At 30.6% G+C, this 288,358-nt stretch overlaps 5 protein-coding genes across 5 annotated transcripts; 2 read left to right on the top strand and 3 right to left on the bottom strand.

The window, feature by feature from the left end:
- Positions 1 to 14,129: 14,129 nt before the first annotated feature.
- Positions 14,130 to 78,784, top strand: LOC129946887 (uncharacterized). The gene is made up of 11 exons (XM_056057255.1): positions 14,130 to 15,033; positions 39,357 to 39,539; positions 69,740 to 69,952; positions 72,828 to 73,646; positions 73,708 to 73,887; positions 73,944 to 74,270; positions 74,331 to 74,823; positions 77,281 to 77,382; positions 77,446 to 77,613; positions 77,681 to 77,745; positions 77,810 to 78,784. Exons 1-11 carry the CDS (start codon positions 14,916 to 14,918, stop codon positions 77,923 to 77,925), a joined length of 2,784 nt encoding a protein of 927 aa, XP_055913230.1. The 5' UTR covers positions 14,130 to 14,915; the 3' UTR covers positions 77,926 to 78,784.
- Positions 78,785 to 97,628: 18,844 nt separating this feature from the next.
- On the bottom strand, positions 97,629 to 241,261 carry LOC129946720 (uncharacterized). The gene is made up of 4 exons (XM_056057004.1): positions 240,908 to 241,261; positions 133,392 to 133,424; positions 116,280 to 116,727; positions 97,629 to 98,900 (listed from the first exon to the last, which is right to left on the bottom strand). Exons 2-4 carry the CDS (start codon positions 133,393 to 133,395, stop codon positions 97,868 to 97,870), a joined length of 1,485 nt encoding a protein of 494 aa, XP_055912979.1. The 5' UTR covers positions 133,396 to 133,424; positions 240,908 to 241,261; the 3' UTR covers positions 97,629 to 97,867.
- A 6,094-nt stretch (positions 241,262 to 247,355) lies between these two features.
- On the bottom strand, positions 247,356 to 277,410 carry LOC129948144 (uncharacterized). Its single transcript, XM_056059004.1, has 4 exons — positions 276,688 to 277,410; positions 252,179 to 252,688; positions 251,737 to 252,113; positions 247,356 to 248,566 (listed from the first exon to the last, which is right to left on the bottom strand). The coding sequence occupies exons 2-3, from the start codon at positions 252,631 to 252,633 to the stop codon at positions 251,939 to 251,941; spliced, it is 630 nt and encodes a 209-aa protein (XP_055914979.1). The 5' UTR covers positions 252,634 to 252,688; positions 276,688 to 277,410; the 3' UTR covers positions 247,356 to 248,566; positions 251,737 to 251,938.
- LOC129944877 (uncharacterized) lies at positions 259,700 to 260,659 on the top strand. Its single transcript, XM_056054539.1, has 2 exons — positions 259,700 to 260,216; positions 260,289 to 260,659. The coding sequence occupies exons 1-2, from the start codon at positions 259,700 to 259,702 to the stop codon at positions 260,657 to 260,659; spliced, it is 888 nt and encodes a 295-aa protein (XP_055910514.1).
- Positions 277,411 to 283,513: 6,103 nt separating the features above from the next.
- LOC129947778 (60S ribosomal protein L30-like) lies at positions 283,514 to 283,846 on the bottom strand. Its single transcript, XM_056058474.1, has one exon. The coding sequence runs from the start codon at positions 283,844 to 283,846 to the stop codon at positions 283,514 to 283,516; it is 333 nt and encodes a 110-aa protein (XP_055914449.1).
- Positions 283,847 to 288,358: the final 4,512 nt, after the last annotated feature.

Here is a 288,358-nt window from a genome sequence, read left to right as displayed (position 1 = left end):
AGCTATGGATGGCGAAAAAACGTACGAACGTACGTACACACGCACGCACAGATATCTTTCTTAAAATCTTCTAAATTCTAGAGACCTTAAAACGTGGAGAAATGTCAAAATTTTCAATTCGACAAATCGGACCCATTACAGTAACTTCCTATGGGAAGTTAAAAAAACACTACATAAATACTTTTAAAAAGCTCTCTTTTCGATATTAAAGATCTCATCAAAGGCTTAGTCATTTTTCATACTTTTCATAGCTTAACTTCACTCGTTATTGTTATTCCTAAGCATGAATGTTTTTCAATGTGTATTTGAAACACAAAAATTCATGGTTAAAACTTCTTTAAAACAAAAATGAATTATCTTAGCAAAACCTTAACATAAATTATATAGAAGCGATGAATTTTAATGTAAGGTTAGGTACGTGCAAAATAATACCAATTTATATTATTAAAGTGATCATTAGTGAGTAATATTTTGTCAGTTTTAAAGGTTTTCAACATTAAGGTGACTGAATATTCACTTTAACTCACTTTGTGTATAATTTAAATGCCATTAGTGATTTCTAAAATGGGAGAATAGATTTATGAAAAGGAATGTTTGGCGCTGTAAAGGAACGAAATTAAACGACACTTGACTTCAAAAATTATATAAAACCATATAAGATCCAACAGACAGACCAGCTTTGTTATTTGTTCCGATTCGGTCTCATTTTCTTGAGATCTAAAGATTATATGTTTTCAAAGTGATGAATGGAACATAAGTGACTTAATGACATCAGTCAAATGACAAAATGAATTTCAATATTGAACAAAATTTAAAATAGGCTTTTAAAAGTAGAAGAACTGAATTTTGTACAACTTAACGCCTCTTTAAAAAGACTTGAGTTCTTACAATTATTAAAAAAAAATTAATTTGGGACATACAACTTAAAGATGTTAAAGTAAGATTGAAGATGATGTATTTCATAATTGCAAATGAACTATAACATAATTTGTAAGTAAATTTAATTATCCCTTGTATATGCATAGCTCATTTTGGGTAGCTTTAATGTTTTTTTTTTTGATGTATGAATTCGTATGAACACAAAAGAATTCATGGCTAATTTACATCACAACTTATGCCTAATAAATGTGTGAATATATCAAACATTTAATAACCAACATTTTCTCATGCTAGATATATAAAACTCATTATTATTGACCATAAAATTGTAATTATTGCCATTAAAATAAACATTAATTTAACATAATCCGCATCGGGTCAACACATTAGTAAAACAGTATGTCTGTGTACCATCTCTCCATCATCAAAAGAAACCTAATGCCAGGAATTTGTTCATCAATCATTTACCATCTCCTCCTACTTCGCCACTTTTGTTCTGTTCGGTGAAATTCATTCAACTAAAATTCCATTATGAAAGTGAAAACACCATGCCACCTGCTAAAACACCACACACACTACGTCGAAGAACTATACCATCCCGTTATCGTAGAGTCGCGTCCGTCGCTCCCACTACACCTTACCGCCATTGCTACCGCATAATCAACGCTACGCCTTGAAGCTCTCATAAATCCCAAACTACCTGGGTAATCGGAATCTTCCTGCTAATTAATCTTATGGATACTATGCGATTGTCAAATACAAAAAAAAATCCACAAAAATTTTATAGATACTTTTTCAGCGTCACGGGTGCGGTACAATGCGTATACTCGTATGCGAATATGTCAGTAATTCGCATTAATAAAAAAGACGAGAAAAACATCGAATGCTTAACTTTGTTTTGTTTAATTCTATTTTTTTTGTCAATTAGAAACCAAGACATCACTTTATTTTAGTTATTATCAAATGTGGCATCACACAAATTCGTAAGATAATAAAAACAAATAAAATACAAAACAATAACATGCAATTTATTTTCCTGATCTGAAAATTCCCCACATTTCTCTTTTTCTTCTTTGGTTTTTATTTTATTGTATTTGTCGAGTGCTTTTTAAGTGAAAGTTATATGTTGCTGATCTGAAGCTTGTTCGTTTGTTTGGTTTTTAGGGGAAAACGGGTAAGATTGAACTGCTCCTAAAATTTGGTCGCTTAAATGTTTTTGTTTTTCTGCCCTTTATTAAATTTATCAAAAATGATGCAATGATGACACTATTGTACTCTCGTTTTCCAAGATCCAACGAAACCCTGCAATTTTTTCTATAGACGTAGTGACTGAGTATATAGATATTCCTTTAATAAACGGAAAGTTTTCAAAGCCACGAATTTTAATCGATTTATAAGACTCGATTTATAAGAATTGCAACTCGTTATTTTTCACCCAAAGTCATTGTCCAATTCAAACTGATGTAAGGCCGATTTTTCGAAACTATACAAATCCTTTTTGAGCTAGTGGTCTAGAATCAAACATAAAACCAAAATTCAAATAGCTTATAGAACGTAACAATATTCTTTGCTGTACCACAGGGATGTCTTTTAGGTCCTATATTATTGATGTTTTTGAAATTAACTAAGACAATCAGTTTAAAGTTCTTTTTATTTATTGTTGCGGGTACTACTACTGAATTTACTCCACCATATTAAGCTTCGTCCTTGGTAATCTACTGCAATAGTCCTTAAGGGGCTAGTTGTGCTATTATTGATTTTAATTATTTAAACCAATCATTGGACATTTTTTTTGATAGGTTGATTATTGTTTTATTGGAAAAATCGGTTGTTGAACACATATTTCTTGATTGGATTTATAAGTACTTTACTTTTTACTTGTTTGTAATCTCAAAAACCATAGAACACCTTTTTATAGAAATTATTATTTTGATGCTTTCAATTATTATTATTCTTCTTGAGCTGAACAGACGTTCTTGCTTTTCATTATTATTTAAATAAAGAAACCTTTACAGAATCATATAATTCCTGAATGGAATCAAGAATTTAAGGGTAGAGTTACACGAGAGTAAAGTAAAACGACAGATGAGAATAGAACGAAATTAAAACGCTTTCAGTTTAACGAATATATTCCAATTGTTCCCATCTTCAATCAGCTGCTCATTGAATTCTATTTCATAACAAACACAAATGTTCAATGTTCAATGACGAAAACCAATGAAAGCTATGTATAAATTCTAAAACTTCAATTTCCGTCAAGAAGAGTTAACTGCTCTCAAATATCAAAACAGTCTGAGAATAATAATAATTGTTAAAAAAGAAAAACTTTTCAATGGCAATCTCGAAAAACACTTACAAGTTTAGCAAGTTCGGAAATTTAGAGAGCATCAGCATCTGGAAAAGGTTTTCCACAATAGGGACTTTCGGACTTTAGCAACAGTTCACAGCACCATATATTGTTAAAGCTATTTTTAACGAATTGGGTGTCATTTTTTCACTTTTTTATGAAAACTCTCATGAACGGATAAAGCCCCCAAGAACACGTGCACATTTTGAAACAATTTTTTCAAAAGGTTCTTTTGTTCAGTTTTCAGAAATCGGAAGAGATGAATTTAGTTTTTTCCAAACTATGTAAAGGATAAAACGACAGAAATTAAATTTCTGGATTTTTTTAAAAAACATTTTGACCTTTTTTCTATTTTTAGTAAAATTTTAGTAAGAACAATATGTGATGTTTAGTGAGAAGGACTATTATTCCAGAGGGCTTCGGTTCAATATCTGTATGTGCCATTTAAAGTTTTATTCACGGGTATCACCTTTTGCCTCTTCGATTAACTATTCTTTTCAAAATAAGTGCTTTCTCAAAAGCAGTTCGGATTTGACACAAAAGCTGTAGGTCCCCACCATCTCTTAAATGACTCGCTTACAGGAATAGTTGAGGGTTGTAAGTCACTAGGATCTGGTTCTCAACAGACTGTTGCGCCAACTAATTAATTTATTTAGGCAGAACAAACATAAAAACAATGACTTCATTTCAGACTTTTTTTTCCGTTTGATTTCTTCTAAAAAGAGTTAGAAAATTGAACTTTGTTTCAGTTTCAACTTCGTTTCTCGCTTTCTTTCCTGTCTGATAAAATTTTTAATGTTTCTGACTTATTTTACAAATTTAATCCTGGACGAAAGATTCGAGAGACAACTTACATTTACAGTCGAGTTGATATATATCCGGTCTATACAAAAAAGCCATAAAACACAACAATCCTGTTTCAAATTACATTTATGTTTAAACCTGGCCTAAATTTCAATAAAACTGACTTCCACTTTTAAGCATACGAAAATTTAAAATTATTTTAAGTTTGTCACTCCAAACATTTCTCAAACCATTTTATCCCAGCCTCCCCTAAACAAATTTTAAAAAGTGGCAATATAAGGTCACAAAAGGAATGGTAAGCACACAAAATACTGAAATGAATGTATACATATAGTAGTTTGCACCATCGTATCGTCTTCGTCACCATCATCGTACTAAGATATGAGCGACAACGTTATTTCAAAGAGTATTTTGAGCTTAAGATGGGAGATAAATAATTGTGCCCATCTTCAAAATGCTTCTTAAAAGAAGTACAGGTCATCTGGGAGCTTAACGTAGTCGAATAATACCTTGCTCTCATGCTCCCATGAAGTCAACTTGTCGTTGTTTTGATTTCGGGTTATGTAAATGTAAAGCCAATGATGGGTTAAGGTATATTACTCAGGTTATAGCTTAAAAAGCGGAAACCAGTCTTCACAACTTGACACTTTTCTTCTTCTTAATTTTTTTTTTTTGAATATTATTTGTGTGTATTTTTGCTTTTATTACTTTGAACATTCAGTGGAAAAAAGTGAAAAGAGTTCACAAGAATGTTGCGTAAGGTAGGTAAGGTACCTTACCTACGCCAAAGTCAACAGACATAAAGTTTCTTTGTTGAATTCTCTTAGAGAAACTTCCCACCGTCGTCGTCGTCGGTCGAGTCGTCGCATCAAGTCATTCATCGCCATATCGGTGGCACAAAAGTGATGGAAAAGAAAGAATTCATAGAAAAAACCAACAAGTGTTGAAACAAAAAATGTCACTGATGATGGAATCCTCATGTGTAAATTGTCGTACCTTTGATGGTTTATGGGTAAAGGTAATTTACGAATAAAAAAGTAATTGTATTAAAATTTAAAAAAGTCAGTTGCGAAAAATTTTGTGAAAAAAATGTTCGTGCATGCAAAAATCACAACAATCATTTTTATGTTAATATTTACATATGCATATATATTTTTTGATTTGGAATTGATGAGTGAATGTGAATGAACTATGGAATTCCAAAGTTGTGACAGCTACAAAATGGGCCATGGGGTGTTTAAGAGCTTATTTTAATTTTAAATAAATAAGTCGTTTAGCTGAATACTAATAGATAGTTATTATATATAATTTCATAACGCATTGCATGCAATAACAAAGCGGTACAATACAACATCAGGAACATAATTTCAAAATAACCTTGTGTCCCTGTTGAATTTTTAAAAATTAATGTTCATATAAATTGATTCTTAATATCTTTCATTAAAATGTAAAGAGTGTACGAAGACTACCAAAATGTTGCAAAAAGAAATGAGAAAATGCTTGAAAATTCATATTGCAATATTTTTTACAATGTGTTGGTTAATTTATTGGTTCTAGTTAATTGCAGATTGTAATTGGTGTTATACCAATTTGATATTATTTTTGCTGGGACTTAAATATGTGTACAAATATTGAATTCAAAGGAAAAAAAATTACTTAATTGCAAGGACGTTTGTATTCGTAGTAAAATATGTTTTTGTTGGCAACACTATTTTAACCAGATTCTATTTTGTCAGCTGTCAAGTCATCTATGCTCAAATAGACTGACGCCTGAAAATTGAGCAAATTTATTTCGAAAATTGTTTTTCGTTTTGATATTACATATTATTAACGATGAAACTCACTTTTGGCTGGATGGATATGTCAATAAACAAAACTGCATTTTTGCATCAACAAAAATTTAATGTTTAGTGTGTTTCACGGGTTGGAGGAATAAATGGTCTCTACTTCCTTAAAAACGATGCTATCCAGAACGTTATAGAACATAGATCACTGACTTTTTCATTCATCAATTGAACAAGCATAATGTGCAGGAGCTGTGGTTTCAACAATACGATGCGGTACATGTCACACAACTCGTGCTACAATTCATTTGTTGAAGGAATCGTTTTTAAACTGCAATGGGCAGTGGCCTCCAAAATCCTATGATTTAACACCACTTGACTATTTTTGGTGGATATACATATATTTTTTGAATAAAGTTATACAAAATTTTACCTTAAGATAAGATTACGTCCGAACCAGCAGTGGTGAATGAAATAATAACACCACAAGATTTGTGTTGTTCAAATAAAGGAAATTTCATGTCAAAGTAAAAAAAATAACATTTTTTTAAATTTAATTTCAAAGTTCTATTTCTCTAAGTAACACCTTAACAAAACAAGATTATTCTGAAATCAATATCGTTTGTATTTTTGTAAAATAAATCAAGGGGCTGGGATGCGACCCACACTGATAAATTCCCATCCCATATATCGAAATAATCATAACAAGATTTTGCGTGATATAAATAATTTGAAGTCAATATCTTTCTTTATTCACTTGAGTCGAAAACCATTTTTTATCAGTTTTTGTTGTTTTTATAGGTTTTCGTGTTTTTTTTTTTCAAGTAGCCAGTTGAACATTTCTAAAAAAATAGCTTAAAATTAGGAGACATTTTTTAAAATCTGTTTTTATTTAAACGAGAATCAAACACCAATTTTGTGTATTATTTTATCTTAAATTTTAATTTGAATGACTGTTGGATTTTTATAAAAAATTTACTGAATGTCAGAAATAATATTTTCCATAAAATGAAATTAATTTGAAGCCAAAATTTTAGTCGAAAAACAATATTTTGCATGAATAATAGATTTACCTACTGATTGCTGTAGTACTTTTAGTTTAGTTTAGTTTATTCATCAAACAAAGTTACAATAGGTACTTTAGTGATTACTAGATAATATAAAACAAACAATTTAAAATTTTAAACATTACCACCAGTAAAGTTATTTAGAATTAACAATAAATTTGATTTAAATAAATATCTACCAACATTGAAATCAATCATGTTGCAAACAGTATTTGTTTCTCTTAAACACCTGGACATTGGTTCATTGGAAGCATATATCACATAGAATGTCTCAACAAGTGAATAAGTCTGAATTGAAAGTTGTATTTGTTTAGATATAAAGTAAAATTTCTGAATATTGACAAATTTGAAAACAAAATTAAAGAATTTTTGTAATACCCGTGGCGTCTTGGTCTTGGGTTTAATCCCTGTCAGTGGCATCTAAAGTTTTTTTCAGCGATATTGTTTCTTTGCGAGGAATGGACAAATCCTTCAAGAGTAGTTCTTGTCCTGAAAAGTACTTTCTGAAATAAGCCGTTCGGATTAGGCTTTAAAGTTTAGGTCCCCTCCATTTCTGCCAACAATAATGGGATGGTTGTTAGCTTATAGTCACTAGGTTTTAGTTCTCAACGGACTGTTGCGCTACTTATTTTTTTTTATTGTACTTAAAGAATGGCATTTAGGCTTTCAAAAAAGCTGTAGTAAATTATTTTAGATGTTGTTGTTGTATATTATTTTATTTTTGCTTAAATTAATTCATTTTTCAAATAATGAAACCTGTTCAGTATTTCGCAAAATTTACATTTATTGGAGCGACATTGTATGCACGGAAATTGCGTGTCTGACAGTTCGAAATGAAAATTGATATGATAAAAAAAATTCTGTTTGATAATTTTATACTTTCAAAAGAAATGCAACTGCAATCATCTATACCTAATTTTAGAAATACCTTTTGAAAAACACCTTTTGTGTTTATCTATTAAGTTATTAAATATTTCGATACAATTGGGTACCCATTGTAAAAGGTCTCTAAGTGAACTTTTTAAATTTCATTCACTTTTAGTGGAACCAATGATTTCGTGTTATGAAGTGTCATATAATTTTGTTTCTATTTCACTTTTAGTGCTTATATACCGTAAAAATGAATCACTTAAAGTATCATTTAGGGTTCCTTTAATATGATTCACTTGATTATAAAAGTATAAAGTACTAAACGGTGTAATTTAATGTAATATTTATGTAAACAAAAATGATTGTTTACATAAACAAAAATACATAAATGAAAAAAATTTTGTCATTCAACACTTTTTACAAAAATGGTAAAATTTTTATTTTTTGAGCGTATACAAAAATAATTGTATTTAGGTAATTTACTTTCAAAACATTGATTACTTTTATTAAAGCTTAATACTAAATCTAAATGAAAATATTGCATTCATTACATTTAATATTTTTTATCTTGTCATTGTCATTGTCATTTTGTTAATATAGTTTTATAGAATACAATTCTTAAACATAAAGTATAGTTTCTTTCGGATCATTTTCTTAGGCTTGACGTGAAGTACCAAAGGTTTGGTGGTGAAGATGAAGAAATTAAACTTCGGTTACAGAGCGCTAAAATCCCTTATTGTTGATTTTACTTTTATATGAACTATGTGTCGAATTTAAAAAAAAAAATTGAACTGGAAATTTTATTAAACAATTTTATACAAAATTTTATTACGATGGTGAGGAAGAAGTTGAAAGAAGTGGGTCTCCGCTTCCGTATTTGTATTAAACGTTCTTTTTTTTTCTCCTAGCTTGATTAACTTCATTTGATTTAGTTTTTAAAAAAATATTAAATTTCTTTTTTAAATTCGATAACTCGAAAACCGGTCTACATTTTTGTACGATAATCAAATATAAAATGCATAGTATTATTTTATCGGTTTTTAATTTTTTGTAAAAAAACTGTCAATTCGATTTTATTCAAAATTTTACTGAATGTTGACAACAATATTTTTTGAAAGATAAAAGGGATTTTAAGCCAATATATCAAAGTTTTGAAAAGATATTTGAGTCGAAAATCAATTTTTACCAACTTTTATTATTTTTTTTTTAGGTTTTTATTTTTTGTAAAAAAACTGTCAATTAGATTTTTTTCAAAATTTTACCGAATGTTGAAAACAATATTTGTTATAAGATAAAATAAGTTTTAGGCCTAAATTTCAAGTTTTTGAAAAGATATTTGAATCGATATTCAATTTTTACCAACTTTGAGTAATGTTTTTTTTAGATTTTTATTTTTTATAAAAAAATTGTCAATTCGATTTTTCTCAAAATTTTATCAGATTTTAAAAACATTGTTATCCGTTGCTCAAAATTGTTTTGGAGATGAAATTATATTTTAGTCGTTAAATTTTGGAGGTGACAAATTTTTTTTTTTCAGTTTTTTTGATTTATAAAAAAACCGTTAGATAGATTTTTTTCAAAAAATATATTTCTTTGAGATCACGTTACAATTTATTATATAAAATTTAATTCAAGTCTCTAACGTTTTTGGTTCGTAAGATATTTAGGGTTAACCAAAATGTTCACCTTTTTTTTAAACTGCTATGGTAAAAAAACCACCCACGCAATTTTCTTGGGAGCCCTTTCTGCATTTTTCTGCCTTTTTATCTGCATAACAAAATTTATTTGAAATCGATATCTCTTCTGGTTCTTGAGCTATGGAGAATGAAAAAAACGTCGTGTGAACGTACGTACACACGCACGCACAGACATCTTTCTAAAAATCTTTTATTTCGACTCTATTGACCTTGAAACGTCGAGAAATGTCAAAATTTTCCTATGGGAAGTTAAAAATTGTCGAATTGAAATTTTTATATATTTCGACGTTTCAAAGTTCTTAGTATCGGAACAAAAGATTTAAAGAGAGATGTTTGTGCGTGCGTGTGAACGTTCGGGAAGTTTTTTTCGTCGCCCATAGCTCAAGAACCAGTAGAGATATCTACTTCAAATAAATTTTGTTATACAGATAAAATTGTAGAAAGGACTCTCAAAAAATTTAGTGGGTGGTTTTTTTACCTTAGCATATTCAAAAAAAAAATTAAAATTTTGGGTAACCCTAAATTAAATTTTATAATTTATATATTTTTAAACAAAATTCCAATTAACTTTAAATCAAAAAATCTAAAAAAAAATTGAAACCTTAATAATTTTACGAATAAAAAATGATTTTATCTCCAAAACAATTTTGGGTAACGAAGAAAAATGTTTAACGTTTTTTTATAAATCAAAAACACTAAAAAATATTGTCACCTTGAAAATTTTACGAATAAAAAATGATTTTAGCTCCAAAACAATTTTGGGTAACGAAAAACTACCTTTTTAACATTTGGTAAAATTTTGAGAAAAGTCAAAATGACAGCTTTTTTATTAAAAATAAAAACCTAAAAAAACATTACTCAAAGTTTTTAAAAATTGATTTTCGACTCAAATATCTTTTCAAAAATTTTAACTTATAAGAAATAATGTTTCCAACTTTCGGAAAAATTTTGAGAAAAATCGAATTGACAGTTTTTTTACAAAAAATAAAAACTTAAACAAAAATTAAGAAAAGTTGGTAAAAATAGTTTTTTGACGTAAATATGTTCTCTAAACTTTGAAATATTGGCTTCAAACTAATTTTATTTTATAAGAAATATTATTTTCAACATTAATTTCGATTTTGAGAAAAATCAGTTAACAAAAATCAAAAAACAGTTAAAAAAAAAAATAAAACCTAAAAAAAACTTTGTAACAATTTAGTTTCGACTCAAACAGCTTTTCAAAAATTAAAAATATTTTCTTCAAACTTGTTTTATTTCAGAGAAAATATTGTTTTCAATAATCAGTAATTTATTTATAAGAATCCAACATTCAGTTTTTTCATAAAAAAATAAAATCCACAAAAAATAGTATCCAAATTTGGTAAAAATTGATGTTCGATTCTCGATGTTTCGTAAATTAATTTCATTCATCCAATTTGTAAACATTTAAGAAATGCTAATAAAATTGGTACAAAATTGTTTTCGACTAAAAATCTCTTTAACAAAACCAGATTTTGAAATGAAATTATTTCATTACATACAAAAAATTGTTGTTAATTTTGAAATTTTTAAGAATAATTCAACTGTCAACTTTTTTAATACAACAGGAGAACCTACAAATTTTAAAGCAAGTTACCAGTGTGGGTCGCATTCCAGTCTATTTTTTTTTATAAATCATATGGCATTCAAGTTTTTCAAGACAAGCTATAAATCTTAAATTATAACTCTTCGGATACACGAGCAAGTTCATGTAGTCCAGTTGTGCATTTTATTTGTAAATTTGATTGGTTTTAAAAAATCGCCACAACCTTAAGGTTGTTCTTTTTAATTTTCTTACTGTTTTTTAAAATTTAAGGTGTTAAAATTTTAAAGTTGATTCGTTTGACAGAGGTTTATTCCTTCAGTATTTTACAATTATTTTCAATTAGAAACAAAATCAGTATGTATCATTTTGTTAAAAAAGAAACGAAAACAAGAAAATTCTTTACTATGGCACTTGTTCATATTATTTTGCATTTTGTTTGTATCTTCTTGTTTTCTCATTTCTATTTGTGAATGTTTAACTTATCAATTGAATAACAAGGTTTACATCCATAACATTTTTGTTCCAAATTTAAAATAACTGAACAATGTTTGTAAATGGTTTACTAGTATATCTTGTATCTTATACCAAAACCAAATTCTTTAATATATTTTAGTAGTAAGAAAACAATTTTATAGTTCAATCCATTAAATTTTTTCCACTTCTATGAATGATAATAAAATTAAAATCCAAGGCAATACAAACCATAACATAGCCTTAAACATTGAGGAAGAAATGACACATTTTCCTGTGATGTAATTAACTTAAGATAATTATTTATAATAATCTATTGCACCTACATATGAATATGCAAAAAACCTCAACAGCAACTTTCTTTCCTGTCATCAAAAAGTCATTTGACATTATTTCGCTTTTTATTATATGTTTTATGTACTCTTATCACCTTAACCGTAATACAAAAAAAAATAAAATTAAAAAGAGTTTTGTTTTATTATTATTATGTTTGCATACATAAGTACATATGTACATATGTATATTCATGTTTGTCTGTAAATATTTCATAACGAAAATTAGGTGGGTATCATTAAAGTTAAAGCTTCTTAAAAATTGCATAATGTATTTTTTTCATTTTGTTTAATTTTAATAAAATGACGTTCAAAATCTACGATCATGAAGATCATGAAAATACTAGATTTAATTTAATAAATTTGGTTTTAAGCTTTAAGAGATACTACCTATGCCTATGTTCCATAATTGAGAAGTCTTAAAGTTGGAATTCCATGAAGTTATAAAGGACAAACAATTATAAATGTAGAAATTGATCAAGAAAAATTTGATAAGTATTATATGGTGCTGCAACTGCAGCAGCCATTTGGCTTATAAAGTTTTCCATTGCTCCATCGATTGGTTTCTTTACAAAATCAAAATGAAACCTCTTATTGAAAAAGCCATTAGTGCTGAGTTAACTCCGAATTATACCCAGAGCAAGCTAATCATGAATTCAGAGTGAACTCACAAACAAGTTTTTCAGTGGTATTTTAATGCTAACCAAATCAAATGTATTATAATTTTGTATCACGAAAAAGTCATCCATTCAGTTGTTAAAAAACTACCGAATTTGATAGATTTTGACGTTTTGGTTGACAGCTAACAGACGTTGTTTTTTTACCATTATTTGTTGTTTTATTTTTTTATTATTCATAACGAACAAACGAAATTCATTTTTTTTCTTCAAAAAAACTAAATTTTTCTTCTCAAAAGTGTTAAACTTAAAATTTTGTATAAATCTCCATCGTTCAGGTCGGAGTCTGAATATAACAAAAAACTATTCATTCCTGAAAAAGAAATACAAATATCTTCTATATTTCAACTTTAGTATCTGTCAAAAACATTTGTATATTTAAACCAGAGTTAACTCACCAAATTTTAAGAGTTAACTCAGAGTTAAGTACAAGCTTATGAGAGACTGAACATTTTTTTTCATGAGTCAACTCTGAAACTAGGATAATCTCACATTGAAAAATTGGGCCTAAGAAACTTCTTTGATCTAAGGAAAAAAGTGTGACTAATTTTAATAAATAAATTTTACGCTTACAGTTCTTTGAAGTATTATTTTCAAAAATTATCTTGAAAATTAAAAGTTAAGACGTTTTTTTAACGTTTCAGTTAGATAACCTCAAGCTCTTGGGGTGCAAATAATATTATTTGTTTTTTTGTGTTACCAACTTCTAACTCGAAAAATGACGGAAGAGTGATACCCTTTTATATATTTTAAAACTCTTTTACGAATTTTGTTTGAATTTCTTTACAAATAATTATGTTATAAGTTCAAACGTCCAATCCAAAACACACAATACACAATAAATAATAATTAATTTCTTGTCAAATAAAACAAAAACCATTGTAGAAAATTTAGTACCTTCAGTCAAAAAAAAACTTTCATTTACCAACTTTTTCCTAGCTCTTCTGAGAAAATTGTTTTCAAAATACAAAAGATCAATCTTAATTATATTTTCTAAAAATTTAAAATGACATTCTTCTTTTTGTTTGTATGATTGTTTTGAAGAAGTTGACAAACTAAGCACTCAATCATGAACGCATTAAAATTTAATTTATTCCCTACATCACTTTGGTTTTGTATAGAGCTGAGTTAGTTAAATCGCTAATTGCACTCAACAAGATAGCCAAAATTCCTCATTAACCATCGTAGTGCTGCTTCTTCAATGCTTGCGATCAAATTTCTTCAATTGAGCCGAAAATGTGCCTCTAGATATGGTGTCATGAAGACAAGAAGAAGCAACAACCAATGAACTCGGCACTGTGCCAGCTCTACGGAAATTCATTGACAAGCCAAGAAGAAATCAACACACAACAAGACCAAAAATTACAACAGGTACGAAAGACTGTGTAAGACCTAAAAGACTGAAACACTGAAAAACTGAAAGACCGAAAGGCTTTTCCCTCCACTTTTGATTTGGCCAAACTACTAAAAATTGCTTTACGTCTTGCCGCTCATTCGTTATATTGTTGTTATTACTCGTACCTTCTTCTATATCCAAAGCCAAGCTCTGAGTCTGAGACTGAGTCTGCAGCGGCTGTGCGGTGGACGTTCATTTTCCAACTTTCGAGTTTCAAGACTTAGTCACAGTATAGTCATGCCTGGTTGCATGAAAGCCTAAGACTTCCTTAGCGATCAAAACTTTAGCCGTACGATACCATCGAGTTAGTTGCTCGTAGAAATCAATCCGGTGCGGATGTTAAATGTGTATCTTTGCTGACAACAACGCTGTTGTGTAGATACTTTTCCATCTAGTAAGAGAGAAACCGACGACGAGAGATATTGTGTCTTTTCCAACTGATCGCGCGCGTCTCATAACACAACACACCTTTTGATTTTGAAGTCCTTTCTGGGATCGAGGTCGACTGCAAGGACATCCCTGTGGAAGTCACATCAATATTTAGTCATCATTTCAATAATTCTGTTCTGCCTTGAGCATAAGATCGAGAGAAAAAATCGAAAGCAAAATAATTGCTTAGAAAGTTTAACTCACGAACCAAACAAAAATTTTTAATTTAAATAATATTACTTGTGGGACCTCTTTATAGGAGAGGCTTGAGCACATTTTTATTTTTATACATATTTCTGTGGTGTTGCTGGTTGCCGCTGCTAGACCTGGCTTACATTTTTTTTGTAAAGAAAGTTTGTTGTTTAACGACGACGACGAAGACGATTGCTACAACAACGTCGACGGTGACGGTGACGGTTTTGTCAAAAAATGCTCGTAATTTCATGTGACAGATGAAAAGTGTTCGAATATAGTGTGTGTTCGAGTGTGTTTAGTTTTTGCAGCTGGTGACCTAAAATTCATATTCATTCATTTAGCTTCTTTGTGGTGTAGAAAAGTGTGGATTTTTGTTGGATATCTACTAAGTAGAAAACGCATGCTGCTGAAGACAGTAGTACATTTAAGCTGCAACATGGCTAGTAAAGTGTATTCGAATGCACTTATAGCAATTTTTATATTGGGATACTATACAATTGTTGGTGTAAACAGTAGTGGTAAGTGCGAGTGCGAAAAAACTTTATATTATAACCTTTAAGCAATTAACCCAGAATCGGAGAAGATGTGTTAAGAAAACAAGAAGATAAATAAGAAGTTATGATGGGAGCATTATGTTTATGTACTTTAACAGTCTTGTTTATTATTTTTTTTTATAGACTGACAGAGTCTGATGTATAAAGTATTGTGTAAGGGCTTGAATTGTAAAGTTGTATAGAGGGTCAATGAACAAGAACCAGGAAAATATAATTTTATATTGCATGCACCTGTGGAGTGCTGGTGAAATGTAGACTTTAAACTTATTTCAGTCAGTACAAAATTCAATATACAAAATACTTTTTTGTATTCATAGAAACATTTGTTCAATGATGATTGCATGATGTAGTAACATCATTCTACCGAACTGAAACAATATTGCATCATTTCAGTTCTTGTTTTTCTTTGAAACAGTTCTTCAAATAGAAAACTCAAAAATATTTCTTTCAACAATGTTGAAGATGATGGGACGTCGTTTGATTGTTTTTCTTTTTATGATAAGTTAAGTGAAATATGGTAAAGTAGAAACTATCTATGTGTAAACATATGTTTGTTTTGAATGTTTCATGGAAAGGGAAAATATAAATATAAAAAATGAATAAACTGACAAAGAAAAACATTATGTTGACGTTTTACTGATGCATAAAAGGTACTAAATTCAAAGTTTTAATATTATCGAATATATTTTTGAAAAAATTTTAAACGTATTTATGTGATCAAAGAGAAAACAAATTATATCAATATGTAAACTAAAATTACGGTTCTTTGAACATTATTATGGGCTGTGCAATATATAGTGCTCTCTCATAAGAGGTTTTGTTATGTTTTTTGTATAGCAATTGGGATATTAATGAAATTGGAACCACTTGTATGACAACAGCACCATATCGCTCTTATGACATTTTCCATTGCCAATTTGTACATTTGTCTATTTTAAGTTTAAACTAAGTTCTTAATTATCAATTTCAAAGTATGAAACCTTTAAAAGTAACAACTAGTTAAATAACCAACCATGCCAAGTGTAACCTTTTATTGGAAAGGTCTTTTTATGTACTAAGTACTTAAGACAATTAAACTGTCAATTGAGCTATCAACTTTTTGATACTTGAAAAAAAAAAATAAGGAACGTATTTTTAATAGGTGTACTCCTGAACGAGTTGTTAATATATTTTTTTTTAAATATATAAAAAAAGTTTTAACGCGATAAACTTTTTAAAAAGATTTGGAAAAGTTTGTTTTCAGAATTTTGGTTTTTAAAATTTGTAAACACTAATACTTTTAATAGTTCTCACAATTATAAAATATCTCCCGGTGTTCTGCTTTTCCATGATCTGGTTCAGGTAGTTCTCTCTAAACTTAAGATTTTTGAGTTTAAATTTCAATAATATGTTCTTTCAGAATTTACAGAATTAATTGTTTAATTTAACACTCGAAGTAGTGAAAGATTTTTCCTAAAGCTCTTGAGCTAAATTATGGATATATGGAATTTGACATATTATGTCAAATTGGATTAATTGAGTAGCTACTTCGATTTTTGCCAAAAGTAATCAATAAACATGATTTCAGAGGCTCTCTCTTATTTGCAACAAGAAATAGATGTGTCTAACGCTAATAACTGCCCGATAGTGCCCTTATGCAGACAATATTTCTGAAAACAAAATGGTTATTAACAGACTTTCAATAGTATTCTTCATTGAATGTTGAGCTGTTGTCGGATTGATTCAAATTTGACCAAACGTTAACAACAAAATTTTGCTTGAAAAAAAGGAGTTTGAAGTCATTTGTTTTCAAGATATTTGAGTCTTAAATACATTTTTATCAATTCGTATTAGTTTTTCCTTATTTCTGAAGAAAACTGTCACTTTTATTTTTAGGAAAACTTGACCACCTTTTTACGTCAGGATTTGTCATTTTACACATTGGTTTTTAAGATATTTTACTTATTCATAAAAAATAGAGCTTACAAATATTCTTTCTCAGAACTTTTGGTTTATACATAAAAATAAATTGTTGAATTTTGTTTCAATAATACCAATTTTTTATTTTGTCATAATATGTAAAATAAAAATAAAATAATACAACAATTATTAATTAAATTTTTTAATAACTTTAAAGCGACAAAGAACGCCATATTTTCGATCCGACAAAGCAGACCGATTACAATATTTTAATAAGCCCAGTTCATAATACCGATTTACAAAATAATGCTCTCTCTTGAGACTTTTATGTACATTATTTTAAAAATTTTAAATGATAAATGCATTCGAATTTATTAAGTTTAACACCAGACTTAAAAAAAAGAATATTTTTTTTTTTAAATTGAGTTTACAATTTTTAAGAATATTTTCTTTCTTCAATTCGTTTATTGAAATATAATTTAAGTCGATTTTTCTATTAAAGTTTTGATTTAAAACTTAGCAACTTTATTTAAAAATTTTAAATGATAAATGCATTCGAATTTATTAAGTTTAACACCAGACTTAAAAAAAGAATATTTTTTTTTTTAAATTGAGTTTACAATTTTTAAGAATATTTTCTTTCTTCAATTCGTTTATTGAAATATAATTTAAGTCGATTTTTCTATTAAAGTTTTGATTTAAAACTTAGCAACTTTGTTCGATATGGCTATAATCGATCTATTCCCTAACTACTTAATATACCCACATCGATTTAAAGTAAGATTTCCAAACTTAGATTATGTATTTCTTCTAATGCAAAAATACTTTTGTGAATTCCATAAAACCTTGTTTATCAATTTGAAAAAATCGCATCCTATAAAACGTGCCTATCTTTTGGAATGTAACAAACAGTTAAAAGTGAAGACTATTGTTGTTTTGCATATATTGTTGTTCATCCATAAGCTGTTTTTTTTTTATGTTATTTGTGTTTTCCTTGAATTGCGCAAATACTCTCATGTCACGAAAGACATACGAATGTATCATGTGTATAAATCTACGATTATGCCTTCTACCGATCTGAAGAAAAACATTAACTAGGTAGATATTCCTTATAGTCAATTTTAATTCAATTCAAGTTTGCACTGTTAAAAAATATGTACCTACGTGATTTAAATTGAATATCACATTCAAAAAAAAATATTTGTTGCACGCATTGCAGCACTCATGCAATTTATTCGTCCCACTGGCTCAACAAGCTGCTGCGCAATGTGCAATGTTTAAACCAAAAAGTTGCACAAAATTTTATTACAAATTTTATTTATTGGGTTCATCAAACTACATCATTTATATGTACCTTAATGTGGAGCAGATTGGTGATGAAAATAAATTAAAAAAAAAAAAACAAGAAGAAACAAAATTGAAGGTCAGACATATTATTGAGAATTTTTTATTAACAAAGCTAAGTTTCACGCGAAACCCATAAAATAATCTCTTCGCTGCAAGGATAGGTCATGATTACTCAACATTTTAACAGTTGCTTACTTTTGTTTATTTTTCAACTTTCTAACACGGAAATACCAACACAAATCAAAGATCAAATGAATCGTTGGGTATCTATCACTTATTTATTATATTTGTGTTTGAATTTTTGCAAAAATAAAATAAAATCATTAATAATTTTGTCCCATATTTGACCAATTTCATAAATCAAATCAATTTTACCAGTTTTCTATGGAAAAGTCTTGCATGCAAAACAGCTTGAAGTTTCTTGTTGGCGTAGAATTGGCCTAGATAAAATTTCCTTTTTTCTTACCATCTTGCAGATGTCACTATCAAATATTATATAAAAACTCCTTAGCCCCAACATCTTCACAACACGGTAACTGAATATTCTTTCAATCGATAATTTTCCAGAGAGTCTTGAGAAAATTTCTTAAAAATATTTGAGTCTATGCCATAACCTGTAGTGTATATCATCAAACATTAGGCATTAACATTGAATATATATGCACTAATGTACTAGCCAATACATATAGACTATCCTAAGTGCACATAAATACATCATCTGTATCTTTTTTATAACAGTATCATATTTCAATCAGAGCAGCAACAAATACAAAACGTAATTTGAGGTGCAGCAATATTTTTATATAAATATATGGTACCTTGTATATTTTATTTATCTCCCTCTATATCTCTCTCTGTCTCTCATTTGTTGTTCTTTTTTATTTTATTTTATCTTTCTCTTTTCTCATCTGCAATATATACTTTACTTACATTGAACTCTAAATGTGCGCACTAATTGGTAACACTATACTTCTTGCATGAATGCCTTGCCTACCGTTCTTACATCAGATTGTGTTTGTGCTTCACTTATGTTTCTTTAGATTAGAATTGAAAAAAAAAAAATAATAATATAAAGAAGAAGAGAATAAAAAAGAAAAGAGGAAGAAAATAACGATAAATGCAGATGATAAGCAATAGAATAAGCTTTACTGTGCGATAAAATAATAAAATAAAACACCTTATGATGGGGTATATGTAATTCATTTGCATAAATTTCTCGTATGTCACCAAAGATTTAGTAATTTGTTGAGAGAAAAATAGCGTATAGAGTAAAAGTATTTATCTAACCCAATAACGGTAATAATTTCTTTCTCATTATTTATAAACAGTCGAAGAATTTTTATCAAACAAAAGAGCTGATCTCCGAACTTGATTTGCATACTTGGCTTGTTTTTCATTCGATTAGGGTTGAAAAGTGAAGTTTTTTCTATTCAAGTCGATGAACTTAAATTTATATGTTAATTTATAAATACATATTTTCTTTTTATATATGCGTAGGTATGTGTTATTGTATAAATCATTCCTTAAGTTGAACAATTTTCTGTTATAGATATGATTTATTATAACGAATTGATATTGCTTAACGCTGCTTAACTTTGAAAATTATGAATTCAAAATGTTTTGATGATTAACGGAATGTGTGACGATTTTATAGACATTTGTTCTTCTAATTGTTTTGAGGAATTTGCATAAATTGCTTGTCATTTGAGGTCATACATTAAACAGTTTTTGTCTAAAGTTCCACTTTGATTATAAATCATCTGATTATTGTGATGTGCAATAATAATTTATGTCAACAGCATGTTTTTATTTTCTAATAACATCTTTTAATTGAGGATAAACTAAGTAGAATCATGTTTTTAGGTTTCTTTTGGTTAAAGAATTTTAATTTTATTCAGTTTCTATATATTTTCAACAAAAGCTTTTAGCCAAAAATGGATCAATCCTCTGGCCGTTGATCTTAATTCAATTTATGTATTTATAAGGTCTTAATTAAGAATTTTATATTTTACCAATTACGGTTTTATTGATTAGAGAGAAAAATGCTTTAAGTTTTCTTTTTACCGCGTGTACAAGCTATTTAATATTGATTATTGCAACAGCATGTAACATTTTATTTTGGTCATCTTAAATTGCAAAATGTTTATCATCAAATATTAATTTCAAAGTAGCACCATATAAAAGCATAAAATAATTTAATGTTGTAATTAATAATTGGAACAGATAATTTTTTTTTTTAATTTATTTATTCTTAAGAATTTTTCAATTATCTTGCAAAATCGTAAAATAATGCTCAATTGAAAATATGTAATATCGAAGTTAACTATTTTCTTTTTAAGTTTTCAAAAAAAAAAGATATTATTAATTTTAATTTTGACAACTATCACTCTTAAAACTGTAATGTTTTGACATTTTATAAGCAAAAACTATGTTATTGCTAAAAATGGAATGAAACGCGTTTCAACAACACATTGAAGTTTTCAAAGAACTTTGGAATCGCCGTGAAGCATTTCCGACCTTTGTATAATCGGTGCAATGATTTGAGCTGTTAAGCTAAGAATATTGCTGATATAGCGCATAGTCTTGATGAAACCCCAGATTTGTCCATTTCTCATCATACTCATCATAATTATGATCTATAAAATTTTATATTTATGAACACTTTTTGGATCTAGTTTTTAGATCGCTTTCCTAAAGGATTTGATAATTTATTAAAATGTCTATAGCCTCAGGACTCGATTTGAATTTTCTTATCGTTTTAATTTTTAAACCCACTGTTCTTGTACTTAAGTCATTATTCAGATAGTTAGATGTGTAGAATTTTTGTCTCATAAACGAAAACGAAAATCCCCTCTGCTCATAGAACACAAATCAATTACTAGACAATTAGTTGCATAATCGCATTCAAAACTCGTTTAGCAACATAAAAGGTTTAATAAGATTTTCTCGTATTCTACGTCGTATTAACAGTTATTATGTTTGTATAAATCCGAGTCAAGTATTCCATCTTCCATCATTACTTTCATCCTTCCAATTTTGAGATATTTGAACTGCAAGAGAAAGTTCACCTGACCTATTGATTCACAGCATAAGTGAAAGAATTGATACAAATTGAACTTTCTCATATGTACAAACATATTATACACATAATCTATACGAATTATTTTAATTTAAGAAGCTGTGATCAATAAAGCTAATCTTTTAGATCAACCATTACCATGTTGCAATTATTGCCTAAAAAGTTAATTGTGTACTCCACTCAATAAAACATGATTAACTTGCTCACATAATAATTTTGCAATCACTTTACAAATTATTGACAGTCTGTTAATACCACGCCTCAATTACAAAGGGTCAAACACAACTCAAATGAAAAGTCCGTAATATCTTACATAAAATATACTATCTATCTATATAGAAATATAAGCTTAGTAAGCAGCAAAACCAAACTAAATATAGATTGGTATAGCCACATGTTCCGTTACGATACGCATCCGTGGGTGAGAATTATAGTAATTTAGACGAATTACCACCGCAAATGTGCTTATACATCGGAACTTTAACTAAATTACCTACACTCTGCGATATGTTAATGATACTCCCTATTGTTTCTTAGATTTTTTAACATCAACAAAATACAAACAAAAATATCAATGAACTATCTTTATTTAAGCATTATTTTCTTACATTTTTATATCCGAGTACTTTACAGTTTAAAGAAAAAGTATCTAATATGTTATAAGAAAGACAATCGTCCGTCGTCATCGTTGATGTTGATATAATGTAATTTTGAAAGAAACTTCAAACGCAACTCAAATAACTTTAATACTCTCTATTAGAGAAGGTATGTGTATATGTATAAACCTTTAGAAGATAGATATTATATCTTAACCTATACCAAGATTAAATGCACACTGCATTGCATTCACTAGCTCTGTTAGCGCGCTCAAATCTATCAGGGTATGACGAACAATATTCAACTAACGTATCTTTTTTATTTTTGTTTTGCTTTCTTTAGATTACTTCAATGTGACTAGAAACAACTAAACACAAGTGTATCTTTACTTGCTTGCGCACCTGCAACATTAAGGTACCCTACCAGCAATGCAAAACAACGTCGCTCTTCGCGTCGTCGTCATCGAGCTGTTGTCGTTAGTTGCATAGGTATCGCATATACCTATATAGTGGGATAGAAAAACTTTTAGTGTGGAAAAAATCGTTTGGTAAAGCTTACAAGATGGATTCGTAAAAAGTCGGACTCAAGATTTTGTTTCAAATTGACATTAGAACTATGATACAGAAAACGCAAGACTCGAATAAAAATGAACTGGCTTTTTATATAAGGGGCCCACTTATTTATGTAGATTTTGATATCGTTCACATGCGAACGGAGCAGTTGAAGTGGTCATTTCTCCGCATTTATGTTGTACGGTTGAAGAACTAATCTCTAGGCAGTAGCACATAGTGTCACTTAACTTTTCTAAAACTAGTTGATGGTTTTAGGCCTTAATCTTTTTTTTCCCGAATTTTGTCCGGATTAGTGGCTTACAATCGGTCTTTCATGGTCTTCACAAAAAAGCCCATTGGTTTCAAATAGCAGATGAAAATTTTGTATACAAAAGGTCTATAAAGACAGGATCCCAAAATTCATGTAAAAAATGGTGCATTTACATGGCTCTGTAACGCCCAACGATGACCCAAACGTTGTCTCAAACCAATAAGGCTTTCCCAAGATCCAAATGAGGATCTGGCAATTTTATTTGTTAAGAAAGCACACTAAAAATCAGAGTTTGATTTGGAGAATTCCCTCTAGGCTGATTCTAGAAATGTTGAGCTGTAGATATTGATGGCGAGTTTATGTCTCTCAAATAGCTACGGGAGCCACATTTTTGTCCGTACATACCAGTTTCATAAACTTTTTGCACAACCTTGCTTTATTTCAGCCTAAACTTCTTTTCAAAGAAACGAAATGTTTGAATTCTTTGGTAAGAAACTGATATTGAATTGATACAATATTTCCAAGCGTTGTTTAAAATTGTATCCTCAAAGTATACCTTCGCATTTGACATAAACACTATAGTTCCCTTTAATCGAAAACATTATTCGAACACAGTTGAGAGTTGTAAGTCATTGGGCCATAGAACTCTATAAACTGTTTAAGTTGAATTCCAGATTGTTTATCCCTTTGTTATGAAATTTCACTGTTATATTAACATTTCAAAGCTAAGTTGAAGATGAAAAATATGTTGCCTCATTCAATTTAATAAACTTTAGCTTATAATCGTTCCCACTGTTTTGACTCGTAAACAAAACGAGTCAAGCAAAAGGGAAAACGTTCATTCAAAAGATTTTGCAGTCTTGCATTTGGAAATTTCACTTACACGACTCGACTACAAAAGGCATTGTAAGATAAGAAACTATGCCCTGTGGATTGCCATCTTTCGTCAAGGTTGCCGATTTCTTTTTTTTTCCTTAAAAAAACAACAACAATATAAAATGAAAAGAAAGACAAGAGAAGTATAACATAAAGCTTATGAGTCTGTCAGAGCCAAAAGCTAATAGATTCCAACTGCGTAAACTTACATTCTGCTCAATCACTTTTAGAAAATAGAAAATTTACATTCAGCAACTTTTTACAATTAGATATTCCGTTTTTCTGTGTAATAATTTTTAAATAGTACCTACATTAAAAAAACGATTACCTCTCGTCTTCTGAGTACATCTGTGGGGGTATATGTAGGTAAAAGCCTTAAGCTATACCCAATAACCATCTTATGAAAAATAAAAAATAAAGACAACTCATAGAATTTAAAGAATCTTTCTTATTTGCATAAAGATATAACTTCACCTAGCTGTGCGTTGAATTCTGACCTACTTTTGGTCAGGTTTGTTGTTTTTCTTTCTTTTTTGTTGTTGTTGTGTTTGTATTAAATAATCTCCCAGTAAGACGTTTTCAATAATTTTACTGTCGTGTCGTTGTTAGCGCTGATGCTATAGCAGGTATTAAACTTATCTTGGAGTTTTCATTCGTTTTGGCCATAAGTTAATAGAGAGAAACGGAGTCTATATAAATCTAACTAGTTTTTAGCTTTATAGATAGTTTAAGATCGAAGCGTGTTGGTTGTTTAGTATGTTGGTCTCTTTTGGTATGAATTTTATAGAGAGCTTGGATTGGAGAGTATATGTCCGTTCTTTTACCCCACCTGAGGCCTGTGGCTATATGTAGTTTATTTACCAATTGTTGTTGTTTTTGTATGAATATTTCTTTGGAGAATATAACGTTCTTGGTATATCCGCACATGTTGTTGTTATTGTCGTTTCGCTTACATACTATAATCAACCGGTCTTGAATGTTTGGTCATAAGATAGTCGCATTCCGATTTTAATCGACCAACCAACTAACTAACCGTCCGACAGACCAACGACGACAGACAGAACTTGATGTTTATAGTATGGTTACAAGTAAATTGCCATAAATTCCTTAGATCTTTTATTTTGAAGTTAATAGCCCGACAAGTAGCGTTTGTTCTGTTAATGTTATCGATTTAAACGTCACCAATTTGTACGCAGATCGATAATTTTTAGTGTCAATCAGAATATGACAGAGATCATCTGAGAGTTCAACTGTAAACTATGGGATTTAATAGACTTAGCAATAAATTCATGTTCTTTGAAATTTAAACGACGTGATGGGTTTTTACTTCAAGATAATAGCACATGTATGAACTTATAACAGTTATTTTTGAAGATTGGTTACTCATAGCTGATATTGACATCTTAAGTACATTTATATTTATTTTTGAATAGCAAATGTTTACAGACACTTACCAATAATTGACAAATTCTACAAAAGATATTCTTTTCAAGCAAAATGCTTAGTCTTCCGGATTTGGCATGAGAACTATAGGTATCTTTCAAAACTTGTACATAGGAATGTTTGAAGTTTATATGGAACTAGGTCCTGGTTAAAATTTTGACAGATTTCCGAAAAAGATTCACCTAATTTTTGTTCGAAAGTTTACAATAAATATATAGAATAAATAAATATCAAAAACTAGTTGTTCCGAAGATGACAAAAGATGACATGTGTTTCAACATTTCTGACAAAAAATTTTTGTTTATTGCGATATTTTTCCCAACTAGGTACTCACAATATTTTCTAAATACAAAATTTTGGTAGTTATGACATTTCTAAATATGGGAGTTACCACATTAAAAGCTGGTTTGGGTGATATGATATTTTATTTGGGCTTTGTGACATATTCTTAGTGATGTTTTTTACGAAGTTCCTCTTTTTGGGGTTTTTGTCGTTTTATCATAAGGGTTATGTGTCGTTGGGTAAGGAGACATTAGAAACAAAAAAATCAAGAGCGTAGTTGTGCCAAAAATAAATGACACAAAGCCCAAACAATGTTCCGAAAAATCAAAATTTAAAAATTATAAATTTTTAATTTTTTTTGGACAAGACGACATTAGTAACTAGGACGTTCTTTTTGTTTAAAATTTATTTACATATGTATACTCGTATATAGATGTAGATTCCCTAAGTAATTATTATAAATCCCAAATTCAAAAAGTCAATGTGTATTTGTATCGTCAATGTGTATTTGTGAGGTTTTGGGGCAAGGTGCCATATTTTGAGCGCTGTATATTTTGCGTTGGTTTGGACTTGGATGCTTTTAAATTAAAAAGTAATAGTATCCTTAATAGATGGCATAAAGCTGCTAATATAGATTGTTCGGCTCAAATTTCACTTAAACAAATGGTTGAGAAAATTGTCTGGGTAATTTGACGTTTGTTTCTATGATTATGAGATTTTGGGCAGTAACGCTTTATGTAAAAATAACAATGATATTATAAGTTTGAACTGATCTAGCAAAGGTTTATAGTTATGGATGTTTGGACTATTAATCTCAAAAAGTATTAAAAGATTAAAAAATACTTAATGTCCTGTGGGGAATTATTGACATACATCGGTGTAATTGGTCAAATTCAAATTTTTAACAGTCCAATGTCTTTAAATCTAAATCCATAGTTTTTAAGTCAGGTTGTTTGCACTTTCGTAAATCTGTTTCCTTATGTTTGGAATCTTCTCTTCTTCGTTTTCGGCTGCTAGTAGCAACACTTTAACTCCTCCTGGAGCATAGGGCGGCAACCAGTTCCTTCCATCTCTCTCTATTCCTAGCACGAAACCTCAGCTAGGACCACGACTCCAAGTATTGGGACCGAGCGTGACAGATGATCTACATGCTTCTCTTGGCCTTCCAGGCCACCTTCTACCTTGAGGATTCCATTGTAAGTACTGCTTTGCTATATGTTGTCGTCTGGCTTCCTCAATTTATGGCCAATCCAGCGCCACTTTCTCTGCGCGATGTCAACAGCTTTTGTTTGCCAAGCCCTGAGCCACAGTTCATCGTTAGATATGGTTTGTGGCCCCTGGATGTTCAGGATGTAACCTAGACAGCAGTTGACAGAAGTTTGCAACCTTCTAGCAATACCGGTTTTACGTTGGACTCAAATAAATTTAACTTGGTACGGAGCGCTATTTTCCTGGAAATATGTCTCTCAGATAAAAAGATCAAAATATGCGGAAAGAGATTTCGAAAAATTAAGAATTTTTTTGACAACAATTTCAAGCAAGTAAATAAAGAATTTACATATGTAGATGTTGAATTTGATAACATTTTCCAATTGGTATGAATTTAAGAATAATTCAAGTTACATATTTGCTATAAGTCAAAACAAAAAATTTATATTTAACAAACTAAAAATTTTGTTTACATTCATTACAAGTTTATTCTACGAAAATTGTCGATTACAACCTTAGACACAAGCATTAAAAAAATTATAAACAAATTAAAGTTTTATTAAAAATTTAATGATTTCTCGAATTTCCCGATTGGACGAATAATGTTTGTATTCTTTAGGCCAGCAATGCGAACTTTCAAAAGTCTTGGAAATAAACTATAAATTTTTGGCACAATTTTAAAAATTTAGTTCCTATAATAATATCTTATAGAAAACAAAATCCTCACATTTTTAGGACTTAATCGGATTTTTTTCAGTTGAACTAAAACTCAAACAGTTCAACTGAAAAGAACATTTTCAACATTGGACAGAATTTAAAAAAGGTACTATTATTTAGGATATCCGAGAATGAATTTGCTACATATCTCATCATTACTATTTTTTAATGCACCCAATGTTTTATAATTATTTAAGTGACAATTTAAATAAGTCTAAAATATGCTTAATAATTGTCTGTCCATAATAACATTGTTATCAAATTAAGTTGAGAAATAATTTGTCTCTAATTTAAAACCCTATTTGCCATTTCCCTTGAACGAGTCGTTGAAAAACTTGTTGCATATGTTCGAAATTAAAGCTTTAGTTTAGACTTTAGATTATATAAAGTTCTTACATAAAATATGATTCACGCCGATTACAAAATCAGACTGGGATTTGTATAATAGTCAACAAAAATGTTGCAAAGTTTGTAATTGACATGATCTTCCATCTGCAAATCCAACTTCGCATCTTGGACTATTTGTAAAGAAGTTAATGCAACAAGTGCTTCAATATTAAATTTATTTTGTGAGACTTTTGGTTGCGTGTTAGTTTGTATATAGTACTTTAGTACCAGTGCCAGTTTCCACAGCCACAAGAACAAGAGACAAGATCCAGAGCCTGTCTTTAGCCAAACGAAGAGGCCTTGGCACCACATTTTATGCTGTGTTCTTAGGATTAAAACACAAGCGATACTATATACTACATTTTGTTCCTTAGCGTAGCAAGTTAGATAATAGGAAACAGGAATTTAAGTGGAACACACCGAATAACTGTTGTTTTGGTAGCTATTTATGTTTTTACGTTCTATACGCTGAGATGGAATGGAAAAGCCTGAACTTCTTTTCTGTATCTGACTTGGACTGGGCTCTAGCTTCTATCGACGTGGACGAGAGTATCTTGGGTGTTTTCGTCGGTACTGATGATGATGATGATGCGGAGAATCCAGTTACTTAACTTGTATCAATGAAATTTGGTTGTTTGGTTGGAAGTTTTGTAGTTTTACTATAAATCAAATTTGTAGATTATATTGTATATACTCATAAGCCAACTCAATAGAATAGAACAGGTGTGACCTAAAAAGATATTGTGGGCTTAAAGCCTTAGGCAATTACTTATTATTAGAAACAACTTTAAAGAGTATTAAGGAAAGGTGATGTTTGAAAATTATTATTAAATAAATACAATAGGTGCCAATTTGAAAGATGACTATGGAATTGGAGTTTCGCATTTACGTCATATAAATTTGTTCTATCTACGAAGAAGAAAAAAAAATGTTGAATTGGAAGCCTAAATAGGGTCTCGTTAGTTTAAAGAAAGAATTTTGTTTTAATTTCATTAAAATAGCACCTACAAAGTGGGTTTTGACTGTGGAATTGTATTTCTGTGAAGTTCATAGCTTTTGTACGAATTTTTTTTAAATAACTTCAAGTAAAATGTGAATAATTTATTAATATTATTTTCTTTACTTTTTCGTGTTTGGAGTGGCCTACATAAAATCAGGATTTTGGCCCAAAAAATAGTTTTAAAAAACATATTTTGTAGAAGCTCTACAATAATTTAACTTTTTATTCTCAAGATTTTAAAATAAATACCTAAGTTGTTGTTTTTTTAGTTACATCTCACAAAGGATCCAAAAGTAGATCCTTTGGGTTTTTAATTCATTTCATTTTGAATAGCCCGCTGTTGTTTCCTTGAAATGCATTGATATGATCCGAATTTTTATTGGAAAATCAGTGATAAGGCCTTTTCGTGTGGTTTTAGAGCAAACGATATTGATATCGGTTTGGGTGTTGGATCATAAGTTCTTGATTTAATATATAATGTTTATTTGATTGGGCTTTAATGATCAATATTCTTGATGTAATTAATAAAAAAACTAATTCATCTTCTGTTACCCGACTTTTCTCCGGCTATTTTCCAGCTTAGCTTAGATATTGATATCATTTGACTTTTCTCACTCGAAAATGAGGCTATTGCCGGAGCCCCTGTTAAGTTGAAGATTTTCATTAGAAGATAATGATGAATACAAAACGATGACGCATGCCACACAATCAACGGAACAATCGCAATTTCGCAACAAAAGTTTCCTGGCCATGTTGTTTCTCAATGAGATGAAAGAAGCAATGTCAAAAATATGTGAATTGGTGACAGAAAATTGTCTAATAAGTCTAATTTTAAAAAGAGGCGGGGGTGCGATTCAAACTGATAACTTTCTATCCCGTCCATCCATTTATCTTGCTTAAAGGTTTGTAGGTTTTCGCGTTGTGTTAAAAAATTGTCAGTTGAATATATATAAAGAAATAGTTTAATTTGAAAATCTAGTTTTGTTAAATAGATTTTTAGTCGAAAACAAATGTTCACCAATTTTAGTAGCATTTTTTAAAATTTTAAAAATTGGAAGATTGAAATCGATTTGAGAGATATCATATTTTTAATTTTTAAAAGCTATTTGATTCGAAAGTAATTTTTTACCAAGTTTTTGTATTGTTTTTTTGTTAGATTTTTATTTTTTTGTAAAAAAAACTGTCAAGTAGATTTTTCCTTTATGTTATTAATTTTAGTGAATATTGAAAGCAATGTTTTTTAAAAGACAAAAATAGTTAAAAGTCAATATCAGAAAGTTTTGCAAAGTTATTTGTGTCGAAAATTAGTTTTTACCAACTATTATTAATTATTAATTTTTTGTTTAGATTTTTAGTTTTTGTAAAAAACTATCAATTCGATTTTTCTCAAGATTTTTTGAATGTTAAAAGCAATATTTTTTATAGGATTAAATTGATTGGAAGCAAATATCTCAAAGTTTTGCACAGTTATTTGAGTTTATAATCAATTTTTACTAACATATATTAATTTTCTTGTAGCCTTTTTTTTGTAAGAAAAACGTCTCAAAATTTTACTGAATGCTGAAAACAATATTTTTTAAAAGAAAAAATAAGTTGGACGCCATAATCCCAAATTTTTGAATGGATATTTGATCCAATTTTTACCAACTTTGAGCAATGTTTTTTTTAGGTTTTTAAAAAAAATAAATCAATTTTTCTCTAAATTTTACCAGATGTTAAAAACGTTATTTTTCGTTACACAAAATTGTTTTGGAGATAAAATCATTTTATATATGTAAAATGTTCAAAATGACAAATTTGTTGTTCAGTTTTTGTTAAAAAAAAAACGTTAATTGGATTTTTTTCAAAAAATATATTTGTTTTATCACATTACAATATATTATATAAAATTTAATTCAAGTCTCTAGTGTTTTGGGTTCGTGAGATATTTAGGGCTAACTAAAACGGTCACTAAACTGATATAGTAAAAAACCACCAACGCAATTTTCTTTAGAGCCCTTTCTGCATCTTTCTGCATTATTATCTGTATACAAAATTTAATGAAGTCGATATTTCTTCTGGTTCTTGAGCTATGGACAACGTCAACAAACGTCGCGAACGTACGGACGTACGGGCATACAGACTTACGAACTACTCTAGAGACCTTGAAACGTCGAGAAATTTTAGAAGTTTCAATTTAAAAAATCGGACCCATTACAATAACTTCCTATGAGAAGGTAAAAAACTCGCATTACGAAAACTCTTATATAAAAACCTGGCAAATACAAAATCAAGATTAAAATCTCACAGACTTAAATTTCGAAACTTATCAATAAATTTTAAAAGCTAGATTTTGTTTGGCAATATTATAATAATGCAACATTTTTAAATAAAATTAATTTGATGCTAGTGCTCTTAAAAAAATTGTTAACAATAGATTTTAATTTATTTTTATTTAATTTAAAAATGCGAGATTCTTGGTATGAGATTTAAAAAAAAGCGAGATTTGGTTACAAGAGATCTTAGTTTGTGCTCCATCGTACCGCTCCCTAAAAATTTTCATAAACAGAATATGATGCTTTGGCCCTCACTCAGCCGTTTATTGTTATTGACAAACCTTTTTCTTTACAGCGATATACGTATACATTATTTTGTTTAGAAAGAGTCATCGTTTTCAAACAATACATTTTTTAAAAAAAATATTTACATGAACCTTTTCTTTGAAAATGTCAAAATATGAGTTACGTCCCAAAAGGAGTCAAATTTTCATTTGAAAAAGCTGTCTTATACAGAGGAATTCTACACAAATGAAAAAAAGACAAGAACAGGACGAGGATGTCAAGAGTCCCATTGTGTCTTTTTTGTATGGCCTGCATAAATTTCGACATCGATTTGCTTTTTTTTTTTAAATGTTATGTCTAAAAAATGTTTCGACTTTTAAAATTCTTAAGGTTTCAAATTAGTTTAAAGCGATTTTCTTAGAAAAAAGCATTTTCTTAATATGTTAGAAACCCCACCCTGAAACATTTATAACCGAGACATGTTTGAAAACAAAGTACTTTAACTGTACGTTGATTAAATTTGTACTTACCTAGAAGTACATATTTCTAGATATTTTGTATCACGTATTTGTTATCATCAAATCGTTAGGACGTTCGTTTAAAGTTGAAAAGAGTAGGTTCCTATTTCTTCATCGTCTTCGAAGACTTGTGTATGTATATACTGATAATGTTGTGGTATACTTACAAATAGAGATTTTTATTTTGAATACTCTACGTCCTCACAAAAACTCTAAAATTGTGTCTATTTAAAAGCAAGTTCATCTCAAAATCTTTATTTTCAATTCAATTTTAAAAACGCTCCAGAACTCCAAACACAATCGACGAATACTTGGAATTATCATTTAAAAAATTTGTTCGTCCTGTCTGTCAAAATGTGTGTCCCGTCCATATTCACCCACTTCCATAGTCATTTATAGGACGACTTCTGGTATAATGGATATTTGACCGATATTGGCTTGAATTTTTTGTATCATAGGTGCATCTGTTTTTATTGAAAATTTCACGAAAACCGCTCAAATATGTAGACATTTTTGGAATATGTTGTATTTTTGGAATCATACTGTATATTTTTCTTATGGATCACTCTGTTTTATGTTCAATTAAATGCAACCCCCTTCCCCCCTCTACATACACGTTTCAACATTTTCCATAATTCATATATTGTGCATCGTAACTATGTATTTGAGTTTAGACTAATTTTCTTAAAGTTCATTGAAATCACGGATGGTTTTTCTAAAGAATGTTAAGTAGAGTTTGTTAACTGAACCACCCTCACTTGATGAAATTTACAAGGCTCCGCTGTAAAGAAATAGTTAAAAATCGCTTAAACACGAAGGAGGAGTTGTTTAATTTTGCATTTCGTTTGAGTTCAAAATTTTAAATTGTTTATTACTTAATATTTAATTGTGCTATTTATGTTGGTTGCTTCTGCAAGCAAACCAATCTGTTTTTGTTTTGAGTCTTTTTTTAATACTGGTTATGCAGCTAAGCAAAGTAGATTTAACTATAATTTCCAGTGTGTATAGAAAGAAACACCTCTTTTCGGATGATGCTATAACTCGAAGCCAGGAGGCAACCAACCCATCCCCACCCGGTCTAGCAAGTTTGAAAGCTGTCATACCAGGAAACAGTGTGGTCTCCTTTAATGGGATATCAAACCTAAAACAAAAACAACCTCACCATCAAAACTACAACAAAAACAACAAAAGCAACAAAGTGGCTATAATTTCTATTTTCATTTGACCGTTATGAAATTGTCGGTTGTATAACAATAACTATCTTTTTTGTATGTATGTATGTAGTATCGGCACAAACGACCACTTGGCATGCGGTTCAAGCAAGTTTATCCAAACGGTCTATCGCCTTGTCTGACAGAGAGGATCACCAGCACTATATACAACCATCAGTATTTATTAACCAAGCCTCAAAAGCTAACTGCAGCTTCATAGCCTAGCTTACTTACCGACGATGGATACGTCCAGTCCATACCTAGGTACCTATCTATCTATGTATACCTTACCTTCTGTGTGATCTGTTTTTATGTCCAACAATTCACTCACCAGAAAACACCAAACCACACACTAGCCACCAGCTATATGAGCAACTACCAATCTATGTGTGCTCAACGGATTGGTGCCCAGGCACCGCAAGTGCTTCTAGCGATTTCAAATCTTGCATTGTAAATCAGTGTCCATTATATAAAAAAAACATACATACCTGCATATATATCTATCTGCCTGCACGTAAGAATGCACTTCCATCTTTCATAGCAAGTGATTCTTTCGAACCTGAAGTGCAGGCTTTTGACAAAGCAAAGCGAAAGAGGGGTGGACTTTGGGGAGGCTTTTATTGCATAAAGAATTGAAAGCCCATGAGATGCCTTGTTATTTGACTAATCATTGACTTAATAATGCTATCGAAGGTGCTCTTCTGGTAAAGTTAAGGTAAGCCAAGGCAAGACAATGTAAGGCAATCCTCTTGAAAATACATACCTTCTTGTCAATTTGATGATGCGACCTCGTCATATATGATCGTACGCTTTTGAATGTCTTATCGTAATTAGATCTGAAAGAATATAATAACTTGAAGATACGATTTATTGCTGTGTTTTTATTTTGTCTCTTTGATGTAAGATAAGTATACTATACGGGTTTGTCCTGAATTATTTATGAAGGTAAGGGTTGATGCATGTGATGAAAAAAAAATATAGTTACAATGTTGCCAATAATAATTACTCCAAATGATATAGCTACAAGTAGGTTTTTGATGTTTGATGTATGTTCATGATATTCCGCATTTTTGTTTGTATCATGAGTGTATTCAAGGGGTTTTCAGCAGAGTTTGAGCATTAGACAAAAAAGAGAGGGTTTGAAAGGAGGGATTTTTTCAAATTAGTTTCGAATAGTAAATACTGAAATGACAAGGAAAGACGGATTGTGGCAAATTATTCCACATTCGCGTAGTCCAGCTGAAGAACAAATCTCTTTACTTAAAAGTATGACCAACGTATGTTTTAAAGGTGTTTCTTAGAGGTGATATTATCAGAGTTAAATTATTTAAGGTAGCACCCGTGTTTTGATGGAAAGTGCGTTGGACTATCATGCCAGAGGTATTTGAATTAAACCATGCCTGAGCCAACTAAACTTTTTTTTATCACCTGTACTGCTTTTCGCGAAGAATTGTGATTTCTTAAATTAGGCTTAAAACTGCAGATCCTTTCCATCTCTGACAACATTGCTGAAACACAAAAATGGTTGAGAGTTGTAAGTAGACCTTCGTTCTCAAAGAACGGTTGCGCCACCATATTTATTTATTTATTTTTAAAATATTTAAGGGAGGAATGCAAAATTAAATTTTTACAAATTGTTTAAAATGCTTATGTCAATGTTTGCTCATACATATTTTTGTCAAGTTGGTATTGAAATAAAATTTTACATATCATATAAATAGTTTTCATTATGAAAAACCAAGTATTTATGCAGTTGTCACTTTTAAAGCTGTCATCTTTTTACATTTGCAAAGTAAAATTTACACCATTACTAAAAGTATAACAATATATTCTTCAGCAACGCATTGAAATTATAAAATTGGTGAACATTATTAAAATTCGCAGTTTTTAAAGCAAAGTTTTTTGAGTTTTATTTGACAAATTGACAAATGTGTCGGGTAGCAATTTATCAATTGATATTTATGAAACTGTTAAAAAATAAAGGACAGTTGCCAATTTTTCGCATAAATAGAAATTTATATGTTCTGACACCTACGTATTTTGTTTCGCTCCTATTTTATGTCAAAATAAATTAATATTTATAAATGACGGTGCTTAAGTTAAGCGATTTTGAGGTGAACCATATACAAAATTTCATTGTTTTGTCTCGCTTGCACTTCCTTTGTTTTAAATTGACAAATTTCTCACTTTCCTTTCTCTCTTTAAATATAAAGTGGAAAGAAGAGAGTTTTAAGATGACATTTTGTCAAATGTCAAACGCCCCAAAAGAATCTAACGGAAACACCAACCATTATTAAAATAAGCCTTCTCAAAGCCTTCAATATTTACAATGACAAAATTCAACAACATTGACAAAATTCAACAATTTCCATGGAATAATTGTTACATTTTCAATAAAAGGACCGAAGAAATATGTTCTTATATTTTTGTTTGACAAATTTGACATAAGTCAAGCTTTTCAATATCTCCATATCTCAAATTCTTTCAAAAAGTCAAATCTATGATAATATTTGAATACAAACATCTTTACAGATTTTCGAAACAAAAAAATTGAAATCAATTCTTAGGTCGGTGCCCTTATTTCGAATTTCTGTAATTTTCTAAACTGTTTTTTTTTTCCGAGTTAGGTGCGTTTGAAAAAAAAATAAAAGAATAGAAATTACAAGAACTCAAACAGAACGAATAACTTTTTTGAAATAGATGAATGAAATTAATTTGAGAGACATCAAGAACCGAACATGAATTTTTACTAAATTTGCGTACTATTTTTTTGTAGATTTTATTTTTTTCATGAAAGAACGGAACGTTCGTTGAAATTAAAAAGAGTTTGAAGACAATATTTTTAATTTTTAAAAGCTTTTTAAGTCGTAAGTAAATTTTACCAATGTTTAGTTTTGTTTTTTTGTTTTTTTGTTAGGTTTTTATTTTTGAATAGATTTTCTTTAAAGAAGTTGAAAGCCAATATCTCAAAGTTTTGAAAAGATATTAGAGTCGATTTTACCAACTTTTGTTAAATTTTCTTTTAGGTTTTTATTTTTGTAAAAAAACTCTCAATTCGATTTTTCTCAAAATTTGACTGAATGTTGACAACAATATTTTTCAAACGATAAAAGTTTTCTTAAGCCAATATCTCAAGGTTTTGAAAAGGTATTTCAGTCAAAATTCAATTCTGATCAACTTTGAGTAATGTTTTTTTTAGGTTTTTATTTTTTATAAAAAAAACTGTCAATTCGATTTTTCTCAAAATCATACCAGATGTTAAAAACGTTATTTTTCGTTGCACAAAATTTATTTGAGATAAAATCATTTTGTATTCGTAAAATTTTTGAGTTGATAAATTCTTTTTTTCGGTTCTTTTTTATTTATAAAAAAACTATTAATTGGATTTTTGTCAAAAAATATACTTGCTTGGTATCACGTTGCACCATTTTATATTTGATTTAATTCAAGTCTCTAGCGTTTTTGGTTCATGAGATATTTAGGGTTAACCAAAATGTTCCTCTTTTTTACTTGCGACATATAGGAACTATATGGCAAGTTTTGCATTCGTGCAAAATTTCGAACTCGAGATTTTAATCAAACATGATATTACGATGGTAGACAAGTCGAAAAAAGTGGGTCCCGCGATTCCGTCCGGTCGGTTTTGTCTGTCTGTCCACGCTCCTACAGCCTAAACCATTGGGTCGATTGAGTTCAAACTTGGAAGTTAAGGTTTTGAGCAGATTCGCGTTAGGCGTTTTTTTCATTTTTTTTTTAAGATCAAAACTAACAGTGGCCACCATACAATATTTTTGGGCAAAAAACGAAAATTCGAATTTTCTCAAAAACAAACCGATAGATTTTCTTTAAATTTTCTCTAAAATTTTATTTTTTAACTTGGCTTCTTTTAATAAGAAAAACAAATTTTTGTATTGCTCAGGAAAGGTACCGCTCATAGAACCGTTATTTTGTTTTTTAATTTTCTCAGTAGTTTATAAACCGATTTCAATAATTTTTTTTTCTGAATAAGCTCTTATATTACTTTAACAATATTTGATTATCAAAAGTGCAATTTTTTATTGTTTTGATTTTTAAAAAAATATTGAATTTTATTTTTTCAAAATTCAATATCTCAAAAACGTTTCAACAGTTTTTTACGAAATTCAAACGTATAGCGTATATTAACAATCTCTAAACAACTGAGTACCAAAAATATTTTTAGAACAAAATTCAAAAATTTTATATATAAAAAATTAATTTAAAAAAAAACCGCTCTAACGATTTTCATAAAAAAAATTGAAAAATAAAATGTTTTTTTATTTATAAAATGGCATTTAAATTTTTGAAGACAAACTTATTTTTCGGGCAAAGTTTTGAATATTAAAATAATTTTTTTTTAATATTTTAACTGTGCATGAGCCCGAAAGAGCGCATTATTTTGACAAAATTGTAATTACATTCCTAGCTTTTATCTAAATTAGTGCATTTGGTACATATATATTTATATATTTTTATAACTAAAATTATTGTAAATACCAACAATGGCCGCCCATGTAGCGCAACTGTATCGGACTAACGAATATGATATATTTAATCAACAGTCTATTTTAAAGTGCCTATCAAGAAGTATTATCTTGGTAACTTTGTATATGTGATTTTAAAATATTATTCTTTACGAATAAGGTTGTTTCACACATGATTTACTTTCCTTCGCCTATCTAAACTTAGTACAAGTTAAAAAAACGGGCCAGAAAGAGTATGTATATGTATTTACTATTAGAATCACTTTTTCAACGTATACACATTATACCTATTTATAAAAGTATTACGTACGACTTCTACAACTACTGCTTACGTGTCACTTCATAACTAAAATCCCAAACGCACAAAAGCCTGACTGTAAACAAAACATCAATAGCAATTTCTTGTACCTGTTCGTATGCTTGTTATTTTCTTAAACTTTAACAAAATAAATAAACTGAACGTAAAAACTTCATGCTAGCGCTGAAAACTTATAGTAAAGAAGGAATGTATGTACCTTTTAGCTACCAATAACATTCCTTTATTATCATCATAAACATGTCCTTATCTATCTATCTGCATAAAGCTAAGCACGCCAATGCTTATTCGTTTTAGACATCTACCTGCTACCTAACTACACAACCAATAGGCGATCGTTTTACAATTTAAACATTCATGGTCTGCCTCTTTCTTATCTTATTTATTTTCCATCCTGATTCTTCTAATATGAAATTACAATAAAGCTCTATCTAAAGGAAAAAAGCTTTGAATCGCATCGTAGCCTTATACATAATACAAACCATTTTTCATATACAAAGATCGTACCGAAGTAAAAGCAGACTTATGAATGTAAATAAAAACAAATATCGGTAAAAGATCCTAAACAGCTGACTTAAGCATGCAAAAGTTTGTTTCATCCCGTTATTAGATACAATATTAAGCTATTTTGTTTTTTTATATAAAGTGCATTGATATAAATAAAACAAAAACAAATTCATCAACCTTCATATGGAAGCTCTTTATGTGAAAATATATACAAGGATAGACTCAAGTAGAATGAAGGAAATTGTGTAGACTTTTTGGGTCGAAAATTAATTATCTCCCTTATTCTGCTGGCTGCTTATGGGAATGGAAATAATATTTTTCTCTCGCTCCCGCTGAATTTCTCCACTTTCGATACTAAAGCCACGCCAACGACTATGCATCTGGTCGCTCTAAAAGTTTCTGCTCATGAGAGTCCTATGGTTTTCATTATGTACAATTGTACATAATGGCATTTATATCTTTGAAGACAAACTTAATTTACAGGTATATTTTTAAATCTTATATAAGTACTTTTTTAAACAGACTCTTAGCATACAGGAGCAAGTTCGTGCGACCCAGTCGTGCATTTTATTTTAAACTGCATTATTGTCTGTATAACAAAATTTATTTGAAGGTCTATATCTCTTCTGGTTCTTGAGCTATGGACGACGAAAAAAAGTCGCTAATGTTTTTCTAAAAATATGTTTCATATTTCGACTCTAGGGGCCTTGAAACGTAGAGAAATGTCAAAATTTTTAATTTGACAAATCGGACAAATTAAATTAACTTCCTATGGGAACTTCAAAATGTTTGTTTTTTTAAATTGAACATCACTAGATTCTGCTTCCTTACGTTTAATCGTGCTACAAATTTACTTTCTCACTTTTTTGAAAAGATTTTTTTATAAAAACAAAGCTATAAACAAATATTTAATTTATTTTCATAAGTTAACTAGAAGAATAATATATTATATATACATTCTTACTATTTTTTTAGAAAAAAATAATAAATCATTCAATTTGCAATTTTAAACCATTTTCCTTTTTTTTGTTCTAGATGTTTCAACAATATGCAGTTTTCCAGGCTCACCAGCTCACAGTTCAATTGTGTTTTCAAATTCAAGCTTGAATCATGGTACTGTTGCATCATATTCGTGTGAAAGAGGTTTTGAACTTCTTGGACCAGCACGTAGAGTATGCGATAAAGGAACATGGATGCCCGAAGGAATACCATTTTGTGGTAAGTTGTTTACTTTTTCCATGCAAAATAAAGGGTGATTTTTTAGCCATTATCTTTTTGGCAACACTGGTTTAAACAGCTGATGCACGTTTCTTGTTTTGTTTCACTGTGAAACATCTTCTGTTTGGTTTATAATTTAACCATGAATCGTCTTCCAATGAACAATGAATTACAATTCTGTTAAGAAAGTAAATAAGCGGAATTGACGATTTTGGAGTGAATATCAGTCAGAAGCATTGCAAGAGCTACCAATGCATCCAGAAAAATTCACAGTTTGGCCCGGTTTATGGGCGGGTGGCATCATTGGACCGAACTTCTTCAAAGATTGTGCGAATCGTAACGTAACTTTGAATGGTGAGTGCTACCGTGAGATGATTTCCAACTTTTTTTTTTGCCCAAAGTGCAAGAACGGTGCCAAATGCCACACAGCATGCGCAAAAATGGACTCATTGGGAGGTGAGTTCGGTGAACATTTTATTTCACTTTCGAGAATGGTCAATTGGCCGTTCATGTCTATACAAACAAGCCCGCTTCAATTGATGCATTGGAAAACAACATTTATTCATGAGATACCGGCCGAAATGCTGGAAAGAGCATGCCGAAATTGGAAAAAGTGCATGGACCATTTGAGACGCAGTCAAGGTCAAATTCAATGAAATAATCTTCAAACATTGAATTATATGGGCCGTACTATCGATTCAAATCGATTCATGCATTTTTTAAATTGTATGTGTTTTTTGTTTAAATGTTCTTATAGCTTTTAAAAATCACTTTTTATAACACAATTATAAAAACAGATCAATTTACAATGACACAAAAAAGTGCTTAACAGCTTATTTAGACAAAGTTGTTCAATTCAGATTTGTTAGATAATTATTGCAAATTTAACACTAAAATAATTTTTGCAGTAATTATACCCAAAATTCAAGGATACAATTTCATGTACTCAATGTTACCTCACCCGGGATTAACTTTTAATTCTCATTATAAATCAAGATAAACTAGGCCTCAGCATTAAAATTAATCTACCTAGTGATATTTTCTTACATTATACCTTTATAATGACCATAACCGAGTAAAAAATGTTAAAATAATAATAATATTTCCTAAGCTATTTTAAACTCTAGCATTTATCCTAAATTATGTTGTATAAAGAGTGAAAAATACTTTACACTAAATTTTAACTAATTTCAAACTACTTATTATGTTTTCACACATATCCGCTTAGCCTTTGCAAAGTAGTTGAATAGCTGCCTAACTCTAACTATAATTATATTCAAAAGAGAAGATTATAATCGTCATGGTACCTTAACTATGCTAATCAAGTATGAAATCATTACATTACTTAAGCTAAGCAAATTATACGTACACATATTATTTAGTACCTATGTAAAGTAAGCTTGAAGGTAAATTTCTGTAATTCTCGAATTTCTATATGCTTATAGACAAATAGCTATCATTACTTAGTGTCCGTCATCATCGTCGTGGTTCTTATTTAGATTTTTTATTCACATCAGTTAAAGAGAACGCAAGCTGAAGTATAACTAACTTTGATGCTGTACAAAAATATTAAAAGCCTCGTCGGTTGTATGCAGTTGCTTATGAGCTTTACCAAGAAATTATTCTATTTAAACACATTCGTTAAAAGATAAAAGCTTATACCATTTTCAATTGTGAGTCCAAAACTTGGAGAATTCAGATTTCTTATTCTGAATTATTTTGCGTATTGTTTTCGAATAAGAGGTTTTATTTTGTAGAGACCATTATAAGGGCAGTTGTCACTTTTGGAGCTATCATCTTTTGAAATTTAGTCTTTTTGTGAAAGACAAATTTCCAGAGTGCGTTATTTTTCAAATAGGTGATCACCAAGATCTTGTGATTTAACAACTTTGGACAACCCAATGTCAATCCCTTAAGGGTAGGATTCGTGATATTATCAAGACATGTAGATTTCCTCTCTAAAATGAAATAAAAATTATTTGATTTTCCTTAAAGAAAGCTTGTTTTCATTTAAAAACTCTACATTTAAATAATTTTAAGATGAGAGGGACTCCAATCAAAAATTCTACCATACTGAAAAACATTGTTCAAAGTTTTTCTAATTTTTTTTTTTTAAATGAAGTAATTACTTCTTTTTTCTATGAAACCAATATTGAACTCTAACGTTTATTTTAATCCAACCAAAGCAAAGGACCAAACCGACAACATTTCTGACATTAATGCAAATTGATGAACAAACGGATTAACCTCGTTAGGAGAAATTAGCTGTGAACGCATCTCTTGTTTTATTTTTCATTTCATTACATTTCGTTTCTCTGATTTTCCTGTTGGTTTTCAAATATGTACAATATATAGTAGATTATTCTGGAGGATGCGAGCGTATCTTTATACGTCATTTTTTGTATAGTGTATTATAGTGTATTGAAGTAACCTTGACCTGATTGGAGCATTTCAATTTAGAAAAACAAAAACAAGGATGAAAGAAATAATTCTTTTTATAGGTATCCGTCTGCATTTGTACTCTCTTCGTTTTGATCTCTGTACAAGAAACGAAGACGAAAACGATTGTGGAGGAACTTTTGGATGTGACTGGAACCTTATTTACAATTTCACATATATTACATACAAACAAATGTGTTCAAAAACAACGATGAAATTTCCGGAATAGTGTGACTGAAGTGTCTTTATTTTTTTTTCTTGGATTATTAAAACACTTTTATTTTGACAAAATAAAAAAAACGGAGTATAAACATATTTTTTGAGAAATTGGTGAAAACAAAAACAAAATATTAAAATTTTACAAGCCCTAATTTAAAAAAAAACTTACTAAATATTTTTTCTTTCCAAAAATAATTTACAAGAAATAAGCTGCAGCCATGTGAATAATTGAAATTAAGAGGTTAAGACTTTTTGAAGGGTTTCCAAGATATGTTTATGTTTTTTTTTTTCAAAAAGTGGACGAATTAAAGTCAAATTAAAACCGAAGAGATTGCCAAGAAACTTACCATAGTGTTAAAATTGATCCAAATGAACACAAATATTTTGGGATAGGGTCTTCTGTAAGCAAGACTAACAACTTTTTAGAAAATTCAGTTGTAATGAAAAACCAAAGCTTGAAAAACGATGGTAACACTTTAATTGTTTTAAATACGACTCTTGTCAAGGCAAAAAAATTTGGAGTAATCGTTTTATCTAAATTAAATATGTTTCAAAAACAATAATTCTCAAACTTGGAATTAAAAAACAAAGGAAACAATCGATAATTTAAAAACAATTATTATCAATTTTGTATTCTTATTCAATTCTATAATAAATATTTGTTAAGTTTGTAATCATTATTTTTTCAGTTTCAAAAGTAAAACTAATAAAACACACACAAGGATACATTCTTGATGAACATTTTATTTCATTATAAAGTTTTGTCAAAAAACAGTATGATTCAAATAGCAGCCATTTTTGAACCACTTTTGTGTCCATTTCGGATTATTTCTCGGCCATAACTTGAATATAGTCGACGTTCTATTTTTGGATGGTTGGAAACCATCTACCCTTGTCTAACCATATCAAATAATACATTTAACATTGCAAGAAATGGATCAAAGACTCTTAAGTCAAGTAAAGTAAAAAGGGTTTAACCTAATGGATTGTAAGGTGGAAATTTGCTCATACCTTCCTTTTAGTGCACTAAACATTGTGTAAAAAGTCTCATAAAATCTCATGCTTTATACCGCCAAAATACTCGCAACCCGCTTTTTCTTCATTCTGACTGTTTCTACTCGTATGAGTAATAAAACTAGCAACTAGGTTGCTTAAGTGCCGTGAAATGAAGCCAAATTTCAAGAATTGTTCTTATTTCACTTTAAGTAAGTGTAATAAAACCAAGTTCACATTCAACGTAATGGTTTCTCATTAATGCAGATCAATTTTGCATTTACTTAACCTCACACCTACCCCAAATCTTATAATGTGCCAAGAAGGGTGGTTTCAAGTCGGTCTTATTTGTAAAAATCATTTGGAAGTATTTCACTTTGTCAAAATGTAATATTTGCCAACTGCTGAAAGTGCAATAAGACCAAGTGTGGAAAGTTGGTTTTATTACACTTGTTCTTATTTTACAGCAGCCATTGTTATATTTTGTTACAAAATTATTAGGAGTAATCCTTTTTTTTATTTTATACAAATTAACACAGAAGATTCAGCAGATCACAGTACTATTTGAATTATCACACGTTTTCTGCCTTGTCACGCAGCCCGAAAGCTAAAGAACCATTTTCATTTGAATACAAATTATATACAAATTATTTGTACGCTCTTTTTTTGTTCACTTGTCACAAGCACTGATTTCATCTGAAGAACACAATTTGATGTTTTGAGACAAAGTGAGATAAACAAAGATAAACAGAGATTTTCCTCAGTGAAAATTCTTAATCTCGCCATCTTGGTCTTATGAGAGTGAGCAAATGGAAACAAAACCTAAATTAAACGATACCGACACAAGATTGATATTTTTCGATATTTATATGACCTAACTTAAGTTGTGTTGAATTTCTATTACATGCTTTTAAATAAAATAATTTGATATGTGCACCAACAACCTGTCACATTTCATTAATTTCAAAAAAAAACTATGCACTGGTCACCCTATTGAAGTAAAAAATAAATAAAATTCGGTTGCAAAATAAGGAGAGCTCGCTCTTCCTTTACCAGAGAACGAAAACACGAAAAGGACACTTGTTCCTTTTTCCACCCATTTTATGAGCCATAAATATACACCAAAATGCAATCTTCTTACAAAATGAAATGCTTTTTCTCTTAATCGAGAATCTTGTAACTGTTACTGTTACATATCTATACATATGTATGTACTAGTATATTCTTGTGTTTTCAAATAACCTTAAGTGATAATAATTTTCGATCTTAACAAAGTACCTACCAAACCTTCTTCTAGTTGTTGGCGTTGTTGTTAAAAAGTAATAAAAATAAGTGCGCTTGTTTCATTTGCATTTGACCTTAGGATTTAAAATTCAAGACATTTTTAGGTTTTACTTTGTTTTGTTTTAAAAAAAAATTAAAATTTAGGTCATCTGAACGAAAGCTTACACTTTCAATGGTCTTATACCTGATACCATTTCACTTTAGATTTCGTTCAATGAACTGAATTTTATGACAACCACTTTTATTATGAAAATCACGTAAAGATGTTAAGTGTATGCCAAGTCAAGCTCCAAACTAAAAAAGAAAAAACTTAAAGTCTGATGAAAAGTGACAACACGAATGGAATCAAATTTTATTGGTGATGTTGCATTTTAAAGTCGTATGGTTCGGTTAAAAATGAAATTTCAAAAAGCACTTAGATAGCAATTTACCTACCTACCTTAAAAACTAAACAATCAGACCATTTGCAATTGCTTTAATTTCTAAAATTTAAGGGACCTCTTTAAGTTAAGTACCCGCAAGGCATTTTTTTAAATGAAATGAAAGAAAAAAATAATTTAAAAAAAACTCAACAAAATGTACAACGAAATAATAAATCATTGTCAAAAAAAGGGACTTCAGTTGGCTTTCACTATAAATTGAAACACATTAAAACTAATTTAATGAGTTTATTTTAAAAAAGAATAGCCGGAAATAAAACATACGCTATATATGTACATGAGTATGTACATGGACGAGAATGTTTTCATTAATTTATTTTTCATCTGGTACTTACTTTATATTAGTCTTTTTTATTTTTTGTTTTTGTTGTATTCTTTGTCTGTGCACAGGAAATGAGCTGTGAGAAACGGAAATTGAGAACAGGATGCTGCGGTTAGACCGAATATAATAAATGGACAGTATGTGGTTGTGGGCGCTGGGCGTATAGTGTTGCGAAAATCGATTTATGTTTTGAGTTGGTTAACCATTCCAGAGTTGGTTAATCCACATAAAATGTTTGAAATAGTGAATTATGGTTTACGTATAGTGAACTCTTTTACATAAAGAACAGACAGATCCTGGCAATTTAAAATTTTACTTAATATCTACGTACATATAAAGATAGAATGAATTATGCAAGGACAATAGAAAAATTGTTTTTGAAATAATTAGAACAGACAAATGGTAAATGCAGAAAAGTTGGAATGGGCCTGATGACGTTTTCCACTGGTTTGTGTAGCTAAAGGCCAAATTAGGAACATTATAAAGCTAAACTTGGATTAAATAATTCTACATCTTAAGAATTATAGGAATTCCCAATTACATTTAATAATATGCCAAATTGTCATGAAAGGAAATTTAATTCAAAATTAAAGGTTAAAGTGTGTTTTGCTTTAATTTGCAATAAATTCTGATGGATACTATATTTTTTTAAATTTAAAAACAATAAAATCAATATAAAATGAAATCATTTCGAAAAATTCGTTCGTACTTTAGATATTTGAGTGTAAGATAATAATTTTTTAAAAATTAGCGACTGACCAAAATGTCAGTTCCTTGAGTCACAAATCCATTGACAGGAAATATTTGTTAAAATCTTTTCCCAGGAACATACAAAAATACTTTTTTCTTTAATTATCTTTGACTGCTTTGTAACTTGTTTTTAATATTCATCAAATAGCTTAAAGTTTTCTATCTTCTTTTTGATGTTTTTCAGGGAAATTATTTCGGCCTTTTGTTTTTATTTCTTATGTTTTTGGACGAATCGTCACTTTAGACCAGACTAGAATAGGGTTTTTAACAATAGACAAAAAGTGTTATAATTATTACATAGCTAAGGATTATAATTTTAGAATAGCTAGTAGTACCCGTGGCATGATGGTTATAGCATAGGACTGTCATTCCAGAGGTCTTGCCATGGATTGACAAATCTTTTAATAGTATTTTTTGTCGTGAAAAGTGCTTTTTTGACATATAAAATATATGTCTCATTATCACTGAGTCTTGTAAGTCTTATATCGCGTACAAAATAAATAAAACAAAAACGGTTTTATATATCAATGAAATTCTTCATTCCTGTGAAAGTACGTTCGATGCCATTGTGAATGAAAATCGATTTCTTCGCATGGCCACGATTGCAAAAGTCCAGACGCTGAAAACAATCTTCGACGACAATCTTCAAGAATAATCGGCCGATTCAGCTGCAATAACACGTTCGATATTCGTTCGAAGTTCACCAATCGTCGCTTGTTGGCATAGACCATAGACTTGACGTAGCCTCACAGGAAATAGTCTAACGGCGTCAAATCGTACGACCGAGGCAGCTAAGCGACTTTACATTTTGTGAGATAACACGATCTTAAAACTTGGTTTTCAATAAATTGATTGTGACGTTCTCTGTGTGGTTTGTGGTGCGTCTTGTTGGAACCACATGTCTTCCAAGTCCATATCATCCAATTGGGCCAAAATAATATTCGGTTATCATTGAACTGTAGCGATCATTCACAGAAACGTGCCGGTCTTGATCATCACGAAACCACTCCAAACCGTAATTTTTTCGGGATGCAATGATGACTCATGCAGTGCTATTGGATTGCTGCTGGGCAAATATCACACATTTTGCGGTAAATCATCTCCATCCCTGAAGATGATTTTTCGTTGAAAATCGTCAAGTTGTCAAGTTGTTGCTCAGCCTAATTCACGAACATACGGCGCTTCTGCTGGTCAAGCGGCTTCAGTTCTTAAGTCAATTTAATCTTGTAAGGATGTTAGGCCAAGATCTTTCCGTAAAATTCGCTACAACGACGTCACAGAGATGCCAAACGATTGAGAACGATGTGTGAGAGACACATTTGGGCTTTCTGCAACTGAAGCCTCAGCGGTATAAATATTCTTGACACTACGGGCACTTCTTTGTCTCACTGGCGCGGTCAAATTATGCACTGTGCCTGTGAATTAAAATTTTTCCAATAGACGCTTAATTGAGCTTCTGCAAGAACGATTATGACGATTATAAATTGGACGTAGCACTGAGGTCACTGACTCCTAATTTCGGCCGTAAATTTCAATAATTTCGACTCGTCGTTGGCTCGTACATATTTTTAAATCATGAAAAGCCAAACTTAACTGAAGAGAATTGTCAAAAGAGCGGCAAGAAATATAGCGTCATATCTGTCCCTGTCGCTGCAATCCCCAACAGGGAGTTTCTGCTGCTGGTTTGAACGGCTTGGCTCGTGCTTGCTTCGAGCCCATCCGTTTAGAGTCTGGGTAAAAAAGGGTGGTAAAATTGGGGAAGGTGTGCACATTTGGTTGTGGTTTCCTCCTCGGCCTTAAGACGGAGTGTGCATGCCTGAGTCTGCTAGGCCTCGAGTCTTAAGGGACTCATCCAGAAGTGACCTGAACGGTTGCGAAAGCTCCACCGGAAGCTATATTCTGGTACCACGGGAGACAAGAGCCCCTGGACCTGGCCGTTTCTGGTGTCTCATTGTCATTGGTCGGCCATGTCCAGCCTGTCTGAGAGGTAGGCCCCCTTGTGGGAGTATCGTGTTGGCTGTGATTACCCAAAATCGCGGGAATGAATGGTATCCAGGGTTCCTGCCAACATCTAGGAATCTTGGGTACAAGAGGCGTTAGATAGGTTACGCTCCCCAGCAAGGGGTGTGAACATGCCTTAACATGTTCACAGAATTGTGCTGGGCGGGCGCGAGCTCCCCTGGGTCGCTGGTCGACGCTTTCCTTCGACCCCGTCAGAGTGGGTAGGTCCACCGTGGAATTAAGCCATAACAGACAGGCGTCCACGTTAAGCCTTAACTTATCTGTCCCTGTCGCTCTACTTTCCCTGTTAAAAACCCTTTAAAAAGACTTATAATATATAAAGACGTATACGTATAAAATTCAACTTTATTTAACAGTAATAAAATACATTTTTTCGGATCAAAATTGTTGTAAAAATCTCTTAATTTCTTAATGATTTGCTAGAATTGTCATTTTAATCATATGGGGGTGTCTTCTGACAAAACTGAGTTCTGCATAGATTATTGATCAATATCTACAAACAAGCCTCCTCACAACGCAAACAATCTTTGCAAGCTCTTACTTATTAGTAAACCGGTAAGCCCTTAAAATGTATTATATTTTTTGTTGCCTATTTTTTACTTAAAAAATTACGAAAACATACAATGAGCTTGGTGTAGTTTAAAAAATAAACATAAGTAAAATATAAACTTTAGTCTTCCAGACGTCCCAACTTTATTTTCTGTCTTATAAGTGACAAACGAGAAAATCTAGAAGTAATGTATCTCTCATACGTTTCAAGTTTATGGTCAGCTTGAGTTGTATTTAATTGAAATATAAAACCACTTCCTGATATTATGATCTCGTTGATAAAATTTCACTTGTCACATGATAGCCACAAAAGTTATTGAAACAAACTTCTAAGTGAGACATGGATTTCGTTCTTGCATATTGTTTTATGTACCGGATTGGTGTGTGTGTAATATGAGAGGTGTTGCATGAAAGAAGATTGAACTTAACTTTATTTAAAGCATTTACATTTTTGACTGTTTAAGATTTAAAAAAAACAACAATTCAAAGGGTTCTCCTACATTTTTGTATTTATGGAACTACAAAATAATTAATTTGATTAATGCAGCCGGAGTTAAGTTGTTTTGATTTATGATATTTTTATGAATTATTGTTAATTTTAAATCTGCAAGTGTTTGCTTTTAATAGTGTTATTTAGTTTTGTTAGTGTTGAATAGATTTTTTTATATTAATTGAAATTTGAACTGCAATTATATTAATTGGCAATAAGTAAAGGCTAAAAGAAAATTCCATTACTATTTAATAAGTTAAATGTTATTGCATTGAAATAAAAAAAAATTGAACAAATAGTTTTATTAATTGCTATCAACATAAAAAGAAATCATGTTTTCATTTTATTTTTAAAATAAAAGAATGTTAATTAATCTTAATAATACAGCAATGGGGACGATTTTTAAATGCATTTTGTTATTCTGTCGGTTGTCTGCCTACTTAACTTGTCTTACAGTCAAACTGCTTTTGCGTGTGAATCGAATCTTGTATTTGTATTTTATTTATTTCAAATATCGCTTACAAGGTAGGACATGAGTCTTTTAAAGTGTTGCAAGCCTTTACATTAATTTCAGAATTCGAATAAACATTATTAGCTATTTACATATATTTATACATATTTCAAGAAAATGAAATTTAATTTCAATTATGTGCCAAATAGTTGATAAGTAAAAAATTTATATCTACTTATGCTTCTTATTCTTCTCATAGCGATGGGCAGAGAGTTCTAAAGGCGTACAAATATGATTACAAAATTGACGCTCAGTATTTAGAAAATAGTATTGGGTTAATATTAAAAGAAAGGACCCTGTTGTATGATTGAAATTCAGCTTTCCATATAGATAATCAGGTTGTTGTGTTTGGATGGTTTCATGCAGGTAACTCAGAGAGCGAAAGTTTATTAAGCTGTCTAAGCTACAACCAGAAATACGAACCGCAAAAATGGACATAAATTTAGCGGGCAATATTGTTATAAGCAACATTCTATTTGCGGCTAGTCACACAGTCTAGTTTATAAAACATTTCACACCCAAAGAGCACAATTGGTATCATAAGGGCCTAAGCAAATAGAAGTTTAGTTTTGATCGGGATGAAATTTCGAGTGACTTGAAGAAGACGGAGACTTCCATAGACTTTACCAATGGCACTATTAAGGTGGTCATCCCAAGTGATAGTACGATTGAATCCTACTCCTAGCTTTCTAGCAGTGCTAACATATTCAATATTTTCGTCGTCAAGTTTAAACCCGATAGATCAAAGTTTTTGCGATAGATGGGGAGGGATGTTGATTTGACAGGGTTAAGACGGAGATCGTTCTTTTTTGACCACTGTGAAATGCGGAGCAGATCCTGGTTCATTAAAGCTACGGCATCATTTTTAGCCCCAAAAGGTCGAATTATTAGGAGCTGCACATCATCAGCATAAAGATGAATTAAACAATGTTCAGCAACGCGTGGTAACTCATTTATGTAAAGTGAGAAGATGATTGGCCCAGGGATAGATCTCTGTGGCACTCCACTCAAAACATTGAGAAATGTGGACGAATATCCATTGGCCACCACGCATTGTTGCCTTCCATTGAGATACGAGGGAACAAGCTTACAGGATTCTAAAGAAACCCCAAAGCTAATTCGCAGCTTTCTACAAAGGAATTGAGTGGTAAACAGTATCAAAAGCCTTTGAATAATCTAACAGTGTTATCAATGTAACATGATCACTGTCCATAGCCTTTCTTATTTCATCAGTTACAAAAAGATAGGCGGATTCGTACTTAACAGGTTGTTGATTGTGAGATATTTTTGGATCTGCTCCAGAATAATTTTTTTGAACACCTTCGAAAGAAACGGAAGATTGGCAATCGGCCGAAATTCTGTAGCAGCATGGGAATAATCTTAGCCTTCTTCAATTCTAAATTAAACTCGGAAGTAGTCAATATGCTGTTTAATATGTAGGTTATATAGCGTAGTATATATGGAAGCAGAAGTCTCAAGAACTTTGTGTCCATTTGGTCCAGGCCAGTTGCATTAGATTTATTCGATATTATTGCCTCTACAATGTCTTCCACTTGTATTCTTATAAAAGTCAGAGAGCTGATGATAGCAGTTGGTTCCTCCTCAGTAAGGAAATGAACAGGTGAAGCAACGTTTAAAGGCATGGACGTAGACTTTTTGTTGAGAGCATCACAATTGACGTCACCGACAGGCTTTTTAGATTGTTTGCCAATACCGATTTCACGCAGGTTTTTCCATAATTTTTTGCAAGAGGTTAAAGAACCAAATTTATTTGCATAGTAAAGTCTTTTTGCCGTTCTGACCTTCACGACAACTTAATTACGCAGTATGCAATACAATTTGTGGAAGTGCTCCAGTTTGTAACGTCTCCATTGACTATAGGCGGCATCTCATCGTGACATCATAGTAGAGATGTCGCTATTCAGATAAGCTGGAGTCGTATGCCTAACGAGAAGGGATTGACTTTATGCCATAAAAACCTGACTTGATCATTTACATTTTGCATATGGTACAGTGAGTTCCATTCTACGCAGTCAAAATCAAGCACTAAATCAGATGTGTTTAAGTTTTTGAAGTCTCGGTTTTGAAAAAATTGTTGATCAACCTGAAAAACTAAATCCAAACATACAAAAAGTAAAGTAAAAATTCCAAGGTCCAAAAACTTCATAGTTTTTTTAAAGATAGTTTGTACTCACAATTGTTTGTTTGACTCTGTTTGGAAATAGAACTCATATTTTACAATTCAATATTCATGTTTGGTTAAATCTCGAGTTCGAAATATGTGTTCCTAGATGTCACAAGTAAAAAGACCTCGGATACAGCCATGTTTAGCTTTATCAAATTGAGTCATTCCGAAAACAACACAAGTAAAATGGTGCAATAATGTCAAACACTATGTGGATGCACTTGGTTTTCACCCAAAATCTTTGTCCAATTGAAGCTGAACCAAGCTGAGAAGCGATAACCAATTAAAAGGTCGTGTGCCTTCAATTGGTTTTGTTAAGCAAATAATCCGAATTCTTTGTGGACAATGCTGCTCTACTCTCAACTTGAATGGAACGTCTTTTAACAATAGCGAAACCAATTACTGCACACTATGTAATCAACATGCTAGAGAAGACACGTTTCATTTCATGGGTATTTGTCCAATATTGAGAAACTGGAGGATGCAGTATTTCCAAAAACCATCTTTAACCCTAGAGGAACTCAAGGAACTACTTAATGGACCAAATTGGGAAGCAATATATAAATACTGCAATGAAGCTCTAAATTATAGAAGACTAATTATTACGGAATTTATTTAGAGTATTTAAGTTACATATATGAACCTAGTAGTTATATAGGTCCCCCCGACAGACGGAAAATTTCGCCATTGTCATTTCATTCATTTAAAAATTGTTACAAAACAAAATGTCAAAACTGTGTTAAATAAATGAATCTTAATCTTAAAAAAAAAAAAATCTTAATCAATGCTGCTCTAGTTTATTATTGAAATTTTGAGATGTCATATGGTTAAAGAGTTGATGTCCGCTTAAGTGACACAGCTCACAGCTAAAACTGTCACTTTCTTTTATTAGAATAAAAGTTTAATGAATTTTGTACGTAACCTTGTGTACAACAGACGCAGTGGGAGCTGCATTTTGGTTCAAACTTTTTTTTTAAAAAATGCACTATATGTTTGGCGTACTACACAAAAATCACTTTGGAAATAAGTTTTAAGGAATGGCCAATAATGTTGAAGAATTAAGTTACTCATTCCGTTCAACGGAGGAATGATACTGAATTTTTGTAAATACATTAAGCGGAAACCAGTTGTCGGTGTTGAAAAAGTCTATGACTCAAAAATAAACCACTAGATGACTCCTCCTGCACTTTGATCACTGACTACAAGACTCTATTTGCCTTGGTATCAAACTAAAAAAAAGTTATTTCTTTTAAATTGTAAACGTTTGTTCAAGACCTTAAAATCTTCACAAAAGTTATTTTATATATTTAATTGATTTAATTTTTAAATCATATTTTACTTATTGTATTTACCTTAAATTTATTTCAAAAATATTTATATTTATTTAATCTACGTCATAGAAAAATGACACGTTTTTCCAAATCACCTTGCTCAATAGGAACCTTCATAGACATATACCTTACTTATTCATATATTTTAAATATTTATTCTTATATAACAACATTTGAAGTCATTATAGAACTCGTATTAAAACATTCTATTATGATATATGTATAAGAGCCAACATAAATATTTGTTAAAAAAAACCCCATCCTGTAGACAGAAGTCATTTTGGTAACCCCTTTACATAGACGACTACGACGACGAAAGAAAAAGAAAACCTTACAACAACAATGTAATTTTCCAAGGTTTATATTTATTTTTCCAACTTCTAACATAATGTAGTACATAATACCCAGGGCAATAAATTATAGAATTTGTTTCCTTTTTTAGGTATTTTGAAAGTGTTCTTATTTTCTCTCTCTCATCCTTTCATCCTTATGCTCATTGTCAATTCCTTCTAGGACTTCATCATTTCGTAACGCGTTTCCTCTCAAAAATTATATTCTACAGCAATACCAAGCTACATCATTCTAAATTTGAAAAGGATATTGTTGGAGTTGTGTTGATTCTAGCGAGGGTAGTATAGAGCAACCTATGTAGCAATAGATATATTTCTTATTCGGTATATTGAAAGCCAGAAGGAAGTTGGGTTTGTGTTAAAAAAAAACTTTTGATTGATGTTGACAATAAATAATACTCAAAAGTGGGCAGTAATGTGTGACGTGTTGAATTGATTTCTTTTGACATTAAAGAGCAACGAAAGATTGACTTTATTGTTATGACATACAATCTGGCAAACACTCTCTCTCTCGAGGTATGTTAGAAGTTGTGTTTTGTTCCCGCCTCGTTAAGACGTAGATGAAGGAGATGATATACCAATTTCATGCCTGGTAATTTTTTTGATTTTCGTTATTTTTTGTTGTTGTATTTTCGAACTCTAACCTACAAACATATGAACATATATTTTATTTTATTTATTATGAAAATTCATCTGAGATATCATAATAATTTATTACCTTTTACTCTTGTGAATAAGTTTTATGTACTTTTATATTAACAAAAATTCCGCTTTATGTTCAAAACTAATAGGTTTGTCATTTCCAGATATAATTTATTATGTTTGCGAATAATAATTAATAAAAGAAGTGAAAAAAACATCAATGTGATTTATGGGCGTTTTTGGGATTTATGTTTGCGGCTTTACTCAGACCAACTCGTTCCATTCTTAACAACACATAACAGAACATAACATACCTTGCCTGCCAATCTTACGGTTGTTAGCTTACACCTGTGCGCGCTTCTTGTATTCATAATATATGTAGATTTTCAATCTCAGACTCAGGTCTTTCTATAAGCTAGATACAGAGATGGAGAAAATGTTTATAGATGGATTATACCGTTCACCAGAATCTGAATTGCAATGAGTGAGCGGCTCGGCACAACTATGTAGCTCTATACTGTGTGATTGTGCGTTATTGTGTTTGGATTGAAACAGGTCCGTAGTTGTTAAAAAAAAACTAATATTTCTTAAAAAAAGGCTAAGCACTAAACTAATTACAAATCCCTATTCAACCATCTGTTATCTGGGCAGCTTATCAAAAAGACGTTAACTTAGTAAAATATTTTATTTTAAATAGATAAACGTCCGGTTCCTTGCTAGGAACAAAAAAGGACAAGTGTACGCAAGGTGTCCCATTATTGGTTTTTAGTTCAAATAACTCGTAAGCTAGACGTTTTTATTTTTGAAAAAAAAGTTGCGATCATTTCGTTTTCGTGTAATTTATATATTTATAAAAAAAAAATTCAAAACATAACAAATACAAAATTGTAATAAAAATTTGTTTTTGGGTGAGGAAGTTTTTATTTTAGGATGTACACAAATTGTGGAATCGATTGTGCTTGTTGAAAGTATTGTACATTGTATAATAAGATGCTTCGCTTGAATGAGGCTATTGCGAATATAACAAGTGAGATCTTTTAAAAACTGTTGTATAGAAAAGTGGTTAAAACAACTGCGGGTCTGGAAAGGCTTTGACAACTACAGAATAGTCCAGTTAATAAAGGTTTTCACCTCAAACAAAAATACAACAGTTTTGATATTTGACACACTTACTTAGAGATGTCTGGTGGTGACCCAAAGAAATATCCCCAAGAATCCGACGTGAGCTCTAGAGGCACTTAAGAGAAACATGGAGTTTGTTTCAGTTTTTCACGTTTATCTCGAAAGCTATTTGTCGTGTCAAAAAATGTTGTTTTACGAAATTAAAGCTCATTAAATTTTATAAAAAACCTTTTATGATTTTGTTCGTATCAACTATAGTTTATAAAATAACTCTAGCGGCAGTGAAGAGAAAAATAAGTTTTTTTCTGGTTTTTGGGTTTATCTTAAAAACTATCTGTCGTATCAAAAAATAATCTTTTACAAAATTAAAGCTTATTAAATTTCCTAAGGAAATATAATATTAATTTGCTTGTACTTGTTTTAGTTTGTAAAATAACTCTATAGTCATTAAGGAAAAAATGTGTTTTTTACACGAAAACAAAGCTTATTTAATTTCCTAATTTGTATGTCCCTTTTTACTTCTGAAACTCGTTGGTCTACTATATGGCTCATTGCCTGCATGCCTAAAGAATAAGCATTGTAGCAAGTTACTTTATCATCTCCAACGATGCCACTCACTATTGACCCAAATTTTGAAAATTTTGAGAATATTAAAAGGAGACTTTCAGCCTAATCAAAGTATTTGACAATTGTGTTTTTGAGCTTAAAAAAAATACTTGCTCAGATTTTTAATCCATTTACCAAAAATACCAATCCATATCTGAAGTCAATTAATTTCTGCTATCGTATTCAAAATCTACGTTCGTTTTTAAATGGGGTTTAAAATAAAAGTGTTATGATATTAGTAGTACACCTAGGCGTATACTCACATTTTTGTTGAATTGTTGTTAAACTTTTATTCTTTGCAAGTTCTTATTTGCTTAAATATACATGAGAAACAAATAAGAACTCAACTTAAAGTAATCTCCCTTTTGTTGCATCCTATCTAGGGAATAAGTATACGGCCCTGATCGAAGAACCGAGTCAACTTGGCAGAACAAATAGGTATTAGGTATTTAGCCATAATTTGGTATATTTGCTAAACCTGTAAAGAAGACGCAGTGAAGGGTATCCAATACATGCAGTAAAGGTATAGATATAGGTACACAGAATAAATAAAAATTCAAACTAAGAGAGAACACAAACAAAAACACAACGTTATTAAAGCCGAACTCATATAGCCAGGTATAGACAAAGAAAAAATAAGTTAATCGTTCAGGTATAGATATCTACCTAACAGTTTTTTTCTTGCTGTTGTTGAAAATCTTTGCTTAAAAGTACCTTAGTTCTTGAGGGGGTGGGTAGGTAGCATAAGTTTATGTAGGTACTTCTATTTTTTTTGTGTCTGTCCAATGAAGACGAATATTTTATTAAAAAAGGTGCAGTTTTCTTTAACCACAGCCATTAGACCAGACTATAGGCAAAGACTCATTGACACTCAAAAACAGCTGTGCGTGCGTGTTGAATACCCTTAAAACTTAAAGACTATGCGAAGTATTACTTATATCTTACTTAAGGAAAATGAGTTTAGCGAAATCACACACTGGCATTGATACAAGTTAAATCCGTTAGTTTTTGTAACTTAAATAAATGCAACTATGCAAGCATGTGGCATGTGGATACTACACAATCCAGGAGTGTCATTTTGTACATGCATTTAAAATTTCACCTCCAATATGTGCATGAATGCAAATCTAGGAATGTTTTGTAGAGTTTTGCCTTGGCTTGAATTGTGTGGGTGTTAATTAATTCAAGAATCGTCATTGTGGACAATGAAAAAACGTAACAATTCCAACAGATATTGATTTCGGCAGGAGTTTTACATATTTTGTAGTAGGTGTTTTGGGAATTTTTGTGCAGTTGTACACATGTATGTAGATTCGAGATTGATGCACATAATTTGATTTAAATTTATAAATTAAATAGAAAGGAATGCATTTAGATCAAAATATCAAACATAAATTTGTTTCGAACTATTAGGAGAATTATTTGGTATCGGTGGCCAATATGATGTCGTCTAAGCTAGATTAGGTTTAAACTCACTATCGATTGAAAATAATATAAAAAAGAGGCTTTTATGTGACCCACACTGATATTTTCCCATCCGGCATGTCAATTTGTCTTGCAGCGTTTATAGGTTTTCGTTTCGTTATTTGTTAAAAAAAGTTGATGAAATAGTTTAATTTTAAAATCTATTATTTTTAAATAATTTTTAATAACTGTAGTAGCATTTCTTAAAAGTTTTCATTTCTTATATCAACAAATACAAATTGGATGAAAGAAATATCAATATCTTCTATTATTCACGAGATATTGATAGCCGAACATCAATTTTTACCAACTTCAAATCAAATGAAATGTAATTCGAGTCTCTAGGACCTTGGAACGTCGAGAAAAATTTAAAAAGTTTAATGCGAAAAATCGGACCGATTAAAATAACTTCCTATGGGAAATTAATAAGTTTTGATTCATAATTAATACTTTTTCGGAGTTTATTTTACAATAAATTAAAGGACAATAGTTTGATATTAAAATGGTAATATCTTGTCTCTCCAAATTCCTTAAAATCAATATGGATTTCGAATAGTATCTTCAACTGGAAACTACAAATATTGAGTACAGAAAATTATTACACAATTTTAATTTTTAAAATAAAATTAATATGTTTTAAGAAAAATTATTGAATGTTTATAAATTTTAAATAGATTTTGGTATGAATTTAAAAATGGAAGATGCGATATTAGCCAAATAGCTGCAATGCAACGATTAGAGCACCGAACCCTTTTAATAAACGTTTATATGACCAATCTACAAACTTGCAGTTGATTTGTCGTGGAAAGCTTCACCTATTCAATTTTAAAGCCTGCAATGGATTGTGGACTATTTGCCAAATTACAAAAGCTCCTGGTTATAAACTTTCCATAGAAAGTTATTGTAATGTAATTCGCGACGAACCAAAAGAGATATCGACTTCAAATAAATTTTGTTATACAGATAATAATGTAGAAAGATGCAGAAAGGGCTCTCAAGAAAATTACGCGGGTGTTATTTTTAGTATTGTAGTTTTAAAAAAAGGTGAACATTTTGGTTAATCTTAAATAATTCACGAACCAATAACGCTAGAGACTTGAATTAAACTTAATATTATTTATTGTAACGTGATACCATACATGTATCTTTTTGGAAACAAATCCAATTAACGTTTTTTTATAAATTGGAAAACTTTCAAACAAAATTTGTCACCTCGAAAATTTTAGGAATAAAAAATGGTATTATCGCAGAAAAAATTGAGTGCAACGAAAAGTAACGTGTTTGATATCAGGAAAATAAATAAGAAAATCGAATCGACAGTTTTTTTATAAAATATAGAATCCAAAAAACATTACCTGCTCAAAGTTGGAAAATTGAATTTCGACTCAAATATCTTTTCAAAAATTTGAGATCATGGCTTCGATCTTATTTTATCTCATAAGAAATATAATTTTCAACATTCGGTCAAACTTTGAGAAAAATCGAATTGACAGTTTTTGACAAAAAATAAAAACCTAAAAAAAAGCATTACTAAAAGTTCGTAAAAATTGATTTTCGACTCAAATATCTTTTCAAAAATTAAAAATATTGGCCTTAAACTTATTTATTTCACATATACAGAACATATTTTTTCAACATACACTAATTTTTTAATAAAAATCCAATGCTCCGTTTTTTCATAAAATTATAAAATCTACCAAAAATAGTTCAACAATTTGGTAAAAACTGATGTCCGGTTCGATATCTCGTGAATAAAAGAAGATATTGATTTCATTCATCCAGTTTGTATTTGTTTATATAGGAAATAAAAACTTTTAAGAAATGCTACTAAAATTTGTTAAAATTGGTTTTCGAATAAAAATCTCGTAAACAAAAATAGATTTCGAAATAAGACTATATTATTTTATGCAAAATATTGTTGGGAATTTTAAATTTTTAAGAATAATTGAACTGACAACTTTTTAAACAAAAAACGAAAACCTTAAAACTTTTAAGGAAGACAAATCAATAGACCGGATGGGAAGTTATCAGTGTGGGTCGCATCCCAGTATTTTTTTGTTTTAAGAAATAAAACTGATTATTTCCTTGATTCTGTTAATTTAAAAATCATAGAAATTTCGAATAGTAGGTTCAATAATACTGCCATCGTCGCCGGCCCTTAAATTGCAGTGACACGTTTTGATGATAGAGAAGTTTTTCAATAATCATTCGTAGCTTTACCGATACGAACATTCTATTACTTAATTTAGTCTTGCAAAGGTGCTTCATCATTTAAATACGATTTTTCGATGAAAATCCAGACGATGCATTTCAAGGATCCAGTCAGCGAAGATATGACATTATTGATTTATTGACCGGCTTCAGTCAAAAAAAAAAAACTTAAAATATAAGTTGGTTTTATGTCGTTTCTGGAGTCCTCAATGCTAAAGATCCACGTGAAACGAAGAACTTGAGTTTCCTTGTCCACAAAAACAATATTCTCAGATTGTTCTTGAGCTACCAACACTGTTCAATCCTTCACAAATTTACTTTTTTCAAAATCTTAAACTTCCATTAACTTCACCACGATTCCAAGTGTTCAAGACATTTGAAATGAAGATTAACAATTTCTGTGAGTTATTGTAGTTCCGTTTTTAGTAATGGCGTAAGTTTTACTTATTAAACGCTAAACGTCACTTTTTTCCTTCAAATTTAACATCAAACTATCTGCAGCATGCATTTCTATCGCCTCATTAGATATTTCCTATTTCCCTAATCCATCACTTACTTTGTCTTAATCAATTAAAACGGTAGTCACAACCACATTAATGCACGCGCAAATTATTAAAATACCTAAGGCACTTAAACTATACTCTCGTTCATTATTTTATCTTCACAATTTCCCTCACTTAATCCCCTTGCAATTTCTTCATCAAATTGACATAAATATACCTACAAGAACATAAAAGTAACGAAATAAAAATTACATTTCTCAACCATTCACAAATGCGTTGTCGTCGTTCTTGTCGGTTTAATATCTATCTCTCTAAAACCAACCTTATACCCTACCTGGGAACCATAGTATCTTTCTTAATATATATGTACCTACCCATACTGTATACTTGTAACTATCTAGTTAGTATCTATGGTTAATAGTATAACTGTGCAATAGCGCATACCAAAGACCTTGTGTCCGCCAGGTTCAACTTTGGCTAGCAGCCAACATAACAGCCAAACAACTTATAACCAACTTGAATGGCTTTAAACCGTGCGAGCATGGAATCAACTCAAGACTCAACAAAACACACAAGACTATAAACAACAAAATAATTGTGTGCTGTGACTCGCTGATATCGCGGTGCAGTTGAGCCGCAGAATGGTTCAAAAAGGGGGCACCTCGACGCGCTGCCGCCGCCGGAGGAAAAAACGGTCAAAGAGAATGAGAGAATCCAGGTCAAACGAAACAATAACGAAAAATTAAAAGAAAAATATTGTAAATTTTTGTCTGTTCCCATCACCATCAGCATCGTCAGTAGCAGCGCAGTCTTCTGTGATCTCATCTACTGCCTTACCGGCATCGGCATCGTCATCCTCATGGGCTTCGGAAAACCAGCTCCAGCAGGCATCTAGCGAACATCAACAAAAATACAAAACCGTAATATGTTGCGATGTTTTGCGCGAGAAAGTGAAACGCGAGAATTTTATCACTCCAACTCCATTGTTTTGCTTTTGTGCCCTCCTATTTTAAAATTATTCTTCGTCGCATCTTTTTTTTTTATTTTTCTATCCAAGTTTTCTTTTTGGAGTTGTAAACTTTTTTCTAATGTGTACACTTTCTGTCTCCGATACACTAAACCTTCCTTCTATGAACCCCCCCCCCCCCCCCCTACACAGTATTTTTATTCGATTCGAAAGTGAAACTCTTTCACTTGATTTTGGTTAGAAATAGGCAGGCCTTTAGAGCTTTAGGTACTTTGAGTTCAATGCGTGATTATAAATGCCACCTGCATCACGTATCTAGACTATGACATTCTCCATAAAATTTATTGTGATAAAAATCAGCTTTATCATAATTTTGTTTAAGATTTAAGACCAAGATCTTGAAGCTATGATGAGCTAGGTAGAGCGTGAAATTTACTTACGGAGCAAAATTATAATTTCTTAATTAGGCCTTATGAGATGACAAATTTCTAAAGCACGATCGTCTAATTTTAAATTAACACTACATAAACACAAGCCGCACAAATATAGGTAAGATTTTAGTACGTGTATATTGGTATTTAGATGCAGGTAAGAAAATTGTTGTCAAGATATTTTTCTAGGTAGGTTAGGTTAGTTATACGAGATACGAGATACCTTACCTACCTACTTTCGGAATCGTGATAATCTCAAACGTTTTAACGAACTATTGTCAAAATGCATTATCCATATTATTTTATTTGTATGCCATGCATGCTTCACACGTGTGAAACAGTCATTCCCGATCCCGATGAATATTTTCGTAAAATCGTGATTGAAAACTGAGTTAGTTATTATTGGTATCTAAACTAGTATTTATACTTCAAGAAAAATAGTTTAAAACGATGTAGGTAATGCAGTTCGATAGTAAAACTTTCTTATGCTAGATTATTTGGAAATTTTTGTTTGGTAAAATATTTCTTTTTCTTAAGCATTCAAGTTTTTCTCTCACTTTTTAAATATGTCAGCTTTTGACTAAGAAGACTACGTTGGAACAATCCTATGTCATGTGGGATATTTTTTAAAAACGGCAACCCATATTCTTTTTGGACACACGTCAAAAGATTGTGTTAAAAAAAAGTCCAATAAAAGCATTCCATTGAATTTGCGTATATGAAAACATCTCTTAACCTGACAATGCATTCGTAATTGAGCTTAAGGGTATAATTTCATCACGACAATTTCAAAAAGAGAGAGAAACTATAAGGTATACAAACATAGTTCAAATTATTCGTAGCTATTGTGAAATTTTGATGGAATTACAAGAGGGAGGCAAATTTCTTGAATTTTCTCGGTTGTTAGAAACCAAAGAACCTTTGATGACATCGAAAATATGTACCACGTGGCCATTTTGGTAGACAATTTGGATGCAAATTCTTACCTACCCTATATTCGAGCATATATCCAAGAAATGGAAAGAGTTATGTATTTAGATGCCTTTATCATATGTATGACTAAGTATTGACTTTGATAGAAATGGAATTGAAAATAATTTCGCTGTCAATCAAAGTTTTTGAAGTATTTTTCGTTCTTTGTGCAGTTTGTTAAAAGGTGCCTTTGACAAAGCACAAAACTGTCGATATCAGAATTTAATGAGCTTATCATAGGATGTCATTTTACTAGTATAGTCTTAATCACAGTACATACATATCTTGTTTCGAAAAAAGAAAAACACATTTTCTTTTTTCCAAAAAAAAAGAAGATAAAACTACTACTTGGTGCAAATTCGATACAAGTCTCTTAAGAATCTAAATAAAACTTATATTATTTTGTTTATAATTTAATTTTAAGCAAACATTTTCTTAACTCCCATTCATTTCCACAGGACGTAATCATCAGAACCTTTTAGTCAAGAGTTCGAAGTTTACAGAAACGATCGTCATGTTGGTAATGCAAAGGATTTAGGTGGAGGTGTTCATACCATACCGGTAAAAAATACAAATTTTTCTTCTTCTGTATTTTTTCCATTTGAATTATCAATCGAACTAGTATCAGTAAAAATAATAGTACATACTAAGACTATTTTTATTTTAAATGTACTACATTCTTCCAAAAAGTTTGGAGTCTGTTTATAACGATCTCTCCTTGGCATTACACTTTCTTATAAATTTATCCAGCGCAGACAACAATATTTTACTTCTAGGTGTTTTTGATTTACCACACTTTGACTGGATTCTATCCGAAGACGAATTCTGTCTTGAAGCCTCTCCTTCTTCTTCACAATTGGAACTATCTCTTTTCGATAAAGTCCCACTTACTGACTTACAGCAAACAAGCTGTATTAAAAATTCATAAAATCAAATTCTGATTAAGTATTTTCTTCTGACACTCTAAGTACTCTTGTTCTAGAATCTAGATCAGGAATTACTTATATTGATAAATATCACCGCCTTTGGTAATTTTTTTTATTTAAGTAATCACCTTACTAAACATAGTTATTCCTTGGATTGCTTTTATAATTTTGATTTCAGAAGATCTTATATCCAGCTCTTGTCTGAAGATTTAACCATTTCTGGAATTGCTGATACATAAGCATTTTCTAACAAAGACGAAGCAGTTTCAACTTTTTGTAAGATCCTTAGTTATTGTTTATAAAACAATGAACCTTTAAAGAAATCAAGAAATACAAACTTTAGCCACCATTGGTAGACGAACGAATTGCGTTTACGGCCTAACGAAAGAAATAAGGCATGAAACATTTATCTCAAAACTCTATCTCCAACCAACTTCTCTCTTTATGTTGAACTTTTTAACAAATTTAAGTCTCTTTCTTATTTTGTATATGCTAGCTTTGTAACTGATATGGGCACTTCTTTGAAAGAGAATCCTAAAAAATGCTGGAAAGTTGTAAACTCAGAGAAAAAATTAGATGTCTTTCCAGTTAACTTCACTTACAAGAACCTTTCATTTGATAAAACTGTACTGTTGATATCTGTAACGCTTTCGCAACAAATTTCCGTGAGTCATTTGTTAAGAGCCCTGATGAAGTATATTTTCATAATTTTCACTCCTTTTCGCAAACAAGCTGTAGTCACATACCTGTGCTACAGAGTACGGTCCTTGGTCTTTTATCTGCGTTGAATGATGAGTGTTCAACCTTTCCCAATAGTATTCCCCCAATAGTTTTAAAAAAGTGTAATAATGCTTAAGTTGAACCACCTTACGTTCTTATTCAAACTTACTCTAAAAACAAAATATTTAAACTTATCCTAAAAATAGTTGTAAAATATTTTTTGGACTCGAATTTCTTGAACGAACAACGAGTTAAATTTTTATGCACATCAAATTATATTTCTTTGACACATTTTTATTCAAAAGCTTTAAAAAAGTACCTGATTGGTTTAAAACTCATTGCTTGCCTTTATATGACAACTTAGTTTATGATAATTGTATAATTTTTTTAAAGTATTAAGCGTTTTTGAGTTTGCACTGAAAGTCTTTGTATTCAATTTGGTCAATTAAAATAAAAATGTTAAAATTTCTCTGAACCTTAAAATGGCTCCTGGAAAATTATATATTAAAAAAGGATAAAACAAAATTTTATGTAGACGCAAATACCTTTGTACGTGATTATCAAGACGTGCAGAAACAATTTTCAAATTAAACATACATTAAGAGTTTTTCAATAAGAGTTTCAATTTTGAGTTGTTCACTATTTGGGAACCTGTCATTTTTGAATCTACCATCTTTTGAAATTTAAAAAATAAAAAACATCCCATTACTTAAATTGGAATGTTTCATTCTTAAGCAACACCAAGTTATTTCTTCGCCGCCCACATTTATTTTGTTTCATAAATTGTATTTAAGACTTAAAGTTTTGACTAACAGTTTTATTCAACCCTCAATTAAATGTATAGATTTATGGTGGTTGTTTACTCAATCTTCTACCCCTGGATCTTTATGTAAAGAAAAAACTTCTGCAAACAGTGACTTACTGCTAAGATAGAACAATTGCTGAAAAACTACATTGAGCACACGCAGACTATTCATAGATATATAGGGAACAATTAAAGCACAAAATACATGGCTCTATGTTGGAAATCCAATAAACCCTTTAGTGCTATCTTTCCTGATAAGAACGAATGGGTGAACGATGTCCCACACATAAGTGGAACAGTTCAAAAACGGATGCGGAAGTAGGTGAAGGTTTATTTTCTGAAACACTCAATCATGCAGTGTCTTCCAAGCCAAGGTATTTTCAGTGACAAACGCTTCAAAACATGTCTCAAGCAGAAATAAAGTCGATTTCCGCCAGAGTAATCAAATCGAAGCTTGCTTATTACTGTCGCCAAGGATTGACTGTTCTCAGCTCACAGAATAACATTAGACTCTGCTGGATAGCAGGTCACAGTGATGTGCCTGGAAACGAGAGAAATGATTAGCTGTTCAAGACAGGACGTATAGAAACCTCTTCTTGTGTACTTAAACAGATGATTGGCAAACAAAATAATTCATAAAACCAATGAAAGATAGGAAAGTCTCGAAACCTTTACTACTCTCAAGAATCCTTAGCCCAAAGTCGACAAAACTAGATCGCATTCGATTTTTCAATTGGACAAAAAGTCTCTAGGATCATTTGTGAGCATACAAATTGGTCAAGAAAATGGTTCACCGATTAGATGTGCAAAGATAGATACAGCCCACCTCCTGTGTCAACGCCTAGCAATGTGCCACACTAGAAACGAAAATTCTAAATTCTAAATTCTTCAATAGTTTTGAAGATCTGGCAGGGATTTCAGGAAACCATCTAAATGGTTAGGATAAGAGAATTCATATACATCATAGGTTTTTATATTTTATTTTCGGGGAAGTTCAATACTTTGGAGGGTATCACAATGCTTTAATGTACATGGATCTAAATATGGCGATATAGTTATTAATCGAAATTTAATCTAGCAGATTTTGTTTTAAGTAAGAAATTTTAACAACTCAAAGTTCTCGTTTAATAAACTTGTCTCTACCAATAGAGTTGAAAGTGAAACATAATGTGGCATATAAGAATATCTATTTCAAAAACCACTCAGAAAGTTATGATGGCTATGTCCCTTCCATTTTTCAGTTTATATTGCTAAATTCAATTCAGTTTAAATTAAAAGCCCTATCCACATATGAGGGTTGTTTTGGTATTGGAGTTCTACTTGGATTTAATATTTCCGCGGGACTTATTACACTGAACCCTCCCATCATGAAGGAATTATAATAGTTTCAACTTTCAAGCACTATTCAAACACAAAACTTTTCCTAACCTGCCATACCTTCTATACCCATCCGTTGTTCGTCTTGTTCCACAATACTCGTAGGCTAGTATTAAATTTAACCCATATCTACAGGGCTGTCACTATAGACATTCATGCATACATATAGTACGTTATATGGGAAGAGAATTATGGCCAAAAAGGTTAACATTTAGTGGTATTTGGCCTCCGGTCAGGATATGTTTTCATCAACAGAAACAACACCCCACCCACCTTTTCTTATTTGTATGTTCTGTTTACATGAACATACATATGTAGTGAGTACACATAACAGAAAATTATACAACTTATAACGACTTTTTGATCTCATTGAGTTTCAAAAGGCAATTGCTATTATATTATTCTATTTTATATTATATTTTTTTTGTATGTTTTTCAACAATACTAAAAGAAAAGTCGACACGCAAAAAGGATTCTCTTTGATCCTAATGTTTCTAATGGGGTTTTGAGTCAGTCGAAATTTGCCTTGTTTGTGTTGTTGTATGTATTATATAGAACAAGATACATTCAAACCTTTAACGAATTTTGAAATACTTGTATTCATTCAGAATACACAACAAAAATATAAAGAAACTTGAACAGCAATAACAAAAAAAAAAACAACATTTTCTACACCACTGCTTTAAGGTTTAATCTACCCTAATAAGAATATAGTTAAAGAAACGGAAGTTTATACAGGGATAAGTTTCGGAAAGGTAATTAAGTGGCAAAAGACTAGTAATTAGAACAAATTTTCATTTCTATCTCGCTTGGTTTTGATATTTAAAGAATTTCTAAACAGCAAAAGGTTTCCTAGGAAAAAGAAGGATGAGGCCAATAGGCGTCATTTATTGCACCAAGAATGAACACATTTTAATATTCAAGGGACAAATTATTATCAAGATTGGGATGAAAAAAAATATGTCCTTGAATGAGGGGACATTAGAGCCTTGACTGTTGCAAAGCAGGTAACTCTTCCTCCGAATGAACTATGGGGTAGGATGAAGCGACCTTAAGAAATTTGAGTTTCCTTGTTTTTACTCAAAAAAAACTGTGTTTAATTTGGAGATATATCGTTAAAAAAAATGGACACTGCTGAATGTTCTTACTAATGTTAACTTGTTAGTTAGTTATCGGGAGGAATAGTTAGAGATAGAAATAGAAAATTTATCATTAAATGGAAGATTAAAGCTGCTCGACTTTGACGTGGAAGCAGTAGAAATTACTGAATCCTCAACCTGATCGACAAATGTTGACGAAACGTTTTACAATAGAAGGTTTCATTTTACTTTTCAAGACGTCACTTTTGACATTTTTCAAGCAGGAACTTACTATTATTTACACTCTTTAAAACGGTATTCAAATTTTTAAAACTCACTGGAAAAGAATCGCACATTTTGTAGTGCAACAAAGATTTATCTACCAATACTCATAGCAAAACGACTCCAATTCGTGACAAAATTGATTGAACCTAGACAAGTCAATAATAAAAAAGTAATACTTTGAACATAAACAGATCTTTGTCAACTTATAGACAAAGCTGATAAGACTGACCATGTGGACTGTACCAAAGCTAAAACTTGATGTTGTAATATTCTAGCCCAGTCAAAAAAGACATTTCGCCTCTGAATCATTCAGGACATCAAATGTCAAAAAGCCAAAAAAAATCCATACAAAGTTTTTAAGGTTTTTTTTAGGAAGGATTTGAGAAATAAGCGGTGGTAAAATTTAAAATAAAACACAAATTATTTACAAAATTATTGTCATATCTTTTTCGGCCCCTGAATTCAAGCCATTGTTTCGTTAGCTGTGTGGCACCGCATATCATCCACATTCATACCTTCAAATTCGGGCCATAAAATGAGCATTGTCTTCAAACTAGTTCATTTTGGTAAAAATACGGTCCAACGAAGATGCCAGCTCATAAACCGCACCAAACAGTCACGCTTTGGTTTTTCGACAATCAGTCTTCCATTATCATTGGCCCAAATACGGCAATTCTGCTTATTGATGAATCCGCTGAGGTGAAAATGTTCCTCATAACTGAAGATGAAGATAATAACTGTTGCCATTTCTTACCCCCATTTTTACCATTAGCGACGCTTGTAAAGATCAAGAGGCTTGCTTAAGTTCTTGCAAGTCTTTATGCATAATGTTTATCAACGACGAAAGTGAGAGTTACAATTTTTGGTCACGACGACGACGCGTTGAGGGCGACCGCTCTTTAGCGATACAATCCCGAACAGCTGATCTATTGTCTGCAGTGCGAGCATGAATAGGTGTTTTCATATGTTTTACAGATCCGATTTGCTCAAATTTTTGCACCATTTGGACGATTAAATTGATTCAAAAAATCATGAAGTTTATGATTTGAATGCCCATTTTCATAATAAGACTGAATAACTTTAACATATTGCTTTATTGAGAATCTTTTAATGGTTAAAATTGAATTTGTCTAAAATAAAGAAAAATCAAATAAAATGCAAAAAGAAACTTGACGTTTAGGTGTGGTTCACATTCAATATCGGCTCCAAAAAATATCCATACCCTGCATAAAAGTACCACTAAATACAAATGAAGAAAGTAGATCTGTAGAAAACAATACTGTCTAAGACAACTGCTTTTAAAAAATATCTATAAAATTAACAATTAATATTATTTTTGAAATGTCGCAATATTTTGTTATGTGTGTTTGGATACAATTCTAAGCCCCTCTACCGTTCTAAAGTTATAGTCAAAAAATGGGATTTTGCGAAAAATAAACTTAATCACTTGTTAATAACGATATCTTTAGTGTCGGTACCAATTTCCATCGATATGCGAATAATTCATAAGCTTAAAGAATGTTTTTTTATTTCCACTTGACTTTTTTCCGAATGTCTTTTAATTACATATTTTATCCACAATTTAAGTCATTAAGTCGTAAGTCCTTTAAATAATTCCAGGAATTGAATCTTAACTTTGCCTTACTCAAAAATAAAAACCCTTATAATTTGTGTGATTGTATTTTCTCATTAAAACAAAATCAACTCTTACTTCAAGCCCTTAAAACCTTTTCCCATACTTTTGCAAAACCAAACAAAATCAACAGTAAAATGTACGATTTAATGCAAATGAAACTTTCAACTCTTATCGTCTTTGAGAAAATGTTCAGAACCCATTTTATGAAAATGACGACTAAAACACTTCTATTTTATCTAGAACTCACATAAGTTGACCCACTTCTCAATGCAAATTAAAATAATTTACGGTATCAATGTCTCATTATAAAATATTTTATACCTGATTCATCTCAAAATTCTCCCCTTTAGAACAAAATATGCATGGAACTTGTTTTCAGTTAGCATAAGAAGCTCAGAATTAGGTGAACTCCTAAAACATGTTTTTGTTTTTCTAATTTTTTATAAATCAATCTATTGATTTTAATAGCTTGGATTTCGTTTAACAAATCTATTAATCTTCATTTATATGTTTATATCTTTATGTAAATGCTTATGTTGATTTATTTGTTTTTTTTTTTTTATTTTTAGTTCTCAATGTGGCTGCCGGGAAAGCTCCAATGCAAATATCAACAGAAGGATCAGGCATACCGCAAAAAGCAATCGATGGCTCCACATCCGCATTTTTCAGTGCGGAAACGTGTTCGCTTACAAAATCAGAGCGCTCCCCATGGTGGTATGTGAACCTGCTTGAACCGTACATGGTGCAGCTCGTTCGCCTAGATTTCGGAAAATCATGCTGTGGTAAGTTTATTTTTATATACGTTTTAGACTCAACTAGGAATGATACGAAAAGATCACTTCACTATAAATTTGATCAACAAAAATTTTGTGGTAGTAAATTATAGTTTTGATATTCCTAAATCTAAAAACTGAGGTGCTACTCTTTGGGATATCAAGTACAAGTACTCACATAGTGGGATCATGGTATTTTGGACTTGTTGCGATGAGAAGCAGCTCCCATAACTAAGACTGAGTCTCTGAAGCGAAGTGAAAGTAACAGGCAATTGAATAATAATTCAATGACTTTCGTGGTGTTTTGTTGGGCATAAGTGAAAGCAGTCCTACGACAACAACTTATTCGCAGATTTTCCATTCGCTCCCAAAGGTCTCCATCGTCGTCGTCGTTAGTCTCGGGGGAAAATTGATACGCCATCGCCATTAAAGCCATCATATAGCTGTAAAGCAAATGGCATCAGTGCCTTTATGGCTGGTTGTTTAAAAGCCTCCAGTCTCCAGAGTTGGGTTTTTGTTGTTGTTGGTGTTGCTGGTTTGGTTGATGGTGACGTTTGGAGGTACCTTCCATCGTACCAAACCTGAGGAGGTGCAACTTGATTACGCACTTTGGGGCTATGTCGTTCGGCTTAAACATTTTTATTTTCATTTAAGTCTTTTTTTCCATTTACCCAAATCCCATTAACTGCCAGACATGCATGGATTTATGTACTTTTATTCCTTTTATTTATTTTTGTTCATTTTGTTTTCAATCGATTTCCTAGGAAGTTATGTTGTTGGTGGTGATTGTCGCGGTTGGGGAGTTCGATTTCATTCCTGATTAATCCCCCTCGATTAATGCTCTCGTTTTCGAGTATTTGTGAGTTAATTCAAAATTCTCTTCTTATAATTTAATTGCAGAGTTTTTCCTTGAGAGCAGACATAAACAAATCGAACTGTAAATGGGAAATACGTAATATGTGTAAAATGTATGAAATATGTGGCAAATGTAGAAAGGGAAATTTTTTGTTTGTGTTGTTTTAGAGCTTATAATGGCCAAACCAAAACAGATTAAGTAACACGGAAATCACAATTCACCACTTTATTTGTGCAATCGTAAATCAGAGATACAATCTTTTTTTGAAGCTAGTGTGTCGTTAAATTTTTTATGATAGATCATGATGGTTTTCCGTGGCCGCGTGAACTCAAGTGTTTTTTTTCTCTAAATAGATTTTTGTTCATATTATACTGTTAATTAACTTTTAGATATTAAAATAAAAAAAGGTAGAATTTGATATTAAAGAAATATTTAATCTTGCATTCAACAAATAAGTAACTGAATTTATAGAAACAAATGTTAAGTATAGGGTTTTCCAATAAGAGGTTTTATATCGAATACGTCGCTCTTTTGACAGCTGTCACTTTTGGAGCTGTCATATTTTGACATTTATTATATTAAAAATAAAAACATCTTAAATACAATGTCAGTATCAGGAAAACTTATGATGTATGAAATTAAATTAAAGCTGTTGCGAAATATTGGTGATGTAAATAATCAAAACATTTTGCGTCGCTCAAAACTCGATGAAAACTAGGTTTGTCGATTTATTGTCGTTTATTCGAATAAGGTAATCCACAAATGGTATTATACCGTTTTTACAAACAGGCTACTACTTTTAAAGCGACGTATTATTTTCGGTGATATAGAGTTCTGAAAATGCATCAAAAGTGTTCGTATTTTCTTTGAAAATCATTTTCTATGGTGCGCCCATTTTCACCTTAGAGGCTGCGTTAATAAGTAGAATTGTTGAATTTGGGGCTCACTAAATCCAAGACTGTTTTTTAAAAAAACCTCATGATCTTCAACGTGTCACTGTATGCTTCGGTTTTAGACTCACACTCACGTTGTTCTTTGGGCCGGACCTTATTAATGGTGTTTTTTTTTTAAAGATATGTGGTTTTAAATTTGGCAATATTTTTCCGAGTTGGTGTTTTTTTACAGCTGTTACTTGATTTATGTTAAAATTGGTTTTCCGTTTTATAATGGATTAGGTCCCTTACGAAACATGAGAGGCTGATTGCTTTCTCCACGTGAATCATTCAAACAATAAAATCACTGAATTTTACAGCTGTCACTTGGTTTCTGCTCAATTTAATTTGCTAAATTAGCTTACTCCTAAACAATGTTTATAAATTCTGCGAATTTATTACCAAAATGTTCGGTCCACGTAACGCATCCAACAAATCAATTTGCTGAAGGAAACTTTTGGGCATTCGAAAATGATGTATCACACAAGCAATTGTGATTTAGCAAGAAATGTTTCGTGACAGTATTGTTTCCCGAAAAAGTGATCACTGCTGACCACTGAGATTTTGTGATTTAACCCTCTACACGCTTTTTCTTCTAAAGTACTGATATTTCTGATGAATTATCAAAATATCCGGAATTATAAATTTCTATATACTCACCAATCATTTCTGGAATGCTACATGGTCATGATGATTAAGAAATGATTTAAGAGTTTAAACAGTAAAACCCGTGACAATAATGCTAAAACACTTGCTCTAAGTGAAGTTTAATGAGGTTTCGTGTTTGCATCGTAAGTTATATATGTATCACCTAAACAAGCGTGATTCGCTTTTTATTTTTAAATTCTATTGCAGTGATGTTGTTACCTTTATTATTGTCAAGGATACAACTCTTAGGGGTCTATAACTTAAGTCAAAGACACGAAATTTTATAAAGCCAAGTGAGAGGTAACACGAATTTTCAGCTTACTGCATATTGAAAAGTGAAACCCTTATTTTACTGGAATATAAACATTATACAAAATTTTCGAAATACAATCTGTACATTCTTTCTAGAGCCATACATTTTATTCAATATTTCTTCTCTCTATTCCAGATAATAAACCAGCAACGATTGTTGTGCGCGTCGGAAATAATCGACCAGATTTGGGAACGAACCCTATTTGCAATCGATTTACCGGACCACTCGATGAGGGTCAACCTCTTTTCTTACCCTGCAACCCACCAATGCCCGGTGCATTTGTATCAGTTCATTTGGAAAATAGTACACCAAATCAACTATCAATCTGTGAAGCATTTGTCTATACTGATCAAGCTCTGCCCATCGAACGTTGTCCCACATTTAGGGACCAACCACCAGGCGCTTTGGCATCGTACAATGGAAAATGTTATATTTTCTACAATCGTCAACCGTTAAACTTCTTGGATGCATTATCCTTCTGTAGATCCCGAGGTGGCACACTGATAAGTGAAAGTAATCCTGCTCTGCAAGGTTTCATAAGCTGGGAGCTGTGGAGAAGGCATCGCAGTGATGTTAGTTCCCAGTATTGGATGGGTGCTATTCGGGATGCAGACGATCGTAATTTGTGGAAATGGACTGATGGTGAGGAGGTGACTGTATCATTCTGGAACCATCCCGGAGGTGATGAAGACTGTGCTCGGTTTGATGGTTCAAAGGGATGGCTATGGAGCGATACCAACTGCAACACTTTACTGAATTTCATATGTCAACATCAACCAAAAACTTGTGGTCGTCCAGAACAGCCACCAAATTCAACAATGGTCACACCGAACGGATTCGAAGTGGGTGCCGAAGTGCAGTACACATGTGACAGCAACCATTTGCTCGTTGGCCCTGCCACAAGAACTTGTCTAGAAACCGGGTTTTACAATGAATTTCCACCAGTTTGTAAATGTAAGTACAAAATTTGTAATTTACTGTGGTATAGCTTCTAGATTTGGGTTTGTCATTGTAGACATTGAATGTGGACTTCCTGCCTCCATACCACATGGCTCATACGATCTGATAAACGGAACAGTTGGATATCTTAGTTTGGTGAAATACGAATGCCAAGAAGGATATGAAATGCTCGGAAGGGCTTTACTCACTTGTGACTTTGATGAACGCTGGAATGGACCTCCACCTCGATGCGAGAGTAAGTCTCAATTCACCCATAACTTAAAATTTAAATTTAATGACGCTTTTCTTTAGTTGTTGAATGTGATACATTGCCTGGAAATTACTACAACACCATCATAACCGCACCAAATGGAACATTCTACGGATCAAAGGCTGAGATTACATGTCCACCTGGATATCGCCTGGAAGGTCCTCGATTCATAACTTGTCTAAGCTCTGGACAGTGGAGCAGTGCTCTTCCTAGATGCATGAAACTCGAGACATCAAGTACTATTCCTGTGACATCTTCAACCACGACATTCAGACCCAAGACCACTGCTACCCGAAGACCAACAAGGCCAACTCTATCCACCACTCTTTCTATAAGCTCAACACCAATCGTCGAAATTAATGGTGAACGTAAGTATTTTGCTCTTAACTAAAGTTTTAGGCTAATTACTCCAACAAAATTTCCTCCAGTAGACGACACTGATGATGAAGACGTCACATTTGTTGTACCCGGAACTGTGCGAGAAGAATTCCCACCCAAGCGAGTAATTCGTCCGGTTGTTGTGTCCAAGAATAGAATTCCATCATCTTCTCCATCTCCAAGACCTCCTTCAACTACTTCAACCACAACATCAACAGCAATTCCACCGTTCAGCACAATTGGACCTAGTGTACCAACAAAAGTTCGTCCATTGCCTCCATTGTACGAGACTACTACTCCTGCTCGAAACACCCAGAACATCATTCTCAATGCTCATCCACAAGACAATGAAATATCCGATAGTGTCAATATTCAACAAAATCAATCACCAAATGTTAATGTTCCATTCTCTGTGGAAAATTCCGAACGCAAAGAAGGAAAAGAGGCTAAACTTAATCTTGGTGCTATTGTTGCTTTGGGTGCTTTTGGTGGATTTGTATTTTTAGCAGCTGTTATAACAACTATCATCATTCTTGTTAGGAGGTAAGTTTTCAGATCAAATGTTTTAACTTTTATGCATGTATTCAATGTGGAGCTTAAAATTTGTATAACCTTATATTAATGGCGGCGTTCGGGTAGCATGTTCTTATATAAAGTAGTCGGCACGTTTTGGGCCCCAGAAGACATCGGCCATTTGTGAATTAAATGGTAATAAGTGACATTTTCTAACAGCCTATAGATTATAGAGTTTTTATTTTAAGTATTCAAATATGAAAAGTTAAGTTGTTTGTACTTCAAGTCTGGTCTTTTTAAAAAAAAACTTTGCAAAAGCATGTTGTGCTTTCTATCTAATAACAGCTTTTCCCTTGTGTTCTATTGTTGAAGAGCAATACAAACAATTTTTTTAATTCTATATTTTTTAATTGAAAAATGGCCATGCAAAAAACTCCTTGATCTATATAAACTACGACTTTGAAGAGAGCTCTTGAGGCCCTATTAGACATAACATAGTGGGCTTCAAGTGAGCATAGTTATGAAATTGAGTGAGTCTTCTGGACATCGATTTTTCAAATAACTTTCCGTTACTTTAATTTGGTGGGTCAATACTTTACCTAATGAATTGCTTGAATGATATTGACTCTAAAGCGTCTAATTGACTTTACCAAGGTGGCTGATAGCATTATTCGGAGCGCAAAAGATTGAATGTGCAATATCTTCAATTTCAATTAAGTACAAAGTTTAAAAGTTTTTTTGTGAAAGTAGTGCCTAAAATTGCTGAGTCAATTGGACCTCGCCAGCGATTAATTAAGATCATTTGAGATCGATGAAGAGTTTATGTTGTTCGGTACATCGCTCTGGGTGCTTTATTTCGACAACCCCCCTTTTTGATTAACTAATTTTTTGGGCTTCAAAAAATGTTTGGAATACGATTTGATTATTTACAAACATTGTTCTGACTTTCTGTCAGATCACAGCAAACTACTGTCAATATCAAAATGACATATCATTTTAAAACAAGCCACTAGATGTCTCACGCGAAGTTAAATGTAAAATTAAAACTGTAAAGATATGGACCCAATTTTTATGAGAAAAAAACAAGAAGAAGACATCCATGCAGGATCATACTTTAAAGCCATAAATGGTTAAATTTGCTATATTTTGTCCAACCTAAAATTTTATTGAAATGCAATCCTTAAATGCTTTAATTAGATGAATGCAATTGTTTAACTTTCTTTGAAACTAAGGCTTTAAGTGTTTAATTCAACCATTGCAATAATTTCTTTTTCCAACCATTTTACACTCTTGAGACTTCATGGATTCTATTTATTAATTTGTTCAATTCTTTGAAATCGTTGGCTGATTTCAAGTCCTTACAATATTTATAACTCAGGAAATTGCTAATGACGTTGAAGACAAATAAATGCAATCAATTGCTTGCAGTCAAATGATTAGAGGAAAAGTCTGCAATGTTTTTATATCAAATTAATTAAATTTGAAATTTAAAGCCTAACTTTGAAAGTAAATTCCAACTCTTAAAGTAAATTCCACGAATGCAATCTTTTAGATGAATTCAATTATAAAGATTGCATTCAGAAAAGGTTGTGTTCTTTTACGAATTTCTCTTCTTCTTATTTGCACCGATTTTTAACACATTTAAATTCTAATATTTGTGTTTTCAATAAACAATTATTGGCTTTTTCGTTATTAATTATTACTTGAAGGTTTATTCCTCGCATGCATTGGATGCCATTTTGTGTTGCATTTAAAAAAAAAATAGTTTTACACCTTTTTAACAAAAGTCTCTGAAGACCATTTAACTTTTCTTAAGTGTATAATATAAATGTTTTTCTTTTTTTCTGATTTACAAAAAAATACAAATCACCATCTAATGTCTGTTCTATTCTGTTATATTTATATTATATTATTATATCGAATTTAGCACACCTAATGGCTCACATCATCGCAAGTGTCAGCGTCTTGAAATAACTAATTCTCGCGTCAGAACGGGCTACCTTAGTTCGGCCATTTATGATAGCAATACACCCACGCTTTTGTACAATGTCCTTGCTTTGCCATTCCACGATCAAAAGCTCGCTAGACGTGATTTTAGTACATTTGGACGGGCTGCATATAGTAACCGAGCGGGATATTTTAGCAATCCGCCTTTATGAAGTGAGGTTGATTCCACCATTAGTTGCCATACACTCAAAACGTGCCATTCATATGAAATGTAAGATTTAATAATTCAAAAAATCAAAAAAAAAAAGATTTCACTCTTTTGCTGCCTGCATCTGACACGAGACACATTCACATACAAATCACACACAAGTTGCACCGATGAAAATTTATATTAATTATTGTTAAAAAGTTTTCCCACACCAAATTGCACTTTTGTTTTTATTTTATGTTCTTGGGATTTTCATAAATTAATTTAAATTTGGATTTACAATTATTGTATTAACGAAAAAATGTTTGACGTAAAATAAATTGTCTTTGCAGAAATCGTACAACACATCACTATCGTCATAGGGCTTCGCCGGATTGTAACACTGTAGCTTCATTTGACAGCTCCACTTCAGGTTCGAGAAATGGATTGAATAGGTATGAATATTTGCTAAGAAGTTCAAGATCTCTAAACTAACTAAATGCATATTTTTAATCCAGATACTACCGCCAAGCGTGGGAAAATCTTCATGAATCTGCTTCGAAAAATAGTTCCCACAATGCTCTTAGAAAAAAGAACCTTCAGGAAAACCATGAGCCTCCAAGTCAAGGCCGATCAAGGGATAACATGCGAGAGAACATACAAAGATCTCGAGAAAATCTAGACAGGTAAACTTTATATTAAATCTCCTAAGGAACACAAATTAAAACTGTCTTTATTTTGATACAAAAATAGGGTTGGACGAGACTACGGCTTGAGGGACAATTCAGAACTGGTTGTTTCTGATGTTTGCATTAAGGGTATTTTAATAACTTTCGAACCTTTATAAATTTGTTTCTATATTTAAATTTTAATAATCTTAAGGTGAAAAGAAACGTCATCATCATCACCATCACAAGAGCAGCAGTCGAGGTGGAGAATATCGTGAACAATCGGCAAATGGAAGACGAGACCATCGACACAGTGGAGGTCATTACTGACCAACTATGGTCATTACCATAAATGTAGATCAAGAACATACATATACAAAAAAGCAATAAAACAGCAATATTATTAGTCTTATCCTTAATTAATTTCGCATGTAGAAAATTAAACAACAACAAAAAATCTTTTAAACAAAAACAAAAATTCATTGTTCACAATTAATTATATTTATTCATTCAATATTTATAATAATAATAATTTATAAAAAAATAATTATTTATTAAAAGCAAACAAATAAGAAAATTATTCAAAAAGAAAAACATTATTTTAAACTGTTCACAAAAATATATAAAGTTTGGCACTGTTGTTTTGTGTTGGTTATTAATAGAGAAAAGAAAAAGTGTCCAACTATGAATATCTTGGCCTATTTTAAGTACCACCACCCCTCTGAATCTTCTTAGATTTCAACGTAATAAACACTTAAAATGGGTCGACGTAATCATAGCCCTGCCAAAGTTATTGGTGGAATCAAAAGAAAAAAAAGTCAACTTAAATTTGTAAGAAAGTAGAAAGAAAAATTTGTAAAAACGAAAAACAAAAATATTTTTTAGACAAAATTATAAAATTGTTATTTCAATTTAAAAATGGAATTAGCACTTCGTATAATTTATGTGCCATTAATGGCAACATTAAAATTAAAAGAATTTAGTTAACTTTTTTTAAAATTATTTTATTAATCTAAGATTAATTAAATTGTTTTAAATTATAAAAAAATACATAATTAAACTAAATTTATTAAATATTGTTGGCTTTTAGGTTAAGGAAAACAAAAATATTAGAAAATTAAATTGTAAATAATTATTTTCTTTAAATGTTTAGAAATAAAAATAATTATTTAATAATACTAAAATAATATTTATGTAAGCGTTTTAATTGATTTTAATTTTTGATGAAGATGAAAAGAGTTTTTTTCCTGACTTATACACAGTCTTTCTATGAAAGATCATTTTGATGTTCTTTAAGCAGCCAATTAGCGAAGACCGACGATTTTGGTAATCGACTAGCTTTTGTTTTTGTGTTGATTAAACTTTAAACATGCTAAATTCTATAAGTGTTTATGCAAAATACGGGTGTTATGACGTTTGTGAATTAAAAAGATCCACAAGAAATCCACAAAGTTGGGATATACTCGAAGTAGCATTATTCTCAGCTTTTTTAATCGATGTTCACAGTTCGGATTCTTATGATCACTTACTTGTCACAACTGCTCAAATTTGACCATCAGCTTTCACTATTTATGGCTCTGAAGGTGTTTCAAGACGAATCAAAAGTTTTTTTAATTTTCCAAACTGCATTTGTGATTTTTAACACACTAAATGCGTTGTTAAAGCCGGTATTGTTCCGTTACAAGTAGTTTTATTGTTTTAACTTGTTAACAGTCAAAAAACGACTGCTTTAAATGTAACAGTTGCCCAAATAGCAGCCTATTAATTTTGCAATAAAATTTCACGGTTCTTAGCAGGAATATTAGAAACCACATGTATACATAATGCATAAACATTCTTATGGTATTTTGTTTAAAATGTCAAACACCAGTCATATGTGTTCCCTTAAAAAAAAACTTATATTGGGAATACTTTGATTTTTCAATTTAAATTTTTGAACATTTTTGAAATAAGCAATTTAAACAATAATTAATACAAAATAAATAAGCGCGTTTTCATGTTGGTAGGTCATGTTTATGTGCCAAATGTTAGATTATTTAGTAAAATATCTTTCAAAGATTCCCTCATGCTCTGCTGCGGGAATTTTTGATGTAAACACCTCAACCCTAATAACTAAAAGCTTTCAATATAACAACTCCTCCTTCACAGTTGTGGTCAACGTTTTTATTTTTCAAATCGTGATTAAGGAAAGTTAACTCATCAGGGCCACCGAAATTAAATTGTTTTATAGTTTAAAAAATGCATGTAATAATATTCATTTTCCAGATTATGTGAGTTTTGAAAAACTCTAATAGCGTCTCGGGCCTTGTTATTGATAAAGCATCGGTTCCCATAGATCACCGAAATTAAGCATCAGTAAGAGTGGTTAGTAGACAGATGGGAGGACCGTCTCAAAACCTACCGCGTTCTGTAGTCATTTGTTCTTTCTGGCTGTTGTTCTTTCTTCTCTGTCCTTTTGTCTTGTGTTGTTATCACTTCATACATATAGACAATTCGTCTAGAATTTTCAAAAACTCTTAAAACTATTGAGAGACTTGTGTTTGCGGTAATTTGTTGTTTTATTTCTGCTCCAGAACCACAGGAATAAGATGCACATCTTTAAATTGCTAGTTTTCAACCTTCTGCAGTTTCTTTTATCTGTTTTATTTTAAAGTAAGAATAACAGCCATTAAGACTTCGGTTAATTGTATCAGCTGCTGCACGTACGGTCCAAGACGATTTTAACTTTTGAAATACCTCTAAAACATGTACTAACTCTACCCATTGGTATTAAAATTTAGGATCGGAAGGTAATTTTTTTCTAAAACACTAAAATTTTTAATTTAAACTTATCAGTACTTGAAAACGCTCATTGATTAAATTGTTGCTTTACCTATCCAGTTGACTCAATTAAAAACTTCTTCTTTACGCACGAAATACTTTGCAAGTGAGCAAAAATAGCAGTTTTTAAATTTTGGTCTCAGCATTTTAAAGTAGTAGTTGGCATTGACAAATGTCACAAAAACCCTAAACTTTGGAAAATAATTAAATTAAAAAGTATTATTGATCCTATTGGGAAAAAGTGCGACGGAACAAAAAATGTTGAAAATATTGTCAAAGAACCGAAAAACTAAGGTTTCGACCCAATATGCCATTGGTGGCTGTGCAGTATGCCCTGGTTTGAGTGTTGACAGTGTTGAAGATTTTAGGAAAATATCTTCGTATCAGAAAGTTGAAAATTTTAAGTTTGAAAATTAGTTTAGAATAACGTACGCTAATGCATTACATCACACATACGGCTTTAAAAGACTTGCAGTTTATTTAAAGTCAGAATGTTCACAAAGAGAATCTTTCAAACGACCCAAGGACGCTATCTGCAATCTATATTTATTAATTTAATTGGTGACAGGCATTACTGGCAGAAATGGTTAGAACTTTGTCTTCTACCATTGATCTTTTCAAATACAATTCTGTCCAATTTTGTTTAACCTAGATTAAGCATTTTAAGCTTATGGTCATTGGAAACTTAGACTTCTAGTATTCTCACACTATATTCTGTTTGAAATCAGGAAAGAACTAGCATTCAAGGATTTTTTGTTAATGACTGCCTCATAACTGATGTCCTAAAATGGTAGAAAATCAACTTAAAGACAAATGCCAAATCTTCTTTGGTACTAAGGTTCAGATAGAATAATCCAATGCCATAATTTTTATTTTATTAAATGCTTCTGTAAGCCTTTAAAAGTCTCATTATTCGTAGTCATATTTTTCTATTACATTGGACAGTTAGTCGCTTTAAGCAATAAAATTAGCATCAATGAGTGCCTTGCCCGGTTCCTATTTAAAATCTAATTAAATTCTTACTTAATTCTTCCCGTGATTTTTAAATATTCTCTATAATTTCATACACTTAGAATTAACGATAACTATGCTACTTTAAAATAACTATACCATTGACCTAGGAAAAGACTTTTAAAAAGTCATTGCATTATAATTATTTAACGACTTGACACAATGAAACATTTTGCGTCGCCCTCCAATCTTCAATTGAAGTCAAAATCGTTCATACGTTTTATCTTTATTCTTCCTAATTGCAAGTCCCTATCTTCCCGTTTCATCGTTAAATAATAAAATAATTCTGTTTCTCTAAACTGTGTTATAATTCCTAAAGTAATAAACTCAAATAAAACCCACGATGCTTGGTTGTAACTACCTATGCAAAGTCTATACCTACGAAGTTACCATGGCTAATCTTTACAATCAACATCTTCAGAGTGCAAAACCAAGTATGAAATTTACATAATCTGCTGCTAGAGTGAACTTAGCACCACCGTAATTCTTACAAACCCCCCTCTTTCTAAAAATATGACACTTTAAGATCCATTCTCTCTTTGGTTTGTCGTCTATGCGAAAATTGGAATTCGTTACCCAGAAACCCAATTACAGTTTACGTGAACTTCTTCAGTTTCCTTGGCCCAAAAGAAAACACATTAATTATAATTCCCATCCCCATTACGACGACGACGACACAACAAGGATGGTGGCCACGGCCTCCTGTTTTCTCTCTCAACATTTCATTGAATTCCATTATTCTAATCGTCGTCGGAGAGTGACGGATGCTAGGTAAAATTGTATACGATTTAAGGAGCTATAAATCAAGATGAATGATTTAAATTATTTAAAATAAAAAGAGAATAAAACTCCCATCAGGAATAGCCGATCTAATTTTTTCCTCCATTATTTTTATTAACACCTTTAAGGACCTTTCTTACATAAATACAAACAGGTAAGACGAAAAAATAATAAAGTTGGCAATTTTTGTGTGCGACCAAACAATCTCCGTATCCGTTTCCACCTGTTTATTCTTTTATGTATTTAGAATTGGAAAAAGATGCAAAAGAAAATGTTTCATTTCAATTCACCATCATTTGAAACGTGAATATATTTCACAACATTAGATAGCAATAAGTTTCAAGATAAAATATTCAAATTTGACTTCGCAGCCTTCAATGACGCAACAGTTATCTTCTTTCGCTTCATCCCGACACGACACGACGACGATGATGGAGCATCCTTTGGGTGTAAGATGGGTAGGGTTAGGGATGGTAGCTACTATATATTCTTTGAAACGCTGGATATGTAAGTAAGGGAGGTTTTGTAGGGATAGGGAAGGGACTAACCTTAGCATAGAATTCTATTCAATCAAATTAAAATACCTGTTTGCTAGTAAATTGGTTGTCTATATCTTATATAACGCTTCAATAAACTTTATGAAGGTTATAATAAAAGTCAAAAGGCTTTATGACTCGCTGGCTTTGGTGTACATCTAACTCTGAAGTGAACAATCGATATCTCTTTTTAGTGTGTGTTTCAAAACAAATAACTGTTAATACTCAAAATGAATGCAGGTAGGTTATGTATATAAAGCATTTTGTTTTTATGTTCATTTTACAGGAGGCAAATAAAATAATAATAATAATAAAAAAGAAACAATTCAACTTCAACTTTCATTGAAAATTTCGAGAACATCACAAAAAAAAAACGAAACCAGGGCTGTATTTCGAATAAATGTTATTTTGCTTAGAACTTTTCTTTTGTTGGTATGACATCGAATTGCTTTTAACGAGTTCTCATGTGCAACAAAAATTGCTTAAAAGATATTGTGGAGAATATGTACTTCTAGATCTTTTTGCTTTATACCTACAATTAATTCCTTGATTTTATGGTGAATTAAAACAGAAGGTAAGGAAGTAGGAGAATCTATCAACTATTAAAACATCAAAACAAAACAAAAAGGGGAAGAATTTTTAACTATTTGTTATATCTGCATAAACTTAAGAAGTATTAATTGAATTTAATAAGCCTACAAAATCTTTACTGTTTTTTCAAAGGTGTGGAAATAAAAGTCGTTTAGAGACTACAGAATTATTTAGAAAAATATTTGACTTCTAAAATAGCTTAAATTTTTTGAATAACTTTCAGTGTCATTATTAACGTAAATTATTAATGTAATTGAAATAAATTCACTAAAAGTCTATTTAACATTTGTATCGTTATCTCAAAAGTATTCAAGGCCTTTCAAAAAATTAAATAGAAATTTAATTGAAAATCAAGTGAAATTGTGTTTTACGGTTCAAAAGAGTGTTTAGATTGCCGAATCCGATGAGCTTAAAATGAGCCTCATCACTTGAGATGTTTTTCTTCGAAAATTGATTATTCACTGTTGCCATTTCTTTCCAAAATTCTGACCATTGACGACGTTGCTTGAAATATTCAGGAAAATTCTGCTTAATGTTCATCAACGACTAGCAGACCCACGGTTTGCTTAAATTAATGTTGAACGATAAAATTGACTGAAAAAAATCACGAAGTGCACGATATGGATTTTGATTTCAATGCTCATTTTCGTTGCCCTTTTCAAGGTTCAACTTAAGTTATTGAGACATTCAAATGAAAAGCAAGAAAAACATTTGACGTTTAAGTGTAGTTCACATTCAACAACGGTGCTTAAAATTAAAGCAGCCTTTATCTTACGATTGAATTTTTCAACTTAAAATACCGTTCTTGCAGCTGACAAATATTAAATCCATCGATATTTATTAGTGGTACCTGTAACATGATGGTTAGTGTGTTGGACTGTCATGCCAATGGTCTTGGGTTCGATCCCTGCCTGTGCCAACTAAAGTTCTATTCACTTTACTGCCTCTTGCGAGGAATTGTCAAATTCTCAAAGAGTAATTCTTTTTTGGCATATAAACTGTAGGTCTCCTCCCTCCCTGAAATTACTTGCACACAGGAATGGTTGAGAGTTGTTAGTCTCTAGGCCCTGGTTCTCTACGGACTATTTTATATTTTATTAATTTATATTTTTTTATCAATTCTTTATTTATTTTTATTCGTTAAGATTAAAGTTTCTCTGCGAAAGGCAGTTTTCAAATATCGGTTAAAAAAGACTGCTATTGCTATGGACCGAAGCACGGTCGATAGAGTGTATTATATAATATAATATTTTAAGGATCATTGTTGTAGTTGAAATGTTATACGGAAGACATTTGTTGTGCTTAAAAATTGTTTTTTATTATTATTTTTATTTCATTCTCTCATACTGTATTGAAGAATCAGTATAATTCTTTCGCAAAAAAGTTTTCACATCTTCTCCCCCGTTTTAAAACAGAGAGCTCCGTAGCCTAGAAATACCCGATCTTTTTGCAGTTTGTAACAACTATCTTCTCGCCTATAATTCTTGCTCTAAATTATGTGAATGCCTTTATAAAAAATACCATAACCAAATGGAAAATAAACTTTTTTCTGATGAAAAGGCATTTTCAAGTTTATAAATGTCGATCGAAAATCGGATGGGTTTCCACCTTAAATGAGTTTGTTCAACATAATCTCGTCAGATCCAACAACTATAACAAAAATATTTGATAAATACTTGAACAAATCTATTCGCTTAATACTTAAGTTAAATACTTTAGAAAATCTTATACTAAACATCTCCAAGATCCTGATCCTCACTACATCATTAGCTTCAAAGAAAACTTTAGCCCTGGTGCCATCAAATGTTCTAAAAAAATGTATGCATTCTCAAGGTGTGATTCCTTATATTATACTAGCGGCTCGGTACATGCTTCGCTACGTATGAGGCATAGTAATAAAAAAAAATGATTATTAAGTTCATTAATTCAAACAAAGAAAAATATTTTAAATTGCTAACTATTCAAAAATATATTGTTTATATTATATTTATCAGCAAAGAGTAAAAAGTAATAAATAAAAAAGAATTGGAAACCTTTACTATGGTGGGCTATATGGGTTAGTTTAAAAAAGTTGGATAAACAATATTTTTATTTTTTTTTTTCATTTTGGGCATGAATAAATAAACAGTTGGGGACACCGACTCTGGAATACTGATTCCTCCAAATTGACATCGCAAACGTGAAGTGTTTGCCGTTGGGCCTTATTTATGAACATCGCAAATGATAAACGCACAGGTTATTGTAATCTTTTGAATTAAAATGGCATATTCGTTGGAATCATAGGGATACTCGGTATCAAAAACACTTATCCTTTTACTTTACCAGTTAAGATTGTAGCTTCAATCAAATTTGGCAATAAATTTTTCACTGCCAATCTGGTGCCATTACACAGTTTTCGTGGATTAATATTTTGCATTAATATAATCAAAGAACCAATTATCAGATTCAAGCAATGTGGTGGTATACCAGCTGGTTCCAATGAATTTGAAAACTCAGCTAAATAAAATTATAAATAATAATAATTATAAAAAATAATAAATAAATTGCCTCATCTTGATTCATAACACTGTCAATTGATTTATATGTCCTGACTTCTTTGGCAGTTTCGATTGAATTTGGAAATTAATGGCATTGATATAATTGTTTTTCGGTACTAAAATGGTGCGTTCTCTCAAGCAATCATGATGTATGTAATTCTGAAGAATATTCGGAGAAACACATTAAATCAACTCATCTATAGATTGCGCAATTGTACAAAAATTGTTCGGTAAAGTGATCAATCCGTTGGTACTGTCGATAAGTATTTTCCCATCCCCAATTTCTAACAATTGTTTTCAAAACTCATATGCAGTTGCATTATTATGTAGGTAATACGCATATTACTGTTCAGTCTCAATTTTCATACATATCTCCAAAGAACTGATGACTTCAAACAGGCGTTTATTTCCTCTGTAGGAGTAGATCGAGGAATGACAATAAAGTTTGACGAAAGTGCCCTGAAAGCAATATCAGAGCACCACCAAAACAGCTGTTGATTACCGCGCAAATCTTGCATTGTTCGATTAAATGCTTCTATTAATTTATTATTCGCCATTGTGCACTCATCCCATACAAAAATTAACGTTAATCGCAGAACTTTTGCCATAGCAGAATTTCTTGAATATTTTAAGTTGGAGTTCCACTCGCTCGTATATTAAATGGCAATTTTGATGCAGAGTGTGCGGTCCGACTAACTTCTAATAATGTAGCAGCAATTCCCGAAGATGGAAGTGCCAATTCAATTTTCTGTTCCGATCGAATAGACGCTAAAATCAATGATGCAACGAAAGTTTTGCCGTTACCACCAGGTGCATCCAAGAAATATAATCCACCAGCACTATTGGAAACAGCTTGTATGATTGTGTCATACACATGTTTTTGTTGAATATTCAATTTGGTAATATTCTATTGTACAAATAAACGTAAATTATTAAAATTGAACTCCTGCTCACGGTGCAATTCACGATGAAAAAAATTATGTATCTCACGATTTGGTGCGGTCATATCCAATTGTGCTAATGCTTTATTTACAACCGTTAGACACATATCTTCAATTATTTTTACAGCTTCGTTCTACATTCCCAAGGTAATCAAAAAATCGTATTAGTACAAATTGCTGTATATAGGAGTATAGAAAGATGTTAAATTTTCTTTACGTGCAAACCTTCTCTGGACTTCCACGAATAATGCAAGACCAAAATTAGCCAAATCGGTTAAGGCATTGTTGAGTTATAACATTACAACGAAAAGTGGCATTGATTTTTATATATATAGATGGAAAAATTCATTTATATTTTCCATTCATAAACAATGCAATAAAACTGAAATTAGTAATTATAGACCTATTGCGAAACTTTCATGCATCACAAAAGTTTTTGAAAGCTGAGTTTATGATTCAGAATAAATATTTATTTATTATAGTTTTACGAATTGTCTTTGATTTAAGATTAAAAAAGAAGAGTGCCTTTATTATTTTTTTTAGAAATAAGAATTCATTGCAAAGTCTTCAAGGAATTAACTTATTTGAGAACTCTAAGATAAATGAATTTCCATTTAGTCCTTGAATGATTTTCTTGCATACATAGTTCCATAATATAATGTACATCCGATATAAATTATTTGCTTAAGGCCCAGCACGTTTTTTTCAACAAAAAATAAAAACCGTCCCTGAATTTGTCCTTACTGCTTGGTTATTTTGATGTCACAATTTTATGAAAAATCATAATAAAAAGCTTCAGGAAATAAAAAAGAGAAGTTACTGTCATATTATTATATTATAATGAGTTTTCTTTCTCCGTGACGTGATTTTAGAAATACAGGTAAGAAAAAAAGAACGAAAATTTGCCTCCAGGATGTTTAATATAATAGGAACTTCATTTAACAGTTAAGCAAATAAATAAATCAAAATATACTGCACGACTGGGTAAGCTTACTTTAGCTTCGTATATTCTTATTCCTCATACAGACATAAAAAGCCTGTATAAGTATATAGATACTAGATAGACATGTTTTTATATAAATACGAAGCATTCACATCTGCAGAAACTTTCTCAAGCACAGTTAAAATAAAATGTCAAAGAAAAGGATATTGCTCACTTCATGCAATAAATTTATATTTAAATTACTTTTAATAATACGCATGTTTGGAAAAAGAACCGTCAAAATCGATTTAATCTTTACTTTTTATATTCGTCTTAAATTTAAGAGCAATATACATATACATATATGTATGTACATATGTGCGTACATTGTACTTGTACCAAAAAATTGGAATTTGATAGGGTTGGAGAGAAAAAGATTTGAATTGAAACTTTTTCATTTGTATTTACTTTTTCCGGATGAACCTTGAAGACTAATTTAAGAAATATAAATCTAGTTTGAGATCTTTCTTATTTGTCATTTTGAATGCTGATAATTTGTGATTCGGACTTTCTTTCTGTTATTTGATGACATTAAAACCAATTAAAATTCGATTAATTTCAACAAAAAATTTTTTTTTTATTACAGTGATAAATAAAAAAATCGTTAAAGGAAAAGAAAAACTACTAAGTTTTTAACATTTATAGTTAAAGTCAATTTTGTTTTAAATTTCGATTTAAAAGCCAACTAAATAAGTTTGAATCTGGAAATATACATTTTCTAATTTTTATTTTTTCAACTAAACTTTAACAGAGACAGAATTATTTTAATATTTTCTTTTTTTTTATATTTTCTACATACAAATTTATATTCTTATATATTTTTTCTTTTTGTTCTAAAGTGAAATTGTTATTTTAGACACTTATATATTTTGTTTTTTTATTTTTTATTTATATATATAAGAACTTTGTAACATTTATTTTTATTGCAACAATTATATAATTCTTTTAATTTTTCATTTGATATGACATTACTCATAACAATAATTGTAATCATTATGCAAACAAGCTGCGTACAACAATATATTTTATAGTTATTTGTATCTAGTTTTTAATATTCTACAACATTGATAAAAATCCGTAGAAAGTATTTTTTTATATATTTACAAAAATGTATTTTATTTTTTTTGTTTTGTTGAGAAAAATATTTCTATTAAACTTATAAATAAATATTTTTATTTTTTTTAAATAACAGGAAGGTAATAACCATTTTGCATATTGTCAGGTTTTAATACAAATATATGTATGTATATAATGTGTAGATAAATTTTGCAAACACTTGGCTACATAATTTGTAAGAATTTGTTATAGTTTATAATATTTTTTTTTTTTGTCAAAATCTTTTGATTTTTAATAATAGTTTTTTTTTTGTTTTCTTTTTATTTAGTTATAAATGTTTAACAAATTGTAGTTAACTTTAGTTTTCACTGATTGGCAAAAATGAATTATTTTAAAAATTTGTTTACAGAAAAGTTTATACAAAAAATATATATATGTAGTACTTATATAGATATAACGATTTTTTTTTAATTTCTTAAATATCGAACATTAAAAGCATGAATTGTTTTTCTTTCTCTCTTTTTGTTTTGTACCAGTCTCATAAATAAGTAAGAAAAGGATTTATTTTAAACATTAAGCTTAGTTGTGTTAACTTTGTTATGTTTCTAGTTATTAATTAATGTTTTACTTCAATTTCAATTTAACGATAAACTTTCATAAATATTATATTTGAAACATTTTTGTAAATTTCTTTTTAATATAGAAAAATTCAATTAAAACGAGAAGAAAAATTACTAACATAAGTTTTCTGAACACAATTTGTAGATACTGGCAAATGTAAATTGAATACAAATTGTGTTTTTTCATTAAAAAGTTGTAGTCCAGAAAAATTGTGTAAAGTGCTTTAAATTTTTAGAAAGGAAAAAACATATTAACTTCAAAATGATGTTATATTATAAAGGACCTTTTAAGCAGCTGGTTACATTTAAAAAAACAAAAATTATTTGTTGTTTTTTCCTTAAAAAAGAAAACTAAAAAAAATCACTTAAATTTGTGAAAACTATCGGCTCGGATACAACTTAAGAAAACTTAAGAAAATACAATAACTGACTTCTGGTGGATTTTATTTCATTCAAAATTACGTTACAAGAAAGGGTGGTTTAATTTTAAAAGAAGATTTTGAATGTGAATCACACCAAAATGTCAATTTTTTTTCTGAATTCCGTGCACTTCATAATTTGAGTTAAACGGGCATTTAAAATAAAACAACAGTGCACCTCAACTTTTCGTCGTAACCAATAATTGCACATCTCACGCACGTCGTCGGTGATGAATATTTTGCATAAAGAATTGAATTTACAAGCTAACAAGGTTCAATTTGCTCAAGAACTAAAGCCTCCTGACCGCTTCAAGTAACGTCAATGGTCAGAATGGTGGCAAGAAATGGATGATCAATTTTCGAAAAAAATCATCTTCAGTGATGAAGAAGAATTGCCACATTTGGGCAAATAATAATCCAAAAGTTATTGTCGAAAAACCAATGCAACCACAAGGAGTAACTATTTCGGGCGGCCACAGCTGACGAAACAATGGCTCTTTTGCATGACAAATTCAATGGACATGCTATATCACGCGATGGCAGTCAATTGGTCATCAATTGATCGTCAAGATCATGTAATTTGATACTTCTGGACATCTTTCTTCGGGGTTATTTGAAATAAAAGGTGTACGATAAGCCAGCAACAATTTAAGAGTTAAAAGACTGGTACATTAATGGCATAAAGGCTCAATTATAAAAAAAAAATAAATAAATTGGGTGGCGCAACAGTCCATGAAGAACCAGGGCCTAGTGGCTTACAACTCTCAACCATTCCTGTGTGCGAGTAATGTTGTCAGGAATGGAGGGGACCTACAGTTTATATGCCGATTCCGAACGGCTAATTTGAGAAAGCACTTTTTCATGACAAGAGTTACTCTTGGGGAATTTGTCAATTCCTCGCAAGAGGCAGTACCCGTGAAAAGACTTTAGATGGCATAGGCAGGGATCGAACCCAAGACCTCTGGCATGACAGTCCAACGCACTAACCATCATGCCACGGGTACTACAAAAAAAAATGCCTCAGAATAATTATAAGTTTTTGTACAAATGCGATGTTCAACTAACTTATGACGAAAAGAGAATTTTAATCCAAGATGCTTTCAAAATAAAAAAATTCTAAATTTCGTTTAAAACTGCCTTTAAAAATAGTTAGGATCCAAAGTTAAAATCAAACAAGTTTATTATTTTCAAAAAGATAAAAAATTCTTTTTTTTTTTTAACTGCAGCAATATTTAAATTTGGCCATAAATAAAAGTTTGATTGATAAATAATTTAAGATATTCGAGGTCCTTGAAAGTAAACAAGTCTCATATGGTGTGTTCAATCATAGCTACTACAAACAATACTAGGCAATTATTGCATGCATTAATTTGGGTCCAACATTAAAACTGAAAAACCATATTTTAAAAAAAGGCTGTGATGCGACTCACGCTGATAACTTCCCACCCTGTCTGTCGATTTGTCTTGCTAAGAACGTTTGCAGGTTATCGAGTTTTGTTGAAAAGTTTTCAGTTCAACTATTCTAAGAAAAATAAAGATTAAAAACAATATTTTGCATATTATAAAATAGTTTGATTTACAAAATCTATTCTTGTTAACTAGATTTTTATCCGAAAACTAAGTTTTACTAATTTCACAAGCACTTCTTAAAAATATTTATTTCTTACATAAGCAAATACAAACTGGTCGAATGAAATAAATTTGAAGTCAAAATGTTTTATTATTCACGAGATATCGAGAATCGCACATCAATTTTTACCAATTTTGAGGAGGTACTATTTTTTTAAATTTTATTATGTTATGAAAAAACTGACTGCTGGAATCTTATAAATATTTACTGAACATCGAAAACATTATTGGCTGTGACATAAAACTAGTTTGAAGCCAATTTTTTAATTTTTGGAAAGATATTTGTGTCGAAAGTAATTTTTTACCAAGTTTAAGTAATGTTTTTCTTAGGTTTTTAATTTTTGTAAGAAATCTGTTAATTCGCTTTTTATCAAAATTTAACCGAATGTTGAAAACAATATTTCATATAGGATTTGGTTTTAAGCCATAATCTACAATTTTGATAAGATATTTCAGTCGAAAATTAATTTTTACCAACTTTAAGTAATGTTTTTTGATGATCTTGCCTTGATTTTAATTTTTATTTTAATTAACTTGTATTTTTGAAGTAACTAACTCCATACATTTTTGTGTGCATAATAAGCCCTCCACAAAAATTGGCATTGGAGTCAACACATTTTTTAAACAATTTTTTCTGAACTACAATAGAAACAATCTAAAATCTTTAAATTATTGTTTTATATCTTCATAAATCTTATAAAAATAGTGTTCAAAAATTTTATTTTAACTTGAGCCAACTAAGTCTGATACCAAATAAAATAAAATTGACTCTGAGTTTTAAAGATCTAATTTAAAAATAACAAACAAATTTGCATTTATCAAGCAGTAAGTAAGTTAAATGAAAATGTATAAATAATTATTCAAACAATTCGAATAGTAATAATTTTCAATAAACTTAATGTTTAGTTTTGACATGAAAAGTTTTTAAGTTTTTTTAATCGATATTTTTTTCATTTACTGTGAATTTTTAATTGAATACTTTATTTATGTTTGATATTTAACAAGAAAATGTAAACATTCTTTTTATATATTTGAAAATATTTATTTTATGAAGCTGGTACATTTTGCATTTCAAACATAATTTGAAAAAAAAAAATACTATTTAAATTGGTGGGATTGTTTTTTTATTTTTATTTTGTTTAAATTATTTTCTTTTATTTATGATATGATTGTTCAATGTTACATTTATGCCATAAGCTTTTGAAAGCATACAGTAATTGAAAAAGTCAAGTGTTCTGAAAAATTAAAAGTTTATACGTACATATGATTTTCAACATTATATTATTTATGTATGTTTTGTTTTGAACTAGGATTGTCCTTAGGTACATTTTTACTATTTTATTATTTATTTTTATACACTTATCAACTGAATTTTTCATAATTGTTTTTATTAAAAAAAAAGCAAAGATGGATGTTTTTCAACTGTTCTTAATTTACAAGAAGGTCTGTTTACTTTTAAAATTTAAGTAATTTTGAGAGTTTATTAAAATTTTCTTTTGATTAAAGTCAAATTTATTCGAGCAGATAAAATCAAAATTTGAAACGGTTCATATAAAATAAATTAATTTATATAAGTAGCGCATGGTTGAGCTAATCGCAATCGATTTCAAGTAGCAGTGTTCAAAGGTATATACATTTGTGCGAGTCTATATATATACATTTTTAAATTCAACGAAAATACTGAAAACTGAAAACCATTATCGAGTATTAAACTGTCCAAGGACATCCGAATATCCTTTTGCTTAAGGTAAAATCAGAATCAGAGTGCCATGTCGAAATAAAAATTGACGTTCGATTTGTATAGTCTGATGATATCTCATAGAAGAACACCTACACTTAGAAATTATTTTGCAAAAGAAAAACCTTTGAGTTCTTGAGTTTTGTGCGTATTATCTATGTACATATACATAACATACAAGAATTCAAGTTGCAAAAGATCCTTATAACACAGGAAAAAGCATATCTGAGTCCAATTACTTCGTGAGAGAGCATTTATGTCCGTCCTGTGAGTCGAGTCGAGTCTTGACGTCAAGCACCCACTTGTCGTTCAGATTAAGTCATCCAACTCAAATCCCTCAAACTACATAGTATAAGTACACAAGAGTCCTTGTTTAACTTATTTATTACAGTGAGTTTGGTTTGGTTTGGTTTTCTTGTTTGATTGAATGGATTTATTATTTTGGCAATAAATTTTGATGTGATGAGTTCAATATAGCTCTTGCTAAGAATTTTGCTTTTCAGAACTCAGTTAAACCACAACGAAGTGGACCGATTTGATTGATTTCAGCAAATAATAGAGTTGTCGGCAAAATCGGATTTATATTGATAGATTATGTTCGTATTACAGATGTTTGTACACACTGCCGCCACCGGCGCCGCCGGTATAAGGAATAGAGTGAAGAATATAATGCTTAGGAATAAAAGTCAATATTCAGGAAACTATATAGTCCGGAATTGATTTATTTCAGATTTCTAATGCGGAAATTTCCGGACAATGCGAGTAATTCTCCAAATTTCAAGAAGTATTTGTCAAATAAATTTTGTTTGCTTCGAAGAGTGCTTATGTACGTACCGTCTTGTTTTCAATACTTTAGCCGAGTCAATGTAAGAAATTCTGTGATGTGAAAATGAGGAATTATGTATACTGAAAGTTTTTTGTACGTGTTATAATTTTAATATTTATGACACAACGAAATACTATTCACAATAAATCTCAATTAAGCAGCTTGTTCTGTTATTTCAGTATTTTTAAAAATGCTCGACTTTAAGGTCAACTTTAATATTGTAACTTATTTCTTATATAAGTTGAGTTTTGTTCTCTTTCAAGAATGATTAACTGGGGCGTATACGCACTTTATTTATTTTATTGAATTTTCAACAAATTATTCTCTTTTTTGTTGCGGTAGTGGAGCGTGTTGAGAGTTGGTAAATTATTATTTTCTTTCCTCGCATAAAAGAAAAAGCCTTCTTTTGTTATATATTTGGTGTGAAAAACAAGCAAAAGAAACAATATAAAATTTAATATCAGCCGAAAAAGTTTTCGAGTTTAAATTTGATATAAACACTTTCTGGTTTATAAAAGTTTAAACATTTTGGGAAATTCATTCAAAATATATGTGACCAAGTTAATTAACGATATTAACACTTTATAAATTAATCAAAGTAAAGCACTTTTTGGATTTAAAATCTAGTTTAAAAACTATTGTCCATGGTATTTAAATAATTAAATAGAGACTACGTTGTCGCCATAATTTTAAATGACTTTTATTGCATTCAACCATTTTATTTTCAACGTCAAAAAATGTCCAGTAAAAAACAAAACAAATACTAAACTATGAAACAATTCGGATAAAGCTGAATTCCTTTCAGCAAGACATATTGTATGTGTTCTTCTTTTAACTGTTTTTTTGGTAAAAAGGAAACAAGTTAAGTTCAATTTAGACTTTTATTTAAAAAGTTTTATTTGTTTTAAATAATTAATATTGAATACTCTTGAATTCAGGATTAAAGTAGCAATGGTAACATTTTTTGAGTTATGAATGTCTCCCATGGGAAGTTATGAAAATATTTCTGTTGGTATACGATCCTTCCATTTTTATTAACTTCCTATACAAAGTTTTTGTAATCGATCCGATTTGTCAAATTGAAAGTTTTAACATTTCCCAAGTTTTAAAATGCCTAGAATCTAAGTTAGAGATTTTAAGGGAGTTGTATGGCGTACATGTGTACGTTGATTTATACGTCAGTACGTTCGAAAGCTTTTATCGTCGTCCATATATCAAGAACCTGTATAGATATTGACTATAAATAAATTGTGTTAAGAGGTAATAATGCAGAAAGAACTGTTGGGTCTTTTTTCCATCCAAGTTTAGTAAAAAGTTAATCTTGGTTAACCCAAAATATCCCATGAACAAATAACGCCAGTGACTTTAATTATTAATTTTTATATTATGACGGGTTACCCATTTTGCGGTTTCAAAAGTATAGAGCTGGAATTCGACATCGATCGAACTAAGTTGTTAAACCAATTTAATTCTATTGGAAGTATGTAATTTACAAAAGTTGCTTAACTATTGCACAACGTATAAGAACGGTTACAACCTACTACAAAAATGGTGATTATGCCACAGCTACATATCGTGCTTTAACAGGATATTAAGGTTTATTAATCGTCCAACTACGCAAGCAATGGGCAAAATTTAAAGAGACTGGATTGGTTACAGATATTTTAAGGCCTGTGCATCATCATTTCGTTTCTTACCACTGAAAATATCGCTGCTGTTATGACTTGAATCTGTCGATTCCTAGTAGTCCTCAGGAATTAGGATTTTCTTTTGGCACATTATGAGTATTTTGCATTTGGATATACATCTACATCCATATAAAGTGGGACGGAGATTTTTCGAACAGAATTTTCTTCAGCGACAAAGCACATTCCTCACTCAGTGTCGGTGGGTAGAAAGGTCATTACATCCACAAAAAGTCACTGTTTAGTGGGTTTTTTGGTCCGGAGGTGTGATTGGACCTTAATTCTTCTAAAACGACGATGACAACTGTCCCCGTCAATTCGGAGAATTGTGGTCATATGATAACCGACGACTTAAAAAAAATGTGGTTTTATTAAAAGGGTTCCACATGCTACACAACTCAAACGAATATGGCCTTATTGCAAGAGACATTTCCTGGCCATGTTATTTTTCGTTGTGGATCATGCGATTTGACACGGCTGGGTTTTTTCTGCATGGCCACGCGAAATACAGTGTATATAAAGATAAACCTTTAACTCTTGAGCATTTAAAAGCAACATTTGTCATGGTATGACTGAGATAACGCCCAATGTCAAAAAGTGGTCGAAAATTTCCTCAAAAGAATCGATGCTTGCAACAATTTTAGTGGTGGTCACACATAATCTCAACGTTCAAACTTTTATTATAAAGTTCGAACTATAAAGTTATCTATATCATTAAAAAGATAACCCTGCATATAAAATGTTTCAATTTGATTTAAAAAAATATTTTTGTTATGCAGTTATTTAGAGCTTATTAACATAACAATGACATTTTTGATCAATGAAATATTATTGAGACAACATAAGAACTTGTGCAATATTAGTTCTTCAGAAAACTTAAACCCAAAATAACGATTCTATTTGGGGTACACTTCTATACATATGTGAACACATATAAAAGCGTTATGCAGAACGCATTACGTTTCAGTAAAATGTTGAAAGGATTGGGATACAAATATGTTGTACTATGTCGAAATGGTTGCAAAAAGTCATAAATCTTAGAAACCGATATAAGTTTGTTATAGAAAAATTAATTAGTTCGAAAACAAAAGCCTCAAACATTGACTCTGACTCTTATGCTGTATGCTGAACGTGATGAAAATGTTATGAGTTCTTATTGAAAAGTTAGAAATATATAACAAAAGTAGATATATTTAGTTTCAAATAAAAGGAAACAAAAATGAATATTGATGGATAAAGTTGGTGTTGTTTTGTATTAAGTCTGATATTTCTATTTATGTATATTTACGTTACGTGATTCTAATTTATGTTTTGATACTTTGCTTTTTTGTTTGTATTTAATACCATATCCTTAAAATAGTTTAAAATTCATATATTTTATACAAATAAAATTAATAAATTATCATCTCTGTTTTGTTTATAGACAGTTTCACACACAACATCAACATTGTACATAATAAAGGTGTCTTTGTTTTGTTTTGCTACTCTCTATACAACAATTATTACATTTAATTTATAATTATTTATTTATACTCGTAGTATATTTTATTTAAATATGTACTCATTTTCTGTTTGGTTTGTTATATTTTGTTTTTATTTTTATATTGTTTAATATCAATTTAGACCTATTACGCGATTAGTTAAGTTATCTGTATTATCATTTTTTGACAAAGGATACTAATAAAAATGTGTAAAAAAATATATCAACTAAATAAGTATTATTATGGCGTCTATCATTATTTATTATTCTCCCCGATAAAAGACTGATATACAAGTACCATATACATATACACCATACTCTCGTAGCATTTTTACCTAATCACATTTTCTTTCTTATTTTTATTTCTATTTCTTTGTGTTGACTGATGAAAAATAAAAAATATTAAAAAAAATTCCTTACTTCTATGTCCTTATATCCTGCGCTGCTGCCAGACATATTTTATTTATATATTTATTTGTAAAATTTGCGCATCAGAGAAATTTCATATCAATAATAATAATCCAAGAGTTTCATCTTCGTTATGCTGCCGGATGCAGATTGTTTGAAGAAGATTGATATCGTTTCATCTCATTATACTTTAAAACTTAAATTCATTGACAATTATTTGACAAAGAGATCCTTGAGTGTGGAGCAGAGGGATGTGTCGCACGTATCTTTGCTGTCATCTTCTTCTGTTCTGCTAAACCAGTTCATTGTGGCTCTTGCTGTCGATGGGATTCTACTTCGCGCTCCTCGGTCCTTAGGTACGGCGCCTTTGCTCGACGATGAGGATGTAGTGCCTGTGCTTCTTCGCAGGAAGCCCTCAATGGCTGATCCAATAACAGTAGGGTCCATCATGCCGCCTTTTGAGTCCCATTTTGATTTTGGCTTCGGTTTGGGTTTCTCTTTGAGGATGTCTTTGTTCTGTAGCCTTTCTAGGACATCCTTTGACATTGCCATGGCTGTGCTTTTCTTTCGAATGCTCTTCTTGCGGGCCATGGGCTGGTGTCGATTGGTGAACCAGCCTGATAGAGCGGCTCCTTTGTCTTCGGCATCTGATACCAATTGTTTGGCATTTTGCAGAAGTGACACATCGAAGCTATTAGATCGTGTGGACCGTCCAACATTGGGATCGAGTGTGTTGCTGGTTGTACTGTGATTTGATGAGCCACCGGGACTGGCTTTAGTCTTTGAGAAACTGGGGGATTCGTCACATTTGTGTATCTCAATGGCGGATGATGTCAAATTACTAAAAATTGTGCTCAAGTCTGTGCGGCTTCCCAGGAAACCAACACCAGGTGATTTTTTCTTTCGCTGCGATGGAGTTCGTGAGTTTGGCAGAAGGCATGGGGAAATTATTGCTGGATGTTCAGAGGCGCGTCTAAAGGCTGGAGTTGGTGACACACCGGCGGGAATGACTTCAGAATATCTTCGATTTGTGTATCTTTGTTGGGTGCTGGCTCCAGTTTCATTGACTGTTTCAACTTCACAAACTTTCTCATTGCTTGTTGTCCATAGTTTTAAGCGGGCTTTTCTCGACTGAACTATGTCATCCATTATATCTAGTTGGAGATTGTGAATACTTCCTATTGGGTCTGTAGATGGGGGTCCTGTGGATGCACTGCTCTCTCGGCGGGAACTTAAAACACGTCCGCTATAAAATAAATAAAAAAATATAACTTTTTATTTTTCTTTAATAACTTGGTACAATAGAGAAGTTTTTAAATGTTTGATTAATTTTGTTATTGTTTAAAACTTAGAAATTATCAAATTTCTTTTAAAATAAATAAATCACGATCTACGTCTTCACAGAGCTTATGTTTCCAATGAATAGTTAAATTTATTTTTAATTATATTCAATTTTGATTCTCTCTAATAATTCAAAATCTAAATAAAATATTCTTTGAAATGAGTTTCAAATTCTTGGAAGTAAATTTTTCCTTTCAAAGCAAGAAAATTATTTTAGAAATAAGAAACTTAAGATTTAATTATGGTTTTAAGTACAAAAATTATGAATACTTAGGTAATATTTGGGACAAAATATTATTTTCTTTAATATGGTATATGGTATTAAGAATGTATTACATTTTATAATAAATAAATTAGGTGGCGCAATAGTCCATGAAGAACCAGTGCCTAGTGACTTACAACTCTCAACCATTCCTGTGTGCGAGTAATGTTGTCAGAGATGGAAGAGTCCTACAGTTTATATGCCGAATCCCAATAATGGCTTATGTGAGAAAGCACTTTGCTATGACAAAATTACTCTTAGAGGATTCGTCAATTTATTGCAAAAGGCAGTACCCGTGAAAAAAGTTAGGTGGCACAAGCAGGGATTAAACCCAAGACCCTTTGCATGGCAGTCCAACGCACTACAGTCACTTAATTTTAAAGGGTTGATCAATTACTAGTTTCCTTGTTAAAAATGCAATAGAATAGACAGCAATTATTTATTCAAATGTATTATGACGGTAATAATGGAGCACAATGAAGTTCAGGTAGCTTCCTTGTCGAGCTTCGCTATTCAAGTACAACTGTTTACTTTTTAACTTTCAAAGTAAAAAAGTAATTTCAAAGTAAAAGTGCAAGTGTTTGTTTGCAGTTTTCAATTTTTCAGACACTATTTGAAAAGTGAAAAGTAAAAATGTTTCATCAATTTAAAATACAACTTTGCAATTAATTCGTATTTTTAAAATTTGCCAAGTAAATTTTAGGTTTTGCTCATTAAGTGCAAATATGAATTTTGTAAAGAGAGAAACTTTTCAATTAAATATTTTCCTTTTTGCGTTTGTTCAAACCTAATTTGCAGAATAAAATTGCAAATTGAAAAATTTTTAGTAAATTGATGTAATGGTCATTCTAATATTTCTAGCTTGTACGAATAACATGATTCCAGGCACCCAATTTGACATTTCCAAGGCTGCTGATAACTTGATTCGGAATCGATACGATAGTCATCGACCACTATTCAGCATGGACCAATGGTCATCCAAATCCATTTTTGATTAATTTTTGCAGAAAGTTGTTGCCAAATTTGTTTTTCTATTAAATACAAAACCTTTTAAGATCTTAAAAAAATTAAAGAAATTTACTTTTTGAAGAGAACTTTCTTTGATTGCTTTAGAACTAAGATTCAAACACGAATTTTAAGTCCATATATAAATGTTGCAAAAAACAACAAAAGTGACTGATAACGCCATACAATTCTTCATTTCAGATTCTTTTTATTTTCCTATGAAAAAAGATCACATTTTTCTGGCAAACTCTAATTTTCTGGGTTTTTTTCAGCTATATTTTTGTAGAGTTCTTTGCATCTATAGAAATGCCTTCAAGAACAGAATATACTATTTTTGGAAATTGAAACTACAATTATTGGAAAAGTGCGAAATTGTGTTAAAACGTATTCAACACAATTTCGCACATTTTAGCGTTAAGTGTACCAAAAACCATCTAAACTATTGTAATTTAGCTCTTAAATATGGCATATTTAGAAAACTGTTATAATCTTGGAATGTTTTTATATGTAAGAGTCATCCAAATAAAAAAGTTAGACCATATCTTGCAAGACAGATTAAAAGTCTGGATCCGCCCTTACTTCAATTTCTGAGTGAATTGGACCTAATTACTGAAAAATCCGAGATAATGATAAAAAAAACAGATGTCACTTTGATTTTTATATTTATATACATATTTATTTAAACATTTTATTGGTTTACTTTACCAATATGAAACTAATCACAAAATAAATAAATAAAAACTTAATTATTTAACAAACAAAACCCCATAATTTTCCCATCGAAAATCGAAAATAATTTTAAATTAAAATAAATTATGCAGATTTAAATTTCCGCAAGGAAGAAGCATCAGAGGTAAATTACACAAAAATTCATAATTTTATAATGCCTAAGGTATTGATACTCATACTCAAATGACAACAACAAATATCTATATAGGAAAATATCAATCAACCCCTTAGCCACAAATTAGCTAACATTGAACGACCATCAGTTGTTGTGTTTTTGTACTATTACTTCTTTTTTATCTGACGATTTTTGAATACATAAAATCAAACAATGAAAAATAGATGATTTGAGATTGAATGAAACAAAGTCAGATGCATCGACCGACACGACCGCCCGTGGTTTTGTACAGTATTTTGTTATATGATCAGCAAAACTTGGAACATAAATTTACATAACGACAACTTTAACACGACTGAAATTCAACCCACCGCAAAATGTCCGGAAGCTGTTTGCGGTTATGTTTTGCAAGGACCCTATCATCGCCATCAAATACCGACTGTATTTGTATGTATAACCATTAAATTTCGACGTTAGCGTTAGCGATGTCAAATTTACTTCAATTCTGCTACTGCTCGTGATGTTGCTGATGCTGATGGTGATGCTGTGATGTGCTAAAATGCTGAGTATAGAAATAGAGTACTCGTAAGTATGTACTCTATATTCTGTTCTATTGGTATTGTTATAGTTTTGAATTTGCATTCAGAAATGTGTGATGTATACTCGTACGAGTGAATTATGCAAAACTGGACGTAAAATGCACATAGCTATACGAAAATGGTGTTGTTAGATACGTTGTTCAACACGGCATCATATTCCAACAAATATTTTCCATGGTTTGATGGGATGTTGAAATATTACACAATATGCTACTGAATTTTTTGTTCATAAACCAAAGTAAAAAGTGCTTAGAAAAATGTGTTTGTATTAACATTTTTTAGAGTTTCCGATTGACTAGCCTTTTATATCCTCTATAACTTTTAAACTACTAAAATGACGGCTTAAAGCTTTAACGAAGCTTAGCTATGCAGCCTTGAATCAAAGTGCATGCGAGAGAATTGACTATCAAATGAAGGATGATATTAAGCTGGTTTTGTGTATGCAATATTTCATGGCAAATCAAGAGTACTTGAAGTTGAGTAGTTGGGAAAAGAGCAGTTCTATTTTTTCTATTTTCAGCGATAAAAATGTAAGATAATTTTATTAACTCTTAAAAACTAGCTTTATGATTAATTTTTTTGGAAAATTTTAAATTTAATGCAATGGACAACTTTGCTGAACAAACGAAGAGTCTTTTGAAACAAATTATTTCTGAATTTCTCAAAAGAAAACTTAAAACTTAACTTTTTCGGAAATAGTTCTAAAATTAATTAAATTTGTATATTGAAATATTTGTATTATATATGTTTAGAAGAATTTTTGATATGCAATCTCTTAGTGCTTATAAATACACATGGAATTTACAAAAAAGTGCAATATTTTTAAAACCAAAACAAAATTAGAAAGTTTTGATCATCAAATATTATTTAGACGATACAAGATCTTGTGCCCAACAAATATTAAAAGCCGTTCATTATTTCCTGAAAACATTTAAAAACAAAATAACAGTTCTATCCAAGCATAGAACACAAACACAAACATAGAACAAGCACTTCTGGGATAAAACAAAATTATATAGTTCATATTTAAAACAGCCAAACTAAGAACAAATATTTTAGAGAAAAGTTCATAAAAATCTACTAGGCCGTTTGGGAGAACTTCCGAATTTTTAACATAAAATTTGTCTAGCGCAAATATATTTCAAACATAAGTTCCACAATTTCGAAGAAAAATGTGGGATCAGGTATGAGGCTCGTAAATTTTACCAAAAAATGTTAAAAAAAACATCCACGCGCAGATGCCTGTAAGGACGATCTGGAGAACATCCTAGTAGAACCATGAAGTGAAGAAACTTAATGAAAAACTGAAAATAAAGTCCACCAAAGCTGCTGAAGCAGCATCGCTAATGAATTATTCAAAGCAGCAGGCATGGTAAGACTTGGTAAAAAGTATGCAACTCATCTGTTAAATTTGGTCGGAAGAAAGCATGCCCGATGAGTGGAATCTCAGCATAGTTTGCCTAATACTCGAGAACGGAGATCCGCTGAAATGTGTCAACTACAGAGGCATCAATATCCTAAACATCGCATTTAGAATTCTTTCTGCCATATTATGTGAAGGTCTGAAGAAATATTTATATTACCCCCTGATTTTGGAGAAAAAGCCAGGAACTTTAAATATCTTTATCGATTTTAAGGCCGCGAATAACAGAATCTATAAGAATCAGTTTTATAGAGCACTGCATAGTTTTGGCAAATATCTCACCGAACTCAACAATCAACACTAGAGACACAATTCTTCAAAGGTCCGTCTTATAACTAGAATATGCCGATGATATTGACATAATAGGAACATCAAAGCGTGATGTCAGTCTAGCGTTTTTGAGCATTACTGCTGGAGCAGAGAAGATAGGTTTAGGTCATCAGAATAGTACATTGAATTATGAGGTCTTGGACAAAACGTCACAATGACCAGCTATAACTTTGAGGTAGTTAAGGTCTTTCTTTACGTAGGCATCACTACAAATTCAGAAAACGACACCAGACCGAGATCAAACGAAGAAAAACTCTTGAAAATCGCTAATTCCTTCGACTAAGGCAATCGAATAGCAAAATTGTCTCAGAACCATTTAAGGTCACCGGTCATTCCGGTTCATATTTATGGCGGTGATGCTTGAATCTTCGGTTCGAGAAAAAATTCTTCTTGTGATTTAATGTTCCGTCTGCTTCGATGAAGAGTATATGAACAGATACAACGACGAACTGTTCGGGCCATACACCAACATTCACCAGGTCAAAAAGAATAAAAGTCCAACGACTAAGATGGCTGGGTCATGTAAGGTGAATGGACACTAACGCTCCAGCCCGGAAGGTTTTCGAATCTAAACCCAAGTGATGGCGCAGTGGAAGAAGACCTATCTATTTTTAGTAATGGTGTAATTTATATTTGTCAACTGTCAAAAGAAAACAGCAACAAGACCTCTGGTATAAAAGTCTACAAATATTTTTGAACTAAAACTAAATTTTGTATATACTACATAATGAATTGAAAATTAATAAAAAAAAGCTCTAAGGATTTACAAATACAAATTTTAAAGAATTATTTTTGTTTGATAAATCAAATGTCATACAAATTTTGAAAAGAAACTTTTTTTGCAAGTACCTTTTCAAAACTTAAAATACAGGAAATGTTTTAAAACACACTTTTTCGATGCATAAGCAAGTTCGTGCGACCTAGTCGTACATTTTAGTTATTAAGTGAATGTAATTCCAAACAGACACATTCTTATTGCCTTTCACCTCTCAAGGATTATAAGATCATAAAATTTAATACGATGACACATCTCCCCTTATCCTTTAGCTTCTCAAGTACTATTCCTTTTGCACTACTTTAAAAAAGCTTATGACAATACTTTCCAATTGAGTGGCAGCATTAGTTTAAAAAGCAGCGGAATCATCGGTGAATATTGTGACATTTGCATTTGATGCGTCAGATATGAACACATCTTATTCTTTTTATCATTTTATTATTATGTAAGTACCTTCCAGGTCATATAATATTCTTTTTTTCTTCTTCACTCTATTGAAACATTACCTTTGGGAATAATGGACACTTTAAGGATTGTGTTAGGTGAAGAAGACGTTTTTGTTTTGTCTGAGGGCGAGATTGCGACAAGTACAAGTTCCTCACTTTGCAGTCCCATAAAAATTAATGGCAAATTTATTTAATCACTTGAATACAATGAATGTAGCCATGTGAACCTAGGTCAAAGCTTTAAGTTTCTGGGATATGTTTAGGACTATACATTTTATGCTACATCTACAATTTGTTATTTTCACTGATAGTGACTTGTGCTTGAAAATACTTCATTAGCCACCATAAACTGTTGAACAAAAAGGACATCTGCTTTATGCATGAACTATTTATAGCATGAAATGATAATTAAAGTTAAAAGTTAAATATTGAAAACCATGCAAATACCTTAAGTTTGTCTAACGGTTTTTTAGGAATCTCTCTCAAAACTACATTTCAACTTTGAACTTGGAAAGTTTAAATCTGTTGTTACTTTTAAAGTAGTTGCGGGATTATCAGTAAAATGTATAGTGCAGTATCGTTCTTAATTTTTTGACCTTCAGCAATGTAGTCCTTGAGATTCCCTTTAAATTAGAGCACGTTCCCTCTTTTCCAAGAACAATATTATTTTTCGCAAAGTATTTTAATACCTTACTGTGATAGAGTCCTAGATTTATGACTATTCAACCTCCACAACTATGATATTGATCTTAATTTATACTTTCAAAGTCTTTGAATTCATTTAAAGTCCTTGCTTTTAATGGAAAGTAGGCACGTGCATATAATAATGATTGTAAAGACTTTAAAAGAATGCAAAGATTTCAAAAGGATACATGACATCTTAAATGATTGACATCAATCAAATGATTGGGGAGATATAATTGCAGATTGTTCAAAGGTAAAATGATTGGTGATTGTAAAATTTGAAGTCCCTGTTTTCGACTGTGAAAATAACAACTGTCGTCAGTGTCAAAAAAAACATATGATTTCAAAGACACCGCTAGAATGATTTCTGCGGTTTTGTACTTTTTATTTTTGTCCTAAATCTTACGTGAGATTTGAATACTTTTTGACGAATAATCAAGTGCAAAAAATAGGAGATAAATTAAAAGGATGATCCAAACTGACGATTATCAAAATTTCGTAAAATGTTTATCAAGAATTATAAATGTTGTTAAAATTTATTTTTGAAAAAAAAAACTTCTTTTAGTTAGTTTTTCACTTGTTTTTATTTCAAAAATTGGGTTTCTTCTTAAGATTTCGTAAAATGCAAACATTTTATAACTTTTAAAAGGAAATCGAAAGCTATACAGAGTTTGCTACCAAGCTTAGCTGTTATTCAAAATCAACCAAATAAAAAAAAGAGGATGGGATGCGAACCACACTGATAACTTAACATCCCCTTTGTCGATTTGTCCTGTTAAAAACTTTAGCAAAATATTCATAGCAATATTTTGTGTGAGATACAAAATTTGAAGTCAATAACTTTCTCTTTTCTCATAGAAATTGAGTCGAAAACCATTTCTTGTCATATGATGAAATAGTTAAACTTAATTTAATTTATTTTTTCTATCCTATTTTAACCAATTTTAGTAGCAGTTCTTAAAATTTTTTATTTCATATATGTAAAAATACAGATTTTTTCTAAGGCTATTACCGTACGATAAAACAAAATTAAAAACCGAATGAAATCATTTTGAAGTCAATATCTTCAATATTCAAGAGATATCGAAAATCGAACATCAATTTTTTGTGTAATAGATTTTGCATATTTTAATTTGTTTGACTGGTGGATTTTTATAAAAAATGTACTGAATGTCAAAAACAGGCATCTCTCTAAAAATCTTTTATTTAGATTTTAGGCACCTTGAAACGTCGTGAATATCAAAATGTTCAATGTTACAAATTGGACCGATTGCATTTACTTCTTATAGAAAGTTATTGAAACATTTTTCTAAAAAAGATTTTAATTTGTCCCCTTTGCATTGTTGTTTTCGTGAACAATTGAAAACTTTTTGAGAGATAATTAGTTTTAGCCGAATTTTAAAAAATTGCACCATTATGTTTTAGTGCTACATATGAGAACGGTCTAAAAAATTATCGAATAAATATTTAGTCGAAAACTAAAACCCAAGAAGGGCTTTCAAAAACGATAAGACTTTTTTTTCTTCCTTAACGTTTGCATGGTTTTTGGCTGGCTGTGTAAATAGATTTTGGCCAACAAAATGTCGGACAGTAAATATCTAATGTTTGACAACTTTTGAAACCTTAATCAATAACAAAGAATTATTTACCCTCAAATGTCAGCTGTCAAACTGTATTTCTTTTAAGAACTGTTAAACATTTCAAATCCTGCGTTGATTTTGAAACACTTCGCAAATATCATATTTTTGTTCGTATAAAATCCAAAGAAACTTCTAGCATACAAAAACTAAAAGTGCAGAATAGTATTGAGTGGATAATAATAAAGAAGTCGATTCTGCTGTATTACAAAATAATATAGTATACCTAACCTTCTTCTACAGTCTTCATATTCCAAAATGGTATTTCCAATTTGAAACTGTTTGCCCATATCAGCTTTAACCAAAAGGGTAACCAAACCATAAAGTACTTGTACTTGTGCGTCGATGCATTTATATAAACTTTATGTTTTTGCTATATTCGTGCATATTCCACAGGAAATTGAAACTTATTGAAGTTTGAAATATTATTTGGATGAAAAGATATTGTATATCAAATATCCGTATTATTAAAAAAAAATCTATATGAATTCTTTTAGAACACAAAATAAATAAAATATTGGAGTTATTAAGGTTTTTTTTACACAATCTAAACAAAACATTCCACATATGAAAATATTCAGACTTCAATTTGTCCTGATGGCAAAAAGCAAACAATAAATGTTATTTTTCTCTCTGAAGTACTGAATGAATAGTTTCAGGACAAAATAGATGAAGACTAATAAAATAAACCTTCAAACCCTTTAGTAAATTTCCCAGAATGTATTGATCAATTAATTGGTTTATGAATTGAATTAAATTAGATAATGTATCCTAAAAATCAAAATAAATTGTCATTTACTATTTTTCTAATATGACTGTAATCGTTTTTCATAATGTCCTTTTTCAAAAAAAGGCTTCAATCGACACCAGTACCTTTGAAAAGCCTTTTCTGATGATGTTTAAATAAAAAAGTTTAATGGCTGCTATAATATTTCTTATCCCCATGAAACTATTTTTGATATTAAATGCAATGTAATATCAAAACACTACAAGCTATGTAGGAAATCTCAGTCAAGTCCCAGACCTTGCTGGAATAGTTTGTATATTTTGTTTGATGTTAAAATCCTTGAAACCACCCCTCCATCCTTCCGGGCCCGGTTCTCTATTACTGTTGGTAGTGATTTTTCGTGTTCACACAATTGACTTTAGTATTGTTATAAAAAAGTATTCCTTCAAAATTTATTTAAAAATACAGAAGAAGAATATTAGCGTCGATATACACTTTACTATCGAAGCACTATGAAGCATTGACTTGCAAGTTCCTTCCAAACTTATTTTAAGGAAATTGTTTCTGAATGCGTCTCATTTCCTCTACATCCGTGGAAACAAATTTCGATAGATACTTGTCTCAAACTACTATTTTTCTAAGATACTTTAGATACATATACACAAACAAAGATTAAGACGAAAATCTTCTAATAGCATATAAGTAAAATAAAATTATTAAAATTCCTATTCGCTTCTATTGAGCAGATTATTACACCCACATTCGTTACACAAAAAACACACGTGCCTTAACATGCCTTGATGCTCAAAGAAGGCTATACAAGAAGTATAGGGATAAGATGTAAGATAATTTGGAATCACAACCCACATTAACTGCTTTTTTGATGGCTTTTTGCAGCAGACAGATGACACTAAGTCCTATAGACCTTCCAATTTTGGGGGGATAAAGGTTATATGGACGCTTTCACCCCCCCTCAAATCACATTAATGCTAAGACAAAGTTTGAGAAATACATTTCATAGTCGAAAAGTGTGTGTTATCATATGAGTGTTCAAAATGTCTTTAAAAAAATGGAAGGCTGTGCTATGGGGTGAAGAATCCATGTTCACTCTTTAAGTTTGTATAAATGAAAAGTGAAGGCCGGAGCGATAGGTTACCATATTATTAGATTCGTGCCTCACTCAAAAGGAAGGCTGTAACATAATTCGTAGATATAAAAACGCTTAGTTGGCAAAATTCTTCACCAAGGTTCGTCAGAGAATGAGACGTGAGAGTCAGACGTTTTGAGCATAAAAATAAAATTAATAAAAGCTGACAATTTTTTGAAGACAGTGAGGATAACTAAGAAAGAAATAGAAGAAGTGAATTCACATACAATGTGGAATTATGTAATACTAAAGGAAGTCTAAAATTTATCTTCCTATAACAGATTTAATTTTAATATTTAAAAAATAGTTGTAAAAATCCAAACCGATATCAATAATTTTCAATTTCCAAATGGCACGTTTTCTGCAGTGTGACTCCGATAACTCTACTAAAACCATCCTAAAGGACTTAAACCGACTGTGAAGTATTGACATGATTTTCATCTTTCACTTATTCATAAATAAAATATGTTTAAGGTATTAAATCACGGTCAGGAAACTTTTCTTGTAAAATTAGTTGTCTTGGACGAAGCATCGTCTTATTGAAAAAAAAATCATATCCTAGCTCCACAATAACACCGCCATTGCAAATCCTAAAATCTTACATAAAAAAGATACAATGAGTTTCGAGAGGCTTCTACATTCTGGTGTTTTCTGAGTTGTATAAATGCAAAACCTATGGTTAGTAATGTAGAATTATTTCTTTGATAAACATTTGGATCATTTTGATGCATTCCAAGGATCCAGTCAGCAAATATTTGACTTAAGCGGTGTTTGAGGGCCTTGAGTTTGTATGTTAGAGACTAATTCCAAAGATCGATGAAAACTCGAATAACACAAATATTTTCTGTTGTTCTTGAGCGAAACAAATGTTTTGATTCTTTGAATTTACTTATCTCTTATCATATGTTAAAAGATGACAACTTTAGAAATGATAGTTGCTATTTTAAATAAAACCTTTTCAACTGTGTTTATCAATTTTTAACCTAACTTCTTTATATTTACAATCCCTTTTTTCAATTTGGCTTTTATTAAAAATGTTTAACTTCTTAACCATAAAAATGTCGGGAGACATTCCAATGCACTTCAAAGTTGACGAACTTGCAAAAATGGAACAACTATACTTTTCATGGGGAACAAATCCGACATCGGTATACCTCTAGCTACTTGTAAACTTAGGTTAAAGCATGATACCACATAGAAAGCAAACCGTTTATGGTCTAATACGACCACTTGTCACCAAACTAAACTAATTTGGCCAATGCTTAATGCTAAACGCTCTAAGCAACTCATTTTGGTTGGTAGATTGTACATGACTTAGAGATTGCAAACGTTTATTGCAGAAGCTGCATGGATGAGGACAAAGAGGAGATAGTGTCTCACTTTACATGTTTCTGCTCTATCACAAAGCCGAAAAATTCATCTTAGATGATCTTGGTCATCTAAAAAATTTCAACATCTATAGTCTCAAACCTCTTCATAGCTATCTCTCACTGGTGCAACGAGTAAGGTAAATGTTAAGAGGTATCATCCCCTCAACCAAACCTAACCTTAAGCATGATAGTTTGAGCAAAAATAAGAAAGTAAGCAAACTTTAATCTGGAGAACGAACCAGGTAAGATACAGAAGTTTCAATAATTCCGAAGTCATATAGATTAAGCATATTATTAAAAGTTTAAGTAGCCCTTTTATGACTTTTTTAATGATAACGAGAAAATGATATGCACATTTCTAAATCTTTCAAAATGCACAGAAATTTGTTCAAATATTTACATTCGCGATTTCCATTTTACTTCAGTAATTCTCATTGAAATAAAATAGCAGTTATCAACTTAATACAAGCTAATTTCTGACTTGTATAGAAACACATTAAGGTTTTATGTAAGCAAATCACAACAAGTCTTTTGTATGCAAAATAAGTTTTCATGAAAAGTGTCTTACATAGGAAAAAAAAAAATACCAGAAATTTTTTGTAAATGAGAGCTTTGCTTTTTTAAAAAAGAGCGCTACAAATTTTTTTTTAAATAAAATAAAAACGGTTCTGGATATTAATAAAATTCTTATTCCTGTGAACGTAAGTTTGATGTCATTATTTGTGGTACTCGGTTTCTTTCGCATGGCCACCATGAGCACGTCTAGACGTGGAACACAATTTTAAAAGGGTTTCAAGTCTAAATCAGACAATATACTGCTGCAATTTACGTTTGATATTAGTACGAAGTTCATCAATCATCGCTGGCTTGTTGGAATAGACCATAGACTTCACGTAGCCCCACATTAAATAGTCTAACGGCGGCGTCAAATTGCACCACCGAAGCGGCCAAACGACTGGACATTTTGTGAGATAACACGTTCTCCAAACTTGGTTTCCAATAAATTGGCTGTGACGTTTGCTGTGTGGCTTGTGACGCCGCCATCCTGTTTGAACCACATGTTCTCCAAAGATCTTTTCTCAAACTAAAGCTGTACTTAGAGAAATGTAAAAGCTTGCTTAAGAAAATAATGCTCTACACCTTTTTGCATATTGTTGTTTTTATCCAACAATATTACAAAAGTTTCTTCATTCCACATCAAATCCCATTTTATGAAGAGCTGTTACATCAAGAAAAACATGATTCAATTTAATCAATGTTTTGGTTCAATTGATTTAAGTTTAGTCTGATATGTTATGAATTAAATCAATTCTATTTCAAGCTCTTTTGTTATAAATAAAAACTCAGTGCACAGGATCAATAACAGTATTGAATTAAAAACAACGTGACTTGTAAAATGTTTTACTTTTTTAAGGTTTCTTACTTTTTTAAGTTTGACATATATGAAATCATTTAATATTAAAAGATTTAAAATTAAAATTAAAATTCGGTCATGCAAAATTAGAAAGTACGTTTTCTAATTGATTTCAATTCCAAAACATGCAAACACTTTAAAATTTCATCAAAATCAAAATAGAAATACATCAATATCAGATTGTCAGCTTTACCAATCAAAAATAGAAATAAAAATGTAATCAGACTCGTACAGTTTAAATATCACTGTTTGAGTTTAAGGTTTCTTAAAAACGTTTAATTATTTTAAAAATTACAATTGAATATAAACCTTAATTTGTAGACTCTACACAATGTGTTCGTTGATAATTAAAAAAAACATGCCATTAACAAATTGTTTATAGTCAACTTATGATTTAGCTAAAGATTTTTTTCGCAGGCCTTAAACAGATCCTTGCATAGTAAAATATACGAGCCATGTATATGACCTGTTAGTTTGGTTTTGACATACAAGCTATTACCTTACAACTTTTTTGAAAAAATAACTGACTTCCATAAAAAGCCTTATATTGTTATTATAAAAACTATTGATTGCCAATTTCCAAAAATTGGACCTCATAGAAACTAATAAGCAAATTAACAATCTGCAAAAGGGATTTTAATGTTTCAAAAATCATGTGAACTTGAATTCAAAGTTCTAAAAAAACATTTTTAATTTATTTAGAATATTTGATGCGGTAAAGCGATTAACTGAAATCCATACGTAAGGTTTCAATCAGCAAAAGAGTCTCATATTAGTGTTCGAAAAAAAAATATTTAAAAATCAAGAAATTCTCAAGAGCTGACTTTGTTTTTCACTTTGTAGCTCTTAATCAATTCTTAAATCCAATGCTTTTTTTGGATTGAAGATCCTTTATTTGAAAAACGAAACAAAATTTTCTTTTGCAGCACTAGACTCTTCGTTCAAGACTTATGTTCAAAGAGATTCCTTGTTTTTGGTTTTTTAATTGCTAGGAATTATTATAATTCAAGCTTAAACACATTTGTGATATCTAGCAACTCTCAGAAACCATTCAACTCTTGAAACTTGGATTAATACCAATTACGCACATTACAAAAATAGAAACATTTTATATACATATACATATGTATATTTTGCATACGAATAAATAGTATATTTTGTAAATGAAAACATATATGGTTGGTATTTTTTTTTTTTAACGAGAAGCTTTTAAAATATAAATAAACTACAAAAAAAGCAAATTAAATAACTAAATCCGCTTAGTTTCTTCATTTAATCCCTTTGAGATAGCATTTTACGATAAATGTAGGTGTATACTCTTTTGGCTTGAAAGTTGAGGGTTTTGTTTTTTGCCTCACTCGAAGCTTTTGTATTGTTGTGTTTTATATTTTTCCACTCTTCTATTTAACAATCAGGATAAGGTAGATAATAAAATTATGAAGAATGGTTGGAAACTTTATACCTTCATCTCTGTAACATTCACTTGATGTCGGTGCGATGCGGTGGTGTTTTCTTTTCGTATCGGATTAAAAAAACAAAAATAAAAAACCAAAACAAAACAAAACAAAATACAAAAACGTAAAATAGAATATAATTATTTTAATGTAAGATAAAGGACTTTTTGTTAATTAAGTTGGAATAAGTTAAATGTTCATGAATTTAATTCTCTCTCTCTCTAAAAAAGGATTAAACATTTTGAGATTCAATCTTAAGCCAAGGCGTGTTTCACACTTTTAATAAATTAGACTATTTGTTATTTTCCGTTTGAAATCAAGGTGTGAATTAGATTAACACTTCATTAAATTAATTGAGTACATAGACTATCATCAGGTACCTACATAACATTAGGGCTATACAAATTCGTTAGGTTAATGCTAATTAATTCAGATAAACTTTTAGCTTAACAACGTAGCTTTAAATGAAGCAAATACATCTTAATCAACATTAAAGTAAATACACACTCATTTCGAAATAAAACAAAAAAATGTTTCAATTAAACGCTTTTAAAACTACGGAAGACGTATCCTTAATTTGAGAATTTTAGTTTTACCCAAATCATTCTAAAATTTTAAGTTTTTTTTTAAGGTGTGAATAGATATAATTCTCATTATGCGATTTTTATGTTTCGAAATTCAAAACGTTGAACTGAGAAAGTGTTGTAAAACTACACTTTTCTTATTTTTGTTTAATGATTAATGATGATGTATTTTTATCACAAAAATATTCTCTAACAAATTCCTAGTTTCTAGGGTTCTGCAGGGAAAATGCTACCATCTCGAAAACCAAATTTGTTCTGTATTTTGTACAACTTTGGAGGAATTTTTGTTTTTAGAAAATTATCTGGAAATGACTTTTACGTAATTACATATTTCAAAAATGACAGTAGAATGGAATCAATGCTTTTATTCCTTCGAACCTGAATACATTTTTTTTGTTAAAATGAGTGTTGTAATGTAACCTTAAATAATTTTGCTTTTTTGGGCAATACTTATGCTTGTAGTAGTTTTAATAACTCTTAAAATTAATCAGAAATATCAGAAAAAGTATCACCCAGTTGCGGATCTTCCCATTCTCACTTGTTCAATGTTAAGTCATTTTTAAAAACTAAGCCGCACTTCTCTCGATATTCATGATACAAGGCTCGTTTTAAAAGTAATTAGGAGCATTCTGAAAAGGTCTTATCCCAAAAAATTACTTAAATTAAGCTGTCCACCAAATCTCAGCATTGTTATAAGTTTTTTTTAAGGTAGATTTGATCTAATTTTTCTTAACAGTAATTGCTATGTAAGTTTTTAAAAATTTGAAAAAGTGTATTGAATGGTATTGGTCTTGAATCGTTGCCGAATTTAAAGATACAGTGATTTAAGACTTTGATGTGAACATGCTTGAATGTAACATGGGCTGTGTGTCATAGAACGCCATTACATAAGCTTTACGGCATCATGCTTAATAGCAGTTGGTTTTTTGTTAAAAATGGCATTTTAACTTCTGTTAAAATCTATCTTTGATATTAAAAATGGTCTTTAGTTGGTAGCGGTTAACTCGCCGATCTTGTTCGGCATTAACACCAGCGCGCTGATGGGATACCTAACTCAGACAACTGCGTACGCCGACGAACTAATTGCATACACAACGACTATAAAATTGAGGTTAACGAAGCATTTTTCAAAATCAAAAATCAACTTTTATAAATGTGAAATTACTCTAGTATCAAAGGATGCTAGAAAGAACTGGAAAAATCTACTGCTCTAGGGACCAAGTTGACAGCTATTGGCGAATAAAAGTTTAGTTAAGTAATTTGGCATCTGGTAAGATCAGTATTATATTTTGACAAACTAGGGCAGATTTCGTAGTACCCGTGGCATGATGGTACTATTAGTGCGTTGGACTGTCATGCGAGAGGTCTTGGGTTTGATCCCTGCCTGTGCCACCTTAAGTTTATTCACGGGTACTGCCGCTTGAGAGTACAAATTCTCCAAGAGTAATTCTTGTCATGAAAAAGTGCTTTCTCAAATTAGCCGTTCGGATTCGGCTTAAAACTGTAGGTCCCCTCCATCCCTGACAACAGTACTAGCACACAAGAATGATTGAAAGTTGTAAGTCACTAGGCCCTGGTTGTCTACGGACTGTTGCGCCATCTTATTTATTTATTTATTTAGGGCAGATTTCACCTGAAGAAAAAGTTATTTTTTAGAAGCCTTCGTTATAGCAGGGCGAAGTCGATTTGCTACATCAACGTTTGAGCGGTTCTATCCCGCCCGATGCTTTCCTCTATTCAGACAATCAAGAGCTTATTCGGGATAGACATTGGTTTCTCTTATCTCAGTCGTTAAACTGTAGAGAGAAACTCCGTACATTCGAGACGTAATCGCACTTGAGAGTTGAGCGCATTGAGTTCTATAGGACTGTGTCCAATAGAGGCTGGGGAGATAGGCTGATGCAAATGGAAAAAATGTGAGTCGTAGAATCTTGGCCGACTTACATAGGTTTAACGTGTATGCTGTGGACAGCAAGGGATTGAACCAAATACCGTTGGCAGTCCTTCGCATTGGCTATCACGCCACAGGTATTGCAGAACTTCTGCTATGTCTCAAATATGATATCATCAAAATTATGGTATATGCCTCTCGATGGATTTGATATTCGAAAAATGTTTCACATACGCCTAAGTGACCTTTGACAAAAATCAAACAATTTGGAAGTTTTGAGAATATTAAATTATGCAAACATTTTTTTTATTAATTTACTAAGTACCATTTCTCAGAAACCCCCAATAAAAATATCTAGTTATCAGTTAATGTATTATTACCATTAACAATTATTAGCTTTGAAATACGGTTTTCAGGAAAGCCGAATTAGATTTAATGAGTTTTTCACATCTCTTGTAATTTCCTAAAACTAAATTAATTATTGAATATTTATATCTATTATGTAACATACGAGCAATTACAATCCAAATACTTTTGGCTTCTTATAAATAACAACATAACCCTTAAATTCGTGTACGCAATTTTATTTGAAACAATATTAATTGCATATAATTTTTGTTTCTACCATTATAAGTCATATTTAAAAACTTATTCCATTAAATACAATAACAAAAATGAAACAAATAACTCACGCTGTTGGTAAAGGAAATGCCGCAACCGATTCCCTCCTACTTCTACCAAAAATAGCTGCAGGAATTTTTGATATTGTAACAACTGAATGCCGCCGCCCTGATGGTGCCTTAGATTGTGATAAAGTAGCCAAAAATGCAGCCTCATTTGGTGATGGTCCAGAACCTTCGCCACCTCTTTCTGAAAGTCGTCTTACTTGACTGGCTGTTATACCCTCTGTAACCTGCTGTGAGGGCAACGAATGTTTTCGACTTTCTCTTGGATCCCGCCATGGTGAAAGTAGATAGGGATTTACTGGTGAATCAATGTCCAAACTTGCTCGATATGTTGGTGTTCCAGAACTACTTTGATCATCTTCTTCTGTGGCACCAGATTCTTCGACCACAATTAAGGGTTCTTGTTTACCCGAACCAAAGGGAGAGAACGAAGAACGTCTCTGACGAAATTTATCTAAAGGAAACAGAATAAAAAAAAACAAAAACAACAATTTTTAAAAAAATGTTTGCATATAAAACAGATTTAGGTGAATATATAAGTAATTGTAAGTCATAAGAACAGAATCGCCTTAAAATTCCCAAAAGGTATCCGAAATAGAAAAAGTTCTTCTTTTATTTTGTTAAATTGCGATGGTGTTTTGAGAATAACTTTAAAAAATATTGCTTCGTATAAAATGGATAGAAAATACCTCAGTAGAATGACAAGCAATCAATCAAACCAAAAAACAAATTTTAAGGGACAAGGATCATGAAAGTAGAAATATTGGACAAGGGTTAAATATATGTTTGTATGTGGTGTAATTTATTTTATTTTTATTTAAAAAAAAAAAACATTTTCTTATAATTTTCAATTATTATACATACGTTCGCATATTATAAGTAACATACAGTTAAACTTATGTGGCATTTTGAAGAATGTTTAAATTTAAAGTTATTGACACTTGAAAGGTATTTATAGGTAAAAAAGATCCCAATCTTACATCAAGTTGTCACGACTTAGTCAAACAATAGTTTTTTTGAAGGATCATAAAACTGCTAGCCTGATTATTCAACTAAATAAAAATCTAAATCATAATTTTAGTTTAGTGTGTAATAATTGAAGACATCATTTTTTTTGATGATGTAATTTAAAGTTAAAGCCTCCAGAATCATTTTCAAGTGGATTCATTGAAAAAACAATTTTAAAAACATCTACTCAAGGCCTAATCAATCATCAAAATAAAAAAATTGTTTTGGAGTTTTCAAGCCTCAAGCGAGTTGGACGAAGTTTTGTTTGTTGTTTTCTTTTATTTTAAATCCAATGGCAATTAAACGAAAAATTCTAGATTAAAGTCAAATTGCCCCAAAGAATTTAAACTTAATTCAATAAAGTCAAAGGCAAGCTGTGTACATTTTAGGTACCTAGGTTTTATTTTGTTCAATCCTGAGAGTGTTGGGCGAACAAATTTAATTGGTTCTTTTTTATTTTTACCCAGTTCTAATTGCCACAAAGTCGACAGTGGATTTTTATTTCGCAACATAAATACTCACATACATCTTACTTGCTACATGCTTGACGATATCGAATGCAGAAGTCTGGTACTTTTTTCAGGCTTAATCGTGTGGAGAGGAGTTGAAAATATCGATTTGTTTTAACAAAAAAAAATTTATAAAGGCTGTCTCATTTTAACCACTTCAAGAAAAGCAAAGACTAATTCTTTTTTAAAAGGTTTATCTTTTGTAAACATATGGTAATTTGTTGCCTTTAAATCTTTTTCAAACTGCTTTTTTTTTAAGACCGCCAAAGCTTACAATTTTTAAAAATACCTTTTCTCTAAGAAGAAATAGTTTTTGAATTGATCAAATACAGTCAGTGGTCTGGTTTAAATTGACAAAATTTTGTCTCACAAAGTTTAAAGTGTGGTTTATGTCGGGACTGGAAGAGCATATAGTATAGTTTTAAAAAGATTGAAATAACCCCTTATGAGGATATTTTATAAGCTAGGTTATAACTTCCCATCCCGTCTGTCGATTTGTCTTTGTCAATTTTTACCAAATTTGCGTACTATTTTTTGTAGATTTTATTTTTTATGAAAAAACGGATTGTTGGATTTTTATATAAAAATTACTGAAAATTGAAAACAATATTTTCTGTGAAATAAAATAAGTGTGAAGCTAATATTTTTAATTTTTGAAAAGCTATTTGTTATTTTTTTTTTGGTTTTTAATTTTTTGTAAAAAAAACTGTCAATTCGATTTTTTTTCTCAAAATTTTATCAGATGTCAAAAACATTATTCTTCGTTGCACAAAATTGTTTTGGAAATGAAATCATATTTTAGTCCTAAAATTTTCGAGGTGACAATTTTTTTTTTCAGTTTTAAATGGATGTTTTTCAAAAAATATATTTCTTCGATATCACGTTACAATATATTATTTAAAAATTAATTCAAGTCTCTAGCGTTTTTGGTTCGTAAGATATTTAGGGTTAACCAAAATTTTCAACTTTTTTTTCAAACTGCTATGGTAAAAAAACCACCCACGAAATTTTTTTGAGAGCCCTTTCTGCATCTTTCTGCCTTATTATCTGTATAAAAAAATTTATTTGAAATCGATATCTTTTCTGGTGGTTGAGCTATGGAGGACGTCACGAACGTACGGACGTACGAACGTACGTACACACGCACGCACAGACATTTTCTAAAAATCTTTTATTTCGACTCTAGGGACCTTGAAACGTCGAGAAATGTCAAAATTTTCAATTTGACAAATCGGAACCATTACAATAACTTCCTATGTGCAATTAAAAATCATTGTTATGATTTGGCCATTGTTATTTGGTCCAGGACAAACAAAGCATACGCATTTTGAGTTCCACTCTCATAAACTGTCTCGTTATAAAACGAATATTTTCTCGAATAATAAAATAGCATACTCTGCGTATATGAAACGTTTAGAACTGTATGCGGGTCAAAACTCGCACAAACAAATGAATGCAAATTTTTGGCTTTTTCCTGGTCTTCCTTAAACAGTTAATGGCTCGTTTCTTTCTGTTGGGAATGTTTTAACACTTTTTTCTCTGTCTCATCCAACTCACAGTCCTTGGAGGATTCGCAAAAGGTACACTTATTTCTTTTGGGAAAGACTAGAAACACTAAAATACTCGGTGAACCAGTAAGTTCTATTGGTCCTGGAACGGCAATAATGGAATGGAAGCCTTAGTAAGCTTTTAAATCATTGGATGTAGGATTTTAAGTAGGTTCTGCACCTCTTTTGTTTGTTTGCGATGTATTTAAAACTGTTGTTTTTTTCAAGGGCATATATGACAATTCTACTGGAAATACTAAGAATTTTTAGCAAAAGCTGCATACATCCTTTTACTCTCTTCCCTTCAAAATTTATAAAATATTCCTTGTTTCTGTCTTCTTTTCAATTTCTTTAAAAACAATATAAAAACCAATTTATTTGATGTGTATGTGGCAGTTTCCAATAAAAATCAAAAACGGCTTGCCTTTGTGACTCACTTAGTAGTCTAGCGACACATTGGTTTCAGCAGCTCTTGCATGGATTTCTTTGCATAGACTTTTGTTTTTTTTATTAACACGAACTCTTTTTGAGTCGTTTGGTTGCTTAAGACAAAAAGGTTTTTAAAAATTTCGCTTAGCAGATAAATTTCAATGGCAGATAATACAAATTTCAGGGAGCAACATTATTCCAGTGAGGAAACTTGGCGGTTGTTACAATTTTATTTCATCTTTAGTTTCTTTTGTATGATAGGACAACGAAACCTAGGCCAAAAAGTGGGGCTTAACTTTAAGTATAGTTCCACATCAAAAAGTCATTTTTGAAAAAAAGTGTCGCTTAATACATTCTTACGGGAAGATATATGGTGGTTTAGTAATGTTTTTGAAAAGCTGTCTTTTGCGGAAATGTTCATATTGTAAATAATTTTAAACGTTTAAATTATTTCTATAACTTGGACTGGAACTGGCTTAGGCAATAAACGACTATCACATTTTTGTGTAAGATGATTCAACTCAATTAAATTTGATTTAACAGTTTCAGATTAAAATTGCTACGGTGAAATTTTAAAGCCATTCTTATAAAATATCCAAGCAAAAGTATCAATTTGAATATCATTCTTCGGGTCCATTCGTTGACAAATTTCAAAATTCAATTAATAAATCGATCTAATAGCAAGGGTCCACAAACCTTCTGTCTTCTTTTTAAGGTCTATAGACTTAATTTCTGTGTGATCAACTGGGCTGGACGCGAGGGTTAAGATATTCAAATTTATATCATTTTCAACATAAAATATGGCCAAATGAGAATTATCTTATTTTAATATTCGTGAACATTATGACTTAAAGCTTATGTGTAACCTTTAAATAACGTGCAAAAAGTTTGAATGAAAACTAAATACTTTCTTTTATGTCAAAAATCATATTTTTCATTCAAAAATTATCACGAGCTGGTCTTGTCCAAGTCCATAAAGAAACTTGTATCTATACATCAAATTGAAAAAAGTACAAATATTTTTGAACCAGATTCTAATTTTCTTGATCCCCAAATTTGAGGGTATAAAGAATCAAACTGAGATCTTAATCAGAGTTCTAAGGCTTGAGAACTTTATGAAGAAATGAGTTTGAACTCAATCACGTTCTTATTAACTTCCCATAGGAATTTATTGTAATGGGTCCGATTTGTCAAACTGAAAAATTTGACATTTCTCGACGTTTCAAGGTCCCTAGAGTCGAAATAAAAGATTTTTAGAAAGATGTCTGTGCGTGCGTGTGTACGTACGTTCGTACGTCCGTACGTTCGCGACGTTTTTTTCGTCCTATATAGCTCAAGATCCAAGAGAGATATCGACTTAAAATAAATGTTGTTTTCCAGATAATAAGGCAGAAAGATGCAGAAAGGGCTCTCAAGAAAATTTCGTTTGTGGTTTTTTTACTATAGCAGTTTGAAAAAAAGGTGAAAATTTTGGTTAACCCTAAATATCTTACGAACCAAAAACGCTAGAGACTTGAATTAAATTTTATATAATAAACTGTAACGTGATACTAAACAAGTATATTTTTTGGAAAAATTCCATTTAACGGTTTTTTTTATAAATCAAAAAAACTGAGAAAAAAAAATTTGTCACCTCAAAAATTTTAGGACTAAAATATGATTTCATCTCCAAAACAATTGTGTGCAACGAAGAATAATGTTTTTGATTAAATTTAAACAAAAATCGAATTGAGAGTTTTTTTACAAAAAATAAAAACCTAAAGAAAAATTAATAAAAGTTGGTAAAAATTGATTTTCGACTCGAATATCTTTTCAAAAATTGTAGGTATTGGCTTCAAATTAATTTTATCTTATAAGAAATATTGTTTTCAACATTCAGTAAAATTTTGAAGAAAAAAAATCGAATTGACAGTTTTTTTTACAAAAAATTAAAAACCCAAAGGAAAAAATTAACAAAAGTTGGTATAAATTGATTTTCGATTCTAATAGCTTTTCAAAAATTAAAAATATTGGCTTCAAACTTATTTTATTTCACAGAAAATATTGTTTTCGATTTTCAATAATTTTTAAATAAAAATCCAACAATCCGTTTTTTCATAAAAAAATAAAATCTACAAAAAATAGTACGAGTACCTATAGCCAAACTTTTAAGCAAGACAAATCAACAGACGGGATGGGAAGTTATCAGTGTGGGTCGCATCCCAGCCTCTTATTTTTTTTTTTTTTTAAATAAATATTTTGTTACTTTTATATAGATTTTTATTTTTATTATTGTTAATGAGAAAAAAAAAAAACATTAGTTAAACGACACAATTTATTTTAAACCTTAATTTTGTGTGACCATTACAGTGTTTTAAGTGCCATTTACCATTGTATCAAGCACCAATGTCTTGACCACAAAAATGTACTAAGCCAGAAAAATGTTCTTATATCTAATTAAAATGTTAGTTTTTTGGGACGTTGTTTTTTGGTTTCCTGAACAATTTAAAAAATGTCGCTTAATACATTTTGGCGGGAAGGTATCGATATAAATTACATTTACATAAGTTATTTAATTTAATATGCCATATATTGATTGGAAAGAATAATAGTTTGTTTTATTGATAGTTTATTCATCAATTTGAAGGTAACAATCTTAAACAGGATGAGACTGATATTCTCTAGCTACCATTTAATCTTACGGTCATCCTTCTACTAAGCGAATAACTCAGTAATCCTAGGTGTTCATATGTAGTTACTTTATAAATATTTAATTCATTATTTAAAGTCATGTGGTTATAAATAAGTCCTAAAAAGTAAGAAAATAACTTTTAAATAAACAAAAAATGAGGGAAATTCATTTTTGGGGGAATCTTAAACAAATTGTCAAGTAACACAGGGGTGGAAAATATATCAATATAAATAAAACGAGGGTCTACAAAAGCATCTTCTATATTTTTATTTCAGTTTAAATTCAAAACATTTATTAAAATAAAATTCATTTTATGAATAAAATTACATAACCCTCCTAAAATTATGCCCTGTGAATTTCATGCAAGAAAATAAATACCAAATGTAACCTTCATAGACCTATGTACCTTAAAAAAGGGTTTATGTTTTATGTATGTATATATTTTTTGATTTGTTATTTAAAACAAACATTAAAGATAATAATGTCGAATTGATATCGACATTTAATTTTAAATGGCTCCAGATTGGTTTTTCGGTAAATAAACCTTTTTCTCAATGAACATACAAAAGTACCTTCACTAAGTTTTGGTTGTCCCATGTTTTTGACCCAACAAAATAAAGGTTAAAATGTTTTGTTTATTTAATTACATCATTTTATGACAAAAACCACTCCAGATCAAAGACCATAATTTTGGACCTTACTACAAATTATTTTGTCATTGAAAGACGTTCAGAGAGAGAGAAAGTTCACGACTTATTCATAATTTTGTTTTGTTTCGTGTTTTTTTTTTTCATTGTAACTCAATTATAAAAGTAATTGGTGTTTAAATTGACACTTATGGTAAGAATATTAGGATTTTCAATCAAGCAAATTTTAAACAAGTTCCATTAAAAGTTTGCATTGAACCAAAGGTTAAAAAAAAAACGCTTGTTATAGATAGCATGTGGGTGTAAGGAGCTGGAAATTTGATGTCTCTCTTTTAGCTTATAAATACTACGCCTGATGAAAAAAGTTAAAAAATATTAAGACTTTAAATCTAATGCGAAAATCAACTCCAAGGGAATGAAAACATAAATTATGGTTCCAAATAATTAATCCATAAAAATTAATTATATAAGACAACGAAAGATAGGATTTTATTTATCATTCACAACATTAAGTATGCCATCTGAATTTTAATATTTTTTTTATAAGTAAGTACCTATGTACTTTTTTCTAAATTTCAGGATTATAAAATAGCAGTTGAGCAGAGATTAAATTTATAAACACCGACAAGACCATGACTTCTTGGCCACCGAATGACCATCCTTATCAAATTGAGCAACCAAAAACTGTCATTTAATTTTTTTGTAATCATATTTTAATGATTCTCGTTTTTATTCAAAAGACGATTAAATACCATCATCATCATCAGTGGAACATTCGGTGGTAATGCTCATTACACCCTTTTAGCACTTGTAGTGGTTTTTTTTAATTTGACATCAAAAGTTGAGTATTATGGAATTTATTTGAATATGTATGTACGAGTAAGTCTCTCTGCTCTGAAGACAATAAAATGTTTGTGTTTAGTTAAAGTACTGTTGAATGAGGTTTTTGATTAAACCAGAGGGAATTAATTATAAAAGAGTTTTAGTTTGAGTTATGATAACGTAATAATAATAAAAAAAAACATATAAACAGCTAAATGAGGATAGGATATAAAATGGAAAAGATAATCACTAAGCAGGTCGAGAGTCAATTTGCTGCTTAATCGTATTATAATTTAAACGATGATTTAGAATTAACGATAGAATAATCCAGATTCAAAATGAGACGAATTTTTGTTATGGCGTAGTTTTTAGTGTCAAAAGTAAAAATATTGCTGCTTTAAAAAAAGGAAGGTGTACAAGTAGGGCTATAATCTAAAAGAAACCTCTTATTGAAATTGGACATAGTCTTAAACACTAAATTTTGCTTGGGGCTTATTCTCGAGACTCGTTTAGAGAGATACATTCAATAATATTAATGCCTCAAACATCATATTAATTGGAGATTTTGAACTCATGAAGGAGTGATGAATGATTTAAGAGGTTGCCACAGACAATCAAAATATCCATGTTCTAATGAAAGAGGAAAGAAACTATAAGATTTGTGTGATACGTTTGGCCTGTGCATATTGAATGAACTCAATGCTGGTGACTCTTCAGGACATTTAACTTTGGTGGTGGCAATCATAGGGAAAAATTGGCAACAGTTCATGAAAGACTTTGAAATTAGTAAAGCATCATATTCAGACCATCTTTCTGCTTTTGCGACAATAAAAATTCACATTAAGCATGATAATGAAATAACCTATAGGTGGCTACTGTCCAAAATCAAATTAAAACAGGCTTAAGCTCAGGAGTATTGACGATCTCTCGATTTGCAACTCCAATCACAGCAAACTGAGGATTTTTCCCAGTTAAAACCGATAGTGAAAGACTCATACCGACAATAAGGACTCAGCCAAAATAAAGGAAATATAAGAAAACAACATTAGTTTAACGAAGAATGTCAAAAAGCTCAGAAAATATCTTTTGAGTAGTTGAGGATTTTCCGTAACTCCACCCAAGGATTATTTAAGGGCTTTTATTTAGAGGCAAATAAGAAGTTTTAAGAGCTTTGTAAGACTAAAAGAAAGTTATATGCAGAAAAACAAGCAGTCCGATTAGCATCTTGTAAAAACTCCTCTGATTTTTGGAAACAGGCTAGAGAGCTGAATGGAAAACGCTTTACTATCCACACAAAACTGTCTTCAAATGTAATGCTTTCCCATTTCAAGAATCTTTTAAATCTTGAACTAACGCCGACAAAGTGGCAATTCGCAGCAGCTGGATTCGTAGTCGAATCTTTGGACTGTGCATTTACGTTAAGCGGGTTGGAAGAAACGCTTGAGAGGCTTAAAGATGAAGAAGCAGCTGATTCGAATGGTATTCCAGTGGACTGTCATGCTCAAAGAAGACCTTTTAAAACTTTTGAATACAGTTTTAGAGGGAGAATTATCTCCAAATGAATTTCGAGATGCTATTATATTCTTCCCCATTCACAAAAAAAGGAGCGTTATTCGATACAGCAAAGTAAAGAGGGATTCCTTTTTTAAATGTATCATAAAAGCTATTTACAACGCTTTATTAGTTGGATTAAGACCGGACATTAGCTGAGGGAGTTCCAGGCTGGATTTTGACCAGGATATTCAGCAATAGATAACAATTTTTATATTCAGGAGCTTGGCAGAGAATTTCTTGAAACAAATGAAAAGCTGTTTGTATTTTTCTTTAAAGCAGTAGCTAAGGTGTTGGGATGTAAAAAGTACAATTTGATTGAAAATCTCTTTACCCAATTTATAAAACGAATATTCCATTGACGGCAAAAACAAAATACGCCAAACTTCGTCATCATGCTGAAAACAGGGCTATCTCCTTTGTTTATAAAAACATTGAAGTTACAAGCGGACTTCTTGCTTAACGTTTTAAAAATGAATGATTCAAGGGTCGTGAAAAGAGTGGCCATAAAAGCGATACAAGATCAAAATAGTTGTTAAAGTAACAAGCTTCACATTTAAAAATTGAAAGATTCAAGGGTCATGAAAAGAGTGACCATAAAAGCGATACAAGATCAAAATAGTTGGTATCGAGAGTGGCAAGATCTTACTGAGGATTGTCAAATAAATTTTATAACCGCTAAAAACATCTTGTATGAAGTCATTTTAAAAGTCGATAAGAAATGTAGAGCTAATGTATTGTTGAAACGGCTAATTCCTTGTACAGAAAAACTTACAGCAGATTAAATCATAACCTTGCAGAGAACAACTATTTCAATAATGTTCATGTGATCTCTATGATGATCAGACTACGTAGTGAATTAATAGTGTTCTGCACAATAAATTTTGTGTGTGGTATTTCAAATATAAAAAAAACTTAACTCTTCAATTTTAATAATCTTTTCTTTATTTTTGTAAAACACCCTTTTTGAATCAAGAATCAAACGAAAGTATCAATGGTTCTTATATTTAACCTCCATATAACCTTCTTTCACTGAATTGGTGACTTTTCAATTGGACATTATAATGAAGGTGAGTTGACATCCACATTATTACAACATAAAACAAATAGATTTAAATTAAATTCCACATAGGCCTGATTTACCCCTAGAGTGTAATATTTGTGCAACTACCTACTTCTTGGGAAAATGCCCAGTTCTCAAAGAAATCAGAAATCAGTAATTCTATTCAAACTACTTCAATAGTTAGTTGAATTTTTCTAATAGGTTATTGTTCATTTGTTGCCTGCTAGATTTGCTATAAGTTTAACCGAAATTATTTACCTTTTCCCAAGCATTTTTTTAAATATCTTTAGTGGTAGATTTGATCTCCAATATAAGGTCTACGTACAAAGCAAAATATCTTGACCTTTTGGTTAAAATTCAAAAAAGAAAGTTAAATACCAATCTTTGATTCTACTATCAAAAATATTGAAAACTGAATTTTCCATAAATTAATGCATTTAGTCAAGTAATTTTTTTTTGTAAATTTCTAATAACATCAATTTAATTTGAAAGTTCCATCAACTGTTATTCATAAAATTGACAAGCCATATGGGAAAAGAGAGAATATTTACAAAATCAAAGCTTCTACAAAATCTGCACGATTGAATTCCCTGCGAGCCATAAATATTAATCAAATCGCTTTCCTGAAATTCACTCATCAACAGTGATATAGATGCATACCTAACCTATACATAGATGAAATTGGATGCAACTTTTAGATTGAGTGCTATAAGGGGAATACATCCTGGTCTTCCTAGAGTAAGTCATATTTAGGAGTATAGATATCAAAATCATAGGATAACGGTAGGTCATACATAGTGGATGTATACTGATACATACACAAACTAAGCGCATCTGTATTGGAAAGACTATAGTAAGTTATTAAAACTGAAAATTTAATCTACGTCGTCGCTCGGTATTGACCGTTCAGTCAAATGCATCATCGATAGAGTTTCACACAACCAACCCACCACTACTATTCACTATTCATCGATATTTGCCACTGGTGCTTCTGTTGCCACAGCGTGTGCATCCTTTTAAATATGGGTTGAATTCCAGTATAGGTATTTTATATGAGTACAAAAACAAAATTTAATAAAAAAACTGCGATTTGATTGAAAATGTAAAAAAAACCTATTCCATTTTTTCAATTTCTTAGAAATAAAAAGGCTTTACTTGTAGCCCTGATAATGTTATACCCAAATTAGGGTGTTCGTTGCGGATTAAAAAAAAAGAACAATTCTATAAAAAAAATCTGACAATCCAAAGAAGAAATTAGGATTTACTTCTTTCATTTCAATGGAAAAAAAAACACAACGGCAACATTTACTTTGGAGGGCAGTCAAAAATAAATGCATTATTTTAATCTTTTGCCATTTGTGTAGTTAATTTTGGAAACCCCTTAAACGAAATCAGCTAAGAGATTTGAATTGTTGAATAACATTTAAAACAAAAACTATATGTAGCTGGAACAGTTTAAAAGGAATTTTATTTTTTGAACTAAGCTGGACAAAACTTTTCTGTTTTGTTTTGTTTTTTAAATACATTTACTTTACAATTGAAGAAAATAAATCAATATTTGTATTGTCTTGCGATCTAAATACTGAAGATATTAGTCAGAATTGATTAATATAAAACTGTAGGTGTTTCCATTAAGGCACCTCTCTTTTCAATCAGTTGGAGGAACTCCAAAGATGAAATCAACGGAAGCGTCTACAGGTTCGATTAGGTTGAACTACTTGCTGCACACAGTTTATGGATGAAGATGAAATCAACGGAAGCGTCTACAGGTTCGATTAGGTTGAACTACTTGCTGCACACAGTTTATGGATAATATGGCATATTCGCAGCACAAGCCTGTAAGGAGCGGTTATGCCGGCTCTTGTCCTTGAATTTAATTGAAGGACCTGGTTCTTCAGGTTGGTGGCCTTGCTCAGGGTGACTTTGTGATCACGTAAAAAAAATCAGTTGCGAAGTACCAACAAGCCTCGAATACGAACGGATTTACAGTTGACAACCCAAGCAAACGATTTCAGAACAAAGAACTTCTGATATGCAAGTTGAATGTTAGGTCCCTTAATAGACCACGATCAGTCGAAGAATTAGCGGAGGCCCTAGACTGCTATAAAGCAGACGTTACAGCCATGAAGGAAATGCGATGGGATGGGCCGGAAAAAGAGAGGATGAAAAACTGGAACTATTTTGACTGCTATACATAAAAACCATCGGCTATGGCATTGGAGCCAGTCTTAGACAACAAGTCTTGGGCTAGGCGACGGCCTAGTCACTGATAAAGCTTCGGTTCCCATCGATCAATGAAATCAAGCATCAGTGAGCGTGGTAAGTAGAAAGATGTTGGACTGTCTGGAAACCTACCGCGTGCTGTTGTCATGTGTTTCTTTCTTTCTGTTTTTCTTTCTCTTCTGTTCCTCTGTCCACCTTACATAGCCTAGTTGCTCAAGCTGCTGTGTTCTCTACTCTGCACATTTATGTTCATGACCATCCGCATCAAGGCTAAATTTGGCAACATTAGCCATATATGCGCACACGTCCCACAGAAGAAAAGTGTTAGTTCTTCGAGCTCTATGGACAAAGCATATATTCAATGCCAAGCTGGAAAAGGAAGACATCTTTGGTGGAATAATCTTGAAAAACAGCTTGCATGGAATCAATTCCGATAACGTATTCAGACTCATCAATTTTGCTGCGGACGAAAAGTTAAGGTAGCCACCCTCACACACCCTCAAAGGAACTTGGAGTTCTACAGATCAATCTACCGCCAACCAGATTTACCACATTGGGATCGACGCAAGGCAAGCTCCCAGCATCATGGATGTCCGAACTTTCCGAGGAGCTACACCTCGTTGTAGCCAAGGTAGAAATTTTTGTTTCCAGACAACAGGCAAAACAGGGAGGTACTGGGTTAAAGTATCGAGAACCATTGCCAAGATGCAATTAGAGAACCCGCCTCTGACGTGCTGGGTTTCAAGCAGCCACCAACAAGAAACCACTGGCTTGATGAGGAATTTCAGCAGGCAAATGTAGTTAAACAACTAGCACGCAAAGCGTGCTCACGAGCTCTATGAGTAGAAGAGGAAGGAGGAACTTTGCCTGCTAAGAAGGAAAAAGAAGGAGCATGAGAAGCATGCAGATAAAGACTTTGAGAAGTTCAATAGCAGAAATGAAGCTCGAAAATTTTATAAGTAAGCGAAACAAAATTCACAAATACATAAACCTCGTAGACTGTAAAGACGAAAGTGGAAACATGAAGTGGAGTAGATGCTGAAGATCCACTTCTGTAGACTGAATAAAGGTAACCACGAACACAACTAATTCAACATAGACGATGAAAGCCAACAATCTCGTCTTACCGACTTAGACGAAGTAAACATTGCCATATCTAAGCTGAAGTTTAACAAATCCGCTGAAGCAGATGGTTTAATTACCGAGCTCTTCAAAACATCGTACTTGAAAATATAGGGCAGAGCTCCCTCGTCAACACTAGAGGCACTGTCTTTAAAAAGTCTATCCAATTACTAGCATATGCTAATGAAGCGTGATGTCAATAGGGCTTTTCTAGCATTGCCACAGAGTTGACAAAAATCGGTTTAACGGTTATAGAGGTCAAAACAAAGTACATGCTTTCATCAGAAAAGGGCCAACTGCTACACTATGAACACAGAAACCAACACCAGCGCTGAGATCAAACGAAGAATCACTCTTGCTTATCGCTGTTTCTATGGACGATGACAAAAGCGGGTGAAAGCACCTTAAGTCGTTTGGAGAGAAAAGTTCTTCACGACGCATCAGGCGGCGTACAAAATTGAAAAGTGACCTCACTCATATTGCAGTGCGTAACTGGAGACATCTAGCTAGGGACCAAGCTGGATATAAAAGTTTGTTATGTGAGGCCCTAGTTCATACGGGACTGTAGTGCCACCTTAAGTAAATAAGTAGTTTGGGCACCTTGAATAGTACAAAAAACACCAAAAAGCCGATAAATTGACGAAAAGTGACAATTTGGTTCAGATTGTTGGGTTGTGCAACCTTTTTATCGGGACTATGTTTTTGGCAAAATGGTGGGCTAGAGTTATGTTAAATGACTTCTTCTTTACCGCTATTATAAACATGGATTTGGATTCAGAATTTTGAAATCTAGTAAAAAAAACTTTCACAAATGTACAAATTGTTGAACGAACGAGACGACGAAGCTTGCTTCCATTTTGGAACAGCACTTTATTTTAAAATGTGTGTATTATTAGGTTTGTTTTTAAATGTATGGTGCCACTTAATCACAGTTTCTACGGTACTTTACCAACACCTTATCATAGTTATTGTTCAAGTTTTATATTCCTTCTAAAATATTTGTGAATCAAATATTTTGTTCGAGATTTAGAAAATTCTAGAAACAAAAAGGTACTTTTTGAAAAATAAAATTGCAGGTATTGCAAACGCAAACAACGATCAGAGTCACACACTTTTAACTGCAAAAATCTAAGCCATAGTCAAACTTTCAAAAAATCACAATTTGAATTAAAAACGCATAAATTCAATAGAATTTCTAAAACTTATTGCATTATTTTGATGTTCTCCAAAAATGTACCTACTCAAGAATCTATAGATTTAGACTAATTTTTAAAAGAACGACCCGTTTTATAGCATTATAAAGGACGAAGTTCGAAAAATAGATTGTTGACAAATAAAATTTGTAAAATTAAAGCAAAAAAGTCTTCGCTAAACTTTTCTACAAAATACTTCATCAATAGTTTCCTGGAAACTAATTCAAAACAGTAACACAGTACTTCAAAGTTTCAAAGTATGACAAAAGATCCTAGAGAGTTTTTTTTATTTTTATATTTCCAGTGAGAGACTTGTTTGCTCTTCTTTTATAAAATCAAACGAGTCCTTGGACTTTTCGATTTGAAATTACATTTTTCATGGCAATTTAATTTAAAATATTTCGGCCTCTTGCAGCTTAATTATTTTGAAAAATAAATGTTTGTATCTAATTTTTTTCCTGCAATCATGGAAACCCTCTTGCCACTTTTATTTTGAACAAGACAAACGAATCCAATTTATATTTTGGCTGATTTCAAAAAATTGTATAAACTCGGGCATTAAAAAAGACAGAGTCAATATGATTTTACCTCTGAAAATGTTTTAATTTAATTGATTTTATCGTTACGTGATATTCAGAACTCAGATCATAAACTGTTATGAGTAAGTGGGCCGATAAAGCACCGACATTAAAATTGAGTAGGCAAACATTAAGAACACCACCTACGCACCATTTGGTCCTGTTTGTTTTCTGGCTTTCGCTTAAATTTAACTAATTGCAACAATTTGTCCTTCTTTTGTTTCAGAGTTTCAGACTCATAAGGCTCTCCCTAAAGGCTGCTGCGGTGGTTGCTGATGATGCTGGATGGAATATTATTGAGAAGTCGGAACTTGGAATTGGGTATATGCGAATAAGGAGATTGAGTGGAGATGGAAACGTGCTTGTGATGGCCGTAGTGATAGTCATATCGTGTGTTTCTAGATTTTATCATTATCATCACCACTTCGTGCACAGAATCGCTTCTGCGAGTATATAAATGTGAATAGTAAATATTGCTTGCACGTGAACCAAACACCATTGCCATCTACAGGGTGTCCGATAACGAATTGATATTTTTGAATCGACTTAAACTCTATGACTGCTGTGAAACTGAAAATAAAAAGGGTCTATCCCATGAAGGGTCCTCAAAAAGTGAGAATTTGCTAGTTCAGTGTATTTTTTATTGTTACTTCAGATACCACGCCTACAAATGGATAAATTCCATCGTGAAAATATGCAAAAACATCGACTTTCGAAAAACAATATCCTTTGTTTGGTTTTTATAAAATTTTGAATATTACGACTAGAAATGCAAGAATTGCATAGACTATACATATTTTAAGTACCCTTTGAGGTAAGCAGCTTTAATTTCCATGTTTAGGAGCTTTCTATAATCCGTGTCAAGACTGTCCATTCTTTACTGGACACCCTGTAAACATACACTATACAGCAACAGTCATATTGGCACAGGCACACACAAAAATATTAATATACCTATACATATTTTGTTACTTAAATCCTTAAATTAATAATCTCATTATTGTTGGGCTCTATTAAGTGTTACAATAAGCCTTTTATTAAGACTGTTTCATCTTCCCAAAGGAATCCTACAAGTTGTATAATTAAGATTTCCCAGATTGTCGGAAGCCTCTTCTGCAAAAATTTCGACCCTATGTTGATTTTGCTTCTCTTGTGTGCAAAAGGACATTACCTGCTATATAATATATCCTAACATCACGAACAATGTTTTATTTTACTCCAAAGATGCCATTTTATGTATAAGCTTATAGGTATACTGTATATAAAGGAATGTGGATTCTAAGATAGTAAAGATAAATTAGATAAGGAAGTAAATTGTGATGCTATAACATGAATCTAGAATCAATGAAGCATTTTGAGTATTAAATGAATTAAAGGAGAAGAGAAGTGATAATTACTTGGTCAATATAAAATTATATTATGGCTGAAATGCTGATTATGATGGTTATGTTGTGGTAATGTGTTATGCTAATGTGAGATATCTGGTAAAATAACACATTTATAAATGTGTTTAATGGCAAAATTGTAATAAATTAAAACAATAATAAATTATGCATGAAATAAATATTGATTTTTGAATTTAAATAAAACAACAACTGTTTGATAATAATTAAAAACATTATTGTACTCCTATAAATTTGCAAATTTGCCTTATTTCCTCTGAGGTCTTAAAAAGTGATAATATTTAATAGGATTTGGATATTTTCGGAATATATTATATGGCTAGCATTATTTTTGAATATTTTGGATACTTACCCATATTTGCCTATTTTAAAACCAGTGTTTAATCTGAAAAGATACAAATAATAAACATTAAAAAAATAGATTTTAAATATTAATGTACAAGTTATGAAATTAAGATACATTTGTTGGCCATTAAATCAGCAAATCAAGAATAAGGGAATTAATAAATTTAAAAATGTGTTTTCAAAATCTTATACAAATTATTATAAAAAAATGGGTAAAGAGACGATATAATGTTTTTCGATTACTAACTTCCCATAGGAATCTATTGGATTTGTCAAATTAAAAATGTTGACATTTTTCGGCGTTTCAAGGTCCCTAGAGCCGAAATAAAAGATTTTTAGAAAGATGTCCGTGCTTGCGTGTATACGTACACTCGCGAATTTTTTTTCGTCGTCCAAAGCTCAAGAACTAGAAGAGATATCGACTTCAAATAAATTTTCAAAAATACTTTTCACCTCGAAAATTTTACTAACAGAAAATGATTTTATCTCTTAAACAATTTTTGCGAAAAATAATAACGTTTTTTACATCTGGTAACATTTTGAGAAAAATCGAATTGACAGTTTTCTTACAAAAAATTAAACAAAATTTACAGAGGTTGGTAAAAATTTATTTTATACTTAAATATATTTTCAAAACGTTGAGATATTGACTTTAACCTAATTTTATGTTATGAAAAATATTGTTTTCAGCATTCAGTAAAATGTTGAGCAAAATCAAATTGACAGTTTTTTTTTTAACAAAAAATAAAAACCTAAAAATGACTTAATAAAAGTTCGTACGAATAGATTTTCGAACTCAAATATCCTTTCAAAAAATTAAAACATAAGCTTCAAATTAATTATATTTTATTCAAAATATTGTTTTTAATATTCAGTAATTTTTTTTATAAAAAAAAAAAAATCTACAACAAATAGTACGCAAATTTGGTAAAGTTTAATGTTCGGTTCTCGATATCTCGTGAACAATAAAAGATATACACTTGAAATTAATTTATTCATCCAATTTGCATTTGTTTATAAAAGAAATAAAAACTTTGAAGAAATGCTGCTTACATTGGTAAAAATTAACGACTAAAAATGCCGTAAGCAAAATAGATTTTGTAATCAAACTATTTCATCATGTGCAAAATTTTCTTATTAATCTTACATTTTTTTAAAATAATTCAACTAACAACTTTTTTAATAAACCACGAAAACCTACAAACCTTTTAAGCAAGACTAATTGACAGACAAGATGGGAAGTTATCGGTGTGGGTCGCATACCAGCCTCATTTTTAATATTATTTTAACATTTATTTTATTTATTATTTATTTTAATTTATTAAATTGTATTGTTTAAAAACCCTCTTAACGCCCGTTGAATTAAAATCAACCTGCCACTCATCAACGCCAACATTTTTAGTACAATCTTATACAAAATTTATTTAAAAGACAGTTAATTTTCTATCCACCACTAAATACACACAATCATTGCCTTTAAGTTTGGTTCCTTATCAAGTAAACAATATTAAAAGACTTACTTAAATCCTCAAATTACACACAATTGCTTTGTCACTCAAAAGTCTACTTCAAAATACAAAATTAAATATGTACTTCACACAAATACACTGAAAAAAAATTATTTGTGTATTCCTGAAAAACACATGTTGATTGTAAGTGTTTCAAAAGACTGAATATATTGAAGTTTCTAAAATTAGTTATAAACTTATCAATCTTTGAGATTGGGACAATATGAAAAAGTTTTTGCATGGATAGCGTCTGGAAAAAAATATGTACATTATGTGTGCGAAAGTTCAAAATGGTGGGAATAGGAAATATTTAATTTTCAGAAATCGTTTCTAGTTTTTACCCACCATTAACTTTCGGAGTGATTGTCGAAAAAAGCTATTGAAATCGATGTTACTCACACCCGTTTTCAATTTAAGAAAAAAAAGTACAAAATGAGTTATGAAAACGAAAATATTTTAGATTTCTTAAAATTTCTAAGAAAATTTAAAGTTTTACCGGAGAAATTTTACTAGAATTTAAGCATTTCAAAATTTTACATTTCACAAATACATTTTCTTTCAGTGTTTCAAGGAACACTCTAAGCTGATGTGATGTATATGTACTTTCACTGTAAGTATTGAATATAAGTTTAGACTGTTTGGACAGGAAGATATATTTTTTTTGCAGCTCAAAATAACCTCTAAAAACTCCCAGTTTTCCAGCTCCCATTTCCCAGTACCAAAATGCCACTGAATAATGAATAAATTAAATATTAACTTCAACTTGTTTTTAGCCATCTGTTCTCTTAAGCTTCAAAGAAAAAAGCAAAGAACGATTGACACATTAAAACACCCAATATACGAAGTGAGTGAAAATTGTGAGATATTAGAATAAGCTTAAGCGGCCATTTCATAGGATATAAGGAATGACTTCTTACGTTTTTTGAGTTTTATTTTTGTTGTGTTGTCTAAGTTTAGACAAGCAAAAGTTATGCAATACATTTTTGCTTGCTCTCGGTGTCAAAGCAAAGTACAACAAAAAAAAATTTAATAAATTTATTCCTTTGAATTTTTTATCACATTCATTTAAATTTTGTCGGTCTTTAGTTTTTTTTGTTGTTGTTGATGTTTTGTTATGTTTCTCAGGCTTCGAAGTAGGTCCTGGTTGTGGTATTACTCTGTTTGAATATTTAAGCAGCTTAGTAATACACAACAAAATTAAAAGAAACAAAAAAAACCATTTTGCATTTAAATTGCGTAATTTAATGGAAGCAAAACAAGCGGAAGTGTGATTAATTTCTACATATTAATTGAATCCTTCAACACCCTTGGGATGAAAAACAGGAAAATAACTTTTATAAAATCTTTTCCCTTTTTAATCTTGTTACTGGTTTTTTGACCGCGGGGATTAGGGACGTAAAATTTGCTTTTCGTGTTAAGATTTGAAGATTAAATTTAAAGACTTTAAGTGTTGAATAAAACTATAGGCCTCATTTTAAATACATTTTGAATTGATTTGATTTTCAAAATCAAATGGGGTGGCGCAACAGTCCGTTGTGAACCAGGGCCTAGTGACTTACAACTCTCAACCATTCCTGTGTGCGAGTACTGTTGTCAGGAATGGAAGGGACCTACAATTTAAGGCCGAATCCGAACGGCTAATTTGAGAAAGCACTTTTTCATGACAAGAATTACTCTTGAAGAAATTGTCAATTACTCGCAAGAGGCAGTACCCGCGAAAATTATTTTTTTTAAATTAAGGTGGCACAGGCAGGGATTGAACCCAAGCCCCTTGCATGACAGTCCAACGCACTAACCATCATGCCACGGGCACTATTTGATTTTAGTTAGTTATAAAATGTTTAGTAAAAGTGTTTTTGATTGTTTTCAAGGTTGTTAAGGAGTTCAAAAGAATAAACAAATAAACAACTTTTTCAAAGTGCTAAACGTTTCTTATTAGTATTCTATTAATACTCCATTAGTTCCTTTTATAGCTGAGAGAATATTTTTGATCAGGGAAAAAGCCAAATAGACAGACTGGATGGGAAGTTGTGGGTCGCATCCCAGCCTTTTTATACTCGTAGCGTGTTTTCGATATGAAACTTATGGTTTTTAATTCTGGTGAAAGTGACGAAGTCTTTTTGAATAAAAGTGCATTGACAGTAACAGCTTATAAGAAGCAGTAAAAGTTACCGACGCAACGTCTAGAAGATTGCAAAAATCCTAGTGATCTACGCAGATATATATTTTGAAAAAATAGTGAATTTTTTGAAAACTACTTCAAAATGATTGCACCCGAATGTATTCGAAAATGCTGTATTTGCCTATTTAACTTAAAAAACATTTCAAATGTATTTCAAGCGAAAGACCTCAATCCATTAAATGCACTTTTAATTGTGTGTATTTTTGGAATCCACAGTTTAAGTTTTGACTTTTGATAAGAGTCATTGACAAATATCAGCTTATTAACAGAGGTATAGACTTTCTGGTATAGGAAATTCTGCTAAGCTAGTTTCCATACTAAACTGAGGAAAGCTTGAAAACTTAAGTTGTTGTGAGGACAATAATCATAAGACTACATTGCATCTCGAAAAATCATTGTTTGTTGAGATTTACATTCATGAAAGATGAACACAAACAACCTAATGATTGGTGATTTGGTTTTTTGTTAGCGTTTAAAAAGACTAATAGAAAAGCCCATTGTACCCGTGGCGTGTTAGTCAGTGCGTAGGACTGTCATGCTAGAGGTCTTTACGAGGAATTGACATATTACCCAAGACTCTTGTCGTGAAAAGTGCTTTTCCAAATCAATCGTTCAGATTCGGTCCCCTCCATCGCACACAGGAATGATTAAGAGTTGTAAGTCACTAAGCCCTATAGTTCTCTACGGGCTGTTGCGCCATCTTTTAAAGTTTAAACATTAAAAAATAGGTAATTAAACTCAAAATTTAAAAAAAATCAAACTATTTATTATCCTGAGATATAGTAGATTTTGTGAAACGGCCTTTAAGTCACGCAGGTCGAGTGAAGCATATCAAACTTCAAATGCGTTATTCTCAAAACTACTTTTTTGACGTCGTTGACAGTAAATCTTCAGGTCTGCTTTTAAATTTTGTTTGAAGTTTGGTGAGCATTTTCTTTATATATGTAAATACTAAATACCTATCTGTCTATAACGCCTGAATTGGACTTTATAAGATTTGAATTTAAATTCTTTTTTTTTTATCGAAAAGGTGTTACAATTTTTGTGTATTTCTTTTGTAATCTGTTTTTAAAATGTTCATAAATAAATAAAAAAGAGGCTGGGATGCGACCCATAATTTCCCATCCCGTCTGTCGATTTGTCTTGCTTAAAAGTTCTTATGTTTTCGTTATTGGGTTACAAAAGTTGCCAGTTTAATTATTCTTAAAATTTACAATTTACAATGACCAACAAAAAGAAATAGTTTAGTTTGAAAACCTAGATTTGTTTACTAGATTTTTAGTCGAAAACAAATTTTTACCAATTTTAGCGACATTTCTTAAATTTTTATAAATTGGAACGTACACACGCATGCATAGACATCTTTCTGAAAATCTTTTACTTCGATTTAGGGACCTTAAAACGTCGAGAAATGTCAAAATTTTCAGTTTGACAAATCGGACCCATTAGAATAACTTGCTATGAGAACTTAAAAATCAAATACAATATGGTTACTAAAAATGTTAATTAGTTTTTGTATCCTACTTTGAAAAATGCCTATAACTTATTTATGGCAAATTATACCTTTAATAACTTTTCAATAGGTCAATATCTGATTTGACAGTCTTAAAAAAAACCTCCATGCCTATGAGAGACGCACCTGATACTTATTGTATTAATACAATTTTTTTTTCAACGTTTGCACTGCTTTTTTAATCCGTATTAAATTTAGATTTTTTATTCAAACTGAGATTCAACTTTGTTCAATTTAAGGTAATAATTAAGAAAATCTCCTTGAACGTCACATCTTTTTTGTAAAGGAAAATAAAGATGCTTTAAAACGGTCATTAATTTTGTTAGAGAAAACAATGAAACATAATGACAAAGGTATTATTGTGTATATACTGGAATGTGTTGCTACAGCACAGCACACCGATTTATACACAAACAATAATATACAAACATTTATATGTCTGTACTTAATTAGCCTTTATTGTCCTACTTGTGTGTGTTTATATATACGTTTGAAAGCATTTCCTTCGACATTTCCCAGAAATTTATTTTCAACCTACAGCCTATCATCAACTTCATAAGGATCCTAACACTCAATCAAAAGATACACTTCTTATAAAAGCCCAACCAAACCACCAATCATACAGAGTGGCTCTTTTAGTGAAACACGTATAAATTCCCTAATTATACAGATGGTTAATAAAAGGTAATTGTAAATCCAAAAACAAAAAAATTATACGACTATATGTTTGTGTATGTATTAAGGTTGATTAATGCATCTCTATTATCCTTTATGAAGACGAAAAATTAATTTACTCTATGGCATCTCATCTCGTGTACACTTTGGTACACAAACCTTATGAAAGTATGAATGGCGTGTATACAGTACAGTGTAATCAGCCTACAGCCGCCTGAGATAAATCCTTTCGATTCATATTCCGACAACCCACTCAAGCCCCACTTTCCACCATTTACACTTCAAACATTTGGATTATAAAGGTAAGGAAAAGATAGGTACGGCACGGATACCTCCGTATACGTATAGATGTTAAGATAATGTTTACTTACTCTTCCGCTTGGGTATATGGGATCATGGATGTTTACCTAATGACCGTAAAACATGGATTACTTTACGGAATATAAGAACAGCATCAGTGCTTGTCGATAAAGTGATATCAGTATGAAAAAATTAATTTAAAATTACTCCTTCTACTTGCATATATGAAAGATATGGATGTTAAAAAAACTGACTTATGAAATCAACAACCATAATGCATTTCCCTCATCGTTATATACACATTATATGCAGATACAAAGCCTCTAAATTATCTCTCTTCGTAACTACTTCTTCCATTTGAATATGAACTTTAATAATTTATTCTTTGTTTCACAGAAGAAAAATCATGAGTTTTAAAAAAGGTTCATCAAATCCGAAAACAGAATTACTTTATTATGTCAATTAATTAAAATATTCGATTTTAAAAGGACCTTGTTGGTTTTTTGGTTATGTTTAAAGTAATTTACAATAGTAAAATATTATTGTTCTTAAAAACAATTTTTAATATTCTCGTGCTCTATTCATAGCTACAGAATTAAAACATGTTCTAGTATGTATTTTTTTTTGGAAAGGATGAACGAATTTTTGTTTTTTCTCTTAATTAATATTATTTGTTTTCAGAAAAATATTCTGTGTTTTATGATATTTGCTTTTTTGTTATAAATGTTCGTAGAAAACCGAATTTTAATCTTCACTTTAAAATTCAATTTTTATTTGTTCATGGAAAAACGAAAACAATAACAACAAGTGAAATTTTATTTAAAAAAAAAAACCGTTAAAATGCGAGAGTTGGATAGATTCGAAAGGATTCATTTGGCCTTGTTCAATTTAAAAAAAAAGAACACTTGTTTGTTTCATATTCTATTTTTGAGGAAAATATAAGTTACGAATATTTCATTTAGGCATGTCATACTTGTCAATAATTTTTCAAATGTTGTCTATTAAATATTATAATCTTGACAGTTGTGGTGACATGTGCAAGCAAAAGTAGCTAAACATTTAGCACTGTGAAATTTATTTCATTTCTACTTGTTATTCGGTATATTTAAGTAAATAATTGCAATTTTAATAAAGTATAAATCTACTTACCAACTATACTCTCAAATTGTTAAATCAACACTTCAACGTGAAAATTTGATCTTTAATTTTTGAAATTGTTTTAATTTTATGTAAGAATATAGTAAATAAATTGAAAATGTTAGCTTCAAAATCAAATGAGACACAACGGAAGATCGTCTTAGCGGAAAAGTTATTGAAATCCCCCAAACCTAATACAAGTTCTCCTACAAAAAATTCAACTTCAACACAACAATTGTGAAACAAAATCAAATCCCGTTTTCTGTTATTTATAGCTCGTAACTAGTATATTTTATACAAAAACTTAATCCTTCCCTCAGTTCAAAGCAACTTTTGAGCAATCTGAAAAACTTGGTGTTAAAGAGGATAGAAAAAAAGTAAGTGTAAATTTAGACCAGAAGTAATGTCTAATGTTTTGATTCCAACATTTTTAAGTTCAAGTATTCCCCAAGATATCTTTACATTGCCTGGAAATCAAAATTCTTTTTCCTTTGTGTGCATTAGTGCCAAAGAACTACCTAACTCCATCAGATCAGTTAAATCGAATGCGAGTGGCCTTGATAATTTTTCGCCTAAATGTATTAAGCTTATACTACCAATCATAACCAGTTTCTCAATTCACATATTTAGTTTTTGCCCATGCGGCGGTGAATTTCCTGATGAATGGAAAAGGGCTTGCTTTATACCAGTTCCAGAAAAGGCAAACCCTTCCATTTCTTCTGATTACAGACCTACTTTGTATTTTGTCGTTTTCGTGTAAGTTATTTGACAAAAATTTGGATGGCCAAATCCAAGTTTATTTGAATGAAGACAACTTACTCACGAAACGGGAATTTCTTTTGCCTTTGGTGACTTTATAGTTGTTATTTTTCTACACGTTTCTAAAGCCTTTGGCTCCATTGATCATTCTTTCTAAATTGAAGAGAAATTTCCATTTTTCTAGTTCATCACTTAGTCTATTTTGCAATATTCTCATAGATAGAGTCAGCGATTAAAAATTAAGGTTGTTATTTCCAATATTGGAATACCTCATGGCTCGATCCTAGGTCCTCTTCTATTTTCGTTATTTAAAAATAACCTTTCCGATGTTATTTCTAACTGCGAGTTTATTTGTATGCCTATGATGTAGAATTGCTTTGAAAGACTGCATATCTCGGTTAAATGAGGATTTTCCTTTGTCTAATAACAACAAAATGAAACTTAATTCTAAGGAGTCTCTTGTTATGTTATGTTCAAAGATAAACCCAATTCTTTATACAAATTTTACATGTGCGCTTTCGAAAAAATTAGCACGTGTACAATTTATAACACTTATTGGCCAACGACGACAACCACCAAAGAAATTAAACAATTATGCATTAGCTCTAAGCGCAGTTGTGCGAGCTGCAATTGAATTTGTTAGGTGGCTGTCTTCGCCGTCGCCGAAGTCATCAGCCAATAACTGCTATAATTAAAAGCAGTCTAAGTTGCTGCAAAGCTATATAAGACACCATTTAAAATATTTATTCTGGATTAAGAACACTGAGACTTATTGTTAACCAATGTGAAGAAACACCTAAAAAAGTCACTGATAATGGCTTACTTTGTTCATATGTATATCCAATTCTGGACTTTGAGTGAAAGCGAAGACTTAATGTTGCTCTAAATGGATGTGTTCGTTTTATTTACTGTTTCGAGAAACACTGGTATCACATTTAAGACACATTCTCTTTGGAATTAATTTGGATGATTACCTGAAGTTCAGGCTCGTTTTAAAACTCTAAAATGATTTTAATTAAAACATTCACAAAGAGGATTATTATACTAATTTTACTAAGTTTTTCACACAAAATAATTAACGTACATTTTACGCATCTGCAATTTCTTGGTGGAAAACACTTCCAAATGACTTGCAATGCACTAGAGAAATTTCAGTTTTTGAAAGGAAACTATTTTTGCACTATTCAAATTTCTCTCCCACTTTTTTAAAGATCAGAGTGACCCATTCCGTTTTGCGGAGATATGATACTGATTTTTTGTCAATTTTCAATGCCTTAAGTCGCAACGAAATATACGTACATGAAAAATATTTTGTCGACAATCATCCAAAATTTGTTTAAATTAAATGATTTTTTTTATTTTTGGGAAACTTTTTGGGGTTCTTCTTTTTTGGGCAGTTATGGAATTTTTATCAGTTTCCAAAAAATATTAAAACAAAATAAAAGACACTAAATCTTTCTTAAAATTTAAAACAATATAAGAGTAAAATATTAATCATTAGAATGAATTTGAAGAAAAAACTATAATTTTTAATATTTTAAGGAATTTTCTAAATCTTTGAAAAACAATTTAGAAAATGAAGACAATTTTTCAAGTTCGCTTCCAAAAACATTTTATAAAAGAGGATAAAATGCAATACACACACAATATTTTGAGTGGGATTAATAATTTTAAGTCAACATCTTTCTTTAATCTCCTAATACTGTGTTAAACCTTTTCTCATCATATTATGATGAAATAGTTTGATTTAATTTAAATTATTTTTACTAACCAATTTTTATCAATTTAAGTGGCAATTATTGAAAGTTTTTATTTTTAAGTTAAATAAATACAGATTTGCCTACTCTAAAAAATTTTGCACAAAATAAATTAATTTCAAGTCACGAGAAATCGAACTGGTTTCAATTTTTCGTATTATTTTTTGTAGATTTAAATTTCCATGGAAAAAATGTTATTGTTGAATTTGTATTCAAATTGTACTGAATGTCAAAAACAATTTTTTACAATTAAATTACTTTAAAGCCAATATTTTTAATTTTTAAAAAGATATCTAAATCGAAAGTCAATTTTTACTACCATTTAGTAAAGTTTTTTACGTTTTAATTTTTTGTTAAAAAAATGTTCAATTTGATTTTTCTCAAGATTTTACCAGATTTCAAAAACGTTATTCTTCGTCGCATACAATTATTCTGCAGTTAAAAACATATTTTGTTTGTATAATATTCGTGGTGAAAATTATTTGTGAATCAGTCTTTTGTTTTATGTAAAAAACATAAGTTTTTTTTTTAAATTATATTACTTTTACATTATAAAATATAAATTTAATTTAAATCGTAAGCGCTATTGGTTCCTCGGATATTTTGGGTGAACCAAAATGTTCACTTTTTTAAATTGCTATGGTAAAAAAATAAGTCACTCAATTTTGTAATGGCTTTTTCTGCTTTTTTCTGTGATATCATCTAAATATTAATCTTTTCTTTAGATTCTTCCTATGGAAAGTTAAAAATCAAATTTCTGAACATCTAAAGTGCTTTCAAAAACGAACAATTATTTTTAAAACTCAATTATTTTAAGTATTTGATTTAATTAAACTAAGAGATTGAATTTATTAGTTTCAACTATATTCGCAATCGCTAATCGTTCGACCTTATAAAAATTGTATTCATTTGTTTCCCAATCAATTGTCTGCAATCTATTGATTGAATTCTTGAAAATCTTTGCATTCTATTGAAGCTGAAATCAATTCATAAATGATTGTATTAGCAACGAGTAAAAATAAATACCAATAATCTCATGACATGCTACATCTGAAACATAGAGTAATTATTATATTCATCTTCGTTGTTTATTTACTCTCAAAATATTAATGAAATTGCATTCATATTTAAAGCAAAAATTAAACTTCAAAACAAATTCAAATTTTTCACTTGATATGCTATACTCTGAAACTTACAAAATTCATCAATGTAATGCTAAAAAAATATGCATACATGAATGAATGTTAATGTAAATAATTCTGAAAAATTGTGTCAGATTGGAGTTTTCAGTTTATAACTATTTATACTATTTACGAATTTACAAATAAATCTATTTTCAGATTCATATACATATATATGTAGCTATGATAATGATACGAGTTGGAAAATATAATACCTAGGCTTGTTACTAGAGTAATAATATAAGAACTTATACAAATATTGTGTTAAAATGACCCACGTTCAACAAAAGATACTATGGAGAGTAACTAACTATAATAATATATGTTATGTGTAGATAGCTTAATGTATAGGTACTTCATAAAATTTAATCATTCCTCTGGGTGGATATTATTTTTATCTGCCGACACATACCCACCCACTATAGATATAAGAGATTCATCAGAAATGATCCAATGGCATCAGTGATGTTGTTGAATGGGCACGTATTGGATTATGGCAGAAACGTGTGTTCAATGTTCAAATAAATTTTATCCTATAATAGAATTAAAAATTGTTCCATATGTTTATATATAAAAAATGTAAACATTAAACATATGTACATACATATTTATATAGATATAGATATAGTCCTTATCATGTACAGTATATAATATTTTATACATACATATACATACATATTTATATAATTTTGAACTACACAATTGTTTTCTATATATAAATTGGGGTAGTAAATAAAATGAATGTATAAAAATAATTAAGTACCTGAAATAGAAATTCAATAAGAAATTAAAAGATACATGAAGTTTAAATTTGAACTTAAGTATCAGGTTGTAGCGATTACGCTTTAATTAAATTTTGTATTCTAAAGTTCCCTTTCTCAAGAAACTATACACAGCATTCTCGAAGTGTTATTTAACAATGTATTGGGTTGGCCTTGACATGAGTTTAACACCAAAGTGTAAATACCACAATGTCACTTTGTTCACAAATTAAAAAAAAACGATGAAAGTCATCAATTAGATAAAATTCCATTCTATTACGAAATATAGCTTTTTTTTGTTGGTTTAAGAATTTTCCGTCTTTCTTTCTTTCATTAATGAACATTCTTTGATTGACTTAGAATTTTGCTAATTTTACTCTGTTTGATAATTCTTCAATGATAAATCACCAACTTGTGTAAGTTTACAACGTGTTTTTCTAAGAAAAGAAAAGTTATTCAAGTTATGGAAAAAATTTGAATTGAACAATACTACAAAAATACATAGTGTAAAAAAAATAATGTCTGGTAATTTGAGGACCATTTAGAAAGTTGTGAAAACTGATAGTAAATAAATGAAATTCTACAAAAAATAATAACAAAATCTGCAGGAAAGACTTTAATTCTGTGTTTTTTTTTTCTGTGCAGCAATTTAAAAAAAATGGAGAAACCAGCTCACTCCAGATATCGAGACGATCCAATAATGCCTTCGATTTTAATTTAATATTATAATAATTTAAAAAAAAAAAATTTAAAAAAATAATACTTCGCATAATATCGCAGCTGTATTAATGATGACCATCAATTATCGATTCGTCAACGTTCGCAGCAATTGGTCCTGTGTTACTCAACAATAACGTGGAAAATTTTGCGGAAGGCTTTAGGTGTGATGCCTTTCAAAATACAGCTGGTGCAAGAATTGAAGCCGAACGACCTACTGGAACGTAAAATTTTTGGTGAATGGGCTCTTGGAAAGTTGGCCGAAATCCACTTTTTTACCGAAAAATTGTGTTCAGCGACGAAGTTAACTTTTGGCCCAATGGGTAGTTAAATCACAGAATTGTCGATTTTTGAGTGAACATCAGCCAGAAGCATTGCAAGAGCTACCAATGAATCCAGAAAAATTCACAGTTTGGTTCGGTTTATGGGCTGGTGGCATCATTGGACCGTACTTCTTCAAAGATGATGCGAATCGTAACGTAACTGTGAACGTTGAGGGCTACCGTGAGATAATATCCAACTTTTTTTGCCCAAAATGCAAGAGCTTGACTTTGCGTGATATGTGGTTTTAAGAAGAGGGTGCCACATGACACGTAGCATGAGCAACAATGGACTTAATTAGAGGCTATCAATTGGCCGGCTAGATCGTGGGATAAAACGCCTTTAGACTATTTCTTGTGGAGCTATGTCTATACAGACAAGCCCGCTTTAATTGACGCATTAGAAGACAACATTGAAACATTTATTCGTGAGATACCGGCCGAAATGTTGGAAAGCGTATGCCTACATTGGACTTAAGGAATCGACCATTTGAGACCCAGTCATAACTTAACATGCATGAAATAAATAATCTTCCAACATTAAATTATATGGACTGCACTATTGATTCAAATAAATATTTCATGCATTTTTCTGAATTGTATGTGTTTTTTTTTTGAAAAAATATTTCTTATAGCTTTTAAAAAATCACCCTTTCCACAAGATTTCGAACTCGAAATTTCAATCAAAGATGGTAATGAAGTCGAAAAAATGGGTCCCCCGATATTGTCCGTCTGTCTGTGTGTCCTGGCCCTTCAACCTAAAGTATTTTTTCGGTTGACTTAAAATTTGGAAATGATTCGCGTTAGACAAAAAAAACTAAAATCGAAAATTTGAATTTACTCAAAAAAAAAAACCGATAGATCGATACAAGGTTTTCCCTTTAATTTGTTTTCGTAACATTGGATGCTTTCAATAAAAACAAAACATTTGTATATTGCTCCAGAAAAGTACTTCCTATAGAACCGTTATTTTGTTTTCAAGTTTTCTCAAAACTAATAAACCCTTTCCAATACTTTTCTGCACAAACTCTTATACTGTCTGAATAATATTTGATATTCAAAAATAACATTGTTTTAATTTCAGATAACAAAATTAAACATTTCTTTTGAAAGACGACATTCGAAATGCTACCTAGTGGTGCATTTTATTTTCTATAAAAAAGACAAAAAAAAACATGTATCACCTTGAATATTTTGGAATCAAAAACTGATATTACCTCCAAAACAATTGTATGTATCGATGAATATAATTTAAAAATGTAACCGCTAAAACTAAAATTTTTCAAATCGAATATCTTGTCAAAAATGAATAATATGGACTTCAAACTCATTTCATCCTCTAAATACAATTGTTTTAACATTTTCAGAAATATTCAATCAATATTTTTATACAAAATAATATCTACACAAAATTGTTTAAAACTGAATTTTATGAAATTGGGTTTTCACCAAAATATGTCACAAACAAAAATTATGCTAAAATCAAAATTATTTTATCAAATGCAAAATATTGTTATAAAAAACACTACTGAAACATTATTAAAAAACAAAGAAAGATATTTACATGAAACATTTTTCTTAACTTACACAATATTCACAGACGGGCACGAATCCATGTTTAAAGTAATATTTTTTTAAAAACATTTAACTCTCAAATTGTGGGTTAAACGGAATACACGAGGAATAAACTTAAGTTTCCTTTTGGGCTTCTATCATTTAAATGTATCTTCTTAATAAAAATGTGATTGATATTCTAATGGGAATGTATAAATGTATGAACTTTATGCTAGATGATATTTTTTACATTTGATATAAAATAATCAAAATTCAAGAAAATGAAAACCGCTTTTTAGAAGATATGTTGCTTCTGTAAATATAGCATTATTTTCAGCAATTAACATTTTAATCAATGTTTCTTAAAAAACATAATTTAATGTGCAATGTATCTACTATCTAATAAAAACCGATATTTTAAGAAAAACGTCTAATCCCATCCTACTCAGTCCTTTCAAGAAAGATTCCGTCGATTTAGGGTCATACAGCCCCAACACATACATACAACACAGCCATCGAGATACAAATGCAATATCAATCGTACGAACATTTGAGAACGAAATCACATAAGATCCATTCGAGACTCGTATAAATGTCAAAAACCCATCCCTAGTAAGGTTCTACTCTAACTTTTATCGGTAGTATTCATACTGCGGATATTGTTTTTGTTGTTCCTCTAAAATCCTACTATACCATGGATAGATTTTCCAACAAAACACGGGTTATAATGATAAAGGTAGACATAACATTAAATTTTAAAATTTGAACTTTAAAATTCTCTGTTTCCTCTCATTTTAACAAAGATTCCAAATGAATGTAAGCCTAAAAAAATAAAATTACTTCCATCCCAAAAAGTCTCACTCCGCCGTTAAAAAGCTATAAAGTTAAACCAGAACAGTGATAATTTCTGAAAAATTCAGTTCGCAATTATGTATGTTTAAAAAACTTTAACCACAAAAAGAATTCTTACTTTTTTTCGCGTGTTCAATCATTGTAAAACTTTTACTTGAACTCAACATCAAGATTTCATTTTGAATTATTTTTCTTTTCCCCAACCAAGTAAATCTGCATAACTGTGGCTATGAGCCTGGGCTGAGTCTGACATAGACGTCTCTGATATTTTCAACAACCGTCTGACGACGACTCCGAGCGATGACGGAAAGGCAATTAAAAACTAGTTAGCCTTCTATAGAAAAATACAAAACAAACATTCTTAGCAAATTCAGTGCTCGACGAGAATACAATCTTGGTAGAATTTCTTTAATGAATTTATTTAAACTACACGAGTATCTGCCAACGAAGGACGAATACGTCCCAATGAAATTTAAAACACAGCTTAGCCACCCTTTAATAAAAATAATTGTAAATTTCTTAAACTTTCTCCGCATTCCGATTGCGTCTTTTTTGTTTTGTTTTTCTTGTTTTTTTTTGTAATTCTGCTGTCAGAAGAACAACTTTTCTCAAGCTAAATTAAGAATTTTGTTACTAAGTCAATTTTCTTAATTATTATCGAGATACTCGTAAATACTTCAAAGAAAAGAAAAGAAAAAAGTAAGGAATTTGACTATTTTCTTATACCGCACAAAACGTACAGGGCTGGATTATCTGTGCATAAAAATAGAGCAGGGTTAACAGTTTATAGGAAAATCAAAGTTGGAAATAATACACAAAAAAACACTTGATTGAAGAGAAATACAAATAAATAGAAGGACTTGTGTTTATTTGAGTATAAAAATAGGGCAAAACAGTTCTTAAGTAGCTTGTGCGAACAAAACTCCCACGTGAACCTGAACATAGGAATCATGAGATTGAATACCCGAAGGGTTTTCTAGTGAAAGTATCCTCAAAAACAAATTACATACAATGTGAACTACTGTGTATCGTAAAGTATAAAATAAAAACCAAATATATTCACACCTTTTAATCCAATACTTATGAAAGGATGTTTAAAATTAAATACGCCTGTGGCTCAGTGACAAAAAAATCAGGTACGTAAAGCTAGAAACATCGGAATCGAAATTCCAATGATGAGGGAATTTAGTACTGCAAGAGGTTCTAATTTACACAAAACCATAGTTTTAAAATTTCTCGACATTCCAGATCCCTAGAGTCTAAATCAAAAGTTTTTAGATAGAGGTATGCATGTGTATGCATCAGTACGTTTGGGGTACATATTTTCGTCGGCCATTCCTCAAGAAACGTCAGAGATTTGGACTTCAAAATTATTTTTTGACATATATTGGTCGGTATCTCAGCTATAACTTGCAGAACGTTGGTTTTTAAATGCTCAAGAGTTAAAGGGTTATCTTCATAAGCACGGTCTTTCACGTAGCCCCAAAAAAAAGTCCAGTGGTGTCAAATCGCATGATCTTGGTGGCTAATTGATATTGCCACGACGAGAATTTACGCGACCAGGAAATGTCTCTTTTAATGAAGCCATATTCGCTTATACAAGAAAAAGTCATCATATGACCATAACATTCCGAATTGACAGTGACAATCGTTTTCGAAGCGTTAACACCTCTAGACCAAAGAGCGCACCAAACATTTTCGTGGATGTAATGGCCTCTCCTCAATTGCTTCAGGATTCTGAGAACTCCAAATACGACAATTTTATTTATTAACATATCCGGTTTAAAATATCTGTAACCAGTCTTTTCAAATTTCTTCACAATTTTGCTAATTGCTTGCGTAATTAGACGATTATGTTAACCATAATCTCCTCTTTAAGCACGATATGTGTCCTAAGGTATTTGACATCTGATAAAAATATAATTTTAGTAAAATCGAAGAAACGGTTTTTTACAAAAGAATAAAAACCTACAAAAACACTACTAAAGCTGTTTTCGACTCGAATATCCTGGGAGTCATTCCGTAATTTCCAAAACGATAATCTACAAAACGATTATCATTAACGATATCGTCAATAATTTGCTTCACGTAACTTTATCACTATCGTCTCGTCAATAGTTCAGTATATTTCAAATAATCTTATACTATGACTGAAATTTTAAAATAAACTTAACGAAATATAATGTTTGTTCAATAACTTGAAAATGTTTTTAAACTTCGTTTTTCTCTTTGGGAAATTTTAAAAATTTGCAAAAAATTTATTGTTAATAAACATGCCAACTATTTTGTAATGTTTATTGTTATTGATATTTTTGTGTTTTTATTTGCTGCCGCCGACGATAAAACTGTAATATCAAAATGTCTTTTTTGTATATACAAAAAATGCTACATACGGGTAAGAATAGATAGAAGATCAGATTCATCTCATAATTTTCTTCGTAACCGAATGAATTGTTTTTTGAGTTTTTATTTTCATTTTGTAACAAAACTAAACTACACCGAAACTTTTTTATTTTTAACTTCCCATAGGAAGTTATTGTAATGGGTCCGATTTGTCAAATTGAAAATTTTGACATTTCTTGACGTTTCAAGGTCCCTAGAGTCGAAATAAAAGATTTTAAGAAAGTTGTCTGTGCGTGCGTGTGTACGTACGTTCGTACGTCCGTACGTCCGTATGTCCGTAAGTTCGCGACGTTTTGTTCGTCCTCCATAGCTCAAGAACCAGGAGAGATATCAACTTCAAATAGATTTTGTTATACATATAATAAGGCAGGAAGATGCAGAAAAGGCTCTCAAGAAAATTGCGTGGGTGGTTTTTTTACCATAGCAGTTTGAAAAAAAAGTTAAAATTTTGGTTAACCCTAAATATCTTACGAACCAAAAACGCTAGAGACTTAAATTAAATTTTATATAATATATTGTACCGTGATACCAAACAAGTATATTTTTTGAAAAAAATCAATATAACGGTTTTTTTATAAATCAATAAAACTGAAAAAAAATTTGTCACCTCCAAAATTTTACGACTGAAATCTCTAAAACAATTTTGTGCAACTAAGAAAAATGTTTTTGACATCTGATAAAATTTTGAGAAAAATCTAATTGACAGTTTATTTTATAAAAAACATTACTCAAAATTGGTAAAAATTGAATATCGATTAAAATATCTTTTCAAAAGTTGTAGGTATTGGCTTCAAACTAATTTTATCTTATAAGAGATAATGTTTTCAACATTCAGTTAAAGTTTGAAAAAATCGAATTGACAGTTTTTTTACAAACAATTAAAAACCGAAAAAAAAATAACAAAAGTTGGTAAAAAATGATTTTCGACTTAAATAACTTTTAAAAACTTTGAGATAATAGCTTCTTACTAATTTTTTTTATAAGAAATATTGTTTTCAACATTAGGACAAATTTTGAGAAATCGGATTGACAGTTTTTTACAAAAAAAAAACTAACAAAAAATGTATAAAAGTTGGTAAAAATTGATTTTCGACTCAAATATCTCTTCAAAAATTTGAAATATTGGCTTCAAACTAATTTTATCTTATATGAAATATTGTTTTCAACATTTGGTAAAATTTTTAAAAAATTCGAACTGACAGTTTTTTTACAAAAAATAAAACTCTAAAAAAACAATATTAAAACTTGGTAAAAATTTACTTTCGGCTCAAATAGCTTTTTAAAAATTAAAAATATTGGCTTCAAATTTATTTTATTTCACAGAAAATATTGTTTTCAACATTCAGTAATTTTTATATAAAAATCCAAAAGTCTGTTTTTTCATAAAAAATAAAATCTACAAAAAATAGTACGCTAATTTGGTAAAAATTGATACGAGTACATATAGACAAACTTTTAAGCAAGACAAATCGACAGGCGGGATGGGAAGTTATCAGTGTGGGTCGCATCCCAGCCTCTTTTTTTTATTTAAATTTGCTTATTTGTCAACGGAAATTAATAGCAGACGATATCTACTTAGCTATCGTGCAAACGCTATCTTTTTAACGATATCACTTTGATTATCGTCTTACGTGGAGTGAGACTATCGTCCAAACGCTATCATCTACTGATTATCGTTTTATAGAATGACCAATGACCCCCCTGACAAAATTTCTGCACGATTTAAAAAAAAAATTGAAACTTATTTTTGACTCGAATGTCTCGAATGTAATTTTGAGTATGAAAAATGTTGTTGTAAAGTTTTGATTAATTTTTTAGAAAAAAATGAAATCAAAATAACTAAAACTTATAATTATTAAAAAAAAAAGGTTTTTCCTTATTGATTGCAAAAATCGTAATAAAAAGGCAACATTTATTGTTGTTATTAAATTTTAATACTTTTTATTCAATACGTATGCATTTCGGTTCTCAGCTGCGGAACCATCATCAGCGGACGACAATTAAACAAAATTAATTTTGTCATTTCCTTTTTATTACGATTTTTTCGGCCAATAAGGAAAAAACTTTTTTTTTTAAATAATTATTTATTCTGACCACAAACGTGGCTCAATCATCACAAATTAATTGTGAATTTTATTAAAAACTGATAAAAAATAAGTTTCGACTCTAATATCTAGAGAACCCAGAAAAATATATACGACTCTTCCATGTTATACAAAACTTTGTAAGACTTTTAGAAATATTAGGAGACGGATACACAAAGAGAAGTTATCAGTGTAGGTTGCATTCTAGCGAACTTTTGACTGTGTGTCTTAGGCTCATACAGCAAAACACTTCAAAAAATCGGTATAGAATTATTAATAGAGAAACGTTATCTCACTTTGCGTGAATTGTATTTGAAAATCAATAACTAACCTTTAATTTAAAAAATGTAAGACGTGACAAAGTTACCCATTTTCCAAAATATAAATATATAATAAGACTCAACTAGTCAAACTCAACTATCAAATTACAAAACCTACTCGTAATTACGTAAGACATCATACATTCATTTCGTACTTTCAAAATGGTAGCGATTTGACATATGTCAAACTCAGTTGTTATTTAAAGTGTCATAATCGTTTTATTATCGTCATATCGTTTTATTATCGAACAAACGATTAAAATTATAAAACATAGTCACTTTGAGCGTTACGGAATTATTATGGTAGTCAATCGGTGAAACATAAAAACTAAAGCCTAGTAACTTTCCTGTGTTCGAGTAATGTAGTCAGGGATTGATGGCACCTACAGTTTTAAGCCGAATCCAATCGACTTTTCGTGACAAGAATTGACCTTGGAGATCTGTCAATTCCTCGCAGAGACACTACCCGTGAAAAAAACTTTAGATTAACACTAACCATTACGCAGCGGGAACTATCTTTTAAGTTGTTAACATAAAATGGAGGGATAAAGTATTTAACATTCTTGATGTGTAGCTAAGAAAAGATCGGATATATGCTTCCTTCTAACTTAAGTGAAATATATCTCTTATTTGATAATTAAAAATGCTTTAAATCACTTTATCATCTGTCTTACTGGCTTATGAATAACTTTACTCCAACCGACAGCTTAACAACAAAAAACTTTTAGTCAAAAATATCTTCTCCCTTACAAAAAATATGACTTATTTTGAAATAAAATGTATCAACGAACTGAAAAATGCTAAAGATTAATACCTACTCCTCCTTTATAAGACTAAAAAAGTAATTATTTTGAGAGACAAAAAATAAATAAAGAAATTTTACCTAATTAGTTCCCTAAGAATATGTGATGCATATTTTAAATTTTGTATAAGTTCATACAAAGTGGGGTCCACACTCCACATCCAATGTCCAGGTATTCAAATTTTAATAGGAAAACACATCCCTGTCTCTGATAGAGTTCCAGAGAAAAAAAGAAAAATTTTCAAGAAAAACCTCGACTAATAACTTTTAAACTTGAGACAAATTAGGAAAATAAAACTTTATTATGCTCGGGTCGAAAGGAGCTGACATTCTTTTGTTGTTGTATTTTGTGTTTGCGTCAATTCCTTTTCTTCGGACCGATGAATTCTTATACAGTTTCTTTAATTATCAAAGTTTCTTTAATTTCTTTTTGCGTTTTGTGTTTTGTGTTCTTTTTTCTTGCAAACTAAAATAGACGAAAAAATATTGTTTTCAAACAACGCAATTTTATTCGTGTGAAAAGAAACCACATTCTTGGTTCTTGGTGATGATGCCTGAGTGATTTTTAAAATATATACGTTTCAACAAAATTACGTAATTTATTTTGAAATTCTTAAGAGAGTAAAATTTTGTATCTAAAGCTTTAGCATTCCATCAAGTATAATCTGGAAACTGAAATCCAAATCCAGAATCTGAGACTGAGACTGAGAGTGAGACTGACTGACACCTTCGTTTCACATGGAACACGACAAGTGGAAATGTGCAGACATACAGAACTGAACTGAACAGAGAATATTATAAAACATATACTCGTATACTTTTAGAGCTTTATGTTTTTAGGTACAGTACATAGGTTAGTACCTTTATAGAGGATAACTCATGTGAGTCCTGTGAGTTGAGTAAATGAATTACAAAATTGTTTCTACTGGATGGATAAATATTACATTTCGACGAACATCGTGTCATGGCACTGGATTTAAATCAGTTTTCCATACGGACAGGTGCAGAATACCGTACCATGACAGTTTAACACCATTATCTTATTAAAGACACCTGAGTGGGTGCTGGGGGTTGGCGCTGCGATGCTGTTGCTGATCTGGGTGAGGATGAGGGTAGCTGAAGGCCTCTCTCATTCTGGTCTGGCAGTGGCAAGGATATTGGGTGATTTTCGAATTTCCAGAGTTAATAGGTTAAAAATTAGGAATGCGCATATAATGTGGCATGTGTGGGTAGTAGGTACTTTTAGGAGAGGTTCATTATGTATTCTACAGTTGGAAAATGTCAAACCAGAGTAAATATATATACGAGTAAGTATACATATGCGGTTTTCATCCTAATACGTTACTGGATATGATTTATGAAGAATTCTAAGGATTTGTCCTGTATTTCAAATGGGTGTTTGTATTTATTTGTGTTTGTGGGGACAAATCTGAGGTACGATTTAGAATTTTGTTTTTTATGTTTCAAAAAATCAAAACTTGACAAGCTTATAAATAATTCGAAGGTCTTACTTTATTAGCTAAACGATATGATATTGTGATTTGGTTTGGATTTTTATAACCATCCGAAGGGAAGCTTAAATTGAAACATCTAATAGTAAACCCTTTGGAAGGATATAATGAAATGATGACAACATATAATTAAATACATTGCTATATCACACGAACTTGTTTTTTTTAGAATTGACGTGATTTGAAATATTAAGTAGAATATAAATTAATTCAACTTCCTTCAAAGAAACAAGACATTGGACTGTACCAAGAAACATTGCAAATTTAAGTCAAACTCAATATTTTTGTAAGATTTAATTTTTTTTCTGCGTGTTCGTTTTTTACAAAATTCTTAAGTTTGAGTTGGAAATTGAATATTTTGAGGGATTGATTACATCCCTTACATGTTTTTTTTTACCAGTTTAAGGAAAAGCAAATAATTTCGAAATACTTTATATCGTAAGCTTGGTTAAAAAAAGTTCTTAACACACTTTCGTAACTCTGGAATTTAAGTTATTTGGGAATTTTTAAAAGTTTCTGTATCAATTTATGCAGGAAGACATTTGATGAAAAAAATAAGGTGTTTTTAGTGTAGCAATTTTGACGTCAAATATTTACAAACAAGAACCAAGAAAGTAATTAATGTTATAAATGGAACGCGCTATAAGATAAAGTCATTAAAAGTACAACTTTTTCATAAGTTTAAATAGGGAGGGAAACTACTTCAAATGCTTTGTATGTTAACGCCTACGACTCGCTGATCTTAAATATGATTTCGATAGACGTGTAGGTGGCTGCAGTTGTCCTGAGGTCGCGAAACCCCGTTTTTTAGCGTTTTTAGGCTTCAGGGAAACCATTTGAAATTGATATCATCTGGAAGACCTCGACTTTCTGATTGCGAATTAGTACATGATAGACGTCTAGGTGTTCGCATTTTTCAAGCACACACTAGAATCTGGGGTTTTTAAGCAAATCTGTGGATATCAGGTGTACCCTCAATAAAATATATATCAATCGAAATCTCTTCGACAGAGTATACAAAATATATTTACACAAAATAATATTGCAACCAACTGAACAGCTAGAATGGCTATACAAATAGAAAATTTTTTTAAATATAATTTTTAGTAATAAGATTTTGAGGGAAACTACTTATTTTATATGTTAACAGAGAGATATTAACTCCAATAAAGTTACGAAATTAGCAGTAGAAGTTGAAGTGGTGTAACCTATTGAGAACCACGATTAGAATACCAACCAATGGCTCACTAAAGCGCCTTGAGTCCCGATTATTATTTTGTATATTATCAATTAGTAGGTTAAGGTAATGACTTGAAATCTATGTCAAAAACTACAACAAATCATACTAAAAATGATTTAAAATTGGTTTGAATATCTTAATTAAAAAATATACCTAACATTTTTGATAAAATTTAGATGGCAACGTTTGGTTAAATACTTATTAAAATTCAAAGAACAGTTTTTTTAAACAAAAGAATCGCTTCATACTTAAGGATTTAACGTCTCGAATACACATGGGTAGAATATGCTATTCTATTTTATTTATTTTTCATCGAATTTAGCATCCTCTTTGATTGGAATGTGCCTGCCAAAATCTCAATTATCACATATTTTGGTACTTGAACTTAGATCTTTGGAACTGAATCCAAAAAAGAGCCTTATAGGCGGTAGGACAAATTAAACTTTTCCACCACTTGAACACCGCTCTAACCTTTTATGTCTTTTGTTCTCTTATTGATTTTTTTAAAAACAAAAAAGCCAGTTATATTCCACACACTAAACAATCGTACCGTAATACTTGTGCTTCTAGAAATGCCCATTAGATCACCATTGAGCTCAATCTTGGACATGAAGTTAAGTATTGAGATTCTGTTTTTATTCGCACATCAAGAATGTGGACAAAACCCTAAGACTGATGATGACTATTATAGTGTTTTAAAATTATTTAAAAAAAAATAACCACCCTTCTCTCCAGGAATAGATTCCAACGCGTGTTTAGATTTTAACATTCTCCATTGTCCGAGGTCACTTTCACTCCCATCAAGAATCAAAAGAGAGCAAAAAGTAGCGAATGATTGAAATTATGGCATCTCTAAATTTCAAACAAAGCTGTATAGATAATTCAATCTTAAGTTCTTTTTTATTTACTTTTCCTTCGAGTACAAAAACCTTTCGTGTCTTTTAACTTAGAAAATTCCAGAAATCGATTTTTGTTTTCTTCTGAACTTCGACATAAATTAAAAGATTGCTGACACTTTAAACATTCAAAATTCCCTAAACAAACAATTAAAAAAAACATACTTTTTTGTCTTATTTTTTTTGCAACCTTTTGAAGTGAGATGCCAAAAGAAAACTTTTCTGAGAAAAGGATTTAAAAAAGGTATAAACAGTTTTTTTACATGTTTTCAGTTCGGGACTTTTTATTTAGACTTTTCACCTTAATGCAATTTTGTTTTTTTAAAACGAACGAAAACGAAAGGAATTAAGGAAAAACAAAATGACACGCGTATATACCCAAGTGAAATTAACTGTGTCTGAAAAGATGTTGAAAGTACATAGATAGATACAAATTTTTGTTTTTATTTCGCTTAAGCCTTTTATCCTTAAAAATATAGGAGTTTAAAAAAAAGCATTTTTACTTTTGATATTGATAATCAAAACTACTTTCTTGAATCACAAAGTTTATACAAAAAAACACAAAGCTTAAAAAATCCATTTTTTTATTTTGAATAATTCATTTAAATCTCAGTCACGAAAGTTGGGATCATCAATTAGATACACTGCAGTATACCTTCCTATTTCTTTACTACACCTTTCAAAAATAGTCCTATAGCCACTACTTGAATGTGAAACGTGACGATACGTTTATCCCCCATGAATCGTAATCACTTTTGGATGTTGGTATGACAGAAAAATGGACACACAATTCTCAAATTATTGGATCTGAAATCGGTTTTTCCTCTTTTCAAACTTCTTGAAGCTCAGGGATAAGGAAAAATGTATATAAATCAATTTTCAAACTGGGAGAAGATTTCATTCTGTTTTTTTGTTGTCATTACCTTCCTTCATCTAATGCCTATAATTTATGTTTATAGAGGACTAAATCGTGCGATGCCTTAAACCAGAAGGGATTTCATTTTTCCTTAGGTAAAGGTGCGAAATGTGCATAAAAGTCAACACACTCTGAATCAAAGCCGCAATCGATTTGGATTATTTTGAGTTTTTTATTTGCAAAAGTTCCGTCTGAGAAACGGATTTTGTCATGCAAATTGGCATTTCTGTTTTTTACAAAATTTTAAAAATTGCCATATTTGTTCTGATTCTTGTTTTTGAGTCTTTAATTCTTTAAATTTTAACTGCAAGCAAGTGTTGATTCATCATTTGTTTTACTGATGTGATTATTTTATTATTATTGAGATATATTTTATGGTATTTTAAAGTTAGTTGCCATCTTCAAATGTAATAAACAATGAATGTTTTTATTTATTGAATTCATCATTCCTCCTTTAATTTTATTGCTAAATCCCTTCTAAGATAATCACATTACGATGAATACTTTTTTAAATTATTCTTTTCCACCACCTTGGGAAATAAAGAAAACGTTAATCTTAAGGCATTTCACAAATCTATGGGAGGTATTTAATAAGTCTCAGCAGTTTATATTCTTTGAAAATAGAATATTTGTATGTATGTATGTACTGTACATAGGTAGAGTAGGTATGCATATAAATGTTAGCAATGTACTGGGTACCCCAATAAAAGGTATACTTACTTCTTATTCAATTTTCCTTGACTGATTCGCTCATTTGTGGCTGTAAGTCTTTGAATTATTCTTAAACATCTTAAAAAATTTTAAATTACCACCAATATTTTGCATATGATGAAATAGTTTGATTTCAAAATCTATTTTTGTAAACGAGATTCTTACTTCAAAAACCGATTTTTACCAAAATTAGTAGAATTCTTGCAGGTGTTTATTTCTAACATAAGCAAATACAAATTGGATGCATGAAATTAATTTGATGTCAATATCTTCTACAGTTCACGAGATATCGAGAACCGAACATCAAGTTTTACCAAATTTGCGAACTATTTTGTGGATTTTATTTTTTTTATGAAAAAACTGGCTGTTGGAATTTTTTCTGTGAGACGGAATAAGAAGCCGATTTTTTACAGATATTTGAGTCAAAACTAAATTTTTACCAAGTTTTATATTGTCTTGCTTTTATCGGCGTTGGTTTAACAATTAAACGCCTCGAGACTATTTTTTGTTGGACTTTCTTAAGGCTCATGTCTATAGCAACAAACCCACCACGAATGATGCACTTAAATCCAAAATTAAAGAATTTATTTTTGAGATACAACAAGCGTATGGACCTTTTTAAGCGCAGTTGCAGTCAATATTTGCATAAAATAATCTTCAAACATTAAATATTACCGACTCAAATAAATGTTTTTGAATTTTATGAGTGTTTTTCTTTTTTGTTAGCCATATCATACAAATTCACTTAAAACGATTACAGATGCACCGGCCTCATTTTCGAATAATAAAGGTCCGATAACTGAGAGCAACGATAAAAATGCTTTTACCAGTCATTCCACTTGTTGACGAAACCACGTTTTTTTCTGTTGCAAAACAAAATCAATACTTTTTGAAAGGGATAAAATGTCTTATTTTGAATCTTGCCTTTAAATTTTTCTATCACATCAGGTTTTTAAAATATTCCCCTTTTAAAACCAAAAACGGGTTTTTTAAGCCTAAGTTCAAACTCAAAATACCTCTTAACAATAAATTATATTATAATTTTTAAAAGTAAAAATCTTTCACTTTTATATACAATTTAAATCATATCAGTATCTTACCTAGTTTTTGGAAATTCTGATTAGTTATAATATGAGTTTTATTGAATCTGTATGAAGTTTCGAGAAAACTTAAATTTGAAACTTTAATAGCTTCGGATTAAATTTTGAGTGCCTCTTTTCGAATCCAAACTCTCATTTCAACTATTTGCTCAAGTTCTAAAAATAACAACATTATTTTTATATATTCTAAAATATTTCAAAAACTTATTGTAATAAAATTGTTTGAACAAAAGAATCGTTACAAGAACAAAACTTATTTTCAAACCGTTTTAGCGATTTTAGCATCAATGGTTTAGAGTTTCTTTAAAATTTTTGTAAGACAGGTAAAATCTAACAATTTTTGTAATTTTTCCGAACTAAATTTTGAAGAGCAGGTTTTGTAATTTGGAAAACTATTACAAATTTTATTGAAAAAATCTGCTTCATAAATTTAGATAGCCTTTCGAATTTTAAATATAATGATACTTGTATCTCAAAAACCTGACGTGATAAATTAATTTTGCAGTCGATGTGCAATTTTTAATGCCTTAAACTTTGTCGACTAGTGCCTTTACTTTTATGATTCCCAAATCCATAGTTTGACGGTTAATGCGCAGGACCGTCATTCAGAGGTTTGCCCTCTATCCCTAACCGTGCCACCCGTAAACATTTTGTTTTTGCGAATTTTGACAACTCTTATGCGTTGATGAAGCTTATATTATTTATTTTTTTAATACTAACGAAGTTTTAGGTAAAATGTCGGGAAATGAAATTAGTGTTGTATTCAAAATGAATTCTCTTATTGAAAACCCTTTAAAATGTATTTACATAAATCCGTGAAGCCTTTTTTTTGTCAAAAATTTGATCTGACAATAAGTTACTTATATAAATGTAACCAAATAAACAAACGGAAGATACATTGAAAAGTGTTATCTTTAGATAATAACTGAATCTTTTCAAAACAGATTATTTTTGCATTTTCTTTATAAAAAGTTCAAAAGGATCAAAATCCCTCAAACAACGATTACGTTATCATTTATTAAAATATTGATCAATAGACAAGGACAAAGACAATGTAGGTATTTGAAATTATATATTTATGTAACCATACCTATCTTAATATTTAAATGTACCTATATGTATTAATTCATCTGTATCTTATCTACTTCATTCACATAAGAATTTTTATCAAAGCAAATAGAAACAACATTTTTAAATTAATATTTTTGTTTATAAAATTCATGATTTGTGGTTTAGAAAACAGAAAAAAGAACTCGATAAGCATCTTATATTCCTTTTATAACTTCGGTAGGGTATTTTGTTTATCCTTCTTTTTTGCTGTTTTATCCTTTCTTAACCTCAATTCCATATTGATGATACAGAGGAAAAGGTTTTGTCTACAAAATACCATTTGACAAAAATAGAAACACAAGAATAACAAATATTAAAAAAAAAAAAAGTACTTGCGTATTTAGGTAAAGAAAAAGTTAAGACATTTCAGATTCAAGGTGAAAATGACTGATTGACATTTTTGCTGATAGGCATGTTAGAACTAAACACATTGCTTTTAAGAAGAACGGTTTATAAATGTGTATGTACACAAATATACAGTATATGTACATATATTCTATTATATAAATGTCGTCAATACAACACATGACGCAACAAAAAATACTGCGCAGACAAAAATATTGGAACGACAGGTAAATTTAGCAGGTTAGAGACACACTTTGTGATGTCTCGAAAACAACATGACATCGAATAAAGTTTTTTTTATTTTCGACAACTGTGCTTAGGATCGCATTAACCAAAATGACAAATAAATTAATATTTAAATTTGTGGAGGAAAGCTATCAAATAAGCCATTAAGATCAACTTAAATATTTAAGAATTGCGATAGCAAAAATTCCTCATCTCAAGAAAGAATAGAGATATGTATGGTCTTTAAATATATTTTGAGTTGCCGATTATAACGTCAATCAGAAAAGACTTTTGGAAAAAATCATTAGTTGCTTATTATAACGGCATACATAAATGTTGTAAATTTGAAACAAAAATGAACTTACATGTTTCTTTATAAATTTTAAAAAGAAAAACGGAGAACAACATACATAAATTAATGTATGTATGTATATTTATGAAGAAAAAGATCGCATATAGTTTTTCAATAAGGGCGGGTTGATGTTGAAAGTGTCAATCGTGGCCTTTACTGTGTCGCACGTAGCGCAGCCGTTGTGCTGGAATCACATGTCATCTAGGTCCATATGGTTCAATTTGGGCCATAAGAAATTAGTTTCATTTTTTTCATTTTTATTAATTCATTCTTAAACCTATCTCAAAGCTAGACAAAAATTCATAAAACTAGCCTAATTATCCACAACTTACAACTAACTTAATAGTTCCATACGGACACTCTAAGTTAAACTATAACACTAACTACTCATGCCTTTCGGCCCATAAGAAATTAGTTATCATTGTTATGTAGCACTCGCTATTGACGGTGACCGCCTCGCTAACGTCGTTTTCAAAATCTAATTACGCCGCCGGCCTAGAATCCACACCAAAAGGTAACTTTTTAAAGATGCGATATCACCTGGTAAAACTCGCGTGGGTTGTCGTGGCTGTCGTCCCATATAAGGCAATTTTTCTTTTTAACAAAGCCATTCATGCAAAAATGCGCCTCGTCACTAAAGATTACTTTTCGGCTAAAATTGGGGTCCTCTTCTACACGATTCGAAGCCCAGTCAGGGAACAAACGACTTTATATATGGTCTTGAACTTTGAGCTCTTGGGTCAGTTGGATCTTCTATAAGTGTAGGTACAAGTAATAAAAATAAATAAAATAAATTAGATGGCGCAACAGTAGATGAAGAACCAGGGCCTATAGTGACTTACAACTCTCAACCATTCCTGTGTGCGACGAATCTTGTCAGAGATGGAAGGGACCTACAGGTTATATGCCGAATCCGAACGGCTAATTTGAGAAAGCACTTTTCATGACAAGAATTACTCTTGGAAAATTTGTCAATTCCTCGCAAGAGGCAGTACCCGTTAACGAAGTTATGTGGCACTGGCAGGCCAACTCAAAATTCGCCAAGTTGAAGACTGTAAAAGGCAGAGCTCTTGTGCACGGCGAGGAATAGACTGCCTCGGGTTCTGATGTACACTTCCACCGACCCCGGCGATGTTCTCTGCTGATCTTGCATTCCTTGAACGTACAGGTGTTGACTGATTGTTTACTGAACCGGTCGTCTTAAATATGGCCAACAAACGTTGAAGAGTCGACTGTGAAGGGCCACCTCATCTACCATAAAATGGGCGCATTGCGCGCAACTCTTTTTTAAAATAAAGTTTTACAATTTGATTGTGCCTTTCAATCTTGTGATGATTTGTCAGAAACAACTGAATAATAAACAAAAAATTTGACAGATGTCACCAAAACAAATCTCCAAAATCTACCGGCGGAAATTTAAAAACCCTATAGAAAAATTAATAAATTAATTGCGTTACGCCCAGCTGACGTTTCGAAAAAAAAAATATTCTCTTGTTACATGTTTTTTGTAGACTAATTAATTTGACAGTTACCGTTATTTATTCGCTATATTCAAATGTTTTCTATGTGTATTTAATTACATTTCAAGATGTTGCTTACACAAATGCTTATTGTAAAGCATTTTCAGTTCAATGTTTAATCCTTAATTTCTAATTGTATAATTTGTTTTTTATCAATTTTCCGTAATAATGTGTATCTAATTTTAAAATAGGTCTTGAAATATAAAAGAAGGTGTTTATATTTTAAGAGAAATATGGGCATTTCATGATATGTCTTGAAAATTCAAGGGAGATATTCATATATGAAACAAATACCTGACGATTTCAAGTGACATCTTGAAATTTTAAGGGCTGTCATTTTCTTATCAATTTTCCTAAAATTATATTTTTTTGGATTTCAAACGAGGTCTTGAAATAAAAAAAAAAGGGTTTAAGATTTCAGAAAAGTTTGGAAAGTTAATGGCGGAAGTATGTAGAAGAAATGTCTTGACATATCAAAAGGGGTTTGAAAATTCCAAGGGAAATATTCAAGGATGTCATGAAATTTTGGGATCGTATTGCGAATAAGAAAGATGTTCTGTAATATTAAATAATAAGTCGTTTTTCTATGCAAATAAATAATGTCTCTCATTTTCATTTTATTTTTTTATATGAAAAAATGACAGTAGCCCCCGTCAAAAACGGAAAATCCGAATTTTCTTCAAATCGAATCGATTGATTTTTATTAAATTTGTATTTTTGTAATACTCCAGAGAAGTTCCCCCATAGAAAGAATGATTTGTTTTTAAATTTTCTTAGAATACCATGAATTGTTTAAATAATATTTGATGATCGAAAATATCAACATTTTTGGTTCGGATTTTCAAAAATATCTATCAATATTTTTGTTTTTAATTCGATATCTTGAAAAAAGATAAACATATTTTTACAAAAATCATTATTTTAAATGACTACGCACATAACAAAAATTGAAAGAAAATACATACATATACAAAATTAATAAAAAAAAAGAACGCTCTAAAGATTTTTAAAACAAAAATTCTGAAATATTATGTTTTTTGAGAAACCAAATAGCATTAAAATTTTTAAAGACAAACATATTTTGTAGGTATATTTTTAAATCTTAAATTACAAGTACTATTTTATAGAAGACTCTCTGGATACCGGAGAAAGTTCGAGCGATCCGACCGTCAATTTAAAAAAAAAAACAATGTATTCAAAAATCAAAACTCTTAATTAATATATCTTTGAACCCGAAAAAAACCTAATTACACAAATTGCTATCGGGATCGGATGTACATAAAATTTATTCAAAATCAAAAATAAGATTACATAAAGTCTAACTAATTATTTTATGTATTATTTTATTTTATATCTTTTTTGTTTTTGTTGAAAAATATTCCTCATCAAAGCGTTAAATTTGTGTGCTACTGTTGATTTAATTTAACGAATAAAATTTCATCCCTTTCTGCCAATTAAATAAAATCCAATAAGAGAAGATGTTTATCCTTGCAGGCAAAATTAAATTTTTAATTAATGCTGGGCTTTGTGCTGTGCGATAGATGCTGGATGCTGCTGGATGCTAGGATTTGCAGCCCATGATCATGATGATGGTAATGCGATGATGTGGGTAGAGCAAAGTTTATTTCAACTTTTTTTCCTTGAAATAGAATATTATATAAATTATATATTTATTTTTATACACCATCCACAAATGACTTTAAGGATTTTAAAGAATTTTTCAATTTATTTGATTTTCTTTTGTCTTTTTTTTATTAATTTATTATTATTGACCAGATAATAGTGAAGTGCCTAATATCAAAACCGCAAGCAATTTTCTCGGTATCTGCGTTTGATGGAATTTTATGAATTGGAAATGGTATTTTCAATCTCTGAAGTTAAGAGTTTTCTTAATAAAACACCCACACAGGGTTCTCTTAGTTTGTACTTGATAATTATTTGTATTTATTATTATTTTCTTCTATTCAATGTATGGTGATGATAAAATTTTTTGTTTGTTTGTGTGCTTGATAGGGTTTATCTCAAGGTCTTTAAGTCCTAGTGTTTTCTATTTGAACGGTTTTTTGAATACGTTCAATAAATGCTTTAAACTTTCGTAAAACGAAGCAATAGCCAATTTAACATATCTCCTATTTTTAAAAAATTACAGTTTCGATAAATCATTTCGAGAACCATTAGTGATATTCAAAATTTATTATAAAAATTAAGTTTCTTATAGAGTTTTTTAAGAATTTAAGCATAGCTAGGTTAATTTGAAGGAAATGGAAGGACTAAGTTCGAGATTTTCTGTTTCGTTTTCCACATCTCAAAAACCAACCAACCAACTAATTGAACCTAAAAAGAACTTATTTTGGTCGCAAAAATATTCTGAGAAAAAACGTTTTGGCCTGCATTCTGTGTTTTCTTAAAATTGAGTTTTATATTTTGATAGATAACATTGATGTCTTTTGATAGATAACATTGAGCTTTGTGTATGAATGCTTTATCTAAGATGTGTACACATCCAATACAGATTTATTAATGGGTAAATTTAATTTGTTGCACAGTAGTGTATTTTTAGGAAAGTAGGTTATCTATTAAAATAAATGGATTTTTCAAAAGTTAAAAATTAGCATTAAAATAAATGAGTATACAGCATTACGAATGAACAATTGGAAAATAACAAAAACCATGTATTTATTTGTTGGCTTAAATCGACTTAAATCCCCCCCAATAATATTTTAAATAGTAAAATCACATGAACGCAATTGTTACTTTTTACAAAGTGTGTATTCAATAACCTATTTTCAATGTATTTCATAACTAATAATGCGAATCAAAAATAAATTCCAAATTAAAATTTTTCCAAACGATTAAGTTGTATTATGTTGTCATAAATACTGTTTACCTATACATATTTCTATTAATATAAATTGAATGGAATTCATTCATTATTTTAATCAATAATCTCAAAGAACGAAAAATATTTTAATTTTATGAAAATGGAAATAATACTTTTGTCTGTATTTGTAGGTTTTTAAGAGACGTACAATGTATTGAATAATATCAAAATATGATATACCAAATAAATATACAAATCAAATTAAGAAGAAAACAATTTTCGTAATAAATTTATAAGCAGAGATGTATGTGATGTGGATACCTATTTGGGGGTACGAATTTCTCACTCTATAATATGGAAATGTGCATTAGGCTAATGATGTTTCTTCAATAATAATATGGTACACACATATATTTGGAGAATTATGCTAAACCTATCTTAATCCAGAAGGAATTTCGAAACAATTAAGAATCTTAAGTTAAATTCTGAGAACCACTTTTAAATATCATAATTTCTGAATATTCACGCCGCTTGATAAGAACCGAAGATTTAAAGTTTATTATTTGGTTTGACATCTTTTATATTCCGATAACTAATTCTATTGCGTATTTTGAACAAAAACGCTTTGAGTCAGAAAGATCATCTCTGTAATAAAAGTAAGAATACAAAAAAAAGGATGGGATGCGACCCACACTGATAACTTCCCATCACGTCGGTTTTCGTGTTTTGTTAAAAAAGTTTTCACTTGAATTATTCTTAACAATTTTTAAATTTCCAACAATATTTTGCATATGATAAAAGATTTTAATTTCAAGATCGATTTTGGTTAACAAAATTTTTTCGAAAACCAATTTTTACCAATTTTAGTAGCATTTCTTGAAAGTTCTTGTTTTTTATATAAAAAATACAAATTGGATGAATAAAATTAATTTGAGAGATATTGAGAACCTAAAATCAATCTTTACCAAATTTGTGTGCTATTTCTTGTAGGTTTCATTTGCATTCCTATAAAAATTATTGAATATCGAAAACAGTATTTTCTGTGAGATAAAATAAGTTTGAAGCCAACACAATTAATTTTTGAAAAGCTATTTGAGTCGAAAGAAAATATATACAAAGTTTTAGTTTTGATTTTTTTGGAAAAAAAACTGTCAATTAGATTTTTCTCAAAGTTTTATCAATTTCTTATAAGAAAAAATTAGTTTAAGAAAAGATATATAAGTTGAAAATCAATTTTTACCAACATTTGCAATATCTTTGTAGGTTTTTATTTTTTGTAAAAAGCTGTCAATTCGATTTTTCATTAATTGTTTTTAATAGTTAAAAATAGTTGCAAGCCATAGTCTCAAAGTTTTAAATAGATTTTTGAGTAGAAAGTAATTTTTTACCAACTTTTATTAATGTTTCTTTTTTTTATTTTTGTTAAGAAAAACAGTCAATTGGTTTTGTGTCAAAAATTGCCTGACTATACAGTTTTTCTTATAAGTAAAAATTAATTGGAAAGCATAGTCTCGAATTTTTGAAACGTATTTTAGTCAAAAATACATTTTTATCAACTTTTGTTAATTTTTTTAGTGTTTTTGTAGAAAAAAATGTTTGTAAAAACTATCTTTCGATTTTTCTTTAAATTTTTCCGAATGTTGAAAACAATATTTTTCATAAGCTAAAAATAGTTGGAAGCCATAATCTCAAATTTTTGAAAAGCTATTTGAGTGGAAAATAAATTTTTACGAAGTTTTAGTACATATTGTTTTTTTTTAGGTTTTTATTTTTTTCTAAAAAAAAAGTTAATTCGATTTTTTTTAAAATTGTACTGAATGTTGAAAACAATAATTCTTATAAGACATAATTAATTTGAAGATATTATCTCAAAATTTTGAGAAGATATTCAAGTCGAAAATCAATTTTTTATCAACTTTTGTTAATTTTTTTGTTTGGTTTGAAATTAGTTTAAAACCAATATCTCAAAGTTTTGAAAGGATATTTGAGTCGAAAATCAATGTTTACCAACTTTTGTTAATTTTTGTTTAGGTTTTCAATTTTTTGTAAAAAAAAACTGTGAATTCAATTTTTCTCAAAATTTTACTAGATATTGAAAACGTTATTCTCCTTTGCACTAAATTGTTGTGGAGACGTAATGTTTTGTTGTTCATAAAATTTTCTAGCTGACAAATATTTTAATTGTTTCCAAAAATATATGTATTTGTTTGGTAGCACGTTACAATTAAATGAATTCAACTCATTAGCGTTATTGGTTTGTAAGATTTTTAGGGTTAACCAAAATTTTCACCTTTTTTTCAAACTGCTATGGTAAAAACACCACCCACTTAATTTTATTAAAAGCCCTTTCTGCATCTTTCTGCATTATTATATGTTTAACAAAATGTATTTGAAGTCGATATCTCTTCTGGTACTTGAGCAATGGAAGACGAAAAAAACGTCGCGAACGTACCGACATACGTACGTTAACACGCACGCGCAGACATCTTTCTAAAAAATCTTTTATTTCGACTCTAGGGGCCTTGAAGCGCCGAGAAATGTAAAAATTTTCAATTTGACAAATTGGACCCATTATAATAACTTTCTATGGGATGTTAACAATTCAACCGTAATATCCGCACTGCTGAGAATGCACATCAGTTTACCCTTGAGCAACATTTTGGGCGCACTGTTAAGTACAGATATTCTTTACTATACTGCACTACACGAATGTGGAATACTTTAGCACCCATTACAATGTGTAGACATTCAAAACCAATGTGCATCGGTTTCTCCTTTCTAATCCTATCCTCTTATCCTAATTGCTCGCAAAGTATGTAATCATTCATAACCCCTTTAGAGAGTGCACAATATATAAAAAAAATAGCTACTTTTACTTTGGTTGTGTTGCCATTTTTAAATTAATAAGTTTTGGTTTGAAATAGTCAGATGAAGTATTAAAAAAAAATAAAGAACAATTAAGATCAGTATTTTGAGTATTTACCAAAGCAATTAAAATTCTAAGAAAGACATAGCTACAGGTTGTTTAAAATTTTGTAGTAGTTTATTAAATTATGAATATATGATAACTTTTTGTTTAATTTGCACACCCCAATGAGTTTTTACTTACATGATGTGGTTTTACTTGTCTCCAAGGTTTTTAATACCTTAAACATGTGTAAACCCAGTGCAAGCGTGAAAAAGGTATTGAAGGTCATACAGAAAGAATATACCGGTGCATATGCCCACACCTTACAATACGTCTTAAACTAAGTTCAAGGGTTATGTGCTGTTTGTTTGTATTCATTTAATTAAATAAATATATTATGTACCTCAAAATGACATTTCACAACGTATAGCAGTACATTTTTGCTTGATTTTACTGCATGATGTTTTCCTTCATCAGAATTACAAACAACAAAATTGTCATAAACAATGGAAAATATTTAAATATAAATCCTATAAGCCAATATTAAGGTATTTGTCTTTTTTAGAACCTGAATTTTCTTTTACAATTACCTTAAAATAAATGACGGGTTTTTTAAATGACGGATTCAAGCTCCAGGTATTAAAGCATTCTTCTTCAATGTACATGTAGGTACATATCTTAATATTTTAAAAATATACCTTGAGATAAAAGTACTCTCGTACTCCTATTTATATAATATCCTATTTTCTTAATTTTTACCCACCACGCTCGTAACATCATCCCTCATCATAAAATGTTTAACGTTAAATGTAAAAGTTATATTCTCCTAATATTTCGTTTCATTTTACACACAAAACACAATACAACGCAAAACAATGCTCCTACATACAAATATAACTACAAGGAGGCAGCCAAACGATGCTATTACAAAGCACTTTGCGTATCCGGCTCCGGCTATGGCGCCGCATCCGCACATATACCTATACGACACGTTTAACAGTACTCGCTCTATATATTTCAACAACGACACAACACAACAAACCTGACGGAAAATGTATTCTTCTATTTTGATGAAGCAGAAACATACAAACACCAGCAACAGATTCATGTTCAAAGTAACAATAATTATTATTTTACAAAATCACTTTTTCGTTCATAAATAGAAAGGAACAAAAATTGAGAGGAAGGACTTTCAGCTTGTTTTTGTAAAGTAGGTAGGTACGAGTCGAGAGTAGGTAAGGTACACATACATAGGTGGTATGTTTTTTTATAATAATTTATTGTTTTCAGAAACAAATAGGATAACTTAGTTTCAGTGATGATGATGACTATACCTCCTTGGTAAAGAATACGAGTCCTTCATTGGAATATTGTTCATAAAGTTATTTAAGTTTTCTCAGTCGAGTTGTCAGGAGTGGAGTTTTTTCTTTTCATTTTCCCATCTCATTCTTTCATTTCCAACTAAACTTTAAATAGGTTTCCCCAAAGTCACAAACAACAATTTTATTTTTCTCGCAACGATAAAAGTACCAAGGTTAGGTACCTAACCTATGTATATAGGTACTTTAAGGTGCTTTTGAAATTTCAGAAAGAATTTACTTAGTTGTCATCTTATTTTGACTGGCATTTGTCAGTTTGTATGTTTGCAAGTTGTTGGAAAGTTATATTGAAGCTCGAAAACTCACGCTCTCTAGAATCCAACTTTCCACGAAGTGAAACTATTTTCCAATTCTTTTCAATTAACTCAGCGGTTGATATATAAGAAGCTAAATCTCAAGAATTTAATAGCTTATAGATTGTTGGTGAACTCGAAGGATGATTGACAAAATGGATCTTATGTTATTTAGGATGAACAGAAGTTTAAGTTGAAACAAATGGGATTTGAAACGAATCTTGCTGGCAGAAGAAAGTAAAAGGTTCATTATGGAGACAAACAAGGGTAAGGGTGGATGAAATTGCTGAACAGAGAGGCATTTCTAGGTTACCATGAGAGTGGTGTTAAAATGGAATTGTTTCTTGTGTTATCAACTGAAACTCTTCATTCTTTCAATATTTTAAAGCTAATCATTTCAATAAAGAAGTTATAGAAAGTGTAAATCTAGAAACAGTCTTGAGAGAAACTTACTACCAACCCAGAAGAATTTATTAAAAATTGGTCTTAAAATGAAATAACTCTGTTTTAATAAAAAAAATAGTTTCAGCACAAAAAATTATGGATGTTTTAAAATTTTCTAAATATTTTAAGTTCTGGCGTACGCAACAATTAAACGTTTTGTGAAACTTCTTTTTGGCCTGCGCGGCAGCTATTAAACATAATACCCGTGTTTTGTTGGAAAATCTATACATAGTATAGTAGGATCTTACACGAATAACAAAAACAATATCCATAGTATGAATAACACCGATAAAAGTTAGAGTAGAATCTTACTATGGCATTTATACGAGTCTCGAATGGATCTTATGTGATTTCGTTCTCAAATGTTGGTACAATTAATATTGCATTTGTATCTCGATGGCTGTGTTCGTTGAGTTGTTGTGCATTAGGAATCATGTGTGCTTTCCATTGGGGAAAAAAAGCAATCTATTACTGTTGATATTATTTAGTTTTGTTAGTGAAAATTGGCTAACTGGGCTTATTTTGCAAGAGAAAACAATAGAACAGATATTTATGTTTTGCTATGTTTCCATCAAAGGTTTATCTCACTTTAGATTAAATAAATGTTAATGGTGTTTCCACCGCACAAGAAGATTTAAAACTGATTAAGTTTGACATAAATTTCTAAAATGCAAATGGTGTTTCGATGTTTCTTATGATGTGCAAGTGAGATATAAGAATATGCTATTTTTTTTTTGATTTGATTAAACCAAAACTATATTTTTGTAAACAAACATGGAAATAAACAGACCATAACACATTATCTGTAAAACCAACTCCTCCACACAGGTTTTTCTTAGCAAATTTTGACTGGACTCCTATCCCCGACCGGAATCGAGGCGAATCAAGCTCATTTCAACTTCGTTCAAGTATATAAAGAATTATGGCAAGCTTCAAGCTCGCATCGACACCACATGTTAATGTAGCAGTCTACGAACAAACCCCCTCCTTGAAGCAATCATTGACATACTATACATGGACTGCTAGTTGTGTGAATTTTCCATACAAAATTTGAATAAAAATGGTTACACTTCAAATTAGCTACACTAGCCCTTCCAGGCACAGTGTCAAAAAAAGTTATGAAATATTTAGCGACATCTGTTTGTATTTAGTTGAGATAAGCTTTTTCTGACATAGAAAGTATTGACATCTAGTATAATTTGTTGAAGACAAACGATGCCATGTTTTTTTGTATGTTATTATAAAATTTTGACAGTATGTGCAAAAGGAAGCAGAAGCAGGCTGCGCGCTGTAACTGTGAGTATTTAAGCGCTAGTGTTTTGTCTGTTAAAAGTGGAACCATCGTGAAATTGGCTACTAGCAGTCCATGTAACGTATGTCAATGAAAGCAATTGTTAAATAATTTTCTTTTATAGAATCTCAATTTCTAGATGTTTTCTTACCATTTCTTCTTGAAATTTGTCCATTTTATTAGTTTTAGTCAGTTTTTTTGCTAACTTAATTTTAACTCTTGATTTTCACAAAACTTTCTTCTATTTGTATGTTTCTTTTAAATTATTATTCTGACAGATCTTCTTTCAGTTGCACCAATTTTAAAAAAACAAAAATCTTTCTACTGCGGATCGTTTTGTTGGAAATTTCTCAAAAACGCAGTTAATAACAAAAGCAAACCGCATAACACAATTAATTATAATATTATTACGTGTGAAGTTTTGTGGTTTACGAAAATGGTTAAGAATTTGTGTGTTTTTAGTTTTGCTTTCGCTTCAAAGCATTAGAATTTTCAAAATAACCATAAGTAAGTATTTAAAAACAAACAACATACATTTTAGAAAGAAATATAACTCAATTTAAAAGAGGTTTCCTAACATTGTTGCATAATTTTAATCTTTCAAAAGTAATCAACGTTTTCAAATTTTATTTTTAACATCCGATAAAAAGTGATTGTAAACATTTCTCAACGCTTCAATGTCTCTAGAGTCTAAATAAGAAATTTGTGGAGAGATGCCTGTGTGTGTAAGTGTTTACATACGTTCGAACATCTGCACCTTCGGAAAGCTTTTTTCGTCCTCGATATTTCAAGAACCAGTAAAAATATCGACTTCAAACAAATTTGTTATACAGATAATAACGCAAAAAAATGCATAAACGATTCTCAATAAAATTGATAATCTTAAGTTATAGTCAAAATTTTAGATAACCTAAAATATCTTACGAACGAATAACGCTAGTGACTTGAATTACATTTTTTATCATTGTAATGTGAAACTATTAAAATTTTGAAACAAATTACATGAAATGCATTTTTGGACATACAAAACTGAAAATAAAATAATTTGATGCATCGAAAACTAACGTTTTTGCGGTTAACGTTTTTTTTACAAAAAATATAAACCTACAAGAAAACATTACTAAAAATTATTAAAAACTGATTTCTGAATTAAATATATTTTCAATCATTTAAAATATTGGCTTCAAACTAATTTCACCTTAAAGAGAAAACTGTTTTCGACATTCAGTCAAAGTTTCATAAAAATTAAGAAAAATTAAACTGACAAGTTTTTTAACAAAATACTAAAACTATCAAAACAACCAAAATCAGAGAAAAAAGAATGATATTGGCTTCAAATGATTTACCTTACACAAAAATTGGTGTGCATATTTTGTCAGAGTTTTAAGCAATCAAAATCCACAGACTAGATAGGAAGATCGCACACCCTGTTAATGTTTTCAATTAGCACTTTTCACCAATTTCAAATAATTTAAAGTTTGATAATTTAAATATCCATGTTGATGCCGTTCATAATAATATTTTCAACGGAACAGCTTCTGTTTTTATGACTTCTCTGCCTTTGAAATTCACAAATTGATTTTTTCTCTTAAATCGTCAAAATCGTCTTCCTATGACAAGATTTCCAGTCGTATCTTAAAAAATATTTCTTTTAAAATTGCTGATGTTCTTTGTTTTATATTTAATTTTTGTGAGAGAAAAGGTATGTTTCCTGATTCCCTAAAAACTGCTCTGATAATCCCTTTATATATAAAAAGGAGATTCTTTGGATTGAAATAATTATAGACCTACTTCCCTCCTTTTCGTATTTTCCAAGGTTTTTGAAAAGGGAATGAAGAATAAAATCATGTCCTTTCTTTCTAGAACTAAGTATTTCAGTGATAATCAGTTTGGTTTTCTTAAAGGTAAGTCAACAGAAGATGCTGGTATCAGAGGCTTTGTTTATGATTGCCTTTGTTCGTACCAAACAAATCGTAAAAAAATGATAAAAGATACTTTAAGTTCAGTATCTTTGGGAATCCCTTGGAGAATGGGTATTTCCCAAGGTTCTGTCTTAGGTCCTATCCTGTTTCTAATATTTGTTAACTCCTTATTCTTACAGCATTTTAAGGGAAAATGATCTGCTTTTGTCGATGATAGTGCTCTCTCGTATACTCTAATAATAATTACTTTGAAACTTTTGTTGGTGTGAACCATGACTTAGATATTCTTCGTCAATGTTTTCGGTCACTTAAATTAGTTATAAGTAGCAAGACTAAATTCATGCTTTAGAGATAGCTAGTTTGAGCAATAATTTACGTCGTTTTGTGAATGTTCCTAGAATTTTTAAATCCCATTTTAGAAATTTTTATACGGTTAATAAATTGCCGGATGAATTCAGATATGTGATAAACGAATCAAAGTTTTTAGCCTCAATTAAACGTTGGCTTTTTTCTTTTGATCATTCTGAAATATATTTATTCTTAATCCATTGATTAGACTTATCTTTTTCTTATCTTATTTTTATTTAATAATAATGTTCTTTTGAAATTAATACTCAATATTGATTTTTAATTTAAAATTATTGTGTTAATCCTCACAAAAATATTGTTATAACTTTCTTCGTCACTTATTCTTTTGAATAATAGAAGTAACCTAACTATTTTATCTTAAATCTTGCTATAAGTTATATAAAGAATTAATAACTTAATTTATATAATGAAATATTGTTTAATATTTTCTTTTATTTTTGGTAAAATTGTTTAACTTAGCCTTAAGATATTGATATGAAATAAAGTTGATATTAAAAAAAAAGCTATAAACAAGCTTTTTTCTTTTTGTCTCATAAGCATATTTTTAAAATAACAACATTATTGAGATATTCCAAACCTCAATTTTCAAATCTCAGATTCTTCCCGATAGCACTTTAAGAAAAAAACTTAACTGGTGAAAGTTTTATATGCTATAAAACACCTTTTTCTTAGGGAGTTAGATGATCTCTTTCTTATTATTTTGTAACCAATGTCTAAGTGAATTATTTTGAACATTTTCACTTTACAGACGTAAGGATTACAAACGTTAGGAACTATCAGAAAACTCGTAATATAAACGTTAAAAATCTTAATATGTATCTACACTGTGAATAAGTGCACAAGTAGTTTATCTCTAAATTTGGTTTATGAGCACCATAAAAATTAGATATACGATTTTAACCCTTCGTGAAATATCACTTAAACAAAACCCCTTTATATCATCAGAACACATTACCTACTCCAGATCCAGAACCTCAAGGCATTATCAAGAACGTCTTGAATATCATTTTGGTTTTATAGTATATTAGAAGTAAAACCATAATTACTTGTACAATTTTAAGAAACTATAGAGACTCCTTTACACAAAACAATTTCTAGGAGGTCTTCTATCTCCTTAATTTATTATAAAGCACCATACAGATACATAGATACTATGTGGGTTCTACTCGAATATATCAAATTGAATGTTAAAAATTTTGAAAACATATCAATAACCATTTTTGGTTTCTTCAAGAACTTAAAATTAACGAGGTAATGCATAGAGTATGTTCTATATGTAAAATTTAATACCAAAATACTTATGTGGATACAACATGAGTTTATATAACTTCAAATGTTCATAAGTATAAATGCTCTTGAAATGTTTAAGTGATATTCTCAAAAAGGAATTTGGCATTAAAATAAATCAATTTTCTCTTGAAGAGGGTTGATATATGTGTTTACTTAAATGTACATATGTATATTTAAAGGTATAATAATTCTAAGAATTGTGTGTTAAATGTTGGTAATATCTTATATCTATTCAAAAGAGCTGTTGTAAAATTTTCTCTAATGGCTAACGAAATGAAAGATTTGAATTTGATAATCTGTTTAAGTTTCTCTAAAACCTTTCACATTCATTCAAATATGTGTAGGAGTCGAACATATTACACGAAATTGGTTTTGTTATGAATGTAAGGCATTTAGATATGAAGATATTCAGGTTAACTGGAAAACGGTAGGACATAAATTTTCGAAGAAGCTATCATAAAAACATTGAGACGGTTCTTATGATTTTGTGTTACTCAAAATGTTTGCATAGATGCCTTGTTCTATTTCAGTGTAAATCTGGACTGCATCACTGAGCTAAGAATAGTTGAACTTAAACGTCGAAAGAGCAGATAAAGAAAAGAACATACTTGAAAGCGGTTTTGATAAACTTTATATAGCCATAATAAAGTGAGTAATAGAACAGCAACCTTGTCATTTGAATGGATCCTACGTTAAATCCTAATCTTCTCTTATTTTGGTGTGTTAATTTTAATTGAAATCAAAGAAGCTTGTGGAAAACAAGAACTAATGGCTTACAACTCTTGACTATTCCTGTAGGAGACGAATGAAAAGGACCTAAAGTTTCGTTTTTCCGAATTCCAACAGCCGTTTGAGAAAGCACTTTTAGGTAACACTGTGACGGTTTGATCAAAAGCCTCTAACATGACAGTCCTATGCACTAACCATTATTCCATGGTTACAATGGGTATTGGTCTTATTAATAATCCAAATTTCCGTCCTCGAAAATAAAAGAATATGGTTATAAATTAGCCAAAATACGTTTTTTACACCAATTGAAAACTTTTAAGGGAGAATTGCCAATAATTATAGCAACGACAGATTTTCTCGATTTTGTTTTGATTTTTCTATATTTTGCGTTTATAGTTCGAGGTTGGAAATTTGGGCTTCTTATAATAGGAACTTCAAAAAAATAAATGTGTAATTATACAATTTAAAAGAAGGTATTTTTCGAGACTAAAAAAAATGGGTAGATTTCATTATTTCCAATTATCTCAAAATATTTATAATTAGTGAACACTAAAAGTGTTTTGTCAAAGACACAGAGTAAGCAAAGAGTGAGAAAAGAGGGAAAGAGTGGATAAGGTATGGTACATACTGATTTAAAAATACATACAGAGAAATATAGAGTGTGCCAAGGCATTCCACATTCGCGTAGTACGACTTAAAAATGAATCTCTCTACTTCATATAGTACGGCTGAAGTAGGGCAAGGGTAAACTGTTGGGCATTCCTAGAAGCTGAAGTATAACAGTTAAACCGTTCTCTTCAGAGCATAGACACAAAAACGTTATAATAATGTTCGAGTTAAGTAATCGAGTTGATGATATTAATATCACCAATAATTTTAAAAGCTCTCCTTTTAATACTCTTTAAGAGGCTAGAGGTAGAGGTAGGTTACTAGAGCACGAAGCATTAAACTTCACAGTGTTTCTATTCCCAATTGTACAATGTTGTGCAGGTCGGAATTTGTATATCAGAAGAGGAGGAATTTTTTTAAAAACTAATATGAAAAGCTAAGAGTGTTATCGTCAGCGAAATTATGTATTGTATTAGAAGTTTCAGACAAGAGATCACTTATAAAAATGAGAAAAAGTATCGGTGACAACACGGAGTCCTGACGCACACCTGCATTTTAATAATGGGTTTTAGACTTTAATCAGTCCAAAGAACTTGTATTGAACGGTTCAAAAGAAAATATATAATCCAAAGAAGATGAGATTCGTCAATCCCAAAAATATACATTTTAGATAAACAGGAAGATGCGAGACTTAATCAAATTCCTTTAAAATATCAAGTACAACAATATAAATTTCTCCAAAACGATGTAAAGATTTGTTCCATTGTTCAGTGCGATGAACCATGAGATCACCAGTGGTCAAATTGCTACGAAAGCCATACTGCCGGTTATTAAGAAGCTTTCGTTTACCAAGATATTTTTTTGAGATGATAATTAAATACTATTTTCCTGATCTTTAAAGAAGGGATGTTAGTGCTATCGGTCGATAAATTAAGGGAAAAGAAGACACGTCTTTTTCGGGATTGGCTAAACATTAGCTGTTTTCCGAATACTCTTCACGAGCCCAGAAAAATAGGATTGATGGAAAAGCTTACGCAGTAGTTTTGCTAACGTGAAAGTACACCTCTTCAAAATAATAGCGGTGATGCCATCCGGACCTGCGGATTTATGAATGTTAAGATCTTTTAGAACTCTTTCGACAGTACGAGAGAAGATTGGTCACATAGAATAATTAACACGTTAGCTTTCTCAAATTTGTACTGATTGTGGGACATTACAGTCAAAATATTATTCATAATTATAATTTTATAACTGTAATTTACAAAGCAGTATTTTGTCTTAAGTCCCCAAAAATCTTTTTATTGACTTTTTATCCTCTATGAAAATATCTGCAGTGGAAGGATTTTTTAAGGGGATAAAAAGCTGTTAAACTTCTACCAGAAACTGATCCCAGAAATAATATATGAATTTGAAAGTTTGTAAAAATATTTGAATATTCATGAAAACCATGAACCAAAGGAAGTCACACAGATATTGATGGATAAAGAGTTTATTTTCAGGAAAATTGATTCATCTTCTCAGTGCAGTGTAATAGTTTTCCTCAATTTTTCTTCATAGCCAAAGAAGGGAGTTTTAAGATGAATGTGAATACGACTTCTTGTTTAAAATCACAAAAAAAAAAACGAAAAAAGCTGCATCATAAATAAAACCGCATTATTAGTGGTACTGGAATAAATGCTTGGACATCAGATGTATTGATGTATTTACTGGATTATAAAGACAACTTCTTGGCCTTGTGTTCGTGTCGATTTAAAGTTTCCGAAAATGCTCAAAAATGTACCTGATAGATATCAAAACCAAAGGTACTCGAAACTAATTTTGAACGAAAATAGTTGAAAGTAAATTTCTTAGAAATTATTATTTTATAATATTTTGTTTTCTTCTCTCTAAACATTTTGGTGGAAATCTAAAAATCTTATTTTTCACTTTTTCACGTAAAGTTTAAGTTATTCAATGGAGAAGTAAGAAAAAATAACAAGAGAACAAGTATGGTAAATAATTTATGGCTTTCCTTCAATTTCAGTTCTGAGAAATTATTTTTGCATTTTTGAAACATTCTACTTTGTAATATCCAATGCAATTTCAATGGAAGTTTATTTTTCAAAATTGTTTTACTGTAGGCAGAAGATTTACTATCGAGAGTATTTGCAAACAAAGTAAGATGAACTCTCTATTCTGATGAACTTTGTATAAATAGATAGAAATGAACGTTTTCGATTGCCATTGAGTTTTGAATCGCTAAAATTCTATCGAAGAGAACAAACGAATGGATTTTAGTAGCTTGAGTAATTAGTTTATTTTTTTTTAAACAACAAACCAAGCTTCTGGACCAATTCGACTGTAACTTCAAGTTGGGTAAGATTTATTTTCGATAATTGACCAAATTTAGACCTTTTTCAAAAAATTTCAATTTAACATTTCTTCCGCATTTTGCACTTTAACTTGGTTATCAATTAAGACCAGTTTCAGAGAGGACGAACATACCTTCATAACACCCACCATCATTTTCACTCTTTTTTTTCAACACCCAGTAACAACACCCATCGATTCGAAGAATTTAAGTCCTACACACAGTTCAATAACAATTTCATGCTTCATATACAATTGTATATTTCTTAATAAGGACAACGAGCAACTGTGCACATTTGACCTTAAAAATCCTTAGAGAGGTATTAGGTTTTATCTCTTATTTTTATCAAGTTGTACAAAGGTATTGATTGTTTTGTCTGTTCTGTTTTATTTGGCCATTCACAATAATTCAATCTTCTTCATCCAACTCACATCTTCTTCCATTGATATAGAAACATCTATTGAATATATAAGTATATATATATAAGTAAGTAGCTTTCCAAATGCAGGGTTTACTTTGACCTTTTATAACACAGTTGGGGTAAATATATTGGAGACCCATCAAAATCAGATTACACACGTATTCCGCACTTAACTAATTGATTTTAAGGAGTAAACCCATCGCTCTTCCCCGTTTTAACAACCAATGAGGAATGATATCGGTAATGCACAAGGCACACATCACAAAATGTTAATCAAAATATATGTAAATACATATATATGAGTTAACACATCATATGCATTAAACATTATTTTTGCACGAACGTAAGGGTGATCGTTAAAAAAGGCGATAATCTTGGATGAGCCTAAGTCTGAGTCAAAATGTGGAGGAAATATTTGTTTGTATTTGTATGAGTAATGTTTAAAGCTTTAATTTAATATTTAATTTAATCTTTGACTTTTTAATGCTCTATTTAAATGAATGATATAAAATCCTAGGACATGTTGGTTGAGATTAACAAATTATAGCCATACTTAAAAATGCATAAATATTCATTAGCATTTTGTTAGAGCTTCAGATATCCCTCATTTGAATAAACTTGGATTTCCAAATTTAAGTACGAATAATTTAAAGTAAATGGTAAATGAAAAAGTCTTCTCTAAAAAATAGGCTAAGGTTTTTTTATTTGTTTTTTCATTATGGCCTCTTCTACCAAACATATAAAATAAAAAAAATTTTCTTGGAGATGAAACTTTAATTTACTAAATAAGAGATTTTTAAAATATTGAGTTTTCAAAGCTATGTACAAAGTTAAGTTTAAGTTAAAGTTTAAGTTTAAGTTTAAGTTTAAGTTTAAGTTTAAGTTTAAGTTTAAGTTTAAGTTTAAGTTTAAGTTTAAGTTTAAGTTTAAGTTTAAGTTTAAGTTTAAGTTTAAGTTTAAGTTTAAGTTTAAGTTTAAGTTTAAGTTTAAGTTTAAGTTTAAGTTTAAGTTTAAGTTTAAGTTTAAGTTTAAGTTTAAGTTTAAGTTTAAGTTTAAGTTTAAGTTTAAGTTTAAGTTTAAGTTTAAGTTTAAGTTTAAGTTTAAGTTTAAGTTTAAGTTTAAGTTTAAGTTTAAGTTTAAGTTTAAGTTTAAGTTTAAGTTTAAGTTTAAGTTTAAGTTTAAGTTTAAGTTTAAGTTTAAGTTTAAGTTTAAGTTTAAGTTTAAGTTTAAGTTTAAGTTTAAGTTTAAGTTTAAGTTTAAGTTTAAGTTTAAGTTTAAGTTTAAGTTTAAGTTTAAGTTTAAGTTTAAGTTTAAGTTTAAGTTTAAGTTTAAGTTTAAGTTTAAGTTTAGAAATTGAAAAATAAAAGTGTAGACTCGCTTCTTGCGAGGAATTGACAAATCCTCCAAGAGTAATTCTTGCTATGAAAAGTGCTTTCTCAATTAAGTGGCTCGGATTCGACTTCTCCTGGCAGCAGTGCTTGAAGACAGGAATGGTTGAGAGTTTTAAGGCACTGAATTAAAAAAATGTCCAATTCTTTTAAATTTTTACAAAAAAGAAGAGGCACCCTATTTATAATACATTTACAATACGCTAAATCAAATTATTGTAAAGTTCTCAAGCTACTGAAGTCTGATTTCATATCGCTGTGATAATTTAAAAACTCCAATATGTGGTGACAACCATATTTTAATTATTTACGTTTCTGTATACGATAAATCAAAACTGAATTATCTTACATTATTAGCTTAATGCTACAAGCCATCAGGTCTTACAGAAGATTCTGAAAATATATTTTTATGGTAGAGGAAGATATCTACTTCTTCAGCAAGTTAAATTACCATAATTTCGAATTAAACAGGTTTTCTGTGGATGCCCTGTAGGTAAGCACTATAGGCAAAGCAAGAAAAGGCAGGCGTCCTGTCGTCCGTCGTCCATGGCCATCATCGTTGTCATAGTCGTTGTCGTTATAGTTATCGTTATCGTAATCGTTAACGTCCTCATTTTCGACGACCATCATCAATGCGGTGGCGATGGTGACGCTTCTGGCTGATGGTAGAGTCCATGTTGCGTTGTCGTTGAATATAATCTTCTTCTTTTTTATTCACTTCACCAGAAACAAACAACTTATCCGATTTACCTAATTTATTAAGGTGTTTTAAGTGCTTCTTGCCATAGTTTGCCTAATCCTGAATTGTTCGTCAGGAATCCCATACCCGGTAGAAAACCTTTTTATACTTTACCTGGTTTGAAGCTGCAAGCCTCTGCATCTGCATTTTCCTCTGTCTATAAACATTTCTATAAGCATTATGTAAAAGAAGAATGCAAATCTTGTCATCTGAGAAGATTACAACAACGAAAGCATAAAAGAAGATAGACGACAGGAAAAAAGTCCCAGGCCTCAAGGACTGTCAGTTGATGTGCACACACAAATGACAGGTTTTAATGAAAATGAAGTTAGAATAGAAGCAGGAAGATGGAAACTCAATTGCCATTGCTAAGGCGTTAAAAAGTAATGCCTATGAGGAGGGAGTGAAGGCAGGCGGACGCGAGAGGCTTTCATTGCATTCAACAATATTCAAGGCTATGCAGTGCATACATTGTGGGCAAATCGCACGAACTACAATGCACGTAAAAGTTTGTTGAGTCACGTGGAAAGGTATATTGCCACAAAATGAAAACGAACATGGATACACTTGTTGCTTTTCAGTCAGCCAACGTTTGAAGAGTAGATTCCTCTGGTCCACATCCCACCACACCAAAGCCAGCGCAGCACGAGGTAAAGCGCTACAACGCTGCTGCCACAAACATCGGAATAAATGAATGTTGGCATTGCGAAACGACAAAAGTCTGTATAAAGGACGACGGTAAATCATGTTCAACAAAGTGGGCCTTCCATTCCACCTCCTAAAATGTCCTGATAACAATATTTTCAACCTCCCAACCAACTCACCGTCCCATCACCCTTTTCAGTTCCGTATTCCGTTACGCTACGCCTTCACCACTAAAATCGAGTTCATTTTACGGCAAATAAAACCAACTTTCTGTGGATGTACATGGGGCTTGGGATTGGGTTTGGGTTTTGAGGATGTAAGTAAGGGCGAGGATGTGGTTGCTCTATGCTGTGCGGTAAAAGAACATTGATTCACAACGACACGACAGAGATGGATGCCAGGAGGCCTATCCACATGCCGTATAATAATATAATAAACGATCCCAGTCAGTCAGCTATAGCAATTGTTGGATGTGGATCTGGAGTGGATATGGATGTCTGTAGCTAGGATATACGAATGTGGAATTCTCTAATAAAATTTTATTCAGAATTTCTATGATGTTGATGTTGCTGCTGCCGCTGCTGTTGCACCAAACCAACAATGCTCACATCAGAATTATGTATATTGTGTTTATGTTTCTCGATGAGGATTTGTTTTGTATGTATTTCTATTTTCAGGGATATATCACCCCTTACCCACAGACATTTTCTACTTTTGTGGCCTCTTTCATATTGGCTCAAAGAATTTATATGCGTAATTTGATATAGAACCTTCTTTGCCTATTCAAATCGTGAATTACTTATATACATGCATACGTACCTACAAGTTTAGCGTCAAAGGAAGGGGGTGAGTGATTTGATCAATAAATTGACGAATGTATTGAACGATTTTTGCAAAAGAAAAAGTCTTCAGATTGACATCAAATTTCAGAATAAGAATTTATTTGAAAACCACACCAAATATTACTTACTTATACTTATGTATAAAGGTATATGTAGGTAGGTACTTGAGAAACTTTTATGTCAAAAGTTAACTTTCACCACCTACCCTTCCCATTTGCCGCATTTTTTGGTCCTATAGAGAGCGTGGGATTGTTAATTTAGTAGAAGAGCTTGTTACATTCAATTATTATGTAAAATTTAAATTAGTTAATTAATAACATAGAATTTTATGTCATGTTTTGTGGAAAGTCAATTAAGGTGTTACCCGCTTTATAGGGGCGGAATGGTTTTTGTTTCATCCTATAATTATAAAACATACATAATTAGTGATTTTCTAGCAGAATATTGTATATGTATCCATCTATACATACTTTGTATTTTACTATGTAATTAAAAAGTTATTTTTTTTTTAAATTTGTATTCTTTTTCCAGTCCAATTATAGTTTAAAAAAAAAAAACTTTCTCAAATGTTTACCCAAACGTAACACATCAAGTCTATGGAACATTATGAAAAATAAGGTGTGTATAGAAAACCATGCGTACCTACATCAAAGCAAGAGTGACTTTTGAATGTTTAAAAAAGCGTTGATGGTATTCACATTGAAACTACATTCACATCAGGATAATCCTATTTTGTTAACTAACTTTTGAATGTTAAAGGTTATGGAGATCAAAACAAGAATACAACAAAATACACTGAATCCTATGAAGTTAGTCCTTTAGTGAAAGGACAGGTTGAAAATATGTATTTAATTTAGCGGCTCTGTTTACATTACAGTGTTTCTAAGCGGATGCGTTAATTTTTTTTACACTTGATAACTTATAAGGGCTTTTGCGCAAATATTTTGTTTGGGATGTAAGAATTTGAATTTTAAAAAATATTTCAGTGTTTTTAAAAACCGTGATGAAAATTATGATACGAAAGTTGCAAAACTGACTCATGGAATTAATTGAAAAATTGGCACCACCTTTCATTCACAATAGTTTGTAAAATCAATATTTTATGTGTACATATTTCTTGGGAATTTGTAAAGAATCAATCTTATTACCTTCCCATAGGAAGTTATTGTAATGGGTCCGAATTATCAAATTAAAATTATTGACATTTCAAGACGTTTCAAGGTCTCTAGAGTCGAAATAAAAGATTTTTAGAAAGATGTCTGTGCGTAAGTGTGAACGTACGTTCGGACTTCCGTACGTTAACGACGTTTTTTTCGTTGTCCATATCTCAAGAATCAGAAGATATATCGACTTCAAATAAATTTTGGTATACAGATATTAAGGCAGAAAAATGTAGAAAGGGTTCTCAAGAAAATTGCGTGGGCGGTTTTTTACCATATCAGTTAAAAAAAAAAGGTGAACATTCTAAAAACTTGAAGTAAATTTTATATAATATATTGTAACGTGATACCAAACAAGTATATTTTTTTACAAAAAAAATCCAATCAACGGCTTTTTTTATAAACCAAAAAAAAAATAGAAAATAAATATGTCACCTCTAAAATTTTACGACGAACGCAAAATGATTTTATGTCCAAAACAATTTCTTGCAACGAAAAATAAAGTTTTTAATATCTGGTAAAATTTTGAGAAAAATCTAATTAACAGTTTTTTTTATAAAAAATAAAAACCTAAGAAATACATTACTTAATATGGTAAAAATTGAATCTCGACTCAAATATCTTTTACAAAATTTGAGATATTGGCTTGAAACTACTTTTATCTTTTAAAAAATATTGTTATCAACATTCATTAAAATTTTTAGAAAAATCGAATAAAACTTGGTAAAAATTTACTTTCCACTCAAATAGCTTTTCAAAAATTTAAAATATTGTCTTCAATCTTTTTTTATTTCACAGAAAATTTTGTTTTGATATTCAGTAGTTTTTTTTTTCTAAAAATCCAACAGTCCTTTTTTTTATAAAAAAAAAATAGTACGCAAATTAGGTAAAAATCGATGTTCGGTTCTTGGTATCTCTCTTTTTTTGGAATTATATTCATCTTTCGATAAAAATGCTAAGATACAGTTAGAAATTTGAATAGGGAGTTTCATGCAGCCTTAATAATTTAAAAAAACATTGTAAGTTGAATCGTATTTTATTTCAATAAAATTATAAAGAGAATGAAATCAAACTCTCGTTGATAACTTTTCCTAGAGGTGCCCTTTATTTTATTTTATTTTATTTGTCTTTCTTGAACAATGTTTTTTATAAATGTTAATTATTAATTATACACATATTTTATTCAATTTACTTATAAAACACACTATATAGTAGTGCAAATAAAAACATCTCAAATTCGAGACATTTAACAAAAGAAAATATAATTCTATTGTTTCTATATAAGAAAAGAACAGAATCCAAAATTACATGATTATCAAATAATTGACGGACAGTAAAAATCGTAGATGAACTTGTAATTTACTTTTAACAATAATTCAAATTTTTATGATGCAGTAAGAACTGTTTGTTTTCCAAGCGGTATGAAAATCTCAGCGTCCCAAGCCAATATTTAAAAAGACTTCAGAAAAAAGGCTTTTTGTTAAAATTTCTTGAGCTTTTGAGCAGAATGTTAGATTAAATAGCAAAACGTTAAATGAATATTGAAGACTTCAAAAAAAGCATGCAAATTTTTAACAGTTGACAATGCATTTATGGATTTTTTTAGCGACTCTTTTTTGAAGTCTCTAATATTCATTTTACGACCAGTTCAACGCAAAGAACAGTTTTATGCCAACAATTATTTTGTAAAAATCTCCTTTCTAACATTTGACAGTTATTAAGAGAATCAGAAATGTCAAAGCTCAACAAATTCATTGGACTGTTCCAAAATGTTTAAATGTAGTTATGAATTGCTGTGTTAGCATTTGACATACTTAAGCATACAGTTAAACAGGCCCCTAAATCTTTTGACTTTTGACGCTTTGATTAACTTAAATCGATTCTTACATTTTATTTAGTATACATTAAGTGTTTGTTTTCTTAACTGTCTTGTTTTATTCATAAATAGAAAAGATAGCTAGGTAACAATAAATTTATTATTTTAAATACGTAAAATATATCGTAAAAAATATGTACTGAAAAATTGAGTTAATATTTTTATTCTTTTCTCAAGATTTTTGATTTCAAAATAAATTTTTCCTAATTTGGGTTATTAAACTAGAAGTTTTATTTTGAAAAAAAGTAGGTTAAAAGGAAAATCAATAGATGTGTATTTTATTGTTTAAAAAAAAAGTTTAAACAATGATAAACGATATCTTCCAAATGTCAGCCAGCTACAGTTATCACATCAATATCTTCCGATTCCGGCTATAAGAAATGCATCGTTCCATTTATAATAATAAGTTATGTTTTTATTTTCAAATGGAAATTTTCAAATGACAGCTTCAAAAGGCCCAACTGCCCAGTTAGCATATTATTCAAAATGAAACCTCTGGAAAAACATTATTTCTTAAAATAAAAATTGAAAACCTGTTTTTCATGTTTTAGCAACCAAGCTATTTTAAGTTGACTTCTGATAAATTCGAAGCAAATGCTTTTTGACCGTAACCAAGTTGTAACTGCAATTCACTACGAAAAGCGGGATATGTACTTCATCAGGCTAAGTCCATGCAAAATCAAATGGGGTGGCGCAACAGCCCGTTGTGAACCAGGGCCTAGTGACTTACAACTCTCAACCATTCCTGTGTGCGAGTACTGTTGTCAGGAATGGAAGGGACCTACAATTAAAGGCCGAATCCGAACGGCTAGTTTTGAGAAAGGACGTTTTCATGACAAGAATTACTCTTAAAGGATTTGTCAATTCCTCGCGAGAGGCAGTACCCTCGAAAATTATTTTTTTTTTTAAATTAAGGTGACACAGGCAGGGATTGAACCCTAGACCCCTTGCATGACAGTCCAACGCACTAACCATCATGCCACGGGTATGCTAAGTCCATTACTTACGAGAAAAAGTCTATGGAACAATCTGCGTCATTTAATAGTCGCCGAAAGTAAAAATAATTGTGTAAATGAAACTGATGCAAATGAAGTTAACAACAAATTTATTTCAATATTATTAAAAACCGTATTATAAAATCATTTAGCTTCAACCAAAGGGATATTTATATCCAGAAATAACGATTTCTCTAACAAGGGTTTCTGTTTTAGATCAGTGGATAGTACGGTAGAAGTGGAAAGCATATTATCTGTCAAATCAAATGCTGTCGGCCTAGATGAAATCAATCCTAGATTTCTTGAGCTCATATTAACTTTTGTCCTACTGTACTCATGATTTCAACACCATATTTACTACAAGTGAATACCCACTAGCATGGAAATTACCTAAAATAATACCTACTCCCAAGAACTTTAAAAAAAAACTGATTATAGACCCATTTCTGTATTAGCTTTTCTATCCAAAGTGTTTGAAAGAAATTTACAAAACCTTGATTCTTTAAACTTATACTCACACCTCAAGAATCAGGTTTTCAAAAAAGTCAGAGCTGCATAACGGCATTTAATGTTACGAAGAACATCTGTCTTGTCTTGGATAACGAAAATATATGCTTATGTGAAAAACTTTTTTAAGCCTTTAATTTTTCTAACACTAAAACTAAACTTTTTCATTCATATTTTATTCGGTTCAACTGAACAACGTTCTATCTGATCTTCTTCCTAATGCATTTGGTGTACCACAGGCCTCAATACTCGGTCCGCTTTTATTCTGTCTATATGTTAATGATTTGCGTACTTTGTTTACTATTGTTCTGTAAAAATGTATTCCGACGACGTTCAGTTATACATTAGTTATCCCCTTGGGCTTATAAAATATGTTGTATGTTGTATTAACGAAGATATCGACAGAATTTCAAGTTGGTCTCAAGATAATATCCTTGTCATCAATCCCAAAAAATCAGTTTCCATTGTCATAACAAAATAAAATTATAGATGTATCATACTTCTACCTGTGATCCTGCAAGGTAATATACTATCTCGTATTTCAAAACTGCTACACATCTTGGAGTAGTTTTTAACGGTTTTTAACTTGGAATAACCATATCAGTTATGTAGTGGGTAAAACGTATGGCATTCTACGCACCTTATAGCCGACTCGGTTCTTCACTCCATTCAAAGTGAACATGCTTCCAGCAAAAGTTCTAGTCGTACCAAATCTTATTTAAGATTATGAAATATTTTCGCGCTATGATTTAATAAGCAAAAGAAAAACTAATTGTCCTATTCAATAATCTTGTCCTTTACATTTTTGGTTTACGTAGATATGATAAAACCTCTTAATTTCCCAAAGTGTGTTCCTAATATGAGTCTTGAAAACTGTTTTAAGTTTCGTACCATTTCTATGTTCACAAACATTCTATTGAGCAATCAACCCCAATACCTTAGAGATATAATAAATACTGCCTCATCCCTTAAAACTCGAATTTTGATACAACCATGATGTGCATCTCTTGCATACGAGCATCAGTTCTTTGTATATTCTACACGTCTATGGAACTCCTTACCTCGTCACTTGAGAGAAATAAATTATCCTACAAGACTAAAAAAAAACATTTAAAAAAATGACTCCCTGCTTTGAAAGTTTCTTTCTTTCAAATACTGTTATACTTGTTAAATTTAATTTATCTTTCTCCTACCTTTATTTCTCAATTGTTTTCTTTAAAATATTTTTTTTTCTTTTACATTTTTAATTTCTAAATTCTTAAATAATTAAATTTGAATCGCATGATTTCTAGAAAAATTGCTTACCCCGTTCCGAATAAAAGCAAACAACTACATTTAGAATTTCAATCATAATAACATGTTAAAGGTTGAATTAAAGAATTTTTATAAAATTACTGCAGTTTAAAGAACGCTAATACAAAAACATTTGCAAGTACCTATATAGCTTATATGTATGAAACCTTTCAAAAAACACCAGTTCCGGGAATTTTCTATGGTTTAAATTATTCAAAACCATATTCAGAATTCTCTCAGGAAGTCAAAGCATTATTTTCATATATCTTTGTAATAATGGACTTTATATTTAATTTGGAATACCACATTTGTAGTTTTTTACTTTATAACACCAAATGATATTATCCTTACACAAAAGCAGACAAAAAATTGAATTTATCTTTATCCTTAGTAAAAAAATATTTTACCTTCATTCCTTCTATATACGTACCTATAAATATATGAAAGGCAAAAGAACAACCTTAAGTCAACCAAGTTGTAGATTCTATACATATAAAGGTTTATCTGTCAATGCATTTTTATTTTTACTCATAGGAATGTATATATGTGAAATATAAGTTGGTAAGGTATCCTTTTAAGAACTACAAATAAATACAATAAATTTTTGTTTTCAAAGAAATTTATTTCTTTCTGTGCACATATCTATAAAAAATATAACTGAATTAAAGATATATGTAAGTTATTTCTGTAGGGTACCGTTTGGATTGGGAAAAGTTAACAAGCTTTTATTTTGGTATTAATATTTAAAAGGGAAACTCTTAGAAATATAAGAGCATTATGATATTGATTCACGAACATTTTTCATAAATTTCTCGCTATTTATTTTATGTCTTATAATTTTTTCTTCCAAAGGAAGATTATTTGGCAGCTCTATAAGATGTTCTTGTATGCACATTTATTTCAGCTAGAAATAACCAGCTAAATAATTTTAAACATATATGAGTTTCATTCTTTAGAAACACTGTTCACATTTTAGTGAATCAATTCAATTAAATGAATTACCGATATTGTTTTAAAACCGAATTGTTGGCTTTTGAGAACAACAAGAGAGACTTAAGTCAACGAACTACATAGAATTAATTGAACTTGATTTTTCAGAAGCTATTAAGGGATTATTATTTTGTATCGAATAAATAAAAAAACATGTTTTCATTAAAAGAATATGAAATTCTAGTAACAACTTATAAAAAAAAGGTCTTAATATTAAATTATTATAAGTCATAAACATGAATTGATAATATTACTAAAAGCAGAGAGCAGAGCTTTATTCCAAAAACGGAGATAATGTTATGATGATGAAATTATTGAATTAGACATAAAACTAATATCAGGAAGACGGAGAAACGTGACTAAAATATCAGTTCTAGGTATTACTTACTAAACGTTGTTCTTAGAAGATCCTTTACCTCACAAAGTGTATATAGAAGTTTTGATTACACATGTCCTGCCAGATTGTTCACGTTTTCAAACATTAATTTTTAATTTTAGTATGCAAGTCTTAAAATTACAAGCAGAGTGTTCTTAATAGCTAAACGACTTGGTGCCGATCTTCTTACTTAGGAATAAAAAGACAATAAATATTTATCGGGAGTCATTTAAATAATGACTCTTTTTGAAACGGACATAAAAAAGAGGCTTGATTGCGGCCCACACTGATAAAAAAATTCCATCCCGTCTGTTGATTTGTCTTGCTTAAGACTTTAACAAAATGTTCTTAACAACATCCTGTGTGAAGTTAATAGTTTGAAGTTTGTTTTTCTCCTAGTAATTGAGTCAAAACCATTTCTTACAAATTATTTGTCCGTTGAATTTCTCTAAAAAAATTACTAAAAACTAACAAATATTTTGCATATGATGAAACAGTTTGATTTCAAAATCTATTTTTGTGAACGAGATTTTTATTCGAAAGCCAATGTGTACCAATTTTAGTAGCATTTCTTAAAAATGTGTATTTTTTGTGTAAACAAATATAGATTAGATTTTTCTAAGAACAACCTTACGTTAACAATAAAAATTTGGCGGAGAATGTAACCATTTTTTCAAGAGATATCTAAAATCTATAATAATTTTTTAAGAATTTTGCGTACTAAATTTTGTAGATTTCAATTCTTGTTAAAAAACTGACTGTCAATTCGATTCTAATCAAAATTTTACCAGATTTTGTTTGTAAAAAATGCGAACGTACTAACCTTCTAGGAACCTTGAAACGTCGAGAAATGTCAAAATTTTAAATTCGGACCGATTACAATTACTTACTATGGGAAGTTAAAAATAGTCATTGCCCATTGTCCTATTAACTGTTATTTACTTCTTCATTTTTATATAAGTTTTCGACCAGTTTTCCAAACAAACTGTTTGTATGTTACTGAATAGCTTTTCAAAATTTTAAATATGGTTTTTTGCAAACTTTATTGTTGTGTAAAACAGAAAGAACACATATTTTGGAAAATTGCAAAAGTTTTTACTTTTCAAAAAAGACTTTGGACTTTGCAAATTTAAGTTTGGTGAAAGGCAATTTGCAAAGTAAAAGTGCAAAGTTACAAAAATAGAAGTGTTTGGTAAAACAAGGAATTGGTTTGGTCTTATAACTTTGGGATAAAATGCAAAAACCATCTGTATAGAAAGATTTAACGGATGGGGCATCCAAGGGTTGATGTAGATAATAGGTTATTTAAAAACAATCAGTTGCTACCTTCGGGAAACTTCAAATGATGCTTCAGCTTAAACAACGCTGGAAATTATTAAAAGCTTTTTTCCAAAAACAAGTATAGATTAAATTGTGATTTTTTTTGGCGCAATGAGGGACCCACCGTGCTATCATCTTGGAAATCTCAATCGGCCACATTAAATCTATGATTTATTTGTTATTCCAAAAATCCGTAATGACAGTCTTATGTACATTTTTCGGAGGGGAAGAAGGAATCTCATCTAAAATGGCTTTAACTGCTATAAAACTATTTCACGGACATTGCTTTTAAATAATTAAATACTTTTTCCTTGCAAATTCTTCAAGAAAATAAAGGTTTAGGTCCTTAACAGCTTAGTTCAAAGTATTAATGTAAAAGATAAACCTTAATACTTAACGTTTGACTTAGCCAGTATAGTGGTCTTCTGTGAGCCTTGTTGCTAAAATATTCACGTGATGTATTAAAACATTAATTACATCATTATTAATATTGGTCACTTTCCCCGAAAAATACATCGGTTGGTATAGTTCTGGCCTTGTAAGCAAGGAAAAGGTTACTGTGGTTTCAAATTTAATTATCTTTTCTCTGAATGATTCTAACCCCTCTATAGCATGTCTTTATTAATATTTGACTAGATTAGGATCTTGAAATCAATAAATCCCTATACCCTATACCTACGATTCTACAATCGAGCAACAAAGCATGCCAAAAGTATGTATCATCAGCTATACCTTTTGAATGGCCTTAAATTATAAAGTTTCAATATTCTCATTTTCGGGTCGATTCTTACTTATACATATATATAACTTCCACTGACAGTAATAGGATGTCTGATAAAGGACACTAAGTAGGTTGGTTGGTATTTATTTAAACAAAACTTGTTGGAATTTCATGAAAATAATTTATGATGTTCAGCTTGGGTGCACAATGTTAGCCGGGTTATGGTCTGGTCAGATTTATAAAATACAGAATTTAAAACTTCTTCTACATCTTCTCCTTCGTCTTATTTTATTTAGTCATATATATAAAAGCGGTTTTCATACCTATGAAGTTGATACAGCTATTCGGACATGGATATATCTCTTTTGGAATGAGTTTAGGATGCCCTAGACTGTGATTCTGGATTCTGATAAAGGTACTCAAGTTTATTTAATAATGTGTGGGGTGACGGAGCTGGTGCTGGTGCCGGAAACAAACACCCAAAATTGTTTCCTATATTTATATTTAACATCCAATACTCAGTGTGTTGTAAAAGGGTCGGTAATAAACAGAGTCCTTTCTTGCGTGTATTCAAATATTTACGGCACATAAGCCAACCATTATTTTCAATTTGGGTTCAGATTGCGGATTAAGGGTGTTTGTTATTTTATTTCGCCTAGAATGAAATCAGATTTTAGGACTTTGTTCAGAATTTTTCATAAAACTTTATATTTTGTATATGGTTCAAATTCATATACACATGTGCTTCAAACTGAATGTTTTTTTTTTAATATTTATGTAAAATAGAAGGACGTTATTGTAAATCTGAAGGCTCCACCACATTCGCATACAGGACCGGAATATTTTATCTACTTAAATGAATAAGTAGCTATATTTTTTAAAAACCGTGAATGTGTAATGCCAAGTGAAAAGTTTGAGGATTTTATAGAAATTACGGCAGATCTTCTCAATTCAAAAGTAAAGGAAACAGAAGAAGGTGGTATTCGTAATGTGCTATTCATTTGGATAACTTTTTCCTCTTACCAAAAATAATAAATGAAAATAAGTAAACTTTGGAATCACACAAAAATTAAACAGGATATTATTATTTTCAAAAAGAAAAACGGCTTTCGGATGTTTTCCAAATGTGTGCTACTTCAAATATGAGGTGTGAATATTTGTTTTAAAGGTGAAATTATGGCTTCTTGGGGAAAAAGGAAACATTAACTTTTAACTCTTGTGAATCACTTAAGTGGATAATTTATTAGATGATCCAAGTAGAAAAAAACACACACACACTCAGACTGAAATGGATATTTAAGATTAAATTTTAAAACACAGTTGTTTTGGGATTTTGAATAAAAGTTCCATGACTAAAATTTTTGACATAAATTTTGATTTATTGCCATGAATTCTTGTGAATGGCTCTATTATGTAAATTCAAAAAAGGACACTTTATACTTGTGTGTAGAATTTTGTAAATTATGCAGTTTTCAAAGAGGACTCTAAATTTGAATAGGCTATATTATGCATCCAAGCAGAAATAAGCTGAATGTGCGTTAGAGGCAAAAATTATGAAAAATAAATCTTATATGTTTTTATACTACCAGAATTTGCCTGCCGGGGCTGTTGTATGTGATAAATTATTTTGTACTTTGATCTTATGTAATCCTTGATGCAATATATGTACTATGTCAAACAAGAGTCTATTTTTAACATTACTTTAACTATTTTAAGCATCATAAATTTGTGGTTTAAGTTAAAAATAACTTTCAATAAGAATATAAAAATAAAAAGTGGCTGGAATACGATTTACGATGACATTTAATTTTTTTCTTTCAATTTTATTCTAAATTGTTTTTCAATGTTTAATATAAAATTTACTTGAAGTAATTGTTTCAAAAAACAATTTTTTTAAACTACAAACTTAATTTTGTTTTAAGTAATTTCTCCATCTTTTGACATTATTATCTGTGGATTACAATGTATTTAAAATCTATGTCTCTGCTTGTTCTTGAGAAAAGGCCTATAGAAAACGCATCCCGAAGGGAAACGGGCATATGGACGTTCGAACTTAATATCTTACTTAAAGAGACGCATTTGGTTCTAAAAAAAAAAACAAATCCAAAAAGAATTATTAATGTTCAGTTTTTTGATTTATAAAAAAATACTACATATATTGATTCAAGTCGCTGGTGTTATTGGTTCGTTAGATATTTTGGGTAAACTAAAATGTCCACTTTATTAAATTTCTATGGTTATAAAAACACCCTCTCATTTTGTATAGATACTTTTCTGCATCTTTCTGCATTATTATCTGTATAACAAGATTTTTTTCAATTCGGTATTTCTTCACGTAATTACTAAGGAACGATCATACGTACACAACCACAGACATCTCTTTAAAATCTTTTATTTAGGAGGACTTTGAAACGTCGAAAAATGTAAAAAAAATAATGCGATAAAGCGGACCGATTACAATAACTTCCTATGAAAAAATTAAAAATGTCGTCTGAAAATTTTTAGGTTTTTTTTTATTATATGAGGAAATGTTTTGAAGCAGACTATTTGCAAAATGGGCAAAATCGTGCGACCCAGTCATGTACGTTATTAACGAAATTTTCAGTCTTCTTTAATTTTTCACTCAATATTTAAATAATGTTCTGTTAATTTTATGAAAAACTTTTAATGAAATAATGTGAAAATTATGTCATGGGATTTAATTTAAAAAAAATATAGTTCCTTTTCTTCCCAATGAAATCCTAGATAAGCTACTGATGAAAATAAAGGTACAATGTAACAATATATTCAAGTTTTAAAATTGCTTTTTTTTGAATTATTCATTCAAACTTTTTTAAAAAGTGAAGTCTCATCTTGACATTGTCAATTGGCTTAAGTAACATTAAAATTTTCTTACCACAAAATGTTTACTAACGCTTTTAAAGTAAGTAATATAATACCCCACTTCTTCACCTTCACGTTCACAATCCAATTCCCTCCAAAAACCAACCCTCAAAATTTATTAAACATTCAGAGATCCCTCATCTTTGTAAATTTATTCAACTACACCTCCATATCAACACGTAGCGTCACCGCGTCAAGGCAAAAGTAAATGTCTTCAAATCATGTTCACAACTACATTAGCTTTTAAGTTTATGACTTTATTTACTTTTACTTAAATGCATACGACGAGTATAACGGTATGATTGCTTTAAGTGCAAAGTGTATTAGGATAAGAGCCAAAATGGTAATGATCCACTTTGGTTAATAGAAAATTCGTGTTGAGCAAAAGAAAAAAATGTGTTGAATTAAAGTATGAAAGAATCACTAAAAACAAAACTTAAAACTTATTGACAAAATCTTTTATCGTATGTCGCAAGTTAAGATATTAAGAAAAACAAAAACAAAACCAAATTGCAATGAAATGTAGAAAAAAAAAGGATACACTAGGATTGGTTCAATTTTTCCCATTTCATGCTTTTCAATATAATCATTATGCAAAACATTTGTGTACTTTAAACCTACTTAAGATTCAAATCGTTTTGTACTTTGTTTCCATCAACACTCTTTGGATCCCATGACCCATCCTGCATTTTGTGTGCACGAGTCAAAACAGACAAATTAGATTTAAGGAATTTTCATTATAAAAAAAGACGACAAGCATAATTTATATTCGAAACAAGATACATGGATCAATAATAAATATATTCAAATAATACACTGAGAAAAAAAATGTTTGGATCATATGAAAAGGTTGCACCGGTGGTGTGATGGTTAGTGCATCGGACTGTCAATACGGGTTATGACACAATTTCTACAGCGTCTAAACTTTTTTCCGATATCCAATGGAATAAATCCATAAAACAATGCACAGGTGCTGTTGTTCTGGTTGATTTGGAAAAGGCTTTTGGCACAGAGTGGTTAGAGAGTCTTTATCTAAAACTGAGCAGGCTAGGTTTTAAGCAAACCATTGTCTAATATGCTCTAGAATGTGCTTAGCGACAAGAAGTTTACTGTCAAAAGTGGCAATGCAACTTCTAATACAACATTCCAAATTATTAATGGTCTTCAAAATGGTGAGCAGTGAGATCGATTTGATAGGTAGTCTACCAAAGGCAACTGCGTATAAAACGGCCCGGAAGATTGAGGAATTCTTTTGCTGCGTGATTTCAACAATTGCGGCGACTGGAAAATTATTATTCTTTTCTGAAAGTCATAGTTTATCTTCACGAACAGCGATTAACGAGCAAAAGTTTAGTCATCAGTATTTATATTTCGACAGATATAAAATGGTTGTTCTGTATGGTTCAACATTACACCTTCACAGATGGAAAAGTTTCGGTTGTTCTAGTTGCAATACCGGCTTACATCGAAGAACCAAATAGTCTTATGTTCACAATTAATCCTACCCTGTACAACGGGGCTCGAATCAACAGAATTGACAATTTTGTGATAAAATTCGATCGATCTCACTTTGCGATATCCATCTTCGACCAACAATATTTAATTTATTTCACGAATTAGTTCAGCGGTGTTAAATAGCATGATTTTAGAGGCTATACCACAGATCAAAGACAAATTGTTTATATGAATACCTCGAAAATAGATATATTATTCATAATGATTGAGAATCTCAAAAAATAGATTAGAAATTTAAAGAATAAATTTAATGCACTTTAAAAAACATTTCAAAACATTTTTGGCATTAATGTAAGAATTCGAAAGTTATAGACACTATCTTCAACGTGACTTCAAGGAAAGAATATAAAGGTTCTAAATTAAAAGACCTCGGTTTCTTATTGTGAACAATTATTCGGAAAATAATGTTGTAAAAAACCCTTTCAAGGAATAGTCATGGTTTCATTGTATGGCTGGATTTTTTTTAAATTATCGAATACTAAAAAGATTTTGTATACCTTTGATATGCCACAGACACAGCGTGAGTATTAGGAAAAAAGGGAAATGTTGGATGACTTTGAATTCCTGAACATTGCAATGATAGGGAACCATAGAATCTCTGTACTTCATAGTACGCCCGAAGTTGGGTTCAAGGATAAATTGATAGGCATTCCTAGAAGCGCAGGTATTACGGTTAAATTGTTTAAAAGGAGCTGCTTCACCAGCTGCTTCATAGTCCGTTAAAATAACGGTAAAAAATAGTAATACAAGAAACCTTACGACGATGTTCGAGTGAAGTGACAAATCAATTTAAAAGCTCTTCTTTGAATACTGTCCAAGAGGATTAAATAAGTTATTGGAGCACCAGCTCAGAGATGAGAGTTATATTCAAGTTTCGGACGTATATAGATTTTGTAGATTGTAGCCAGATCAGATGGAAAGAAAAATTTCTTGCATCTTCTCAAACAACCTAGACGTCTTGCGTCATTTTTGGCGGTATCACATATGTGATCATTCCACAAAAAGTAGTTGCTGATGCACATTCCGAGGATGTCGAGAATTTCAGTTTCGTTGATGCAAGTCTCACTCATAGATAATGCCAAAGAGGGTATATCTCGTTTTAAAGATACAAGACGGCATTGGGTTTTCGAAGCATTTAATTCCACACGGTTATTTTATTTCCATTGTACAATACTGTGGGTTGGAATTTAATGAGCTTATCGTATTTTGACGTTGCAGTTCTACATACGAAGAATAGGGTTATGAGTTTGGAAACGAATATGAAAAGCTAAGAGTGTTATCGTCAGCGAAACAATATGTTGGATTAGAAGTAGCAGACAGGAGATCAGAAGCCTTGGGGCACACCAGCATTTTCTTTATTATTATATATTATAATTTGAATCCGTCTAAAAGAACTTGTTTTGAACGGTTCGAAAGACATTTCTATTCAAATGAAGAAGAGATTCTTCAATACCAAAAGCACGCATTTTCGATAAGAGAGCAAGACGCCAGACTTTATCAAATGCTTTTAAAATACCAAATGAAATAATTTTACTTTCTCCAAGATGATGTAAAGATTTTTTCCACTGTTCGGTGAGATGAACCATGTGGTAGTGCCGGTCATCAAGAAACTTCCGATCCTCAAGATATTTCTCAAGCTGATAAATTAATCATCGTTTCCATGACCTTAGAGAAAAGGGACGTTAGTGCTATCTGTCGATAATTTGCGGGAGAAGAAAATTTACCTTTTTTTTGGATTGGCTGAAGAAATTCAGTCTTCCAACTATTCGGAACGAGGCCAGACGAATAGGACGGATGGAAAAGCTTACGCAGTGGTTTTGCTAGAGTGGAAGAACATAGCTTACGTCTACTCGAAAATTAGTTATCATAGCTCGGTAGTCTTCACACTAACATTTTCCAACAGTTCAAATTTCTTTACAAATTTCACTATTTCCTGAGAAGTTGCTACACGGCAATCCATAGAAGCGTTTTTTTAACTACGACTGCCCCTCGTCGGTCTGTTTCTAGTTACATAGTATTTTTTAATTATGAAATGTCAAAAATGAATAATAAACCTCTTATTATACAATCCTGTATATTTTTGGTTCAGTGTACTTATAAGCATACATATGAATGTAACTTATATATTTTATATCGGATTTTTCATTAAACATATTTAAAATATTATACATCCCAATCATAACAAATATATTATTTAAATCATAAAGTATAGTTTTTTTTGCCAAAGAAAAAGCATGTACCATATATAATGTAAAACGACAAAAAATGTCAAACTCTGTAGAAAAGTATTACGAGGGCTTACACAAAAAAAAAACATTAAATTACAAAAACTTTACTTATGCTTGACATTATATCATAATAACATCAAGTTTTCAAAAGTCCCTTTATAGACGTTATTTCCGCAGTTCTGGCAGCTTGCTTTAAACTTTGTTATCAAACGAAAATGGAAAAACGTGTACTTACAATATTTGTTGTAGTTTTTTTAAATATCACGGAAAACCCAAACACATACACATAGATTTGTGGGCTTACAAAAAATATTTTAGACAACTTAAATATTTACGACTAAAATCAAAAACTTTTATCATTTATTATGCTTTGTATTTATGTGTATGTATATTCAGCTGCTATTTAAAGCCAAAAAGTAATTTTGTTAAAGGCCCAAAGCCCACCCCTACGCATAGTTCACACTCCAAGCCATTTATAGACTTTATCTATAAAAAGAAATACCCTCTATCAATACAATATTTCTGGTATATACAATATGACCAATGTCAATAATATATCATTTTGCCAATTTATTTGACATTTTTGACGTTTTTCGGGTAGAATCGCATAATATTGAAATTGAACAAAGCAGAAAAACAGGAATGTATATAGCATGTTAAAGAAAAAAGAAACGATGTATTTTTGTTGTGATTGCTTCAGAATTTCTGGTTGGGGATTCATTTTTTCGCTGATTGTTTTTATTTTAGGTAAACTTAGATTTTTTCATTATTCATCCACAAAAGTTTGCTTATACTGAGGTGAATTAAAATAAACGAAGCATTTTCAATAGAACATTGCTATGTATTTATTTAAAAATTGTATCTGTGAAGAAAAATTAATTGTGTATTTTTATCCTGATCAAATTTTATGGATTTTATGTATAGATTTAATGCATGTGATTGCATCGTAAAAAGGCTTAAAAAGGTTATTTTATAGATTTTAGTTGCTTCGTCTGGGCACACCCACCCTGAAAAAGGAATGATAATGGTTAGCATTTGGTTTTAGTGAGATTACCATATAAAGGATATTTACGTAATATTTAACATAATCCAGACGTATAATAAAAATAAATAGATATTTAAAAGCCGGCTAAGAATAAAAGAAATAAAATTTAAAGATATTATCGTTTTATCTCATAAAAAAACAATACTTAAAATAAAAGTGGCAAAATTTTCGTGAGACAAATTCTTTACAAGTACTCACGATTTTTGAATTTATACACGTATATTTTTAACTTCCCATAGGAAGTTATCTATCCGATTTGTCGAATTGAAAATTTTGACATTTCTCGATGTTTCAAGAACTATAGAAAATGAATAAGAGATTTTTAGAGGGATGTCTTTGTGTAAGTAGGATATTTTCCATAGCAACTTAAAAAAAAATTAAATTTTAGTTAAACCAAAACTGCTGCTAAGTGTTTAGGTTTTCTCCGGAGATGCAAGGAATCTTATACCCCTTCAGATTTTGAAACTCGAGTACAATTCTCATATCTGGGCAGGTGCTCCAATAACACATTTGAGTCTTTTGGACAAAAAAAGAGCTTTGTAATTGATAGGTGACCGTTGTTTAACTGAAACTTTTGTATTTATTGAGCACCGCCGTTAGTTTTCATATCTGTAATTATTTTATCGCTATTTTCATAAACAATGCTCTAGTGAAATAGCCAATTGCATTCCTACCCTCAAACAATTTAACCGTAATACCCGTTCTTTTAGGAATGCACATCAGTTAACCCTTAAGCCCAATTTCAGACGTACAGTAATGTACAGAGAAACCTTTTTTAGACAAAAAAAATATTTCGCGAACCAACAACTTTATCGACTTGAATTAAATTTCATATTATGTAAAGTGCCGTGACACCAACATAATATAATTTTGAAAAAAAAAATCAATTACATACCAGAAAAAAAAACATTACGAAAAATTTGTAAAAAATTATTTTCGACTTAAATATTCCTAAATGTGAGACATTATCTTCAAACTAATTTCGTCTTACAAAAAAAATATTGTTTTCAAAGTTCACACACAATTTTTGTACCAAAAATAAAACCCTAATCTCATCTTAAATTTTTATAAAAATCCAAAAGTCAGTTTTTTCATAAAAATTAAAACCTACAAAAAATAGTAGGTACGTAAAATTGGTAAAAATCGATGTTCAGTTCTCAATATCACGTGAAAAAATAAAGGAATATTCTTCAAAATGCTTTTATTCTGTGAAAAATTTTCTTAGAAAAATCAAATCTGTATTTGTTTATATAAGAAATAAAAACTTTCAAGAAATGTTAATAAAATTGGTAAGAAATGGTTTTTTACTAAATATTATAAACAAAAAAATAGATTTGGAAAACACAAACATTGCTTGTAGTTTTTAGTTAATTTCTTAGAAAAATTGAAATTGCAATTTCTTTAAGGAAAACACGAAAGCCAAAAAAAAAAAAAAAAAACTAAAATCTGATAAAAAATGGTTTTCGACTCAAGTATTAGGAGACCAAGGAAAGATATTGACTTCAAATTATTTATATCACACAAAATATTGGTTTGAATGTTTTCTTAAAACTTTAAGCAAGACAAATCTTCAGACGAGATGGAAAGTTGTCAGTTTAGGTCACATCTCAGCCTCTTTTTTAATTAAATCTTATATTGAAAATATTTTAAAATTTTTATTTAAAAATATTTTTTTTTATGCAGATTTACAGAATGCGTTCTTTTCAGTAAATTTTTGCACATTTCGTTGGACCACAAGTATCCCAAAAAGTGTTAGTGCATTGCTTGATTCGATTTGATAATACAATCTGAGTCGTAAATGGCAATATTGAATTTACAGCTGAGTTTGACAGGTGCCAAATGTCGGCACTAACAACTCGAAGTCACGAAGTATATAAAAAATGTTTTTTTAAACAGAAGTTATCTTGTTTTAGAAGAAGCCTCTTATTAAACCAGCTCAACTTAATGTACACTTTTACAATGTATGCAAGTCTGGGTTTAGAGGTCCAGCGGCCTCGGGCAATAAATGAGCGGAGGCCCCCTCGACCCAAATTATTTTCAAAATAAAACAAACCATTTTTCTTCGCTTCAGTTTTTCAATAAATAATTTTTTTACCATCAAAACCAACTATCTTCTCAATGTGATTTCTAGGTTTGGGAAATTAGCTCTAAAATTTTGATTTTCGAGAATTTGGTAGTAAAATAGTTCTGGCGATTGATCTGTTCCATAGTCCTTTTCCTTTTTGTATGAGTCAATCAAAGACACAAATTGAACGAATTCATTAGAAAGACTAGGCTCTAAATCATCAGAATACACTTTCACCAATCTCCATCGATCTTCTCGATGTGATTCAGTAATTCAAATCTCGAACGTACAGCTTCATAGGCATGCAATCTTTCAGTAAAAGAAACGCATAGCTGGTCAATCACTGGGATGAAGGCGGATACTTTGTATTTTTCCTTGGGTGACAGATTTGCGTATTGTGCTTTCACGTAATCGGGCGGATTCAACCTCACATTTCTTGTTCTGGTTCTGGTACGTGATTGTACATATTCATCAGTATGGGATATTGTTTTGGCTGCTTTCTCGTATTTATCAAAATCATTCGATTCCACGATTGATTTCATTGCTTCTAGTTCACGCCTTGCGGATTCAAAAATCATTTCAGGGTCTTGCAACATCTTGTTTGTAGCTTTGAATCGCTCCAAGGTATTGTTCGAAAATGTTGTAAATAAAGCAGTTTCGAGATCACTCATCTTCTATAGAAGGTGCGTTGCTTCAATCCTCACGATGTCTTTATGCTCTTTATTGGAAAATATGCTGGTTGTGGCTTCTTCGATTTTCGAATAGCCGTTGACTAAGGCTTTTGTAGCTTCCGCTCGACAATATCAACAATTGTAGCTGAGCTTTTTCAAGACTAAAAACTAGCCACTTTTCTTCTTCGATAATTTCTGTGAAAAACGAGTACAAATTCTAAACGAAATCAAATAACTGAACAGGCGATGGACAAGAATTAGCAGCAGCCTTTCTCACTAAATTTAGTAAATGACGACAACAAGGTACGAATGCCGATAATTGATTTTTCTCCGGGACTTCCGCCCGGTTGTCCTCCCCTCAATTCGGCCCTGAGTGTATGCATATACCCCCCGCTAACCAGCAATCAAAAAAATTGTAACATTAAAGCCTTAAACTGAACTCGACAAAAAATTACCCTACGAGCGATTGAATTAAAAATGAATACCCTTCCTTCAAAAAAAAAAACTTTACATACATTTTCTGTTTGTTTAATTGGAAGTGTTTCGATTATTTAATACACCATCCTAATCCTCATATTTTATTTGTGGATGCAACAAAAATGTTAAATTGGTTTTAGTAGATAGCTTCGCTTAGTTTTTAGAAAACCTATTAATGATACAAAATTACACCAAACCACTTTAAAGAATATAAAATTTGTGAAAAAAAAACACAATTTTCTAGAATATAATACCTTCATATATAGTTTAATCTATAAACTATACTAAAAACATTGAGGAATAAAAACTTTTTCATTAAATTAAGATCACTCTTCTCGACTATCTGCAACAAAAGTTTTTGCAGCTTAAATACATTTTAACTATCTTTATTATTTTACTCACATAATTTTCTCTAGAATTTATATATTTATAGACATAACTATATAGAACTTTTCAAACCATTCCTTAACTCATAATAATAATGAGAAAATATATAACGTATATGAGAGCAAAACTAAGTTTTCCTTAGCCTTTATTTAATAAATTTATTATTTCAACGAAACAAAATAAAAGCTCCATTTGAGGAAACATCTATTATGAACTTTTTGTTTAGGTGTAAGCTACACTTTCTTATGTAACTGACCCTTTCAGATTTTGTATTTTATTTATAGAAAAAAGTTACGTGAATATTTAAAAAAAAAAGGTCAAACAGACAAAGGGTTTTAAGACTTTATTTTTAAGGGTTGCATAAGATTTATTTAGTTCTTGATAAATAACTTACACATTTTTTTTGGTAAACATAAACATTTTTTTCCAAACTTTGCATTAGGAACTGAGCTGAATATAATTTCATTTTTTTGATTTTTGCTAATGAAATGTTCACCTCTTCAAAAAAATATTGCATACCAAATTTCATAATTTGTCTTTAAGTTTTTAATTGTTTCTCTCTTTTTCAAACAAAATACGATTCCTTATAGAAAATTCTAACTTCGTAACACTGTGAAAATAAGAAATTTTGTTTTGAATCTAAGACTCAGAAGTTAAACTCCTCTGAGTTTTAGAACCTTGTTTGCATACTAAACGGAAGAAAATATAGTACAGCGTATAAGCCTTATAGTTTTGCGTAACTATTTTTACTAACATTCTTTTGAAGTTTTACTGTGAACCACATGGATTCTACGATCCAACTCTGAACTCACCGCTTTCGAAAGAAGAGATTTAACGTACTAGAGTTGGACTAAATTATAACAAAGCTGTAGATGGTGACAGAACACCAGTCGAATTTTATAAGTACAAGACTATGTTGATAACCTTGATTCTTGAAGATGAATAAGTTCCAGATTAGTTCAGAGAAGATCTATGTTTTTTCTAAAATTTTTACTGTAATTTCTTAGAATCGTCCTAAAATTTAGATACTTTTCAGAAATCTCTTTACCGAGTTCTAAGCTCGTCTTAAATCCGAATATTGTAAAATTGAACATGTTTTGGTGGTAAAACATATTGCTTAATCCTTTTAAGCAATAATTTAAAAAGTGTATGTTCTCTTCGTAGCCTCCAAAGCGTGTTTTGATACTGTTAAATGCGATGCTCTTATTTACAATCTATATTGACTTCGAATGGTGCATACATTTGGAAAACTCCTCAAAACAAAATTTACAAAAAATTAACAAAATCAGCAGAATGCGATAGAAACAATAAATCGGAGAAATTTGCAGGTCAATCCGAAGTTCAGATATATTTTCTGTTTTTTATAAACGACTAAATTGAATTTTGACCTGGTGGCATTGAATATACGTCCAAATACAAGAAAGAAATCTGAAGCTCCCTTCAACACATTGTTTATAATGTTCTTGATTATTCCATCTCCAAAACAATTATTTCAAAATTCAGAATAAGAGAGGCAAAATCTCATTGATGTGTCGTCTAAGAGGGAAATAATTGTAGCTGGGTTACATATTTTGTACTACACAGAAGCGATCTGCAAGTCTTGAGTGATCTTTGCAACCGAATAGAAAAAAAAAATGTCAAAACTTTTCTTTATTGTCCAATCATAAGAAAGTTAAGACGAATCGTATTTGGAACTGATACTTTAACAGAGGATTCGTGTATTTATAACCTTAACTTATGTACTAATTTCTTCATGGAAACAACTTTAAAAACATTCCAAAGTTCTAAATCGATAACATTTTTCGAATACCTCAGATTGCTAGAAGCGGATCTTCGCACGACCCCATCTGCGGCATTGGATATCGTACTCTACTTTACACCCCTTGATATAAAGGGATGGGATAAATTAAGCTGTGTGTAAAGTATTAACAAAATAATTTGTATTTCAAAGACGCATATATGCCCACCTCGGCTTCTTACGATGGCACGGATCCGAGTGGTCCAATTTTCAATGACTCTTCCGCATAGATCCGGCAGATATTGAGTGATGTCTTATGTTCACCTTTAGGGCATCGGTCGATTGTGGTTTATTTCTATAGACCTGCGACTTTAAGAAACCCCACAGGAAAAAGTCTAGCGTATGAACTTGGTGGCCAATTCACATCAGCCCTGCGGGAGATAACCTTGCCCTCAAATCGTTTATGCAAAATGTCAATCGTATCGTTTGCTGTGTAGCACGTAGCGCCATTGTGCTGGAACCACATGTAGTATAGGTGCATGTGGTTCAATTGTGGCCGCCTCACTAACTTCGTTTTCAAAAAAGTACGGACCAATTACGCCGCAGTCCCAGAATCCACACCAAACGTTAAAAAATGCATTATCACCTGGTGATCCTTGCTTGTTAACACAGTCATTTATCCAAAAATGCGCCTTTTCACTAACGATGATTTTTCGACCAAAATTAGGGTCCTCTTCTAAATGATTCGAAGCCCAGTCATCGAACAAACGGCGTTATCTTTGGTCATGAACTTTAAGCTCCTCGGTCAGTTGGATCCTGTACGGGTGTAGGCCTATGTCCCAACGCAAAAGTCACCAATTTAAAGTCTGCGAAAGTTTATTAAAAACAATCTTATCTTATTTCCTCTGTAAAAAGAATTTCTCACACAAACTGATGAATGAAATCTTGTTCATATGAGAAACCCATGATATTATGTGCTCCAGTAATTGTGTAAACCCCACTGCAATACTCGGGCGTATGAGTATTTTTTTATCGATTTCTAGACAAGATACACCTTGTTTCGGTTAAGTTTAAGTGCATTTTAACTTAAATTTCCTCAAAAAGTACTTATGAAATACTAAACTAAAAATAATATATAAAATATTCAAAGTTTCAACAAAAACTAAATGTAAAATATAATATAAGCCTGTTCTTATACTCGAGTCATATAAACTAAAACTTGTACTAAACATGAACATTTTTTACTACCACAACACGAATATTGATGCCTTTACGAGAAAGAAAAAATGACTTGAATACTCCTGCGAGTCCTTTACATTATATCAAAAGATCTGTAAGGGCAGATGCTCTATGAATCATATTTTCTCACTCAACGTATCCTATAGTCTCGCAATTTTCTTCTTCATTTTATGTATAATTTTCATTGAAAGAGTGTGCGAAGGAAAAACCTTTTTTATTTTAATTACTCAATTAAGTATGGCCATTGTGCAAAATATTCTTTGAGAAACATCCCAGGTCCCTCAGGTAAAAACTAAGTTGTTTATAAATAAAAGGCGTTCTATGTGATAAAAATTATGTGATTATTACATTAAATTATTTATTTTACTGTGTGTTGCGTACACAATATACCTCTTCGTCTTCTTCTCTTTCAACGCGATAAGTTATGGACGCACTCAAGAACCCTAACGATGATGATAATGCCATTATAAGCTAAACGGAAAAGAATCCTTGAAAGAATGGAACGTTGGAAAATTGAATATAAAAGTGCGGGTTATATTTTGTAATAAACAAAATGTTAGAAATAAATTGAGTGTTGTATTTTCAGGTACTTGTAGTGTATATAGAGAGAAAATAAAAATGAATTTAATATAAAGGATGCTTTTATCCTATCCATTGAGATTAAATGAATGTGAAGTAAATAATTATTTATTTCATTTGCTTTTAATTTAAATCTATTAATGCTGATAGTAATCAATGTTTAAAATCGTTCAAACCACAAAACACCGGTAATTGATATTTATAAAATAAGTCAATGATTTCTAATTACCTGAAGGTTTTGAAAATGTACTTGTATTGGCAAATGCAAAAAATAAATACAATCCAAATCAATGATATAAAACAATTTAACTTTGCAAAAATAAAAAGGTTGCACATATAAAATGCACAACTCACTCTCGATAACTCTTTTGGTTCAGGTGTCAAATATGTACCTTTATATAATTACACAAACATAAAAAAAAGAAAAATATTAATAATATATTAAATCGTATAATATATGCAATTTAAAAAAATCGGCGTAAAGTATTATTTTTCAACGAATGTTTTTTTTTTCCAGATTAGTTATATCGAAAAAGTTTTTTTTTATATTTTGTGAACATTGGGTATTGCTTATAAATTAGAACGTATCGATAACCACATCCTATCAAAAATATTTTTCTTAAAATAATGAGTTCATTAAAAACAGCAACTATAGTCTCGATTTCAAAATTAATCTATTTAACTCAAAAACGTCTCCACCGATTTTGATGAAAACTAGTTCAGAGATAACAAAGAATCAGCGCTCCTATGTGACGTGGCATAATCCGCCAAAGAGAATACAAGAAACTATAAAACGTGGTATAACAAAAAAAAAAAGCATCTGATTTGCAATAACAACAAGCAACAAAACAGCCAAACGTAATAATTATGTCTATGATTGAAAATTGTATAATCATAAATTTCGTCAGAAATTAATAATCAGTAATAATAGCAGAAGAAGAACATGGATTTTCCCGTGAAGAGTGCTGCTTTGGTAGGGTTCGACTTCAAGTTTCTCAATCCCAAGAACAAAGTGAAACAACCCGTGAAACGACTCGGTTGGAAATGCAAAAACTTCGAACTGGCAACAGGGAAAAAAAGAGTGATGCTTTGAATAGAGCAGATTTTCGAAACAATTCCATCAATTATAACTTCTTGCACCTTAGCGTTTTTTATTGGGTCGATAGACATACGCTGCGATACTCAAAGGAAAATTTGAAATTAAGGAAGTTTTCATTCAAGCATCCTGATGAACTCAACCAATATACCTTTTAGTTTAAAAAACTTCTTAAGTATTTATTTAGGGCATTCAAACTTTCAATAAATGCTACTTTAATTGGTAAAAATTGGTTCTCAACTAAAAATTTCGTTAAAAAATTGAATTTGAAATCAAACTATTTAATCATGTGTAAAATATTGTGGTAATTTTTGTTTTGATAGAGTTTTCTAGGAAAATTTAGCACAGACTGAATTCAGTTTGAAGCCAATATCTTCATTTATTCACGAAATATCGACAGTAGTACAACAATTTTTTAAAGTTTATGAAATCTGACAACAGTCAGATTTGTATACAAAATTCATTGATAGTTTAAGATAAAATTAGTTTAAAGCTAAAATCCAAAATCTGCTCATTTACTGCCTCCAAGGGGGAACAGCGTTTCTTAGGCTAGCTTGTATTTTAATATTAAAAAAAAATTTAATTTTTATGAACTGATTTCATGAGAACGGTTAGTTTGACGAAAAATGTAAATAGGATCTTTTTTGTAGGGCATTCAGGTTTCTTCAAAAGTGTGCAAAGACACATTTTGTTAATCAATGAACCTTTGAACGCAATAGTTTGTTTGTAAATAATAAACAAAAAAAAAAGAGGCTGGGATGCGACCTACATTGATAACTTCCCATCCCGTTTGTAGGTTTTCGTGTTGGGTTAAATTGAATTGGGTTAAGTTGAATTATTCTTAAAAATTTTAAATTACCAACAATGTTTTCATATTAAGAAATAGTTTGTTTTGAAAATCTACTTTTGTTAAATAGATTTTAATTCGAAAAAAAATGTGTATCAATATAAGTGGCATTTCTTAAATTTTAACAAATTAGATGAATTAAATTAATTTGAGAGATATCAAGAACCTAACATCAATTTTTACCAAATTTGCTTACTATATTTTGTAGATTTTATCTTTTTAAGAAAAAAACGACTGTTGGATTTAAAAAAAAACTACTGAATATCCAAAACAATATTTTCTGTGAAATAAAAAAGTTTGAAGGCAATATTTTTAATTTTTGAAAAGCTATTTGAGTCGAAAGTAAATTTTTAACAAGTTTTAGTATTATTTATTTTTGTAGGTTTTATTTTTTGTAAAAAAACTGTCGATTCTATTTTTTCAAAATAAATGTTTACAACAATATTTCTTAAAATAAAAAATAGTTTACAGCCAATATCTCAACATTTTGAAAGATATTTGAGTCGAAAATTAATTTTTACCAACTTTTGTTAAATTTTTTTAGGTTTTTAGTTTTTTTGTAAAAAAAACTGTTGATTCGATTTTTCTTAAAATTTTACTGAATGTTGACAACAATATTTAAAAAAAAGATAGTTTAAGCAATTGTTACGAATTTGTATTAATTTTTTTGTCTGTTCTCAAAATGTGTACAGAATGTTGAAAACAATATTTTTTACAAGATTAAATAAGTTTGAAGCCATAATCTTAAGTTTTTGTAAAGATAGAAGAAATTCAATTTTACCAAGTTTTAGTAATGTTTTTTTAGGTTTTTATTTTTTATAAGAATAACTGTCAATTTTATTTTTCTCAAAATTTGACCAGATGTTCAAAACGTTATTTTTCGCTTCACAATTTTTTTTTTGGAAATGAAACAATTTTTTATCGGTAAATTTTTTTTTATTCCACAAATATATTTGTTTGATATCTCGTTAAAATATATGATATGAAACTTAATTCCAGTCTCTAGCGTTTTTGGTTCGTGAGATATTTGGAGTTAACCAAAATTTTCAGTTTTTTATTAAACTGCTATGGTAAAAAAAAACAACCACTCAATTTTCTTGAGATCTCTTTCTGCATCTTTCTTTATTATTACCTGTATAACAAAATTTATTTGAAGTCGATATCTTTACTAAGTTCTTGAGCTATGGACGCCAAAAAAAATATCGCGAAGGTACGGACGTACAAACGTACGGACATACGAACGTATTTCGACTCTAGGGACCTTGAAACGTCGAGAAATGTCAAAATTTTCAATCGACAAATCGGACCCATTACAATAACTTCCTATGGGAAGTTAAAAACTGCTATGTTAACCGTAGGCCTACTAAATTATGTCAGGTTTTTAAATATTGAATATTATACGAGATATATGTGTGTATAGGTATGCATATGTTCATAAATTAAAAAATGATTTTTTTAAATGTGTAATAGCAGTAAATGTTGAAAATAAAGTGTAGCAAGAAATTAAATATTCCCTAAGATTAATTTTAAATGTCATGATCCTAGATTGTTCAGTTCAAGTTAAAACAGAACCTTGTTTTTTTTTTAAATCAAATGTGTTTGTTGCCTTCAAACTAATTCTAATTACTCTGTTTTTTTTGTTAAGATTTTGTATCCTAATTAAAAAAAATACAAAAACACAAATGCATTCTTAATTTATTTGAGCTGACATCAAGTTTTAATTATAATTTATTTTTGGAACACTTTATTTTTTGTATTTAATAATAATGCAGTGTATAGCCCCCGCCTTCACTACTATCTGATAAAGAAAGTTTCCGAGGATTTAAAATGTACCTCCATTGCAAAAACATACTTTTAATTACGACCATACCTATTTCTAGGAAACACAACTTTTATTTTGTATACATATGTCCATCATTCTTTTTTTTAGTTCCATAAACTGATAAAAGTTTTGAAAATATCATATTTGACATTCAAAGTTTTGAAATATGAATAAAAATAAAAGCACATGCCTTTATTTCTTGTTTTGAGGCTTTATGGGACACATGTTGGTGCTAATTTTTTCTTTTTTCATTTCTATAATAGCGCAAAAGTTAACGGCTCTACAGGGGACTGTTTTGAGTCTTCTGAGGAAAAAAAAATATAAAATAATGTGGTCTTTTAGATTATCTTCTTGGTTATTGAATTTTCCTCCATTTCAATATTATTGAGTGCTTACGAGCATTTTAGCTCGTATACGCATTAAGATTTGTGTATAAATATGTGAATACAATGAGAAGTCCCATTTTAATAACTAAAAAAAAGAGTATTTTCAAGTTATGTCATTGAATGTTTATTTCGTTGTAAAGATGTAGGTATGCCATTAACAATGGAAAACAATATAAGCTATAGGCCGCAACAAACACGGTTTTATTCTATTCATGCAATTTGATTTGACCAATTCACACATTTGCGACCCTATCTTCTAGATTAAATTAGAAAATCCATCTTTAAGACCTTGAATCGATTTTTTGACCATTGCATAAACTTTATCTGTAACGTGGCCTTCAAGAAAAAAGTTTAAAAATGTTAAATCACAACATGCCTTGGCTTTTTATGATCATCTCTTTAAAATTGGACTTCAAAATGTTCGTCATTTTTGTAGTGAATTTTAATAATTTTAGTGCGTAGTTTTCCCCTATCAAGTGTCAAAAGATAACGGTTGACCAAATAGCTATTTTTATTTAATGTAGCCTTTTAAGGTCCCTAGAATCTAAATAAAAGATTTTAAGAGAAATGTGTGTGATTGTATGCGTACGTAGGTTTGTACGTCCGTACGTTCGGAGAGCTTTTTTCGTGGTCCATATCTCAAGAACCAAGTAGGGATAATATCACAGAAAAATGCAGAACAGAGTTGTGTGGTTAACCCAAAATATTTCACGAACCAATAAGACCAGCGATTTGAATTAAGTTTAATATTATACAATGTGACGTGATACCAAACTGATATAATTTTAAAACTAATTTAATTAGCGGTTCTTTTTATTTTACGAAAAAAAAATTATTTTACCTCCAAAATAATTTTATTCAATAGAGAATAACGTGATGAAATTTTAAGAAATATCGAATGGACAGTTATTTTTACTAAAACTAAAAAACTAAAAAAAACCAATACCAAAACTTGGTAAAAATAGATTTTTGATTCAAATATCTTTTCAAAAATTAAAGACATTTTGTTCAAACTTATTTCACCTTATATAGAACAGTGTTTTCGACATTTATTGAATTTTTCTTAACAAAAAGTAACAGAGAGTTTTTTTTTATAAAAATTAAAACCTACAAAATAGTTGGTAAAATGTGGTGTTTGATTCTTGATAACTCGTGAATAAATGAAGGTATTGACGTAAAAATGATTTTTTTCTATGCTCAATTTTCTAAGCAAAATCCAATTCGTATTTGTTTATATACACAATTCTGATTATTTACATTCCCATTGAGCCAAAATGAGCTTCGTCGCTGACTGACCATAAAATGGAAGAAGCGCGCAATAAACTTTTTTAACAGCACGCGTTTTGATTGTAAAATTCAATAATTAGCGAGCGTTGTTCGTTTGTAGGACGATTCATGGTTAAATTATTAACAAAACTGAAGATTTTTGAAAGTAAAACAAAACACGAAACGTGCGTCAGCTGTTTAAACCAGTGTTGCCAAGAAGATAATAGCTAGCAAATCACCTTTTATAACGAATAAAAACATTCAATAAGCGCTACTTAAATTGGTAAAAATTGGTTTCGAATTAGAATTTGGTTAACAAAAATAGATTTCGAAATCAAACTACACAGATTTAAAATTTAAATAAAAAATAGAGAAACAAATTAACATTTAAATAGCTACAATTTTTGGCATCAAGAGATTTTCATCAAAGAGTAATTTTTATTAAAAGAATTGTAATTGCACAAACGAAATGTTTGCAACTTAAAAGCATTTCAAAACTTACAAATTTGAATGCCAACCTAACCTAATTTTTGTGCATGTTTTTAATATTAAACGTATTTTCCCGCAACAAATTGTACGTGAATTTAAATGAAATGGGTGACGCAAGAGTCCGTAGAGGACCAGGGCCTAGTGACTAACAACTTTCAACCATTCCTGTGTGCGAGTAATATTGTCTGAGATGGAAGGGACCTACAGTTTATATGCCGAATCCGAACGGCTATTTGGAGAAAGCACTTTTCATGACAAAAAATACTCTTACAAGACTTTTGTAGATTTCTCGAAAGAGGCAGTACCCGTGAAAAAAAAAACTTTAGATTGCTAAGGTAGGGATCAAACCCAAGCCACTTGCCTGACAGCCCAATGCACTAACCATCACGCTTCGGGTACTACTGCGTTAAAAATTAACGTTATAAAAAATAAAAACCTACAAAAAAACGACTAAAACTTTAATTGCAACATTTTGGAGTTCCTTAAATAGTTTTAAAAGACAATATAGGGTAAAGGCTATCAATTCAAAAGTTCAGAAGTGAAAAAACCAAAAATACTTAATAAACTTTTTTTGCCTGAGCCTTGGAAGAGAAAAATCAAAACACCGGCCATCTAGTCTGGAATAAAATTATATTTATTTTATTTCAAATATACCTAACTATTGTGTCTGCACCTGTTTTTTAGAAATCTTTAACAAACTTGATTCATTTTTATTTCACTTTCAGTTAAATTATCATGACGATCCCTCAACAACCAGTTATTATAAATTTAATAAGACCCCTATATCAAAAATGCTACAATGACTTCCATAATCTTTCTTTAATTTTTCTTTTTTGTTTTTTATTTGCTTCAACGCCTTCGCTTTATTGAAAACAATCTGTGTTATTTTCATCAAATAATTTTATCCACCAATAAAATCCAACATTTTTATATTTACCATTCTTTTTCAATATACTTATGTATATTTATCTACATACAAATATTTATGGTATGTTCAATGTACATATATAATAAAAATCTATGTATATAAAATATTTTGAACAAGGAATATCTTTTGAATAAATAACAATAATTCTTTGAATAGCCCATCATTTTCAATTTTCATGTTTTTTCAGTGAGTGAAAAATCAATTCAAGGAGGAAATTTAACGCACTAAAACAAAAGCAACGCAGATATAAAATAAAATTGAAAATATATAAACAAAAAAGAAAAAAAATAATAATAAAATTTATATGCGAAGCACGTTTGAGGCGTAAATTTAAGGTTTAGGTAAATTTTTATTAAATCCCTTGCTATGGACCATTTAGAATTTAAGAACTTTTTTTTCTGTCCATAAAGTCACAAGGAAATGTGTGTGAATTTTATTTATGTTTTCTTGGTTTTTAATCACTTTAAAAAAAAACTTTTAAATCAATAGAAATTGTGTTTTTGGAGAGTGGATAATTTGTTTTATTTAAATTTTAGCAATTGGGTTGGAGTTTTTATTTAATCTGTTGTTATGTTTAATTAGATGGTATATCTATTGAATATTTAAATAAATTAAATTTATCTCTATTTTAAATTAGAGTAATCAATGGTGAGCTAATGATCCAAATAATTTAATTGAATGTTTGGCTTAGTATTTTTTCAGAATACCGGGATTAATTTAACAATTTTCAAGTTCGGAGTAATTATTCCTCATTTTTAGGCATCAGTTCAAATTACGACAGTTGATGAATTCTGTAGTTTATCGAAATAAGGGACTTCTCAATCATAGTTGTTGCAATGTTGATTTTGATTTAAACTTTACGTTTTATTTATTATGAAGAAAAAATATCACGAATTAATTTTCGATTCAATTAAACATGTACAAAACTTTCATTGAATAAAATTATTTAATTGGAAAAATTAAATACAAACAAGTTTTGTTTATTCATTATTTATTAAAATTTTAATTACTGAACTCTATATTTTCCAATAAATGGTTCATTACTCACCGATATCTACGTATCTACCTTTGTGTAATGTAGTTAGTTACTGAACTAATTTCTTCATCTTATAAATTTTAAGGCAAGAGACTGTTTTAAATTGGTCAATTATCACGTACAATATTTAAAAAATAATTTTATAAGAAATTCAAAGGCATAAAAGTTTTAACATATTTTCATGAGCTTTGTATCCTGGCCGAATTACCGCATCAGTGTTCGAGTGATTGAGTTTCATAAGTGATGGAATGAACGAGTGACTATTTCTCAATTATTGTACCCGTAGTGTAAAAAATTGAATAGCTTTATTCTTCAACTTTGAGTGTCTACTGATTGTCATCAAGACTTCATTGGTTGAAAGATACGATTTATTTCTTGCAAAAATGATTGTAATAAAATTTATTTTTTTTTTTTACTAAGCCATCGTAAGGTAATACTATTAAAAATTATGTTTGTGTGTATTTAAGCTTTCTGTTTTCGGAAAGTAATATGGACCAAGCTGTGGAGTTTAATAGCTTGAGGGACAAAACCAATCCGCTATTATTGCCAAATTCTCCGTTAGTATTTATGTATGAACACAATTAACATTCTTTATAGTTTCATTTAAAAGTTTGGGATAAATCAAGGGTTTTTCATATGTATATTCCAGTCAAATAAGGGTTTCGGAATGAAAGACAGTGTGCTGGAAATTTGCTTATACCTCACTTTTGGTACTTCAAACATTGTATACAATCTTATATAATTTCGCTTTGGAAAGTAGTTGGTGATTATCTCTGTTTCCTAAGATATAATGTTGTTATCACTTTTACCATAATTGTCGAGCATACTATTTGCTAAAGTGTAGCAATCTTTTTTCATTCTTTCAGCTGTTTTAAAAATTATATTAGTGGTGAATAAATAAAAGTTTAAAAAAAAAAACATTTTGTCTTTGAAATGTCAAGACTTTTAACTTAGTTGTCTAATCTTCCAACGAAATTGTAGCATTTCTTCAGAAAAAAATTGTTAAGATATGATTCAAACCCCCAGGAATGGGCGGGTTGCCCAAAAATGAATTCCTAATATTCTATTACAACACATTTTTTCTACAACCATATCGTGGACCGCATCTAATTTTCATTTGAATTAAGTGGAACCATTTAGGTAATTTGCTCCAGTAAGGCGTTTTTAAGCACCCAGCAATTAGACAATGTTAAGATTATATGTAAGCTTATTCATTTACGAAAAAGTAGTTTTTTACTTTATTAATTTTATTTCAAAATTTCCGAAATTTTTGAGATGATGAAAAATTTATAGAGACAAACATTTTACCAAATTTACTGTTTAACAATTTTCGTTAATTCCATTGGACTTATAGAAAATAAAAATTAACAAATTATTTAACGTTAAAGAACCCATTTTTTTAATTCAATTTTAGTAAAATAATAACAGTCTAATATTAAAGTCCTTTAAAATAGGCAAACTTATTTTTTTAGCTTAGTTTTTAACCAAAATATCTTCAGATCGTTTAAATGTTTGCACCACTTTATGACTGAAAAATCTTCTGAAAATAAAAAAATTGTCGTCCAAGAAATTAAGAATAAGAGGCTGGGATGCCACCCACACTGAAAACTTTCCATCCCGTCTGTCGATTTGTATTGCTAAATAACTTTTAAAAATGTTCACAACAATATTTTTTCTATTTCTGTTACCGAGATTCTTAGTTGAAAACCAATTTGTATCAATTTTATTTTCATTTCTTAAAAGTTTTCATTGCTCATTTAAACAAATACAGATTAGATGTTTCTTTATTGTTTACTTTTTTTATAAAAAAAAGGAATGTTGGACTTTTATTAAAATTTTAATGAATGTCGGGAACAATCAAATATTTTTGTCAAAAACGACATTATATCCGAACTTCGTGGAAACATATAACTTTGCGAACAAAAATTACAAATAAACACCTTATTGTTTCACACAAACGATTTAGTCAAATTAACGAAAAAAAACAAATTAAACATTAATTATAAATGACTTACACGTGAATGCATTTCGGACGCTTCAGTGGCGCTCATCATCAGCACTAACTCAATTGACCCAAACAATTATTAGTTTTGGTAAATCCAGAGCGAAGAAGAAACAGTTACATTTTTTGTAAGTAAAAACTATACAAGAGAGAACAAAGGTGACAAATTCACAAGCCGGGAAATTCTTTACGACCCATAATTCCGAGCATAGATACTGCGTGTAGCAAAGTGGCTAAGTGGTTGGTACGGGAAATGAGTTGTTTAAATCCCATTACAAGTGCATCGGTGAAAAATTCTCTACAGTTTTGTAAAAATATACAAAACCTAGTTTTAAGACCGGGTGAAAAGATGTTTTCGTATGATGTTGTGTCTCTTTTTCCGAGTGTGCCTGTTGATGAAGCTATTAAGGCATTAGATGATTATCTTATAGAAAATAATGTGCCAAGTGAAAAAAGATCTGTTTATACAAAAGCTGCCAACATGTGTATGAACCATAGTTTTTTTCAGTTTCGCAGTGAATATTTTAAGTCAACAAAAGGTACAAGTATTGGTAACCCACTAAGCCCCTTCATTGCTGAAATTTATATGGCAAAGCTTGAAATGAAATTGAAAGCTGAAGGTAGTTTACCAGAAGTTTTTTATCGGTATGTGGATGACATTTTTACAATTTTAAAAGAGTCAGAAAGTGATAATTTTTTAAATCTTTTAAATAATCAATGCGAATCAATAAAATTCACAAGTGAAAAAGAAGTGGATCAAAAACTAGCCTTTTTAGACTTGGAACTGACAAGAAAGTTTTACAAAATTGATATGGCAATATACCATAAGCCAACTAGTACAAAAAGAATAATAACTAGTGATTCTTATTGCCCTATTCAACATAAACACGCGTCGTTTCATTCCATGGCACATCGTATTGTCAATCTCCCACTATCTATAGTAAATTTTAAAAAAGAATATGAGTACATACTTGATGTAGCTATTTTAAATGGTTATTCCAAGACTCTTGTGGATTCCATTATAAAAAAGCATTCAATGAAAGTGTACCAAAATGAAAAATCAACTTTGTTTAAGAAAAATTGTTTGGATTCCAGGAATGAAATGAAAAGAGAAGTCTCTAATTATGTCCCAGAAATAATGAACAAATTTAAAAACCGTTTCAATAAACATAACATTTCACCAGTGTTCTCTAATAGCCAAAAATTAAAAAACATTTTTGCATCTACAAAAGATAAAGTTGACCAAGAACAAAAATCGGGAATTTACGCTATTGAATGTGGAGTTTGCAAACGACGTTACATTGGACAAACAAAAAGAAGCTTGAATATAAGATTTAAAGAACATTGCAATTGCATCAAAAAGAAAAAACAAAAACAATCGGCTTTTGCCGATCATGTAATTGCGGAAGGTCATGGTTCTGATGAGAGAGAGCACATCATAACATTACTAAAAAATGTAAACAACTTTAATAGACTTGATGCTTATGAAAGCTATTTTATTGAAAAAGAAAACAACAATTTGAATGTGGATGGAGGAGACATTCAATCACCTTTGTTCTCTCTTGTATAGTTTTTACTTACAAAAAATGTAACTGTTTCTTCTTCGCTCTGGATTTACCAAAACTAATAATTGTTTGGGTCAATTGAGTTAGTGCTGATGATGAGCGCCACTGAAGCGTCCGAAATGCATTCACGTGTAAGTCATTTATAATTAATGTTTAATTTGTTTTTTTCGTTAATTTGACTAAATCGTTTGTGTGAAACAATAAGGTGTTTATTTGTAATTTTTGTTCGCAAAGTCGGGAACAATATTTTCTATAAGATAATTTTTTGAAAAGATATTTGAGTCGAAAATCAATTTTGACCAAGTTTTAATAAAGTTTTTTCAAGGGTACTGTGAGTAATTATGAACAGTGCTTTCTCGAAACAGCCGTTCGATTTCAGCTTAAATGAAATGTGAAATTTAATTCTTTAATTGTTTAAATTTGCGCAACATGTTGTTATAAAAAAAATGTTGGTGTCAATACATAATGTTTGTTGTACAACTATCAAGACAAAAGCTGTCAAGTTACTTGGAAAAATATTTATCATCTCAAAAAAATGAAAAACAAATTCTGAAAATAGAGAATTTGTCGTCCAAGAAATTGAATTGAATTGAAAAAATAATCAAATAAAATAGCAAAATTGCTAAATCAGAATAAGGAAAAGAAAAACATTTTTTAGCTTTCCCTTAGTATAGTCCTTGTTCAATAGTCTATACGTATGAAGCGTTATTTTTAGGCTTATTATATAAAATATAATCCCCATAGCACTTTTCTAAAATGTAAGTGCCCGACTATTCCAATATTTTTTCGTATTACCCTTTTATAAACGAAGCGTCGAAGATTTGAACAGGGCGTCAAGCGGGATTGGGGAAACCATATTGTTATGAGTATGGGTAGTTTAGTCTCATTGCGAGATTCATGGTTGAATCCAGCCCTTGTAGATCGGGTTTAAAGGATGTCAGACCGTCTAGTTCAGCGAATTTTGCATTTTTTTACTGCATTTTCATTTATACAAGATTTTGGTTGTACAAGAATTGTAGCAAAATGAATACGGCATATATATGGGGCTTGCAAAAGCAATGTTGGAAATCTTAACGGATGACGCTGTTTTTATAACGAGCGACGAAGCCCTTTCATTTATTAGGATTGTTAAAAACTTCCGTCATTGGTAGTCTAAAAACCTACAAAAGCTCTAAACGACGTCTTCACAATCCCAGTTTGATGATAAGTTGAAAGTTCTTTATTTACTGTCACTGTTAACACCGATCGTTACTTACAGACGCTACATGATTTTTTTTGTTGGAACTGAAAAGACTATGTATCAAATTGAACGCTATATGGGTGCAAGAAGAATGGGCCACTTGCCATGCATCAAAAGCAACTATTGTTTTTTTAAGAGACACATTTCCTGGACGCCTGATTTCATTGCAAGGAGGAGATGTTTAATGGCCCGTCAATCACCTGATTAATCACCATGGGATCATTTTTGATTAGCCTATCACGAAGCAAGAGTATACATTATCAAGCCGCGAACACTCGAAGCCCTAATTGAGACAATAAACCAAGACATTCTAGAAGTTCCACGACATATGCTTCAGAGGACTATCAAGCGTCTGCAGGAGTGTTTTGACAAATATCGATTTTTCTAACGTAATTAATATTTTTTGAGTTTTCTTAAAAAAATGAGTAAGTTGACAGTAAGTCAAAAATTGAACTTAATGGCAAACTAATGTATTTTCCAACGAATTGGCAGAATTTTTTTAGGAGTGAAATTCAACTGATAGAGAACTACTTATTGTTGAAAGTTCTTAAAAGCTTGCATGTAAGGAAAATCTTGGAGTGCTTTTGTGGTATTTCTGCAAAGAATACTCGTGTGAACTTTTGAAAAAAGTAACATTTTGTATTCTGATGATGAAAAATTAATGTAAAGGAGGAATGTCAATAATTTCCGAGAAATGTTCGTAAAATTGTCAAATTCCCACTTAAAGTATTACCACATTATCCTTTTATAAAATTGGTTCTTTTTCTTCCTTTTTTATTATTTTTGTTCAAAAATCACTTAAGCAATTCGGGTAAATACCAAGAATTCGGACTAAATATGCCAAGCTATTGGTTTTTCCTCCAACACACAATCAGAGGCGTGAAATTTTGTTTATTCACGGTTAATTCTCGGTAACATCGTACGATTTAAAAAAATAGATTTACTACCCACATTTTATTACAGCGTACATAGCTCGCAGTCAGACTTACGAAATAATGATAATGTAAAATCTGGAGCTCGATTTCTTCACAATACACTATGGCACGTAATCCCTATACAAGTATCTACAAAACGCTTGTACCTAGTAACAGTAAAAGCTGACAGTTTTTTCTTTGTGGTGTAAAGTGTAAAGTTACATTTCTATGTAGATATGTATACATACATAAAATTAAGTATAGCGAAATTTTCTCAGAAAAACAAAAAATCGTGTTTTAAAATTTATGGCAAAAAGTCATTCTTTTACTCATCCTTAAGTTTATTTTTATAAAAAAGAGATGTAAAGTATGGGATAGGTGTACTTTAACTATGAACTTAAGGTTCTTTTCGATGTCTCTTCTTTTTATGACTGAATTATTTAAAATAAACTTTTTGAAGGTAAATTGGCTTATTTTAAACATAACTTATGCCTTTTGGTATTGTTGCTTTTGTTTCAAAAATAAACAAAGTAGGAACACAGGTATGTATATGTTACTTGATATAAGGGAAGGAAAATAAAATATAAGCAACGTCATGTAGGAAGGTTTCCTGTTTTAATAACTTTGCTTTAAAAAATCTTTTTTTGGTTTGTTTTGAAGCAATACAAATAAATACATTATCAATACATCTACTCATTCCTATGTTTTCAATTGAATATACCGTTTTAGCTTTTTTGTACATCTTTTGTTTTTAATTTCAGGAAATTAATATTGCAAACATATTTTTAATGTAAGATGTAAACTTCAGTTTTATTCTTGGAAATTTGTTAAAATAAAAAATAGACTGAGTGAATTTTACAAAAACTTTATAAATTGGAAACAACAATATCAAGAAAGCTTAACAAAATTCTAAAAAACATGAGTAAAATTTTCTCAAATTAAATTGTCTGTTGCTAGATAATTTAGCGTTAAATAGTTGTGAAAACTTTGTTCCAAATTTAAAAGTAAATTTTTTCAATTTCAGGAAATCATCCAAAAATAAACACAGATTTTTGAATGATACTCGTAGGGTTATAATTTAGAATGACGAAAATAAAATATCTTAAAAGTTTATGCCAATACAACAAATTGAAAAGATTTATTATGTTATTTTATTAGTATTTATACTTTATAAAGGGTTTGACAATTACTGGTTTAAAATTATGTAGAACCAAGCATTCCTAAAGCATGAAAACAAATTAAGTCTCAAGTTATTTTTAACATAAGAACTTATGTATGTCGGTCGACCACATGCAACGTCGTAATTCGCTTTTTGATTGTAACATCATTTTCGGTAATAAGGCATATTTTTACCTAGGAGGCTACGACAATATCCAGAATTATAGTTTTTGAGCCTCAAAAAATTGAAGAATGATTGTTGAAAATAAGTTTCCGCTTTGTCGTGACTCCTTATGAACGGAATAGAAGGATTTTCATTGACGTTAATTTTCAACAAAACGGCAAATTTACTTTTTAAATTCCCATAGGAACAACATTGCAATGACAGGGAAAAGTAGAGCGTGGAAAGGCGTTCCACATTCTCGTAGTACGGTTACAAAAATAATCTCTGTACTTCATAGTACGGCCGAAGTTGGGCTCAGCGGTAAACGGATGAGCATTCCTAGAATCGAAGGTATTACGGTTAAATTGTTTAAGGGGAGGAAAGCAACTGGATATTAAACTAGAGCATAGTCCGTTAAAATAACGGCCCAAAAAGGGTGAGGCAAGAAACCTTGCGTCGATTGTCGAGTGACGTAAACTAGTTGATAATGCTAATGTCACCAATCATTTTAAAAGATCTTTTTTGAATACTGTTCAAGAGGCTTAAATAAGTTACTGGAGCACCAGCCTAGAGATTTCAAGTTTTGGACGTATATAGGTTTTGTAGATTGTAGCCAGATCAGACGGAGGGAAAAATTTCTTGCAATGTCTCAAAAAACCTAGAAATCTTGCGGCATTTTTGGCAACATCGCTTATGATTATCGCTCCACAAAAGGTGTTTGCTGATGCGCATTCCGAGGATATCAAGAATTTCAGTTGCGTTGACGCAAGTCCCACTCATAGATAATGGCAAAGAGGATTTATCTCGCTTTAACGATACCAGACATTGCAGACATGAGATCTTTTATAAAAATGAGGAAGAGGGTAGACGACAAAACGGAGCCCTGGTGCACACCAGCATTTATTTTATGAGTTTCAGACTTGAATCCGTCCAAAACAACTTGTATTGAATGGTTCGAAAGAAAATTTCTAATCCAACGAAGAAGAGATTTGTCCATACTAAAACAACGCATTTTCGATAAGAGAGCAAGATGCCAGACTTATCAAATGCCTTTGAAATATCAAGTGCAATAATCTTACTTTCATTAAAACGATGTAAGGATTTGTTCCACTGTTCGGTGAGATGCACTATGAGATCGCCAGTGGACCTATTGCTACGAAAGCCGTATTGCCGGTCGTTAAAAAGCTTCCGTTCTTTATTTCTTAAGCTGATAATTAATCAGCGTATCCATGACCTTAGAAAGAAGGGACGTTAGTGTTATCGGTCGGTAATTTGTGGGAGAAGAAGATTCGCCTTTTTTTGGGATTGGCTGAATAAATGCAGTTTTCCAACTATTCGGAACGAGCCCAGAAGAATAGGATAGATGGAAAAGCTTACGCAGTGGTTTTGCTAGCGTGGAAGAACACCTCTTCAGAATAATAATGGGGATACCATCTGGGCCAGTGGATTTATGAATGTTGAAATCTTTAAGAACTCTCGCCACAGTTTGAGTACGAAAAAAGATTGGTAGCATAGAATCCATTACGTGGTCAAGAACTGGGGGAGTCATGACACTATCTGGTAAGGTGTAATTTTCGGCGAACTGCATTGCAAATAAGTTGGCTTTATCAATAGAGCTAAATTAAAATTCTTACTGCCTTTGGGACATTGCCGTATTTTTCAAAACATGATTTAACCTTGTGCTTAATACTTTTAACCCTATTCGGGATAAAGGTTTCCATTCTTAGATTTATCATACTAGAAATCATGTCTGCACTGGAGTCTACGTCGCTACCAAGGAAGTATAGCGACCAGTTAAAGATCCTAAAGAAATTATTGAGACCGTTTCATTTGGATTTCTCGTACTGCCAAACGGTTCTTTTTGGAGCTCTTTCTATAAATGGATTTGTTTGACACGAGAAATTAGCAGATATGACACTGTAGTAAGATGAACATAGAGAGTCAATACAATGATTGTGTACTTATCAGGATCAGAAGTGAGAAACATATATATATACTAGTAGGCTCATTGGCAAGCTGAGTGAGATGGTTAAACTCAGCAACAATCTCAGCACACATTCCTTTCGGCGTTGTCTGGCCCAAATGGCGAAGCCACGAAGAATTGTGAACATTGAAATCGACCGTACCTGTGAGGATATAGGGAGACAATTCTTTGTATGGAGTCAGATAGAGCACCAAATTGCTGAGAAGTTGAAACTCTGTCCAGGTTTGGGCTCTGATAAAGAAAACAATATTGAATGATGTTTTAACCACATGAAATTAAAAAGGGAGTTGGTACAGTGACCGTATTGTGGTAAAAGTTGATATGCAACATCATTCCTAATAATATGGCGAGACCATGGTGTGAGAAGAAAAATGGCAACAAGCAATACCCATGAATAAAAAATTCAGCAGGATGTTTCACTTAATGACAAAACAGCTGGTCTGTTAGAATTAGTGTGAATGTACACAGATAGAAAATTCGATCTCAGCCCACAAACATTACTATAATCTACTCTAAACTTACCAGTCATTGTAATATAAAAACATCTTAAAATCAAAACAAATGAACTTCTAAGTATATTAGTGTATGAGATTATTTAAAGGCCTTTACAATATAACGTGACGTTGAATTGGTGCGGACCCTAACAATCAAAACAGTAATCTACAATCCATGTGCTATTGTTTGTTTACACAAGAAATAAAAATTTTCAAAAAATGCTAAAAATATTTTCAGCGATTTTTTTTATACTAAAAACATCATATGCAAAATATTGTTGATAATTTTTATTTAGTTTTTTATAAAAATTCAACCGACAACTTTTTTAACCAAATACGAAAACCTATAAAAACTGATAAGAAATAGTTTTTGACTCAAGTCTTAGGAAAACAATTAAAAATATTAACTTCAAATTATTTATACACTTTAATGTTATGAACATGTTTTTAATGAAATTGCATGCATTGATTTCTCTTAAGAAGTACTTTTTTACGTATCAAAATCATACCTCTTTACATCAACATAATTTTCAAGATATCCGTTCTGACCAGAATAAGACTTCAAATACGGAAAAGCTACACAAAAAGTACTTCTGAAAACAACGCTACACCTGCTAAAAGATTTTTTTTTATTTAAATTACTTTAAATTGTTAAGAAATTGTTTCTTGGTAATCAATAAAGAAGATTATAATTTCTGCAGCCTTCTACACATATTTCCATTCTGAGTGAAAAACTTAAATCTATCAACTTAAACCCAATTTTAAGCAAACAGAAAAAAAAAACACATATAATATACTTTTTTAAAGGGCAAAATCATTGACTTAAATAGTTATAGCCAAACTATTTATGTACACAGAAAAGGAATTCATTTAAAGGAAAAACAGTTGACATAGTATTTATTTTACGTGCGACATTTGGAACCATAGCAAATAACTTCGTTAGGCTCAAACAATAAAATCATCAAAACAATGAACATAGTTTTTGTTTCGCATCAGCAACACTAAAAAGGGTTTTTATTGTATAAGGGTTTGGGTTTGTTGTAGTCACATGAAAAAAGTTGCCAAAAAAAGTGAAATCTATGTCATCCCTTTTTACGGAATGCTGAAAGGGAATTTTTCATTCGGTTGGTATTTTCCAAAAAAAAAATGGAAAAGATTTTTGGGATGTGAAATAGGTTGGGTTGGTTACCTAATTTTCCTACAAAATCTTTAGCTAACCGTTTCAGTCAATTTAAGAATTGGGTTGGGGTAAGATATATGTATGTGTTATAAAAATGAAAAAGACCATTCAAAAAATGAAACACGTGTGATGTTTGTGTATTCATATTATGTACCTATATATCTTATAAAATACGTGTCATTTAAATTAACTGAATCGTATTGTAATTCTATGTTTTGAATTCCATGAAGTATGTAGCTTGATTTATTTTTCGGGCTGTTAAATTTCATTTAAAAGTTAAGCTTTATAAAACTAGTTCATCCTTTTTTTTGTATTTGGAAGTGCTTTGATCTTGAAATAAAATACGTATGTACGTAAAACGGTAACGAATGTTTAAATTATTAGCATAATAAAAAGAACGAAACGAGATCGAAAAATCTTGTCATCGAAATAGATAAAGGTAAATAAAATGACGAGGAGATGTCATCGAATTGCTTTTTTTTAGTCAAATAAAATTTCAAAATAAAATTTAATTTAATTTATGTTTAAAAAGGAATTCTAAGTCTGTACTTTTCAGCTGAGCCCATCAAATCGGTTTTAGAAAAAGAAAAGTCAGTCTATCAATTCTTTAACTAAAATTTAGAAAAGATATTCTGACATGTGTGTGTCTTACCTACAAATCAATTGTCTTAGAATTAATTAATATAAAATGTAGGCATGAAATAATCAGAAAATCTGATGAGCTGTAAGATAGGTTTCTTAAACACAATGCATACTTAATATATGAAGATTTAGCAATCTAGTGTTTTTTTTTAATCATAAACTATTTTGCCGAAATAAGATGACATACACTTGAACAAAATTAAGATATATTATAAATGTGTCCTTATGCCATTACCGAACAAAAATGGCTCTATTGCTCACCAAATTTTTCTGAAGAAAAATCAATGTCATAATGCTCATAACCCTTTTAAAAATATCATAACGTGCAACTTACTAATTGACATATCGCCCAAAAGATATCATGTGTTTCAACATTCTAGAAAAAAATATTTGTCAACTCCCAAATTTTACGAACAAAAAATTATTATGGCTTCAAAATGATTTTGTGCAACGCAGACAAATGTTTTTAACATCTGGTAAAAAATATGGAATTGACATTTTTTTATAAAAAAACAAAAACCTTAAAAAATAATTAATAAAATTTTATAAAAATTTATTTTCGACTCAAATTTTCTTTTCAAAACATTCAGATATTGGATTTAAACTAATTTTATCTCTTACAAAAATATTGTTTTCAATATTCAGTCAAATTTTAAGAAAAATCGTTTTGACATTTTTTTTACAAAAAATAAAAACCAAAACAAAAATTATTAAAAGTTAGTAAAAATTAAAATTTTGAGAAAAATCGAATTGACAGTATTTTTACAAAAAAAAAAATACTTAAACTTGGTAAAAATATACTTTCGACTCAAATATCTTTTCAATTTTTAAAATTATTGGTTTCAAACTATTTTTATTTCTCAGAAAATATTGTTTTACACATGCAGTAAATTGTTTATAAAAATCCGACAGTCATACATACAAAATTAAAATTAAAAATTATAAAAATTTGTAAAACTTGATGGTTGGTTATTGATACCTCGTGAATAATAGAAGACATTGACTTCAAATTATTTTTACTCATCAAATTTGTATTTACTTATGTATATAAAATATAAAAACTTTTAAGAAATGCTACTAAAATTGGTAAAAATTGTTTTCGACTAAAAAACTCGTTAAATGCAAAATATTGTTGGTAATTATTTTTTTTAAATAACTTAACTAATACCTTTTTAAACAAAACACAAAAACTTGCAATACTTTCAAGCAAGACAAATCAACATTCGGGATGGGTAGTTATCAGTGTGGGTCGCATCCCAGCCTCTTTTTAAAAAATTATTTTTGACTCTAACATCTTGAGAATAAATAAAGTTCCAAACTTATTTCATTCTATAAAAAAAATGTTGTTAACTTTTGGTCAAAATTGAAAACACAATCAATTAACAGAGTTTCTCTAAAAAAAATTAAGTCGAACTGGCGATGTCAATTGGTCATGTCGGTGCAACAATTTCACTTTTTTCGAAAGGAATCGATACTATGCCAACAATCCAAAATCTATTTGATAATTTAAGACTAATTCACTACATAAACTACAACCCGAATCCATTAACAAGGTCTTGAAAAAACGGAACCAAATAAACCTTTATTTTAAAGCCAGCTAAGGTAATCTCTATTTGATTCATTTTATTGAGTTTTTTTTTAAAGAAACTTGTATTTGGCTCACTCTTTTGTCCCCAAAGCCTTGATCTAAATATATCTACTTGAAATGTTACAAAGGCTACTTTTTAATCTGATACTTTAATCTCTCTGTGTTATTATGAAGTTTGATTAAAATATCGATTTTCTTACATGAACACAATATTTTTCGTTTTAAATAGACTTACTTCATTTACAAAGAAAAGGCTGTTTACTTTTTAAAAATGTTGATAACATCGCAATCAATTCCATCAACGAGTGTGTGAGTAAAAACTTCTTAAATTTTAATTACGATGTCAACGAATTTTATTTTTTGTTTCTACCGTAAAATGTAAATACCTCATCCTTTTTTTTATAACTCTTTACGTGATGATGGTAGGTAAATTAAATTTCATTCATTCATTCGAATCCTTTTTCAAAGACCCTATAATCGATATTTTTTGTATACCTACCTAAATGTATAAGAGTTTTAAAACTTTCCATATACGCAGATATATTTTATAATTGAACATGTCAAATTCACTGTGTCACAGAAATTTAATATGAAATTGAGATAAACAGAAAAACATAAGCTGTACGACATATTATTATATTTGTACATTGTATAACCTGTAGCTGCTGCAATATTTCTGTATTTTACCAAGCGAACAAAAAATTTAAGTTTTGAGTCAATAAATTTCGAATGAATTGCACAAGAGTTTCATAATGAGGCTGAAAAATGCTCAAATGAAATGGAAATAACCGACAAACTTAAAAGGCTTTTTTTCTTTCTTTTGTATTGTTATAAGAGTCTCCTTTCTTTCTGGAATTTATTTAAAAGTGTTTTTAATATGAAGTTTTAGTGGTTTCTTTTATTCAATATTCTTAATTGATTTCAGTCGGCAAATTGCTACTTCTGAGGGTATTGTTCATGAACTTAAAAAAGTAAAGACTTAAAAATCAAATTTACTTTAATGTTTTAATTTTTTTAAGGTTCCCATGGAAAGTTTTTGTAATTGGTCCGATTTGTTGAATTGGAATTGAAATTTAAAATAAATGGGTAAATTTTGGTTGACCCCAAATGCCTCGCGAAGCAATAACGCTAGTGACTTGAATTAAATTGTATATCATATAATGTAACGTGATAATAGAGCAGTTTATTTCAGAAAAAAAATCAATTCATTTTTTTTTTATAAATCAAAAAACTGAAAAAGAAATGTTATCAACTGATATATTTTTCGAACAAGAAATGATTTTACTTTCAAATTAATTTTATATAATCAATATCTGGTAAAGTATGAAGAAAGATCGATTGTTTTTTCTCAAAAAATGGAAAAAGAAACTCAAAAAATTCCTCCCAAAAATTGGTTAAATTTGATTTTCAACTTGAATATCCGTTCATAAATTCGTAAAAAATATCCAACTGACAGTTTACAAAAATAAAAATTCATTTAAATACTACTGAAAATTGGTACGGACAGATTTTGACCCAAATATCTCGGGAATTAATAATGATGATGGCAGGATGATAGAACCCTCGAAAATGTCATCGTTTAATAGCTCTCTAAAAAACATATATTAAATTTAGCTTTTATAATATAACGTAAATTGAATTACAACATGTTATAGTTTAGGGGTGTTTTGCAGGGGGTTGAAACCATACTAAGTATGTGGCAATGAGTAAAGCGAATTTTGATGTTGTTACGAATGAAATGTAAACAAATTGAGTTTTATAGAATAACGAAAGTAAGATAGAATTGTATGCACCCTTGCTACCTGTTACCTGCCAAAGTAACCACTTCCCAGGTATCATATTTTTGTGGTGATCGTTCTTACCAGTATAAGAGGCAAACAGCTTTTATGATAAAAGGTATGTCTGGCCGGCCCGGGCTCTTGCTCTAATACATTTTTCCCACTGGTTTATTTTCTTTTTATTGACTATAGTAAATCTTTTGACTCCTTTAAACACGAAATGATATGGTCCTCCTTGAACATTAAAACAATCTTAAATATGAAGAACAAAACAAAAAGGGTGTAGTAAATACGCTAAAGACTGTAAGGAACAACTAACCATAGACCATCTACATGCATGTTTCATAGACTACCAAAAAGCATTCCACAGTGTCCCACATAACTGGCTCATCGAGGTCCTAAGGATATACAAAATACACCCAAGTATAATTGTTTTCCTCCAGCATAACAGGGGACACTTGCGAACAAATATCCAAATACCCACAAAAACAGGTACGGTAAAAACAACATATATCAATATAAAATGTAGAATCTTTCAAGGAGACTGTCTATCAGCCCTTTGGTTCTGCATTGCGCTCATCTCTCTTAGCACCCTGCTAAAGAACAACAAGTGTGGGGCCATGTAGCACGATAAAACGAAATTCTAGTCAAGAGACACTAAATCACCTACTATATATGGATGACCTTAAAACATACGCATCAACACGACAAAGTTTAGAGCAGTTTATAAAAATAGTTGCAATGTTAAGTATAGACATTAATATGAAGTTTGGCTTGGAAAAATGCAGGACAATACATATCAACAGAGGGAAAACGACAAATGCGAAGGTCAAGACTCAGACACCCACGAAATCAAGCAAATGGAAGAACAAGACATCTATAAATATTTGGGAATGGTCCAAAATAAAACGTACAAACCAACTTAACTATAGAGTTCAAAGCACGTATCCACAAAATTGCGAAGGCGAATCTTAATGGTAAAACCTTAATAAAAGCCATCAATACAAACGTAGTCCCGATACTCACCAACAGTTTTGGCATTATCAAATGGACAACTGCGGAGATTCAGTCGCTTCAACGAACAATCAGGACAAATCTCACGGATTATAAATTTCACCACCCGGAATCACGTTACGAAAGGATGATAACACCGAGAAGAGAAGGCGTAAGAGGCCTCGTTGGCCTTCAAACCCTACATGATAACCTAATACAATCCCTTCGGGACTACTTTTATATGAAAGCACAAACGTCTAGACTATTCAAAACAATAACTGAAACGTATAAAAACTTAACGCCTCTGAATCTGAATGGCAGCTTCGAACAACAATCGGAAGACAGATCTGCTATGCAACAAAAATGGGCGATAAAACCTATCCACGGGCGGTACTACAGGTCAATAAATGCTGAAAATGTTGACAAATGTGTGACACACAAATGACAAACGCTAGTGGAAAATGAAAACGTAAAAATTCACTATGATCGTACAATATACTCGGATCACACAAGACTCCATAACCGCCCAGATATCGCAGGGAGTACTTCATTGATATAGCAGTCCCGGCAACGATAAACACTAATCGCACATACGCTGAGAAATGCAGTTGATATGCTGAACTAGCAGTAGAAACGAAAAGGAATTGGAATCTACATGGAATAATAAGTGGAAATATCAACACGCTCGGATGGCGACAAACCACCATAGATGCAATACAGAAGTCTGTGATCATCGACATTAATTAACAAAAAACCCACCTTATACATTTTGAAATGGGCCAAGGCCTCCAAAATGTTTTGTAACGACACAATAAGAAGACAAAAAAAAAAGTAATAATATAATAAGATAATAATAATATAAAACAGCTTAAACAGCTTAAATATACATTTTTAACTTTATATCTATTCTTTCGCAATATCTTTGTAAAAATGATCAGTGTAAGTCACATCCAAGGATCTTTTTAAAATTGTATTTAACCACTTTTTTGCTCACTTCAATTGGTATCTTGGTCATAACTTGATTATGGTTAGTTTTTAACGCGTCTAGAACTCAGGTATTTTTTTCGTTAAAACACTCTTTTCCTATTTTCCACAGAAGCAATTCTAACGGAGTCAAACATAATAATCTTGATAGCCAATTGACGTCGCGTAAACATTTAATTACGCGACATTTGCATTGAATTTCATGAAAGTTATTACATTTTAATTTCTTAAATTCTTTTTTGTCTGCAAAATTCTATTTTTCTTTCGAACACAATTTTTTTCTTCGCTAACTTTAACTCTTATGATGTTTAAAAAAGATGTTGAAATTCAATATTTTCACAGATTTAATTGTGTTGCTTTTTAATTATTGAAACAAAATTTTCTCAGACAATTAAAAAATTCAAATAAAACTTGGAATTGAACTCAAATGTCCGTTTGGAAATATCAATTTAAAATTGAAATTATTTGTATGTATAGTAAATCCCATTTTTTTATTTTTCTTCCTTGGATTTTGTTTACCTTTCTTTGTTCCCCATCAAAATCTGAAGTTGGAATTTTGATCTTCAATAGTTTTGTTTTGTATCGATTTTTTTAAACACTCAAAATCAAAAACTACCATTAACAAAAGCATAAAATAAAAATTAAATTAAATACTCAAAAAAAAATGTCTCATCAAATCGTAATGCAAAACATTAAAAACGACAAGAAAAATCTTTTATCATCTATCAAACTTAATTTAAATGCTGATAAATGAGAATACCCACTCTGACGTTGCGTGAAGCTGAGGCAGAAAAACGTTGACATCAAAACTTTTGCTTTCGATATCGTTCTTCGTTACAAATGTTTCGTTTATCTTTTAAATGGATATACAAAAGTATCCTGACAGAAATCCTAATTACTTAATATTAGTATTTTCAAATAATTGAATTTGTCTTCAAAAAGAAGCTTAATTAAACTTTTTCTATCCACAGAATCCATTCTGACTTGAAAATTGTTTTAAAAAGTAAATGATATGAAGTCTATAGTACCTATAACTTAAGCTTCGTATATAGACACCTAGGGAGAAGACCATGGAGAAACTCTACCCCACCCTGTATCTGGACAATAGTTGCTTTTGAAATAATAATTCTTGTGTTTTAATATTTTTTGTATTATGAATTTAGTCCATTAGGGCTATAGGTCTTAATAAACTTTATAAATTGAGATCCAACTTGAAGAACTTTAAAATTCCTATTTAAAAACATAACATAAGTATATAGCCCACAGGGAACTTAATTAGTTTCATTTCTAGTGTTTTTACTTAAAGAACCTTTTATTATTCCATCCCTGGAATATTAGTTAAGGACTTTATCCACTCCTTTCTACTCTCATTGTACAAAGACAAACAAAAAAGATGACGACTGAGATGATTGTTGGGCCATTAAGAGCGAATGAACATCAATATTCCGGCATTGAGCAGTCGGAAAGGACCTCATCATAAGTGATATGTCAACGTTATTAATATCACATTTCTCCGCAGATTGTGATGCTTTGAGCTTTCAAGAATAAGCCCTAATAGGTATCTTTTGCCGCATAGTTGACCAAGAACAAAGAAATACCAGTTCATTTTCACGAAAATCAATCACAATCATACAAAAGTCACCGCCAATTAGTAGAAAAGATTCATCCTTTAGTTCAAAGTTGAATGTTTCGTCATAAATTTGACAGGCAGCGTAGTTTTTGAGGGTTTTTACATATTGTAGCTTGAACAATGTACCATTGTAGATCAATTCGAAGAAATGATTGTAGGATGTTTATACATTTTATGATTGAGGTTATCGATGGTATATACACTTGAAGGTTTCACTTGTGAATTTGGGTTTGATTTATGTTAAAAGCATGCATACCTTTATAATGTCAACATTTTGATGCGATTTGCAGTCAAGTTAAGAAAAATTCCATATGGAAGTTTTGCCGATATCTTAAAATTTGTATTCAACTTGTCATTTTATTTCTCAAAACTGATTTCAAAGATAGCATTTTTTCTAAAGAATTGTTATTGTTGAGTTCCCTTAGAATAGGTTCATTTTCTGTGTTGCATTCATCGAAAATAGTGAAAAGAAATGATTATGATCAAACTTTTTGTGCAGAAGTCACGAAGATAAAAGTTTTTTTTTACTATAGGAAATGCAATGCAGTTTGTTTTTTTGTGTATTTGTAACACTCAGTAAATTTTGTCGCTTTGTACTAGGACCTATGTTTGTTTCATCGTGAAGAGGAAGGTAAGAATGTTTGTCCTCTATCACTCTAGTTCCATTTTTAAAGTCGAAAGCGAATGTGGAGCCCTGGCATATACCTAATCTTTTTCCCCTTACAAGAATAGAAAGTAATACCTGTGAAGTGATGGTTAGTGCGTCATACTGTCATGCTACAGGTTTTGGGTTCAATTCCTGCCTATGCCACCTAAAGATTTTTAACGGGTCCTATTGCGAGGAATTGACAAGCCTTCCAAAAGTGGCTGCTGTCATAAAGGAGTAGTCCGGATTAGGCATACAACTGTAGGTCCCCTTCCCTGACATCACTCACACACGGAAATGGTTGAGATTTGTAAAATACTAGTACCAAATTAACAATGGACTCTTGTACCACCTAATTTATTTATTTATAAAAAGGATTTAAAGGTTTTAAACCACAAGATCTCAATGGCCTTAGGTGACAACCTCTTCGAGAAAAAAAACACGATCATGCCCTGTTATGTATTAAAGTGTGTAGACCACATGAATATTTTCTAATTCCTGCGATTAATAATCATTAGTTATAGCTCCGAAGATGTTTGTCAATATAATTGCATTTCAAAGATCAACACAGAAATAGACTTGAGTATGTCGTATAGTTTTGAGAACTGTTAATTTTCTCCATTTTTGTACTAAATTTTTAGTAATAGCGTAATTTTCACTTGTCAAATGTCAAAAGGTGACACATTAAAAGGTGTCAGCTACCCAAAAAGTAGGCTATTCAAGTTTAATGATGATGATGACGTATGTAGTTACAACAGAAATTAACTGTAAAAGTTTTCACCATATTTGTTTGAATTAATTCCCCGAACGATTAAGCGCGCGAGGAAATGACATTTAAATTTCATTCATTTTTAGAATGATTTTTGTTTTATTTTATTTGTATACATTTGGTAAATGAGAGTTTATTCTTCGTTAATTTTTGTTTTTACCTGCGTAAGCATTTCATTGCCTACACTTAACACGTTATAAAAAAAGAGACATCGTTAGCTTATTTTTCCAAAGAAAAAAATGCTTTAATCTATTTTGGGACGAGGAGGATTTTTCAAATTAAAAACACATACCCAAGGTATGTACGTAGATAGGTTAAATATATGTATATCGTGTCATTTTATACTAATAATACAACTTAACTCAACAGTTAGTTGTAAATTAAAGTATTTTGTTTTCTGTAGAAAAATAAATAAGCTACAGGAAAAACACAAGACTTTAATAAAATACCCGGAAATTAGAGATTTGTGTAGGTACCTTAGAGCGATTTTAAGGAAATTAAAAAAATATATTTATTAAATTTTCTTTTGTCTATTCTAAAGTTATTACACCTACTTATTTAATTTTTCGTAGGGTAGGTTACTAGGTAGTTAACTTACTTGCTGCAAATTTTATACCTTAATCACATTTTTGTAAGATTATCCACTTAAGAAATTAAAAAATCTGTCGGAATTATGATTTTCAAGGAAAAACCTTTAATTTTGTTTTATTTAAAGCGCCTCTGATAGCTTTCATTGAAATTCATTAATCGCCATATCCATTTTCAACAACATATCATATGAAAATAAAGATATTCGGTCAATTTATGTGTTTGTTTTTATTTTTAAAAATTATTGGTTCATTTGTAAAATCTTCAATGCAATAACAATTGGTTCATGTAATTTACGAACAAAATTTAAAAAAAAAATGAAGAAATAAAATAGGGTCCTTATTTTTATTTTCTTTTTAATAAATCTCCTTCGTTGTCATTTTCTACAAGAATTGAAAATTTCGTCCCTGGAATCCAAGCAAAGATTTTTAGAGACATCTCAAGAACCATTAGAGATATAAATTATATATTAATGTTTCAAAAATAACTGAAAAAATATTTGTCACTTTGAATATATTTGGAACAAGAAATAATATTACTCCCTAAATTTTTCTATATAACGACGAATAATGTTTTTTTAACATCTGGTAATTTTTAAAAATCCAATTAACAGTTTTTTTTTTTAAATAAAAACCTAGAAATTTACTATACCAAAAATTGGTAAACATTTAATTTCGACTAAAGAAAAAATTAAAGTATTAACTTTAAACTTATTTGATTCTTCACAAAATATAGTTGTTGACATTTATATATTTTTTGGGAAAAATAAGATTGACAACATTTCTTACAAAAAACCAAAACCTACAAAAACTAACTCATACAAATTATTTTTTACTAAAGTATCTTTAGAATAAAAGAAAATAATTTACTTTCTGAATCTAATACAAAATGTTCCTATTAATATTTTTTAAAGCTATCTACAATTAAGAGAAAAATAAAAAATTGCTAAAAAAATTATTAAGAATTACTAAAAACTAAAATTTTAATTAAATATCTTGAGATTAAAAAAAAATACTGACTTCAAAGTTGTTTCATGCCGTAGAAAAAGTGTGGTTACATTTTTTTATATTTAAAGATAGTGTTTTTCTACACAAATATAATATTGATTTAATTCCTCAAATGATTTTCCACAGAAAACAATTTAAAATCCAAATGTTTGATTCCGATTTCTCTTAATAATAAATTTGACTTCACAAATATTTTTAAATATTTAACTGGTACAAATGGGAATAAAATAAGATTAAAACACTTTCTCAAGAACCAGCAGAGATATCGACTTGAAATAAATTTTGTTTAACAGATAATTCACGAAAAATAAGTTTTTTTGTCATTTGGTCAAATATTTAGAAAAAAACGAATTGAACGTTATTTCTTTATTTAAAAAAAGCAACAAAAAATTGTAAAATTTAAATCTGTAAAAAATTAACTTTGACTCCAAAATCTTGAGACAAAATAAAGATTATTCAAAACTTATTTTTTTACAACTATATTTTTGTCAATTTTTGGTAAAACTTTTTAAAAAAATACCAATTAACTGTTTAGACAAAAAAAAATTAAAAAAAAAAACTTAAAATAGCACACTAATTTAAAGGTCTTAAAAATTCGAGAAAAAAAGCTTTAACTTCGATTGCGTGCTTTTACAAACAAAATATCATTTAAAAGGACATTAATAGGATGTTATAAATGTGGGTCACTTCTCAGCCTCTTTTTATAGTTAAATAATTGTTAAAAAATTATTTAAAGTAATATTTTCAAAATGATTCACAAATTATTTCACAAAATCAATTTTTTTTTATAATAAAAATCAAAATAATTCTATTCAGCACAGTTTACCAAATACAAATAAAATAAACTAATTTTTTTTTATTAAATTGCAGCTTGTAACGAAAGCGCAAATTTAATTATCCTTTTTGAATAATTACAATTTTCCTAAATATTGTATCGATATTTTGAACTAAAAGTTAATTATAGTATTTTAAATCTATTCCAATCAATGATAACAAATCAATATAAAATTTCTTTCTTTAATTTAATTTCGGATAAAGCGTTGTTTGGTCATTTCTTTATAATTTTTAAAATTTAACTAGTTCCAAAATTTGTAAAATAACAAAATGTTGTGGATCAATACCTCAGATTGTCAAATTCATAAAAATAAAATATTTGACACAAGTTCAGAACGCCATTTTAACAAAAAATGATGATTTTCAAAACCAATAAAAAAATGTCTTTTATTTAAAACTTTTAAGATTAAAAATAAAATTTTAATATCCTAATAAATAAATATCTATACAACTTATTAGAAATAAAAAATATCGATTGTTGTTAAAATTTGTAACCATAACTTTTTGAGATTTAATTTCTATTTAAATATAAGAAAATTCCGTAGATATAAAAATAAACTATTGATCAAAATTTTCATTTCATTGGATGAAATTGATAAACAAAATTTTGCTACACTGTTCTTGATTTCTCTTGATAACATAGTTTAAATAACAGTGAACATGGTCTAAGCTCAATTCCAATTTGTATTTGTTTTTGTTTTCGATTTGAATGCATTTCCAATAGAGAAATGAATTTTCGTATAAACAACTAAAAAAAACCTAATAATTCCAAAACAACAAAATCAATTTGCAACATTTTATTTTTTTGAACTTTCCATTGATGTATTTCCTAAGAATTGATTCGAATTGAATTTCCAATCTGCAAATACCTCCGTTATATAAATCTACCATATAGACACATAATCCATTTCAATTTGAATGCGAAAATAAACAGAGAATCCGCAATTAATCAAACAAATGCTCTTCTCACCACCCATTTTAACAAAAAAAAGTTGCAAAATAAAAACTACTCCCACCAAGGAAAATGAAAAATCGTCCTGTTCGAGTATAGTATATGCGTTTCGATCTTCTTGTCGCTCCTGGCAGGCCAATTTCCATGGAACATAAATCAGGAGGAACCATATATACTTGGTATTCGCTATTTTAAAGTTTTCCACTGTAAAAAGGTTTACAACGTAGCTACAAGACAATTTCAATTTTACATTGGACTTTTTCATAGTTATACACATAGCTTCTGAGTGACTTAAAACCTTGTCAAAATGGTTAATTTTGAATCTGCGTGCAATTTTTAAGGGATTATGGAAAATGTAATTACAAAAAAAAACAGAATATTCGACACCATTAAATGCCTTTCTGCACAACTACGCACTTACGAAGCCAAGGCCTCAAGCATCAGCATCCTTGGGTTTACTGATACATAGCTTAAGAACTTTTATGTACTTTCTACCATTGCATTGCACGAATGTATACAATTCGATATGCATATACATAAAATTGACGTCAATCAATAAAATAATGCCGTTTGAAATAGTGCATCCAGGAAAAATTGTCCTTTTTTCAATTCAAATCCTATCACCCTCACATCTTAACACCCCCTCAAGAAACCAATTTTTTTAAATCATATTGCTCCTTAGATTAATGGCAAAATTAATCATCGACCAAAGCCAACCCCATCACGTACATTATATTTGATTAGATTTGTTTCAATATTTTTGTGTTCACCTTTCTAAAGCAAATAAAAATATAGGAAAATCCATTTATATGCGACTTAGGTGGTGTCACATTCAACAACATCACGAACGCGCAACAGGCATCCTTCTCAAACTTTGATGTCAAGGCAATCAAAATATCTACTGTTTGCTTCTTAAGTTTTGGGGTGTGATTTTTTTTTAGAGGTGATGATGGTGATGATGATGGCTAAGCATTATTTCCAAGGGTTAGAAGTTGTTGGAAGCCTTGGGTAGACGACTTCTTTATTAGGGTCTCTCATCACCTAAAAGTTAAAGTTTTTTGTTTTAATTTTGAGTCGTTCGTTGTTCATAGACTTTGCAGGGAAGGTCTTTAATGTGTTCATTTGTTTATGATATTATACAAAATTTAAATGACTCAGGTCACAGAAGAAGTTCGTGAAAGAAGAAACTTTAGCCTCTTCTAATCCTTCTAAGTGGGTTTCATAGTTTTCAAAGATTTTAATCTAAAAATTTTGTTGTTTTGTTTTATTCTTAAAGGAGGACTCACCGAATTAGGTTGAAATTCCAAAAGTTGTATTGTTTAAGTTTTGAATAATCCTTTTTTTATTGTTTAGTACTTTTTTTTTGCAAATTTTGTTTGTTCACTTTCAAAATATTTTCTTTTTTAGAATTTTTGTTTTAAATATTTTTCTTTTTTCAAATTTTTTGATTAAGTCAACACTTCACTTCTTTTTCAACTTAAACTTAAATCATAAATAAAACACAATAATATTTTTTGCACAATAATTTTATTTTAAATTTCAATAGCAAGTGTTAAATCTTGGAATAACAACCGTTAGACCGTACTATTTTCCGTTGAAACGATGTACAATCCACGGAGTATCTCAGCGAACTGAAGTTATATTCCGGATTATTATCCTGTGAATAAAGAGAAACATACAAAACCCATCATCGCCTTGCCATCATGTTGCCTAGAACTTCAGGATGCTATCCCGAAATATTCCCTCTTCATCTAATCACATACATATGTATATAGACCGTTAACTGTTGCAAAAACAGCAAGGACAATAGCACACTGATTATACAATACAAAAAGCTCCCAAGAGATGGCACTGTTTTTGCTGAATTTCGGTCATAGTCGTATTTTGCATTTATTCGTTATTTTAAGCTCTTTGAAAATATTTCCCCAGGGCTATATTGCGCATGATTCAGCAGGATTCTCGACTCGATGGTCTTCTATTTATCGCTGATTATTCACTTATCATTCGTAATTTTCCCCCCCAAAAATGGGCTCTTTGATAATAAGCAATCCCAACCAAAATCAGCACCAAGCATCACCCAGACAATAGGTATAAAACTTTTAGTTTGCAGATGGAGCTAGAGGTGCAGCTGATGAGGCTGGAGCTATAGCTGGAACTTGGACTGGAGCTGGCGCTTTAGTGTTCTGTTCAATTGTATACGTCCTCAGATGGATATAATAAAAAAAAAAAACATTCAGATTCGTTTGAGAGAATATACTCGTTTTAGTGTGGCTATGGCTGCAACCTTGATCTGTACTGCGTGTTATATAATTTAAGGTATGGGACGTAATTTTCAATTTGCACATTGATATGGCGATGTTGATAATGATGATGATGATGACATTGACGTAAGATACAGATACTGATGATGATGTGAATTTAATAAGTCGAAATATATTAAGGAAGGTCAGAGGCAATGCCATTGCAATACTGTGTTGCGTTTTATGTTACATTCTGCGGGGCTATCATCACATCATTGTCGCTCGTGGTGCGTCGTAGGGTTGCGGAGGGGGCATTTATGAAATTCTTGCCAAGGAATTTATGACCATCATATGCTCTTTATAGACGACAATATGGATTGGGTATGGGTAATAAATTGAATTGTCAGGTTGACATAGTTGTTATCTTAAAGCTCATAAATATATATTCTGTACAATATACTATATATTACATATAGATAAATATATGTGCATATATCATAGTTTTTATTATTAATCGACCTGTTGCTTATACATACATACGAACATTGAATTGGACTATGGTATTATATCAGTGCAAATTTATGGATGCCTTCCTACAATGTATAAGAATGGATATACATACATACAAAGATATATTTATTCGTACTTGGAATTATTGTATTTTTGCGAACAAAAATATTTACGAGCAACTCACTTTAATGAAGCACATACCAAAGTGGACGACGAGTATATAAGAAGTGGGTGGATGCTCAATTTTGATCTGAGATAAGCAGATGACAGAGATTCTTTTGTGATATTTTGAATTGGATTAGATCATTTCAATCACCCAATCACAAACAAAATCCTTATACAAAGATATCAAGGTCCTTACTCAGATTTTTTTATATTGTATTATATGTATTCATGATTTTCTCAACATGCCTTTTGACTTAGTCGTTAGGACCAACAGATTTCCTGACTATTAAACTATGAGATACTTATTTTTTATGGTATTTGGATCAAATTAATTGACGAGAATTGGATCTAATTTCACGTTACAGCTCAAGAATTGAGAAAATATGAGCACATCTACCAGTTTATAGTTATGTATATACAACGAGGAAATTTTATTGACCCTAAAAACCACGTATTTTACTCTAAATTTTTAGGCATTTCTTTCAGAAATATACATACTGTTGTACTTAGTACTTTGATTGAATAAATGGAAAAATGTCAAAAGTTTTAAAGAATTGGCCAAGAACAAGTAAGATTTTATTTTTCGTCTGCTATACCCCAGCTTAAAATTAGTTAAACAAATGTCTTGATAATGAAAACAAACTATTTATTCAATCCATCCAAAATACCCACTGATGCCCTTGCAAAAACACAGCACGTAAAACTCTTTCAAACGAATTTTAATTTAAATAAATAATTCCTTTTTAATTCTTACGATATGTCAAAAAATCGGTAAAATTTTTCTAATATACAGTAATATTAACCACATTTCAAAAGCAAATTCAATAAAATAAAAGTTCCATATGTGAGGTCAATTTTAATAAATTTCAAACACAAAATTGATGCAAAGACTTAAAGTAGAAACCATTGTAAAAATAATAACGGTATCATTTACGGCGTATTGTAATGGGTTTTTCAATGCGTGGTTTTATTTAAAATTTATAACTATTTTTAAAAATTAATAACATAACGAAAAATAGTTTTAGAAAATTTAATAGCCATAATTTCTCACACAAAAATGTATTAACTTCCCATGAGAAGTATTGCAATCGGTCCAATTTGCTGAATTAAACATTTTACTATATCTCCACGTTTGAAGGTCCCTAAAAGTCTTAATAAGAGATTTTTAGAGAGATGTCTGTGCGTGCGTGTGTATACGTACGTTCTTACAGCCGTACATTCAAGAAGATTTTTTGTTGTCCATATCTCAGAAACCAGTGGAGATGTCGACTTCAAATACATTTTGATATATATGTAGATAATAATGCAGAAAGATGCATAAATAAATAAATAAATTGGGTGGCGCAACAGTCCGTTGGGAACCAGGGCCTAGTGACTTAGAACTCTCTACCATACCTGTGTGCGAGTACTGTTGTCAGGAATGGAAGGGATCTACAATTTTAGGCCAAATTCGAACGGTTTATTTGAGAAAGCACTTTTTCATGACAAGAATTACTCTTGAAGGATTTGTCAATTCTTCGCAGAGGCAGTACCTACCCGCGAAATTATTTTTTTTTTTAAATTAAGGTGGCACAGGCAGGGACTTAAGCCAAGACCCTTGCATGACAGCCCAACGCACCAACCATCATGCCACGGATGCATAAAGGATTCTTAAAAAAAATTTAGCGGGTATTTTTTAACACAAAATATCTCACTATTCAATAAAGCTAGCGACTTTAATAAAATTTTATATTATATTTATATTGTGACGACTTTTAGAATTTATATTATATTTATATAATATAACTAATAGTTTTAAAATAAGTTCAACTATAGGTTATACAAAAAATGAAAACAAAATTCTCACCTCCAATATCTTAAAAATAACGTTTTTGAGATTAGGTAAAATTTTGAGAAAAATCAAATCAACAGTTTATTTACAAAAAATAAAACTTAAACAAAAACATTACAAAAAGTTCGTTTAATTTGATTTTCGGAATAAATATCTTTAAAGATAAAAAAAATTAAAGATATTGGCTTCAAACTAATTTCGTCTGATAAAAACATTGTTTTCAATATCCAGTAAAATTTTGGGAAAGTTCGAATTGACAGTTTTCACAAAAAATAAAAACATATAAACACCAAAACTTGGCAAAAATTGATTTTGGACTTTTTTTTTAAATGTATGATATTGGCTTTGAACTTATATCATTTAATACTGGGTTATTTTAAGCTATTGTCTTTTTGGCAACACTAATTTAAACAGCTGACGCACGTTTCGTGTTTTGTTTCACTGTCAAACATCTTCAATTTGGTATATAATATAACCATGAATCGTCTTACAAACGAACAACGCTGGTAATTTATTGAATTTTATTATCAAAATGCGTACTCAGTTAAGAAAGTTCATCGCGCGCTTCTTCTATTTCCACTGTGTTCAGCGACGAAGCTCATTTTTGGCTCAATGGGTATGTAAATAAGTAGAATTGTGGATTTGGAGTGAATATCAGCCAAAAGCATTGCAAGAGCTACCAATGCTGCCAGAAAAAGTCACAGTTTGGTGCGGTTTATGGGCTGTTGGCATCATTGGAAAGTGCTTCTTCAAAGGGGATGCGAATCGTAACGAAACTGTAAATGGTGAGCGCTACCGTCAGTTAATATCCAACTTTTGTTTGCCCAAAATGCAAGAGCTTGACTTGCATTGTTCGGTGAATATTTTATTTCACGTGCGATTTAACCCCTTTAGACTATTTTTTGTGGGGCTACGTTAAAGCTCATGGCTATACAGACAAGCCCGCTTCAATTGACGCATTAGAAGACAATATTGTAGCATTTATTTGTGAGATACTGGCTGAAATGTTGGAAATAGTATGCCAAAATTGGATTAAGCGGATTGACCATTTGAGGCACAGTCAAGGTCAATATTTGCATGAAATAATCTGCACTGTATGTCACCCTATATAAAATATAGTATTCGACACTCAAAAAATGTTTCATAAAAATACAACAGTCAATTTTTTCATACAAATTGAAATGTACAAAAAATAGTACGGACAATTGGTAAAATTGATATTCGATTCTCGATATCTCATGAATAATTAAAGGTATTCTTATCAAAATGATTTGATTATGTATTAAATTATATTGCTAACGTATGATATTGTTCTTACAAAAATCCCATCTGTATTTGTATATATAAGAAATTTTAAAGAAATTCTGTAATGACCTTAAATTTTTAAAAATTTCTTTTTGTCTAAAGACTAACAAAAAAAGTTTTATAAATCAAACTGTTTTATCATAAGCAAAATATTGTTGGTAATTTTTAGTCAATCTTTTAAAAAATACAACTGACAATTTTAATTAAAAAAAAACACGAGAACCTACAAAAACAACAAAAAAAATTAAGAAATGGTTTTTGACTCATGTATTAATAGAACAAAGAAAAGTATTGACTTCAAATTATTTATCTCACACAAAATATTGTTTGGAATATTGTGTAAAAGTTTTAAGCAAGGATGACGATTTTCTAGGGTAGGAAGTTATCAGTGTAGGTTGGGTTGCAGCCTCGTTTTTGTTATTTTTTTTTTTCGAAAATCGTTAAAAAAGTTTTTTTTTCTTTAATTAATTGTTTTACATATAAACATTGTTTAGAAATTTTTTGGTATTCACTTATTTAATTCCTAAAAATATGCGTTTTACATCAAAAATTTGTTGAAAACAATTGACCTGGTTAAAAAATAAAAAAGAATTATACATTTTTGATCAGTAGGCATTATTTATAAATTACAAATTCAGAAAAATGCATTTTTTAAACTTAATAAGTCAAATTAAGAGAAAAGTTAGAGCAAAGGTGGCCTATTTTTTTAGAAACTTCAAATGGAAGTGAAAAAAATGACTGTCGAGAAACTGCTTAAAATCATAATTTTCAAGTGTGAACTAATCACAACTTCAGGAATTCTGTTGTAAAGATTTTGTAGTATTGACATGGACATTGTCTTTCACGTGAACCTAATTAAAAAAGTCTAATGGTATTCAATCACAAAATCTCGTAAGTCGATTGTGATCACTTTTTCGAGAAATATGTAACACGGTCACGAAACTTTTCTTGAAAAATTGTGATTTTTTCCTTACTTATATGGCACGTACATAGATTCACACCGTCTTGATGAATCTCGATATTAATTCACGTCGCACATGTTTTCCATTCTTCTTATTTCACTTACTTGTTTCAACAGCTAAAATTTGTCAGTATTGTCAGCCAAGATGCTACTTCAAGATGACTCAAAACTGCTCTAGTCTTGCGTACTATCACTATATAATTGTCACCATGTAATCAATTGTAACAATATCAATGAGATCTTGGAGCGTTTAGCGTCCCATTTTTTTAATATTTTGATACCTTTTCGGAAATGAGAAAGTTATCAGATTCATCAACTTTTATCTCTTTAATTTAAAAAGATTATTTGTCTCAGTTTTTACAAGGCTCTAACTTTATTTTCCGTGAATGTATGCCCTTTAAATGTGGTATCGGATGTGTTTGATGTAAGCTCACTTCGAACTGTTAACTCGGTTTAAAAGTTCAAGTGAGTTGTTGTCTTTGAAATAAATTTAAGTCTTTAACCGGAAAAATGACTTCAGGCAGATTCTGTAACGTTTAAAACTTACCTTAGTTCAACATTTGAACTTGATACCAATATTAATTGTTCTTCCCTAGAAAACCTCTAGAAACACTATATTGTTGTAGTTGTATTGATCCGAATACAATACTAGTTATGTTACTGATATCTAAAAATATGAATAAATTTAAAAACAAAACACTTGTTTTTCTAATCGGGTGTAATATCCCGTTGAAATTTTTATTTTTATTTTTATTTTTCTTTATATTTTGTTTTTCTTTTCCTTGAATGACATTTAATAAATCGTTTCCTTTCTGTTTCTTTATAATGATTCTATTTTTGTTTTAAATGTATAACACGTTAAGAACTACAAAAAATGTATTATCTTTCAACTAGAATGCAATGTTAAATCCTTTATTTGTTATTATTATTATTTGTATGACAATTTTTGATCTAAATATAATCTACTTATGAATAAAAGAAACACATACAATTATTATTCTTATTTTTATGTTTTTTTGTTAAACATTCATCATATATTTTTCAATATAATCATTAATTGCTTTTATTCAAAATCCATTGGTGTATTTAATTTAATTAAATTTAATGTATGTAGATATAATATTATGTATGTATAATAAATAACAAAAATATTGTTTTTTTAATATTTGAACAATTTATTAAGGTTGTACAAAGGTAGGTTTATGCAGGTATTTTTTTTAAAAAAGATTCTAATTATAAAAAGGCGAATGAAAATGATAAAAATATATTTAAATATTTAAAATTGAGAAGAAAAAACAAAACTAAACAACAATATATTGAGTTCCATGTATAGTTCGGACAATTATATTTTTGATAACAACATTTATAGTTTATTTATTTAAATTTTTTTTTGTTTGTATACTGTTTTTGTTTCTGTTGAAATTGAAGAAAATTTTCATTCGGAATAGTTTAAAACTATACACAAAACTATGTTTTTATTTTTTAAATGCATACACAAATTAATTTTACTTTATTTGACAAATTTAATGAGTAAAATTCCATTATTACATAGCATGATGTTAATGATATACCTATTCCGGCAGAAGGAACTTTTATCTATTGTTGGTATATGATTTATTTCATTTTTGAACTATTTATGTATGTATAATATCTTTTTATGAATGTTTGTTTTTATTTTTTTTTTTGAAGGATTTCAATACATTGTTGAAAACATTTATTATTGCTCAGATTCAGTTGATCAAAATAGTATTTTTTTTTGTTTTATATTATATTATTGTTTTATATCAAGTCAATGTAGTTACAATGTTTTGAGTAATATTTTTATTATCAATAAAAAAATGACGTCAATATTTTATTATTATTTTAAATTATTAATATAATGTTATTTAAATGATTTATCAATTCCTGATTTAAGTAATTATATTCTGTTAACCTGAAAATAGAAAATTGTTGTGAAAACATTTGATTTTAAATTAAATTTACTAAAATAATTGAAATATTTTTAAAATAAAACAATACAATAAGGAGAAATAAGTAAAAGATAACATTTAATATTAATTTGATGTACTTCATTATAATCGAAAATTAAACAAGCAGTGATATTGACTTTATGTTAAATAAAAATTTGCATTAAATAATTCTTTGAATCGTTTTTTACTAAAACAATTATTTTTTTAATTTGGTTGGTCCTAAATACTTCAAGAACCAATAACGCTATCAGATTCTTTTAAGTTTTTATAAATAAAAAAACACACATTGTTTATTTTAGGAACAAAAAATGTTCTTACTTGCAAAATAATTCCATACAATAAATGATAAAGCTTTTGACACACAAACAATTTTAAGTAATAAATAGTTTTTTTTTTACTATATTTTTTAAACCTTCAGTTTTTTTTGGATAAACCCAAATGTGGTATGAAATACAAGTTTTATGACGAGGTTTCCGAAGAAGGTCTTAAAATGTAACTGTTTTTTTTTTGTGTCACATAAATAGGGACAAGATATTAATTTACCTGTAAGACCGTTTAAAGCAAACTGGTTTAATTGAATGGATTGAAATGATTTTTAGTAATGTGTGCTGCCTCCTGATTTCTTAACTATTGTCGTCCTTCTTCATAGACCTTTCTTGAAAGCCATCCCCGAGACATTTTAAATGATGTTTTGGTCACGAAAATATGGGAGCCATGGTAATAGGTTAACATTGAATCCAGGCTTTTATTGTCATTGCGGTATGTATACGTAAATAATTCAGAAAGCTGCGGAAAAGATCGTTCCAGAATCGATTTTTAAGTGATTGCCGTCATTTTAGAGCTTTGAAAATCCAGTTCCACGGCCCATTACATGACCTCTTTTGCTGTGTTATTTTTAAAGATATATTTCTTCCTTTCTTAAATCATGGATATAGCAGCTAATTAAATCAGGTCCGTTCAAATTAAATTGTTTTCATCTGAAAAGACTACGGCAGCCCAAACTCGATTCCACCTTATGGGATTATTTGCGAAATTAAGGCGTTGGCTTGCGTGGTGTCGATTTACCCCAACTTATGCCTTGATGTTACGTATGAAAAGCAATGAAATTATGTAGCTTTCTTGACTCTTCCGTTGTTGTTTTTTTTTCCATACCTTTCTGGGTCTTTAAGGTAGTTGTACATAACATTGGAACTGCTTCTAATTTTGCTGGGTATAAAATGGATGGTTTTGCCAATATTCTGGTAACCTTGAATTTGGCCTATTTCCTCCTTGGTTTGACCCTTACCTCTACCCATACTTTTGATTCTGTCAAATTTATATTCGTACTAAGCTCCAAAACAATCAGAGTATTATTTTATCTGATTTAAAACACGTTAATAGGTTAATTTATATCTCGTCCCTATTCCGGTGACACAAAAAAAAGGTACTTTTTATGACCTACTTCGAAAAAACGCCATAAATCTTGTATTTATCAACTTAATCCAACATAATTTTTGCAATACAAATTCAATCGTTCATTCCACAGTTGGGCTTTTTCTAAAAACCATAAGGGTTTAAAAAATAACGTCAAATAAAAAACGAACAAAACTTGTCCCTATCCCTGTGATACTAAGTGTATTTGCAAAGAGTGATTTTGAACTCGAATATTATACGTACAAATAAAGATATTGAATAAAAGCTGATTCCATCTAATGAAAAACTTTATAGAATTTTTTGAAAAATCTAAAGAAAATTTACTAAATCCACCTATGTATGTAAGTTCTTGATTTTTTTAATTTCAAATTGATTTCCGTCAGATTTAGCTGGGTTTTCATTTGTAATTTTTTCAAGAGCTGTCACTTTTCACCATTATCAATAAAAGGAAATTATTTTGTACCAGATAACAAATATAAAATAATTGCTCAACCTGACGACTGTCGAACTTTAAATTAGTGGTTCTATTTTAAAACCCGTTGTTGATTGTGGACTTCACCTTAATGTCAAGTTTTTTTTTTCATTTCACCATAGATTTCTCAATTTCAGACTAATTAAATTTAAATTATGGAAAGATACGAAATCGAGTAACGAGTTAAAATTAATCATCCAAGAGTGATTGTCGAAAAACTTGAAAGAGTGATTGCTTGGTGAAGTTTATCAGCAGGCCGTATTTTTTTCGAAATGAGGCTGGTCGGGGATTTGCTTTGAATATGGTGTGCAATATCGTGAGATGATAACGAACTTTGTACCTATAGCCCAAATTGGAAGATATGTATAATAATTACTTCCAACAGGACGGTACCACTTGCCGCTAACGAAACAATGGCTCAATAATAATCAACAGTAATCTCACGTGGCAGAGATGTCAATTGGTTGCCAATATTATTTGATTTGATACCGTTGAACTTCTTTTTTTTTTTTGGCTATTTGAAAGAAAAGGTGTACGTCGATAAGCCAGAATTAATTGAAGACCTAAAGGAAAACATAATTTGGCACATACATACATACATGATATATAACCTAATTCATGCCTCAGCGTCTCATCGAAAATTTGGACCATCGTATGCATTGTGCTGCCCGGATCGCAGTGGCCATTTGGCCGTATTTTGTTCCTGACAAAAAATAAAACGAAATGACAAGAAATTCCTTACTTAAATACGATATTCTTTTTTTAAATCTTTTGACACATTTTGATATCTCCTTTTTTAATGCATCCATTCGATTATCAAAACTATAAAGGAAAATAAGACATAAAGTGAGATACGAGATAAAATGGTGAGAAGTGGAAATCAATCGCTCCAAAAGATTACGAACATTTTTCAAGTAGTAATCAAGTAATATTGAAAATATTTCGGTTTTTATGAAAACCTTTCTTACAAAAAAAAACATTTTGTAATTCCAATGAATGAAGCGTTTTTGTTGGTTTAACTTGCCATAGAATAAAATATCACACCTATAAAATTGACAGCTGCCTAAACATTCGGCTTATAAAAATTACACCTTAAATTGGAAAGCCATATATTTTAATTCCAATAAACAAACAACTTCCATTCATAAAGTATTTTAAGATACAGCTTAATTACGAGTCAATCACTATTAAAAATTAATTATAAAGAAGGTAATAATATTATTAATAATAATACAGAGGTTAACTTACCTTAAACACTTAAATATATATATTTTTGTTTATATATAAAAATGTATAATGTTCAAAAATTTTCCGTCACAATTTTTAATCCGTTTTTAAATCCTTTCAGTACTTATCCGCTAAATTCCGAACGATTGTTTGATGCAAATATTTTTATTTTGTGTTAATTTAGTTTCAGTTTTTGGTGGTTTTATTCGACTCAGGTTAATTCTTATGTCGTCTCGACCGGAACATTGCTTTCGGCCTCAGGCACTGCTGCCCATACTCCGCTACCAGAGCGAGTCTTACGGGCCTGTACAATGCCATCCATTATATCCAGCTGTAGATTATGTATACTACCACGATGGTCTGTCAAAGGAGGGCCCTGGAATCCACTTCCACGTCGACTGTAAAATTAATTTTTTTAAAGAAATGACAATAGGTGGTAATTTTGGGAGATTTATCCCCTTACCTTAATGAGATCGGTACACCAGATATAGATTCCCTTCTGTTTCTTCCAAATAAGGGGGCACAAGCTGAAATTGTCACAACCGAATGTCTACGACCGCCAGCAGCCGGATTCTGTTTTTGTGACAATGTTGCTAAAAATTCGACATCCTTGCAACTTAGAGTATTGCATTCGCCCCCAGCTTCAGATAAACGACGCACCTGACTAGCCGTTATACCTTCTGTTATTTGTAAGGACGGCAACGAGTGTTTTCGCCTTTGTTGCATGTCCGGAAATGGACACAAAAGGAACGGATTGACCGGTGAATCAGAATCTGAATTATTATCATCGCTGGTCGATTTTTTTCTTTGTTCTGCTGAATCGGCCTCATCATCGTCAGCCACATTTGTCTCTTCCACCACAATAAGTGGCTCTTGTGCGCTTATGTTAAAAACTGGAGTAAATGAAGCTCGTCGCATTTTGTTGTGTTTATTTTTGTCTTCCTTCTTTTTTGTAATGATCAAATCGATTGTCCTTAAAGTAGAAAATAAAAAGAGATAAAATAAATAAAATATGTACTTATTTTAAAATGAGTAAAAACTATACGAAAATATGATTTTTGAATGATAAATTTACATTTCAAAATAAACCCTTTGAATCGCTTTCATAACGATATGATTGTAAGTTCTCTTTGCTTTGTGAAGCAGAACTTGGAAATACGTAGAATAAAGGTTTAAAACTTTCTATCAAAGGTCAAAACGGATATCACAAAAAAAAACATGTCTTTTTGATGATGGTTTCCGACTCTTAGGTCAGTGTTCTCAAAACCGCCCCTCCTCCTTTCAACGACCAGACCAATGGCAACGCCTTTGAATCTCAACCTAAACTATAGTTGAAAAGTTTCTTATTTAAAAACAAAAACATTGTTCGAGTGTGCAAAATAACAATAAATTCCAGAAAAAAAAAAAAAAACAAAAGTGTTGAAGCCTTAAGTGCTTTAGTAATGGTTTGTAAATTATTTACAAAAGTTCTACTTTATGACAAGAAAAATAAATAGAATGAAATTTTCTTTCAGATTATGGTAAGTATTATTCGACCCTCAACCACTCAGTAACAAAAGGAAAAAAAAAAAAGTTTTGTTTTGTAGGTAAACTGTTATGATTCTTAGAATTCCCTTGACAAGTTGAGTAAAGTGCAAAATCATCACACAGAGTGGACTCAGTTACTAAAGAAAACATCATTTTTGAAAGAGATATACGCACCTAAATAAAAGTACCGAGTTTGTATAAGTATATAAATATTTATATTTTGTTTGTAATCTTTAAGTGTTTTGAGTCTATACAAATCTTGGAAGGAATATGCTTGATCGCATATAACAATTTATTCATCAAGTATTGTTCAATGCCATTCTCAAGCTCAATTCAGGACTATACACAGATTTTACAGAAACAGTGAAAGAGCTTACACTATACTCGTATATATTGACGTATCACACTCTTGATGGTCTCTTATAGATTTTGTAAGTACACTTTTGCTTCTACAACCCAAACTTATTATTCTTGTGATTCTAAGGAAATGTTTTCAATTTATTCAGATGTGTGAAAGCTCAAAAAACATAGAAGGCAAAACTAAAACGAACATTTGCTCGCATGTCCTTAATAACATTATCCTTTGTTTAACTGCTACACCTTCCATCTGTTGCATATTAAAACAAACATAACGAAGTTCTTAATGTTAACAAAAAAAAACACTGGTTGTAATAAAGGACCAAAAATACTTACATTCACATATGATACACATTTACAGTACGAAAGGTTTTGTATACGATTTACAATTGTACACTGCGAGTCAATTGAATAGAGACATTGGAAAAAGTTTAATTAATTAACTTATCGAAAGATGATTTAATGTTTGTAAATGGCTTCAAAAATATTAATTTCATTTTTTCAATTCTGTGATTAAGATGTTTCGTTTTGAATATTGTGCTATTAGGGCAGCTGTCACTATTGAAGCTATCATTATTTGGCATTTGATGAATACAAACTACACCATTTCTTAAAATTTACTATATGATCAAAAATAAAAACCAAAGTTTTCAGCTCAGTTCGCGAATTCAAAGAAATGTTCGGGTCGTCGTTAAGCACTTTCTAGGTCGAAAAATAATGAGAATTATGGAGGAATTTGAGCTGTTGGGAAAAGTTAGCCGGTGCGGAATGGAAACCTTAATCACCGCTCAAGAATAACTTAGAATATTTCTACCCTAATCCATAACTCAAGTTAGTCGACTTCTCTTCGATCTTTGAAATTAGGTAGTCTACAAAAGATATTACACTTTATTTTGAAGAACAAATTAGTTATTTTATTATTAAAGTAAGTTAACACATGAACTCAAACCAGTTTACTACCAGCAACATTTCTTCTTCCCGGTTTGGATCCTTTAAACAAATAAGTTAGACCCGTAGTTTCAGGACAATTTTGTCCTGCGAAGCTATACGAATGATAATGTCTATACCAATGCTCCACTTTAAAGATAAAATTAGTGAATTTTTCGATGACATACAGCCAAAAGTGTGCGAATAGGTCGTTGCAAACTTCATAACAAGACAATTGTGTGTCTATCGCTTTTCATTTAATAACATTTTTTGCAATGAAATAAACTCACGATTATTATTTATCCCTTTATTCAACCTTTATTATTTATTCAAAAGAAAGTTTCACTGTTGGCCATATTTCAATTCCTCAACGTAATAATTCGTCACGTAATTATTTACTTGGTAGTACCTGTGGCATGATAGTTAGTGCGATGGTCTTGGGTTCGATCCTTGCCTATGCCACCTAAAGTTTTTTTCACGGGTACTGCCTCTTGCGAGGAATTGACAAATTCCTCAAGAGTAATTCTTGTCATGAAAAGTGACTGCTCAAATTTGTCGATCGGATTCGGCGTAAGACTGTAGGTCCTTTCCATCCCTATCAAGTTGAGAGTTGTCAGTCACTAGCTCTCAAACGGACTGTTGCTCACCCAGTTTATTTGTATTTATTTTAATTATTTACTTGTTTCTATTTAGGTGTCACGTAGTGTTTAGGTAACTAGAAGTAGGTTGTATACGTTAAAATATATCCACGTTGGAATGTTTTCTTCTGTTTTTTTTCTAAATTTGTTATAGTTCGATACTCAATACACATTCATACAAACATTGTTACTATATATGTTGATTGTGATGTAATGGAAGACATGTTATGTCATTTAAAGGAAGAACCCAGAATACATAATTGGGTCAAACGTATCTACATGAGTACCTTTCCTTTTTTTTAAGAACAGTTTGTTGCAAGGATCTGATAAATTGTGAAACATGACATAAGGACTATAAGGAGTAGTTGAAATCTAAGGAGTTTATACTTGTCACAATGTTATGTAAAAATAACTAGAAAATTATAATATATATTTTTCCAGGTCACTTAATAAAATTCCTAAAAACTTCAGTACATATTTGTAATGGTTTCTTTATTATAATTTATTTAAATGTTCCGAATTGTTGTTGAAGCGAGATAAATGAAAAATAATACAAAGAAATTTACTATCAAAATTAAATATAATATTGAAATACATTTTTTTATGTTATGGTTTAAAAAAAAGTTTGTGAATTTTTGATTGTTTCAGTCTCTTTAAAAACATAACATTAAAGTAAGTCAAATAAGCTAAATTTATAAAATTAAGCAATTCACACAATAAACTAAAATTGCAGCAAATTTGCAATTTTTAAAAAAGGAATAATTTTACAAAGATAAAATAAATACGTTTTTCTTAAAGTTTTGAAATATATATTTATAAAAGTTAATTTTTAATGTAAAAACGAAAGTGAAGAGTGTTTTTTAGGAGTTTAAGTTGGCAATCCTATTTGAACTGGGGCCATTTTTTCAGCTGTCAATAGTGAACTATTTTAAGTTTGGTTTGGCTTTTCAAAATAAATAGACTGACGCCTAAGCTACGTTATCAAAATTTTCAAATTTGTTTGAAAAATCATGGTCAATTCATTTATTGTATTGGTAACCTCATAGTGTCACATTAAGGTTCCGTGAAAAGGCCCCCAAGATAATGCGATTTAATATATCTTCAATATTTTTTCAAGAACATGAAATTGATACCCACTTTCTCTTCATCGATTTAAAGCCCGACTTATACAGCATCTACACGGATGAACTTTATAAAGCAGTGTCTAGTTTTGGCATCCCATGACCAATTATAATTCCCTCTGCTCCATAAAGATTAGAAGCAACTTAACCGAACCTTTTGATGTCAAAAAAGGCTTTAGACCAAGTAATGTAAAACTCCCATGTCGGCACTAGAGGCTTTATCTTTAAAAAGCTTATACTGGCATATTCTGATGACATTGACATAATTGATAGAATTCAGCGTGAAGTCAATGGGACAAAGTAAATGGTATTATCAAGATAGGACCTACAACACGGACGTCTCGGTCAAAACAACACCATTGGCAGACGTAACTTTGAGACAGTTAAGGACTTTGTCTACTTAGGCTCCGATATGGACACAGAAAACAACACCAGCGCTGATATACAAAACAAATCGAGGCTCTCAGTACAGCGCAGTAGAGGAAGACCGCATATCAAGTGACGCGCAAATGTTTAAAGTGACCTCACCCGGCTTGGAGTGCGCAACTGGAGACATCTAGCTAGGGACCGACCTAGATGGATAAGTTTGTTGGGTTAGGCTCTGGCTCACACAAGATTATAGTAGTCCAGTCAATGGACGAAAAAAATTGCCTTTACCTCAAAAAAATCCAACAGTTTTGAAACTTGGCGCACTTACTAAGGGATGTATGGTGATGACCCAAAAAAGTCCCCAGGAATTCGATGTGAGCTCTAGTGGCAGTTAAAAGAAGCATGTAATTTGTTTCAGTTTTCTACGTTTATCTCGAAAACTATTTGTCGTATCAAAAACTGTTGTTCCACAAAATTAAAGCTCACTAAATTTTATAACAAAAAGCTTTGATGAATTTTTTCCGATCTCCTATAGTTTATAAAATAACTCTAGCGACAGTGAAGAGAAACATACGGTTTTTTCGGTTTTTCGGTTCCTACAAAATTAAATTATCGATAGAAAAAATAGTATAAGAGTATAAAAAACTCCTTGATGAAAATTATTTCCTTTTTTGGTGACCACAACATTATAATCTTCACCTATCACTGCAACGTTTGCAGCCTCCATAGATTTTTCTATTGAAGTTTGAATAATAAATTTTTGTAGGTCCTTACTGTAGGAATGGCAAATTGTTGAAATATCGGAATCTTTGGGCCACAATACTTTGTGTAGCGAGAAGCCATCATCTACAACAATGTCAAATTCAAGGAAATTGTTATTTGTTGTGGATGCTTTTTGTCGTTTTCGCATCCCATTTTTATCAAAAAGTCATAATAGAAAGGGAGCCAAATCATACTCCATGTAAGTCTTTAAGTCTTTCTCGGACTGCTTACTTATAATTATTCTTTGGAATATCATCAAAGTATCTATTACCACACCTCGAATGTTTACAGAATTTGACATAAAAGACAAAGGGAGTGCTTGTTTTTTTTGCGACAGTTTTACTTCTGAAACTCGTTGGCCCACTTTATGGCTCATTGAATTGTAGCAAGTTACTTTATCTTCACCAACGATGCCACTCGCTATTGACATGATTCCATTTGTAACTGAAAATCGAGGATGACTTTGGAACCAATTTGACAGCTTTGCAATGTCTGTATAATCTCTAATTTTACGTGCCTCCCGAAAATATTCATGTTGCTCACTAGTATAAAAAAGAACGCCAGTGAATTCTAGAAGTGATGAGCAAATTTCATGAGTAGCAGTCAGCCCTAGAACCCATTTGCTAAGTACGGTATCAGTGGTTTCATCTGACCACACTTCTGTCCAAAATCGGTCAGCTCTTCTCGTAGTAAAGTAACCCTTTTGCACAGTTTTTTAATTCATCTAGGGTCATCACAGAATGCAGTTTTATCATGTCCTGCAAATACAGGTGACATGATTTAGCGTACAAAAAGTGTCCGGCGGTTAATATGGGTATTCCAATCGCCAGACCGCTCAGCGTGAATAAAATCTTTAATCAATGTACTCATATTAAACAACTGAATCCATAGGGCTGCTGTTGGTCCATTCGATTTTAGTTTGTTAAGATTTGTTTGTAGTTTCTCACTTTGATGGATTAAATGAGGGTTTTGTTTATGTGCACATAAAGAAGGAGACTAATAAAGAAAATTTTTCGTGAGATTTTGGATTTCCTTTAATTCATGCTTATGTCGACTTGTTATATTAGCTAAAGATGTCTGTATTAGTATTAAAGCACAAACTACTCTAGCGAAAGTTTTTCTTTGCATCATCTTTTCAAAACATGTTTTTCTTTAATGCCGATAGAGTTATTTTACAAACTAAAACAAGTACAAACAAATTAATATAACATTTCTTTCGGAAATTTAATAAGCTTTTATTATGTAGAAGATTCTGTTTTGATATGAAAAATAGTTTTCAGGATAAACCCGAAAAACCGAAAAAACCGTATGTTTCTGTTTCTCTTTACTTCCGCTAGGATTAATTTATAAACTATAGGAGATAGGAAAAAATTCACCAAAACTGTTAGTTATAAAATGTAATGAGCTTTAATTTTGTGGAACAACAGTTTTTGATACGACAAATAGTCTTCGAGATAAACGTAAAAAACTAAAACAAGCTCCATGTTTTTCTTAACTGCCGCTAGAACTTACATCAGATTTTTATAATTCTTAAAATTATAAACAAACATTCACGTTAACATTGGAACACAACGTCGTTCAAGTGGATCGAATTCCGTCACTTATGAATGGTTGCATGCCTTCAACTGTTAAGTCAAATGGACTCTTTACGCGAAAAATCGGAGATCCCTGTCCAGAGTTATTCCACTCAGACTAGACCGTGAAATATTGAGCTGTTTTGTACGATTGTAAGTTGATGTTCAAAATTATATTTCAAGAAAATCACAAAAATGTCTTTATCAACTTAATATTGTAATCAAGATTTTCACAAATTCAAAACATGTTCAATGTCCATCCTTAAATTCGATGTAATGCTACACTCGGGCGTATACCTATTATTTTAATTTATTGTATTTTTTAAAAGAAGAAAATTCTAGAATATTCGTCCCTTTTTGTTTGTAAACACTACGTTGGCTCATAAACCCACCCAATGTCTTCCAATAAGATTGTGATGTGTTACTAGACAGACGTGCGTAAAAAGAGTGGCAGTTTAAGATAAGTTCTAAGTGGTGTCTTTTATTATTCCAAGTTTTTTTTTTTAATCTTAAACAACTAAATAACAAAACTGCTTGCCTTGAGTTCACAAAAGAAAGGGGACTTTGTCTTCTTTAATTAAATCATTTGTTTAAAAGTTAAAATAAAATAAAATTGCATTAGCACCCACATTTTTTCCCGCTCATCAAAACTTACCACACATAGTTAACTATCAGTTTCTCCTTAACACCATCTACATAAAAGATTTACATGGCTTCACAGCGCGATAAACTACGATCCACAGTTTCTCCTCCTGCAATCCAAAAAACACAGTCACAACTATCATCGAAATCCCCACTGTCAAAAAAACAAAAAAAAAAGTCTCCAGAAGACAATACTTCCACTGACACTATGGAAATGTTTTTGAAATTCGAAAAAGCTATTCACGTACAAACTGAATTGATTACGTCACAGATTGCAGACTTTGAAAAAAGAATCACTGTAAAAATGGACACTGATGTAGCTGAACTAAAATCTTCTATTGAAGGTCTCAACGCGCGAATGTCAATGTTGGAATCAAAACAAACAGAGATTGAACCACTAAAGGAAGAAAACCGAAAACTAAAACAACAAATACAAAAGCTTGGCGAAGAAATTAAAACTGTCTCTATACACATGGATGCATACAAAGAGGAACAAAAACAAAAAGAGACGATTTGTGATGCACTTTTACACGGAGTTCCATTTCTGCCAACGGAAAATCTACTTTTGATATTTACTCAACTTTGTAATAAATTGAAATGTACACCACCAACAATTAAAAGTATTTTTCGTTTAAAATCGAAACACGAAACTGCAGCACCACCGATTGTAATCAAATTTTTCTCGCAACACGACAAGCTACTTGTTTTACGATCCATTGCAAACCACCGAAAAATAACAAACAAACAGCTTCATCTCGATGATCTTGGCTTAGGCAATGTGAAAGCAACGTTAAAATCTAATGTTTACCTCCACGAGAGCTTAACAATAAAAAATCGCTCACTACTGCAGCAAGCACTCAAAGCTAAGAGAGATAAGAAGCTGTTTTCTGTATTTACTATTCGTGGACTTGTGTACATAAAGAAGAGTAAAGATGAGGATGCAAAATTATTTCAGTCCACTGATGACTTACCTGATTCTGCCACGATGACGCAAACAACAACAAACACTGCAACAGAGGATGACTAGTTTACTTCTTGTTATCATTGTTTCTGATAAAGTAATTATTGTAGTTATTCTAACTTGCAAGTCTTTTACATTTTCTTTTTCTTATTTTTCTTATATATATGTATTTACTTATTCTTTTTTAAATTATGTTTTTTTAATTGCTACAAATTTCGAATTACATTTGAATGTAGGTAGATACTTTCAGTTGAAAGTCTTCCTTATTATTTATCATATTTTCAATTGTTATCTTTTTAAATTTAGTCACACATTTTTTAATCATCATCATCATCATCATCATCATCATCTTCTTGGTTTTTTGGTTTGTTGTTTTTCTTTGGCAGTTTGTGCAATGATGGGTGTGACTTATTGGGCACCTTCTATTGTTGATTAATTACAATGGATGGTCTTAGTGAGTTTTTAAGGGAATCTTTAGTCGCTTATAGTAGAGATAACACGCGGATAATGATAGATGTAATATGTAGCCAACATGCTGGGTTACAAGTTTGTCACCTTAATGCGCAAAGTTTGAGATCTGGGGCAAAATTAGATGAATTCAGATACCTGTTTGAAGGTTCTAAAGTTGATGTCATTTGCGTTTCTGAGTCTTGGTTCGTTAGTGATAATATGGATGCACTATATAATGTTAAAGGCTATACCCTATTTAGATCTGATAGAGTTGACCGTGTTGGTGGAGGTGTGGCTATTTTTGTTCGAGAAAGTTTAGATTGCAAACTTGTTCGTAAATCTTTACCTGGTAGTGAAATGCAATATGTGTTTGTAAGAATAATTTGTAAATTAAATAAGATATTGTTGGGATCTGTTTATCGACCAAATTCAAACATTGACACTTCACCTCTTATAACGATTTTAGACGAGTTATCATATGTATCACCTTTTTTAATTGTATGTGGAGACTTTAACTCAAATATTCTTAAAGATTTTTCTTTAATTAATAGTATGAGTGCACTTAATTTAACACCAGTAAACACTTCAGTTCCAACTCATTTTACCAAGGATAGCAGTACACTCCTGGATGTATTTTTTGTTAGCCACCCATACAAAGTCCTTCACTTCAATCAACTCTCTGTGCCTTGCTTTTCCCGTCATGATATGATTCAATTAACATACCAATGTGAACCTATTAGAACTGAGAATTTGTTTATTTTCCGTGATTTTAAAAATATCAATCTAGAACATTTACGAAACGATCTCCTTGCAGTAGACTGGTTCAGGATTTATTTTATGCACCACGTTGATGATCAAGTAGGTTTCATGCAAAATAACATTAAAAAACTTTTCGATACTCATGTTCCGCTCATAACAAAATCTCTTAGGTCGGTTAACTCATGTCCATGGTTTACTAATGAAATTAAAAATTTATTGCACCAACGAGATCAATCCTATAAGCGGTGGAAAAGATTTAGGTTAGATGTACTTTACAACAATTACCGTGTACTGAGAAATAGAGTAACCTGCAAAATAAACGAGGCAAAAAGACGTTATTATGCCCCAAGACTGGATCCTTCGCAGGCTAAACATAAATTATGGAAAAATCTAAAAGATATTGGAGTGGGCAAACAAGTAAACCGACAAAACATCAATGTTGATTGTAATGAGTTAAATAAAATGTTTGTTTCTGCTTCTTCCTCAAGCGCTGGTGAAGCACCATACAACTGTGACCACTCTAACAGTGGTAATTCTTCCACCATTCTTCGAGATCAATTAGCCGAGTATCTTTCTGGTAACTCTTTCTCCATGCCCTACTTTAGCTTCACAGCTGTTGATGATACAGATGTTTTAGAAAGCGTTTTGTCAATAAAATCTAACTCCACTAGTTTTGATGAGATAAGCCCAATTTTTGTTAAAATAATTTTACCTCATATCTTAAAGTACATAACACACTTATTTAATACAATTTTTATGACAGGTGTTTTTCCTTCTGCTTGGAAGCGGGCAAAAATAATACCAGTTCCCAAAAATCAAACCGATTTCAGACCCATTGCCATCTTATCGTTTCTCTCCAAAGTTCTTGAAAAAGTGATGAGTTTCCAAATACGTAGATTTCTTCAAGATAATAAATTACTCTGTGATAATCAGTCAGGTTTTCGTCCGAAACATAGTTGTACCACAGCTTTAATAAATGTAACAGAAGACATTAGGCAAGCGGTAGACAATGACAAAATAGCTTTCCTTATCTTGCTTGATTTCTCTAAAGCGTTTGATAAGGTAAACCACAATGTTCTGTGTAGTAAGCTTCGAAATCAATTTAATTTTTCCTTGTCATCTACAAAGCTTGTAGCCTCGTATTTAGAGGGAAGATGTCAGGCAGTTGCTATTGATAACTCCGTATCAGACTTCCTTCCACTGAGTTTAGGTGTTCCACAGGGCTCAATACTTGGTCCGCTATTCTTCTCGATGTACATAAATGACCTACCCAAATCTTTATTAAGTTCCTCAGTTGATATGTACGCCGACGACGTTCAGCTTCGGAAGAGCTTTCCTTTGGGCCTTGTGGAAAATGCGGCACACGAAGTCAATGAAGATCTGTTCAGGATTTCATGCTGGTCCCAAGCGAATGGTCTCAGCTTAAATCCATCCAAGTCAAAATGTTTGGTTATTTCCAGAAAAGCGGTTGACACTTCATGTTTTCCAAAAGTGTATCTTAATAATAGTAGTATCGAATTCGTTGACTCCGCAAAAAATCTTGGTATAACATTTAACAAAACCCTTAACTGGAATAACCATATCAGATTGACACTGGGTAGGGTATATGGAGGCCTTCGCATGCTTTGGACAACACAAAAAATCACTCCGTTAAAAACCAGAATAATCCTAGCAAAAACGCTACTTATTCCAATTTTGCTGTTTGGGTGTGAAATTTTTAGCAACTGTGACTATGAGCACAAGCGAAAACTCAACGTGGCATACAACAGTATCGCGCGGTATATTTTTGGACTCAAAAAATATGAACACGTGTCCTCTTTTGCCAAATCTATTTATGGTATCCGTCTTGAAGATCTTTTTAAGTTGAAAACGCTGACCCTACTTCATAATATTCTTCAAATGCGTCAACCTACCAACCTTTATAGCAGGGTCTGTTTTACGCGTTCATCTAGAACTCCGGATCTCGTGCCTATTCGCCATACGTTTTTGGTTTCTGAACGACAATTCTTTATCTTTGCTATTCGGCTTTGGAATTCCCTACCACAACCCTTAAAATTCATAAGTTGCAGAACACTGTTCAGAGTTAAACTGAAGCAATTCCTGGGAGAGTCTCGACGATGATGATGATTATTAATTTTATTTGTATTAGTATTATGTGTACCCATTATTCTTCAATTTAACATTTATCATACATTATATAATTCTAATTTTGGAGTAATTATAAATTAAATTGTGAGTACATAATTAAGTTTATTTTCTTTTGAACTTGTAAAACTCTGTATGTAACACTTACATTAAATAATATACATATCATAGAATTTTCTTTGAAGCTTGCACTATATAAATGAGATATTGTATCTTACTGTGTAAGTTATTAAATAAATAAATTGAATTGAATTGAATTGAATTGAATTATATGTACTATCTACGACACACAAATTTACTTTAATGGTCTTTCTTTTGAACAAAAAAAAATAAGTAAATAACTTTTAGACACTCTCAGAGACCCATTTGGTTTTGAAATAAATGAAACAAAATCTCAAAGAACCAAGTCTCTATATTATTATTGACCTATGCTCGGAAAGTTTTTTTTGGATATGCAAAAATAAAGGATTTTTGATGATGATATCAACCTTATATATATATATATGTATATGTAAATATCTCTTTTAATTTAAACAAATTTACATATTTGAATAAATAAATTGTGACTCAACATTGATTCCATTTTAAACTGCTGATTATTTATGCCTTATCTTATCATACAAAAAGTGTTAATGTAACTTTTACATTCATAACTATAAATGAATGTAGTACATATCTGTCCAAAATATAAGAAGATTTGTTATTTAATTACAAACATAAATATACCTATGTTATGTTCTATATACAAGACAAAATTTATTCAATGTATTTTGTAGTTTTAATTTTGCAACACAGCAAATTATTGCTTTTACCCTTTCCATTTATAAAAAAGTTTTTTGAAACTAATGAAAAAAGTTTTGTTGCTTAAATGCTGGCACGCAAAAGTTTTCTTTTAACTTTTGTTTAAAAAAAAAACTTTTAAATCTATAAATATAAATCTGAAATAGAATCACCCATCAGAAGATTTTATTTGTTTTGCTACAAGAATATATACACATATTGTGTATACATTTTGAAAACGTTCTTTTGGCTTTTCTTTTGACCTGTCCAGTCGGTCTTTTTAATCGCATTCAAGTTTAATTAATTTGAAAAATTTAACAAATACTGATTTTCCAATCAATTAAATGCACAATAACATGTTGATTGTTGGTACATCATGTAAGGGAAGAAATGATTTAATGTTCCTAATTTATTCAGAGAAATTGAATTGATCATATTTGGAGGGCAAAATCAAGGAATGTGTGAATAAAGCTAATGGTGAAAAGTTTTTATTAGGATATTGGGCTAGTTTCAGAATTAAAAAAAAATGTTCATTAAGTAGTTTACCATGCGGGAGTTTTTTATTTGCTAGTTACTATAAAAGTTTTTCTTTTTGAAATTGAGTTGAAACTTGTGTTTCGTCTATACAATATTTCTTGGCTTCGTCTTCACTTGTTGTTGTTTTGATGTCCCATACATTATGTGGTTTCAGAAGAAAATGTAAATAAAACACACATTAAATATTTTTGTTTTAATATGTTTCCACTTTTTGACACGTATTAGTCGAATTGACGAATGTTGGATTTTCAGTTCTCAAGAGTTAAAGGTTTATCTGCATAAAACGGTCTTTCGTGTAGCCCCACAAAACAAGTCCAGCGGTGTCAGATCGAATTATCTTGGTGGCCAGTTGATATCAGCACAGAGAGAACTTACGTTGCCACAACATTCGAGTTGTGTGGCACGTGGCACCGTCTTGTTAAATCCACATATTCTGCAAGTCGTATTCTTCAATAGCACCCAAAAAAATCCGGTTATCATATGACCAAAACGCTCCGAATTGACAGTGGCAGTCGTTCTATCGTCGTTTTCAAAGAGTTAAGATCCAATCACACCTCCGGACCAAAGAACGCACCAACGGTGACTTTTGTGGATGTAATGGCCTCTCTTCAATTTTTGATCCTCAGAACCCCAAATCATTGGATTTCTCAATAATATTTTATTTAAAAAATCGCTATCCATCGAATGTTGTTCATGCACCCATTCGACGTGTCTACGACTACGTTGCGAATTGTCAGCTGGCTTCAGTTGTTGTGTGAGCTGGACTTTATGTAGGTGTAGCTCCTAATTCCTGAGAAATACAAGGAATCGACACATTCGGGTCTTTGGCAACACTTCCACTTTCAGCAGCGATATTTTCAATGGTATGAGCGAAACGATGAAAAACAGGCCTTGCAATATCTGTAAATAATCCAGTCTTGCCAACTTTCTTCACAATCTCGCCAATTGCTTGCGTAGATGAAAGATTATGTAAACCATATAATCTTCTCTTAAAGCACGAAATGTGGAAGTGGCAGAATCACCAACTTTGTAGTAGAATTTAACAAATTTTATGCGTAGTGCAATAGAAGCGATCCATTTTCGTAAGTGTCAGACTTTAAGCTAATAAAAAATTGGTAAGTTCGCAAGATGTCAAATTACAGCAATATATTTTTGAAACCGCAAAAAGGATGACCCGTTGCAACAGATTATACATGTGGTTCAAAAAACTGACATGATTGTAAAAAACTGATATTTATTTTTTTAACTTGAACAACGTTTGAAGGATTAAAGAAAAGGTTATGAAACTTTTTCAGATCCTTAAATTTCCTTCTAAAATCCTTGTTGTTTGTTTTTAGATATTGACTCATTATTTTTTACTGCAGCTGCAAAATTTCGCCGCCGGGGATGGCCGGCGAGGTTTGAATATGAGACCAAACCTTTTCGTTCTCAAACAATAGACCCATCTTCCAACATTTATCTTTTTTTTAAAGCATAATAGGTACAATCTAAGTAAGTTTATGCAACACACTTGTCTGCATTATTTTCCTCAAGTTATTTACATTTTATCAATTTAATTTTTTTTTCACTTTAACTTTCCTGAAATCATTCTAAATCTTTTTTATTTTTGTTGTATTTTGTTAATGTTAAAAAGTTTTTATACTCAAGCTCTTTAATTGAAAGGGTTAAAGAAGAAGTTACGCTTTGTTAATTATTCGAAGTGAAAAAGAATAGAAAAAGGGAAAGGACTGTTTTTGTCCTTTGTGTTTTTAGTCCAATTTAAAGTTAATCGTCCCTTTTGCCTTTTTTTCTCAATTTTAGGTTTCAGATAAAAAGCACTTGAATGGGATAAACCATTTACAGTATCCCTGCCAATTTTGAAAATGAATACCTTACTCGTGAACATTTGTATTTATTTATTCTTTTCTTCTTTGTATATTTTTTGAAAGTGTTACCTTTCAATTCAAATTTTATATACCTATGGAGGAAACTATACGTATGAAACATTCGACCTTGTTTAAAAAGTGAGATTAATCGTTGAGGTGTATGACAATTCTCAAATATCATCCGCTCACATGTTTAATACAAATGTCTTGTATTTACGAATGTTATAAATGTCTTCACATTCAGACACTGTCTTTTGATAAACGTGACGTTATCGATGTTTAAGGCTCTTCATCATGGTTATATGTATTTTTTTTTTCTCCTGACTCATCCAATGCCATATAACTACTTGTTGCAAGTCACGTGTATCGACTTCCGTCAGCGTAGATATTTTTTTTATTACACATATCGGTATCTGAGATACAATGAGTGCACATAGTGTAGATACTACATGAATAGAGTTGTATACATTGTTTGGTGAGGTGATGTTAACAGATATAGGAAGTTATGTTATCATCAAAACCCTTTTATTATCCTTTTTTAAGGTGCTACTGATGGTCATTTTGTTTGCAGAAATTATAACATTGCATTTTGAATGTAGAAGAACGTATGTCATAAAATCAATTCTAAAAATTGATTGATTTCTTCAATTGTCAGCTTTTGATGTTTTACAAATTTAAACTCACATCGATCCATTTTTGGCAATTACGTATGGAGTAATTTCAGCAATTTATGAAGTCTTTAAAATTTACTACGATAATAAGCTTCAAGCATTTTTCTGACCGAGTTGATTTGCAATTGGTTACCATTTCATTTCATTTCATTAAAACTTGTTACTTCGGACGCGACCATAATACACAACAAATGAAAGATGATATCAATAAGTAAAGACCCATAAGTAACATTTCGACAATTTACAAATCTTCAAAACTCTTTACAGGGACATCAAAGAAGACTTAAATGACAATTAACCAACAGAACAAACTGGATTTAGAGAAACAGATCATTTGTTGACAATAAATGAGCAAATTAAACAATTAAATGAATTTACACTACTTCTGTGCGTGCGTGTGTTCGTACTACGTCCGTACGTTCGCGACGATTTTTCGTCGTCCATAGGTCTAGAACCAGAAAAGACATCGACTCCAAATAAATTTTGTTATGCAAATAATATTGCAGAAAGATGCCGAAAGGGCTCTCAAAGAAATTGCGTGTATGGTTTTTTTACCACAGCAGTTTAAAAAAAAGTTGAACATTTTGGTTAACCCTAAATATCCCACGAACCAATGACGCTAGAGACTTGAATTAAATTTTATATTATAAACTGCAACGTGATACCAATTCAATTTTTTGCAAACAAAAAATAACGTTTTTAACATCTGGTTAAATTTTGGGACAATCAAATTGATATTACCTCGAGTAGGTAAAAATTGAATTTCGACTCAAATATTTTTTCAAAAACTTGAGATTATGGCTTCACACAAATTTTATCTTATAAGAAATAATGTTTTCAACATTCCGACAAATTTTGAGAAAAATCGAGTTGACAGCTTTTTTTACAAAAAATAAAAACCTAAAAAAAGACAATACTAAAACTTGGTAAAAATTTACCTTCGGCACAAATAGCTTTTTTAAAAATTAAAAATATTGTCTTTAAACTTTTTTTATATCATAGATATTAAGAATATTGTTTTCGATATTTAGTACTTTTTTTATAAAAATCCAACAGTCCCTTTTTCATAAACAAAATAAAATCTAGAAAAAATAGTACCCAAATTTTGTTAAAACTAATGTTCGGTTCTTGATATCTGTCAAATTAATTTCATTCATCCAACTTGTAAAAATTTAGGAAATGCTGCTTAAACTAGTAAAATTTGTTTTCTACTAAAAATCTATTTAACAAAACTAAATTTCAAAGTAATTTAAATTTTTTTAAGAATAATTCCACTTACAACTTTTTTAACCCAACACGAAAAAGTTCAAACTTTTAAGCAAGAAAAATCTATAGAGGGGATGGGAAGTTATCAGTGTCGGTCGCATCCCAGCCTTTTATTTTGTTTTTAAATCTTCTCAGGAACTCATAACCCGATTTCCATAATTTTATTTATTAACAAGCTCTCATACAGTTTAAATAATGTTTGACAATCAAAACATTTCAACATTTTTGTTTTCTAGAAAATGGTCAGTTTTTGAAAGATTATGTTTTTTTTTAAGGATTATCTTACTTTTAAAAAATTTAAGAAAACCGATTGCTTAAAAATTAACCGAAATCGTACTAAAATAATCCGCCTCAGAAAGATATTGATTTTTCAATGATTCCCTTGAACGTAGTGTTAATACACACTAACTTCTAACAATCTATCCAAATTCATATTTCTAAAAAATGGGTGGAAACCACGCCTTTTTGGCTTGAAAATTATAATTTTCAATTTTTTTTTTGCATATACCTTTCTACAAAATGTCTTTATTCTACAAAAACAGGTAGTGCTTCTTTCAGGTGATACCAGTTATAAGAAAGTGGGCATATGCCACGCCTTTAAAGCAAAAACTGCTAATATTCTACTTTTGTTCATTGTTTATAAAGCCAGAATATTCCTTTGTGCGCAATTAATAATATGATTCTAATTCTTAAAGTCTGTTAATGTTACGAGGTTTTGAAGTGTTTTAACTCAAGAATCACTTGTGCTTTTAGATAACCAAATAGAGTTTGAAAATCATCGGAGTTTGTTACGAATTTTACCAAGCACTTCCGTATGCTCCGAAGCTTAAAATGCTTACCAAAAGCTAAAATACGAATCCACATGGTGTTGACGTATAATTTATTTTAATTATATATATGTACAAAGGATCTGTCTCGTAGGTATTTTAGTCTCAATGTTCTCTAAATTGTTGTAGGTTACTACAATAGTCCTCCTATATAATATTAATACAGCTTTCAATGAACTAAATAATCTCGTCAAGTAGCTCCATATCGGTATAAAGTTCTTAATCGACTTTGCAATTCTCCTTAAAATTAAAACCATACTCAATTACTCATCGTCGTCGTCGACGTAAGTCGTCATCATCAGCTTCATCATCAACAAACAAGGCGAAATTTAATAATCCTTCCGCTGACACTGGCGATTTTTAGTATAGAAAAAAGTATAGGTACCTTTATAAAGTATTTCTATATTTTTTTCTGTTTGTTATTGCTAACCCCCTTATAGTAGAAGAACGCAATTAAATTAATTTAAAGCTTTTATAACTTTAATTAAATTGTTCACTTGAATGGAAAAGTTAAATCCTATGTGTATATAAAGATAGGTAGAAGTTAGGTAGGTATATGAAGTGTAGGTATAGAAAATGAATGGCATGAAAAGCAAATGGACAAAGAAGATAACCATTTTATACATACATATATATTGTTGGAAGCAGAAGAAGTCAGTCATAGGTTTGATGACAATAAGTTTGGAGTTGGTAGATATTTGTATACCTTTAGAAGAATAGGATATTATACGTCTATATTATATACATATTCACATATGAACTAATATATTGAACAGAAGCAATGCTTGATTAATTTTTTATAAAGTTATAATGTGTACCACTAAAGAAAGAATTTGAAAGGTTTTCATGATAAAATAAAACAAATTTAAAAACAAGAGAAATGTGAAAGAAAAAAACAAACTTCAGCATCTTATAATGTTAAAAAAATCATCTTTTAAAAATTGAGAATTTTTCATTTTGGCAAATTTCTGCTTTTAAAAAACTTAAAAATTAATTTGCCCAAAATAAAAATTCTAGTAATTTTGTTTTAATCAAAATTTATTGTGTAAGGTTAGGTACCTGTTTAATTTGTACTATTTAATATGAATAAGCAAACGGATTGCAATATGGAGTGTGTTTTTTTTATCAAAACATTTTACGAATTCAGTTAATAATAAATAATTATAAAATAAAATTTTTTTGCATGCAACATTTTGAAAAGTAGAAACTCGACTACTTCGAAGTGACCATTTTAACGTTTTATCATTTTATTTTCCTTCGATCCGTTTAAAAAAAAAGAATTACTCTTCCTGTGGTACGCAAGGAGCTATCAGAAACAACGTCCTTTAATAAAATTATCTTAAAACATTTAAAATCAACAATGTGTTTCAAGAACTAATTTTTTTCCGATAAACAAAAATCTCGATTTTTTTAGCTGACAATTTTACGTCAGAATTTTTATCAAAAGTTTGTTTTTGAAATATTGCAATTACAAAAATTATACTTTCATGAAAATATTTTTGAATTTTGTATCTAAAAACCTTAAAACGTTTTGAAGAACTGATGATTTCGTTTCGTTTTTCCCAAAGCTAAGATACATAAATCCAAAATCTTGCTCAATAATATCTCCTCTAAGAAAATCTCCAAAACAATTTTTTTGACAAAGATAATATGCAGTTGAAAAATAAACGGTTTAACATAAAATTATTTAAAAAGAAAATGAAAATCCGAAATAAAGGTTGCGATTTTTAGACATGTGGTTTTCAACAAGAAATATAACGCATATAATTTAATGTTATTATAAAGAACCAACCGAGAGGCCAAAACAATAACGCGCCAATTCTTTACTTCTAAGGCCTTAATTGTCTCTTGATTATCTGCGTATAGACAAGCGAATTCACATTATCCCACAAAAATTAGTCCAGCGGTGTTAAATTGCATGATCTTGGAGGTGCTTACCAAAAGTTTTCTTCAATAAATTGATTGTTTTGTTGGCCGTATTGCATAAAGCATCATCACATAACATCCTCCAATTAAGGAACGAAAAATTCATTGATCGTGGTTCGATAGCGTTTTCGATTGACTGTTACATTATAGTCGGCTTCGGTTTTTAAAGAAATGTGGGCAACTGATTCCTTTTGGTCATAGAGCACACCAAACAGTGAATTGTTGATGATATAACGGTGAGTGTCTCATACATTTTTTGTGGATTATGATTACTCCAAATATTGCAATTTTGCATATTAACGTACCCATTTAACCAAAAATGATCGCTGAACAGAATTTGATCCGTTTTGGGCTTATTCATCGAACATTCGATGTGCTGATGGTAGTTCGGCTTCAATTTTTGCACAATTTTTTAAGAACGCTAACCAAGGTCCTTCCTATAAGATGAATGGTGGACTCATTTGAGTCTTCTTCGATACTCTACTCCACAGCAATAGCTCTGTACTGTTTTTGAGAATGCCCATTATCCATTAGCAAAAACGTGGTGGGAAACTATGGCTGCTGGAATTAACGACTCTGCTGGTCTATTATTATTGAACGGAGGGCATGCGTAGCCCGAACTAAACCATTATTTAAAAGTAAAAAAACTCGCACTCTATGTAAACGTTGTTCAAAAATAAGTCTATTCCGTATGAAATAACAAACGAAACTGAGCATAAATCAAGTGATAGCTGTCAAAAAGACAACCTCTGATTAAAGTATTTCCAGAAAACCACACGTCAAAAAATACCCGATATTTGAACTGAATAATAAAAATAAGAATCTAAATTTCATGAACTTTCGTAGCATCAAAAAGCCTTATATAATTTTAAAAGTTCAAGTTACCTGATGACTTTGGGATGGAGGAATCTTGATGTCAAATTTGAACTTATTTCATTAATAAACCTTTAAAAAAGTAGAATTTTATTGATAGTTACAAGACCTTTGTTGGCCATCGTAAGCACATGCCATAAGAAAAATGGTTGTAATGGACAAACTGTAAATTGGGGATTTTGACATTTGACAATAGAAATTCATTCCTTTAAGATTTATTTGATGGAGATTTTCTTTAGAAAGATATTTTTCCAATTCCACAAAAAAAAACAACAAAACATTTTAACTAAACTTTTTTACTATACCTTTTTTAGATAGATTAATATGTTTTTATTAGTTTTGTACATATTTTAAAAAAACATACACTTCGGGTCACATAAATAGGGACAAATTTGTTCTTTTTTTAACTTGAGATTATTTTTTAAACCCTTAAGTATTTTAGAAAAATGAATGAATGAGGTACGTTTAAGTTAATATTTTAAAAATATTGTTTGGATTAACTTGATAAATACAAGTCCTATGGCAGTTTTTCGTAAGAAGGTCATAAAAAGTGTCTGTTTTTTGTGTCTCTTGAATATAGACAATATCTACATTGCCTATTAGCGTGTTTTAAATCAGATAAAATTGATTGTTTGCGACATTAGTATTAGTATTAATTTCACAGGATCAAGAAGTATGGGTAAGGGTCAAACCAAGGTGGAAATAGGCCAAATTCGAGCTAACCGGGATATCGGCAAAACCACCCGTTTTATAGCCAGCAAAATTAGAAGCAGTTTAAATGTTGTATACAACTACCTTAAGAACGCAGAGAGGTATGGAAAAAAAACAACAAAGGAAGAATTAAAAAAGCTACATCATTTAATTGGCTTTCATCAATAAAATCAAGGTATACGTTGGAGTAAATGCTATTAAATTGACTGTTTCTCGAGTGATACAGAAGGGGCGAGCTTTTCCGCAGTTTTCTGAATTATTTGATGGACAACGATGGACTTTTCAAAAATATAATACACATACCACACTGACAACAAACCCTGGATTTAATATGAACCTGTTACCATGGCCCAATATTCTCCTGGCCTCAACATCATGGAAAACGTGTGATGAAGGCTTTCAAGAAAAGTCTACAAAGAATAACGTAATAGTCCAGGATTCAATTATCCCACCCGATCATCGGACAGCACTCTATGAATCCATGCACCACAGGTTACTTCAAGTAATTCAGAAATCAGGAGGCAGCACACATTAGTAAAAATTATTTTAATCCATTCAATTAAACCAGTATTTACCTAAGTTTTTTTGTTATTTTCTTTACATGAAAGGGTCTTAGGTAAATTTAGATCTTGTCCCTATTCATGTGACACAAAAAAAACAGTTAAATTTAAGACCTTCTTTTGAAAAACCGTTATAAAACTTGTATTTATCAACTTAATTTAAAAGAGTTTTTGCAATATAAACTTAATGCATACCTAATCACATTTTTGGGTTTAAAAAAAACTTCAACGCTTGAGAAATATAGTTAAATAAAAACAAAAAAAACTTGTCCCTATTCATTTGACACGAAGTGTAAATATTAAGAAAAAATTCTCAAATAATAAATCAGTAAACTACCAGAATAAATGTTAGCCTTCAGTTGAAGATTTCGTTTTAACTGTGTATTGAAAAAATAGCCCTTATCATGCAGCTATATAATTGTAAAAATAACATGCAAAGAAGACTTAAAACAACATGTTTCAAGGAATGTTTTTTCTTGTATATATTGTCAGCTTTTTCTTATTTAATAAATAGAAGGACTACCTTTTACAGTCTTCGCAAAAAAAAAACTATTACACTCCTTAAATCACTCTAAATCACTTCACCTTAAGTTGATACAAGTTAAAGTCTTTAATTTAATTTTGTATTTCAGCACTTATGTATGTACGTACATAGGTACCTTCGTATACTTCTAAAGCGTAAAATGAATGCACACCTTAATTTATAAATTAATTAACTAAAACCCTTGACAAAATTCAAGTGACTACACGTTTCGAAGTGGATTTTCAATTTTGTTTTTCTTTGTATTTCTACGGTGAAATGAATTTTTGTATTTTTTGTTTAAAGTTTCTAAAAAAGATTTAAAAGACACACTTTATATCCTGCGACACTTGTTATAAAATAAACATTCAGACAAAAAATTCAAACTAGAATTTAAAATCCATTTAAATAAGAAAATACAGCGAGCTCTGCCTGCTCATATAAAGAGGAAAGCTGTGCATTGATTGTGAGTTGTTGAGCAGGAGTAAGAACATATGAGGAAGGATGTTCAATTTCCTCTTTTTTTTAAGTGGTACCTTTAACCTACACTTTTTTTTATTTTCAAAATCAACATTCGGAACAGATTTATTTTTTTTTAAGAAAAATGTTGTTGCTTTTTATTAATATTTTAATCAAGCGCAGCTGGACGCACAGTTGGACGATTTAGGGAAATTCACATCAGATTTTTGTTTGCTCTTATTTCTGGGTAATTTGATTTAAATAAACATTGATTTTCGTTTCAATAGAACGCATTTTATGTACGTATAAAAATCTCTTATGTACTCGTATTATATTTCTTTAACAATATTGAGAAGACACTTCCTGACTCTTAGCCCTAATTTATATTCATATTACGCACTTCTCCATTCATCTTCAATTTGAATTGAAAATTCAAAATTAAAAAACACTCAAAAATAATTTGATTTTCACATTTTTCAATGGTGGCATAAAATTTAATAAAGAATGAACGAATTTAAACTTAAAAATCAATTAAAAGAAAAAAACTCTAATAACATTAAATTAATATATAAGGTACATATGTATATGTAAATTATAGTTAATGAATATTTTGTCCCCAAAAAATCAACACTTTCGTCCTCGTATCCAATCTTCTATATCATCGTCTATACTTTAGTGGATGTATAAGTACATAACATACATATCTATGTACAAACTGTTGCTCCATTTTAATTTTCATTTCGAAATTCTATCTCGAAACACACGAACAATTTAAACTGCTTTGTTAAATCCTTTAATATGGTTTTCATTCCACAACATCTCTATCTTCCCGTATATAACATATAAGTATGTATGTAGGTAAAATATGTTATGAGCAAGAGGTGGCTGCTATAAAAGCTATTTTTGAATTTTCATTTATAATCGATAGATTGGTACATATACGAGTAGGTATGAAGAGGAGATAATTATAGATTTATATATGTACTAACTACCTATCTGCCAACATACGAGTACGAGTACCTATTGTACAAAAAAAGACCATATCTAGAAAGTCTGTAGTGAATTGTACTAACGTCGAAAATACAGAAAATTCCAATTCAAAAATAAATTTGTCTACGCTTTAAAAATATTTTTGAATTTTTTTTCACAATCAATTGAACCCCACTTCCCTCGCGTCGTCACCCCATATATCCTTCTTCTTGAAATGGAATACCTTCGACAATATTTTTGTAACCCAATTTCTGTTTAAAAATCAAGAAAAAATTCAGGATTCTACATCGGGGAATTCTTTTAAGTATGACAAAAAGAAAAACTCCGGGTTAAGCGAATATTAAAAAGAAACCTGATATTATGCGCATAAAATCATCTCACAAAATGATAAAATACTCTACAAAGTCACTTCCCAGTCAAAGGAATGTCAAAATATATATATAAATGTACATATATATACAAAAATAACACCATTCCAAGCAACCTAAACAAAAATAAAGTCCCTGGGTTAGCAGAGGTCCTTTAAAACTCTCAAGAGTCCTTAGCTCAGTTCAGTTCAGCTCAGCTCAATTGAAAATTGAAAATGAAAAAATATGATTTAACATTCGTATCTACATCTAAATACGTACCTACCTACCTTTCCAAATAAATTTATCGTTAATTCAAAAATAAATTAACATAATATTGATGATAAGAGTGATAGATACTTTTTTTTTAAGAAAACACTTTAAAAATTTGTATAGATATAAGCTTACCTTATGATTGTACTTTGCTCGTTTGTATCCTAATTCCTGTTTTTGTTAGATTTTCTTTTTAATATTTAATATTTATTTTGAAATTATAAATGTCCCAAAAATAGATATTTTACCCCGCGAAAAACAATAACACACGTTCTGACTTATTCCACATACTCATCCTAGTCGACAGAGGAGGAGCGTGTTAACCATTAAAGCAGCCGTAAAGCAGGTAAGCGCGAAATTCAATTACAGTGATGGTGATAAAAGTTAAATTGCGAGAAAATTGATTTGTTGTTGGTTGTGGGTACTTAATCGGTGGTTACACTTTTAATTTAGTTTACACTCACTCTCACTATTTTTAAAATTAATTGTAGGTATAGTTCTTGGATTCTCTTAACTTTTTTGTTTTAAATTAATTTTTGTTGTTTTTGTTTTGTCATCAGCCACAAATGAGGTTTATTTCACAAATTAACAAATTGAAAAATATATAAACTTATTTCCTTTAAAAGCAGCTAAGCTATATTTTGTACCCGCTCCTCATTTTAGTTAAACCACTCTCTAGTTAAGTTAACAAGGATGTTCTGGAATGCCATATTATTACACAGCAGAAGATACCACCGTCCCACGTTTGGGGACTATGCTGCTGCTGTTGCTGTTGCTGCTGCTCCTGCTGCTTCTGCTGTTGATGGTTTTAAGCAGAGATTTCTCTGGATATAGTATTATACTCGTATGTATCTACGCGGCGAGAAATGTGTGTCTTTCCTGGCCGATGTCGTCGACGTAGTCGTAGTCGTATTCGTAGTCGGTGCTCGGTATTTGCTCTCCTTTTCGTCCTTTTAAGTTTTACTCTCATTTATTTTTTGTTTGTAAAACATAAGCCTTGGATAAATTTTCTTATATATAAATATAAAGTATATATCTACAGACATATACATACATATATAAACATGATGATTTGGTATAAAATATAATATATAAACTTTTTGGTGTTATTTTTCCTTGTTTTGAGTTATTTTTTCATTGTGCTTTTAGGTTTGTGCTCTTGAACGTCTGTTGACACGGTTAATGATGCTTTTCGCTGTTGCGCATCTTTCCTTTTCAATGATGGTATAACCTAGCCTAGAGACTCTTTGAGCTAATATAGTACCAAAATTTCATTTACAAAGGACACACTATCATTGTTTCAAAATATTTCAGGTCTTTCGGGTAATTTTTTGTTGTGTTTTTTAAAGCTTCCCTATTCTTGAATTTGGTATCCTTCTGACGTCATTTATGATAACCTCGGTGACATTGATATAAAAAAGCTTTGTTCGAAGATGAGAGAAAAAAATCTGTTGCTATTTTAGGAATTTTACTACGCATGCCACACTTTGTTCAGGACACACATGTTTTCAACAACTCCAAGGAAAGGAAGGTACGAGTCGAGTATAGACAAAAAAGCTCGAATGTTTTAAAACACAAAAACTTATTAAGTAACACAATTTAAAAGAAACTTGGCAAAATGTATGATGTTTGTAAGGATGTACCTGGTGACAGACGTTACTATATACATAAGTATATAAAAATGAATGTGTATATTTACCTTCGTAAAGTGAAAAATCTGCAAAGCAAAACAGACAACGAGATTTTACCCCTTCTTTATTGTTTATACTTGAAATTTTACTCTCATATTTACTCCCGCCTCTGTCTCTTCTTTTTTATACCAATTGGATATCAAAATTTTTTGAATTTCTATCATTTACCTTAGGTATTTGAATTCGTATATCTACAAGTTGTTGTAGGGATACCTCTCTATCTCTACCTGCCCTACCAACCTACAAGTTTTCATATGTGCGAGACCTGTGATGATAAAGATGATATTTCATGTGAGGTTTTTAATGGAAATGGCTTGATATTAAAATGCAATTTTTCAAAAAAAAAAAAAAAAAAAAACACCATGAACTTGAACGATATATCAAATTTTACGAACTTATTTGTATGTAAAAAGGCTTTTGATATTTATGGGTACTTGGCAGGTTTAAAACAATGCTTATTTTTGTGAGGTGATATTTTCACACTGACAATAATGAGTTGGCAGAGAGATATTTACCTACATTTTACATAAAACGTTGTCCTACCTTTATGACTTTTTGTCTTAATTATTTGTATATATGACAAGGTTTTTAATTGTAAAAAATGTTTGTTGTTTTCAAAAGACTGAATCGCTCTTTGGTCTAAAGGTTTGCTCGAGCTTAACACACTTATGTAGGTATGTAGTTGTATGGCAATATATTTTCTGTTTATTTTGTATGTAAGGTTAATGTAAGCCTCGCTGACTGGGGAGCAGGTATCCATGGAGTAAATATTTTAGTGGCCTTTGGCCTTGCGTAGAAAAAAAAACCTTAGGATTCTTCACTTGTGTCAAAAGTTTTATGTACAATAAATTTTGTCATCTTTTTTTTTCAACGAATGTTGGTAGTGACGACTAAAAAGAGAATCTCTAGTACTTAACAGAGTTCGTCTACAATCACGTTCAAGGGCAAACTTTTGAACATTCTATAGGGCTCGTCCTCGCAGGTACTTAGACTGGATTCTTTAGGAGAATGAATGCAACAGAGTATAAAATTTAGAAATGTGTGAAGAAAAAAACAAATGAACGAAGCTTTCCTTTTCTTGTTAAGGTGTGTCAGATAAGATTCGTGTAAAGTACGTACATATTGACACACATATAATACCTACTTAAGCTTTGAATTAATTTACGTCTAATTAATTTCAGTCAAATCAGATATAGAGAATAATATTTCTTTCGTCATGGAAGGGAACTTATGATGACTTCGTATTAGTGATATAATTCCATAGAAGGTATAGTCTGTGTAATGTATAGACTAATACCTACTATATGAAAAAGGAAAAAGCTGTTGAGTTTTCTTATGAAGTGAGTTTATAATGAATAAGTAGCATTTAGAAGAAGGTTTGGCTTAGAAAACAGTAGGGTTTTGAGATATTATACTCTTTTTTGATGGTTTATTTAGTATGTCATGCAATTAAGTTGAAGTTAATTTAAAAAAGCACAAGAGTTTGGTTTGTGGCTTAAACAACCTTTTTGAGGCTAAGTTATAACACGATATTATCTTTAATCAGAAATCTAATCAATTTTGTGATATTTTTTATACTGTCAATTCTTTTTGTCTTAAATTTGATCAAATAATAAAACGTTTAAACTTTATTCATCGGGTACTATAACACGGTGGAAAAAATGTGTAGATTATTTTTTGTATGTAATATGTAAAGTAAAATTAATTAAAGAAATTAGTATTATTGGTTTGTGAGATATTGGGGGTCAACCAAATTTTTCATTTTTTAAGCTTAATAGTATTAAAAAAAAAGTTCTCAACGGATTTCTAAGACAACCCTCTCTTAACATTTTGATCATTTACATGGATCTGTAAAACAAAATGTGTTTGAAGTCGATATCTCTCTTGATTCTTGAGATATTTCCGTTGAAAAAGCTTAGTCTGAGCAATGGATATATAATCTAATTTTTACAAAAAAAAATGTCTTCAGCATTTTATTTACTAAGTTATCAAAAATAAAAGTTCTATTAAAAAAATATACATTCGAACAAAACATATAGGGTGGCCTATTATTCTTTTTTATTAAAACAAATTATGTTGTTAAACTTTTTTAATGATTTTAATGACATAACCGCTTTGGAATTTCAAGCATATTTCAGAGACCTTCTACTTCTAAATCCAAGGCAAGACATGAGCAGCACACTTTATGTAGCGAACTACGTCGAGGACTCAACATTAGATATGCCATTTTGTGATGTTGAATTAAGGAATATGCTGGGAAACGTTAAGCTCAATAAGATGCCAAGAGAGGTTGAGTTCATAATAAATGCTACAGACCCTTTTTTGGAACAACTCGCAACGACATACAGCAAAATATTAGAAGAATGCAGGGTAGAAGAAACTTTCACTAAATCTGTGATTTTTCAAATTTTCAAAAAGGGTGACACATATGATCCAAGCAATTACAGGGAATTTTCGTTCATGAATTGTATAGCAAAAATCATGATGGGAGTCCTTAATGAAAGGTTGTATAATTGGGTGGAACAAAATAATATATTAACATAATATCATGCTGGCTTGATAATATCTATAACTTGGCGCTTGTTGTACATATTAAGCTGGATGAAAAAAAAAGTCTTTGCTTTTTTCGTGGACTTAAAGGCGACTTTTGATAAAATCTCCAGACAACTATTAATGCTCAAGTTACGTTAAATGGGAGTCTCAACTTAATTTGTAAACTTGCTAGAGTGCATATATTCTGATACTCAATCAGCAGTGTGGACAGAAAGGGAGTTATCGGAGTACTTCGAAATAGTATATGGGTTGAAAAAAGGATGCCTTTTATCACCTTTACTTTTCGCTTTATATATAAATGATCTACATGCGATTATTGAAGGAGGTCTTAATAACGACAGTTTAAATATAAGATTGTTGCTGTATGCTGACGACATGGTGATCTTAGCAGAGGATGTGGAGGTTTTTTAACGCATGATAGAACGTTTTGAAGAGTACTGCTCCAATTGGAATCTCGAAGTGAATCTCTCAAAATCGGAAATTATGGTCTTCAGAAATGGTGGCAGGCTATCAAATAGGGAAAAGTGGATCTTCAACTGAGAAGAAATTCAGATAGTACCCCAGTACACATATCTTGGTGTTCTGCTCACTCCAAAGATGGACTTTTTTAAGCATGTAGAAAAAAGAAATGCAGCAGCAAAGAACAGTATTAACGCGACATGGCATTGTTTTTTAAGTAAGCAGAATATAAACCTCAGTTCAAAATGGAAACTCTTTTTGGCAGTATGGAGAGCTATTCAAACTTATAGTGCACAAGTCTTGGGTTTTGGAACTTTTGATGAAGTGGATAAGCTACAACGATACTTTCTGAAAAGAGTTTTAAAGTTACCATTAGATATGTACAAAAGACTATATTTGAATACAGTGACACGAGACTACCTAAGCAACTTACCAAAATCCTCTTAGCAAAACAACATTTTTGGAATTTCCACTCAATGGAAATAAGCGTGGAGGCAACAACGCATCAAAATTATGTAGCCTGTGCAACATGAGAGAAGAAGAAGATTTATAACACTTCCTAGGCAGGTGTCCCGTACTAAGAGAATTTAGGGTAAGACATTTTGAAAAGGCAACTCTAAATGAAGCTGACATTATTGCTGTCCTTAACGGAAAGTGCAAGGCTAATCTCGAGTTATATTTACGTGGCTATAAGCTATAGAAAACAATTCTTAGCACAGTTTATTGGATTTGAAAATAGTGTGAACTACATATTATGAACGTGTACACATCACTTTAAAACTTTAAAATTTAGAATTTCTCTTTAAATTTATCTAAAATCAAAAATTGTATCTTTTTTATAAATGTACTTAAATTTAAAATTATTTGTATCTTTTCACTTACCCGACAGACGACTCTTTACGTCATTGTCGTACGTTTTTTAAATCTTTCAACATAACTTTCTTTCAAGTTAAAATCAAAAAAATCGAAAGTGATAATAAAAACAGATTTGTAGTTCAAATTTAAATATGATTCATTTGAATAGAATCGAAATCAGTAGGAAGCCATATGACATGATTTAATTTTCTGAGCACTGAAAACGATTTACCAAAACGTGAAAAATGTTTTAATTGTCATCGGAAAAATTGATCCCTCAGAAAACAAAATCAGATTAAATTGAAATAAATTGAATTTTGGTTAACCCAAAATATCTCACGAATCAATAACGGTTAAGGCTTGAATTCAATTTTAAATTACATATTGTGACGTGATACGAAACTAATATATTTTTCGAAAAAAAAATCCAATTAACTTTTTTTTATAGATCAAAATAACTGAAAAAAATATTTGTCCCTCGAATATTTTAAGAAAAAAATGATTTTATCTCCAAAACAACTGTATGCAACGACATTTTTAAAAAAAATAAAGACCTACAAAAAAAAAACATTACTAAAAGTTGTCAAAAACTGATTTTCTACTCAAATATCTTTTCAAAAATTTGAGATTACGGCTTCAATCTATCAGCCCGTTTTTTTTCATAAAAAAAAATAATATTTACAAAAAATAGTACGAAAATTTGATAAAAACTGATGTTCGGTTCTCTGTGTCTCATTTATTCAATTTATACTTGTTTATACAAGAAATGAAAACATTTAACAAATGCTACTAAAATTGGTAAAAATCGGTTTTCGACTAAAAATCTCGTGAGCAAAAATAGGTTTTGAAATCAAACTATTTCATTTAGCTGTTATCTTTTTGGCAATACTAGGTTTAAACATCTGACCCACGTTTCGTTCCCTATTTTACTGTCAAACATCTTCAGTTTGGTCTATAATTTAACCATAAATCTCGTCTTACAAACGAAAAACGCTTGCAAATTATTGAATTTTATTTTCAAAATGCGTGCTCTGTTATGTTAGAAAGTTGTGTTCATCGACTAAGCTCATTGTTGGCTCAATAGGTTCGTAAATAAGCAGAATTGTCGATTTTGGAGTGAATATCAGCCAGAAGCATTGCAAGAGCTACCAATGCATCCAGAAAAATCCACAGATTGGTGCGGTATATGGGCTGGAGGCGTGATTGGACCGTACTTTTTCAAAGATAATGTGAATCGTAACGTAACTGTGAATGGTGAGTGTTGCCGTGAAATGGTATACAACTTTTTTTGATGAAAATGCAAGAGCTTGACTTGCATGACATGTGGTTTCAACAAGACGGTACGACATGCTAAACAGCACGCGCCACAATTGAGAGGCACGCGCCACCAATCAACTCAAAATTTAGTTGTTGTCTGAGCGGATAATATCGGAATCACCAGGATCTGTGATAAAGAGTGTGCACCCGCGGAAGTATTTACCGCAAGCTGTACCCAATTCAATGTTGGTTCCGCTGTAGTGCTGGACTTCAGTCTTTGGCAACATGGCGTAGTATTCAATCTCGGATTTCATCAGAACAGTGGTGTTACTGGCAATAAGGACCAATTTAGCTTTGCCTTGACGAAATGTCTTCAAAGTATGTTTATAACCCAAACAGTATTTGCCTGCTTTCATAACTGATGCCAAACGAGTGGTGGTGGAATCCAATGCCTTTTTTTGTTTCTTGATTGTAACCATTTTGAAAAAAGTTTTTTAGCTTTTAGCTTTTTAAATCTCGGGCGAAGGACACTTGAAAAAAAGTTTAAATGCTCCTAAAAGCAGCTGGAGATAATTTGCTTAGGAGCATGCACCTACTTATCTGTAAGATTAAGATATGATCGGAAGAAAGCAGGCCCGATGAATGGAACCTCAGTATTGTTTGGCCGATTCTGAAAAAAGGAGACCCTGCAAACTGCACCAACTATAGAGGAATCAGTCTTCTCAACATTGCGTACAAAATCTTCTCTGCCGTAATAGGACCTTATCAGTGTGGTTTTAGACCAAAAAATTGCAGAGTCGATCAAATATTCACATTATAGCAGATCGTGGAAAAAACCCAAGAACATCAAATCGAGGCTAACCAGCTTTTCATCGATTTCATGGTCGCATATGACAGTATATACAGGGACGCGCTATATAAAGCCATGACTAGTTTTGGCATCACTGCCAAACTCGTCCGTTTGTGCAGGATGACCATGGAGAATTCAAGCTGATCCTAAAGGTTGGAAACAGCTTAACAGAACCTTTCGATGTTAAAAGATGCGCTGTCATGCGATTTTTTTAAAATCGTACTTAAAAGAATAGCGCAGAGCTTCCACGTCAACACTAGAGGCACTGTCTTACAAAAGTTTGTTCAATAACTAGCATAATATTCTGATGATATTGACATAATCTGAAGAACTCAGCGTGATGTCAATGGGGCTTTTGTGAATATTGCGGCGGAGCGGCAAAAATGAGAGAGAAAAGTTCGAGAGAAAAGTTCTTCGTGCGATCTACGATCCCGTATGCAAAGAAAGGGAGCGAGGAGAAGATGGAACGAATAGCTGTAGGGGCTCTCTCATCGACGTAGACTTAGACATAAGGGTAAAAGTCCAACGACTAAGATGGCTGGGTCACGTAGAGCGCTCCGGCTTGGAAAGTCTTCGAATGCACACCCACAGGCAATGGCGGATCCACGGGGGGAGATAATTTTTTTGTTTTTTCGAAGGAATTCCCTTTAATTCAAAACTAATCGTGTTGCGTTAATGGACATGACCCGCATTATATTTTAAATTATTTATTTCTTATATATGAAAACAAAATTTTGTAGTTTACTTCCTTAAACTTTGTTGCTAAGATTGGACCATGATCATAATATAAATCGGATTTTTAGCCCTATTCCAAAAACACAGCACACATTTTTCAACTTTTGACCAATGGATGATCCAGGGGGGTCATATGAGCCATAATATAATATAGCTTATACAGTTAAGTTGTATAAGTAAAGATTTCATCTAAAGATTTGTTAATTATTTAAAGATATTCGACATAAAGTGGTTTTCTGTCAAAAACAACTAAAACTTTTGTTTTTACTCAATTTAGAATTTGAAAAAAACTTAAGTTATACTTTAATTTTATTTTCATAAACATTGTTTTGAAAAAGAGTAAATATTCAAGTTCTTAAGAAGAAACCTTAAATAAGAGATCATCAATGATCAAAAATGTAATTTTTTTTTATTTTAAAAAATACTAATTTTGTTTACGAAACTCGATATCTCAGAAAGGTTACATCATTTGTTGACTAAATTTAAATGTAAAATGTACATATGTATATTTATAAGTTCTTTATTTAGTGCTTATCAAAAATATTTTTAAAACAAAATTTAAAATGATTTTCGAAAAAAATATCTCAGAAAGGGAAAAACATTTTTTTCATATATATTGACAAAAGCATTAAAACGTGTAGTTTGTGAGGGCTACAAAAACTTTTCTTCCCAACTTATTTGTGTACCTACCTTACTTTGTTTTAATTTAATTTTTTTGCGAAATTGTGTACTTAAATGCAACTATTTCCTTAAATTCAAGAACAAAACCATTGTATCTCTACAATTTGTAAGTTTTGTTGACGCCTTTAAGATCAAAATACGAATAAGCAGATTGATAACGATAGTAATAAGAAACTCCCGGAAATTGAGTTCAAAAAAACTTTGTTAAAAAATACCCGACCTACATATCAGATCCTCGATAATTTTCTTAACTTTTGAATTTTTGCATTAATAGAAACGAAAACAAGAAAAGTGTATTGTATTTTTGGAAAAAAGCAACGTTTCAAAACAATTTCCTACATTTCTGCGAGAAATGCACCAAAAACTCTCTAAACTATTGTGTTTTAGCTCTTAAATATGGCATATTTAGAAAACTGTTATGACCTTGAAATGCTTTCTATACAGAGAGTCATCCAAATTAAATAGTTAGACCATACCTTGCTGGACAACAGTGTTCTTAAATAATTTGATAACTAAAGTTGTCATTTTAGCAATTATTAAATTTTGTTAGCCTCCTTTACAAAGCATTAAAGAACATTTTTAAGTGGTGAGTAAAAACTCATCTAAGAGTTTGACCACCCCCCGCCCCCCTGATGAAAAGTCTGGATCCGCGCTTGGGTTGAACTCCATTCCGCTGTAGGTTGCAAGCTCTTCTAACTTTTTGTACCATAGTGTTCTTCTCTCTATTACCTTTCTTGCAATAATTTTTGGAAGCCTCTCCTCCGGTAATTGCAGGACTTTAATTACATATTCTGCGTGTAGCTTTAAAGTTTTAATAAAAAGTGGTGAAAATCCTGTTTCAATGTTTATCATATAGTTGGGCGTTGTGCTTGACAGATTGAAACATCTTTTGATGTAGTACCGCAGCAGTTTCTCCACTGTTTCATACTGGCAGTATCCCCAAGATTGTGCTGCATACAACATCACCGACTCAGATACAGATTGAAAAACTTTATATTCGACATTATGGTCAACTAAATTATTTGAAAGACACCTCTTCCAGGTAACAGATATAGCACTTTTAGCTTTTATTACTCTATTCTACAATGAAATTGCTCGGATTCGAAAAATTGGTACTATGTACCCATTTGACTACTTTCGAACTAACGAGAATCGAATAGTTCTAGTAGTGCCAACTATATTCTTTCGAACAAACGAGGAACTACGTAACCCGAAAGTAGAATTCAAAAACAAGGCAAAATCGAAAATTATCACTCTACATCAAATGTGTTTGCGACCAAAGTTTCTTTTGTCAAAGTGTAGGTAAAATGTTGAATATAAGTTCCATATACCACCTGAATTACATCGGGAATTTGTGATTTTTGCCAAAAATAGTGTCTTTTACTTTCGTTTCTCTTCCTCATTCATTTCAAAATTCAACATGACTCTTTAGATTGAAGTCAAAACTTCACAAGTATTTTTGACATGGTTTGCTGTTTGGTTTTGGTAACTTCCTGTTTCCAAAAACTTTTATGGTGCTGATAACTTAATGATAACCAAAACAGCATTTTGTCTTCTGCGAGTAGTCATGTTAGATAAGGTCGGATCCAGACTTTTCATCAGGGGGGGTCACACTCTTAGATGAGTTTTTACTCACCGCTTAAAAATGTTCTTTAATGCTTTGTAAAGGAGGCTAACAAAATTTAATAATTACTAAAATGACAACTTTAGTTATCAATATATTTAAGAACACTGTTGTCCAGCAAGGTATGGTCTAACTATTTAATTTGGATGACTCTCTGTATAGAAAGCATTTCAAGGTCATAACAGTTTTCTAAATATGCCATATTTAAGAGCTAAAACACAATAGTTCAGAGGGTGTTTGGTGCATTTCGCGCAGAAATGTAGGAAATTGTTTTGAAACGTTGCTTTTTCCCAAAAAATCAAAACACTTTTCTTGTTTTCATTTCTATTAATGCAAAAATTCAAAAGTTAAGAAAATTATCGAGGATCTGATATGTATGTCGGTTTTTTTTTTGTTTAACTCAATTTCCGGGAGTCTCTTATTACTATCGTTATCAATCTGCTTATTCGTATTTTGATCTTAAAGGCGTCAACAAAACTTACAAATTGTAGAGATACAAAGGTTTTGTTCCTGAATTTAAGGAAATAGTTGCATTTAAGTACACAATTTCGCAAAAAAATTAAATTAAAACAAAGTAAGGTAGGTAAACAAATAATTTGGGAAGAAAAGATTTTTTAGCCCACACAAATTACACGTTTTAATGCTTTTATGTCAATAGATATGAAAAAAATGTTGTCCCCTTTCTGAGATATTTTTTTCGAAAATCATTTCAAATTTTGTTTTAAAAATATTTTTGGTAAGCACTTAATAAAGAGCTTATAAATATACATATGTACATTTTACATTTAAATTTCGTCAAAAAATGATGTCCCCTTTCTGAGATATCGAGTTTCGTAAACAAAATTAGTATTTTTTTTTTAAATAAAAAAAAATACATTTTTGATCATTGATGATCTCTTATTCAAGGTTTCTTTTTAAGAACTTGAATATTTACTCTTTTTTAAAACAATGTTTATGAAAATAATTTAAAGTATGACTAAAGTTTTTTCAAATTCTAAATTGAGTAAAAACAAACGTTTAAGTTGTTTTTGACAGCAAACCACTTTATGGCGAATATCTTTAAATTACTAACAAATCTTTAGATGAAATCTTTACTTATAC

Source organism: Eupeodes corollae, chromosome 2 (assembly GCF_945859685.1).
Source record: "Eupeodes corollae chromosome 2, idEupCoro1.1, whole genome shotgun sequence".
NCBI classification, from domain to species: Eukaryota; Metazoa; Arthropoda; class Insecta; order Diptera; family Syrphidae; genus Eupeodes; species Eupeodes corollae.
The sequence above is the reverse complement of the archived record's forward strand: the minus strand, read 5'-3'. Positions and strand labels throughout refer to the sequence as shown.

Coding starts and splice junctions, on each gene's coding strand:
- LOC129946887 (XM_056057255.1), top strand. CDS start 14,916: ATGCTGCTGAAGACAGTAGTACATTTAAGCTGCAACATGGCTAGTAAA. Junction 39,540..69,739: donor CGAAGGAATACCATTTTGTG/GTAAGTTGTTTA, acceptor TTTTATTTTTAG/TTCTCAATGTGGCTGCCGGG. Junction 77,746..77,809: donor TTCTGATGTTTGCATTAAGG/GTATTTTAATAA, acceptor AATAATCTTAAG/GTGAAAAGAAACGTCATCAT.
- LOC129946720 (XM_056057004.1), bottom strand. Junction 98,901..116,279: donor GCATTTCCTTTACCAACAGC/GTGAGTTATTTG, acceptor TTTATTTTATAG/CGGACGTGTTTTAAGTTCCC.
- LOC129948144 (XM_056059004.1), bottom strand. CDS start 252,633: ATGCGACGAGCTTCATTTACTCCAGTTTTTAACATAAGCGCACAAGAG. Junction 252,114..252,178: donor GGTGTACCGATCTCATTAAG/GTAAGGGGATAA, acceptor TTAATTTTACAG/TCGACGTGGAAGTGGATTCC.
- LOC129944877 (XM_056054539.1), top strand. CDS start 259,700: ATGGCTTCACAGCGCGATAAACTACGATCCACAGTTTCTCCTCCTGCA. Junction 260,217..260,288: donor TTTGATATTTACTCAACTTT/GTAATAAATTGA, acceptor ACGAAACTGCAG/CACCACCGATTGTAATCAAA.
- LOC129947778 (XM_056058474.1), bottom strand. CDS start 283,846: ATGGTTACAATCAAGAAACAAAAAAAGGCATTGGATTCCACCACCACT.